This window comes from Idiotropiscis lumnitzeri, chromosome 21, assembly GCF_059441095.1.
Source record: "Idiotropiscis lumnitzeri isolate Australia: NSW breed Sydney's pygmy pipehorse chromosome 21, RoL_Ilum_1.0, whole genome shotgun sequence".
NCBI classification, from domain to species: domain Eukaryota; kingdom Metazoa; phylum Chordata; class Actinopteri; order Syngnathiformes; family Syngnathidae; genus Idiotropiscis; species Idiotropiscis lumnitzeri.
Window position 1 is genome coordinate 2,727,100 of NC_142411.1, and position 221,870 is coordinate 2,948,969.

General features: G+C 44.9%; 19 protein-coding genes and 1 non-coding gene across 25 annotated transcripts; 8 read left to right on the forward strand and 12 right to left on the reverse strand.

Moving 5' to 3' along the window:
* Positions 1–2,793: 2,793 nt before the first annotated feature.
* On the reverse strand, positions 2,794–63,072 carry LOC148316445 (uncharacterized). Its single transcript, XM_088286876.1, has 4 exons — positions 62,855–63,072; positions 60,132–60,237; positions 38,614–38,686; positions 2,794–2,886 (listed from the first exon to the last, which is right to left on the reverse strand). Exons 1-4 carry the CDS (start codon positions 62,967–62,969, stop codon positions 2,794–2,796), a joined length of 387 nt encoding a protein of 128 aa, XP_088143002.1. The 5' UTR covers positions 62,970–63,072.
* A 2,624-nt stretch (positions 63,073–65,696) lies between these two features.
* Positions 65,697–72,733, reverse strand: ppp4r3a (protein phosphatase 4 regulatory subunit 3A). Of its 2 annotated transcripts, none has more exons than XM_088286677.1 (15): positions 71,658–72,733; positions 71,070–71,125; positions 70,879–70,977; positions 69,997–70,614; positions 69,281–69,358; positions 69,091–69,207; positions 68,804–68,920; positions 68,495–68,626; positions 68,261–68,363; positions 68,011–68,169; positions 67,757–67,926; positions 67,370–67,509; positions 66,987–67,177; positions 66,609–66,820; positions 65,697–66,508 (listed from the first exon to the last, which is right to left on the reverse strand). In XM_088286677.1, exons 1-15 carry the CDS (start codon positions 71,797–71,799, stop codon positions 66,383–66,385), a joined length of 2,460 nt encoding a protein of 819 aa, XP_088142803.1. In that variant the 5' UTR covers positions 71,800–72,733; the 3' UTR covers positions 65,697–66,382. The 2 variants fall into 2 exon arrangements, with proteins under 2 accessions (XP_088142803.1, XP_088142802.1); XM_088286676.1 differs by having other exon boundaries at positions 67,370–67,512.
* A 932-nt stretch (positions 72,734–73,665) lies between these two features.
* tcp1 (t-complex 1) lies at positions 73,666–77,208 on the reverse strand. Its single transcript, XM_088286864.1, has 12 exons — positions 77,041–77,208; positions 76,493–76,578; positions 76,267–76,395; positions 75,903–76,000; positions 75,710–75,820; positions 75,453–75,634; positions 75,088–75,214; positions 74,847–75,022; positions 74,642–74,765; positions 74,371–74,563; positions 74,112–74,275; positions 73,666–74,024 (listed from the first exon to the last, which is right to left on the reverse strand). The coding sequence occupies exons 1-12, from the start codon at positions 77,111–77,113 to the stop codon at positions 73,811–73,813; spliced, it is 1,677 nt and encodes a 558-aa protein (XP_088142990.1). The 5' UTR covers positions 77,114–77,208; the 3' UTR covers positions 73,666–73,810.
* Positions 76,665–76,800, reverse strand: LOC148316448 (small nucleolar RNA SNORA29). The gene has a single exon (XR_015840254.1). It is a non-coding gene; the product is annotated as a small nucleolar RNA SNORA29 (small nucleolar RNA).
* Positions 77,209–77,685: 477 nt separating the features above from the next.
* LOC148316449 (pleckstrin homology domain-containing family G member 1) lies at positions 77,686–121,917 on the reverse strand. 4 transcript variants are annotated; one of them, XM_088286636.1, is made up of 20 exons: positions 121,815–121,917; positions 121,183–121,273; positions 121,017–121,074; positions 120,805–120,942; positions 93,187–93,761; positions 89,706–89,806; positions 89,164–89,233; positions 86,191–86,237; positions 84,469–84,619; positions 84,097–84,228; positions 83,587–83,769; positions 83,425–83,520; positions 83,106–83,192; positions 82,817–82,850; positions 82,635–82,727; positions 82,495–82,556; positions 82,234–82,416; positions 82,032–82,151; positions 80,213–81,953; positions 77,686–80,117 (listed from the first exon to the last, which is right to left on the reverse strand). In XM_088286636.1, the coding sequence occupies exons 5-20, from the start codon at positions 93,610–93,612 to the stop codon at positions 79,201–79,203; spliced, it is 4,443 nt and encodes a 1,480-aa protein (XP_088142762.1). In that variant the 5' UTR covers positions 93,613–93,761; positions 120,805–120,942; positions 121,017–121,074; positions 121,183–121,273; positions 121,815–121,917; the 3' UTR covers positions 77,686–79,200. The 4 variants fall into 4 exon arrangements, with proteins under 4 accessions (XP_088142762.1, XP_088142761.1, XP_088142763.1 ...); XM_088286635.1 differs by lacking the exons at positions 120,805–120,942; positions 121,017–121,074; positions 121,183–121,273; positions 121,815–121,917 and adding exons at positions 99,948–100,213; positions 103,174–103,311; XM_088286637.1 differs by lacking the exons at positions 120,805–120,942; positions 121,017–121,074; positions 121,183–121,273; positions 121,815–121,917 and adding an exon at positions 103,174–103,321.
* Positions 115,479–117,416, forward strand: LOC148316450 (uncharacterized). Its single transcript, XM_088286542.1, has 3 exons — positions 115,479–115,565; positions 116,015–116,111; positions 116,682–117,416. The coding sequence occupies exon 3, from the start codon at positions 116,707–116,709 to the stop codon at positions 117,133–117,135; it is 429 nt and encodes a 142-aa protein (XP_088142668.1). The 5' UTR covers positions 115,479–115,565; positions 116,015–116,111; positions 116,682–116,706; the 3' UTR covers positions 117,136–117,416.
* paplnb (papilin b, proteoglycan-like sulfated glycoprotein) lies at positions 118,066–121,515 on the forward strand. Its single transcript, XM_088286638.1, has 13 exons — positions 118,066–118,143; positions 118,341–118,411; positions 118,614–118,723; positions 118,807–118,867; positions 118,966–119,068; positions 119,139–119,266; positions 119,423–119,731; positions 119,900–120,076; positions 120,203–120,353; positions 120,437–120,517; positions 120,612–120,750; positions 120,818–120,896; positions 121,200–121,515. Exons 2-13 carry the CDS (start codon positions 118,355–118,357, stop codon positions 121,410–121,412), a joined length of 1,608 nt encoding a protein of 535 aa, XP_088142764.1. The 5' UTR covers positions 118,066–118,143; positions 118,341–118,354; the 3' UTR covers positions 121,413–121,515.
* Positions 121,918–122,158: 241 nt separating the features above from the next.
* On the forward strand, positions 122,159–123,708 carry LOC148316452 (enhancer of rudimentary homolog). The gene is made up of 4 exons (XM_088286650.1): positions 122,159–122,302; positions 122,509–122,596; positions 122,921–123,041; positions 123,104–123,708. Exons 1-4 carry the CDS (start codon positions 122,300–122,302, stop codon positions 123,204–123,206), a joined length of 315 nt encoding a protein of 104 aa, XP_088142776.1. The 5' UTR covers positions 122,159–122,299; the 3' UTR covers positions 123,207–123,708.
* Positions 123,709–123,813: 105 nt separating this feature from the next.
* On the reverse strand, positions 123,814–127,376 carry acat2 (acetyl-CoA acetyltransferase 2). The gene is made up of 9 exons (XM_088286649.1): positions 127,301–127,376; positions 126,454–126,588; positions 126,192–126,373; positions 125,917–126,034; positions 125,700–125,843; positions 125,448–125,570; positions 125,222–125,376; positions 124,749–124,859; positions 123,814–124,685 (listed from the first exon to the last, which is right to left on the reverse strand). Exons 1-9 carry the CDS (start codon positions 127,347–127,349, stop codon positions 124,515–124,517), a joined length of 1,188 nt encoding a protein of 395 aa, XP_088142775.1. The 5' UTR covers positions 127,350–127,376; the 3' UTR covers positions 123,814–124,514.
* Positions 127,377–128,128: 752 nt separating this feature from the next.
* wtap (WT1 associated protein) lies at positions 128,129–133,128 on the reverse strand. The gene is made up of 8 exons (XM_088286106.1): positions 132,900–133,128; positions 132,379–132,414; positions 132,242–132,297; positions 131,790–131,848; positions 131,552–131,670; positions 130,767–130,945; positions 128,975–129,129; positions 128,129–128,812 (listed from the first exon to the last, which is right to left on the reverse strand). Exons 2-8 carry the CDS (start codon positions 132,406–132,408, stop codon positions 128,193–128,195), a joined length of 1,218 nt encoding a protein of 405 aa, XP_088142232.1. The 5' UTR covers positions 132,409–132,414; positions 132,900–133,128; the 3' UTR covers positions 128,129–128,192.
* An 854-nt stretch (positions 133,129–133,982) lies between these two features.
* On the forward strand, positions 133,983–136,145 carry sod2 (superoxide dismutase 2, mitochondrial). Its single transcript, XM_088286107.1, has 5 exons — positions 133,983–134,119; positions 134,860–135,059; positions 135,156–135,272; positions 135,458–135,637; positions 135,722–136,145. Exons 1-5 carry the CDS (start codon positions 134,091–134,093, stop codon positions 135,865–135,867), a joined length of 672 nt encoding a protein of 223 aa, XP_088142233.1. The 5' UTR covers positions 133,983–134,090; the 3' UTR covers positions 135,868–136,145.
* A 495-nt stretch (positions 136,146–136,640) lies between these two features.
* On the reverse strand, positions 136,641–142,869 carry LOC148316456 (mitochondrial basic amino acids transporter-like). The gene is made up of 4 exons (XM_088286865.1): positions 142,492–142,869; positions 140,173–140,216; positions 139,700–139,783; positions 136,641–139,037 (listed from the first exon to the last, which is right to left on the reverse strand). The coding sequence occupies exons 1-4, from the start codon at positions 142,517–142,519 to the stop codon at positions 138,261–138,263; spliced, it is 933 nt and encodes a 310-aa protein (XP_088142991.1). The 5' UTR covers positions 142,520–142,869; the 3' UTR covers positions 136,641–138,260.
* Positions 142,870–143,616: 747 nt separating this feature from the next.
* LOC148316457 (solute carrier family 25 member 47-A-like) lies at positions 143,617–147,197 on the forward strand. Its single transcript, XM_088285937.1, has 6 exons — positions 143,617–143,762; positions 144,600–144,643; positions 144,742–144,813; positions 145,383–145,562; positions 145,740–145,995; positions 146,109–147,197. The coding sequence occupies exons 1-6, from the start codon at positions 143,726–143,728 to the stop codon at positions 146,420–146,422; spliced, it is 903 nt and encodes a 300-aa protein (XP_088142063.1). The 5' UTR covers positions 143,617–143,725; the 3' UTR covers positions 146,423–147,197.
* A 17,913-nt stretch (positions 147,198–165,110) lies between these two features.
* On the forward strand, positions 165,111–167,600 carry LOC148316458 (thyroxine 5-deiodinase-like). Its single transcript, XM_088285938.1, has one exon. The coding sequence runs from the start codon at positions 165,351–165,353 to the stop codon at positions 166,146–166,148; it is 798 nt and encodes a 265-aa protein (XP_088142064.1). The 5' UTR covers positions 165,111–165,350; the 3' UTR covers positions 166,149–167,600.
* An 8,977-nt stretch (positions 167,601–176,577) lies between these two features.
* LOC148316459 (serine/threonine-protein phosphatase 2A 56 kDa regulatory subunit gamma isoform-like) lies at positions 176,578–185,570 on the reverse strand. Of its 2 annotated transcripts, none has more exons than XM_088285936.1 (16): positions 185,283–185,568; positions 185,010–185,072; positions 184,246–184,411; positions 180,809–181,008; positions 180,322–180,432; positions 180,130–180,222; positions 179,935–180,065; positions 179,789–179,848; positions 179,594–179,702; positions 179,460–179,513; positions 179,041–179,211; positions 178,843–178,970; positions 178,663–178,764; positions 178,350–178,422; positions 178,111–178,227; positions 176,578–178,013 (listed from the first exon to the last, which is right to left on the reverse strand). In XM_088285936.1, the coding sequence occupies exons 1-16, from the start codon at positions 185,307–185,309 to the stop codon at positions 177,879–177,881; spliced, it is 1,740 nt and encodes a 579-aa protein (XP_088142062.1). In that variant the 5' UTR covers positions 185,310–185,568; the 3' UTR covers positions 176,578–177,878. The 2 variants fall into 2 exon arrangements, 1 of the variants encoding a protein (XP_088142062.1); XR_015840132.1 differs by having other exon boundaries at positions 177,973–178,013; positions 178,667–178,764; positions 185,283–185,570.
* A 539-nt stretch (positions 185,571–186,109) lies between these two features.
* On the reverse strand, positions 186,110–191,208 carry LOC148316460 (heat shock protein HSP 90-alpha-like). The gene is made up of 11 exons (XM_088285935.1): positions 191,039–191,208; positions 189,527–189,679; positions 188,943–189,309; positions 188,723–188,859; positions 188,224–188,559; positions 187,905–188,070; positions 187,637–187,827; positions 187,427–187,574; positions 187,075–187,343; positions 186,571–186,904; positions 186,110–186,490 (listed from the first exon to the last, which is right to left on the reverse strand). The coding sequence occupies exons 2-11, from the start codon at positions 189,677–189,679 to the stop codon at positions 186,378–186,380; spliced, it is 2,214 nt and encodes a 737-aa protein (XP_088142061.1). The 5' UTR covers positions 191,039–191,208; the 3' UTR covers positions 186,110–186,377.
* Positions 191,209–191,433: 225 nt separating this feature from the next.
* LOC148316461 (heat shock protein HSP 90-alpha 1) lies at positions 191,434–196,001 on the reverse strand. The gene is made up of 11 exons (XM_088286584.1): positions 195,780–196,001; positions 194,973–195,122; positions 194,326–194,692; positions 194,098–194,231; positions 193,715–194,020; positions 193,471–193,636; positions 193,187–193,377; positions 192,967–193,114; positions 192,615–192,883; positions 192,202–192,535; positions 191,434–192,084 (listed from the first exon to the last, which is right to left on the reverse strand). Exons 2-11 carry the CDS (start codon positions 195,120–195,122, stop codon positions 191,975–191,977), a joined length of 2,175 nt encoding a protein of 724 aa, XP_088142710.1. The 5' UTR covers positions 195,780–196,001; the 3' UTR covers positions 191,434–191,974.
* Positions 196,002–197,267: 1,266 nt separating this feature from the next.
* On the forward strand, positions 197,268–201,696 carry LOC148316462 (WD repeat-containing protein 20-like). The gene is made up of 4 exons (XM_088286585.1): positions 197,268–197,591; positions 198,274–198,456; positions 198,801–200,216; positions 200,482–201,696. The coding sequence occupies exons 1-4, from the start codon at positions 197,343–197,345 to the stop codon at positions 200,536–200,538; spliced, it is 1,905 nt and encodes a 634-aa protein (XP_088142711.1). The 5' UTR covers positions 197,268–197,342; the 3' UTR covers positions 200,539–201,696.
* A 956-nt stretch (positions 201,697–202,652) lies between these two features.
* mgat2 (alpha-1,6-mannosyl-glycoprotein 2-beta-N-acetylglucosaminyltransferase) lies at positions 202,653–205,391 on the reverse strand. Its single transcript, XM_088286867.1, has 2 exons — positions 205,228–205,391; positions 202,653–204,396 (listed from the first exon to the last, which is right to left on the reverse strand). The coding sequence occupies exon 2, from the start codon at positions 204,197–204,199 to the stop codon at positions 202,802–202,804; it is 1,398 nt and encodes a 465-aa protein (XP_088142993.1). The 5' UTR covers positions 204,200–204,396; positions 205,228–205,391; the 3' UTR covers positions 202,653–202,801.
* Positions 205,392–205,721: 330 nt separating this feature from the next.
* On the forward strand, positions 205,722–206,846 carry rps29 (ribosomal protein S29). Its single transcript, XM_088286868.1, has 3 exons — positions 205,722–205,889; positions 206,507–206,606; positions 206,737–206,846. The coding sequence occupies exons 1-3, from the start codon at positions 205,765–205,767 to the stop codon at positions 206,743–206,745; spliced, it is 234 nt and encodes a 77-aa protein (XP_088142994.1). The 5' UTR covers positions 205,722–205,764; the 3' UTR covers positions 206,746–206,846.
* Positions 206,847–221,870: the final 15,024 nt, after the last annotated feature.

Sequence of the window (221,870 nt, forward strand, 5' to 3'; positions counted from 1 at the left end):
ATAGTTACAAAATTACAAAATAGTGCGGAGGGTCGTATGCATGGTGAGCAGTAGGAACGGGCGAGTATCTATGCCAGGTATCGGTGCAGGATCGATACCGGCCTTCTTTTAAGGTAACGGGTACTAATTGAGGCTGCCGATACTTCAGGCAAAATAAATCAATCTGACATCAAGTAAGTCTCCGTTGGCGCTGTTTGATGTATTGGCTTAAATTATTGGCATTTATGGCAAAAATATTAGCACAACAAAGCAAGCATGTTCCTCCATAAAAAAAATCCAGAGTTGATTTTTACTTCACTTGAGCGCTGGCGTACCTAAAAGTGTGCTCATATTTTAAAAACTGTCCTGTTCCACGAAGCAAAAAAAAAAAAATAAAAATGATTCTTTGATACGTTTATCCTGTTCAATGTCCTGGTTTCATTTCTGAATCCGCGGCCCGTGACGGCTCCATTACAGGCCTGTCTGCCCGCTGTCACTTGCCAGTGATGGATCAGGACGTTCCAGACACGACCAGCCGTCTTCATTTTAACAACATTAGCGCTTTTCTGCCTCACAGACTCGACAGATGCAAAAGCCCGCCCGGCTTTTATTAGATTGCGAAGAAACACGTCTTCGCCCGCCGCAACCTTTCGGCGCCGACGAGATGGAAATCGAGGCGACGCGGGAACGAGTGACCGGACCGGCCTGTGACCTCCTCGCGTTCATAATTCGGCCAATTTAAGCGGATAAAAAAATATATTAGCATGTTTAATGGCAGGCTTATGCCCGCGGCTTGTGTTTGACAGCTGTTGAGTCAGACGACGCCATTGTTGAAAATATGAGTCAGTGCGCGCTAATCTAATCAGCAAAAAACCTCGGTCAGGGATTAAGGCAGTTTTTCGGACATCCATCAGCCAACGCGGGATTACACACAAGGTCAATTATGGATGAATTCGATTTGCGGGGGCGGGGGGGTCAATTGCTCGATGGCTCGGAAGAATAAGGTAATCGTGTTCACAGGACTCAAGGAGAGCTCAACGCTGGTTTAGATCAACTCAGGCGTGACACTGATTACTTTAATTGGTGGGAGTGGAGGACATCATTGAATCGTACGGAGAGCCCGTCCGTCACACGCACTTTTGATAGCGTCAACTGGTGGCTCAAACACTTCGGATTTGACGAACTTTGTCGTTTGAGTGGATAGCTCAACTCTAACAGGATTTGCCACTGGTTAACATGACAAAATCGTCGAGTATCTCAAGTGAAGATGGATGTAGATATAGCTAGCTAGCTAGCAAGCTGTCTAGCTAGGTAGCTAGCTAGCTAGCTGCTAGCTGCTAGCTCCATGTTGTAAATGCGCCACGGAACAGCTCAGGCGTATTTGGACACAAATTTCAAGTAACAGAACGTGAATACTTTCGCCACCTCCGCCGATTTCATCAAACAACTCCATTGTGATGTAAAGCCATTCAAATCCAATCGAGTCCACGCAACCACGCCTGAGCCGAACATCCTGCCCTGTCCAAACACATCACAGGTGACGCTATCACCGGAAGCTAAAACAAGTTGGCGGTTAGGCCAGCTGCATCAATAAGACAACGCCCACTGGAAATGCAACGGCGAGATTTACGGCACGGGGCATCTTGCGCGCACATTTCCTCTTTTGTTCCTCGCCGCTTGTCCTTTCAATCGACGGCAGTGATTAATTTATGTCACTGGGATATTCCCTTCTGTCTTTGTGGCACAAATAACACACAGTGAAGGGAGGGGAGGAGGGGGGGGGGGTGGAACGAGCGGCGGGGCATGCCATTGATGCTCTGATGCGGCTTCATCCATCACTGATAATGGCCGAGGACAGCTGTGTGTTCAGTCTCTCGCCATCACACCGCAAGCTCCAGGCAAAGCAATAGGAGGGGGGGGGGATTTGGTCCAACCCGACCTCAGAATCTGCAGTACTGTCCGGCAACCCTCTACCAACAAAGTCCCCCCCGACTGAAAACACCCGCCTGGGGCCAGACCCAGATGGCATGTTGGTGCCATTGCGTCTTTAGCGGGCTTTTGAAAAGCGGACGACGACACACACACACACACACACACACAAAGCCAAACAACAAGCAAACAACAAGCAAACATCCCCGTGTCAAATGTTCCGCATGATTTTCTACGCTTACGTCTCATTCTCACACAGCCAAGCAGACGCGCTAAACTCGGGTGAACTGTTTAGACTGGAGTTAATGAAGAGATAACAGCTGATGTGACGGCACTCGGTCTGCGTCCGCGAGTGGAGGTGGGCTCCAGCTGACAACGCTGTCCTTGAACTACCTTATTTAACGAGGTCGGCAAATTGAAATGTCATAGCGGGGAGGACCGATTGCCGCTTGGGTTCCCTTCAGCGGCTCACCTTTCCAGATTTGGGAATGGAGCGTTTTGGGGAAAAAAAAAAAAATGGGTCTGGTGTCAAGGGGTCAGTGGTCATGTGACTCGATATATAAAAATGGAAGCTCATAAAAATTGATGAATAAACATTACAGTAGCGTAACATGGCAACAGGCCGGCAAATGAGGCAACGAAGCCTTCAAAAGTGCCCCCTCCCAAAAAAAAAAAAAAAAAAAAAAGTATTGAATTTCCGGCTTCCATTTCCAGCGTCGTCTCCTTGTGACAGCGACCAAAACAAAATAACGGCGTCGTTGGAAATGGTCCACGCGAGTTGTATTTTTAAATCGTGTTTTTATTCGTTTCTATGCGGCTCCGTCAATAAATCGCTTCACGTCGAGCCGTCCATGACGCAATGAAAGTTGAGGACTGGTGCAAGGTTCAACGCGAGCTATTTCCCGGAGCTGGTCTGGTTTCTTTGGATGGGGAAACAATTTCTCCCATTGGAACTGCTGGAACTGGTGCAAGGCCAATCTGTCGCAAAATGTAAACATCCCATTTATGGTTTTTAATTTTTTTTTTCTTTATATAAAATTCTTATTGTGAGGGTATTAAGTACATTTTATATTCATCCTGAACTCTAATTCCAAATCAAACTTTTTGCGGAGATTTTTGAAGCCCAAACAATCAGAAGGTGCTGTAGGCCGGCCAATCTGCTTCTGCACGGCAGGGCCACCAGCACACCCGAGAGAGAGTGAGTGAGTGAGTGAGTGAGTGAGTGAGTGAGTGAGTGAGTGAGAGAGAGAGAGAGAGAGAGAGAGAGAGAGAGAGATGTGAGCTGCAGAGAGCCAAAATAAACCAGCTTTTAATTTATCGGCCTTGAAAGTAAAAAAAAACGAGGCCCATGCCGAAAATCGGCAAAATGACAAATTTTGGCCGATAATCGGTCTATCACAAGTATATTACACTCTCTCGTGTCGCGTTAGCTTGACTTCCCATACGGACTTCTTTCGACAGCAAAATAGTTGCGATCGAATCGGCAGCACCGTTGTTGGCAGCCTGCCAGCCATGCAACTCGGTTTTATTTTTACCACAGAATTGCTTCATAACATAATGATGAATGAACCGATTGTCGCGATGATCCTGATCATCCCTCGAGGAGGTGAGTCCTTTCTACCCGCGTGACTCATCGGACGTATTGTTGGCCACTCGGTCATCTAAACAGTACATTGAGGTCAGCTCCGGTAAATCTCCGCAGATGGCAAGCTTATGTTATTCAATTAGCAGGTGATGGGCTTGCCTGGAACCCGATCTCCAACAAAACAGCAGCCCTGCACACTCCCTTCCATAAAAGACACCTGTCAGAAATAAGAGCCCCCCACTTTTCTCTCTCTCTCTCTGGTCGTCTGTAGAAATTCCCTCTCCTCGTCTCATCCTCATTTAAGACCTGGCCACTTCAAAGCTGACGCGGTACAATGGCAGCAAGCGGGCCGCCTTCAAAAGAACAGCACAAGTTAGGGCGGCCCCAGAAGAATAGACCTGGAAATCATAATGGGGAGAGAAATATAAAAGGACCAGGCGGAGAGAGAGCGAGCGAGACGCCGTTCACCTGTTCGGTGTAACACAATCACTTAACGATCCTCAAGGCCAATTGTAAAGGGGGGGGGGGTGCTCCCGGTGCTCGCGCCCGGGCTTTGTGCACCGCTGCAGATCATCTTCCCTCTCGGGTATTTACTACACGGCATGCGGCTGCTAAGGCAAGGAGACATTTTAGTCGAGAGGAGACCGAGGGAAGTAAGAAGTGGAAATCTTGTCGAGTCACAATCCAGGAACGATGTTAGCGTTTGTGTTTCTCAAGCATTTCCGACACGCATACGACTGTGGTGGGCGGTCAAGGCCTTGAAGGCCTTCTCTGCTGGCCGAATATAATCAAGAAATCATGATCATTTTCTTCACATTGATGTCATTTTATATCCTCGGGTTGTATTTTTATGAGAGTTTTTATCCAATCAGAATTCAGCTAGCTCGTGTTGCCAGGCAGATTTCGCACTATTCATCCGCGGCCTTCAGATACAATCGGTGATGGTTGACCGGGTACTCGAAAACCTCAGATTTGATTCATGAATTCTTACGAGGCGCCGTTTTCTTCCTAAGGACGCAATGGAGTGACTTTTTAACCAAAACTGGGTGCGGTTTGGGCCATATAAAGCTTCTTCATCACGATAAACCGGCTTTGAAGGCAAATGCTTCAACCCTGAAGAGGTGAAGGAAACAAAAAAAAAAAATTTGGAATGCGAGCTAGAAAAACAACTTTTGGCGGAACGTCCGTTTGTCCACTTGAAAGTCCAGTTCGCGTAAAAGTGTCCAACCAGAACTTTCCGCATTGTGTCATCCAACGGCGCTGATCCAGAATGCTTGCTTTTTACATAAAACTCGTTCGTCGGGGCTCCCAAATAATCTTGAATAATCTTTGTCATTGCGGCTCGAGACGAAGATCGCCTCGGGTTCTTTCCTTCCTCCCAGCCTCTTATCTCGGCATCTCGCGCATACACGCTAACTTTGACCCCGTTTAGCAGATAGTTCAGGTGTTGTGTTCAGACAGCTATGTCGTCCATCCAGTCCACAACAGGGATCGCTCTGTGTGTCTAGCACCTGACCTCTGACCCGGCCCATGGGTAAGCTTAGCTTTAGGACACCACTCACCCTTTTCTATAGATAGCATTTTTTTTTTCCCCTCCATTGAAGTCAACGCACCCCCCCCCCCCCCCTCACTGCTATCTCCTCTCGCACCCCCCCAGCCCTCTTGCCTCCCCCGCCCCCGGCCCAACATCCCCACCCTCAGAATAACCAGGGTATGTGACGGTCTAAATGCCCCCTATTGTTGCCAGAATGGTCCTTTTGTCCGCAGCCCCTTGCATTTGCTGACTACGGACATCCAGTGAGCCGACTTTTGGAGAGGCCTGGAAAAAGAGGGTGAGCTAAGCCATGCTATATACCCCCCACTTCAAAACACACACACGTAAAAATGTTGAAGAATTTCCTGAATCTGGAAATGTGTTAATGGTTCAGTCCAATTTTGGACAATGCATGTCAACAAAGGACAAAAAAATGCATGCATGCTAATGCTAACATTAGCTTACCCAGCTGCATTTTTTCCACGCTTCCCCTCAATCGCCACTCGAATAAAACGGAATCTCCTCACCGCTTGTGGTTGTTAGCGTGCCTCATTCTGAGGGATGCCGTTTGCCGTTTCCCGTACAGTATTTTGCGGAAAACGGACTGCCCCAAACCGAGTTGAATGAAGACAGTGGAAAAAAACAAAAAAAGTGGCATTAGAATTGAGGTCACATACGGTCCGACACCCGAGACAATGTGCAAAAACGAGTAAATCATGTCATTGGCGTCAAGTTTAAGCACATGATTCCTCAACGTCGGCGGCCTTCAAAGCCAAATGCGATAACCACGGAGCCAGATGATGCAAGCGTGCCCGATACGGCTTAATCATCCTAAAGCCGAGCCAATGTGGAAAAACAACGACGCCTTGAAAAGTGCCTTCACGACAGGGTGAAAGGTCACCTGCGGGAAAGAGACGGGATGCATCTCCAACCGTGACTCGCGCGGCAGTTCGCCCGACGCTAATGAATCTTCCCAACACCACTTTGAATCGACTTCCATTAGCGAGCTTTTAAAAACGCTCCTCCACGCCTCGGGCGCGTTAGAGCCCAACAGTATTTAGTGGCCATCCTTTAAACGCGTCCCTTTAAAATCTAATCTGCTAATGCTGCGCCGGGCCCGTAAATCTTTAATTGGACCTCGCGTCCACCGTTTAACAAGAATCCGATGCCCACTCGTGATTCTTTGACATCCCAAAAAGCGGCAAGCCAACGCCTGTTCCACCGGCCATGTTCATAAAACACACCGTGGCTCCCCCACCCCCGCCCTTGGCCCCGCCCCCGCCCCTCACGCGCACTCCTTTCACTTTGATTGGGCTAATTGTGTTTCCTGCCGAACGCAGTAAAGAAAGTTCAAGGAAGTGCATATGCACATAGCCCGGAGCAAGTCAAATTTTTTGGGAACAAGAGGCAATTAGAGACAATAGGCGGGCTCGTTGGATTTCTAAGGGTCCAATTCACACGCTAGCGCTAGCTACTAAAGCCTCCTTCGCTGGCGACGTCTCGCGCTGGGGATAAGAAGAAACGGGGAGACACTTTTGAATGACTTGAGCTGCTTTAACAGGAAGTCGCAGCGGTCCAAAACTGCATCGTGAAAAATTCAAAATAAATAAACAAGTCGAGAGGAGTACAAGTTGCATTTTTTGGGGTGGGGATTTATTAATTTATTAATTAATTTATGTTGAAATATATTTACATGAAAAATTTTCCTCTTTGTCACATACACACGATATTTCCTCAAATATTGACTCAAAGACATTTATTTGCTCAACTGCTTAGACTCCGGATGTTTTCTTTTTTTTTTTTTTTCTTTCCCCCTTCTTCCCCGCACGCCCCACTCTTTGAAGATAAACGGTATTTATATGAGAACAACGTACAGTGCGTTGTAAAGCTGCAGGGCAGCCGACACTTTGACGGTGTCAAAATGAAAATGATCATTAAAAACAGCAAAGCCAGTGGTCGGGCTTTGGCGCGGCACGCTAGACGACAGCCGAGCGGTTTCAAGAAGGGCAAACGAGTGCAAGTGTAGCAGACGTCTCCAGGGGTTGCAACATCTGGGCCGGGCCGGATCGAACAACTCGTCAGCGTTCACCCGTAGCGCCATCACCAAACCGCACTGTGGTCGTCTTTGTTATCACAGCCTGTCACACTCTCTCTCTTCATCCCGCTCTTTTCTCTTTGTCAATCTAGCCGAGCTCCTGTTGACCCCGGCGCCTCCGTGCAGTCAGACCACTTCAGAGACGCAAAACCGCACCGCGCTTCCCCGCGTGCCGTGGAGGGGCTCTCTCTTGATCCGAAAGCTCATATCCTTCACGGTGCGGGCGACCTGATCGGCGCGCCGCGGCCCTGGCATGGGTTGATGCGAGGGAAGTCATATGTTTGCAGTTTCAAGCATAGAGACCCAATTAGAGGCAGCTGTTGCCGCGCTATCGGACCACAGCATCGAGGAGGAAGAGGATGAAGTTGTAGGGAGTGTGGGGGGGGGGGCTTGAATTTATGGTCTGCGTGTCCACGGCGGCCCCTGTTTGATGTGCAGATAATTAGGAAGTGAGGGACTTCCTGTGAGTGGCTGCTGGAAGGCGCAGCTCCGTGCAACACAACTCTCCCCCCAAAAAAAAAAAAAAAAAAATAAATGGAAAAGCCTCGAAGAAGAGAAAGACGTTGCATATATCTGAAGCGCTGGCAGCATCAGGTGTGCTTCAAGAGCTTTCAAATCGCCGGCGTTCCTCAAACATGACTCGGCAAGTTGACACAGTTGACCCACCGCGTGTCTGCACGTCAGAAATCCTGACGATTCAAAGATGGAAATCAGTCAACGCCGTTTCTCTTTTTGCTGTTGACACACACCTGCGCCAGGCAAAGTTAAACGAGTCGCATTGTGAAAATGAAAAAAGTTCCCGAGTGGATTTGGAAAACGGCCAAGGATTAAACTAATTTAAAAAAAAATAATAAAAAATTTAAATAATTTTGTCATGGCGTCTGTTAAGGGCATCGGAGAAAAAATAATACATTTAATTTTAAATGAAGGGGAACAAAAGTATTATAAATAAAACATTAACAAGGTTTATCCATTTATTTTTTTCAAGTTCAGCGGGCCGGATTAAAACATTTAACGGGCCGCATGTGGCCCCCGGGCCGTAGTTTGCCCACGCCCAAGATTGACGCTAAAAGGACCCAAATACGCGCCGACCAGCAAGTGGAGTCCATTTTCCATAAAATGTCATCTTTACGAGTGAAACTAATAGATCAAACTCAAATTGCTCACCAAAAACAAAAACTCCGAGCCAAGGACGCGCGACCCAGCCAAAAAAAGTGGCTTGACTTGTGTTATTTTTCGACATCGAGTCTTGCCAAGCCTCACTGCACCTAAGAGTACGTTGACATGGCAAGAAGTACAAACGGCATTTGTCACATCGTGGGTGAAACGTCAAAAGCATTCACGTTCAGACGGGACGAAACATTTTGTCGCTCCTCCCCCCCCACGCTCCGCTCACAATTCCCGAACGCGGCCGCAGACGCTAGAGTAGACTGCGGTCCAGAATTTTCCATTCGAGTCCTGCCGATGTCAGCAATCTGCATTTAAAAAAAAAAATAAAAAAAACGGAAATCCTCCACAGTTCCAAAATAATGCAGAAATAAATCTAAAAGATCTTCTTCCACATTGATCAACGACATCACTTCCTTGATCGAGGAAGAGAACAACCAACGATTCCATTGGCCAGGACTTGCCTTCCAACAGATCACACATGACGCAACGCTATCTAGCCAACGAAGCGTTTCTCATGCTTAAATGCCGTCTGCGTTTCCATGGCAACCTTTTGTTTTGTTTTCTTGCAGAAGGTTCATCACCACCTTGCATGTCATTACATCTGTGACCTCTTCAGCCACAAGCGCTGACCCTCCTTCATTCATCGCCCCGCCCCCCCATCCTCAAGCCATTTCCCCCCAAAGTGGCTCAGACTCCTCCAGAAAAAAAAAAAAGCCTCCGTTGAATAAAAATAAAACGATTCCAGAGATGCCTCCTCACAGTCAAGTGTTAAGTCAGTAAAAGTTCCCGACAGACTCCGCTCGCCACTGTATGAGGAACAATAGGCTCAGATTGAGATGCGCAGCCTCTTTTGTTTCTCTCCAGCTCTTCCGCTGAATGAAACACAATAGGAAGGAATGCGTTGCTTTCTGCTTGAGTGCTAAAAACCAATCAGGATTAGAACAATGTGCTTTGGAAAAGGCCGTAAGAGTCTTTAAGTATCCTGCATAGCATCAGATTAGCTTGCGACCATCAAGTCCCCCCCCCGCAGGTGGCGGACCATTCACACTCGATGTTCGGCCAACACTAAACAACAACAAGAATACAACGCGCCCGTCACATCAGTGGTCGCATATGCGGCTGAGTAGCAATCAATGAAACAGTCACATTTGCATGAATGTTTTTTTTTTTAAAAGACTAGATGTGCGAAAGTGATTGCTGCGGCGAATAAGACAACATCAGCCTTCACAAAACGCAGATTATTCGCTTTTGGGCCATGATGAGCGTTTCTTGCACAACGACCCCCACTGTTGGTGTAGACTGTAGAGTGTAATAAAATATTTTAAAAAAAATTTGCTGATAGGTACATGTGCGATGTAAAGATTATTCATTTTTTAACAAAAAAAAAAAAAAAATCCTCGCATTGTGTAGGTCAAGTCAAAAAGAAATATTTTTTCTTTGTTTCTGAAGCTTTCCCGCCTCCCCTAAAGGATCACTTCTTTAAGGACATTTGAACGCAAACAGAACAGAAACACTGCGATAAAATTCAAAGGCATAGATTCTTTATCCTCCGCGAAAAACAACTAATATTCCTTCAGTTCTCGAGTCACTCGCAGTCATGTTTATTTTCCGTTATTTTATTGTATTTCTTTGTTTGCGTCTGCATTACAGAGTCATACTGCCCCCCGGTGGCCAATGAAAATAAATAAATAACAGCAGGTTTTTTTCCCATCAAACAATCCATTTTAGTTTTAGATAATCCAGAAGAAATGTATCCACTGTTAAATTTAAATTAATTAAATTTAACACTCTTATTCTGTATTAATTCTTCTTCGTCTCATCACTGCTGAGCTATTTTTAGAACAGAGCCCCTAGCTTTTTATGTTGTTTTGGAGCTAATGGGTACTCGCTGGCATTTATTTATTTATTTATTTACTTATTTTGGACAAGGCACATTATTCAAACAAAATGACATCTGTGTTAGCAACTCTCACCTTGCTCGCTCCATCACTCCTCCCTGCGTAACTGCTCACCCCTCCCCTCTCTGCTTGCCGAGAAGCAAAAAATAAAAACGATAATTGGAGGTAATCAACAAGCGTCGTTTACTCAACTCTGCAAGCAGCCAATCTTGAATTTTTCAAGGCATCACATGATCAAATAATTTAGGTATTTATTAAATTTAGAAATGAACAAGATCCACGGACCATATTACAAAGAAATTAATAAGAATGCTGAGTTTGCAGCACATTCTAGTAGCGCAGGCACTAAAGTGGCGCAAGGATGGTCGCTCCCGCAGTTGAATATCAATAAGTACCTTTAACGACATCCTCTAAATCATCTGACATGTATACGCGTCGTGCTTGGCGATGATGATGCCATTAGGTATGCGGGATAAGAGAGATGGGTGATGCAGCACACACACAGCCACGGACGCACACACAGAGCATTTATCACAGTCAAAATAACTCTCGCACCAAGGACCCTCACAGCACAAGCTGGGAATGCAGAGAACAGCAAAAAAAAAAAATTATAAATTATAAAGTATTTATTGTTTTTTTTTATTACATATATTTATATATATATATATATATATATATATATATATATATATATATAATATTTATACATTATTGCTTTTTCTGCACACTGATTAAAAAAATAGTGGAATTTATTTATTTATTTATTTTGTGTTGCCATGTCAACCTAATCTGCGCAGGGCCTTCCGAATCGACTAACTATGATAGTAATGCAACTTTCTAGATTTTTGGGGGGTTTATTGGTTTTAATTTTTCCAAGTTTCACCTTTTGACCCCTGAACGCAATATTCCTTTCCATTACTTCCGACGTGGAAAGAAAATGTTTCCGCAATCCAAACAAAGCAGAGATCAAACAGCATACCGGAACGGATTGCGTTCATCCTTCGAGGTTCCACTAATTACAAATTAACATCAGCAACTAACTAAATTCCGCACTTCCCATTTAGTTTGAAATCTTTGCCCTCTTTCACTTGAAATACCACTACCCCCCCCCCCAACACCACCACCACCTCGGCCGCTTTTCTGTGCCGAGGGTCGCCGACAAAAGGAATTGTGCAAACGAGCCTTTAAAATCCCTAAATGGTTGCGGTGGGCCTACAATGGGCCAAAGAATGCGGCGCCGGACAAAGGCCGGCCCTTGCCCCGCCATACCGGCCCCGCAATGATGGATCCGAACGGACGCATGAACGTGGGCTGGATTTGGGGCCGGAGAGGCGCCACCTCGTCCCCCCCACTGGGCCAAGCAAAAAGGGACCGGCTTCGGGGACACGCTGGAAGCCCGGCCCAGGGCCTCAATACAATCCCGAGCCGCTAACTAGCCTCGCCATCCATAGGCCTTGATTGATATGGGAAAAGCATGCTTCGCCTCGCCATACAGCGCTCGACATCACTCTTGATCATCCTCAAAGCCTTGAAATTATTCCACTTTTCAAAGGCAAAGCCAAGAGTGCAGATGTGGGCAGCCATTAAATGTATGTAAAATGATTTCATGTACATAAAAGGCGTCGATTAGCCTTCATGGTGTTTGACGAGCATCCAATATGGCGCACAGCGGTGAATGTGCGCAAAGCAAATGGCGGAGGGCCATTGAAAAGAGAAAAAAAAATAAATGATCATTTGCAATGGAAAATGCGCTCGGACAAGCCTGATTTTTTTTACATTCGAGTCGAGGATGTTGCTTTGAAAATGAAAATGCTTTTGTGGAATGCCGGCATTGCTGATTATTATTTGAGTCTTGGATTTTTTTCATGATTATATTAATATTATAATTAGTAGTACATAGTTGATTGACTCCACTTTTATATTCGTCAGCTAGCTAACTAGCTAGCTTAGATAGCAACCGAATGTCAAAGAAAGAAATTCATTGACAGCTAAGATGGCAGATAGCATTTAGCTGCGCTCCCGAGCAGGAATTAAGCAACAAATTCCCAAAAAATAGAAGCTCAGCTGTTCAAAACAAGTCACATTGTACGTTTTGGCGCAATTATGCGAACATGCAAAGCTCAACATCGATTACTGTACACCCAACCAAACATTCAATTGGATTGGTCACGGTTTTATTGTCATTTGGTTCCGCTTTTCCTCATCTGATGTCTGAAATTTACAACTTTTTCAGTGTTTTAGCACAAGGGGAACAGATTAACATTGATGCGATTCGCCGAGGTCTTTTAGCGGGATGGGCGTAATAATCGCTTAATCCATCGTTAGCGTGGTATTGCTGATTGTCTTAAAGGAATAGAGACAAAATGGAGTACACGACACGACACTTGATATGATGTCAGCTCTGGAAAGTGACATTAGTGCAATCAATCGAGATGAAACACAAAAACATATATATTATTTATTTATTTATTTATATGTATGTAATAATTGTCATTAAAGAGGTGAAGTGCTTCAAATACAAAAAAAAAAACATGCAGCAAATAAAAGAAAAATCAATTCATTAATTAAATGATGATAAATTTTTATTTTTTTTTATCTGTCTTCCGTGACATTCTGGACTTTTATGCTCATCGAATCCTAATTGAGAACCAAACCCAAAAAAAACAAAAAAAAAAACGAGTCTGGGTATTATCCTCGGTGGTCGTGCATCCTCACAAATCAGTTATGGCTTGGACAAAAGCGCGACGAGCGGCTCAAAGGTCGTTTGGAGAAATAAACTTTAACGTTAACGTAATTTATATCCATCCGCTGTGGGAACGTCCCTCCGGCTCAGCTCGACTTTCACGTCATATTCGCCGCCGTGGTCTTAAAAACACGACCGACAATGAAGCCCGAGATGAACACAATTTTTGACGAAGATTTGACGGTCTTTACACCGGGAAAAAAAGCCTCCAAGCGTTTGTCGCAAATGTGCAAAAACTGAAAGGACCATAAACGATAAATCAAAGGCATCGCGTGTAATTACATCGAGACACGGCAAGGCTCGAGAAAAAGAGCGGCGACCGTCATTCAGTTTGGCGGAACAGATTTCAACAGAGCCGAGGCACAATGGCATATGAGTTCTTTTTCGGGTAAATGGGTCCATGTGACACTTTTACGAGTTTGCCGTCCATCAGCGGGCCGAGTATTTGTACGTTTTGTGTGCGCGCGGCGGCCGAGTCGTAACGTCGCGCAACAAAAAAAAAGGCCACTCTCTGTTGAGTGCATAGAACCTCCGTCAAGGCCAATGTAAAAATAATATATGTGGCTTTTCACGACGTTAAAAAGGATGTGCTGCTCAATTTAACGGCTCGCCCGCTTTGCTTTATGGGCGGTGCCACGGCCAATGGAAATGAGCGTGCTCGATTTGGGGCGAGACGGACAAAAAGGCTATTTTCATTTAAAGCAGCCGTGCGGAGAAAGGAATATTTGCCTCAAATCAGTTACTTGACGAGTTTATGAGAGAAGTGGACCAACCTGGGCTACGTTAGCATTAGCATTAGCATGTCGTGCGAAATGAACTTTAGCACTCATTTTATAGTTTAAAAAAAATAAATAAAAATATTTAAAATCTTTTAAGTTAAAAAATAGATAATGGCAGCCGATCAGAGTCGAGCCGATTTATTTCTTTCCAGCGCTCCACTTTCACATGAAGTGGGTGAAGCATTTCCAAGAAATGCTTTCAAACAACGAGTCGGTTATCACTTAGCCCTTTCACCGTCTTTGTGTTGTAACGGTCAACATAGTCAATATTTATCTTCCAAACAAGTATGTACTCCCACACGATTCCCATTCATTTTTTTTTTTTTTACCGGCCAAACAATAAAAAGTTATCACGGCGCTTCCTGTACTGTGATAAGATATGGCAGAACAAAAGGAAAGTCGGCGGCGCTTTGAACCATGTCAAATTTTAGTGCATTGTCTGTTGTACGGCCAACTTAAAAGGAGTGGTTAGACGCAACTCCTTAGAAGCGTTCACCCTCCGCTTTGTCCTCACGCCTGGTGGCAATTTCATTTTGCACCTTTAATCCCCCCGAAAACCATCGACGGGCATTCTCGTTAATGTTCGACTAATTTATTTTTTTTTTTACTGGCTAATACGTTCCTTTCACTTCTCATGAGGGCGTCGAACCCCACCCTGCACTTGTTTTATTGCCTTTGAGTGGGTGGTGTTAGCGATACGTCTGATTCATATGCTTGTTTGAAGTCGGATCATTTTTCCAGCTGTGCACATGCCATTCAAGCAGGTATCCGCCCACAGAAACAAGCAACGCCGCCCCTCCAAAACCTCAAGCCTCTACTTTAACTGCTAACGGATTTTGGAATGCCGCAGAAGAGTGGACCTGAAAAGATTTGCCGCGAGCATTGATGAAAGCGGGACGCGCCGAAGAAAGAAGGGGGAAGGATGGTCAAAAGAGAAGCGGACCTTGGGAAAACAAAAGCGGTCGGTCTTGAAGAACACCAGCGCCGATTGTTTGGTCACGCTTGCGTCTCGGATTTCGACGTTGCCAGTTTACAGTAAATCCCGTAGAAGGAGAGCGCCCGTATCAGGTGCCAGGTATTCATCCGTGGAGATCGGCTAGCCGACGTAAAGGACGATAATCCCGACCGGCAAATTTCTGAAGCGGATAGAAGATAAGAAACTTGTTCTCAAGGAAAAGTCCAATGAAAACTTAAGCCCTTCGTATATTACGTACCGACGGATTTAAAGTTACGGCACCTTGATCACTTCCCTGCTCCAAAGCTCTGACGAGATGTCATTTGAATCGCATCCAAAAAGAATTGGACAAGATGTCGCAGTTAAAATGGAAAGTGAAACATTTACATGCCAGGTCAGTAGATGGCGATGTTGCGCAAATGCACCAACTGCCAAGTCTTATCGGAATCGAAAATATATAAAATGTGCAACCCACTAAAGTACACTTTTATGGAGAAGCACAATCAAATCAAATTAATATTTAAAATATTAAAAAAAAAAAAAAATGGTTTTCCATTTTTACGGCAACAATGAAACCCGAATCGGGTTGGGAGTCGCAAACGCTTGGTTAACATTATTACACATTTTTTTATTTTTTTTATTTACACGCTCCGTCTCATACAAAAGTAACCGAAATTTCAAGAAACTTACATTGCGCTCCAGCAACACACACACACACGCCCACACACCCCCAGCGAATGTGCGCTCTCACACTTACACAAGTCATCTTTGTCCAAAACTATAAATGTCACCTCGCAAAGGTTGCAAGCGTGGACTATTATCCCCATATTTAAACCATTATTAGCCCCCCCCCCCCAAACACACACACACACACGCACGCACACACACACACACACAGAGTAGGACTAGTCTTGACCTCTGTGCTTTAATAACTACTTTGTTATTCCCTGGCTTTTGGGCTTTCGATTTCACCCCTCAAACACTTTTTGAAAATTATTACCAGGGTGGATAAATATCGGCGGATTTTGTGAAAATAATACGAACGACAAAATTGGCCAGTGAGGTGGAATGGAGGAATGAAGATTCCTGGTGGGACCTTCAGGGCAAAAGGAAGGAAGAAAGTATCAACGGCAAGCTTAAAGACGAGCGCAATGGAAGACGGCGACAAACTCACAAACTCGTTTTTTTTGTGTTTTTTTTTTAAATGCCAAGTGAGATTTGTGTGCCTCCTCCACGCCACACTCCTTGACAAAACCAGGAGCACAAAAAAAAAAAAAAAAAAAAAAAAGTACAACACCCTACTCATTCGGCGGACAAAACGTCACGCCTGCACAGTTTGCGGCGCAATAAATTAACGTCCGATTAAAAATGGCCGCCTCACCCGCGGAGCTGTCAACGTCACCAATCACACACTCAATGCATTCGCCGGCATGTTCATCCTTCACGAGTGGAGTCTTGCTGGCGAGGAGGAGGGAGGGGGGGGGGTCATCTATATGATGGGCCGCGGGTGGTATAGGAAGAAGGGCCACCCTGACAGTGCGGCCATGGCGGTGCAGTTTTTTTTTTTTTTTTGAGGGGGGGGGTGACTAGGAGGATGGAAGGCAGAAGCTAGGGGGGGGGATTCTGCCTCATCAAAGCCTTTCCGCTGGTTCTGAGGCCCAATGGATGGAGAATGTAGGTGGGGAGTGAGGGGGGGTGATGGTGGGGTGGGGGTAAAGGAGAGAAAGGGAGAATTAGGGAGCCCTCTCTTTGTCTGCTGGCATTGGGGTGGGGGGGGGGTTGTTCGACACTGAACGCCTCAGGAAGATTAACCGGCCCAAGCCTGGTCAGAAACTGAAAGATAGTTGGGTGGGTTGGTTTTAAAGGGAGGAGGGTTGGGGGGTTGGGTAGGGGGGGGGGGCGTTGTACAACGGGGGTCTGCTTTGTCTCAGGCCCGCGGTGGGATGCTGGAGAAGAGTAATGGAATGTAAAAAATGGGAGAGAGATGGATCGGGACAGTGGGTTTTAGAGATGAGGGGTCAAAGATGGAATCAAGTCGAGTGGGGGGGGCAGTTGTCAATCACGCTGAGGAAAACAAATCGTCGGCATTTGAAAAGTGGAGGAAATCAGGAGTTGAATTGGTGGAGTGAAAATGGACAAACTCAAAAATATTTCCCCCAAAAAAGGAAAACGAGGGAGGCTGTTAGGGTGAAGAGGAAGGAAAAGAGTTGGGGTACAGTGGTGTGGGGTGCTGTTGCTCAATACGGATTAGGAGAAACTCGGTGAGGAGGGCGGGGGTGAGGAGGAAAAGGAGGGAGGGGAGGATAAAAGTTGGGGTGAGCGCCGAGGGTGAGAATGAAGAATTGCCATTCGCTTCACTCACTTCAGTACACAGGAACAAAGCTTGATGGGAGGTACTTGACATAACACTCTTCCAGGCCGTGTGTGTGTGCACGCGTGTGTGTGTACGTGCGTGCGTGGGGCGTCCAGTATCACATCACTGATGAAGTACAAAATGCGATGATAACCACAGAACCAAGAATGCAACATTAAGTGCTATATGCCTTCCTGGCAACTGGTTGACTTCTTTTTACACTTGTAAAGGCACTTCAGTCACATGAACAACATCCGACTACATTTGAAACGGATTTTTTTTTTTTTTTTTAAGCAACGTCATCTCACCCCAGCGCTGGTGACCCCCGGGGCCAAATTTCAGAGGTGTCATTAAGAGCTCATTGATTGCAGTGCGGCTCGACGTTCTCTCCACAGGTGGTTGCCCACTTTCCTCAGAGCTGCGAAGTCACTTTTGCCGATTTAAAAAATAAATAAATAAAAGGATCATCTTTTATGAGGATGGTTGTGACGACTATATTACACTTCCACCGCGTTTGCCGCGTGGGACACATTCTTTCTAAAAGTGTTTGGCTGCAAGCCCACAAAAATCAGGGCGTATTATTTGTGGGAGGACGCCTTGTCACAAGTGTCATATTCCGCTGCAGCTTGCAGACCACCTCCCCCAACGAAAAAAAAAAAATGACACCCCTTAACCCCTGGAAACCAAATCAATAGTCGGCAAAATAAGCATTTGACAGCTCGTGATGGCTTTAAAATAGAACGGCTTGGAGTGGAACTCTCTCTCTCTCCATCATTCTTCTCAGCTTGTACATCGCATGAGGATGTGGGAAGACGCTGAGAGTTTTATTTGGGGGAGTGAGGGCGGGGGGGGGGGGGGGTGCATGTCGCTCCACAGGGTGAAGGTGAAGCGGTGGAGGGAGGAGAGCCATTGTGGATGGATTATAGCAGAACCAAAAGTGGACCCCTCGCGCTGCCTCACACTGGAGCTTCCCTGCAGGTACAGTATCCAAGCTCGCCACCGCCGTCGCCGCCGCCGTCGTCGTCTCCGGCCCACCCGCTCACTCCTCCCCTCTGATCAACGGAGCTGAAACAAGGAGGCCAGGAGGGGCCTCTCGTTCCCACATTAGAAAAGCTCTTGAAGAAACGGTACCGCTAACATGTTCTCAAACGGCATTATCGTGACTCGTATACAATTTGAAAGAATATCGATTTGAAATTTTTGCAGTCAAGCAACCAGACAATGACCCAAAACACTGCAAACACAAGAAAATAAGTTTTTTTTTTTTTGTTTTTTTTTTGGTGGTCTTCGACTGTCGACGTCTATCACTGGACCTAAACCCAACAGAGGATGCATTTTACCTCTGGAAGAGGAGATTGAAAGGAGAAACACCCGGAAACAAAGTTGAGCTGAAAGAGGCTAATCTACTCTCACGATATTATTAATTTTCTCAGTTTATTGGCAAATACTAAACTAATTAAACCCTAACACAGCTTCATGTACGTTGTTATCAAGATAAACCGATCGCTATAACAAAATTAAAAAAAAAAAAAGCATTTGCGATTGGCAGCGCAGGGGAAATGCCGCCTCTTGCCTCAAGTCAAACGGGATTGGCTCCAGAACAAGTTGAGAAAAAAAAAATTATATTCTACGCGATTCTTCGGACTGTATTTGAGAAGGCAGCTCAAATAATAGATTGGCTACACATGTCAGACACTGTTGCAACAAGTATTTCAACAGAATGGGAAAAGCACAATAAGCCCCGCCCACTTTGGCCATTAACACACTGGAGAAGTGCCGGAATGAGCCAGTGAAGGAAAAGCCCTTTGAACCTCTGCAACAAGCCCCCCCCCCCCCCCCTCCCCCCTCCGAAAAACAAAAATTGAAGCGTCCCCTTATCTCCTGTCTTTCTCTCTCTCTCGCTGGTCTCTGCTTTCTTGTTTCTCTCAGTAAAGTCAGTGGTCCGATTCTGTCAAAGGCACCCAGACCCCCGCCCCCCCCCATGCCCCCCACCAGGCTCCCATTGGTTCCCACTTGCTCTCACACACTGAGTGCCCACAGCTCCTGAAGTGATGCTCTTTGTGCGGAGTTCAGGGGTCGTGCCTATTAGCGTGAAGAAAGCCCTGCTGGGTCTTATCCCGACCCGGAGGAGGACGTAGGCCTCTTCACCCCAACCTCGGCCCGGCCGGCCCCCTCCCCTGGACGGGACACTTTCATCCTTTGTTGGGAGGTCAATGAGCGGACCCCCAGAGGGGAAGGAGGGCCCCCGCCAATAATGATATGCATGACAGTCATTGTATGACCCCCATGGGGGGGTCATGGTTGGTTGAGGTGGGATGGGCGAGGGAGGGGTTTTTTTTTTTTGGGGGGGGGGGCAACACAGGATGGTTATCTTATCCAGATGTAACAAAGTTGCAGGAAGATAAGGTTGAACGTTTGTTTGGATGCATCTGATTTTTGCGCTGCTTCGGTCGTCACGTAAAATCAATAGATGTGCAAAACGTAAGCGGCAATTCCGGGACGCGCACAAAAACACTCCATCGAACCAGTCGCCTCGACCCGAGACTTTTTCATCTGGTTTGCGTCACAGTCCAACACCACGCAAAAATGTCAGCTATTTTCTCTTGATATGCAAATGAGATGTTGCGCAACGATGGCCGCACATTCACAAACGCCTTCATCGTCGTGTGTTTTGTTGGTTCGGATAGATATTGTGGTGAAAAGGCGGACTGCAAAAGTTGACTAAATCAATCGGAAGCACTGAAAATTTTGGAACGCGGGCGTATAATGTGTCCTTTTATCGATCGGCGAATATGTCATCATGTTCGGAAGCTATTTAGCTCATCTATTATTCATCTTCTCGGCAGTCCATTACGGTTGCTTCATGAAGATCTCCTGGCGGGGTTCGGCGTCCGTGTGCATTACAAACGCCGTTTTATTTTACGATTGACCAACCGGAAAAAAATGAGAGACTGTATAAGAAATATTTTGTAGTTTGAGCATAAATGATTTTCTCGCTAACTTTAAATAAATTATTAGCTGTTCAAAATAAGCCCATTTGGTCGATGATGTAACGCAATCATTAAACAGAATTTGTACAAAAAAAAAAATGGTGATCTGGTACATGTCCTGCTTAACACACCCGGGCGTCCCTTTCGCGCGAAAACTATCTTGGCGACGACAGCGTGTTAATTAGGTGAGCTGCAAACAGGCGGCGAGAGGCCGACAGACAGGCGGAACGCGGCGGCCACTTGACGGCACCTTCTGTCAACCGACTGACTTTCTGGCAGACTTCGGGCCGAGGGGTCACAGCGAGCGGCAGAATCGTCCTTCGTCCATTTTTTTTTTGCTTTCTCGCATGGTTTCTCCAGACAAATCCAACGTCGCCGTGTGTATGTGCAATGAGGATGGAAGCGTATTAGCCTGCACCCCGCTGCTCGAGTTGTGAGTGGGAGCTGCCAGCAGAGCGGGGGTAATTATAGGACCTGTTGTGTTGAAGGGAAGGCCAGGCCACCGAGGAGGGATTAGGAGCGTCAGGCCCTCCCATTACCTCCGTCCCCCGAATCATAATTCTGACAACGTGCGGATCATATGTTTTATAAGGCGTTCAAAGCAATTCAAGATCGCCCGTATGAGCCAAAAGAACACAAATGAAGATTCCTCCAATTCTTGTTTGCAAGCAAGTCACGCCGACTTCCTTCTTTATTTGTTCAATTCACGGGCAAATGACACGGTGTCTCTCTGGTATGCCAAAATGTCAATCACCCGACCGACACACCTTGCCGTAAAAAAAATACAAGGTGGTTCCCAAGAGGGCAAGTTAGGTACTGGCTGTAAAAAAAAATAAAAATTATTCAACTGATGGACAACCACAGCGACAGTCCAGACTCAAAGAGATGGAAAAATAAATCTCGACAGGCATCGGATTGTTCGGAAGCGGCCTCACGGCCAACCTCGTCATCAGGTTAAAAGCCCGCCCCCCTTCACAAACATGACGAGCACACGCACACAAATGCCATTGTTCCGTGAAAGTCGAGCCCGTTGACGGCTCCATTCCGACGTCGGCAGAGGCCAATTATCTTTGTGTTTTTTTAAGGGCGACGACCGTCTGGGCCCAAACCGCCCTTCTTTCATCCGCGCATCACATCAGGTATAACATTTCCACTTGAATCGCCGTTTGCTCGGAAACGCTTCCCGTCTTTGGCTTCAGCTGATGAATCGGGAATCGTTCCTACGCTCGTCGTCCAATCTCCCCCCCAACCCCCCGCCTCCCGTGCGGCTTTTTAGAGGATAATGTTGATTGTGAAAGGCAGAAAGTCGAGAGTCGGGGTGCGTGGGGGGGGGTATTACAAGGAGGAAAATATGGATGGCAGTGTGAGCGAGAGCATGACCGAGGTCTCCCTCGGCGGTTTGTTTGATCAGGGAAGGGCAGTAGTTATCTGTGAGCAGCACCCCCCCCCACACCCTCCTCATCAGACCCGATTGGGCCAAATGGATACCAGAACACCTTGGAGTGGCTCACAGGCAGTACAGTAAGTGCTTTATGTCCCTGCCAATACGAGCCAGATTTGCTACTAGTGGAGTCTGCCGATACTAGTTCAAATCTGACATCAAGTTCTCCTTAGCAATAGGTAGCACTCTACTCCAACAGCATCCCGTTTCTGTAAAAGTGACATCGCCAACTCCTGGCATGGATATGACAACATTCATACAATGAAAGTGGCACGGACGCTGTGTGAGAGACTTTCTCAATCCGTCTGTGTGAGTGTCATCAAAGGCCACCGACCAAGACACCAGGGCGGCTGGGCTCGGCGCATCAAAAAAAAAAAAAAAAAATCAAAAGAGAGAGAATCATGCCCGTTTCCGCGGCAACCCTGGCATCCACGGGCTCCTTTCGGCTCCGTCCAGGCGCATGTCAAGCCCGCCCCCCCACACTCTACAAGCTGCTTCCCAGCAGGCTCTTGACTGGAATTGGCGCGCCCCGGAGGCTAAAGGGAGCCTTTTGCGCCGCAGTACCACCTCAAAGTGGGTTTCGCCTGTGTGGGGTACATCTCAATCAGCAAGGGGCACGGCCCAAAGAGGCCCCCTCTTTCTCCATTGCTGCACCACCTCAGCGCCACCTCTCACTGGCATGGATGCCTCCTTGTGACTGGCGCGCATGAGGCAGGGGGTCTTTAGCCCCCCCCCCCCCAAAATGTCTTTTCATTCCCCCTACTGTCCTCAAGTGAATGCAGTGAATCACGCTCTCGGACTCTTTCTGTGAAAACGAGGAGCGAGGCAACAATGCCAGGCTGAACAAACACTTTGACAAGCAGGCGGCGGGTGAGGAGGACAGACGGCGGAGGGACTTAACGGGGATAGTGATGGCTTTATACGAGCGAGTGGAAGAAAGTGTTCCTTCGCTCACACGTCGACGTCTCTCGCCCCTTCTGGTCGCTTCTCCCCTGCTGTCGAGGAGAGGCGGGAAGGAAGTGGCGCAACCGAGGACGAGAGGAAAAATCGAGAGGGGACATTATCACAGCGGGGGGGGGGAGATGGAGATGGGTCGCTGCTCCATAGTTGAGCATCTCCTCTCATTACTATTTCATTCCTCCCCCTTTTTGTCTGCCCTGGTCGAGTCCTTTACTTCTTTTTTTAGTCGCCGCTGCGCAAGGTCAAGTTAAGTTTGCCGTCAGGTTTGACACCAGGGTCAAAGTTACACAGTAGCTCGGGGTGTTGAAGTTTGTATCATCGACATCAGATGGTGAATCATTAAAGGAGGCAGTCTTGCATTTAACCAGATTTTTGGTTGGGCGAGTATGAGGAATAAAACTAATCACAATTACATATGATTGAGATTGAAATTAAAATGAATACAAATGATTGATTGATTTCATTCACAACTTTGGATTTATTCAAGTTTTGGGACCTACGCTAACCTGGAAGCTCATATCATGAGGAAATATGTGCTGGTATGACAATAAAAAAAATGGAAAAATTCTTGAAAACTCTTTAAATATAAATCGAGGCTTTCCAGTTGGAAATTTCCTTCAAATATAGCTGCTTATCTTTTTTCCACGACAGTTCAGGTCTGGAAAATACTTCAATATGGCGGCGCTGGGTATGGAAGGGGGGGGTGGGGGGGAATCCACTTTGGACATGGGCACTCAAGATATTTAATCAAATATGTGATATTTCTTATCCTAGCATCATTTTTTGAAGGTTAGCTATCTTATAACGCCACTCAAGGGCTGGCGCAATTCAAAGGCTCTTTTAAAATGTCACCGTCTTTTCAAGAACAAGATATCCTTCTGTGGCCAGCGACAACGGATTAAAAAAAAAAAAAAAAAAAGTCTACACACCCCTGTTCAAATGCCACTTATTTTGGGATATAAATATGAAAGGAGGACAAAAATTTCCAAATGTTATATATATATATATATATATATATATATATATATTAGTGTATATATTTTTTTATATATTATAATTTTTGCACTTCTAGAAATATTATTCTTTTTTTTTTTTTTAGTTCCACTTCGACAGCATGCGTGCTACCTTGCAAAACAAACCATTTCCATGTTTTTTTGGGGCACGGCAGCAAAGGTTCAAGGGTTTAATTTTTCTGCATGAGTAGCAAAACAGCATTCTCGATTCACTTGACTCTCATCCCCATCTCTCCATCCACTCACGACTCACCCCTTCAGCACATGCAAACACGAGCCAGTACCCCTTTTTGCGATGCAATTTCATCCCCGGGGTGTTTGACACTGACCCACTTTCCCCTCCTCAGCCCAAACAATTCCACAGCAAAAAAAAAAAAAAAAAAAGGCTAATGTCTGCTTTGCAGTCTAGAAGACGAGTAGCTGTCAAAAATGATGCAGCGACCAACCGAGACCGTTTACACGGCTTTCAGGGCACGTTTACGTATTCATTTTTGGACACTTTTGGAGGAGGCTTTTAAAAAACTGTGACACGTTCTTTCCTAAAGGCATGTAGTGTAAAAGTCATTTCTGCGACGGTGGTCTGAGTGCAAACAAATCCAATGCTCATTTGTCAATAAAGCAACGCTTGTAACCCGGATTTCATCTTTCGGTCAACCTTGGGTGAACATTGTCACCGGGAGTGTCAACTGTCGCTACAGGCCTCAGCGTCGTCTGTTCAAAGCGGCGATGTCAGCAGTTTTCCCCAGCCTACATGTCACCATGCGAGAGTGCCCTCGTCAGCCACTGCGCTCTCTGTGTGACGCATGCAAAATGTTAAAAAAAAAACAAAAAAAAAAACGCTGCGTCGGGACCTTCTGTGCTGCTCAGGCTTTCGTGGGTGCAGTTTTTGCCAACATGGACTCTTTACAGTAGTTTGAAGCACTAACATGTAAATGAAAATTAATGATGGATATGTGACGTTTTAAAAAATCTGGGGGGGGGCGGTGTTAAGTTTGAGGAAAAGCACAATACAAATCTAATTTGTTTTTATTATATAAAAAAAAAAAATTTTTTTTAAATAAATAAAAATAAATTTAAAAAAAAAATGGGGGGGAAGGCAACCAAACAATTTATCTAATTTAAACCCAAAAGTTAGGTCAGGGGGGTGCTAAATCATTTGACCCAAATTTTGGGTTGCAAGAAATAACCAAATACATATTTTGTAGCGCGCTTAAACCGTGAGGTCTGTTTTGACATCCTGTGTGAGCAATGCATCTTCAAATAATAATAATAAAAAAAAAAAAAAAATTTTTTTTAAAAGAAGAGGCTGAGCTGTCACAAGCCTTGTGCAACTCTTGTATAATCTGCCAGTCACAAAACAATTTCACACACTTGACTTTTTTTCCCTCAGCAATATCTCGCTACGCAGCCTTAGGCAGTGCGTGCGTGCGTGTGTGTGTGTGTGTGTGCGTGTGTGTGTGCGTGTGCGTGTTCTATTCGGTTGCAGTACTGGCCCCCACCAGAGCAAGACGGCTTGGCGCTCACCACGACACTTCACAGCCAAGCGCGAGAGAATGTTCTGCCAGCTCCTCTACCTAATATCGTCTCAAACACTTTGAATTCCTCCTTAACGTGCACAACAACTTCTCCTCCTGGAAAGCGCTCCGCTGCCCCCCACCCCCCAACCCCCCTGCTGCTTTGCGCAGCATCCACAAACGCGCTATTGTTCCTTTTCAGGTTTTTTTTTTTTTGGTTTCTTTTTTATTTCGGAGTGTAAACTGCACAATGCACCTTTGTTGACACCCGAGTGTCCGAAAGGAAACAACTCGACACTAAGGATGCAAGTGACCACTAAATGGTGATGTGCTAAAGACACAAAAAAAAAAAAAAAGTGGGGGGGGACAGTGAGTTAAAAGTACATTGAAAATTTACGGAAGGAAGTAGTGGAGTGGAAGCTTTGAAGTCTAGGGAAAAAATGTCTGGAAAACAAAACTTGAAATGGCACGATGCGCGTCGACGTGACCTTCCGGGAACTCGCTTCACGAAGCATTAAAACCAAATGTGTTGGTGCCTTTCATTTAAAAAAAAAAAAAAAAAAAAAAAAAGGCAGCGTCAACAACAACAACAACAACAACAAAAAAACGTGAAAAGAGAATATACGCCACCAAAGCACGCCACTCAACGTTAAAAGTTGTTTTCACATTTAAATTTCGCTCCTTTTCATGTGTGACAAATGAGACGAAAATTACGCGCCTAAGGCATCATCACAAACATTAAAGTTAAGACCATTATAGTCATTTCATGTTTTAACATGAACAGTCCTTGACTTTTTTTTTTTTAACACTTACGACAGCTAAGAATTTAAAAAAAAATTCACAGCAGAGAACAGTTAATCCTGCCATAAAGGAACAACGAGGCGCTCTAATTTTTTCAGAAGAAATTATATTCCATTTATTCCTTATTCAACATTACGTCATTCCTGTTCAAAATGTTCAGCTCGTTCTCTTGAAAGGATTTTAGACATGGCGGAAATTTTCACCACATGATTCCTTGATTGGATTGTTTTTGCCCCCCCCCCCCCCCCACCGTTTTGCTGAGTGTGCATTTTGAAGAGCGCGAGATGGGGGAAAAAAAAAATAAAAAATCAGATGGTTGGAGACAACACCCATAAGCAGCACAGGAAGTTCAAGCAATGTTTTCCCTCGGGCGTTTTAAACCATTAATCAATCAACTCCTCAAACCTTCAAAAAAAAAAAAAAAAAACGCTTTGGGCTCTGATCCTCCATCATTTTTCTGTCACTCGCCCCATCCGAGCGCCTCCCACCCACCGAGGAACACATTCATACCAACCCCATTTTGTGCCACCCCTGCCGTTTCACTCTCAATCATCTTTTCACTCTCCGGCGCCGCTCTGCAGCTCCGCCCAGAAAGACGCAATTCTTATCGGGGATCAGACTTCCGATCAGTGGAGTGTGACGCCTGGAAGTTGGCGGCCGCAGGTGTGACTGAGTCACGGCCGGGATTCGGTGTGTGCGCCTCCTCGTCCCTCATCGCCCGCAGGAGGGCCGGGTTCGGAGATGAGGCTAATCGGTTTAGAGGGCCCAGTAACACCGGCGAATTCACACCTACTCGTTTTTTTTTCTCGGGTTGTTTGTTTGTTTTTTTTTCCCCATACAATAAGTCTCTCACAGATGATCGAGTAACATTGACAAGCAATTGTACTTCTCCTTAAATACAGCTTGTGAGTACTTTCACCGTCTGCGCTTTTCACACATAACCGGTAAAGTCACAAGAATGCAAAGCCGTAACAGCGACGAAGACACAACTTGCCTGCAAGGGCCGTGAGAACACAGAGGAGCTCGCTTCAAGATGACATCAGGTATGCAACAAAAAAAAAAAAAAAGAGGATGTGAACAATTGCTCAAGTTTTCCACCCGGGCCCTCCCCTTGCGTCGCCGCGCCTCATTGTGCTTGCGGGGCATCTATCACGCAGATGTCACTTTGCTCAGATTTGAAACAGTGCGAGACAAAAGTGTTGATAAACAGTCGGCCAATCAGCCGCTTTCAAGAACAAACAAAGTACTTTTGCAGGGACTGACAGCTATCAGTGTGATTTACACCTTGCTGTAGGTGAAGGGATCTACCTTAGCGCCAGTCGCTCCCCAATGTTGTGCACTTAGTGGCAGGGTAGTAGCAATTATTATTATTATTATTATTTATTTATTTTTTTTACATTTGTTTTAATTAATTTTCAGAGCAGATTGGTTTGTTTTTACCTGTTTTGGTTGTTTTGAAAATGCTTCATTTTATTTTTTTTAAATTTTTTTATTTTGTTTGAATTAATTTTCAGAGCAGGTTTGTTAGTTTTTATTTGTTTAGTTGTTTGGAAAATGCTTCATTTTAGTTTAGTTTTAGTTTTTTTTTAAATTAATTTTCAGAGCAGGTTTGTTAGTTTTTAACTTGTTTTAGTTGTTTGGAAAATGCTTCATTTTAGTTTAGTTTCTTTTTTTTTTAAATTATTTTGTTTGAATTAATTTTCAGAGCAGGTTTGTTAGTTTTGACTTGTTTTAGTTGTTTGGAAAATGCTTCATTTTAGTTTAGTTTTAGTTTTTTTTATACTGTGTATTGCTTGTGTGCAAAATAAAAAAACATCACGATAAGTATTATCTTGTGTGCAAAATAAAAAAACATCACGATAAGTATTATCTTGTGTGCAAAATAAAAAAACATCACGATAAGTATTATCTAGTAAAAACACAAAAATACTATTTAATTTTTTTTTTTTTAAACCTACTATCCATAAATGAAATACAGGCATTGTACAACGGTCCTCAGACATGTGCTTCTAAAGTTAGCCGCGTCACTACAACTACGATGGTCTCGCTTTCACGTCGCTTATTTGCCAAGTTGACGACTTCTAAAGTGAATTTTGGGCTTGAATTCCTGCTGAGAAATATGAATCCGGGTTGTACAGTGCACTATATTTGATATACACATGGATATTTGTCATATATGAATCGAGTAATGAAAACACAACAGTGTCGCATTTCAGGCCGACCGTGACACCCACTCCAAACTCGCAAGCACGACTGTCACCAAGCGCCATTTTTACTGGTTGCGGCCAGATGACGTCGTTAAAGGACCACAACTCCCAGACACGTTTTTTTTGTTTTTTTTTCAATTTTAGTACAAGTTTTTTCACCCCAGGCCAGCAACGCTACCCCAAGCACCGATGACATTAACATGACAATCCATGAAATTGCATTCAGCGATTCCCAAAGCGCAACGCCGACCAAATATTTGGTGGCTTCTTGTCCTGGTTTGCATGTTTTCCGCGCGCACATACATGCACACACGCCACATACCATCCTCAGCACTGGCAAGCTCCGGCCCATCCAGCTTGTTGCCTTTTTCAGCTGCGCGATCAATCACGTCTTTCCAACGGTTCTTATTACAGGTTGGCCCCTCTGGGTCAGGAGGTGGGAGTCTTTATACGGGCGCCTCGGAAACTTGACATCCTCCGGTTGGAGGAAGATGCGCTTGCACAGGTGGGATTTATTATCATTTCCTGTGACTTTTTTTTTTTTTTTAAAGGGGGGGAAAGTCAAACAGTTTTGTCCTGATGAAAGGTGCGCATTTCCCACCACCTTCAAAGCAAGCTACAATTTCTCACACCATAACTAATTTGTTTTATTAATCTACAGAGGTAAGCAAAATATCATGGAGTCGTTTTTATTTTATTTATTTATTTTTGGCAACTTTTTATAGCTTGTGCCCAAAGTGTTTGGTTTCAGGCGAGCCCGCGAGTGTGAAATTACACAACCAAGTAAAGCTGTCCGTCAGAAAACGTGTATTCAGCAAAGCTTTCGCATTTCCGCGCACAGTCGGGCTCATTTCAATAACGCTGCGCTCCTCCGCGCAAGCTAGCTTGCTCACAAAAAGCACTCTTACATTTTCCATCTTGTATTTCTTAACAACGCCCTTTGCTCTCAGGTGCGCTCCGCCCCGATGCCGATAAGGACTTCTAAACACACACTCCTGAGGCAGTCAATCTTAACTTTTAAAGTAAACCATTTCCTCCCCTAAGTGTAGAAACCCGCACGCACTTACATCGCCACGGCGCCATTTGTCACTCGCGACGACTCGGCCCGTTCACCGGCACCTTAAGAAGTGCTCTCGTGTTGCAGCCGCGTGTTAAAAGCAACACGGGAAGGTGAGGAGGAAGAGCCCCGATGAGTCGCTTTAACGTCACGAGGCCAACGCGGCGCAGGTGAGCTGCTGCTCGGGAATGCCGGCCGCCATGCAGGCGCATTCAGCTCCCGCAGCACAGTACACCTGGAAAAATGCCATTCAGTCCAGATTTTTTTTTTTTTTTTGGGGGGGGGGGGGGGGGACTTTAACGACATTTCTTGCCACCACGGGAGTTTTGCAAGTGGCTGGCCACCACGCCTTAGCGCTATTATGAGCGCATTCCTGCTTTAAAGACCCACTTGCCTCCGGTTATGAACAACCATGTCGGTATGTGGGTCAGTCAACTGGTATTCACTTGTTTAGTTAACGTACAGTCGAACTTTCTCCAAACTAGACGTGGAAAAGAAATCAACGTCATAAATCACAAGCGCGCTTGGCTGACGCCGATAGCTCGCAGCTATTTAAATAAATAAATAAATAAAATCACATGGTGTCTATTTTGGGCCTCCTGCCTGGGTGACGCCGTGACCCCTAAACCCTGACCTTTACACAGCGTGACCCCGGCGGACCAATAATGGAGACAGGAAGGTATTAGGAGCGAGGAAGCGAGCGGAGAGGTTGAAGGGGCCTGAGGGGGTCAAGCCCGAAATGATGCGTCGGGAGGGGAGATGAGAAGAGGGCCGCCGGGGCACAATAAGGCCTCAGTCAGTGGAGTCGAATTTGGACGATTGATTCCCGGGTAATTGTTACCATAACGAGTTGGTGTGGAGAGCTGTCAGTCAGGTTGCAAACTTTTTGGGTCCCGGAAAGAAGGCTACTTGATAGGAGGTCTCCCATATGGGAATGGCTCTAATCAAGGGGTGGGCAAACTGCGGCCCGGGGGCCACATGAGGCCCGTTAAATGTTTTAACCCGGCCCGCCAAACTTATTATTATAATAAATATTGTTTCATTATTACCTTTGCGAAAGTATTTTTGCAGAGAAAACGCAATGAATTAAGTGTTCGGGGTGTGGTGGTGGTGGTGGGGGGGGGTCTTCTCAACTGGATACGTACAAGGGCAAGCACAGACGCGCAAGCACACACACGCGCACACACCGAGGACGGATCAGAGTCGATCAGACGACACAAATGATATCAGAGCCTGTTCGCACGGAAGGGCTAGACCGATTGTGTGTGCGTGTGTGTTGATAGACTAGGTCAGTGAACATGTCAACATCAATAGTAGGGGGTTGTATAGTGCGCTGGTTCGCCCCCAGGGGTCCGACATGGCTGACTAGAGAGGGTCTGCTTCTTGACTTTAACAAACAAGTTTTTAATCACCGTGATTTATGAGGGGCTGAGATTAGCCAAAAATCGGCCTTTTCCGCCACGTCGACGTTTACAAATAAACCAAACCCATCTTGATCGATGATGTATTTTGACAAGCGCGCCATCGGGCTCGGCTCAGTGCCAAATCGCATCTCATCTGTTCCGCTGTGGTCGGTGCGGGAATGTCGCAGCATTCCCAGATTTCCTGCTGATAAATCCAGGTGAGTGACGGGGATGACACCATCGACTCAGAACTCGGGGCAGACAGTGCGAGCATCGATATTAATGCCACCCAAGCAATAATTATTCAATTCGAGAGGGCCCGCCAACGCCGCTGAAGTTCTGGCGTGGAGATCCCAGATTACCGACGAAAGCTCACTGAAGGGTATCACGTTAACCTACATTTCGACCATATGTTCAGAGAGAAATCCGACGCGGACAATTTTCCGATAGATCCGTGCCTTAGCCACCGATTTCCTAGCCACAGTCCACCCCTCTCCCCTCCGGATGCCAAAAGAAAGAAGTTCCATCCCGCAGCCCACAGGTTGAGTGCTCCCTTGACCTCAAGAACTAATGAAAAAAAAAAAAAAAAAAAAAAAAAACTTGAAAAATCACCCCCCCCCCCCCCCATCCGCCCACTATTACTTATAGAAAAGCCCCCTCCCGCCTTGTCGTCCCCCCCTCCCTCTCGGTCTTTACTAGCCTGCCTCCTTCTTCGGTAGCCCTCCCGCTGCGATCCGCTTGGCTCCTTTGATCTGGCCCGGCGCTCTAATTAGAAGGAAGTGAAGTGTAGGCCAGTGAGGTCACCATTACCCGCGACCCCTCTCATCGACCACTCCAAATGTCGTTAGGGAGCGAGACGTTCTCACGGCGTTGACCCGCTGGCAAGGGGGATGCCGGGGGGATCTGGATCACGTTAGGGACTCCCATAAAAATCAGGCACAATTTACATCTAATTTGAGCGGCTGGAGAGGTCAGCGTGCGGCGACTCGTTAGTGTCCGACAAGGCGATCCTGTCCGAGCACAACTGCCGACATGGCTGGCCTAAGGTTAGGAGTTCATCATACAGAGAACTACCGGGACAATCTGTCGTCAAGACGCGATTCGGAAATTAAAGGTTTATTGTGGAAGGGACTTGAAGGCCTGGACCCGACGTGGCAGAGGGATAACCATGAAAGCAAGTTGGAGACTTGTCATAAAACGCAATGATTGGCCTCATTTAGTGGATAAGAGTGATGAAACAACACGACGACTGCTTTTGATCATGCCTATAAAGTAGCAGGGGCTTTCGTGTGTGTGTGTGTGTTGAGGGATAATGTGTCATTACCTGAGCGATGTGAGTCACCAGAGCAGGCCGGCGCACATAAAACCAACAGACATCGGGAAAAAATGAAGCCTAATCACATTTTGACTCGGCTTGTTAGGGGGTATTTCCTGTCCCAGACTGATCCAATCTCACAAAAGCCGGCTGAATCCCAGACGCTACAGGGACTCCGCGCTTGGGAAGCGGCTGAGAACGCAAATGCAACACAACCGCATTGGCAGTTCGGCGCCGGTTCGCCGAGAGATGCGACGACAAAAATGTCAGGGAAAGCCTATTAGAACAGCTGAACTTTATTTGGGGTGAACCGGAGGCACTTTAAATGGCGGCAGGTGTGTTCTGACACCGATTTGTGAGGGTGTGCATACTTTTGCAACAACATCTTATTTGCTCGAAACTTCATCTCCAGAAGGCTTGCACGGGGGGGGGTGCTTTACTGCCGAGTTGCTTCGCAGCACATCAAACAGATCGTCAACCCGCAGTATTCATTGTTAAAAATGAAGTGGGCGTGGTAAAAAAAAATCCATATATCTGGCAGGTAAACGCCTATACCCTGACACTTCAAAGATATCGTCAGTTACTAAGGCCGTGATTTAAAATGCAACGGAATCTACGAGACTCTCGCATGCCATCATTATGTTGTTGGTCATGATTTTTTTTTTTTTCGGGGGTAATATTATTAAATTGCTGGGTGCAATTGCGTAAGGTGCTGACAGGGGCACAGGTGTGTGTAAGGGGAATGATTTATTGTGATATTCATAAGTGAAGAGGCATTCCATGTAATTATCATGTCTTGAGGTTTTTTTTTTTCGTTTTTTTTCCCCTTGAATGACTTTGGAAGAGGCTCAGAAGGGGGGCCGGGGGGGTGTGCAGTGTGTCGCCTAAAATACTGCGGCTGTTCTTATCTGGAGACTTGAGTAAGGTGGATTATATTAATCCATATCTTTTGCATATGTGTGTGTGTGGGGGGGGGGGGGGGGGGGCGCCCACCCTCATTTGGAAGCGGAAGCAGCCTAAAATGACTAAAAAAACTAGAATGGCGCTCAGTCTGTAGAAACTTGGTGAAACAAAATCCTGCATGCTCTTGTTTGTCTGGATTTTTGAGGAAATACAATTTGTGGTTCTTGCGCGCAAACAAACAAGCGCCAACATAAGTGGAAGCGATGACGGCGTGTGAGGTGTGTAGTTCTCCGGTTTGTATTAAGAACCAAGCTGTGAGAACACCCGATTGCTGCAGGAAAGTAACGGCTCTTGTGCTGCCATGGAAGGGAAATAATTCCCAGTTGATGAGAAAGCGTCTTGCCAAAGAATAAACCACACACTTCCACTAGAATCAAACGCAACTTGACTCATGGTTGGCGGTTGCAAAGCTTCCGCTATTTTTCTCGACAGGCGGAAGCTGTGGAGTACTACGGCCGAGAGGACTGTGAATCATCAATTGCTCAAGGGTACATTGGAGTTGAACCAAACAATCTAACGAAATGAGTTTGACGTTTTTAGCCGTCAATGGCAGTAAATGAGTTATGTTTGTGAAACACATCTATATAAATATCATGTCAAGAAAATGCACAAGCGATGTCTGCCATCTAGTGGTGAACACTGTTATTACAACTTCAAACTGCGCCGCTGTCATTTTTAGAACATGTTCCTCTTCAAAAATTCACAGAGGGCCACTCCGTGTGTGGGCGAGGGCCACATTCCGCGAGTTGCCCATCCCTTTTTCCGGAGAGCCACCTCGATGGTGCCCGAGCCGAGCAGTTGCACCATAAGCTACCAAGATGATGCAAGTCATCTACACACCTACAGCGGCTCAGCGGAGGAATGTGAAGGCTTGCTGATGCCCTCACAGCAATGAAGCAACTTGCCTTAAAGTGATTCGCACAAGTTTGTTTTTTTTTTTTGCCGTGGGTGAATTCCCGTCCCCAAATCCTCACCTAGCGGTTTTCCCTTGAACACGCCGGCTCGCTGCATGAACACAATTGGTTCTCCCTCCAAGCGGCAATAAAGGAGCAGAGTCCTCTGTAACGCGAGCCCGCGCCGCTGTTTGATCCAGATAAAAACACAAGCGAGAAAACAAACACACGCACACACCCAGTAGTGTGAAAGGTATTCATTCATTCATTCATCTTATTAGAGCACGGAGAAAAGTTCAAGGGGAGCAGGAGGAATAAAAGTGGAAAGTGTTCGACTTTTCAATTTGACCGTTCTTGTATTTGTTTGCTTGAAAGGGAAAAAAAAAAAAATTGCACTTAGTTGCTCGTTAGGTCAGAAGCAGTACAAGAAAACGATTATTCTCGATCTAAAAATCGAGCACAATTTGAGGTGGTCTTCAAATGTCAAATGTGTCGACCAAGAGGACCCCCAGGCCTCCTGGCTGGTCTCTTTTTGACCCTCACCCGTCTCCTTGAGGCCAAAGCGGCCTATCAGGTGGCGTCCCTGAGGTGGCTCCTCGTTTAGGACTCCAGCCACCTGACAAGCGGGAAGCCAATCACTCCTGATGCAGGAGACCCTCTCACACACACACACACCCACACACACCTCTGATCTCGGCGCATGCACACCTGAACACTCGATACTGTTGAGTCACAGCTTTGCTAGCGTTTCATCTCTTTATTTCTCGCATTCTTTTTCCGTTGTTAAATGAGCAGCCTCAAGGGGAAAATCTGTGATTTTCCTGACAGCTTGTGTGTGCGACGTAAACACAAGAAAAAAGGGAGCCGGGCTGTCGTGACCTCGTGGAAACGCATACGTGAACATCAAACGCACCTTATGGTATCGTAAAGCGCCTGAGAGGTTACCCAACATGCACCACTTTGTTTTTCACACCCATTCAAACAAGTTCTGAAGAACACGATCACATGCTGAGCACAGAGCTAAAGAGGTGAAGGTTTATTTCATTCGCAGATGTTTTTGTGTCGAGCACGGCGTAGAAACGCGCGCGTAGGAGGAGCACGGTGCATTTGCGTGTTAATGATTAAGCGAAGGGGCCCCCTTTGCAAAGTGATGGGAATGTGGGCAGTGGTTTCCTAAGTGGTGCTATCTGGGTCACGGGGGCCAAGGCTACCGGCTTGCTATCAGCTGGCTGCGCACTCAGCGCCGCTTCACGTGGAAAAGATGCAAACTTGTCAGAGGGCCGAGCACTTTGATCCCGTTTGTTTGCTCCGATGGCACAACGTGGAGAGCGGTGAGCATGAACGCGTCACAGTTTGAAGGTTCTGGGTTTGAATTGGTGATAGAACGATATGCTTTTTTTTTTTTTTTCAGCGCCGATACCGATTATTAGTCGGCATGGAGGCCGATAACCGATAGTTCAAGCAGATATTCATTGTTTGAAAAAAGGGGGGAAATGGTGTCAAAATGTTTAAAAATAAAAACTCCAAAACTAGTTTAAATGCTTTTAGCACACGTGTATTAAATAACTTGTGATTTACATCATGTTAAAACTTTTTTAGATTTGAGTTGTAGTAGACTGACATTTATTAAAAAAATCGGCAAAGTGTTGGCGTGCGTGTGACTCGAGGTGAAAAAGCAAACAGGCAGCTTACTCCTGATTGGCTGCGACCCACTACACAAGGCAAAAAAAAAAAAAAAATCAGATGGTGCTGCCGGCCAATCCAATCTGCTTCTGCAGGCGGGGTCACCAGCACACCAGACAGAGAGAGAAAGAAGCTGCAGTGAGCCAAAATAACGCAGCATTTAATTCATCGGCCTTGAAAAAGAAGACGATGCCGATTATCGTCAAAATGCCAAATATCATCCCCGATAATCGTTCTATCACTAGTTTAAATCGCGACATTTCAGGAACTAATTCTCTGAAAACATTTGATAAACAATAAGAACACCAGTCATTCCTTATGCCGCATTATGTTATTGCGCAATCTACATTTTTTGCTACCTCAAAATGCCATATAGCGGTACCGTCATAAATCTCGGACCATCTGCAACAGTCTGGAACGATAACAGCATCATACGAAGGTGTGTCACGTCGCATATGTATGACACGGTTCAAACTCCAATTTGGTGAGATAGTAGGCGGATTCCCCCCCCCTCCCAGATCCGTTCAAATCTGTCCAAAGTGATCAACTAAAATGAAGGACGTCATGACACAAGAGGCCTTATTTAAATAAATGTTTTGACCGTGTCTCCATGTGTTCCGGCGCTGCCTCTAATAACAAAGCAAGTCTTTGTCCTCTCGGCTGCGATGGTTTTTAAGTAGTCGAGGGGCTGCCAGCGGTGGCGCGGCTCGGCCAGCAAAGCACATTGGCAAGCATGCCAGCGTAAGTGACGGACGGCCGTGTCGAGACCCGCTGACAGGCACCGGCGTGACAGAGCACTAGGGGTGAAGAAGCGGATTGGCTCCGGTGCACGGGCGACCTTTGACCCTCGGTGTCAGAATCGAGGCCTCCCGGAACAATAGCATGAAGAGTCGCTGAAGCTAGAGAAGATTTTTTTTTTTTTTTTTGAAAGGGGTTGGGGTGTCTTTGCTGGCTTCCTTGATGGAGCAGCAGAGCCATATCACCGTGTCCATCTCTGACGCTAATGCCGTCCTAATGAGCCCCGCTGATAATGCTGGCTTAAGCGCGGGGACGTTAGGCGGGAGGCGAGGGGTGACGGGGGTTAATCTGAAGGAGTTGAGCGACCAGCCGCAAGATTGGAGGAAAGACCTGGCTGAAGCCCCCGGGCGGGCTCTGAAAAGCGAAGCAACTTCAACCTGTAATCTTTTTGTGAACGGTCAACACGGGACTGCTCGTGTAAAAGTTGTGCGTCCACTTTCAAAGTCTATATCGTGGCATCGGGCGGTTGTGGCTCATCGAGTCATCCCCGTAACCAAAGTGTCGCTGGTTCAAATCCAGGCAATCCCTTGGGCGTAGTACCAAGACTGACCTGTGGGAGGCAGCGTGTCACCACAGGGCATAAAGACTGACGGAAAAGATAAAGACAAAAATAACTAGCGTAGTTGTGAAATTGAAAGTGTATGACTTCCAAACAAAGTTTTTGCGTCCGCCAAACTTTCTCATTCAAAAATGCCATTTCGAGACAAATTCGTTTGATCCCACCGGTTGCCACAGCAACTGCAGCAACAACGCACACATTTTCAACTATGACGCAATTTCATGCAGTGACGGTGACGCGGCGAATTTTTTTTTTGTTTTGTTTTTTTGTCTTGACTCACCACTGATTGGGCAACTTTTGATTTGCCGCCAAAAACCAAGTGAGCTTAAAACAGAAGAGGCTTCCATTTGCTGACCTGTCATCTCTAGAATGATTTCAAACGACAGCGTCCCACCTTTCCCGATTTTGGCCATAAAGCGAAAATTGTAATGACCTTCCGACACCATGAACAGAGCCTGTAAACTTTTTTTTTTTTTTTTTCGCCGTCTCACGCGCGATGACACTGTTTCAAAGCACCCTTCTTTTTTTTCACCTGTCTAACTAGCTCTGCTGTGTGCCCAAAGCAAACTCATTGCTCTGGCTGGAATCTGCTCTGTCCACACGGTGCCTCTTTAAGCAAGGGAGAGGCGAGCGAAGAAAAGACCAAACGTCGGTGTATTGACTCAACGGCAGGCGCCTTATCACGGTGAGAACCTACGCAGATGACGAATGAGTCGACGGAGCCGCCGATAAGACGGCAGGTAAACGGAAGGGTCACGGATACAGCGGGGAGAGGGAGGCGGGGGGGGGGGGGGGGGGACTGTCCCTGTCCCTCGGCGAGCGCAACTGCGTACGTCTCTGCGCTTTGTCTCGACTGAGGTCAGACGCGCCGGCCTGACAGGGAAGGAGCGGACGCTTTTAACGGGTTAATCTGCTTTTTTTAAGGGCCTGTTAACCACATACAAGCTGTCAGAAACACGTCCGGGCGCTCTGTGCCGCCACATGTGTGCAAGGAGGAGAAAAGGCACATAAACACACACGCAGACGCACACACTTGGGGTTCAAGGGGCCAGCGAGTACAGAGCCGGAGGTGTTAGATTACAGGAGCGGGGGCCATCCAAAGCACCGCCTGCTCCTATCTTTATTTAAGTGCTGATTAGGTCCGGTCTTTGAAGGCCTCTTTAATTGCCTCCGTGATGGAGCTTTTAAAACCGGGAGGCTTTCTTGACAACTCTTTTATTGATTGCGCCTCTCATGACACCAATAAAAAAAAAAAAAAATGCCCACAGTGTCGATTTCGGACAGCCTTTTTTTTTTTTTTCCTGCTTTCGCTCTCTTTGCACCACTTGTTCATCTCAAATTCCTTCACTCAACGCTCGTCTCTCTCGCGACTGGAGTCAAGTGTGGAGGGCGAGCCAGAACCGGAGCATTTGGGCTAAATAAAGTGGCGCCCCGAATTTATGTCGTGCCGACAACGATGGAAGTCATCAAGCTTGATGATTTGGAACAATCACGTCGGTTTGAAATGCGGCCCCGAGTCATAATTTTATATGATCATTACCTTCCTTTTCATGATGCCAACATTTTTATCACATGAATTTTAAAGCCTTTTTAACAACATCGGTCCATTTAACAACATTTTACGGGGCAACAAGTAAAAATAACATATTTAAAATACAGTGCAAAAAAAAAAAAAAAATTAATTGTGTCGTTCCAATTACTTACCGTTTGACCAGAAATGTCGGAGCGAGCATATTTATCATCGACACATTACACAAGACAAAAAAAAAAAAAAAACAACGTGGTTTTTGCCAATAAAGAAATAATAAAAAGGCCGAGTCAGCTTTATAGGACGCCCGGAGCGAAAATAAAAGTCGGGAGGACGTAAAAGCTCCAAGCTCATCCTCTTAATGGCGCGGCAACGCTTGTTGCCAAGACCATCAAGAAGTTGAAAGCCGTCATCTCAGGAAGCGCTTGCAGCAGCAACGTTGATTCGCCCGGAAAAAAAAAACCTTACCTTCATTCTCAAGGTGAGACGCTGATCACTTGGAAGTCCGGACGGCTCAAGACAGACCCAAAAGGCAGCGCTTCTAAGAAAGACAGAAAGAAAGCCTGACGGTCAGCGAGATCATTTCGCACCAAAAAAATTTCACGGACAGCAAAACGATTCACTTCCAATCAAAGAAATGCTTCACAATTTTTTTTCGCAACCTGATGGTTGACCCCTCGGTGAGTCAGCTGGTTTTCTCATTTGGCCAAGATCTCAGTCACCCCCCCCCCTCCCTCCCTTGTGCGTCTGACCTCCTGCTCATCAAAAAAACATTTGCAGGGGAAAGCCAATAAAGCATAAACGACGCAGCCTAACGAGATCAAGCGTTATCGAAAAAGGACACATGGCATTAACGGCACCCCTCAAAGTCTCAACGGCTTTTTCTCACGAGAGCAACGCAACATGTTAGCAAGGCTACTTTGTGAAATGAAGACTTTTTTTTTATTTTTTTTTTTTACCCCTGGCGTGAGAGTCGGAAGCTTGGAAGTGTTCTAGCAACTGCCGGGCTTCTGATCCCATTAACAGAAAAATTGATTCTTGTCTGGCGGCCGTTGTGCAGCGTCAGCAACAGCGTTGTATTGATTTCAGGTGAAAAATCGACAGACGCTCTAAACGGCCGTCAATGACACCCTTGGAGGGGAAACGCAGGCCTACTGTAATAGACGTGGACGGGAAGGAGTCGATACCGGTTGATATCTCAGGCTGCTAATTGTAAACTAACATCATGACGACAATTAAGACATTTAGAGATGGTGGAAATGCTGCAATGGCAGTAAAGACACAATTTGAATCGAATCTAACCATTATGACTAATCTATGGCTAAAAAGGTCACGGCGCTAGTCTGATTGGGAAATATAAAAATGTATGTATTGTTAGACCGGAAAAAAAAATTTAAATAAAAAAAATAAATATATATATATATATATATATTTTTTTTTTTTTTTTTTTTTTTTTATTGAATTTATTCATTTATTTATTTTTGGAGGGGGGTTCTTTTACAAAAAAAAAAAATAAAAAATGCGCTGGTCCTGTGGAGCGTGACCAGTGCTTTTTTTAATTCAGTGATCTGCCCAAACATTAAAAAAAAAAAAAAATAAAATAAAAAAATTAAATAAATAAATAAATTAAAATTAATATATATATATATATATATATTTTTTTTTTTTTTTGGTAGATTGCATTACATTGAATAATGGCCAAATATGAGGTGACCCTACAATAATTTGACTTCACACTTCATCGTCCGCTTATTCTTATAGGCGCACCGACGGAACAGCAAACTGCCACCCAGACAAAGATTAGAATTGTAATTAGGGCTTGGTAATCAACTAATTAACAAGGCAATCCCTTGCATCCAACACGACCTCTGACCCGACCTAGAAAGGAGGGCGCCTAACCACGTCAGCGACGGCACGAGGAGGCAAAGGGGGGTAAAAATTTAAGGGAAAAGAATGATGCACTTTTTTTTTTTTTTTGGGGTCAGAGTAGGGCTGGGCGATAAACCGAAAATTTACCGTTACCGAAATTCATTAAAATGACCGAAATCATTTTGCGCCTGTCGGTAAATTCGGTATTTAAAAAAAAAAAAAGAAAAGCCTTTTCTGTCTGCGGCAATGTTCATGCCCCTTTAAGACCGCTATGGCGCCTCTAGTCACGTGACTCCACCCGTCTGATCGAGAAAGAAAACAGACGTCGCTGTCGTAGCTGGCGATTCAAATCCAGAAGCTTTTTCGCCACCCACAACACAACCATGCTGTGCTGAAAGTTCAAAGTGAGAAGCAAGGTTCGACAAGTGACAACAGCCCATTAGGAGGCGACACCATACGAGAGAACGTCTCAGAGGTGGATGCGATAGCCTAGCACATAGCTAAAGATAAAGCTCCTCTAGTTAGTGACGTGCACAGGATTTAAACGCTTCATTTATCGTTATCGAGGTAAAATTGCTCAATTTCTCGCGATATTGATTTGAGGTCATATCGCCCAGCCCTAGGTCAGAGGTCATGGAGAGGAAGCAGGCTGCTGTAAATATGTGCAACAGGAGGAGGCTGCAATTAAAAAAGTAGACAAACGGTCTTTATGACGTGACAGCAAGTGGAACCGATTTTTATTCGGATTATTTCCTCAACGAAGCCTGCTTGCTATTGTTTCCATCAAAGACGACAAACCAGTTGCGGCTGCTTACTGGGATGCCAAGCCATCGCACGCCTAACAAGGCTGATTAAGTCATCCCACTGACCTGATTTAGAAGGTCAAAAAACGGCGAATGATGTTATGCCAGCTGACTGATTCAACCCCCCCGCCCCCCACTCCATCTTCTGTTGATAGCATCAGCTGACCAAATCGCCCCGCCTCCTCTGTATCAGCTGAGGGATGCCATCCCCCCCCCCTCCTCCTCCCTCTGCACCCTCACCCTCTTTAAATCCTAACAGCTGACAGTCTGGGTCCCGCGACCCCCACGCCAAATGCTCACCTCAACCAAGCCGTGCCATTTATTCGCCGCTCAGAAAAAAAAACGCCCAAAAAAAAAAAAAAAAAAAAAAAGCAACACTTGGAGTGCGTTTTGATGAGCCGTCTCCCACCTGAGTTGGCGTGGCCCCCAAATCTTTGTGGGGCGCGCAACGCGGACATTCTTGCGGTGAAGTCGGCGGGATTAGAGAGGTCGAATCTGGGTTAAAGACATACACAGTCCATCTGTTGTTTTGGTTTTTCCCCACCGTTGATCAAAAACGTTCTTCCGCCACCTCCCCCCAACACTAAATCATTACATCAATGTGTTATTAATTATTCAAGGATAGTATGTTTTTTTTTTTTTTTTCCTCCCCTAATCCAAAAGGTTTGACAGAACGACTTATTCTATCTGTGTGCAACATAGTTCATGGTTAACTCTCTTTCTCCTCTTTCGGTGCCCCTTTTGTCTTTATCTTAGCCGGTTATAGTTTCCCAGGCTCCAAAAGCTGATAACGCAAGCTTAGTGATTTGCACTTTGACGCCACACACACACACGCACACACAACTTAAGCGGCCACTTGCATACACACGGATATGTAACTCACATTTCGCTACAGACTTTTGCCGCAAAAGTTTGCTGCAACATTTTTGGTGTGAACAACAAGTTAAATGCTATTTTGCGCATTAGATTTGCTTCCGAGAAAGTCATCAGAAAAATATCATCCACTTTTTTTTTTTTATGCACACGTTAATGCTCCTTTTGCAACTGCTCCCCAACTCAGACAAATCAAGTAGGTGATCTAATGTGGAAAATTGCTTACATCTGTCTTGTTTGGAACCTAAAAATCAATGTGTGTGTGCGCGCAAAATGACCCCCCCCCCCCCCACCCCTCACGAGCCCCCCCGCCATGCATTCAAGCTCCCAAGACCCAACACAGAGGCAATCTTATACCATTGACGGAAAAAAAACAAAAAAAAACATAAAACAGTGAGAAGAAAGGATAAATCAAGGTCGTAGAAAGACAAAAGCAAGTGGCCGATGGGGCCCGCAGTGTCATCTTGCCTCCACTTTGGCTGAAAAGAAGGCAGGGCGTAAAGAAAAAAGGAAGTCTAGAATTTACCAGAGGAAAGTTCTCTTTCTTTTCCCGGACAGCTGAGCGTCTTATTATGGGATTAGATTTAATCAGTGCCCCCCTTGGAATGTGTAACAGAGGGCTGGTGGTAAAGGGTGTGTGTATGTGCATAGGGGGGGGGGTCTCGGGGTGGGGGGGCAGTTTGGTCGGCTGCTGAGGTGTATTAAGGGTGGCCCTGTATGGTTTGGGGTGCCACTTGGTTGCGGTAGTGGGATGGGTCAGGGACGTAGCGTGCGGGAGGGCTTGGCAAAGTGCCCAAGGGGGGGGGGGGGGGGGGGGTACGCAGCCGCAGCACGGAGGCCCATGTGGAGTCATGCCAACAGTGCAATCACTCCTCATTTTGAACAGCTGGCACATAATGGCGATTCAGGTCCTTGTGGCGTCCGCGTAGGGCATGAAGCTCGCAGGTCCCCCCCCCCCCGCCTCGGCACATCGTGACAACTTAAGATGGGCTTCGAAATGCCGCTCGGGCGTTAGGGGGGGGTGCAAAATGTCAATGGCACAGATTGGGAATAATTTTTTTGATTAGGATGCTAATTTTCCGTTAGCATGTCAATGGGATTTGACATTGACTTTAGCGTTAGCGATGTTTCAAAAACGAGGTGGATTCTGTGTTTATAAATTCACTCCGTTTGAAACTCAGTCCAAGTTTATAATCCGCCCACTGCGCGGTGGCTTTGTGCTTTCCCCTCAAAGCACTCACACAATATAAACACCACATTTGAAAAGGGGAGGCCCCCCGCCCCCCCTTTTTAAAATATACACCCTAAAACAAAGGGAGCACAGGAAATGGACTCCTTCTAAAAGGGGAAAACAAACCGAGCCATGTCAGTCAAGCTCATATGGTGCCGTGATGTCACGGAGGACGAGACGCTCGGTGTTCCATCGGTAGCCGACTCGCACATGGCGAGGGCATGCGTGCGGTCGTGTCCGCAACATCCGCTCGCCATCCAGCTGACTTCCTGCGTGCGAACGCCTCTGGTCGGCAGGTGGTGGCGATGATTGAGGGGTCCGATGTGTGCTGATGAAGTGCTGAGTCAACACCGGGGGGACCGCAGCTTCTACAAAGCTTCAGCCCTCATTTGTTCCTTCGGCGTGCAAACCATCAAACGTGACGCTCATCAAAAGCGGTGCGTGTGCGCACGGTACGCCCAAAGCTTGAAATGAATTTTTTTTTTTTTTTTTTAATTCTCCTTTTGAGGATCAGTTTTGCAAATCAATGACTTTGTTTGAGGAAAAGCTTGCTAACTTTGAGTAGAGAGGACTCGTGACCGATTATCGGCCAGGCCGCCGATATTTGGCATTTTGCCGATTATCAGCATCAATTAAAAGCTGGTTTATTTTGGATCACTGCAGCACTCTTTTCTCTCTCTCTCTGGTGTGCTCGTGGCCCTGCCTGCAGAAGCAGATTGTCCCTTGTAGCAGCCAATCAGCAGTAAGTTGCCTGTTTGCTTTTTCACCTCGAGTCACACACACCACGGGAGGCAACAGATTTTATTAAAATTTTCATAAAGGTCACTCGACTAAAAAACTATTTGCCGTCGTAAACTTTAACGAGAGAGATGTTTGTTTTTATTGAACTATAAGACAAGCTCCGTACACCCCAGTTTTGCTTTTAAACGCACGCAAAATGAGACTTTTGAGTCGCAAAGCACTTATTCCGAGTCTTGGTTGCGCCTTTACAGCTGTGCGCAGTACAAAACAGATGTGGAGTACTTACTGGAAATATGCGCAACCATATGATGGCGGTTTACTGGTGTCATCCGCTTTAGAGCAGCAGCGGCGGCGGCGGCGGACACGGAGACCTCAAAGTCGACACAATCTGCTTTTTAAATATGATTTAATTGGGCTTTTATGGACGTGCTTTTGATTATAGGGAAAAACTAAAATCAGGTTTGTTCATCTTGATTTGTCTTTGAAAAGTTTTCAACAGGTACCCACCACCACCCACTCTCCGCCGCAACTATAAATAATGAAATATTCGCTGCGCACAATGGGCAATGAGAGCGCCACTGCCAACTAGTGGAGTGGAGGTGCAATTACACACAAAAAAAAGCATGTTCCCGGTGTCACATGTGCCCCCCTCAACAATGAGACTTTTGTTGGATCAATCAGACGTGCCCAGGACCAACAAAGCTTTTTTTTTTGTAAAGGAGCTGCCTGGAAAAAAAAATAAGGCACTAAAAGCGTATTTTTTTTTTTTTTTCCCCTCTTGAGTTGTTTCAGCCATTTTGGTCACACCTCCCATTCCATATGACAAACAAGTATGTGGAATTTCACAACACAGCAGGTCTTTTGGAATTCTTTTTTGTTTCACCTCATTGACCTGAACACTGTAAAACAAAATGGTTAAAAGAGGGAAATTCCTCCTCGCATCATTCCATCACTGGGAGTTGGAGGCTGCAGGGCTGCAGAGTCAAAAGGAGGCGTGTCAGCGGGGATCGTGCCAAAAACATGGGCTTTCGGCAGCTGACTGTAATATGATTAGCGGGCCACAACATAAGTCACCGCCAGCCTCCAGGCGCAACCATGACTCCCGTGCTCATGGGCAGGATTATGGGGGGGGGTGTATTTGCAATAGGATGTGGAATTAGCATAGCGGAGGAAGAGCATTTAAGGGTTTATTTTGGTCATCACAAACGTACAATTGCGCCGTTTTGGTTCGCCGTATCATTTTGTAACCGATGCCCGGACCGATTTATATTGCGCCACGCCCCGAATGAAACGAGCCAGCGCATACTCTCGAAGGCCCTCACGGCATTTCCTGCCCAATGAAGCCTATAAAATTAATGGCTTTGAACATTTTTTTATTTTTTATTTTTTTTTTAAACGTACTTAAATGACAATATAATAAACGTTTCTACAAAATTTCTGGAATGATGAGCCAGCGATTTTTTGGCTGGACTAAGCTCAATTAAATCATTCCCATTGCAATCATATTTTACAATATCACACCTTCTGCATATGCTTGATGACTCCGCCTCCCCTTAAAATCCTAATCCAGAGCCAGATAATTCCAAATTTAAAGCACTTGAGTGGAAATCACGACGGAATAATTTGCATAATCTTTTAAACTAATGGTGAAAATTTAAATCTCCCGACTTTTATTCTTGATTTAAGGACCGATGATGACGATGTCAAGACCCGAGCAGTTCCAAGGAAATGACCTTGGAACTGCGCAATCAAAACAGATTAGCTTCGACTTCAGAACGTGGCATCAAGACGCTCCAAATGAGGCCGTATTTACATAAATCGTTCACGATAATGACTCATTTCCATTGATGTTGATTAGCCAAACTCAAGGACACATCTGTTTACGGAAGGTCACGGCGACTCGGTGGGACGGGGTCAAGCCTCGGCGGCACCAACTGGACCTCCTCGGCGCAGCTGCTCCCGCGCACACGCTCTCAAATATCAGCGTCTAAAACAAAAGCCCCTGATGGGCTTTTAACACCCGACGTGACAAACAAAGACTGACCTCGGAAGCCGCCTAACTACGTTTCTTCACGCCCGGAGACGTCTCGCCCCGGGGTCAGCGAGGTCAAGCTCGAGAGTGGCTTTCAGTGTCTGGGGACATTTATGACGTCTGGGTCAGCCCCCCTCGAGTGGGGATGGCCGCCTTGACTTCCAACGCTAATCTCAGAGGTTATTCAAACCCGACGAGCTTTGATGTCCGATATTGCGATGGCATCGGACTGCATTCGAAGGTGCGAAGACGTGATTGGATTTTGGTGTTGGGGGGGAACATCTGTGTGCGGGTCCGGGTCGGATTAATGCCTTGTTGTGTCACATTTTGACCCGCGCCGTTTTCTTTTTTCGCGCCAGCCGATCGAGAGTCATGCGAATCTCTGTCAAGTGCGCCGTTTAACCAATGCCAAGCCGGAATCCATTCAGTAGAGTCGGACTTTTTAAAGTTCAAAGGTCATCGTCGCAATGACAGCGAGTCAATGATTTTTAAGGGGGACAAGATCCAGAGTGGAATTTACTAAAACACAAAAAGATTCAGCCTATGAATGGATGTGAGGTAAAAAAATAAATAAATAACAGACGTATTGTAGTGTCATGTAGGGGTGTAACAAAAAATTATTTTAATCGGAAAATCGGCTTGCATTTGAACAAAAGTACATTGAATCGTTTCACTATAAAATTTGAAATTGTCTTTTATAGGAGAGACATGATGGGGCAGGGTTAAAAATAAATTAATGAATATATAAATCAGTTTTAATCGATTCTCGTTATATTGATTCAACGACGTCTTTTTCCTCAAAATGGACATGACTTCACGCGAAATCCAAAATGGCGGAAGCCGTGACGTAAATAAAAAAAAAAAAAAAGTGATTAATGTACTTGCATTGTCTTCAATTCTTAAAGTTTTTTGTTTTTTACGAACACATTGAGTTACAGCAAGCACCTTGCGCAAATTGCAGCATTGTATTTTCTAAGAATGCCTTCAAATACGAAGATAAAATTGCGTGAAATCCTCGATTGAATCGAAAATCAAATCACTCTCCTTTCCCACAAGCGAGCGCATCACAGGATGTCAGATGTAACGACCAATGAAAAAAAAATAATAAATGCGGCCGTGGCCACCACAGAAGACACATTTGAACTCAACACGACTGTTTCAGAATTTCCGCCATTTTCAGCTCTTGTCAATTGACGACGGCGCCGCCGTCCACCTCACAGCTCTGCAAAGTGGCAGCTCATTTCCATACAACTCCCCGAGGAATGCTAATGAATTTTCATAATTACTTCGGGGGGCTCGACGGGGCCCAAAACAATGGAGAGAAGTAGGCTATTGTGTTCCGACACATCTTTTTTTTTTGGGGGGGTGAAGCGAAAGCAGTTTTGCTCGCGCTTCCTTTTCCTGTCAATTTTATTTCTCGCTCCCCCTCTCAGGCTAATAAAGCCAGTGACCTTGGGGAGTTCCCCTACTTTGCCGCATCCCTGGCGTTTCATTGCTCCCCATTGTGGGTACAATCTGGAGGTCAAAGTTCACGACAGGAGGTCATTACGCAGTGAAGGGATCCAGACAGCTCACTTTAATGCTGTTTTTTTTTTTTTTTTTTTTTTAAGAGAGGATCCGCGAGCCCTTAGGGGCTAATGTTTGGAAATGACACATCATTTGGGGTTACAATGGCTTTCTTAATACTCTCAAAGTCCCGGTGAGATTTTTAAAAAGGAGTGGAGATTAAAACTGTAAAACAGAATGAAAGACTGACGTACGTTTTAGCCCCGATTACAAGGCCGGGTGGTGCACTTGGGTGCCAAATTGCCCAGCGGTGCTCTTCACTGACTTAAAGCTGACAATGGCTTCTGGCCAAACTGCCGACACGACAATTTAAGGAAGTAAAAAAAAAAAAAAAAAAAAAAAAGATTAATTTGTGTTGCGTGTTTGTTTTCCCTTGCAGGCAATGTCAGCATTTTAGAATATCGCGCTAAGCAGGAATGTTTGGTTTAAAATTAAAATTATTGTAATATTATGGTTTTATTGTTTAAAAAAAACAAATATTACAAAAAAATATTTTTCTTATGATAGAAAGTGTGAGAGAAATAACTTTACTAGCCAAATTATTTCCTTTTCAATGAAAAAAAAAAATCAATGATTTGTTTTTTACCCCAAAAAGTATTTGCCTGGTATGACATTTTTCCATGATATTTTTTTCATAGAAAAATCAAATTTTTTTCTCTGAATATTTTTTAATTAAAAATAAAAAAATCAATTTATTTTGTTTCATTGACGCATTTTTTTTTGTTTTTATTATTATTTTTTATTTATTTATTTTTTAAATGTACTTTTAAAGCCCGATGGAACGGCTTAGCTAATCACTCCCTCAGACGTTGCGATATTTATTGTTCCAGATAAGACCGTGCCGTTGGAGTACACATTGTGTAAATTACTAACCACCCGGAATTTGGCCGCAGCTGGCGTTGCAGAGGTGCCAAATAGGGTAAGGGGGGGGGGGAGCACTACTGCACTGGCACAGGTGGGCCTCCATTAAGCACGCAACCCCTCCCCTACTGAAGCGCGGAGCAACGGGGGAAGTGATATAATCCTCTGGACTTTGGCCAACGTTTTCCCACTTTGGGCAGTGTGGATGAACACGAGTGAGTGTGCATCTGTCGGCGCCTTCCTCTCGGTGTAATAGATGCAGTTGCATTGTTAGGTCATAAAAGCGCCATGTGCAATCGTTGGGGTAGATGGCGCATGACACTGGGGAGCAGCTAACCTCAAGGGAAGGAGTGGAATTCCTGCACTTTTTTTTTTTCAGGCGCCCGCCCACTTACTGCACACACATTTAAAAAAAAAAAAAAAAAAACACTCCCGCACACGACAGGTGCAGGCTTAAGTGCCACTCTCCTTGCGTCTAACGTTTCTGCAATATAAACTACCACCACTACCACCAATACATGTGACTACTTGAGCCAAGTTACGGTAACGGCATTGCTTTTTTTTCCCAGACCAATACCAGCACGAGTACTCTACTCTTAGTAGTCAATGATAAAGTACTGATACCATATGTACTTTTGATTCTTAAAATTTCATAAGAAAAAATAAATAATTAAAAATCTGATAATTTTAAAGAAAAACCAAGACTGATTTTTTTTTTTTATCCCCACGTGTTCTTAAAATCCACATTTGGTATAGAACATACAATAAAATGAATTGTAATGAATAAATAAAATGAAACAAATCCAGTTGACCCTAAAACGGCCACAAGAGGGCGGCCGAAACCTGGAAATAAGGTTGAGTATCGATACCTGGTATCGGTACTCGCCCGATCTCTAAATTATCTAGATTATCTAAAAAAAAAAATCATATTAAATACTACTTGAATGTCAATATTAAAATTTTTGTCTCGGTAATGTCGTAATTTTTCTTCCACAAAAATACAACTTTTTTTGCGTGATAGCTTTCCTTTTCAGTATATTAAAAAAAAACGTATGCCCTCAATATTCCAATTGTATTTATTTATTTTTTTTTTTTAAATTTCCTTTCCCCCCCCCCATTTTCAAAGTGCGGCTCTAATACACCTTTGTACAAAAATGTGTCTGTTTTCCAAACCAAATATTATGAAAACTGTAGCTTTCCTGAACAAAAAGCAGTTGAAATACTCTGTGGACCCTTCTCAAGCATGTCTGGTACATTCCAAGCACATCTGTCTTTAAATCAGGCCTGCTCTCTTTGTTGTTCTATATTTGTCTCCTGCCTTTGTCTATTTTTGCCTCGTCCATGGTTTTAAATCATACCCCCCCCCCAATCCCTCTTGAGCATCCAATTGTGTCTGTCTCCATCGTTTTTGCTCTCTCTCTCCATCATTCCATACATCACGATACACCCCCTCCCTTTTCCTTATGTATTTTCTTTGTCCCACTCTTTCGCCTTCGCCTCCCTCCGTTTCTCTCCTTTCTCTTCTCTTCCTCCCTGGTGGATCTTGTTGATAGTCGATGCCAGACTGTAGCGAGAGCAGCGCAGACTCCAGGCGCTTTCTGTTCCTGTCAACCGTCAGACGCACGCACATACACGCACGCACACACGCAGAGTCAACGAGGACAATGTGTCTGGGCTTGTGCAGGACAAGCATGCTTGGGCTGCCACCGCGAGGCGGCGGCAGGTACTGCAGCAACGCAAACGGAGTGGGATTGGGAGGATGATGAAATACTAGCAGCTTTTCAGTAACGGCTGGATGCAGGTGGGAGGGGCGAGGCGCTGTGAGCTCACCGCTGCAAGCTCTGAGCATCAGCAGCTATTATGCAACAGAAAGAAGAAGGGGAATGGGGGGGGGGGCGCCATATGAACAACAGGAGGCTTAGCGGGAACGGTGCTGGGGTGCGAGGATGCACCGAATGTCTTTGACATCGGCGCCTAAAGATATTCCACCGGGCTCTGCTTCTTTTGTCTTTCAAAAAAAAAAGAGGGGACAAAAAAAAAAAACTCTTTACTCATCTCAATGATCTTCCCAAAGACAAATGGTGATCTCCGAAGGCCCAGCAGGTAGCTTTCACAGATAAATGACTTTAATTAATCTCACCGAGCCGAGCGTCCTGATAGGTTACCCGATGAAATATGATGAGAGCATCCTTGTTTAAATTGATATGCAAATGGTCAACTGTGAGGCAAATCTTTTCAAAACGTAGACGGTAAAGCAAACGTGAAAGGGGGGGGGGGATTCGATTTAACGCACGCAAGGTGACCCGGACGGACGGGCGAGATGAATGCAGCGCTGAAGTGGCAAAGAGCTGCAATGACGCTTTTTTTTTTTTTTAAGGAGTCAGGGAGATGATTCGAGTGAGTCAAGGGCGAGCGAGCGTCATTTGGGTGATTACGCAACACTGGAGGCAGCCATTTGGGTTGGTTCTCTCCAGCAAAAAAAAAAAGTGGCCTCTAAGAACCTCAGGTTTACATTCTTCAGGTTCAATGTTAATTGAAATAATTTAAATGTTTTAATATTGATTCGGTGAGACGTAAAAAATATAGGTAGAGGATTTTGACAGATTAGAAAAGCCCGAATATAAAGCCGGCGGCTAACATGCAAACCACTAATGTCACTTCACGTCAAATCCCACTTTTTTTTTTTTTTTTTGCTTAGCTTCTGTCCACACCTTCCCAGAACCATGCGGCCAATCACGGGCATGGGAAAATCCCGGATGAATTTGAACCTCAAGGCGCCACCCATTAAAAGACAATCAAGGACGACGAGGACAAAAGACTGGAGACAAAAAAAAAAAAAAAAAAAAGGGGAGAAACATTTTTCTATTCAGGGCCATCTCAAAGACGGTTTAGATGTTCCCAGTTTCTCGGAATTAAGCCTGACAGGCTTCCTCTAGCCCAGTGGGGTACTTATAATTTGTTGGGGGAGTTCGGGAAGGAGGGCGCTGGGAGAACAATGGCATTGTAACGCTTGTGCAAACGTCTGATCGGCCGCCTCTGCCAGCAGATTGTTAACAGTAATTTGCTTTATGCCGAGTCCACGCCGGGTCGGGCTACGCCAGCCTTCCTCGACGGGGATCACATGCGCTTATCGGGCGACGTCACCCGGGCCACGACGACCACCCACGGGCGAGACGACGAGCGACTGGCATGAATCAGCAGGATGAGGATGTGCGTTTTTTTTTTGGTTTTTTTACGCTAGCGCGACTTGAACGTCTTCCGCCGAGCGGGGACGACGGGCGAGATTGATTTTGGCTCGTCGTGATCAATGGCGGACGAACAAAGTTGGCGTGCGGAACACAAATACGTTGGTTATGAGTTCGCATGAAGGGAATCGGCCAGACTGTCCACACGGGTCCGTTTCGCCCGAACTCCCACGCTTCACGCAACGCAGCGTGACATCGGTAATAAACCGAGGAATGGCAAGTTGGAGCGAGTTAAAAAAAAAAAAAAAAAAACGGGGCACAACTAATGCAGCGGGACAGCAGTTTTGTACTCGTCATTGTGCCGCGGCGACCGCGTGGTCGCTTCCCTCGGCCCTCGGCGCCCTTCGTCGGCGGTAATTTGCCATTGTCACATCGGGTTGAGATCAAGGCTGAGCTGCAGGCCACGTCATTTGAAAGGACTTCCACGGTTTCCCTCCGCCGTCCCAGGGCTCCCCGGTCAGGGGCCCCCGCCGAGGACTTCTATGGCCGAGGGTGACAGTTAACAGCTCGCCGTTTGAGGAGGGCGGCTTGGATGCGGCGGAGGTTCGCAAGGCAGGACCTCAAGGTACAGCAGAGAGGGGAGGGGCGGGCGGAACATTTTTGGGTGAAAGCTGCATTGTCAGCAGCCATCATCTCTCATTGCCCCGATGCGACTTGAGGGCGTCGCTGCGCATTTTCCTTTTCAACTCCTTTCTTCCTCCCTTCTCATGCTTCATGAAAGACGCCGTTGTCGGTTCGAAAGCTGGAGAATCACCGCGAGTGGCGCTCTAATCAATCACAGCCCGTCCGCTCGCATCACGGGCTGATCGTTAACGACGGGCCGGGACGGGGACGCATTTAGATGCCTCGCGTCTCCCTTCGGCTTTGATCTTCCATTTGCCGGACTGCCCGAAGATGGATTGTTTACATCACATTAGCAGTGATACGCACGCCGGCGGGACCAGATGCGCATACACACGCACCATCAACGAGTGGTGCTGACATCTCCCAGAGGGGTCCGAGCGGTGCGAGACATCCCGCTCATCGAGACCGCAGGGTCGTGATTAGTAGTGCACTCGGGCTACGGCACTCGGGTTCAGGCGGTCTCTTTGGAGGGGGAGATGTGCTAAGTTGTCAAGGGAAGAGAGCGTTCAAAGAGACAAAAGGAGGTCTGGTGTGGGTTGAAGTAGATGCAACAGGAAAAAAAAATACAGCAGCTATGTTCATTTAAAAAAAAATAATAAAAAGCTCTGATGTTCTAGTAAGATTTTTGGGAGTGGCGTTAACAGTCTGGCAAAAAAATCATAGACTGTCGCTGGAATATAAGCCATATGCCCCCCCCCCCCTTCACAGTACTCGCGACGCTATTACAGTAACGAGCGCTAACCGCCGGACTGACGTCATGCATGTGTAGCATCACCACATCGACTGAAGTATGGAACAAAGAGACGGAAGAGGAAAGGAGGAATCGATGGGAGTCCCCCCCCCCTCTCGTCTGATTGCTTTGTTACATGCAGATCATCAGATATTAGATAACAGTAGCAGACCCCCCCCCCTTCACTCCTTAGCCCCCATCTGGCCCAACACATTCAATTTCCCTCCACGGTCCAATTGAGAGAAACAATAAAGCGCTTATTGTGCACGTTTGGTGGCTCCTCCCCAAGACATGATTTGGATAATCAACAACAGCGATAATTAACTGCATCTCCATCCGTAATTGGCTGGAGATCACCATCGCTCTCTCGCCGCGGCAACCACTTACAATTTGAAGGCGGTCGAGTGCTCGTGGAGCCTTTTGTGTTAATAACGTGACGACGAAGACACTCGGCAACATTCCGCTTTCGTTTAATAGCCAAAGGGAAAGTGCTCGCTTGGATCAGAGGCACACTAATTGCATGTATAAATACACCCTGTTGATGAAATTAAAAAAATACATATAATTGCTTTCAAGGAAATGACTAAATGGCGACGCGGACCAAGGTGCAATTAAACATTAAGTGCAATTTTAAACTCGTGTTTTCAAATATGCAACTTAACTTACTTACTTTTTTCGGAGATTTTGAACCGTGCGGCTAATACAACAGTACGGCTTTTCTGTGGATTTTTCTTTCACCACTAGGGGCGCCCTATAGTCCAGAAAATACACAAAGTTAATCTCGATTTTTTTTTTTCTCTTGGGTCTGTTCAGTTTTAAGTTGTGTTAAAAGGCAATATATATATATATATATATATATATATTTTTTTTTTTTCTTCTCAGAAGCCTGAGCCTATAAGTGAAAAAGACAAATATACGTACGTGGGATTGAACGAGTTAACTGCACCACAGCCCCGCCCTTGCGCTATTGTGGAATATCATAATAAACAAATCTCAAACAAATGGAGAAAAAAAATAACTTATGGGAGGCTTCCGAATCAAATGGGATTGAAACGATTAGCGTCCATCCAAACAAAGTCTGCCTTGCATGTGCGCCACAAAGGCGTCTGTTGGCCGCTGAAACACAAGCTACTTGACTGAAGTATATCACTAATGTTTCCCGAGCACAAAGACAGCGAGCCTCTTTATGGCCATGAAACCGAGGGGCCTCTTGAGCGTGACCACCCCCAAAGCCAAAGACGACCCGCTGTCGGCGTTGACACTGTGAGAGGCGCGCAGGAATTTACCTCGGCTGCGGAAACGGGGCTCTCCTCGGGCAGACCTTCCTAACGACGGAGAGGCCGCGCATACACAAACGCACGCATTCAGACCTTGGCGGTGAACCCTGCCAAAGCATGCCGCCCCTTAACCTTCCGCGGGGGAATTGAAGGAAAACGCAAGCTTTTCCTCGCCTTTTGATCCACGGCATGATCTTAGGTTGCCTTGCGCGCGGTGGGGGACGGGGGGCGGGGCCTTTAGCCGATGCCATACTATTTTTCAGATGGACAATTTTTGACGTTAGTAATTTCAGTGTTTCAGAGAGTACACCTTGGGCAGAACCATTCCCAAGTTCCGATCAGGATAAAACAAAAGTAGGCTTGTGATAAAAAAAAAAGTGATCCCCGGTGAATCCAGGCTTTTCTCAGGCGGAATTTCCGGGAGTGCACCTTGGACCTATTTTACACTGAATCCACATCTCCATTTTCAGAATAAAAACCAAGCGAGCCATTATTGCGTGTAGGACGTGCACATGTGCCCGTGTGTCGCAGCACATGTGTTTCTGATGAGTCAATATAGATCTGCATTTTAAATAACGATAATGGGAAGCAGAGCAGCAGGGAATGAAAGGGCGACTCGGAGGAAGGGGGCGGAGTATGCGATGCCTAGGTCGAAGGAGAGGTAGCGGTCGGGTGGCGGAGGGCTTGGGGTGGGGGGGGGGGGGGGGGGCGCTACATTCCTGAGGCCTGATGTAGGTGGCAAATTAAAAATATTCCCGGCTGCTTGGAGGGGGTCCAGCTTGGCGGATACACAGCGCTTAGTCAGGAGGCCGGGCTGCTGATCCAGTAAGCGCTCACTCATGGCCAATTATGCTTCTTGTGATGTGTGTTTGGAGACGGCCCTACCTTCCACCTCCCGCCCGCCCGCCCGCCACCTTTTCAGCCCTCTAGCGACACCGAGAAAGCGCCGACAATCAAACCTCCAAACCAACGGCGGCTGTCACCCGGACAGGTGATGATTAATGGCTGATATTCCCGACCTGGAGAAGAAAGGGGAATGGCGAGGCCGCGACAGATGGGAGTTTTCAACTCATTACAAAAGTACTGGAACATGTGTTGAGGAAAAGCGGACGGCGTTCCCTACGAACGACGTTCAGAGATCAAAGTCGAGGCTTATTTCGCTCCCGGGCACATTAACAAATTAGATACAAGGGTGCTTGCTATTCACCTGTGTCTCAGAGCTTTTTTTTTTTTGACTTCTTACCACCCACACACGCACTTATTGAGAGGGGGAAAGTCTCACCAATGGCGTCTGCCCAAAGTCTGTGGTGGAAAGCAAACACGTGAGTGTTGTGACTGGATGTGATCCTTGTTTCCGGGAGGAGCGCTGCCAAAGGTGGATTGATGGCTCTCTACCGCAGGAAAATGTTTACAGGAAAACCGTCTACCTTGGAATTCTTTTTAGTTTTCTTTGAATACAACGGTACCGTGAGTCAGGAGTGCCCCCAACTTACGAGGTTTTCGAGTTACAAGACGTCACTTGGTCGGGTTTTTGTGAGCCAGAGATTCAGGGATGGGTTGAGTGAGCTTCAGATGAGAATTTTTTTTTTTTTTAAAGTAATAAGCCACGTACATTTTCTGTTCTTAGTGATACTATACAATAATGGTACTATAATATAAGGCTAAAAATACTGATAAGACAGAAAGTCTTCAAAGAATTGTTAAATTAAATTTAAAAAATAAAAAATAAATAAATAAAAACAAAATAAAAAATAAAAAAATAAAATGGGATACTGTGCTTTTCGTACTCCCTTCAAACCAATTCTCACCTGCCAAATGGCCCATTTAATTCTTATCCCGTTCAACCTTTGAACAAAAGGCGCTCATCGGAAAGCTCAGTACAATGAATGACTTCAATTCACATCGGACAAGCTGTAACTTGAACACACGAGCCTTTCAGGTGAACGCCGTAAATGCACAATGAGACGCATGAAGTGAACGTTCTTTTGTTTTCATAATGAATCGACACTCATTAAAAAAAAAAAAGAAAAAAATTAACGATGGTGAAAAGGCCACGACAGGATGTTGAGGAATTAATAAACCGATAGCGGTCACGAGTTTCTGTTATCGAATGTTGCCGACAATAACTGTGATTAATCAAATCGCGGTGCTTTTCCTGTGCCTCAGCAGTTATACGGTCGCTTCCGTTATCGACGGAGAAAAAAGGGCAGAAAATGAGTGAAGAGGAGACGAGACGGCGAGAAAAAAAAAAAAAAGCGGAAAGAAGTGGACGGAACGCCGAGGCAGGAAGACACAAAGGCGGGGCGCGGTGACAGTGATAGAGAGCGAGCGGACTCCTGGGACGGCAGCAGAGGCGAGTCCATCGATCCAGGACAGCGAGCCGGCTCGCATTTCACCTCCTCAGCAGTAACGCAAGCGTCCTGCCATGGAAGTCTGGACAGGGTCACCTCCACTGAAAACAAATGTGATTGGCGCGACGATGGCGTCTTATTTATTTGTGGAACGTCTTTTTCGGAACACGAAACGACATTGTCGCCACATTTCATTTTCGCAAATCGATAATTTTGGTCTGTTCTCGCGTTGTTATTTTCATGCATTATTAACCAAATGAACAACCAACAAAAAAATAATAATAATCTTTGACGTCTTTATCCGTCAATGGCAGTAAATGAATGGCCTTTTTTTTTTTTGTGTGGCTTGGGGGAGGGTTGCCGCGTCTTGCCTCTCAACGCCGGGCAGTGTCACCAGAGAGGGCCCGACAGACGACGAACATGAGGCATCTCGCCGACCCCTGACCTAAACCCCCCACCCCAATCAGGCCCCCGCTGCGGCTAACGGATGGACCAGAACCCTTCGCGAGCACAGACCACTGGGCCTCTTTTGTGCGAGTGGTCAATCACATCAGAGGAGGTCACACGGAGGTCACGTTAGAGACAGGCGAACTTTGCCCCCCCCCCCCCCCCCCCCATCACCCCCCCCCCAGTGCGCTAGCCTTAGCTTGTGGTATTTGAACAGCGTGTGTAAGACCACTGATAAGCTTGAGCCTGATCGAGGAGATGACATGAGACAAAAGTTGTTAAAGAACGCGGAGGACGCGAGGACCACACAAATATGAGATGATTTACTTTGAAAAGTCCAAAATGGCATCCGGGTTTTGGTCTCTCGTGGCATGAGTCGAATGATTCCGCTTATCCACACTCGCTCGCTTACGTTGGCTCCGCCCCATTTCCTGCTGAGCGCTTAAGTGTCTCACTTTTGCCTCCGAGAAACTTTACAAGTGTGATTTATCGGGGAGGGAGGGGAGTCCGCTTAGATGTCAAATAAAAATGGACTCTGAATAAAGTGTCAAGCAAAACTAGGGAAATAAAAACCGTGGCGATGAGATTCAAATTCAGCAGCCAATGAATCTTTTGTGACTTCAAGTTAAAAAAAATTCACAAATTCTACACTGGCTGTGGACTTTTTTTTTTTTTTTTTGGACGGGGACCAAAAGCTTCTCTTGGATTTATGTGCCACCTGATGAACGTGACCACCCAGCGGGTCGCGGCGAGCCCCTTCAGCGGCATTCGCGTGTCGCGATACCTCGTGAGCGCCACGAGCAACAGGCGGCGCTTTGAAGTCAAGCCAACTAGAATTTTGTGCTGTCTTTTTTTTTTTTTTTTTTTTTGATCGGAAGAGGAAATGATGTTCTTAAGAATACCTAGCAGGCCAACTTTTTTTTAATTATACATCCAAATCCGAAAAAGATGATTTGTATCAGTTTGCATTTTGTGACAGAACCTTAAAGAACGTGACTGTCTCCTTTTCTGATCTAATTCCCCAGAAATCAAAGCTGAACGAAAGGCCCAAGTGCCCGACAAGGATGACATTTCATCACTTGTGTTTCGACTACATGAGAACCCCCCCCCCCCCCCCCTACAGTGCAGACCCTGAACTTCGGAACTGACACTAGCTGTAAAAACACCGAGTGCTGACAAACCTCGCAGACCGAGCTGCTCCGGGGACAGACGTACGGCGGCGCTAAAGCAACACGGCGCTGGTCGCGGGTCAGCTATTAAACGCAAGAGGAAGGCGGCGGGATGGCAGCCGGCGTCAGGCGCTGTTAATTGGCGGGTTTATTTTTGCTCAGGGCGCGAGGACTCACGCTGAAGGCTCAGCGTACATTTACGCGGCGCTGACTTTTCGGATTTAATCCTCTGCGGGTGTTAAGTGAATTTTATTTCAAACAATGATGTCCGGGGAAGTCTGTGAATGTGACACAGCGAGCCTTCATTTTTTTTTTTTTTTTTTTTCCTTCAGGGTGCCGTCGCTACGCCCCAAGAACAGCCAGGTTTAAATATATGCTCGTTTGACACTTCTTCAAATTTCTTCCATCATCAGCCTCCAGTTTTCCTTCCACCGCTTTTCAACCATCTGGCCGCCGCCATAGCGAGCAGGCCACAAAGGTCAAAGCAGAGGCGTCCCTTTGTGGCGCTCGTCAATACCCCTGCACTTATCTGTAATGTAAGACACTTTCCGAGAGCGATCAGGTCAGGGGGGGGGGCGTTGTTTTGCGGAACGAGTGCTATATTTGCCTTTCTATTTTCATGTGCGAATTGTGAGAGCGACACAAACAGCGCGAGGTGCGATATGGCGAGATCGCGGCGCCCTTGAAATGTCGGGCGTGTGAGGGGCCGCGAGTGTTTGGAGTGCTCAATGAAAGGACAAGTGTGTCGCCTGACTCTGGGAACTCTTACACCCGGAGCTCTTGACACGCGGCGTGAGTAACACAATGTATGCAAGAGCCTATAAAAAGCCGTGAGGGGTGGAAGTAAAAAGGGGGGGGGGGGCTGCCCTTCTCGTCGTGAGCTGCGATAGCCGCGGCGAGATAATGATGAAACGTTCCCGTTGGACACGAGACGTGGGGGGGGGGGGGGGGGCTTGATGGAATCAGGTCTGTGGAACTGGGCGCTAATAATAGCAGCTGGAATTGTGCTATTCCCAACACTGGCTGAGGGGGAACATCGTCACACTTTTCCTATGGGGGTGAGGGGGGGGGCAACTGTGTAGATTTGGGACATAAGCAGCACAAATTCGATCAAAAGCACGCGGACTTCTTCAAATGTCCACTCACTCAACATGCAGACTCGTTAACAGGCAGCCAAATTTGAAATCCAGACACAATCAAAGTTAAAGATACGCTGGCCGACCACGAGAATTGGAGGGAAAATGCGCACGTCTTTTACATGTTTAATGACCAAAAATCCATTTTATGACGCTTACTCAAATGATCATTGCGAGAAATACGCTGCAACACTCGGAAAATTCTAAACGAGACAAAAAAAAAAGATATTTGCACACACCACAGAAACCAAAGCAATCAGGAATAAAAGCGAACGCAGACTACGTGCACGTGCATGCATGTGCGCGTTGTGTGTTGAGGAAGCCAACGATAACTGGAAGCAGAGTCGGCGGGAAACCGTGCTCCTCTACGCAAAAGAAAAAGCGAGCGGCGTCGCGCGCCCCTCTGATGTGCCCGACCAGAGAGGAAAGCGCCTCTTTCATTCCCGCGTGAGCAGCGCTGCCTCTTCTCCTTCGCGGCCCTCATTCCCAAAAACCATCTGAAGCCCATTCCCTGCCTCTCCTCCCCACTTCGCCGTCACCCGCAAATATAAGAGCGCCCCTTCTCCTAATTGTGCCCAGCCGTCGGTCGAGACGGAAGAGGTGCGCAGCCGGGAAGAGGGAAACACGAGGGAAGAAGAAAGGGAGGGAATGAAAGATGTGTTTGTTCAGTAGCGCACACTGACACATTCCTCTCATCTCCTGCCCAGACGAAGCATACGTATGCTCTCGGCCGGCGAGCGAGAAAAAGATGAGCTGCAAGATTTTGTGTGACTGGACTAAGTGGCCGGAAAGCAAAAAGCGTCAATTTTAATATCTTTTTTGCAAGTGTAAAAAAGTGAAATTGAGGACAATTAGATCACGTTTTACACTGCGCAATTACTAAATATGACCACAAGGGGGTGCATTTTGCGCTATTTGTTCTACAGTGACTTCTCGACTTGTAGATTTTTTTTCCCATCTTATAAAAATGCCCAGAACAGGAAAATTTTTGTAGATTGTTTAAAACATTCTTCATATTTCTCCAAATTTACCTTTTGGGTGATTTGGGCGAAGAATAGGCGTGCACCTGGTGGCGTTCATGAGCCACATCAGCGCTTCCAATCTTCATCCGTTTTGGATAGTTCCCACAGGTCAAGCCTTCAGAGGGGGGAAAAAAAACATGTTTATTTTTATTCATTTATTCCCCCCCCCACGAACTGCTTCAATACTCGCGCATCGCTCTGTTGCAGTTTCGGTTGAGACACTCAAAAATGACAGTTGAGGAGCGTTTTGCCAACTTCTGTTTGCGATTTTTCAACACTTTTGAAAAACTGGTGCAGCTGTTTTAATAAAAAAAAAAAAATTGGTGTGTCTGAATTCTCATTCAAGGTCAGCCAGTGAAGACGCGCATTAAATATGATCATTGAATAATCAAACCCTGAATAGACGCATGGTGTGGCACCAGCTTTGGACCAGAAAATGGACCTCGATCCCGCCCCCGCTCACCCCCCCCACGGCGCCCCCGTCGCCTGTTGACCACACACGCTAACCGGCGCGCCGCGGCGAACCTGGCACGACGTGCGCCAACGCCACATGATGTCGAGACGCCGTCAATAGTCTCAGACAGTCCAGCAGCAGGAGCCATCAGGCCTCGCTGCATGGACGAAAAACAAGAAAGAGAAAAAAGGCTGGAGAAAAAAAAAATGTTGATTATAGAGCGATATTCACTCTGTCAAACAGAGCTTTGATTGCTACTGTATTTCGGGAAACGTTGTGTTTAGTTAGTTTCACGTTACCAGCCGTAAGCGAAGCGGACGTTTGATTCGTGTGGCTGAATCGTGACTTTAATGTACACAGCGGTATCCGGAAAAAGTGACCCGAGGGCCAATGTGCGAGTGACGGGTCCCACATGTTCAACTCCCACTGAACCGGGCGTCCGATCCGCATGTTTATTGACTGGAAACCGACACCTTTAAGGGCTTCATTCATGCTAACGCACGGGGGCGATGATAGCTCGCGTGGCATCACGATTTTGTTCATACTTTGCCCCTGGGTGATTTTTTTTTTTTTTTTATGAGCTTTTTCCTTCACAGAAGTCATTGTTGGTTTTTTTTCCAAAGGATCTGACTTCTCAACAGTACCTTTCATAAATCCCCCCCCCCCCCAAAAAAAAACCAGTTGTTTGCTGTAGTACTAAGAATGACCTGTGAGGGGCAGCACCCAGATTGACAGAAAACAAAACAAAAAAATAATAAAAAAACAGACCCTTTATCATGCGCTAAAAGTATAATATCAGATTTTCGGCTTAGTTGACTTTGATAGGAATGTGGGGAAGAAAAAAAATGCTGAAACGTGATAAAAAAATGAAACGCTGCCAGCTGACAGACAGACTTAATACGAGTGGCGTAGCAAATAATTTTTTTATTTAAACTGATAAGCACAAAAGTGGCTAAACGTTTGTTCTGAGTATCACAAATATGGTTTTAAATTATTCCATTTTTGAGTCGAAGCTATCATAGTTGTATCGTTGCCGGGCTTGGGATTCATGGCGAGCCCCCGTCAGTGTGCTGTACTTGCAACCCGTCCCACACACGCAGGGTGTGGAAGGTTCCGTTTTTATCACTGTGACGTTTCCATTTCACATGCAGCCTACGGAGCTCTTGCGCTCACATCCATGTTTCCTGTGGCCACACCGAGGCACAAAACAGGCCACTTAACATTAGTGACGGCAGATCAGGCACAAATTCTTCCACTTCCTGACTTGGGCCATGGGAAAAGTTTGATTTAGATTGACAGCGAGCGATAACAGGACGACGGCCCTCCAGAATAACGTTACAGGGTTAAACGGCGATTACCTCCGCCAAGCATGAACGTGCAAAAGGCGAAAGGTATCTTTAATCATCCTTGCCAGGGCAAAAGTAGCCGGATACGTAATTTCAGTTTGAAAATAACTTGTCAGTTTACTTGTTGCTTGAGAGCAAGGGTCTCAAACTGGCGGCCCATGGGACCATTTGCGGCTCATGGGATGATATTTTGTGGCTCGCTTCTTGACAAAGTTTAACGTTTTTGCCGCATTGAATCCGTCAGCCACGTTCCGAGGAACTGTTAATGTTCTGATTGTGAACTCTCACTAAAAAGGATTGGAATACTTTTTTTGAATTCTTGAAACACTTTTTTTGGGGGGGGCAGAATACTTAATGTGGGCCAGACACACCCTGACTCTATCTCCAGCTGCCCTCACATAAATTGAATTTGACACCCCTGTGCTAGCATCACTGGTTACAATTAAGTTTGGTCACGTAACATATTAAACTTCCAAAGCATGTTGTCAAACTCAAGGCCCAGGGGCCAGATCTGGCCCTCGATCTCATTTTATATGGCCCGCAAACAGCAAATCATGAGCCTTAACTTCCTGTTTCAAGCACATTTTAGTCACTTTTAACATTGAGATTTTGCCATTTATTTGTGTACGATGTGTCCCGTCCACAAAAACGAGTTTGACACCCCGGATCTAAAGCAACAATGTACTTGAATAAAGGCACAGATACGCAGAAAAAAAAAACACTCAAGTACAGTAAATATGTATTTGAACTTTGTTGCTTCCCACCAGTACCCAAAATATGAGAATAAAAGTGTCTGTTGGGCTATTTTAAAATATTTTGTAAAAAGCGATAAGCGCGTTGTTTGTCCTTGTGACTGAAACGTGTCAAGCCACCAAAAAAAAAAGTAGAAATGTGAAAAGTGGCGCGGCCTTCCGTGCGTGACTGTATCTCACCTCGTCCGTAATGCACAGCAGATGGGACGGATGATGACCTTCCTCCACTCTTTTCACGGATGTCTTTGCAAACCCCGCCGTCGCCACCCGCCGTCAGCCTGGCCTCCGCCCTCATCTGGAGGGGCGGCCAGCTCCAGCCATGGAACGCGGTGATTAATCACGCGACGCGGAGGCCGCGGGAACTTCGGCGGACACAGAGAAGACTTTGTGTCGGGGAAACACAGGTAATTGTCCGCCATGACGCCGCGGCCTGCTGGGGAGTCGGCGAGGGTAGACTTTGTGCGGGTGTTGACATAACCTCGGTCGGGCTTACGATGTTCCGACGGCCCGCGATACATTTCCGATTTTATATCCTGGTTTAGTGGCTTGCTAGGAGGATTACAATACTATATTTTTTAACTTAGTTCATATTTTTGTTGCGTATGATATGCTGACTAACGCACTTATAATTAGTCGCAGGTGTGGTTTTGGACCAAACCACCCAATACTGGTGGAAATTTAGGACGCGCCCCTCATAGCCTTGCAAATGGTATCGCCCAACAGGTGACCGTGTAATCAACCAATCAAATTTAGCTAACTCTAACCAGCCTCGGTGAGCTGGTGTTTTGCGCGTGTGCAACACAGTCTAGAGGTACTGGTTCGAATCCTCCTTCATGTGTGGAGTTTTCCCCCCATTTCCAATGCCTGGCAAGATGGGAGAAGAGAAAAATATTTTCGACTTCCTTTTTTGCCACCAATCACACGATTCAGCAAGATGCGCCATGAAATGAAAAGTAAAAGGAGTAAAAAATATTTACTTCCCTTTGTGCTTGAGCGTCAATGTTATCTTAGATTCTGAATTTGTTTAATCCATTCTACTTTATGAAGAATCCTTGACTTTTTAATTTTCCATCATGCTTATTTTCATATCGATTCAAAACAAAAAATGAGATGTCAGAAAAGATCCAGGACAGGTGTCACAAAAGCTATCAAATGCAAAAATCTCAAAATGTCACCTTGAAAGCAAACCTGGAGTCGAACATACTTTTCCGGAGTTTCTCCACCACACCTTGATACATTTCTGGAAGGATTTTTCCACGTCGTCACAGCCATGTTGATGCCTTCAGAGCGGATGCCCTTGTTGACCTTTTGAGCTTGGGAAAGCAGAAAAAAAATCAGTGACGTTAAGTGAGTGGTGAGGTTGTACAACCAGTCTAATCCGGGACCAGTTGTTTACGTGACAGGGTTGATGCCATGGAGCCGAGTCAATCAAAAACAAGTGTCAAATCTGCTTTTCACAGGCCCAGCAGGAAGTGGCGCAACAGTGATGTCTCTGATGGTGACCCTGCAGACTGGCAGACATACAGGCGGGCCGGGACGGGACGGGTAGCTGCATCTTGGCAACCGGCGTGCTGTAGCGGAGGCGAGGAAGAAGATCACACAAACGCACACGGTGGTAGGGAGGGCTCCTTTTGTCTAATGATGGCTTTCATGTGAAAGGCGTATGCGTGACATCTGAGCAGTGTGCTCCTCCTCTGTTGACTTTTAATTAATAAGAACTGGTCGACGGCCATAATGCACTTAAGCAGAAATAATTTGAGGCCTATTGTGGGAATTTTGGAATGTGGCATCTCGTCTCATATCATCAAGGACCGGCTTTTGAATATTAGAACCAGGGTTAGAATACTAGTTTGAGATTTTTCATTTGTTAGTTTTATTTAAATTAAGTTTTTACAGCAATTTTGTTAGTTTTTTTAATTAGTGTTGTCAAGTGCAATATCTACATAAAAAAAGTCACCAAGTATTGTGTATTTAAACTGAACTACAATTCTCAAACAGCCAATACCGGGAAAATAAAATCATTTCAAATAAACCCTGAAAGATTGCTTTGACGCTGAAATTTGTTCCCATTTTTTTGCCTTACGATAACCACCGCCTCATGTGGAAAATTGCCCAGTTGGTTTCTTTCTTGCGTGTGTCGTTTGCGCAGAACAGTGATACAGAAGAAGACAGACACAGAACGACTTTCACAATGAGAACTCCCTTTTTGTAGGACTAAAAATGAATCAACACCACCACCATGGTGCCACATGCACAATGGAAGCTGCTGTCGAGATTTGAAAAGACATTCCAGTCGAGCTGAGCTTTAAGATGCAACTTAAATGCCCCATGAAACCACGCTTGTATCTTCTTACAGGACAGGTTTGCCATCTGGTGGACAAAGAGCGAAACTACAGGCCCATGCTTTCAAGTATTAAACCAAACTAAGTTTTCTTAACATTGGTAAAATGCTCAAAATGTTATCTTCCGTCTTGTCGATAAATTGATCATTTATTTGAATACTTTTGGGTGCAGCGGAGTAACAAAAAGAACTTTGGGAACTGCTGCTCTCCAAACTCCGCCACGACAAGGAGACACTCGAGGACAAACGTAGTAGGACACCTTACAGCAAAGTTCATTTTAATGGTCCCAAGTATTCTGAACAACTAAGTGTACACTCATGTAAAAGGAAACAAAATGAGAAGATATGACAAAATACATCATATCTAGAATTCCACTCAATCTTTAATCAAGACGGGATTACAAATTTCTCCAAAAAATCTGCAGTTTCAAAGGGCAAAAATGGTAAAACTAGCTCACCTACTGAGGTCTTTAAAAACCTGTTCAAGTGTGACTGAAAACATCCTGAACATTGAAAGGCAGGTCTTTTTTTTTTTTGTCGTCATTTACAAAAACAAAAAGGAAAAAAAAAAAAAAAAACAGAATGATTTTTGCGAGACAAAAAGAGAAAATGAAATGATTAAAGAAACGAAAACGCTGACTTTAGTTTCTCTTCTCTTCAGAGAAATGTCTGCCGGAGAACGACAACACTGATGACATCATCAAACTACAAGAACGACCGCTCTCTTTGTCTGGTCCTATACGCTAACTTAAAAAGGACACAAAAGCAACAGACAAGGAGGAGAGGAAGAAAAGAAGAAGAAGAAGAAGTGGAATCTGGAGAGGGGGGGGGTATGAGTGTGTGGGTCTGAATTGGCTGAACCATTTGGCCAAATGATGTCCTTCCCTGAGTGGGGGGGGGGCAGTGGGTGGGGGGGCAGTGGGGTTATGATCCAAGTGCTCCAAGCTCTTGGGGGATTTCAGTCTGCATATACATCGTTTTTCTTTTTTTTTTTTTTTAATGTGGTCATTTCCTCCATCAGCTTCATTCTAACAGTGAGCTCTTTCTCACCGCGCGGTCCGTCCGCCCGTCCGCCCCGACTTGACGTCCACCCGTCTGTCCTCTCAGACGCGTCTCCCTCCTGCTCTCCTGATTGGCACTTGTTTGAATCGGGCTGGTCGAAGCGGGGGAGGAGGAGGAGGAGGAGGAGGAGGAGGAATCCGTCCGTGTCCGTCTCCTCTCGCGACCGGCCATCAAAATGTGGCTTTTCATTCATTCATTCGATTTGTTCAAGGTTGATCATTCCCGTGTGAAGAAAAAATTCCTGTGTTCGAAAAAAAAAAAAAAAAACGTCTGAATGGAGCACAAACAGAGACGGCGGCGCGTCTTTAGGAGTTCAGTTTGGACTTTTTCAAGGGCGGCAGGGGGTCGTCTTTGCTCTCTCCTTCCTCCTCCTCGTCGTCTTCATCGTCTTCATCGTCATCGGGGTAGTCCACCAGTCCTACTAATCCTCCCTGCAGAAGACAAAGGATTAGACGCGAATGGAGCAAAAAAAAATCTGCGCAGACCCAATTGCCCAACGTTACTTTTTTTTTTTTTTTTCTTTAACCATACCTTTGTAGTTACCGCCGGAGTGGCGCCCGAGCTCCGCGTTCCCGAGCTCGGAGACTCAGGCGAGCCGGGAGAACCGGGATTGAGGGAGGCGGATGACGGCGGGCTTGACAGGCTGGTTTTGGTGGAGCCAGAAAAGGAGAGTTTGAAGCTCGGGTTCTGCCTGCCCGCCAAGCTCGACTTCCCCAGAACTTCCTTGTCGTCCGCGTCCTTCACTGCGGGCAGAGATGGACCCGAGATGGCGCTAAGCAACACTTCAAAAGTCACACACAATTGAAACACTACTGTCAACATTTATCAACACTGCTAATCTCTTGCGTTTTGTTTTGATAATCCAAAATGTGTGCCGTTCACAAACAAAACAAAAGAAAAGCGACTTGCATTTCTTCCTCTCCATGAACTTGCTTATGGGTTCCATGAGGTCCTCCTCGCTCTTCATCTTTTCCGAGGGCCGCACGACGGCCTCGCCATCTTCGAGGTCCTCCTCGTCCGTGTTGAACCACATCTCCTCCTCGTCCTCCAGTGTCCGCGCGTCGCGACGGAAGCGATGGTTCCTCAGGATGGAGCGCATGCTAATAAATGATAAGCGAAGCTCAACTTACTTTTTTTTTTTTTTTTTATAATACCGTGAAAATATTCCGTTCATTTATTTTATTTCCAATGGAAAACAAGTCTGACATCCTTCAACTTGAGCTCGTTGACCTTTGAACCCTGTTAATTTTCACACAACAACACATGGCTCAAATGTGAAGCCATCTCTCTACCTGTCTAATTTGGGGTTGTCCTGCCTCTCGCGCTGCTGTTCGTAGCGCAGCTTAAGGCCCTTGAAGGTCTGCACATAATCCACATCCTCCAGAGACTTCCAATAATTCTCAATAATGTGAGCGGTGAGAGACTTTACATCCTCCTAGGAGCAATGGAAAAGAGGAGAGGGAGGGCGATGTGGGCAGGACGGGTGCGAATGGAAAGGATGGGAAGAAGGAGGAGGGGGGGGGGGTGCCACATGGAAAAAGAAAAGCAGCAGCACAGGGGAGGAAGTGGAAAATACACCGTACAAATTAATAGGCATCCTTTAAATTGTTTACATCTCCGAATTTTGTAATTGATAGTTTTTTGTTTTTTTTTATATATAAAAAAAAAAAAATACTCACCACACGGACGTACTCAAACATCTCAATAATAGCCGAGTTCATGAGATTGTAGCGCGAGCCGTTCTTGAGAAAGGCCTTGACGACGGGCTCGAAGAGGAAATTCCTCATAATGTAGCGGTTGTAGAATTCATCCTTGAGACCGATGATTCGCCGCATGAACCGCAGGGCACCTGGCGCGAGACAAGAAAACGTTCAGAAAACGACAAGACGGCAAGAGGCTTGAAAAAAAAAAATCGCATTTGGTGTGAACTCACATAGTGCCAAGAAAGCGTGTTGCGAGGCTGTGAGCACCAGGACCCTCCTGAGAATGTCCTTGTTGATGATGTAGTTCTTGATGTGATAAGTGTGGTGCTCCACGCAAAATGTCAGCAGTTCCAAAATGAGCGCCAACAACTGCGATGTTTGGAAATCATCTACGAGGAGGACGAATATTTGGTCATCATTATTTTTGTTTTTTTTCCCGGACGCAAGCATCTGCGCTTGTTGGCGTTGACATGGGCGCACCTTTGCTGGGCTTTTCCTCGGTGGTGTTGGCCAGCAGCGGCGCTGACAGGACGTGCATACAGTGCTTGTAGAAGAAGCTCAGGAATTCCGTCTTTTCGGTTTTCTGCAGAAAAAGGGAGATGACACATTGTTGTGTGACACTTTGTGAAACTCTGGCATCCACTTAAAAAAAAAAATGGTACTCAGCCTCACAAAAAAATAAATCACGGCGACTTGTATTCAATATGAACTCACATTTGCGGTGGCCAGCATGTTTTCTGGATCAACCAGAGTTCGGAGAAGACCCATCAGCTGCACGGCGCCTCCCAACTCGGGGTCAGTGTCACAGATCATGTGTTCGATGATGAGGTTGATCAGTAGGATGTCCTGGAAGGGACATAAAACAGAAATTTGTTTCATACGACGGCCTGACCCGTATGGATTTTTGACAGGAAAAAAAAAAAATTCTAAATATATATATATAATGCAGAAAATATTCTTTTCCAGTGTCTCAAGTTTGTACATGGATAAATAAAGTGCTTTGAATTCCTGCCGAATACTCACGTCGTCATTTTGCTGAGACTCCTGCATGACAAATTCTCGTACCATGGAGGGGTTGTACTCCACCAGATAAGAGAAAATATCGGTCGCCGCCCCCCGCACCTGAACGTCATCCATTCCCTGTCACAAGCACAGTTTGCGTCAATCAGTGGAGTCTTTATGTTTCGTCAAACGAGGTAAACAGGAACAATGGGCACATATTATTTCAATTGCTGCTGCTTCAAAAAAAAAAAAAAAAAGGATGCAACAGAAAAACAGGAACAAGTGCCGCAGCTTCTGTCTCAACTCACCAGGATGACCTCCAGTGCAGGCAGAATGCCCATATTGGACAGTGTCTTGAAGAAGGCATCTCTGTTTTGAGGTTGTAATGTTTGTGAGAACGCACAGAATTCCTTCAAGAAGTTCACCTGCGAGGCCAAAAGGCGTTTGTGAAATGAGTAACATTTTCCAAACGACTGCCGCCACGAATCGCCGTCATACCAGCTCGTGTCTTTTGTCATCGTCTGTCGCCTCGTCCGTTAGCTGTGCAAAAAGATCGGTCAGGAACTTCTCGTCGTCCTGTCGTCGAAGAAGGGAAGCAAGTGGTGAGGCATGAAAATAATCGGAAACTACATTCTCTAAATTCCGACTTGAAACGAATGTGCGTTCTTGACTTGGATCTACGCTACTTCAAGCGAGAATATGGCGGCCAACCCCGCACTGAATGTCACCTGAGGCAACGGCACACACTTCAGTTTTTATCTATTCAGCGTAAAAGGTTTATACAACAATTCTTGGTTTCTATGGAAACACACTTTACACAAAAAGTCACGTGATCATTGGGGAGGGAAAAAAAAAAAAGTCAGCCGGAACAACAGGAATGTTCCCGATAGGAGACCTTTGATTAGTCAAACAAAGGATTTATGGTACAGTCAGCTTTGCACGGGAAGCATTTTGATTCGTTTACTGCCATTGACGGCTAAAGACGTCAAATATATATATATTTTTTTTTTTTTACTCAACTGGTCATGAATGAGTTAATTTTGTATTACAATTTTTTTTTACAGTAAATTAAGTTTTCCAAAACGTCAAACTAACTGAAATGTTGCAGAGGAAAGGTGCAGAGAAGTTCCCAGAAAATGAACGGAAAATTGGACGAAATAGATTCTGTGGGCTAAATGTTTGATGACCAAGGACGGATGACGACGGCAGCTCACCTGAAGCATGCCCACAATCTCCACCTTGTTGAAGAAGATGAAGGAGTGCAGGGTGGACAGCATGTTCTCCTCAAAGACGGAGGGAGTGGGCAGTACCATGTCCTGAATGTACTGCACCCGATACGTCTGGTGGATTTTCTGCCGGAGTTCCGGGTCCGAGATGGGGATCACCTCCTTAAAGCGGGCCGTCTTTGTGAGGAACTCGCGGTGCCGCCGCGGTTGCTGGAGCGCCGGGTCAAACTCCAGGCAACCGATGACGTCCATGATGCACTCGTCCGAGAACATGACCTCGAAGAGCGCCGTGCGGTTGAGCAGGAAAATGCCTTTGATGATTTCGTAGAGGTGGTGCAGTCCCTCGCGGTTCTCCAGATCCTCGCACACGCGGAACAGTTCGAGGAGCTTGCGGATGTAGCCTTCGTTCTCCACGGCCAGCGCCAGTTTCTCGCGCCGCAGCGGCGACGGCAGCGAGGAGGCCACCAGCTCCGCCAAGTCCTCCAGCCGATTCAGCTCGCACGGCGGCAGCTCCAAACCGGGCGACGACATGTCGTCGAAGCGCTCCTCTTCCAGCTCGTCCACCACATCTTGGGTGATGTCCACAGACGGGTCCTTTCCTTGCACCTTGAGGATAGAAAAAAAATAAATCAGTGCTGATCCAGACGCAAGTGGGGCTTGGAAAAGTTTGAGACACGTGATTCAGTTTGCTATGATCAGAATATTTTTTTTAATAAAAGAAATATCCACAGCCACTTAAGTGCTTGATCCTGCTGACACAAATATTTTACAGAACGATTCTCTGTGACTCTCCTTCTAGACGCAAACTCAAAATGCCCTTGACAACAAAATAAACACAGGTGCACGCAAGGAGTGGGAGCGTTCAATAACCTGGCAAATCTTCTCCCAGATCTCATCGCAGCCGGCTTTCTCCTGGAAGCTGAGGGCCAAATCGTAGTTTTCGGCCTCTGACCACACAATGAGCGTGTCCTGTCAAAAAGACAAGACGCAAAACGTGCATATCAACACATACGAAATACGAAACGGTGACGCTGCACTTGGGGGTTACAAAAAGCACCAACCTGCTGTTTCTGGTACGCTGTGTTCGTGTTTATTTTGGACTCCAGTAGTAGAGAACCTTGAGGGCAACAAACAGAGGAAACAAATCAGAGCGAAAGGTATTGACTTTGGGAATTAACAAAGTACTTAGTTAAGTAGGTGCTTGAGTATTTATTTTTCGCACATTTTGTACTCCTTATTTCAAACTAGACTCTTTACTTTTGCCAACCTTTGGAGAAGACAAATTGTAAAAATGATGATAAAAGACGGACAAAGTAATGACATTTTTCCATTTAACTTTTGTATTTTGTTTTATTGTAGGGAGCGATGTCCACATCAGTTTTGATTAAGGCTGATCGCAAGTGACTGACGTCAAGTGTAGGTAAGATGTTTTTATGCCGAGGATAACGCCCATGAAATCCAAAATATTGGGACGAAGTCAAAGTGTCCATGTGTAGTGATGTGCACATGCATTTTCTTTTTTTCCCCGTACTTCTACAGTAGAAGTTCGACTTAAGTATGAAGTGTGATGACTTACACCACCTCAGAGTACTTCTGGTGAATGGTACAGTGTCTGTCAATGTGTGCACATGCCTGCTAAACGTACTCACCATCACTTTCGGCTCGCACCAGGAGAGAAGTGCCTTTCAGTCGGTCCACATACCCCGACGAGACGTGTCCGGTGCCGCGGTCGTCCCACTGTCGGTCCTCATTGAGGGTATAGACTTTGACTCGTCTTCGAGTGTCCGTCATCCTGCCAAGTGGTCGTAAGTGGTCCCCACACCCCCCACCTTGCAGCCAACCCCTGCTGGGCTGTTACAGGGCACCTGCTTCACCTTAGTAACGCCACAACTTCACCAAATTCAACTATCGGACCCGGTCCAACAATCGAACACGACAGCGCCTTTACGAGCTGGTCAGACGAGCCCGACAATTCCTCCTCGGTAGCAGGTGCAACTCTATATTCACACCAATGTTTTTACGCATAACATTACCATCATTTTTTTTTTAATTAACACGAATTACATAAAAGCCACCATGAAGAGTAGTAACAACAAAACATGTTAAATGCACAACGCGGAGGGGGTAGGAGTTTATATCACCGCTACGCCGCCCGATGTTGCCATTAATACGTGCCCATATATGTGCGGAAAAAAATCCAAAAGTCGACTAATTCTCCCCCCCAAACACTCTCCCGTTGTTGGTTGTGCTCACACACACTCGATGTTAGCGAATAGCAAAGCTAACAAGCTGACTTGCCTCCATGTAAACCAAATCCAAGCGATTCGTATAATGACCGCGTTAAGGCAAAATGACCCCAGTTGCACACCGAGAACATTATTTTCACATTTGCGGGCAGTACTGAGTCTTCTTAAAAATCCGAAACAATGTTTCGAAATAGCACTCAATAATGCGCCAGCTGGCTAGCGCTAGCTGCTATTTCTTCGCAAAGTGTTCCGCCATGTTCTGGCTCGGGGCCGCGGAGAGAAAACTCTCTCCTTTCTGGTACTTATACATCCCAAAAATAATGCCAAGCAACAAGCCGTGAGCGTCAAATTACTTCGAGCGTTTTGCTTTACACCGTATTGCTATTTGTCATTCATTGGCGATGTCTTGCTCGGATATTTGCTAACAGTCCCCCGTGAGTATTCAGCCATCTTGGGCCCCAAACAGGCTGTACGGGGTTTCCAGCACAGCAACAACAGGGCAACCCGCCACATTTAAAGAGACAGTGCATGACGGAAGTCACGTTCGCTTTATTACGAGCACGTAACAAGTACTGAAATAGTTTTGTAAAAAAAAAAAAAAACATACTTTTGGGGCGAGTTTCCAATTGTTTTTTGTCAAAATAATGCTCGCATTTGGAGCGACTAAACATGCGGGAAGTATTTGGGACGTCAGGTTGAGGGTTCGATCCTTCATCCACGTGACCGTGTCGAAGTGTCCTTGAGCAAAAAACGGAACTCGCCAGTTGCTCCTGATGCTGCGTCATCAGTTGGTAAATGAGGAAACTGATCAAGTCATCAAATAGAAAAGTGGTACGTAAGTGAAAGTCAATTTATGGAAATGCAATATATTTTGCACACGTGGCTGGCGAAAAGTAGTTTTCTTTCAAAGCTGTTGTATAACAGCGCCATATCTCGGTATTTTTTAAATCGTAGCACAGAGGGTCTTCTGTTGCAGCAGGCAGAGATGGAAAACAGTCAGGACAGGGGCCGTCGAGGAACAGGATTGACAACTGTCCTAGGGCTTCAACTATTGTAATTGGGAGACACGTGGCGCACCCAAAGAAGTACGAAAAAATACTTTGGTAGCTTAACCCTAAATATATGTAGAGGTTGTATTAAACTAATCATCTTTAAACTTTGTGTGTTTCATCTCAGGAAGTTATTGAAATACTTTGTCGTTCACTGTTGCCGTGGTAATGTACCGTTTGTTTAAATCTGGGCGATAACTTATGAAACTTTTGCACACCAGACTTAATGTAATTACACATTTTGTTCTTTTAAAAAAAATAAGCAAAACAAAACCATGAGACCACCTTCTCCCATCACACACTTTTTTTTTTGTTTTGAAATAACACACCAACAACAAAATACGTTGAACTCGAACCAACAGTCATCGTATCACCAGAGGATCTTTATTAAGTGTCCAAAACAAAAGGGCAAATCACTTACAGTCAAAGAGGATGAGGAGTAGGGACTCAGTAAACAGGCAAAGTGCAAAGCCTACATAGACTTGAAGCAAGAGCCGTGGCGTCGACTTAACCCTCCAGAGAACCGGAGCGCAGGGCGTCTTGGTACGAGTGGCCGCCCTCTTTGGGCTCGGGAAAGAGCTTGATGAGGTCGTCGATACGCAGGATGGTGATGGCCGCCTCCGTGGCGAACTTCAGGCTTTTGGTCTTCACCATGGTGGGCTCGTACACGCCCGCCTGTCGGTTGTCCCGGGGCTTGCCGTTCAACAGGTCCAGACCAATCCTGACGCCGCAGAGCCAGCCATCGATACGTGATCGGTTGTGTTTGGAATCGATTCATTTTCCGAACAATTCTCAAAGAAACACTCACCACTTGAGATTCTTGCGTTCGGGATTGACCTGAGCCTCGTTGTGGAAGGCCCTCAGCTTGGCCACCAGGTCTGTCGAGTCCTGCGCCGCGTTGACGGCCAGCGTCTTGGGGATGACGAGCAGCGAGCGAGCAAACTCGGCGATGGCCAACTGCTCTCGGGAACCCTGAATAAAAAAAACATCACAACGCAAAAGGCGGCAACGTCACCCGTCGCGTCGACCTGGCGGGACCCTAACGACGTCGGTGGCGTTTTCCTCACCATGCTGGTGGCGTAATTCTCCAGATAGATTGACAAAGCCGCCTCGACGGCGCCCCCGCCCGGGACCACCGACTTGGACTCCAGCACCCTCTTGACCACGCAGAGCGCGTCGTGCAGCGAGCGCTCCATTTCGTCACACATGAAGTCGTTGGCCCCACGTAGAATGATGGACGCTGACGTGCGCGCTTTGGTGCTGCGATTTCCAAAAGCACTTTGTATGAAGCTGTGGTCGTTTTTAAAATGCTCAAAAAATACAATTGTGGGCATTTACTTCTTGACGAGAATGAGCTCATCGTCACAGATGCGTTCTTGCACGACCTCCTCGGCTTGACCCAACATGGTGGCCTCGAACGTCTCCTCGCCCTCCAAATTGGTCAGCGACGGGCAGATGGTGGCTGACGAAATGGACGAGGACAAATAAATACTTAAAATAACGTCGTCATACGCAGAAAAGTCAAGCCGGCTTGTCGTCTTACCGCCCGTGGCCTTGGCGATGCGTTTGAGGTCCCTCTTGAGAACTCTCCTCACCGCCATGGCGCCGACGTCCGCAAAGTACTTGAGGCACATGTCGTCGATGCCGCCGGTGGTCAGCACCACGGTGGCGCCGGACGCCAGAATCTTCTGGACCCTCTCCTTCGTGATGTCGGACTCCCTGCGACAAACGTTCCCATTTAAATCTAGAAATAATTATCTATATAAATAAATGTGTCAATCAACCTTTGTCGGATCTGGTCCAGCTTTTCTGGATCATTGATGACGACCTGGACCCCCATCTTCATTTTGGTCTTCTGCAAGCTGAAGTCCAGACAGGCAATCTTGGCGTTGAGAACTCGCTTTGTCATGCCTACGGACAAAATGAGACTTTTTCTCTCGCGTTTCATGTCATGCAAGTCCGGACACGAGTGTCTGGTCAGGAAAGAGTTGTCACGGGCGACAGGCCACAGTGACCACGATCTCCCCAAAACCATTTTGCTGTATCCCACGCGTATCACTGCCCACGTCACCGCAAAAGACAAGGCAGCAAACAAAAAATGGGAATGCGCTTTCCATTCGGGAATTTCCATCTTGCGGAAGCGACGTACCTTGCGAGCCCACCGTGCAGTTGAGTGCGTAGCCGTTCACCAAGAAGCTCTCCTTCTGGCTGCGACCGTGCGCTTTCAGCACATTGACAGAGTTGATGGGATATTTAGCCATCCCCTTGCCGTCCACAAACTTCACAGCCAGGGTGGCGTCCACCACCATGTTGGCGAAGAAGTCGGCGTCACTGACGACTCGGAGTTAAGGCGGCAATTGCGCACGGCCGGTTTGCTTTGGTAACATCTCAAAGCGGAAAGGATACACTCCGATGATCTTGGAGGACATGGAGGTCTTTGCTGCGTTGAGCAAGCACTCCCTGCCCAGGTCGTCTGTGCCGATGGTGAGATTCTCATTGATGTAGCGCACCGCCTCCCTGAAGCAACCAAGTCAAATCCCGTCAGACCGTCTCGAGTCAGCGACAGATGACCAACCTTGAACGGGGGGGGGGGTCTCACTTGCAAGCCAGGCGATAGCCGCTGATGACCGACGTGGGGTGAATCTTCTGCTTGACCAGTTCATCGGCACTCTTCAACAACTCCGCAGCGAGAATTACCTAGCACAGACGGCGATACGCGCAGAAGATTGATATTCGAGAACCTATTGACAGCATTTTATTTGGCAATAAACTAGCAGAAATTCCTGTTCCATCTTTTCATTAGAGGCAGCAGAAGTGAGGCTACGTATCCTCTTCAGACACAGATGGGCGTTTCTCTCTCCTGTTAGCATAGCCACACACCCGTAGCAGTAGGCAGACGCGTGGTACTATAACAGGACACGACAGCAAGCACCATGACAGGGACCGATCATCTTTTGACTTACCACAGACGTGGTCCCGTCCCCGACCTCCTTGTCCTGCAGGTCGGCCAGCTCGCACAGAACTTTGGCGGCCGGGTGCTCCACTTCCAGGAGCTTCAAGATGGTTGCTCCGTCGTTGGTGATGGTGACGTCCTACAGAAGCATTTGAGAATATGACAAACACAGTTTTATTTATATATATTAAAAATAAATAAATGGAAAAAGGTGGAGTGCGATCAACAAAACTCACCCCAATGTCGTCCACCAACATTTTGTCAAGGCCCACTGGTCCAAGGGAGCTCTTGACAATGTTAGCGATGGATGCTGCAGCCATGACTGAAATAAATTTTTTCATTTCTTTTCTATGAATGTGTCCAAGGGATAGTAATATTGAGTATTTGTGCATCATTAAATTATTTTTGTTCGCATTGTTCTGTCATTTTATTGGGTGAGGAAACACAGAAGCAACCACACCTTCAGATCAAGACAGAGTTCTTCTATCCCATTAGCATAGCAATCCATTCATGGTTTAAAGTGGATGGTACTTAAAATGGGATTCCAAAACAAGACTACGAGCAGTTAATGTTATTATCATCTTTTTACTTTGGGGGTGTCGCGTTAATGCTCTGCAAGGCATCCAACACAGCATGACAGCCACTTTTAAGCTAGCGTTAGCATAAAGCGCCGCACGTGCTATAGACGCAGCTAAAAGAATCGTTAATTTGTTGGCAATTACGCAGAGCAAAGAGTACAAAGAAGAAACTTAAACACGTCATGTAGGTAAGCGCGACCACTCACCATTTTGGGTGCGAACCGACTCGCCTGTTGTTCGCTGGCCGAGCACGTTTAACGGACCTTCCAGGAGCGACATTTTGGAACAGCACGCCACTCAGAAGAAAGAAAGCGGCGGCGCAGTGCACTATGGGTAAGACGGCCTCGTTCGGAAACTTCGAGAAAAAAAATGAATTTTCACACCAAAGGATGAATTGTGTACATTTCGTGAACTGATTTACACCAGAAAGATATAAAATGACTAAATATAAGGAAACAACGCGAATACCAAGTTTTTAACCTGATATTTTGTATAAACTACATATCCCATAAACGCGCTATTCTTCTTCGTGGATCTTGTTGGTGGAGCAAAGAAATCGGACATTGCGCCATCATGTGGTTATGTTCACGATGTGTTTGTTTTCGTAACGTTAAAAAAACGTTTGTAACAACTATGAATGGCAATTCAATTTAACGTATTTTTATTTCCTTTATACAGTATCAGAATGTTATTTAGTTGTATTTCCTTATTCAATTAAAATCTCAGAGCTGTTCCTGCCTCATCGTGCAGGTCCCATTTGATTGCCCGCTATTACGTCACATGCCTGAAAATGACGCATTTAATGACGACCGAAAATAAATCCCCCCCAAAAAACAAACAAACACAACACATAGTTTAGATTGAAATTTATTACCTCCAATACGTTGTTTGGTATGGCAATGACAAGTAGGCCGTTAAAAAAATACAATACACTTGAACTAAACATTTAAGCATCGTAAAGCATACTATGGCATACAAGAATAACTTTCCTAAAATGTACATCTTTACAAAGTGTTTACAAAGTAGACGTTTGAAGAAAAGTGCAAAAAAAAAAAGAAAAGAACGAGTCTGTGACGACCAACAATCCCCAACAGTGAAGCAGAGGACAAACGTATACAATGAAACAATCAAAAAAAAAAAAGAAAAACATACTTCATATAACAAACTTATAAGTTTGATGCATGTGTCCTGATATAAACAGCAAACCGTGATGTTGAGCTTTTTCTATCTTTATATTTGGAACTTGCATTCAGCAGTGCATAATAAAACCAAAACAAAACCTACCAATTCACAGTATTCGACTTGAATTTGGCGAATGAACACCCCCAAACATCGGAATAATCTTTTAATAAATACATTAGTCTTTCATTTACAACCTGTAATGGACCTGCCCTTGCATGAAAAGTCGTAAAATATCACAGGGATGCTTTTGAATAAATAAGATGGCGGGTGTAGTGTGTACTGAAGATGTCTTAAACATACTAATCAAAAACCTTTTAATCAACACCTCCCTTCAGCTGTGGATGTATACTCAGTAGTGTGATACATATTTGTGATTAAACACTCATTTTACATTTAAATCTCACGTCATGTACAGTAGGGATGGATATTTTTGCGACGTTGACTAGACAATTTAGCGATTGGGATGATGGCAATCGACAGAATTTCTATGTCCATCCCTCTTAAACTGTCCTTTACAATTGTCAAAGCTAGCCATTGTGGTCCCAGAATATAATTTGCAGTCACCAAAAAAAAAAAAAATCATGTGTTGTATCTTGTGTTCCAAATAAATATGAATCCTTAAGTGTCTTATTGATAATGCAAAAATATTAGCAAGTTTTAAAGCATAATTGTGAGCAAAATTGTCAAAGAGGGTTGAATCCTCAACCTGCAATCTCGCGTTATTTGCCTTTTATTTATCATTTATTGCTAAAATGCGTGCATGTGCAAAGTGACATCCAAGCCGTTCGGAAAACGTGCAAATTCGTGAAGCGTGTTGAATCCCGTGAGCACAATTTGATAAAATTCGCTAGGCGCTGAAAACGCCGATTAAAACAAAAGCGCTTGATCTGACGTGATTGGACCGCTTCAATAATCAGTAACACTCAGCGTCGTTGGATGACTTCGTGAGACGACGGGAAGTGCTCAGGCAGCTCGCGAGCGCGCCATCGTTCACCATGAACAACTTCCGCCTTTTATTTTGAAGCCTGTTAACAGAAAATCGAGCTATTTACAGTAACATGTTAAGTGTTTGAAAATATCTCTTTTGGCTTGTGCAGAACTTTGTGTTAAATTCCCTTTTGTTTGCGGGGTAACTGTTGGTTACGTATTAGTCGTAGCGGGATCCCTTTTTCGTCGAGGTCAACTCAGGCAAAGCTACTCGAGCTCAGACACTGAAACTTTTCCCGAAGCGACTGGACGATGTTGGGCTGGTTCTGCTGCGGTTCACTCCACAGATATTGCTCCAGATGTTCACGTTCCAGCGATCTCAGCGCGTCACCGGAGCGCACGGGCGTGCACGGCAAACTCCGCGAATGGACCAGACCCCGGTTTTGGTAGGTGCGGCCGCCTTGCCGCGCCTTCTCCGGTTCCGCTTCGTCCTCCGAGCGGATCTCCACGTAGTCGTCGTCGTCGTCGTCTTTAAAGTTGGCAAAGTAGTTCTGGGTGGCGGCGAGGATGCTCAAGGCCGACGCTCGGTTCAGGACCACCACGTGTTGGCCGTCGTGTAAGGTGAGGTCCGATTCGGCTGGCGTAGACCTCTCGGGGAGGCTACTCTGTCGACCGGCGCGGCCCAAACTGGGCCCGTGGAGTCTTTGTGAAGATGCGTTACATTTAAGTCCTGCCTGGTTGCTTTTTTCAGCCGGCTGGCAATTCAGAGAAGTGGCCGACTGACAGTTCCTAGACGGGGAGGACGGCGCGTTAAAGGAAGGATGTCGCTTGATGGTACTGTACACGTGCTCCTCTTGGTCGCTCGGCGCCGATATGCAGGAGCTCCATCTCTGGGACGGCGGGCTGCTCGGTGCGGCCGCGGCGGTCGGGAGAGACGGGATGGAGCAGGAAGACGCCAGTCGGCGCTGAGGGGTGGAAGCGGCGCGCGTGTTGTGCAAATCGCCGGTGGAGGGCATGAAGTTGGAGAGCTCGCCGTTGCTGTACGTGGAGTGGAGCCATTCCTCCTCCAGGGAGGTCTCAGGCATGGACGGAGAGGACGGAAGACCCGTCGGCGGGGAGGAATCCTTGAACACGACTTGGTCGTAAAGCTGGGAGTACTCGGCTATCCTGGCGCCTGGAGACGGGAGAAAAAGATTTCTGTTAGAAAAACACAAAAACATTTGGAATTGGCGAAATATTCCCCAGACCTGAGATCACGAAAATAATTACCGATAGCGGCTCCTCCTTGCTTTTTCTCCTCAAGGATGGCCGCCAGGTCTCTCTGCCTTCTGTCAGCTCTCGCTCGACTACAAGCGTCTCCAGGATCCATGCTCCTCATGCGCAGCAGCTGATTGGCTTTCTTGATCTTCTGGCTATACTGCCGTGCCATCAAAAAGACACGACTTTTGGTTTTGTCCATCAGCTCCAGCGGAAAGTCGACCGACTGGCCCAGCAGGAGTGAGGAAGAGGCCAGAGGCGAGTCCAGACCGGCGAGTTGCCCCGGGAACAAACTGTGGATGTCCTTGATGGCGTTCTCTCTCTGCGCTGGGATTTTTGGCGGAAGTTCCACGAGGTCGTCGTCTTCTAGCCGGAAGCTACCGCTGCTGAGGCGGGCCAGTCTGTTGCGCATGCTCTTCACCGTGCCCGGCGGGGGTTCCGGCACCACTGTGGAAACGGGACTCGGACTTTCGTTTTCGGTGGTTCCGTCACTTTGGAGGTCGGGGAAGTTGATGAGCGGGATGTTGAAGGATTGCGATGAGCGCACCGTAGGGGGTTTCGCTTGTTGCGCTGTCTTGGTCGGATGGCCGGCTCCGGGAAGCTTTTTTGCGGGACTGCTTTTGGCTGAGCATGGCCGCTTGGCCGACTCACTGGCACTCACGGGGAAGGCGGCGGGCAGTCGGTCTGCTTTCTTCTCATTGCTCCGGATGTAGTTCTCCAAGTCACTCCAGAGCTCATCGACGTGCTCGGACATTCCATCGCCTTTCTGCGAGTGTTGGGAGGCCAGCGAAGCGGATGACGACGAGTACTCCGGCTCGGAGGAACACGGGGCAGGATGGAGGCTCTCCTGGGAGGCCGACTCCGGAAAGCTACAAGTTAAGTCTTGCTCCGAAATGTTTTTGTGACCGACGTTGAGTCGCTGCACATCTATCGACGGAGGATCCCGAAAACAAATCGTGTCATAGATGTTCTCCTCGACTATTTGGAGCTCAGAAGTCTCAGCCGTTTTTCCGTCTTGGGGGGAGGACTGAATGTCAGATTTCATGAGAGGCTCTGAGATGCCCGAAGCGTCTGGAAAATTCGGTGCAAGTCTCCCGGACGCCTGCGCATCGGAAGAAGCTTCTTTCCGTGCTTGGCTTTCAGCCGAATCTCTTCTAATCAGCCCCATTCTCTTGAGGTCGTCGTAGCTGATGTTGTCGTACACGTTCTCGATGTCATCCATCGTCAGCCGCTCAGCCGATGACGATCCCGATATGTCATTGCTGGAGGACTCAGTGTGAATCACCTCCAAGTTGCGAGCGGCCTGGCCGTCATCTGGACTTTCGCGAGCCTCCGTGGCGTTCTCGCCGACGCTGCTCGCCCTTCGCAGAACCCCGCCGCCGTCGGACGACGGTTCGACCCGCCCGGAGGGGAGCTGCTCCACGTGCCAGCTGCAAGGCCGCACCGTCCTCGGAGACGGGGGGGCCTCCGATCTCTCAGCGGGCAAGTCCGGTTCGGGTCCGCCGGGCTCGGTGGGGACGAACATCTGGTAGATGTCGTCGTCGTCGTCGTCGTCGGGGTGCACCGTTCGCTGTCTGGTGGGGAACATGGCCCTGCGAGCGCGGTGGTCCGCCCAGATGTTTCGAACGGAATGATCGTTATCCGTCACAACTACGGATGGGACGGGAGACTCCGGAGGTTCTTCGGTCACACGAGCGGTCCTGCGCAGCGGCGGGTGGTGACTTCCGTCCCTTACGAGGGATTCTCTGGCTCTCTGAATGAACGGACAAAACGATTGAAACAAGAATCCCGCCGAGGGGCCGAGTCAATCGTTTCTGAAGATTCCCCCCACCTGAAGATCGGAAGCGCTCATGTTGAAGGTTTTCCACTGCTCGATGCTGTCCACCGACGCTTGAGGGTTCAGCCTCTTCCGGCTGCTTTTGCCCGGAACTCGCAACCTCTTTCCGCCACTCTGCAGGCGGAGTCGCAACATTTCGTGTCGGCTCCAAGAAAATGTCGGATGGAGTCAAAAGCAAAAGTTGCGTTCATCATACCCGCACGCCGTCGTCCTCGTCGTCAGCGTCCCGTTGGTGCGGCTCCTCCCCTTCCTCTCGATCGCTGTGGTCGGCGGGGTCCAAAGACTCCTGCGATTGGTTGATGAGACTGCGGCTGCGGCCGATTGTGCCCAGAGCCAGCTGGGACATGGGAGAGAGCAGGCTCGCGCCCAGACTTGTTCGCTGGGGTGAAGGAAATTCAAAAAGGGTTATTCCTCGTCACGCAATCGTCACGTCTCGTGTGCATCATCTCTGACCAACCTTTTCTCCGTCGCTGTTGGCTGCATTCTGCTGGGCATTTTTCAGTAATTTCGAGAGCGGTTCTGAGGAGACCAATTAAAGAGTGAGAATTATTCATTTTTTTTTCCATCAGGTTTAATGACACTAAATGACACACTCACCTTTTCGGCGTCCTCTGCGAGGAGTGGGGCCTTCTTTGGTCTGTGGGGAATCCTTCTTGTCACTGTCAGGACTGTAGTGAAATCCAGGATGGTCTGAAAAAAAAAAAAACAAATATGGCACATGAATTGACAAAATATCACGTGACAATATGAAATAAAAAGATATTTTAAACGGCACTTACGCATCGCATCCATCTCCAGGATGGCTTGTTTGGCCTAGAAAGGATGAAATGGAACAGGTTACACAGTTATAATCTCGGCCACTAGATGGCACTATAATCACAACTTTGCAACCGGAGCAGAAAATGCAAACAACTTTTAGTAAGGAACCTCGAAGATAAAATGGATTATGGTGGATTGGAAATGAATGACTGCTTTATTTTAGGATGTCGCAAATGAAAGCCACGAGGTGCGGTCGCTGAGCAAAAAAAAAAAAAAAAGCGAAGCCGTCTGCAGACGAGCTGTCCTCACCTTGGCAGGGATTTTGGCAGGGTGATTTTCAAGTATGAGTCTCTTGAGGTGTAAGATCCACATGCGCTTATCTTGCTGAGACTTGGCCTGCGGGCAGCATCAAACATCAGAGAAGATAATAGCACTCATGCACAGCAGCTGAGATATGTTTGGGATAAAGTCCCCCCCCCCCCAAAAAAAACGGAGCTGTGCTTTCTTACACAACACGGATGAACATTTTGTTTGAGTGCAAAACAGGCGTTGCGTAAGAAAAACAGTTTGTAACGACACGCCTATGCCAAACGTTGTCAATTGTGCATTTGTGTAAAGTGATGGTTACCTGGACAGTGTGCTGTAATTTGGGATTCTTGTAGTGAAACACGCTGAAGCTCAGCGGCTCTTTCGGGATGACTTCCACCAGCATTAGGTTGCAGCACTGCAATAAGACATGGCGTAAAACACACCACTCCGAAAGCGTCACACGACGACACCGGCGACCGACCAGGATGTGAGCCTTGTACGTGAACGTTTCTTCCCGTTTCTTGGTGATGAGCAGAAGCTTGTCGAACAGGAAGAGCGTCCTCTCGTTCTTGGCTCGCTGCAGTCGAAACGTTCCCTCGAGGACCAGCTCGCCGTAGCCGATCAGATCGGGGCCTTTCCAGTTGGTCAGCAAGCTCTGGATTTCCTGCAAGGAAAACAGCAAACAAAAATCTGGAACCCGGAAGGAAGCGACACTGAATCCACGCAACAAATGCGACACGATTGCAAGGATTGTAACGCGACCCAAAAGCGACCCGCGTGTGCATTCCTGAATCCAATTGACGATTCTGGCTTCCAGCTGATCGAAGAAACAAGCTTCCCTTTTATGTGCCCGTCTTACGCAAGGCCGTCATGAGCTCAGTGAAAAAGTGCGGAGGATCGGCGCTTTGGCTCAGTCCAACCCACAGTTGACATTCATTCATTTCAACAGAACCCCGGCGACAAACGATGGAAGCATCTTTGTTTCCTCTACCTGCAACCTCACAGCATGCTCGTGCTTCCTCTTCATGTCGTTGATGTGCCAAGCCACTCTCTGCATGGTTTCGATGGCTTCCTGCACAACCTCATACGTCTCGGTGTCCTTCTCCATATGGTTGGCGATCTCCTACAAAGGCACGCAAACACGTTTGTCCATTGGACATCCTCTTCTATTTACAGCACGGCACGCACCCACGGGAGCACTCGCACCGCGTACCATATGTCTCAACATTTGGCGGTGAGAAGGCGCCCAATCAGAAAGCCCGCTTTTGTCGCGTTAACGTCGACAGATTTTGTGGCACGCACGTGCGGCCAAATGCATTTTAACCACCAAGGGGGAAAGTGGGAAACGGCACGCGGGACGTACGTGAAGCAGCAGATGGTACTTGAGGATCCTCTGCACCGGCTTCAGCAGGTACGAGCCCAGGGGCAAGGAGTGGCGCAGAGATTCTTGGCGTTCGCGGAAAAACTTGGCCAACGCCTTGTTCCTCATGCACTCGGTGAGCACAGCCACCGACCTGCCGAGTCATAACAGCTGTTATGGAGGCAACTGTCATTTGGCAGCAGTTATTACCCAGTTATTACAACTGCATTGCAATAAAAAAAACATTGATGGAGTGAGGACCGAGGTTGTACAACTTGTAGGTAAGATGAAGGTCGCCGCAGAATGAAATGCAAAAAAAAATGCATTTAAAAAAAAAAAAAAAACACCAGATCTAAACCCAATAGAGCATGCATTTTAGACGGAAGGGAGAAAGCCAATAAAGGTCTGGGAAAGTATTTCAAAAGCAGATCAAGCTTGATGTCGTGTTTGCAAATAAGAGTTACGACACCGAATATTAAACGTGATTGACCAAGTTGATTTCAAAGTATCGGTTTATATACTTTTGCCCACTTGACAAGTGGGCGGTTTCAAACAAAACGCCGCTCTGTCCTGAGTTGAGTGATAGACCGATTATTTGCCGGGCCGATATTTGGCATTTTGCAACTTTCAAGGCCGATAAATTAAAAGCGGGTTAATTTTGGCTCGCTGCAGCTCTCTCTCGCTCTCTCTCGGCCTCCATGACGACTACAATCGGTATCGGTCCTGAAAAAAGCATATCGATCTATCACTATTAAACACATCTATATGTAAATGCTATGAAATAAAAAGAGAACTTTTTGGTGTTTCATCTTTTGATTGGAAGCCCTAATGTGAAAAAAAAAACCTCGCGAATGCAAATGAAAAGACAAGCAATTCACCACTGGTGCTGCTGTAAAAGACCTCCATGCGTAGCCCAAAACGTCATTCTGTTTGTCCGCAAGCATTTCTGCATGTCTAAATTCCAGCGTACAGTCTCCACATTGTTCTTGGGAGGAAACCCGACCTCGGAGGCCGGCATGACCTCGATCCATCTGCAGTCGAGTGAGCGTCTCGCATACGTTTGCGACTTCTTGTCCCGTGTGACCTCAACCGGGCTCGCCGGCGCACGGGGAAAGGCCCGTGTCCCCAAAAAAAGTTGACAGAAGCCACACAATGAGACATCATAAGTTTGTTTGCCGTTTGCGAGTCTTCCCGTAAAGCGTGAGAAACGGTATCCCGAGGGCAAGGTGTGTTGGTCGTGTATCTAGTCATGAAGGTCGGCCTCACGTTTCAAACTAAGCCCTATCGCACATTGTCACGTCACTCCCATCGGACCACCCAACCGCAGAAGAATAAAACATTACAAGAAGTCGCTCTGAGAAGATGACAACGATATAATACCCCCTTCTGTCATCAACGTGCCCGAGAAGTCTGTCAATAAAAGAATTTGAAAAAAAAAAACAAAAAAACAACAAGGAGGGCGGGACGGCTGAACGACCCCGAGGCGCAACTGCAAGCAGACAATTTGACTCCTTTTTTTTATTTTATTTATTTTATTTTTTTATTTATTTAAAAAAAAATATATATATTTTTTTCTAGCCAATCAACGATGTTTATTATTATTAAGCATTTCTAGGAAAACAATTTCCACACACAAACAAACCGGAGCTTGACGTGTATCCCCGTATGACCTTCAACCTTCGAGGTTCGACTATTACACAGTAATAACACAGACCAAAGTCTTACCTCGGGTAATTGGTGCAGTACTGCGTGTAGATGTGGAATTCTTCACTCTGAAATTAAAAAAGGCAAAATTAGACGACACACGTGAGTCACCGGAAACCAACGTGGCTTCGTTCTACTTAAATGGAGACTTACTAATGAAATAATTTCAGGTCTATCGGCTTGTCTGCGTATTTTTACTCATCAACCTGTACTTAAAAAAATATGAGCGAGGCACTTCATGCACCAAAACGCGGACGGTTCGTTTAAATCAGCCAAAAGTGCTGAGATTAAAAAGCCCTCCATTCAACTTGTCCGCCCCCTTAATTGAGACCTCGCTGCCATCGCATGCCGCCTCCGAGAACATCAAACGCACGTGAGACAGCGTTGACTTCATCGAAAAGCCGCCGTAAAGCCTTTTCCTGGCAACTCATCTGAATATTGTGTGACCTCATCACTTTTTGGTGTTAGAAAAATCACCGTGTGGTGACGAAAACGACCAAGCAAGTTCTACGGAATATTACGCCACGACCATTTGTGGTGAAATGAGGTGACCTGAAATTGGTTACTCATCATGACAGTTTTTGACCTGATTCCCAAAGCATCATTATAATACACCTCAAAAGTGTAAATTAACACCAGGGGGGGGGTCACAAACACAAGAAGATGATCAGATATCACCAAACAGCATTGTGGACATAAAGAGTGACGTCTTATTTTATTTTTTGTCTTCGCAGAGAACTGCGCATTCATTTTAAAGTCCTCAAGCCAATAATTGAGCAGCCGGAGGTGCTGCTTGGGAAAAGGAACTAAATTGAAGAGTAGAGGTCTCCTTCTCGTCTCCAGTAGTCTGCTACCACAGACCGGGTTTAAACGCAACCAGATGTGTGTTGGCCATTTTGTTTTGTTTTTTTGATGGCGCACACAACGCTAATACACACTTGCTGAACTTTACCACAGGACATATAAACATTTTGATAGAGTACTAATTTGTGTGGCGCATATGTATGGGAAAATGCTTTTTTTTTTTTTTTTTAACCTAAAGACATGGCCAAAAATTACTAATGTCAAACCAGTACAGATTTTCACTAGGTCCGTGCACAAAGCTGAAGATTACTGATCTGGGATTGCCACGGCTACAATTGAGACATTTGTCTTATTTAAAAAAAAACAAAAAAAAAACATGACTCCATATGCCAAAATAATTAGAAAGTAGTAGTAAGAAAGCACAAACAAATAAAGAGACGGTCAGACAAGCCAGGAAATAAATATTACAACATGTCTTGAACAAGTTTGGACAACAATCCGCGCACAACTTGGATCGCTAGCAATAGCGCTAACACAACGGGGGCCCCCCTCGCTGGTCCACTCGCTCACTGTGACAAATGATTATCGGCGGGGGGAGGGGGGAGGGGTTGCCATAGTAGTAAGAAACAATGAACAAATAAAAGACACGGTCAGACAAGCCAGTGAACATGACGATATTTACAACAACGACAAACTCTGAGCGTTAGCACTAGCGCTAGCACAAGTTGTCCCGGCTGGTCCACAAAACTCGCGATAGAAAGCAGCAAACTTGGCTTGCCCTTGCAATAACAGCACAGTTTTCTCTTTAATTAAATAAATAAATAGATAAATAAAATAAATAAATAAATAAATAATAGAGGGATAGATAGATAGATCGATAAATAAATAAATAAAAAAAACTGCTGAATCGTCCAATTTCAGCGCACTTGAAATCACGGACTAACAAGCAAATAAAGTCAAAGACAACTCGTCAGACTTTTCAAAACTGTTGTGACAACTTCCAGTTATCTGAAACAACTTTTCTTGGCACGCGCTTATCTCTACTTTTGAAGCCTTAGTCACGAAGAGGTCATTTATCTTTACGGCCATCGGCTTCATTCGATGACGCGTGAGCAACTTCTAAAGAAATAAATGTGCTGAGATGAAATTATTTTTCTAAAGTCGTTAGACAAAAAAAAAAAAAAAAAAAGTGGAATGCAAACCGGGCTTATGTGGGCGCGCTTGCTTTTGTTGACGCTTCTGATGCAAGTGGTGCTGCGAGCTTGCAGTCAAAACAGGCCGTGACAACAAAAGCCCAAAACGTTTGCGGACCGAGTCGCTGAGGCAAAAGGGAAGAGGCTCGTTTCTCCAGCCACGGGCGGACTTGGTGGCTTGGCGGCGGTCGTGTGCGACGGGAAATGGCGGAATGCGGCACGATGGGACATAATCGTGCCAGATTTTATGAGAAATGTTTGGAAGACGTAAACAAAAACAGCCGAGTGCTTCAAATTCCTCGCAATGCCGTACTATTAAAATCGCAGCCACTGAAATAACTCGAACATAAATTGTCTGCTGAGCATTCGTCCAAAGTTTACGCGTGTCAAACGCTGGCGCTGGAACAGGCCACAACAAGCAACTTTAACAACGTGCCTGTTAGGGAGAAAAAAAGACTGTCTGGGGGTGGAGAAGGTGTTGAAAAGCACTCAACAGATTTCAGCCAAGGCTGCACAAGCCAAATTTGGATTAGTGTCAAATTATACGCCTTATTAGATACACACTTACTAAACCGTAAGGAGAAAACAGGGAAAATGTCGACATCACACAAGACATTATGCGTCGAATAATTCACTTCTAATAAGATTTTTTTTTTTTTTTAAAGCAATTTATGCGGAGGATATGTAAGATTTGAACACAAAAGGTGCAATGACGTGGTCAGAAAAGTTATCTATAATCAGTCACTCGCATATATTCTTGATCCTCTGCAAAAAACAATTAATTTGCAAATGCATGACTGGGTTATACTGCCACCTAGTGGCCAATTTGCGCACATGAGAAGACATGTATTTATTGATTGATTTTTTTTTTCATAATTGAATGTTTCTCCAAAGTGCCACCTCAACAACAACAAAAGTTTTCCCAACCCCATTTTTTGTGATTGGAGTGTACTTCCTGGATCATCCCTCTCACTGACAAACAAAATCAAAAGTTTACCTTCGATACGAAGCATTCGGCGATGGCCACGGGGTCGGCGTTGCACTTTTCCAGGTCGTGAAGCAAATCCCTGAAAACAATCGATTTACACGTCTGGGAATTGTTCTCTTACGGCACAAACACACACATTGAATCGCAAAACGCTTTGGTTTATTGTTTCGGACCATTGTATTGGACTTGACAAGTCACACCGGGGAAGCGAAATTAGGACTAAGGGCAGCTGCCTTTGAGAAACTTCCTTGAATTCAAAAAGCACACAAAACCATCCCCTGGTGGTGCCGTTATTGTTTCATGACTAACGCGTGAGGTCACCGCTTTAAACAGTTTTTTACGCTTCCTTTAACTGGACCATTTCTTTTCTTTGTTATGTTTTTTTTTTTTTTTGCCGCCTGACAGCTGACAAATGACAGGGTGGCATGAAGAAGAAAAAAAAAAAAAAAAAGCATGTTTATGTCCAAAGACCACCATGATGCTCAACTGGCGCATTAAAAGGACGTTTTCGGGCGCTGTCGGAGGCGAATCAAATCAAATAAAAGTCGTACCGGTTGAAGTGGTAGATGTCCTGGATGTTGCCAAACAGAGAGCCTTTATCCTCAGAGCTCAAACCCAGTCGAGCCTGGTTGCTGATACTCTCCAAGTAGTCCTAAAGAGACAAGGAAAACGTGATTTGGGATTTCTTTTTTCTTTTTTTTTATGTGTTTGATAAAGTTGAAAACAATTTTGTGTTTTCCTTTTCGAGTTGTGGGAGGAGCCTGAATGAGTTGTCAGTCGAGTGTAATTTCCAAACGACAACATTCCGAATGGCCTTAAGTTTTCTTCGAAACGTCTCCCAACCGTGACTTTGACACAATACGTCTTTTAAAAACACATTCGGACTTCCTCGCAGAAAACAGAATCATCGATTATGCAACGTCACCCGATTCCTCATCTCTAAATTCACGCGATAAAAGTTGTCACCTTCGGTGTTAATCATCCACCTGTCCCAGTTTCACACTCAGTCATGCTTTTGCATTCGCTTCAACCTCACGCAAACCTTTATTTATTTATTTTATTTTTTTTGGGCATCCATAGAGCAGAACATTTTGGGATATTTCTGTTTTGGGGTGAAATTTCAGGATGACCAGCGTGACGGTGATTTATTTATTTATTTGTGGCATTTCATTCCCCGTCCCCGTCATTACGTTATATTTGCCGTCCCCCCCTCTCCGTAGCCTGTAATTAAAGTCAATAAAAAAATAAAGTCCATAAAAACTCTGCATCATCTGACAGGCGCCGCTTCTTTTGGGCCATTCCTCTCTTGCGCCTCTCACTCTCTCCAACGACAGATGGGTTCCTGCATTGCAACGGTTGCGACAGGCAATTTAAAAAAACAATTTTTTTATTAAAAAAAGAAAATAAAACAGTTAAGAATGCAAAAAGAATGTTTGGTTCGAACTGACCCGTGCAAGCGCACAATGTCCTGCAGCTGTTGTGTTGTTTATGACGATGCCAACAACCATCGTAACGGCGTGCCTTCAAATAAACCGCGATCATTTGAGCGTGCTTAAAGTTTGCACAAGGCCGGGAATTTTTGAACGCGGGTGGGGGAGGGACATGTCAAGATTTTGGGTTCATTATCGGAGGTTACGTGTAAGGTGATGCTCTATTAGTCGCGGGGTCGCGGAGGTGACCCGGCTTGACCTCCCCCTGGCCCCCCCCCCCCCCCTTCACTCTTGCACCTCCAGCCTCACTCAACTCAACAACGGGCATCTGAAACGCACGCACCGCTCTCAAGCGACACTCCCTGCTAAGCATCAGACGCAACATGTACTAACTTGATTCTCGCCGGAGTTAACCATTAACCGCCTCAAACGCGCACTCGCTTCCAATCCAAACACTTTACTCGGCACTGTAGTCGGAAGTCATTACTCTTGACGATTCCCAGTGTAAACATCCACATTTTCAAACTTTGAAAATGTCAAAGGTGGCTTCCAAAACTTCAAAAGGACTCACAATGTTTATTAGATGTCAGAGTGCAAAAAAAAAAAAAAAGGTTGATCGTGGATGAATGATTGGCTTTGCCGAAGTGCTGACTCATCAAAATGCTTCAACTCATTCACTGCCAGCCTGGGGAAAATGAATTGAAATTGAAATAAATTGACGACTTCTATATCCGTCAATGGCACTGAAAGAGTTCAGATGCTTTCACCCTACTCCTAGAAAAAGTTGTTTTTTTTAATGTTGCATTTAAATCATGAGAAGGGTGATAAAGGTGACTGGGCAATTTTCGAGTTTACGCAATTATGTCCATCGATCTCATGGATACCGTCAGAGGTAGTTTCAGAAGCACAAAAGGCGAACCAGCGAAACGGGGGATGTGACATTTAACACCAGAGACGGCCGTCCCCTGTCATGTTGCGTTGAAAGCAGTTGTAGCCGTCTGATATGTGGCGGGGGAGGCAACCTCGCAAGTTCCCGGCTTTGGAGGGACGATCAAAACCGGGGCACGGTTGAAAAACGCATCAAAAGGATGACATTTTTGGAAACTGTCCGATAGGAGTTTAAAACTCCGAGCAGCCATGACAGTTTGCTCGCTTTGACCACCTCAGCGCTTGCTGCGAGAGCTGAGCCCATGGGAGTCTGGGTAAATATTTGTCTTAAGCCTGTCACACCCTCTTCGCTCGCAGGAAGCAGCACGGACTCGGGGATTATTGAAGAGGGGGTGGCTTGCAATAATGCAGGCTTTGGCGACCATCGGGGGATGTTAATGTTGATACAATCAGCTCTCGCTGGAACGGCCGTTGCGATTATATTCTGACAGTGTCACGCCGGAGAATCGGCTGCCATGTGACGTGCTCGTCCAAGGGTGGGTGGTCCGTGAACGTGGTCTGCAGGCAGGAGAAGGGTGATTAACCGCAGCTCTTAAGCCCTTTTTTGTTTTCTTAACCTGCCGTAGACACTCTTATCTCGGCGCTAAACCCCTCTTCCGAGCTGTCCCTTTTGCTCACCTCCGCATCCGAAAAGGACGGAGAGGAGGAACGGGAATCAGAACTGTCACGCCGAGACTTCGATGCCTTTTACTCATCACGTCTCCCGGGACGTGGCGGTTCCTGTTCCTGTTCCTGTGTCATCCACGTGGAAAACGGACATGGGCAAAGGCTCAACCGCAACATTTAACGCCTCCATCACTTCAACCAGACGTGAAAATCACGCGTCCACATCTGTTCGACACATTTGGGCGCAGGAAAGGGAACAGCAACAACGAGGAGGGATCAAGAAAGGTGAGCCAACCATCACAGACTATCCAAACCAAAGTCGCCAAAAAGGGGGGCAAACAAGATCCATTCAGCTCCAAGCGAGACTTGGAAGGGAAAAAAAGTAGCCCATTTGTCTAAATATGTGTGTGTACAGTGTGTGTATGTGTGCACACGTTTTCAATGCGCGCCTGTTCCTGCAATACAAAGGCAGCGGTGTCGTGTAACTCAACCGAAGCCGAAGGCTGCGAGCACAGGTGACCCGATTGTCTTGCAAGTTTCTGACAGACAACAAGCGGCGGTGTGTGTGTGTGTGTGTGTGTATTTGTGTGTCACGTGTGTACATGAGACGCACAAAAACCCAATGTGTGCCCACGTGTGTTATCAGCTGATCGCCCCCCCCCCCTCCTCTCCTCCTCCCCCCACTTCAGAGCAAAGTCAACCACCTACACGACTCAAACATTTTACAAGCGTCACTTTGAACTCGAGCTACTTTGACCTCACTTAGGTTCAAACAAGTCGTTGAGAAGTTCTCCGGGTTGTACCTCGGCCATATAAATGTGAGTGTGAATGTTTGGATTTGTGCGCTTGACTGGCAAGCAGTCCAGGAGGTCCGCTGCCAAGTCAGCTGGGATGGGCTCCAGATCACCCATGATGAATGGGAACAGGATAAGCGCTAGAAAATGAACGGGATGGTTCTTGAATATTATTTATAGACACTAAGGATGAGTTCTGGATTCAACTCGACCCGCAGAGTCCAAAAGTGATGCGTCATGTTTGTGTTTCTTACTTCCACAATGCTTCTCAGGTCCTGGACGTAGGTTCTCTCGGTGTCCAGTATCTCCTGCACCACACGGTCCACGTACGTCCTGGGTCCTTGCACTTGACCGATCTGTTGTATGCCCCTGTCGAGACCCGGCTCCGGTTCTGAGTGATCCGTCGGCGTCTGTTGCGTGCCCTTCCTGCCTGGCTGCCTTCCTGTTTCCATCCCTCCATCATCTCCGGGGTCGTCCTCTCCGCATCCCAGCTGCCGGGCGGGAACCAGTTCCAAACGGATCGCCCCGGAGTCCTGGTCCGAGTTGACGGGGTTACAGTGGGGGGTGTGGACGAGGGTGGAGCGGCTGCCCAGCGAGCAGTGACTGTCCCGGGAGGAAGCGGAGGAAGAGGTGGAGCTGTAGCTGACGGGCCTTTCGGCGCTGTCCGGAGAGGAGTCCATGCTGTGGGCCGAGCAATAACGCAAGGAGGCGTGACGGAAGGCCGGGTTGCGCAGGCAGCGGGCGGGGATGTCACTGGAGCTCAGCACCGAGCCGGAGTCCGGGACTTCGGGGACAGGTGGCAACGCATCAGCCAGGTAGCTGTAGTCGTCTGAGGAGAAAAATGACAATCATTCATGTGACATATTTGGATGATCAAAAACTGGCTCATGAACGCACTCGGAAAAATCAACGTGCTTTTTGACGTCTATATCCGTCAATGGCAGCGAACGAGTTAAACGATAGAAATGTATGACGATGCAGTCGAAAGCTGAGCGCTCGCATCCCAACCCATATTGCAGTAACACGACATGCGATGCCCTTAGCGCCGCCCTCTACCTGCTAAGCGTTTGAGGCCTTCTCACATCAAAGCCAGCGAGATCACACAGTCGCCTTCCAAAAAAAAAAAAAAAAGAACCGAAACATGAAACGGGTGCGCAGCCTCAAAAGAAATCAAGCGAGCGTGCACGCGCCCTCTCTCACCTCTGGCAGCATGCATCTTTTAGATGTTTCCCTCCTCCAACACACCTGATTCAAACGACCTGCAGACAGTCGCTGGCGAGCAACCGCCACAAATTGCCACAAAACTTCTTATGGAACATTGGCAAGCCTCAAATGCAGCAAATTACGGCATTAGTGTTTCCAGAAGGCTTCAAGGTGACGTCAGCCCGAACTTAAAACGGGATATCGACATGCTTGGAGTGCATCTTTTTCTCATTTTCACCCTCTTCAGCCACGCCAAGAAAAGCGACATTGAACTGGAGCAGAACATAAAAAGTCAATTTTGCCAACAAAGCGGCAACAAAGCGAGAGGCGGGCCAAAATGTTTGCGCTCACAGGTCCTGACCCACTTTTGAAAAATTAGACATCAGACAATGATCGTGAATTGAGCGGATGAAAACACACGCACACACACACGCACACACGTAAGGGTGGGGGTGGTGGGGGGGGGGCGTTCTGATAAGCAACGCAAGTCCACAAAGCACAAAGGCCTACATTATCACCAATCGGGATATTAATGGCTAACTGGCGATTTCCTTTGCCCTTTAACAAATGCAAGCAATACACTTACTTAAACTATAGCGCGTGTGTGCGTGTGTGTGTGTGTGGGGGGGGGGGGTGTGCGCGCGCGCGTGTATATATCACCAAAACGGCTAGTTTAGCGCCAAGGAGATAAGATGGAGTTAAAAGCATAATGACCCTTTCCATTAGCCATTCTATTTAGATACAGGTGGGTAACGGCCGTGCATGCACACACGCGCATGCGCGCATACAAACGAAGCAAAGTCAGGTAAGCGACGCTAAAGCACGCGTTTCCTTTTGCATTGAAAGCCAAACATGAGTGGAGATTGCTCCATCTTGTGTTTGTCCAAGCCCTCCTTCCCACCTTCCAGCTTCATGTTTGGGACCCACCCTGCACGTTTCCCGGGTGAATTGGCCCGTGTACACATGCAGAGAAACGCACACGCACGCACACACACCCCCACCCCCACGCACACACACACAGAGTGCTAACACAAGCCAGCTTAGGTTACCTTCGCTCCACATTATGTTCAACCTGATCCATGTAAATGATCTCTAATTAGGCTGCAAAGCATGCAGGTTGGGACTGTTTCCCCTCGGTGTGCGTGTGGACGGATGGTGTGCAGGGTGTGTTCCCCACCGCACCAGAAAGCAAAAGAGAGAGAGAGGAAAAAAAACAAACAAAAAGAAAACGAGTGAATCATCATGCGCCAGCGCAACAGCCAGGCTTCAATCTCTGCTTTTCATTTAGTCGAAAAAGTTAAGGGGGGGGTTGTTGGAGTCACGCCATGAGGACAACTTTAACATCAGGCCTGTCGGGAGCCAAAGCAGCAAAAAAAATAAAATAAAATAAAAAAATCAGAGCAAAGATTAGGCAGGGCCAAACATGGATAAAAAGCGGAGTTTTGTTTTGTTTTGATGCATTCTCGCGGTTGTTATTTGGTCAAAATAAAAGCAGGCTGAGGACTGAATTCACAAAAGTCATTCTTTCAACACAAATGCAAGCTCGTAAAGTATTTCAATAGGACGGACAGCATTTTTGGTTGATGTGGCAGACAAAAACAAAGAAAAAAAATATTTATATAATCAGACAGATTAACATCGCTGAACATGCAAATTTGAAACTTCGAACCCTCAACCTGAGACAAACAAGCTAACCGCGGTCTTCTTTCGTCAAGAGTTCAACCCGGGTCACGCCACGCGTCATAAATTCAGCAGCCGACTCCGCTACTCAGACGGCAGTCAAGACTCCTCCGCAGCTTTGACACTTCACCGCTCAATTGCACACTTTATAGTCGTTCAAGTGCGCTCGTTATTCTCCGAGTGGCCGGCAAACAGCTGCGAGCACCCTTTGTCTTTTTTTTACCGCCAACCGCTTGAAGATGTTTTTGCGAGCGGCGAGATGAAAATATTAGCCGTTTAGTGTGCGTGTGTGATTTTGTAGAATGCAGCGGTGGCAAACGGTTCCTGCTTTTTTCTCCCCCGGTCATTCATTTGGCCGCCCCCCCCCGTTCTCATCATTCAAAGACTGCAGCACGCATTCCAAAAGAGGTCGGACCGTGCCGCTTCCAAGCATATACTTTACTGTGTAAAAATACACACGCGCTGCTTCGCGTATTTGCCTGCGGACCACCAAGGAGCGTTCATACGGTGAGCAGTGACGGACAATCTTGTGAGCGTACTTTTCTCACTTCCAGAGCAAACGGTCAAGCGCCGGACGTGACACATTGTCATTTGTCACGAGCTGACCGCGAAAGTACAGCGCCGCGCAGTCCAAGGACATCACTCGGCATGATATTATATGCTATGAAACAACACGCAAAAAAAAAAAAGCAAAATGAAACAAAGGGTGAATATGAGGAATGATCAAAAGCGAGCAAAAACCCTCGAGGGATGAAAATAATCCGTTCCAGGATGCTGGTAAACCACTTTTTTTTTTTTTTTTTTTACACAAAATTTCCAGAGGAAATGATGGAAAGCTGTCACATTTGTTTCGAAATACATACTACATGTGTTCAGATGATATGGGGGCGTGGCTAAAATGGCGCCACGTGACACACCTTGGAGTTGCCACTATTGCCTTCGATAGAGCGCCACGTTGTCAGCCATGAGTGTGTGTGTGTGCATCACGGGGAGTGCCTCATTGTCCGCCATGAGCGCGGGCATATAATGGGAGAGAAAGCGGACGGGCGAGTCGGGGAAAAATAAGTCCGACGTGACTGCGGAGAGGGACTCCAGGCGATTGTAGGCACTTTCGAGTACCTCGTAGTCAGCTATGAGTGCACGCAGAGAAGGCCTAAGATCAATTTGCGGGTTGGGGTGGGTGTAGAGAGTTTGACGTGGCGCTGGTCTAGCGTGCATTCTTGTTAGCTAGTAAGTGCCAGCTTGCTTGGGGCCATTTAGAGCGCCTCGTTGTAGACTGTTAGTGTATGCACGTCGTGGGGAGAAGACAGAAGAGTAAGTGGGGAAAGTAAACAGCGATGGGGTGGACAGGGGCATGGCGCTGGAGTGGACGCTTTAGAGAGCCTCATTGTGTGCCACGAGTGTGCGCACATCAAAAGGAGAACGGGGAGAGCAACAAACTTGTGTTGTTTTAATAAACAGTGGCTCTAATTTCATGCAGTGTGCATTCCACAAATGTTGAATTCAACCTTGGTGGTCATTAGATTCTCTTTCCTAGGCCAACCGAGCTCGCCGAGTAAATACCACGCGCAAGAACAGCGATCGTAATATTGCAAAAATGCCGAATATGTGCGAGAGGGAGAGGAAGAAGCCCCGAAGAATGAAAGTAGGAAGAGAAGACGTGAAGGGAAGACAAAAGGTCAAACGCCACCCACTTCCTTTTGCTTTTTTTTTTTCCCCTCCCATGTTTTCTTTCTCCCACTCGTGACAATCAAGCAATTTAGAATCCATCCTTTTTAATCGCTCTTCCGCTCTCCAAAGCGCAAATTTGATGTCAGCAGCATGACGGCCCCCGTGATAGAGACGCAGACTTGATCGCAACTGACGCTAAGGACCTTAAAGTGTCACTCAGGATTTCACAGCAGCGCACAGGCGCCGAGGCCTTCCAGAGGAGAGAGGGCAGAGGTGGGAGAGGCCAAGGGTGGGATTGTCGTCAGGAGGCGGGGCTTGCCACATGGCCCAACGTATCATCTGTCCCAACAAAGACTTGTGCTGACGAGGCAATCCGTTGCATTTATATAAAAAAAAAAAAAACAAACAAAAAAACGGTACATTTGAAATTTTCATTTTTTTGAATACACAATTTATTCTATGATTTTTTAAAAATTATATATTTCTTGCTTTTATCTGGTTTTAATTGTGATCTTAAATAATGTCTCACTTTTGCCCCAGCTGGCCCGAGTGTTGTCGAGCAGATCCTGCGACCCACTTTTGGGTCCCGACCTTCCATTTTAAAAACCACTGCCCTGACTTTGTGGAAGAGATTAATCACAAAACCCGAACTTCCACGATAATAAAAAGTTGCAGGAAAAAAACATAACTAATGCGCGACTCAAGAAACTGCTGCGGTTTTTAAAGCCTCAGCAAATTTAAAGTAAACTCACACAACATCTACTTCTATTTGGCTACAAGACTTTTTATTTATTTATTTATTAGATTTTTTTAACTTTTATTTTCTGGCAGTGAATGCTAAAGGTCAACACGCACAAGCGCAATGACTCATAAATTCCCGAGTAATCAGCTTGCACCCAACAAGTTTCACTTCAGTTTTTTTCTTTTTTTGGGTCATGCAGGTGGAAATCTGCAGCATCTCGCCCCCGGTGGAAAATGTCCCAGCGCAAACTTACACCTCCTATATTTAGGGATGGCCACCCTTTCGGGACACCCGTGCGACCCCCCCCCGTCTCATTCTGTGACATGATTGGATTTCAGCCATACCTCGCCGCTGTCGTTTTCCACACGCTTTTTGATTTGAACAAATGATTCCGAGAAGGGACGTGCCCTCCGTTTTTGACCCTTCTTCTTCACCCACTCATGCGGTCGCTTGCCTGATGTGATGTGGGAGGAGGGGGGGGGGGGGGCAAAAGGGGGTGCAAGATGTCTCCGCAAAGGATGACTGGGTGGGAGAGAGGCACGGATGGCGGGCTCGCCATTGTCTCCATCACCTCCGAACCAAATAGTTTGCCCGAAACAGTAATTATACCCCCCTCCTTCCTTGCTTTGCCATTTGTAACACCCCCCCCCCCCGCGGAGCTCTCCCGGCCCCAATGGGGCTTCGCTTAAGGCTCTAATTTGGGTCACAGGCTGCAGAATGGCATCCCAACACTCCCAGCGAGAGGAAGCTGGCGTGGATTGGCTTTCGGAGCTGGAAGATGTTCAAGTCAAAAAAAAAAAAAAGTGTTGTCATGCTTTTGATGACTACACGGGATAACGGATTGATTTTGGTCCGGCAGTCCCTCTGTCAAATTTATGATGTTTTAAAGCGTGAGACAGTGAGCTTTGCTTCCATGCACATAAAAGGAACCCCCCCCCCCATATAAGAGCAGTTTGTGGTTGTTGTCGCTATACTGTGTAAAAATAGGTTAGCGAGCATGCTATGTTGCACTCAAGCCAACATTTTCCCACAATCACTTCAACAAGGTGCCACTTATGTCCTTATTTAACATTTACAGCCATTCTTTTAAATATAACCTTCATTTACAAACTCATTGGATCGCATGAAATTTTAGATGATTTGTGAGCGCACCCCGCGATCGACTTAAAAATGCTATAGCGGCACAAATTTTAAAAAAATATATATATATACTCAGAAGACCACAATGTCTTCCAACTTTTGATGAAGCGGCTCAGCAAAAACAATCAGACTCGATTAATCGAATGAAACTCTTTCGAATGACATCGGTCACAATCTAATCAAGATTCTGGAATGGTACGAACCGACGAGAAAGCAAACGCGCTCCTTTCAGCGCCCTGTGAAAGAAAACAAGCAAAAAGGGGGGGACGTAGTTCATACGAGAGGCCGGACGCTGTGCAGCCACTTCACACACAGCTGTCAACTGAGGACCGACTATCACACGCACACGCCACCAACGAGCAACGCAGCACCATCACACACACGCTAATCATATTTGTGTGCCATGTGAGGACACCGCAAAGTCGTTTTTTTTTTGCCACCAACATTAACTCATTCACTACCAGCCGATTAAAAAAAAAAAAAAATGGATCTTTGACGTATTTAACCGTCAATGGTAGTGAATGAAAAAAACATTTTCTTTGAAATCCTCCCACAAACACGGATTATTTTTGTGCTTACCAGTCGGCATGTTGACAAATCAAAATGTTTTAAAAGATTTCACATAGTCCAAGTAGTCCAAGAAGCAGATTCCCTCATCGGACTTGTAAGCTTCCTCTCATGGTGAATCTTTTCTCCCCGGGAGCAAAAGTGTGCAGTCCGCTCCTGGAAATGTGCTCGGCTCACTTGCGCTCATACATACTCGGCGACTTGCTACTGTGTTCTTTTTAGTTCAACGCCGTTCCGAGGGGGGATCTCCGCCTCGCGCCGCTCTTCATCCTTCCCTCCTGTGGCAACACATCCACCGTACGCATGAGTGTGTCTAAAAGTATTCCCGAGTGGCTTTCCGTGCGAGTGTGTGTGTGACTGGCCTCTGCTCCTTCCCTGCTGGCTCATTCCCCGCCCCCCCACCCCGTGACTCCTCCCCACCCAGCACTCCCAAGCCGCAAATGACAAGGAGTTCTCCATTAAGTTCTCTCCGGTCTCTTCATCTTTTTCCCTCAACGTCCAAGGCTTCATGTACAATCAGACCGGAACGCTTGGGAGAGATTGCGAACTTTAAATATGGTGTGTCTGTGTGTGGGAGCGCTTGATCAATAGTCCAGCTCAAACAAACAAAAAAAAAAACCGCCTCGTTCCAAGGCCAGGGGGAAGCATTGTGTGCAAGATCAGAGAAAACTCAACCAGCACAATGAAGTGTAAGAAAAGACGCGGGAAGCCCTGATGCATCATGTGCGTGAAAAAAAACCTCACGCATCAACAACAGTCTCAAATCTTTCTCAAACTTTTTGTACAATTACCTTTAACCTCACGAGGATAACACGTGAATAAAATATTTTTTAATGTGGTAGGAAGCCAGACCACCTAGAGAGGAGCAGGTGGAGTGTTTTGGTAACCTCACCTCATTGGAGAAAAAATAAAAACATTTAATTTTAAATGAAAGGGAACAAAAGCATTCCAACAATATATTTGTCTTTGAAAACCACAGCATTTGGAAAATAAAACATTAACCAGGTTTATTCATTTAATTTTTTTCAAATTGGGCGGGCCGGATTAAAACATTTAATGGGCCACATGTTGCCCCCGGGTTGCAGTTTGCCCACACCTGATAAAAACGGATAAAAGTAGCGTCTGTATGTTAGTTAGGTGCCTTGAAAGGAGGCGGGGCCTGTTGAGAGGAGAATTCTTTCCACTATGCTAGAAGCTTAGCTAGCAAGCTAACTAGGGTGGCAAAAGCTGGACAACAGCAGCACAATCTGTGGAAAAGAAGCTTAAATGTCCCTTTAAGGGGAAGAAGAGTCTCAGGCTAAAGCGTTGACGAGGCCGGACGGTAAGAATGAGAGTCCCAGCAGCATGGGGGCACCCCCCAGCTCCCTAGCAATACAATAATCCCGCCCCCCTCGACCACTTTCGGGACCCCAAGAAGCGCGACCCCTGTTTAATGGCGTGAGGGTCCGCTGACCCACGAAGACCTGAAAGCTTCACTCCAAATCCTAAACGCCCCCCCCCTCCCCTCGAGCGTAATGAGCACCTCTAACTTTGGTCAACACACACGGCGGCGACAGTCCCAACGCTTGGCTTCAGTCAAGCGCGACCAGCTGATGACAGACAATTGCAGCGGCGGCCTCCCTTATCTGATGGCCCGCATGTGCTCTCTGAGAGGATGTCGACCCAAGTGGCACTTTGGGTTCACAGCTTCACGACAAATCGAGAACTGAACTGAGTCTCAGGCTCTGGTGTTCTAGCCGGGTTGCTATGGTGATGGCAAACTTTTCATCCCCAATGCAAAGTGTCATGGCGGGAGGATACAGCGAGCAAACGCTCGTTGCCAAATGCCAATAAGCTACTTCATTCTTCATCGCGCTGGCTTGGTGTTAACACTAAAGCGTTGCGCAGGGTTCACACACACACGCACACCCCCACACACACAGCAAAGGTGTTTTGTCAGGGGGTTGGTCCACACAAGTATAAAAAGACAAACACACCCACACACACACACACACACACGGCCCATTCAAGATTTACTGGCATGCACACACACACATGCAGTATTTGCTTTTGGACAGCGTCGTAAACTCAACCCTTGAAGAGGAACAACCTCTTGCAAATGCTTAAAGAGTGTGTGACGAGACGTAAAAAGGAACGCACACAACCATACGACGTGTACGAGTCAAAATCGGCCTGAAGAAAGTGGGAGGAGATCGGATGCAAAGAATGAGCAAGGCTGTGACTAATGACACGAGCTTGCGGGTGGCGGAGGTTGGGGAGGTCATTGATATACAGTCCCCCCCCCCTCGGAGACCCTCGCTGTGCTTGTCACAAGCCAGATGGATCATCTGCAGTCGCATCGTTTTCATTCCCGAGTCGCACATACGCGCAGAACTCACAGGGATCTTTGTTGTCGCCAACTTGAATGAAATCGCGTCCGTCTTCGCCCACTCGACTCGCTTAAAACTTCAACACGAGACAACCATTACCATACGAGCTCAATTCGACCGGCCCTCTGTCGGAAACAATTAATTCATTGACTGCCATTGACGGGTAAAGACGTCAAAGAGCCATTTTTAAATTTTTTTTTTATATAAAGAATTCACCGTTATTGAGGCGATACAGCGGCGGATATGTAGAGGAAGCTGTGTTTGGCCCGAGATTAAAAAATGCAGGACGGGGGGGGGGGGTCCCGCTCCAGGAAAAGGAGTCCAGTTCAGCAGGCAGCGAGGAACTTTTTGCCATCAAAGGGAAACGTGTGATATGAACTAAAATACGCATTCGTGCAAAAACCCACGACTAAGTAAAAAGTTAATCAAGTGTACACACGAATACTGAAAACAGATTTGTTGCACATTTTTGGAATGTCATGAAAATAATATCCAAGCGGCTGAATGCGATGTTCTAATTAGCTACAATAAATCCGTCCCCTTGGTGTGCGTCCCATTTGCTCGCTGCCGCCCCAGTTCACCTAAATTTGGACGTGTGTGCACTCAAATGGGTACCACGATTGCGCATTTACGTCAGGTAAGGATTTAAAAAAAAAAAATAAATAAAGCACAGTAACTGAGTTTTGAACACAGACAAGTCTTTGGGAGATTCAGTGAGCGTCTCAAAGACACAAAAAAATGAAAGTATCACGACCTCGTTGGCCATTTAGAATCCAAAAGTTTAAAAAAAAAAAAAAAGACATTTTGAGTTGACTAAACGACTGTTAACCCGCAATGACACGTAAAGATAATGACGAGTTGTCACTCACCTCCGGGCGAACATTCCCAGGACTCGCCTTGCCTCTGACGCCGGTATCCCAGTACCCCATCACACGTTAATCCCAATCAGTAACATTCGGAAAAACAGAAACCGGGTTTTGGTCAAAGCGATCCAGGATGAGGCCAGCTTCGATCGTGAGAGACACTGGGCGAAAGTGAGAGAGCCACGGAGATGGTTTCGTCGGGAAGGCTCAGATGGAAAGAACCAAACTGACTGCCCACTGACGGGGAGGAGGGGGGTTGGCGGGGGGGAGACCGGCGAGAGGAGCTCCCGTATCTGAGCAGCACACTTCCTGACCAATTATTGCCGCGAGACTGGCTCCTCTCATTTGGTCTCACCAACCGACCTTCGCACTCTCCCTCCTTGCACTTGTGCCGTTGGGGGATGGCCGCCAAGAAGCGGGGAGCAGCCAGGACGGCGATGGGCAGCTGACCCAAAATGTGATGGCGAGGGGGGGTGATCTAGATTCATGTGGAAGAGGAGACGAAAGGAGGGCATGCTGCCAAAGTGATTTCTGACTTGAGCGCCGAGATCCGCTCTTATCGACTATGTCGGGGTACGGTATTTTCTCCCAAAGACATACTTGGATGTCAAAAACTACCAGGAATCTCAAAGGTGCACATGCAACCTGCTGTGATCAAGCGTTTGCAAGCTCGTGATCGAGGGGTAGTCATCTGGTCATTGTTCTGCGTTGCCAACTGATCCGGCTGGGATAGAGGAAAGTCCCCTCAGTGGGAGGCGGTGGCCACTTTTCCTTCCCGCCCAACGCAAAGCTTCCTGACACAGATAAAGCATCTCCTTCCAATTACTTCCAGTAAAAACTCGAGCACGTGCGTGTTCACTCCGCCAACGACAGACGGTGTCGCACTTTGACCTTTGAAACCTCACCACTGGAAGACCTCGTCAAGGCGCCGCTGAAAACTCGTAAAGCTTCAAGTCAATTGACTCTTCAGGTTCAGTTTTGAATCTCACCTACTTCTTCCCTTACTCCCAAATCAAGGTTCTTAAAATTCAAACGCAAAGTGGTCCCCTAATCCTGATTTGGAATCTGCTTTCAACCAACGAATCCTTCAAGCATTGAGCGATGCAAATGACCAACTTTTTTTGCAAACAACAGGAAGAACAATCACCCCGCTCCACCCTATTTCCTGCACGTCTCATTTAGTTGTTTACAGATGACGCCATCAAACAGGATGCGAGATCATTAGGCAGGTGAATCATGCTCCTGTGACAGCTTCGTCACTGACACTCGATTTCAGCGATGGTATTTCTAGTTTTCTCCGACTTCCTGCGGACATATGACGGCCGGTACAGGAAATGATGATGGCTTTGTTGTTTTACTGGTTTGGTGTGATCCTTGTCGCTTGTCCTGTGGCCACCTTTCAGGAGTTCTTCACACTAAAGTAATAAACCTCAAAGCAACCTTTAACATTTTCAAACGGCCGCCAGTTACGACTTCCGGGTGCGTTGATTCCGCATAGCCCTGCCCCCTCACGAGAGAGTATCCAATCACAAAACGCGTTTATCACTTTCAGCGTAAGACCAGCTTCACGATAAGCAACTCGCGATCTGATTGGCTACCGCGACTGCCTATCAACTGCATGAACCCCAAAACTCACACAGAAGAGACCGCACGATAATGCGAAATCTGCCCGGCAACACGAGATAGCTGAATTCTGATTGGATAAAAAATCTCACCTAAAAAATTCAACGCTAGGATATAAAATGACATCAATGTGAAGAATATGATCATGATTTCTTGATTTTGTTGTTAAGAGTACATGAGAAGGATGGAATAACTGTTGGAAGTTGACTTCAATCAAGCCACGGGTGAGTACAGCTTTGCGATTATGGATTGCTCTCCTGCCTGTGTGGGTTTTAGCGGGATAAAGAGGCAGGAGTGTGTGTTGGCAGTTGCGGAGGCTTACTTTCCCTCATATTCATACGGCGCTAATACGCCTCGGTTCCCATGCCAAGCTCGAGCCCAGCTCACTCTCTTTAGGGAACCTAAGATGTCACGGCGCACAAAAGGCGCCGTGAAGGCCGCCCAACTCAAGCGGGGGCTATTATTTACAGTAGCAAAGGAAAATGGCCGCTCCCTGGAACACCATCTCCCCCATCAGACTTGTGTCTCCTCGTAATACTCCCCCCATTTTGCCCTTTTCCAATCCCTTTCTTTCATTCGCCGTCCTCTTTTCTCAGCCTTCGTGCTTTCCGCCAATCAGTCCTCACTTACCGCCGAGATTCGTCTCCCCCCGACATAATAAGCTAAGTGGCGGGTTTTGTTGCCAGTGAGCCCAAAATTAGAGGTGAGCCCTCAACTAAGGCTTTGCAAATGTTCATTGAGCCCTTTAAAACCCGACAAACCCCCCCCCCCCCCCCCCGCCCCGCCCCTCCCAAAAGAAAATCTACTCTTATGCGGAAGAAATTCCTTGAGGTCCAAAACAATAAAGAGGTTTACAAAATCACCCAAGCATACCTTTATGGATTGTTTCGTCTACTGTGGAAAGGAGAGAGCTTCCAAATTGGTGCCACAAAGAAACCTATAAATGGAAACCTATAATTGTCCAAAATATCTTGCTGAAGAATCAAGAATTAATTAATTAATAAATTAATCATCAAAATAAAAACTTTTAAAAAAATGAATCTATTCTCCCAGGTGACAAACAGCACGTTAACCTGGTGATATTATTGACGGTGATCAGAAATTGGAGGTTGTTATTAAATACATACAGTACAGTTCAGAAGTTTGGGGAGCACTTGGAAATGCAGGTTTTTTTTTTTCGATAAGCCATGTTTTTTTTTTTAAATTAAAAAATAATAACAAATAATAATAAATAAATAAATAAATAAATAAATAAATAATAAGTAAAATAAATAAATAATAAGTAAAATAAATAAATAATAAGTAAAATAGATAAGTAAAATAAAAAATAAAAAACAAAAAAGATTAAAAAAAATCAAACAAACACACACACACACACGTTTGGGTGAATACGGTCATCAGGCTCAAGTATTTTGAATGACTCCCAACTGTACTTTCTTTGTGCTGTTATCGGTCTTTACGCTAACTGCCCACTTTACGAACCGGATTGGATTTCCGATGAAGCCTGCTGTTAATAACGGCCATCAGCAGTCGCATGGACAGCAAACGCCAGCCTCGGTCCAACTCGGACCCCCATCCAGCGACACGCACACACACACACACATTGTATGCGGACACACGTCCCCGTGGAGCTGTAACAGAATCCAGAATCTAGGACGCCTGCCTGAGAGCTTGAAATATAAACCATCCCTCAAAAAAGGAGAAGCGGCGCTATGTGCACTTTCAGACACGACACGTCTTATAAGCGCTGGTGAACACGTTTACGTGTCTCAGTAGGTGCTGCTGTTATGGTTAGCAAATCATTGTGTCTACTTTGAGGTGATTTGATGACACGTTTCCCAACACATCAAGTCACGTTGTGCTATTTGAAAGAAACCACAACAAAGCGAAAACATTTCTGGAAATGGAAAACCTTCCTTGATATTCTAACAAACTGCAACACAGCGCAACTTTCTACCGTACAATCCATTTAACACAAACAGGAACACACACACACACCCCCACATTGCAGTAGCACTCCACTCACGCAGACATAAGGGGCTATTTATAAACCACTTCCTTTTATTTACCCAGCTCATTGTTCAGACCACATCTGTTGAGGGCCAAGGGCACAATGGCCAGTCCGGAGCTGACCACACACTGACACACTGACACACGCACACGCAACGCACAAAGAGTACGACGGGAGCCAGACACAAGCCGGCATTCCAAAATATCCACAGCTTTTGTTCAACCTCTGAGTGGCAAACGCCAATAGCTGATACCACCTGTTAGACATTCTGTCTTGGTGACACACACACACACACACACACAGATGCATGTCGGGGGTGCCGGCACAGTCTGGCATTTTGCTGAGTGTTTGAGATGACAGCTCGTCACTTATCGCCTGTTTCATGTCAGCTTTAATATAAAACAACGACCGTTAAACAGCCACTTGGCAAGCTTTTAACCGACCATTTTTTAAACGGAGACCAAAAAAAAAAAATTGGAATAAATATACAAGAAAAATATATCCAATAAAAACTAGAAATGGAATCAACACTTTTTTTTTTATTTTTTTAGTACGTGTGGGTACGTTTGTCACACCAACTCAAAGTCACATGAAGCAAAGCTGCGGAAAAAACAGAAAAGTTCCGAAAACAAAAATAGGCTTTTATTTACACGGCGCCAAATCCCCATGAAGCGGTTATCTCTATTTCAGTTTGCGCTGTCTCTCTTCTCTCTGTCCATTTACTCCGAGTTATTTCCGATGAGGAAAAGTTGGCCCTGAAGGGTAAACAGCTCTGATTGTTATCGTCCCAACATGTCCGCGGTCGAGACGTCGACGTTGCAGAGTTGGGAAAGCGTAAAGGAGGTGCAGGAAACCGGCATGTTATTCAATTTTACAGCAGCCCACTGCTGAATAACGACAGAGCCACAAATATAATCGGAAAAAGCCACCAAAATCTTTCATTTAGTGTCGTTGCAGACAAATTGGAAGCAAGATAACAGAGGTGCAGACGCAGGATTCCCCTTCCCACAAACCAGATTATCAACAGGCCATCATTTTAAGGGTGAAACTATTACAGATTTCTTTCCCCTGCAGTTGAGGAACTGCGCGTGTCTAAATCTTGAATAAACGCAAACCTCCGCACGAGAAGCATCACGCCAGATAAACAAACAGGTGTGAAGAGCCAGCGCGGCTGGAAGGCCAGCCAAAAAAAAAAATAAAAAAAAGGGGCGCCTTGCCAAAAGCTCATTTCGAAGCTAACCGCCGCTCCTAATCTGACGCTTGAAGCTGAGCATCCGCGCTCTAAGGGAGTCGGACCCCTGTCCCGCTCCAGACGAGGGGGGGCTGCCAAACAATAAAACAAAGGCATCATAGTGCGGCTGCTGCGGGGCGGGAAGGGATAGAGGGAGTGCGGAAAGTGAGAGGAACAGCTGCTGTGTGGGAGACTTGGATAAAGGGGAGTTGGTGGGGGGGCGGTTAAGGGAAGCTGGCGGAGAGGGGGGGGGGGTGGTCTCTTTTCTAAGGCAAGGAGATAAATTACTTTTATGTTTGTTGTTAGGGTGAGGCCGCCGCCCCTCGCCAAGCCACGCACATACTGACAAGACCACAAAGACGCTGAAGAGCAAAGCCCAAAGTTGACCTGTCTTCATGGGGGGGGGGGGGGGGGGGGGACCCAACACATGAAGTACTGAAAGCAAGCTGAGGGGGATTCCGTCAAAATACGCCCCGAAAAAACTTCTAAAAATCCAACAAAAATATGCTTCTCAGGCAATGGTCACCAACATGAGGCTCATGGGCACTAGGAAGGCCCGCGAGGAGCACAAGACGGTCACCCGAGTGAACGTTGTTGAATGTTGCAGCAGTGCAAATGGAAACACGCTCGTAAATATACCACTCCGATATACAAATAAGCAGGCGCATAAGAGGCCATTCATTTTTTGAAGGACCCCTTTCGAGGCGCGCGTAGTCGTTCGACAGCGCCCCTGTGCCAACGTTCAAACACAGCTGCTCAGCCCACGCAGCCAGCTGCGAGGAGGAAAGCAGCCAAAAAAAGTCAGCGTTTGCCACCAGAGCCTCAAAAACATTTATTTGAGCCACTTCAGATCACATAGCCTGCCTGCTCTCTAATTTTAATAGGGCAACCAAATAACACTGAAATGTTGGCCAACTTGCTCGCCGCTGCTTTTTATACCAGTCGTTATGACCCTACGCCTTCCTCGCGTACGTTCAAATGAATGCGCGGCCGGGAATAGAGCTCCGTATTCATGGCGACTGTAGACATAACAACACGAGAGCGGAAAGAGCATCGGCGAGGTCTCGGGGTGGAAGAAGGGGGGACATTGTGGCTTCAGTGCGAGTCGTTAGCATTGAGGCTATGTGGAACACGGGCCTGAAATCAAAGAATTAACGCCACATCTGCTTCGGGTTTTCTTCAGCTGTTTCATAACCGCGGACGCTCGAAAAGTGAAACACCTGATGTGGTACAATTTCCACTTCGAGCTAAAAATATGAAGGCAAAATGTTTGTACTTGGCATAAATGTTTTTGTTTACGACAGGCCGAAAGTGAAAAATAAAATTTTGGGGGGTGTGTGGGAAATATTTCTTGGGTTTTCACATGATTCGGTTTTATCAGCAAAATCAAAGTTTCACTTCCGATGGCAATCTTTTTGTGGATCGGAACAATTCCCGAGCAGATTGTGTTTGAACTTTGATATCAAAACTATTGTTCATTGAGAGAACCGGTCCAAATGGGCCAGTCATCAGCGTCTCACAAAATTACCAGCAGAGCTGTTGAAATTTCAACGAAGCTCTAATCTCCCACCAAATCCGACCCTTTGACAGACTTTAATCTTTCGAAATCGTATCTGATGACATCCCAGATTTCAGGTCGCAACAAAGAAGCCTTTACACTAAACAGGAACTCATACATGATTGCGATTTTGACATTGCGGTGGGACCTGCGTCATGCTTTGCGGCGGAGGTGCGCCGCGATACGTTGCCGTTAAGGTTAGACTTGTTCGCATGCTCCCTGCAACTGGCCGGCTTCTGTCAGTTAGTTCCGTTTCACCCGACCAATGACCTCTTGGTTGCTTAACCCTTTCGGTTTTTGCGGCAGCAATCTCCAGGGAGGATTGGCACAGCGGTCATTAAGAATACATTTGGATCATGTGTAACTTTAAAAGATTATTTTATCAGCAAGCCAAACTTTCCCTCGCGTCTGTCCTCTCGAAGCTTATAATTACGCCAAACGCGTTTTTGCAAAAGTAAGCGGCGGTTGGGAGCAGAGAGGAACACTGCCGCTAAATCAGTTTACAGGTGTGATGGCAGGAATGCGCTTCCCCGCGGACGTCCGACAAGGTTGGTTGTGACACACGTGGGATAGTCAACAAATATCACAAACTGTGTGTGTGTGTTGGTTCAAAGTTGTCTATGTAGGTTGTCTGAATTTAGCTTCAAGGTAAGTAGGCCAGGTCAGCTTTTTCCAGATCAACGCTGCAAGTCTGCATGAACGAAAAATGTCTTCTTTTTTTTTTTCTGAATGATGGAATATTCCATCGTTGATTATTTATATATTTATTTATTTTTTTGTTTGCATGGCGATCCACAAAAAAAAAAAAAAAAAGCCCGAAAAGAGTGGGTTGACGATGATTCTGCATTAAAAAGGGGAAGTTATCCCAAGTCGGTTCTTTGGCTAATACAAAAATATCATAGAGCACGTCGACAAATCATCACGAAACGTCGCCAGCCCGCCGAAAGGATGACGTCATCATCCAGTTTGCGCTTCATTTAAACGATTTAACAGCTGGGTGCAAGCGCCGAGACTTCACAGGTACTTTATGCACCAGAGCTGACCGACAAACCTTCATGAAGGCCAGCTCGTTTTACTACCAAGTTAGAACACGGAACAGAAAAAAAAAGCAACCCGATGAAACGTGACAGTAACTTCCTCATTTTTAAACATACTTTGCATTTCATTTTTTCCTCCCAAATATTTGTTTTTTCCACATACAACAACTCGTTGGCTTTTCCCGCTTTGTGTCTCCTCGATTTCTCCCCCTTTTGTCATTTCCGTCACGCCTCGGCCCTGACGTGACATGCCGGCAGGGAAGGCGACCGGCCGAAGGTGAAAGGTCGCGACCCCCCACCCCCCCTCGTGCCCTCCTCTCGCGGGTAGGGAAGGTTCAGCGTCCCGCCTCGAGCGAGGATTTGCAAAACAAGCAGATATCACATCTCACGCAAACAACAGGCCCAATTCCAAAGCCATCAGGCCAAATCCCATCATTAGGTCACCTGCGAGAGAGCCCGCTCGTTATAACAGGCACTGTCAACGCCGCGGAATTATCGCATTCATTCTCGAGAAGAGAAATCTCACAGACCTAACACGTGACACAACGTTTGTTGTCTTGGAGGTTTTAAGTTTCACCGTATTACTAGAGGTTGTTGAGTCTCCCTTTTCGTTCTCACGAGATTTAAAACAAAAACAAAAAAAAAAAAGAAAAATGAAAATCAACTTGCTGTGATGTGATATGGGCAAAAAAAAAAAAAAAAACTGGCATGGATTGAAAGTCGAATTAGCTTTGATTTACGAACGCACGTATTAGCTGCCACATCTGGGTCCGTGAATTATTCCTTTTAAGTTCAAGCTTCATGTTTCATGTCAGTCAGGACGAGTGATAAATAATAAATGGATTGACTGGCGCGTTTTATTAAGTTTGGGTGAAGCCAGGTTAGCCATGTCCCCAGCTGTTAGCGGCTAAGCTGAGCTAAGCTAAGCTAAACTGAAATGTTACGCAAGATCAAATTTAAGAGCGTGGGTGTCGACGATCGATAACAAGTAAAAAAAAAAATTCAATAAAAATGAGCAACAGGTCTATTATTCATGCCCCGGCCCCTCCTGGCGATGCCCTTTATTATTTTTTCCCCCACATGGAATGTAATCTTATTCAACTGAGAAATATCTGATCCACTGCGTCGAAGGTGATGTGTGCGTCTCTTTGTCTTGCGACTGTATTGTTAATATCAACGTGATTTATCCGTGCCAGTTTACTTTGTCGGGAACAATACCGCCGGTGATTTGGCGTTCCATTTGGCCACCTGGGCCTGAAAGGCTTTTTTTTTTTTTTGCATACAATATCAGCTTTCTCAACGCTGGATGACTTCATTGTCAAGTGAAACGGCTAAAAAGCCGCCAGCGATCATCATTTGGCCTCAGGTCGCAGCAGAACAGACAAACAATGCCGAAGCTGTCTATTAACGTGGCTGACCTCTCGGCATGTCAGCGTCTCGGCTTCCAGTGAAAGAGACGTTAGAGATGCTTATAATGCTTTGGTTTGGTTTTTCCCCCTCGCCAACGTGAAAGAACAAGTCTCATAGTCCAAATAGTTTGGAGTTCAAGTCAAACGTTTATGATCATGGATCTCCAGGTGTCAACAACACAAGCGGCGCATTGGTTTCACGGTAACTCAGAAATTACCACACTATTTTGTTTTTATGCAATGCCATAAAGATCAAGTATTACTAAACTGACGAAACGGACCTCCGCCACAAGGCCAAAAATTGTTCCCGTTTTGAATTATCAGGCAAGTTATGGGCAGCTAATTAAATCGATGCTCCAGTGAATCTCAAATACTTCTTCCCCATTTATCCAGATTTATCATTACGAATTGCTGAGTAAGAAGAAAACACCTGCAGGTGAAAAATCTCTCCATGCGTTTACGTTAGCACGGCGTTACAAACTTTCTGACAGCAATTTGAAACAGATGACATTGTTGCCAAGCAACACGGGGGCGTACTGTCGACGCCCATGCGCTCGCTCGCTCGCACAAAGACACCTCCACTCATGAGAACGCTTATCTCCGCCATCAGGTGGGAAATACTGGGAGTTCTGGTCTGCTGACTGCGTGTGTGCGGGAGCGCCTTTGTGATAACGGACCCTGAGACAGAATGGGCTGTCGAGAGTTGGCCGGGATTAATGGCCATTAGCGCATGAGGTCATGAGGAAAGCAGGAAATGCCAAAGAGGGTGTGTAATGCCATCTCTGGCCGTTGCCCGTGTAGCCGTCCTATTATGCTACATGTGCTGATCAAGTGGGAAAATAGTAGCGCTTTCATGCACATGGCAGACAACTCTGAGGTCCGCCGTTAAATAATGTCAGTCAAGACACGTTAGATATGACGACCGTAGCCCGTAAATTTGCATCATACGGTCCAACAGGGCAACTTTTTGGAATGATTTGCGACAAAATAATTGCCAATGGCCGTTTAATAAAATCGGCCATTTTTTTTTCATAGCTGGGGGAAAAAAAACATTTTGCAATGTATTGCGATACTTTTGATATTAAGTTAACAGTGCAGTGCAGCCGCCAGGCCGATAGAGGGCAGCACTGCGCCGGCAAAACCTAGAGACAGCTCAAGAAATAAAAAAAAGAAGAACAAGACTATAGCCACAAATTGCTTATTTATACTTATTTTAATACTTAATAATATTTATGTATCGCAATACATTTCAAATTGCCACCCAAGTATCAGCATCCGTATCGGATCGTGACAAAAGTGTATCGTCCCAGCCCGAGTGTCAACCTTTCATCCGATTTCTCTCTACATTTTAAAAGGCAATTATGCATTTTACCGTTTATTCTATGCTGGCCACAAAAAAAAAAAAAGAAACGTCAAGTTTATAAACGGTTTTAAAGAAGCCAGGATGTGAAGTGTCAGCTCGAGTCGCTTTGCTCTCCCACTCTAATTTCCAGACGGATGGAAGTAGGCTGTCGCTTCGCTAAAGTTAGCATGCAATTAGTTCACACTCTAATGAGCTGCGAGGGCAGCGGAAGCAAAGCAGATTTCCCTTGGTGTCTGAAAACCCGCTTTGCAGCCTCAAGAACACAAAATGAGGTCCTTGCAAAGGGCAGGAAACATCCAAAAGGAAGCGAAACATGACCGCATGAAATTTGTTTGTGGAATTCTCTAATAGGAAGAGAAAAAAAAACTGGATTGAGCATGACAACAATAACTGGGTCAGCATTCCTTGTTTTGATCTTGTCTGACGGATTGTTTCGTCAATGGCACTAGTAAGATGAAACGCACATCTGTTCTCATCTTAGGAATGACTCCCATCCCAGCTCCGGTTCTGCTTTACGTTATTTTCACGAACGTTCCCAAGCGAAGCGATTCGTCGGAAAAGCGATGGATGGGGCATCGCATGAGCAGGAGTGCGTCCGTTCGGTTCCGACAGCTCCGTGCACATGCTTGCTCTTTATTTCTGTTAAAGTATCGACCCATACTCCTTCCATGAGCTATTCCGAGCATCTTCCAACATGCGCCCACCTTTTTCCACGACATTCTTTTTGTCAGTGTTGCGTCACTAACCGTATGGAAAAGACATTCTCTGAAAGCGAGGGAGGTCCCAGTGTCGGGGGCCGGAGAGTGAGGGGGGGGGGGGGATTAGACATTCATGCACTTGTACTCTTCCCCCCTGAGGGACACGATCCGGAATCCCACCCATTTACCAGAAAAAGGAAAAGTGCTCCAGAAATAAAAGGCTTGGGGTGGAGCTCAATTTGGGCCGTTCCCGAAAACACAATTTAAAAATTCTGTACCGTGTTTTATATGATTCCATCAAGCCGTAAGCAACAACTGCACCAGAACACCAGATGGAGAGCAATAAATCCTACAAGAACACCCAGTCGAGTCCAGAAGTGGCGTTGAGGGGAGGGGGGGTACAGACATCATCCTGAGGGACCCTTCTCGTGAGGGTCCACTACCGCTAAGTGGCAGCGTAGAATTCATTCAGACTTTTCAAGTGACGGGAATGCTCTCGTTGACAAATCAGGGAGAGAGAAAACAGAGTCATTTTCTGCAGATACGACCGGCCGTGATGATTTTTTTTTTTTTTTTTTTACAAATAAATATAAAACGAGTTCTAAAATGGAGTCTCCATCTGATGGAGGACAGGCAGTTGTTGCAAGTGTGTTTTTGTTAAAAAAAAATTTTTTTAAAAAGGCCCGTGAGAATCTATTCCGCCAGGCACCTCTGACACTCATCTGGAACACAACAATGATCCTTTTCTCTCCTCTGCCTCACGCTTGGCTGGCTTCACTGAATAGCAAATAATCCATACTCCTGAACACCCCCCACGCACACACAATATTGGAATTTAAATGATCGCATCTGTTGGGCAGGCTCTCAGACATAAGGGAACACTCACCTGAATTTTAAGGGAAATAAATAAATTAATTAAAAAAAAAACACACAAATTCTACACAACTCATTCTTGACTAATAACTCCCCGAAAAAAATCATTACGCGAAGCAGACCGAGAAATATGTTACAACACTGCCCCCGTGTGGACATTCGAGGGACTTACAAACGCACTTCTCTTCAAGGCCAAAAAGTTAAAACGGCGTTGAAAAACTGCTTGTAAAAGTCCTTCATCAATTGTCTTAGCAAAATAAGCATCATCCTAAATTATTTCCTCTTCATCCTAGCTCATTTTATTACATCGTGGGAAATATTTACAAAACTTTGCAAAAACATGTCATAAAATATTCCAAAGAATCACTTCGAAATAAAGTCTATAGCTCGTAATAAAACGGAGGTTGTGTTAGTTGATGAAAAAAATAAAAATAAACGCGGCAAAACATTTGGGGGGGGAATGTGTGTGTGTACCTACGTGTGTGTGTGTGTGTGTGTTCAGTGAGAAGTGGGCGCGTTCTGAAAAGTATCCACTTATCTTCAGTCTTCATGCTGAAGCATTGCGGCTACTCGTACATCACATCCAAAGAAACAAGTAAGGCTCTCCCTTGTTTTAGCCAATTCGTCACACGCAATATTTTATGAACATTTTAGGCGTCACTGCTGCATTGAATAGTTTAAAGAACAAGACTTGTTTGTTTTTTTTTAACTATAATGCAATGCCGTGTAAGATGTATATGTAGCAGTGACATCAGGAACACTTTGCTGGTTTATTTCTATTTGGGAATAAGCGACAAACTGAAGAAATATCGTATGAATGGTTTAGTTGGAAGTGTCTATTTAATTAAATTGTTTAAGTCGATTTAAACAATGACGGAATCAAAAGATTACGTTCGCCAGTCGTCTCTTTTGCATTTTGTAGCCACGCTAATGACTTTTCATGAATTATGCTTAATCCAAAAAATAAAATAAAAATCAATGAATTAAGAAAGAATTCCAAAAATGGTTTTCACATATATTTTGTTTACATTTCTGTATTTAAAGGGCAGTCCCCTAGCAGAGCAAGTTGTCTCGCCTTGATAAGAAACTTGAAGTGCTGACGTCAACCTCAAGAGTCCTTATCTCTAGCCACATTTAAAGGGTAGGTACCTTTGCTTTTTTATTTTTTCCCCCCCAACACATACATGCACAAGCTCCAGAAGTGTATTTTTGAGAGAGCAATAACAATAATCAAGATTATTTACACCATAATATTAAAAAGTCACCATTAATTAGAATTTAAGAAACAAATTAATTCATAATATATAAATCAGGAACAAGAATTATTTTATAGTTACCACGCATCACTTGTTGCTAGGCAGATTTGCCATTGGCACGATGACGAGTGGAACAATTAGCTGGACAGAGTCAGCATGATTGAATCATTGCTCTGTATTAAATATAACGGCGACCAGGACCAGAGTGTTAAGGCCGAGGGCGGCTGCTAATCCGTCTGGAGGGTGTCGCTTGGGATAGCTCGCCTAAATGGATTTACAGGTCGGCGCACCAGTGCGTACCTGGACACATGACAATAAAGGGATTTCTGATTCTGATACACACACGCAGGTGACCAAGCGCCACAGATTAGTCATGAGTGCCTTTTTCACCCCTCTGCAAGGAGCTTAAAGTCGGCACCAGTCGACACGAGTTGAATTCTTCACTTGTCTTCCAGCTAGCCAAATCAAGCATCAGGAGTCATGGAAGAAGTACCAAAGCCGGAGCCAGAAGCGGAACCAGAACCAGAACCAGTGGCGGGGACGTCGGGGACATCCTCGGAATGGACGACGTCGGCGACGGCGATAACGGCGGAAGCGGACAACACCGAAGCAGACGAAACCCCGGTGACGTTGGAGGTGGCGGCCGAGAGTCTGAACGAGCTGATGAGGAGCATGGAAACCATGTTGTCGGACGTGGAGCACCTGAGGAGCCAGTGCAGCGACCAGGCTAAGGGGCTGCTGGAAGCCGCCATGGAGCTGAAACAGCAGCAGGACGAGCTGAAGGAGAGCTACAAGGAGCTCGCCACGGATATGCAGGAGATCATGGAAGCCCTGGATGAACTGTGCCTCACCAAGAGCGCTTTTGAGGCCAGGGAGAAGGACATGGAGAAGCTGAGCAAGCAGCTTTGAAGGACGCAAAAGTGACTTCAGGCTTTTTGGGGGAAAAGAATGAGGGCGCTGGTTTTAGATTTGAATGTGTGAGCTTAAGTGATTTTTTTTTCCCGAATTATGGCTTTGAACTCTAATTTGCTAAAAATGCACGCTAAAAATGAAATTTGGAGCCCATTGACAACATGCTAAGCAGCAGTGAAAATTAAGAACTCTTACTTTGTTATATTTGTGCGATGGTAACTGCATCAGCCAAAAGTCTTTTTTTTTAATCATATTAAAATAAACATTTATGAGTGTCATTTGAGCTGACCTAATTGTTCTGCTTAACAGTTTTCATCATACATACACACATACATGGCATACTCCGCCTAGTGGCGGTTCCTGGTATGTGCAATACATGCGGCGCACATCGCTCAGAGAGCACAAATATAATTGTGTACCTTTTAAATACTGGAGAGTTCAGATTCTCAATCGGAAATTTTACCTCATTTATGTTCTATAGTGATATGATAGTGAATGGATTATATTTGTTGAATTAAAAAAAAAAAAACGTTTTTTTATTTTGCGACATGTTATGGATCAAACCAGTAACTGAATCAACTTTTTTTTAATTAATAGATAAATCGGTGATCAAAGTAAATGTTAGCTGCAGTCCACTAAACATGTTATTCAAAATGACTTTTATTATTTGAATATTCTTGCATTAAATCATTCAAGCAACTCCCTCCGCCGCCACTCGCTGTGCACTTAACACGTCAAACACGAGTCGCCGCAACATAAACACCCCTTTTACACCGAAATAAAATCTTACATCTGGCATGGACGTGCTATGAAGAGGTATGGTTGAACTCTGACACCTCATTGGCTGCCGTGCAGCACTAAGAGGGGGGGGGGGCTAGATGTGTGTGTGTGTGTGTAGGGGGGGGGGTTGTATAGAAAAGCTGAGTGTGTGGATCGCCTCACTTTTCAGCCCTCGCAACACATCTGGACTTCGGGTCGACTGGATTGCCGCTATTTGAAGATAAGGTAAGGCGATATATTGCAATATTTCAGATTGACAAAAGTATTGGGACAGATGGCATTCAAACAAAAAAGGATAATATTACAAAATCTTCCCGCATGGAAAAAAGATTAAAAGACCACAATGGTGGGTACGCTTCAATGCATACGCAGTAAAAAGTGATTTTTAACGTCTCATCTCAAATATTTATTTTTTTTTACAGTGTCGCTGATAACAATGGACAAGCTGAGAGTCTTGACTCTCCTCCAGTTTTTGGCTGTGCCCGCTTTTACAGTGAGTCTCTCACATCTGGTAATGTTTGACAAGCCAAAATTTCCGAACAGTATGTTCCCAAAATACACACACTGTCAACGTGCCAGCTCGAGTATATGTTACCCGTTGAAACGGAGAGCGGCTTGTGGTTTCGTACACTCAAAATATTTGGATGTGCGCGGCGTGACTGAGTGAGGTTTTTTCCATGTGTCCGCACTTAAAGCAACCGCAGCCGCTGCAAGACCGCTGGGGGCAGTTCGGCCCCTTCGGCCCCTGCAGCCGTTCTTGCGGCACCGGCGTTGCAACGAGGACTCGGGAATGTATCACGTTACGGTAAGATGGACGCCAGGCCAACAAAATGAGATAAATGAGTTGTGCGTAATTTCCATGAATGTGTCGCCTCTTTTTATTTTTAGGACGGATGGGGGTCATAACTGCGAAGGATCATCCCAGTCCTTTCAGATCTGTAACATGAATGTAAAGATTCATTTTGGAAATTTGTTGGATTTACCCAATCAAATGAACGGTGAGCGTGGCCTCAAATATAAATAATTAAACAGCTTCGACGGTTTTAGGAATGCCCGGTTGGATCCAGAGACTTCCGAGAGGAGCAGTGTTCCCAATTTGACCGAATTTACATGCAGGGCAGGCGTCATACGTGGGTGCCGTACTACGGAGGTAAAGTGCCTTGAAAATGACTCAAAAAACGTAGCGGATGCTAAAGAACGGTGAATGATCTGCTCGGCAGCCAATCCGTGTGAGCTGACCTGCGTGACGCGACAGCGAAACATCGTCTACCGACACCGGCCCAAAGTGGTGGACGGCACTCGGTGCCACGTGGGACGAAGTGACATCTGCGTGGATGGCGAGTGCAAGGTGAGAACATTACATCGAAATAAAAATCTTTGCGCTGGCGACGGCGATTTAGAGCGCCTCGTTGTTGGGGTGCGGTTCTATTTAAAAGACAAATTTACAGGGACTTCAAAGACTTTTTTTTTTTTTGGGGTACATGCAATCTGATTTATCCTCCAGTCAGTGAGCCAAGGGGTGATTTTGGGTCTGGAAGAGGCGACGCAACCGGATTCCGCTGCTCCCACTGACGCCCCCCCCAGTGAGACCCAAACATATGAGTATAACGTGACGGCGTACGGCGAATGCTCAGCCACGTGCGACGGTGGCATGCAGTATCGCACCGTGGAGTGTTGGCTTCGGGACCCAGCGAACCCCCGCATGGTGGATGAACGCTTCTGCATTGAGCGGCAACCGCAGAGGCCGCAATGCCAGCAGGCGTGCAACATGCACCCGTGTGACGCAAAGTACAGCGTCTCCGTCTTCTCCGAGGTTGGCATCGTTAACTCATTCACAACCAGCCCAGTAAAAAAAAAATGGATTTTGACGTATTTATCCGTCAATGGTATTGAATGAGTTAAGCATTAACCACCACCACCACCACGACGCCGGCCACGTTTCACGCGCTAATATTGTCGTCTTGATTTGCTTGCTCATCAGTGCTCAGTGACTTGCGGGCAAGGCCAGCAGACAAGAGAGGTGACCTGTGAGGGGGCGGGAGGTGAACGTCTGGCTGAGCACGCCTGCGTCGCCCTCGCAAGACCTCCCTCGGTCCGAGTCTGCAGGAGACCGGCCTGCCGCACGTATGCCGCCTGGCATGTGGCCGCCTACGGATTGGTAAACTTCTCCACTAGGGGGCGTGCTGCCCCTTGGATTATGATTGTTGATTTATTCTGGACTTTGCCAAAGCAGTGGTCTCATTTTTTTTTTTTTTCCACTAACGTGTTTCTCTCGTGTCTGCAGTGCACTCGCAGCTGCGGCAGCGGTGTGAGAGAACGGGAAGTGGGCTGTTTCGATGGCAACCTGAACCCTTACCCAGTGGTCAGGTGCGGTATCACAAGGAGGCCTGCAACTGTGGAAGAATGCAACACACAACCCTGCCACGAAGCTCAATGTCAGGAAAAACTGAAACTGGCGGAATATTGTTGAGATGTCTTATTTTGTTTTTATTCCAGCAATATTTGTTTTCTTCTTTAGGGGTCCCAAGTATACAGAGTCCAGAGATGCATGAAAGCACCATGACAGGATTTGTACCCTACGTTCATGAAAATCCGTCAAGTGTGTATTGCTTTCATTTTGTTGACAAAAGACAGAAAAAAAATGTCTTGCCAAATAGTCGCTTAAATGTTGTGTCTGTTTCTACTTGCTCTAGCGTCCGACAACAATCCCAACAATAGAGTAAATGGTCCTGCCTGTGCACGGTCTCATTACGGCTGCTGTCCCGATGGTCGGACCTCCGCCAGCGGGCCGGGACATGAGGGCTGCGCCCAGCACGACTGCGTTAACACCAGGTATTTTTTGGTGTTTTTTTAATGGCGCAAGTGAATGAATAAATGGTAACGTACCTTCTATTGTTAGGTATGGATGTTGTCTGGATGGGGTCACTGCTGCGAACGGATTTGGGAGAGTCGGATGTCCTGATTACCATACCACTGTGGTAAGAAAGACTGCTTCCTTTTCTCTTCTATTTGTGTGATGAAATACTAAAGAGTTAAGAAAAGATCCATTTAGTAAATTGCAATCCTGGGGGGGCCTCATCATGCCGAACAACACTCACCAATTTCTGCCAATTGCGTCCCGAACACAACCACCTAAAATTCACTCAGTGGCATCCCCTGAAAAGCCAAAACCAAATTTCCTTTTGAGACTAGTTTTAAAGTTCTCATCTGTTTAGCAATATGCTGCAAAATCAACTGGAGTTGTTTAAATGGTCCTGCATTTACCTTTTATACCTATCCAGGACTCAAGAGATCCAACACCTCCAGCTCCACAGAGCGCCTGCTCGCTGCCACGTGACGAGGGCCCCTGCGACACCTGGAGAAGGCGCTTTTATTACAACACAAGCATCAGCAAATGTCAAGAGTTTTGGTTTGGAAGCTGCCAGGGCAATGCTAACAACTTTGCTTCTCTTGGGGAGTGTCAGAGTGCCTGTGAGGGTGCGGCCCCATCCTAAAAATTGAAGTGCTTCATTTTACAAAGTATGCATGTGATGATTGAGGATACATACAGTGGGTATTTGTACTGTGAAGAGTTGCAAATCAAATGTAACTCACCACCATCGCCTTTCATTTGACTTTACATGAAATACCTCAAGAATTTGTTCATACAATAGCACATGTATTTCTAGCTGTTTTTGTCCTATACATTGTACCATTTCTTTGCTCACGTACACGGAAGGAAAAAAAATCAACACGATTACACAAATTTAATAAAATAAATGGTGTGGCGTCTTGTGCTTCTAACGACCGTTTTCAATTTCAAGAAGAATTGTTTGTGAGCTGTTAATGCCGATGACAGCCTATTTTCGGTGAAAAAATACATTTAAAAACTTTATGAAAAGCGACAGGAACCTAACCTTTATTTCACCTTTCTTTAATCTTGGTTAGATGACTCCATCGAGGATTTCGAAAACGGGAAAGGTCAACACCGGTTCAAATTAATTCGACTGACGTCATCGCGCGACGGCGAGTATTGCTGACGTAGATTTCTAGGTAGCGGATTTTGCCTGTTTCATTGAGGACGATCACTAATAATGTTTTTCATTAATTTGCAAATGTCCCAGTCGCTAAATAAAATAATGAAAGCAAATTAAAAATAACCAGCCTAACAGTGGCCAGCATTCAACAACGTTGATTGCTACTATGAAGAATATACTCTTATTTTGAAAAAATATTTATTTTGAAACTCTTTCCCTTGATACCGGAAATGTAGATACGTCACTTCCTCTCGCTATCTTGGCATAAACAGCTTCAAAGCAAAGGAGATTTGTAAAGCATATATTGCCGTTGAATCCCTCATTTATCGCTCAGAATTTAAAATACGGTTACATTCAACACAAACATGGTGAGTGAATACATTGTTTTAGGCTCGAACAAATAACGTGCACACAATTTAAGGGCAGCTGCAGCTAAGCTAACACTTTAGCTAGCTGGCTAACCGAGTAAAACGTGCTGTGCAGACGTAAATAATCAACCAAAGTAATATTGTTTTTGTACTCATCGTAGGTGACATTTCCTCATTCATGTGTCACCTTTTGACTTTTTTCCCAGTCGCACACGATCCTGCTGGTGCAGCCCACCAAGAGACCCGAAGGCCGGACATATGCCGACTACGAGTCGGTGAATGAATGCATGGAAGGTCTGGACCATTTACTATTCAGAATATCTTTATTTTCTATAATACTCAAATTTTGCAAAGTTACCTCCAACTTGCATTTGACTCCATTAGGAACAAGGCTGTGCTACTTTATCAGAGCAATTATTTCAAAGCACCTCTGCCGACGACACTCTTAACTCTTCCTTTTCAAATAGTATTTTCATAGATGAGCAGAATAACTGTCATGTGTCCTGTGTGATGCGAAAGGAGCCTTTAGACGGCTTTATTTCTTTCCACTTGCTTATTGTTTATAAGCAAAGATTTGTATTGCAGTTTTTAATGCATTTCCCTTCATTTTTCTCCCAGGTGTGTGCAAAATGTATGAAGAGCATCTGAAGAGGATGAATCCAAACAGCCCGTCCATCACATACGATATAAGCCAGTTGTTTGACTTCATTGACGACTTGGCAGACCTGAGCTGTCTTGTGTAAGCGTCTCAAGCGTTAACTTGGCATTACCGTAGTTCAAATTTGAATGTGCCTTTTTCAGTTACAGAGCGGACACTCAAACGTACCAGCCGTACAACAAAGACTGGATCAAGGAGAAGATTTACGTACTGCTGAGACGTCAAGCTCACCAAGCCGGGAAGTAGCGAGCCGATTTGCCCGTTGTCCTTTGAAACACAACACAACCCAAATGGAGGAGATGGAGCATCGTTACATTTCAAAAACTTCTCAGAGATCTGTGTGATCGAGGACGACGGCGTACTTTAATGAGAGGATGTCCATTTTGCTTTTGGGGAAGGTCCGTGTCACTAAGCTGTGGACGTCTAGTTTCGAGTCAGGCTTTTTTCTTTTAACTGTCTATTCTCGATAACATGCCAAGCCAATTAATTTTATCTTGTTCCTTTCATTGGAATTTCATTTTTTATGGACTGACTTGACCTACCCGAAATGTACAAGAATTGTTTTTATGTTATTGTGATGACAGTGGTGGCTTTAGTGATGCTTTAATGCATTTTTTTGGTTTTTTTTTTTTTTAAGCTATTTGATATCGGATTCCCAGGGTCACCGCAACGTGTGGCTGTTTTCTTTTGATTCAAATGTAATCATTTTGGTATTGGAACTGTTCTTTCATAAACAACTTTCAAGTTAGTCCATATGTTTTGCAGTTTGTGCGCACGTGCAGAGATCATTGGGTGAATGGAATTCCGGATTACGCAAGTATTGTAAATTAACTGGTCTCAAAGATACGCATCGTTAGTGAGTAGTGAATAGTAATGTATTTATTGAAGTTATAGAAAATGTGGGGACATAAGTCTCTTTCCTTATCAAATTTGTAATATTTAAAAAAAATAGATATTTTTTGAATCACATTTTTGGGGAAAAGAAAACTTCTCATAAAAGCACCCCCCCAACAAAAAGAAAGCCACGACTTTATAGAAAATAGACTACTTTTTAATTTCTTCACATGATGTATTTAAAGATTCTCGCCTTCCCTGTAAAGTGAAACTTTCACCCAGAAGTTTTAGAAGCTCATGCTTACAGGCAGGCAGCACAATTCCAAAAGTCAAGGCAAGCTTTCAAAATCTTATGGCACATTGTAGTTCGTATGGAATACAGGAAATTGATGTGGAATGTTGCGTTTGAAACGCAATAAGAATGCCCAGAAATGACGCGTCACCATTAACTCATTCACGACCAGCCAAGTTAAAAAAAAAAAAAAAAATGGATCTTTGACGTCTTTAGCCGTCAATGGCAGTAAAAGTACTCTGACAGAGAACATGTCAAGCTTTTCACTGTTAGCAATTATAGACTAGTTCAAAAACTACCAACTATATTCCTCCTCCAAGGACGTTTATTAGAGAGTAGTTTGCTATTTGAGGAAATATTTGACTAGGTTGCGCTCCAAACTCACCAATGTCAAGCCGCCACAACACTGAAGTGTAAATAATGTGACATCAGAGCCTCTCCACACACATGGCGATGCCCATCCCTCCTCCGATGCACAGCGACGCCACGCCGGTCCTCCCGCCGGTCCTCTGGAGCGCGTGCAGCAGCGTCACCAGAACCCTGCAGCCCGACATGCCGATGGGATGACCCAGTGAGATGGCGCCGCCGCTCACGTTCACCTGAAGCGGGAAAGGAGTTGCGTGGGCACATTGAATTAAAAAAAATAAAAAATGGAAGGCTACCTTTTCTTCTTTCAGTCCAAGCTCTTTAACAACGGCGACGGACTGTGCGGCAAACGCCTCGTTGATCTCAAAGAGATCGATCTGGTCCAGTTGCCACCCTGCCTTCTCAACCTATATATAAAAAAAACATTCCACTCGATTACAATATTTGAAGTTTTCTCATGGTTAATTTATATTTTCTTTTGATTTTATTTTTAAATTCAGTTTTACTTTTTAGATTTTTTTTTCAATGTTTCATTTTAGTTTTTTAGATTAGTTTTAGTATTTTTTTTAAATATAAAGAGTGCTGATTAAGATTTTAAAAAAGCTACAATTCTCAAATGACATTCCTTCTTTACAGATGTACAAAAATACCAAATGGTTTTATATTATTTTGATGTTACTGAATCAGAAAAAAATGACATCCGAGATATTCCACATTTCATTTTTAGGTGATCAAAATTCAGAGAGAAAGGAAAGGGTCCACTTCTCACCGCTTTCTTGATGGCAGGTATTGGCCCGGTGCCCATGACGGACGGGTCGAGCCCGGCTTGAGCCCACGACACGATCTTGGCCATGGCCTGTAGGCCCCGCCTCGAGGCCTCCGATTGGCTCATGAGCACGGTGGCGGCGGCGCCGTCGTTAATGCCTACGGCATGAGGGCTTTTAAAATATCCCGTTCCCGAGTTTATTTGCGCGCGTGTGTAACGTGGCGCTCACCTGAGGCGTTGCCGGCGGTAACCGTACCGCTGGTGTCTTTAATGAAACACGGCCTCAGCTTGGACATGCTCTCAAGATTGCTGCCATGCCGAGGGAACTCGTCCGCCTTCACTTCCACCGCGCCTTAAAGGAGTGAGTGAACAAAACAGCGAGATTATTACAATCATCAGCAAAAAAAAATAAATAAATAAACTGATTTTTTTGCAGATTTATCAAACAGCTGATCAGGGAAATATTTCATTTGTTACGTGCCTTTCCTGGACGGAACCACAACTGGGACAATCTCCTGAAGGAAGTATCCCGCTTTCTGAGCCGCTTCCACCTTATTCTGCGAGCGGACGGCGAACACGTCCTGCACCTCTCGACTGACATCCCACTGCTTGGCCACGTTCTCCGCTGAGGGAAAAAAATTTGAACAAGGGTGTGTAGACTTTTTATATCCACTGTAAATGATTTTGCATCTTCACACCTGTGATGCCCATATGGTAGCCGTGAAAGGCGTCTGTCAAACCGTCGGCCACCATGGAGTCCTGCAAAGAGGCGTCGCCCATTTTCACTCCTGCCCGCATGTGCAGCGTGTGAGGAGCCTGAGGAAAGAAAACAATTCACGTGATATCACACATGTCCGTCTATTTTATATTTTGATGAGTTTGATGCAGATGACGGCGCATGGATTTATGTCTTCAAATACATCTAATTTTGAAAAAAAAATTCTGCTATGTCATCAACTACTGCAATCCTCACCCTGCTCATACTCTCCATGCCTCCTGCCACCACCACGGTGGACTCCCCAGTCTGGATGGATTGAGCCCCCAGACACACAGCTTTAAGCCCAGAGCCGCAGACCATCTGGCAGCTCCATGCCGGGACCGAGTATGGGATGCCTGCACCGACACTGGCCTGCCGCGCCGGGTTCTGGCCGTGCCCTCCGGGACAGAAGGACGAATAAAATATGAGCGAGTGGACGCTAACCATGCCGATTTTGTTCATGGACGCTTGGGGGTACCTGCCGTCAGGACGTGCCCCATGATGACCTCGGACACGTCTTCTGGTCTCACTGTAGCTCGGTTCAGGACATCCTTAATCACAACCGAGCACAGATCATGCAAAGGCACCGTGGACAGAGAACCGTTGAAGGACCCTTTAGGGGGACAAATGGACATGGAATAATGCAACATATCCCACTGGAATGCATTCTGACTACATCTTAAAGATGTACTATAATTATTATAGATGTGTTATTTAATTTAAGAGATAAATAGTTAAACAACTGTAAGATTATGTTTGTAATAAATTGTTATAATGAAATAAGATGCCAAATATCAATAAATAATAAACTGTGATACGTAAAACACAAAAATATGCTACGTATATTTCAAATCATGTGATAGTATAATATAAATAACAACAACACATTCACGTCTTTTCTTCTCATAAAATGTAAAGTTAAGCAGTCGTTCTCAGTAATTCTCGACATGTATCAATATCCTGGTCCAATGTGCTCCCATGTTGTCAGTCACCAATCATATCGTGTTATTTCCGTGGCCCTATGGCTAATCGGCCAATCGCAGCCTTTGACTCAGAGCGGACATCGAGATGTAGCCAATAGGAACACAGCGTGACCAACGTCACGAAATCATTTATTGATTGGACTTTCAATTCAGCTGAAAAATACAGCTGATTAACAACAACTTCATATTAATACTTGGAACATATTTAAATACTTTTAACATCAAATTTTGAGCTTGCGTCCAGTTGAATAAGTCGACAAGATGACCGGCCATGGTAGAAAAATACTTTATAGTGAGGAAATAAATCGCTTTTAAATGAATGAGAGTGGTGTGCAAAGTTACCAATTGGTGTCCGCGCGGCGGAGACGATGACAACAGGATCTTTATTCATGTCGATGGAAGGTTGGCTCGGCTGCAGTTTGCTATGACAGGACTGTTCTGCCTGTCCTGCTGAGTGCGGATGCTGTTTGACACCGCTGCTGTTACTGGAGTAGAACGGTACGCCAGCGCCCTCGTGTGTGGTGGAGGTTACATCGCACTCATTATAAAAACAGGAGCGCGTCTTTATTCATTTTTCATTTCATTTTCAAAAAAAAATACTGGAAACTAGCTTATTGGATCAGTAACGTGGATTCATTGTTGAGAGACGCATAAAATATATTAATATATTTTAATAAAGTGACTAGCTTGTTTTAAAGCAATAATTGTATTTCGTTGATCAAGAGCAATAATGGCTTTTCCTTAGTATTAAAATTCTTTATTGGTATTTGGTCAGTACATGAAAAGGACTTTAGTCCGAATATGAACATCTCATAGAAACTACTCACAGAATCTTTTGATCGCATTTTTTTTTTAAATGAAATTTTAAAATTGAAATAAAAAAAATACCAACACAGGTCAATAGCTAAGTGAGATGTTTATGCCGCATAGTTGGACTTGACGAGTTACAACAGCAGATGTGAATGGCCAAATCAAATCAACAGCAGAATGAAACATACTAGGTTTTTTTTTTGTTTTAAATCAAACATCCACTCAATTGTGTCTAAACCATTTCCCCATGTTCCCAAATGTGTTTCACAAGAAGCAAAAGGGGAAGGGCAGGAACACAAAATGCCTGACAGAAGTGCTGCATTACACACTATGCATTTGTCATCTTGTTCTGTATTCTGTATAAAAAAAAAAAGAAAAAGAAAAAAAAGAAAGACCATACTTTTTTTTTTTGTCAAAGGGTACATTACAAAACGGCGCCGTCGCTTGTGGTGGAGTCCAGGCCGTTTTGAGCGTGCCGTGAAGTCCTGGTGCCCTTGGTGACCTGGGCAGCAGCCTTGTCCTCGTGGGTGTCGGCAGTGGAGTCCGTGTCGTTCGAGTGCTGAGTCAATGAGGTCTCGCTGCCCGTCGGAGAGTCCACACTCTCGTACCCTGCGCTCAAAGCGGCGGGCGCCCCGGCCCGCCCGCCACGACTCCCCGACACCTCCTCCGAGTGGTTGGACAGTTTGGTCTCGGCTTCTCCCGGGCTGGACGCCATCGGCGACATGGCAAAGTCTTCGTCGGTGCTGCTGACCTCCCGGTACAGGCCGGGCGCGGCGGCGGCGCCTTTCTGGCAAGCGGCCGCCTTGCTCGGCCCGTTGGACACCCTCCCGAAGTCTTTGGCGGCGGGGTCCGAGGGGGCGCCGGCCGACTCGGGCTGGGTGGCCGACTCGGAGCCCGCTGACGTCCTGCTGGGTCCGGCGGAGACCCCCTGAGGAGGCTGGGTGAGCTGCTGCCGGGTGTCCTTGAGTTGCTGCTGCAACACCAGGATGGTGCTCTGCATGCCCTCCACCTCCTCATCCAGCTGGATGATGAAGTCATTCAGCTCTGGGGGGGGGGGGGGGGGGGTGCAATGGGCATCACAACGTAAATAGCAAGAAGGGCTGATATGACAAAAATTTTGCTTTGTCATAAAATTCCATCCGGTTAAACAATACAATTAATTTGAAAAATATTGACGATGGTCACCGTCCTAAGTCACGCTCTCACCATCTTGGCTGCTCTTCAGCTCCTCGCTGTACTTCTTCTGCAGCGCCAGCTCGGCCTCCAGCTGGGCGATGCGCCCCTGCGACTGCTGCTTCCCCAGCTCCTGGTTTTCCTGGATCAGCATCCGACACTTGGCCATCAGCTTCTTCCCCGTCTGGCTGCAAGGGAAACAAGGCTGACATCACATGAAGAACCAGGAGACAAAAATATGGCGAGGCCGAGGCATCCCAGCGACGGACGGCGGCACCGTCGTCCCTTGTGACTCGCTATGACGGCCACCAGCAAATGTCATCAACATAGAAAAATCGTGCTCAGTTAGGGGAAAAAAACAAACACTTTTGCACGCAACTAAAATTAAATCCGGGAATTGGAAAGCCACTTTGGTGTTACCAGAAACAAGCCACTTGGGTGAAATGTGATGAAATGGAAGTCAACTCAAGACATTAAGTATTCAACCTGTTGAATTACCCACAAAGTCAAAAAAATAAATAAAATCTAAATAAATAAAAAAAAAAAAGGTCTACTATAATTTGTTAAGTTCAAAAGATGACTGAGAAGCGGCTTTGTGATGTCATGGCTTTGAAAACAAAACAGTCAAAGAGCCAACAATGCAACAACAGTCCTGTTGATTGCACAACAAAAAAAATACCACGGACATTGAATTATTTAAAAAAAACAAAATCTGATTTCCCGATGGAAACGAGCCCGTTTCAAATGAAAACAAACGGATGTCACCGCCGCTGTATCGTTAGCAAATGGCAGTGGTTACCACAACAATTAATTGCTCTCGGGTGTTTTGAGAAAATTTCATTTCAAACCCTAAAAGGTTACGTCATCGAATCAGAATGTTAATTCGGGTGGGGGTGGCACACACACACACACACACACACACACACACACACACACACACACAAAATGGCTGCGAAAGAGCGCAAGAAGACCATGAGCTCACGGGCAAAACACACTAAACACAAGCGGTTCACATCGTCATCAATTCGAAAGTACATTTTTTTGCATTGACAGCTGGCAAACGAGAACGCGCTCGTGCATCGAGCGCCGCGTTTCTCCCTCGGCGTTCGGAAACGCGCCGCTCGACGCACCAATGAGCCCGAAGGCAGGAAAATAAGTCACAAAATTCCAACAAACAGAAAACATGGAAACACACTACCATGAATGAGCGGGGGGGAGGGAAGGCGGGGCGAGTGGACCCTCGACCCAAAAGTGCATGGCGGGCGGGGGCGAGGTGGTGGCTCCGCCCACAGTTCTAGTTCTTACGCCTACGTATCTAGACTGTCCCACAAGTCAGTACACTTCTCAGGTACGTGTGTGGCCTGCTCCACAGTTTAGACGAGTACGACAATTGTCTTTAAAGGCTTCCAATTGCACTTTTTGGGCTAGCCGCCGCCTATTTTAGCGGTCAACGGCAGATGGGAGGGGGCCGGGGGCATATCCGTGTGGTCAAAGGGACAGTCTTCAGGAACAGTCCGGACTCCTTCAGGCCCTTTGACGCCGATGAGAGGGGGGAGGGGGGTGTCACTTGACCATGCCGTCTTTTTTTTTTCTTTCTTTACAATAAAGTTAATAATGAGTGGCTGCTGTTGAGCATTTCAAAAACATCAAAGTATTTTTTTTTTTTAGTTTGATTGCTTTTAGTCAGTTCCCCCCCCACACCATTGTTCCTGAAGTGAGAGTGAGGTGGTGGGGGCGTGCAGAAGTCTTGACTTCTATTGGGGAGGTGATTTCTTTTTTTTTTTTTTTTGAGGAAGGGGGGGGGTGTTATTTCGATTGTCGTTACCTATCAGGTGTAAATTTCCAGGCACTCAGTTCATTTTGGGCCTGCTCCAGTTTGTCTTTAGTCTGTTCCAGTTCGGCCTTCATTTTGAGGAAAAATAAGTTGATGGCCGGGTCCACCATGGACGAGCGCAGTTGGGCCGCGCTGGGCTGCTGGGCTTGCTTCAGGTACTGGATGTGCGTCTGCAGGAGGGAAACAAAACGACGTTACTGGGCTGCAAAGGAGACAATTCCTCCATTGTGATGAATTCTCTTTTTTTTTTTTTAAAAAAAAGAAAAGACTACGCAGCATTCTTGGTTTACGACATAGTTGCATTCCCTTGCTGGCGATGTTTTCTCAATGTTTTCTATATTTTAACACAAACTAGGGCTGCGTATTTAATATCATATACATTTTTATTTAACCTATTAACAAAAATAAATTATTAAAGATAGACTGGATTTGAACAACATAGTATTCAAAATATCAGGTCATAAAATGAATTTTCACGGAATGTACAAACATTTTATGTGCATATTAACACGCAATATGGTTTACAACAATGCTCGTGCCTCAAGCAGTGCTGTCGTAATTTGGAGGGATGTTGGATAACATTTTTTTTCCCTCCACAGAGCGAGTGCAATAAAAATGAAAACACTTTAACTACTTTCGGGCATGTACGTGACATTTGTCAGCCGACTGAAAAAAAAAAAAAAAGAGATGTAGTAAACAAACACGAGGGTGGCAAAATTCTTTTAACGTACACAATGACATCCCAGATTGACGAAAAAGCAGAATCATGAACATACTGTGCACTCCTGCTCCTTGGTGGCAAGCCGCATAACCAAGATGTTCTCTCTGCGGGCTGAGTCCTGCTGCTGCTGCTTGAGCTTCTCCTCAGATTCCTTCAGGCCCGTCACATCATTGGCTGGCGGTCCCAAAGAAGAAAGCAAAAGGCATCAGGAAACAAATCCTCGGCCGTAAACGACACACATATGATTGCCGTCAGGTGTGACCGAGTATGTGACTTAGTGTATGTGTACTTACAACAAAGCTCGGCATATTTGGCCTCCAGGACCTGCACATACGAGTCGTGCTGTTTCCACCTGATAACACAAGAATACATATGTGACGTTGACCGGCTCGTACCAAGAGGAGAATATTTGACCAGAGATGTTATCCAGTGAATACATTGCGGTTAAAAGTTAATGCTGCCCCTTTAGCGCTGATTCTTAAATTGATCGTTTTTTTGAAGAGTTTGCAAATAGATATTAGGGATTTTGCAATTTTCCCCTTCAATAATATTTTTTTTTTTTATAAGTTTCTCTTCCCATTTTTTAACAAACAACAAATACAAGAACGCAAAGCATTACACAGCTTTATCACTTAAACTTTTCACGAATTTATGATTTTTACATCAGGCCTTTGTATAATCACAGATTTGGAAAATATCCTCAAGGATAAACACGTTCACTGTACTGTTTACGTCTGATGTATACCTCGTGCACAGCTCCTCTCTAGTCAAGGTCTTCATATCAGATTCACTGAGGCGAACCTTGAAGAAGACAACAAAAGACAGTCAATATAGGGAAAAATCTCAGAATGTAGGTTTTGATTTAGGATAAAACCAGCTCACCTTTTTGGGCAAAGGCTCCTCGTTGGTCATTGTGAACTGTACAAGGGGGTGTGGGGGGACACACAGTTAGTTAAACAACTGCGTTTAAAAAAACACTTCAAGACGTAGTTAAGCTACTCGAAATGTTTCATTTTAAATGCATCGTTTTGTGGAGCATAGCGTTGAATCAAGACGCTCTATGGAAAGTGAAGCTCCCGGCTAGCATTAGAGCGCTCGTGTAGCAGTTAGCAGCTAGCACGACATCCATACCATGCTAATGTTAACGCTCGCCCGCGAAATGAACGCCGTGTCGCCCCCGCGGCTCCAATACACGCATTTATGTTACCCCACGCCGCGTGGCTTCCACAACACCCCCCCTCGATTGAAAGGCAGCAATAGCGCCAATCTCGTCTCTGTTCCAGGCACCTTGTTATCACAAAATGGCGGTGAAGGAAACGACTCCCTCCCTTTCGCTCCTTTTCCTCAAACTAGCCGACTGTCGAGTTGCACGACACGGGGGGAGGGCTGCACACGCCACTTACCAGGACCCCTCCACCTCCCGTTTGCGGCGGTGGTCTCCGGGCGTCTCGGCAGGGAGGATTCGTTCACGGCGAGGCGTCGAAGGCGAGATTATATTTAGGCGAGGAGCTCCGTCATGTTGTTGTGCGAGGGGAGGACACAAGCGGAATGGAGCGGGCGAGTTGGATGGCTGCCACCTCCTGCGGTGTCACACAAAGAGCACAGCACCAAGAAAAAAGAAGAGGTGTCACTCCTCAACCGTTTAGGGACACAAAATTAACGTTTCTACATGGTGGACACCATCTGCAGTCTCAAGCATGAATCTTTACTGCTTATTGTGCGCGAAATCTCAATTGTTTCTTAATTCAATTCTTTCATCAGTCACAACTTGTTTAAACCATTCCAAATTTGGCTCATTCAGGACACACTGGGAACTATGTTTTCCACATTCCCCAAGTCCACATTTTCTGAATAAAAATGTAAAATTTGGAATTATTTTTTATTTTTCCCTTTGTAGGTCTTCAGCAATTCAAACCAACTTCAAACAGCTGACTATGCAAGGCCAGGGGCGTGCAGAGGGTCGGTCCAATGGGGTTTTAAGTTAGGGTTTTAAAGTAGGATTTCAAATTTGGATTAGTGTTTCAAACTAGGATTAGGGTTTCAAATGGGGATTCAAATTCAAGTTAGTCACATTTTTATCCACTTTTCGTATTCCCCACACAATTTTGACATTGAAGAAGAGACATACCTCTTATCTCCGTTACGATCTTTGAAATTCAGTCTGACGTGCTCGAAGTTTATGTGAATTTGCTTTTTTAAGCGTAGAAATTATTTCCAAATATTTCATTCATACAAACAATATTTGTATTCTCTACGTTTTTTAATAGTACTTATTAAATTTGTGAAATTCAAAATGGAAATAAAAGCGTCAATCTGATATTTGATTATTTCGACAAAAAAAATGCACAATAGGATAACTGTTACATGGCTATAATAAAATGGTTTTAAATTTAATCACGAAAATTAAAAATCACACAATAAGTCTAAATTTATATCAATAGAGCTCATATATTTCTGACAAACACCCCCACGTCGTGACAATGGTACGGTCGCACTGGGGCTGTCAAATTCCACTTGCCCATTTGAGTTCAAGGGCAGTCATCGAAAACACTCGGCAAGGAAACATCGTCTGTCCCGCTAACATCGTTACCAACATGCTCTGCAGAGTTGTTCACATGCGGAGGTAAAGCGAAAACAACTCACCAGACCGCTTTTTATTGCGCACTTGCTGTTTAGTGTCCGTGAATTCAACCACGACGCGAGGCTGCTGTGCTGCAAAGCTAGCCTAGCATATGCTAACACGCTTTCTAGGTTAGTTTGTTGCGCACTCTTTTTGAAAGACGCACAACACTGGCAAATATTGCTCCTGTTATGTTATGTTATGTTCAGGCAACATTTATGCACTATTGTGGGTCACATGTTGCCAATTTATTTCAAATCAAACCTAATAAGTTTTAATTAGTCACTTTGGAATCATCATGAGGCATTTGAACCCCCCCCCCCCCCCCCAAAAAAAAAAGCCAAGCATGGTTGACCAAATGATAATTGATCATTGTGCAACACGGGGCACCTAGTTTAGTGATTCACAACCATTTTTGAGATGAGACACGTTTTACTTGATATAACAAAATAAATAAAAAACATATCGAGGCATATTAAACCAAAACATCCCATTTCGTGATTCAATCTTTTAACTTAACAAATTTATGCCAAAAAACTCTTGTTCAAATATAACGTCTGCCATAAATCAGATTACGACAATAATGCAAACATCAATAGCTTCATTACTTAAACGTTTGATATGATTTGATACACAAACATGTGGGCTAGCACTTAAGCACTGAACTTATTGAGATACAATATAAAAAATAAAAAAAAAGACTCCAACTCAACTAATGAGGACAAACACTCCCTGTGTTTCAGGTGCGCTGCTACTTTGAGTCAAGCCGTCCAGCAGGTGTGCAGACAAAAGCACACGCTTCCTGACCTGACTTACGACTACGGCGCCTTGGAGCCTCACATCAACGCCGAGATCATGCAGCTGCATCACAGTAAGCATCACGCCACGTACGTCAACAACCTCAACGTGGCGGAGGAGAAGTATAAGGAGGCGCTTGCAAAAGGTAGGAAACGTACTGACCCGTCAGGTAATTAACTACAAGTCGAGAGTTGATGTCAGTTCCAAATGATTTTTTTTTTTTCTCTTTTGGTCTTTTTAGGAGACGTGACTTCACAGGTCGCTCTTCAGTCTGCTCTCAAGTTCAATGGAGGAGGTCACATTAACCACACCATCTTCTGGACAAACCTCTCTCCCAATGGAGGGGGCGAGCCACAAGGTAACGTTAATCGATGAGCGTAGCTTCTTATTGTTGGGCAAAAACTTGCTCGAGACAAAAAACGTAACCAAGTTTGGTTAAGTAACTCGGGGGTGGGAAAATGGGACTTTTCTGCCCCCTAGTGGTGAAACAAATAATTCCCAACACTTCAGCTCATGGTGCTAAGTGACTGCGTTATTTGTCAGGGGAGCTTATGGAGGCCATCAAGCGGGACTTTGGCTCCTACCAGAGCATGAAGGAGAAGATGTCCGCCGCCACGGTGGCGGTTCAAGGCTCAGGCTGGGGCTGGCTGGGCTACGACAAGCAAACCGGAAGACTTTGCATCGCAGCTTGCGCCAACCAGGATCCTCTGCAAGGCACCACAGGTCTGCATCGCCTCACTCTGTTTCCCTTAAGTGTCTTTTTTTTTTTTTTAATCAGATGTTTCATAAACTCTTGTTGATCCCAAGGCCTCATCCCTCTCCTGGGCATCGACGTGTGGGAGCACGCCTACTACCTGCAGTACAAAAATGTCCGGCCTGACTACGTTAAGGCCATCTGGAATGTCATCAACTGGGAGAACGTGAGCGAGCGTCTGCAGACAGCCAAGAAATAAGACTCAGCTGGATGGAAATACGGCACAGAAGTCACTGTAGTTAATTTGCACTTTTTTCATATCATGAACATCCTGCTTTAATTCCAAATGCATTATGACAAGTCCTCTTCCTGTCTGTAAAGCGCACAAAAAGTGACTTCATGTCGAAAACTGACACTTTACCTGAATCTTGGCAGCTGTGCATGGAGTGATGCAATCAGAACATGTTGGAATCTGTCATGGTAAAAACCAGTTCGTGTAATGTCAGTTTTCTGATGTGTAATAAAAACATGACTTGATTTTTTTTTTCTTTTTTTTGTTAAACTGGATTGTCACAAAAACAAACCAAAAATAGCTAATGACGCATCACCCGGTGAAAAAGTTATGACTGCCCTCTAGTGGAGAACATCAAGCGTGTCAATTCACAACAGGCAATTACGGAAGTGCATAGTTATCACCGAGAAAGCTAAGCTAGCATTAGCACTGAAAACAAGTTAACGGCGACTTCTATTTCCGTTCAAGTTTTGGGAATGTACATTCATTTAAAAGTTGGAGGTGATAAATGTACCTGTGATACGCGTTCCGTCTTGAGTTGTGTTTCCTCTGGTGTGGTGTTTCTTCAAACTGGCCCTTTAAGTAGATTTGGTGGACATGCACAGAAAACTTTTTTTTTTAAGATTGAATTCTGGTGAGTTTCTCTCATTTCTTTAAAAAGATTAATATTTTTGGAAAAATATATCTGTAAAATCACACCCTTTTTTTCACCAAAATTAAATTTAAACAAACTTATGGAATTAAGAACAAAGAAAATAATTTATTGACCTCAATGTGAAGATGATTATTCCAACAAAAACAACACATTCTAATTTATGTCTAAGCTCTCAACAGCCATGAAAATGTCAAAATGGTACACTTGAGACATTGAACGACCGGGAAAAAAATGGGAATCTAAACTGCGTATATATATTTTTTTTGTACAAAAAGCAATCATCTCCAAATCACTTTTGCCGTCACAGGTGCTCGGCTCGTGCAAAGAAAAAAAGGAAGGCAATAAAGCAGCGTGGTGCTCTAAAGCCACAAATAACAGTCGCAGTGAGGTGAACCTCTTATTAGTAAAATTGGAGGGCAAAAATTTTAAAAAAAGTTATTTCTTGTGCATCTGGGAGGTCTCACCGTTCTGACAGAATAATTAAAAAAAAAAAAGAAAATAAAATTCTTCGATATGATGCGCAGCTGATTGCATAGCTTGACTTTTTCCTTTTTTTTTTTCCAGCATTCAGGATTAAAAAAAGCAGCACCGGAGACAGTATGATTACTTTGGACATTTTCAGAAACATAAAAAGGTCAAATAAGAACGGCACCATCCGGTGCTGGAGTGTAAATAACATACATTCAACTCGATTGACCAACAACGTAAAACCTTTGGAATCTCACACACGAAGATAAATGTCGAAAACATTCCAGTTATAAGATACTTTGATTCGTCTTTTGGTCATTGGTCCCTCGACACCCTCCTTGTGCATTTCAAAAGCGCTTTTGTTCCCTTGTGCCAATTAGATAACACTTATTTTTTTTGTACAGTGCTACAGTGTTTAGTACCTTTTTTTTGTCCTTAAGATTAAAAAAAAAAAAAAAAAATCACAATGTTCTTTTTTTTCCCTCTTCTTGCAATAAAATAATCTGTGCCTTCACTAGTCTAACCACGGCATTTTGGTTAATATTGTGTTTGTGGATTAGGAGTTATGCAGCAAAAATCCACCCGATTTTAGCCATCTCAGGCGGCCATTTTGGCACGTCCGTCAACAAAAAAAAAAATGACATCACAGTTACTCAGGTAACAACCAATCAGGGCTCACTCTCTGAAGCTGAGCCATGATTGGTCGTCATCTGAGCTCTGGGCAACTGTGATGTCATTTTCAGTCATCAGCAAGTGGCAAAATGGCCTCGTTCTAAGTAGTGAAAAAAAAAAAAAGAAAAAGAAAAAAAAAATTGCCCTCCTCCTGAGATGGCTTAACTCCACAAACACATTTTCAGAATGCCACGTTTAGACTAAATCTTGATTTATTTTTTTTTCCCCTAAGAAAATATTTTCCCCTCTAAGTATTGGTGACTGGTATCGGCAGCCTCCATAAGTACCCAATACCTTAAAAGAAGGCCAGTATCATCCCAATACCTGGTATGGGTGGGATCGGTAAACACCCATCCTGAGTATAAATACACACAAACAAGTGAAAATCAGGATACATGACACAAAAACGCAAGCTGTTGCAGCCCAACCGTGAAGCAAAACTGCTTTTACGTCAACTTCTGCTTGAGGAATTAAAAACAAGCAGCCGGCGTTCGTCGCAATTAGCCGTTTGAACTTTCCTGTGCTCAACCGTAACGTGTCATAGCAGAAGACGGGGGCGGAGCCCTCACAGGCCGGAGGTCTCTGCCTGAGCCTGACCTTGAGGGTGACGGGCGGCGGGCTGGGGCGCCGCCTCGCAGTCACTCGCGCCCCGCTCGCTCCCGCGCGCGTACATGAGGACCAGCGTGACGGTAGCAAACGTGGCGGCGTTGACGGGGAAAGCGCGCAGCAGTGTGGAGGTGAGCCCCCGCGTGAACACCATGTAGCCCTCCTTGCGCACGCTCTGCCGCACGCAGTCGGCGATGCCGCTGTACTGGTTGACGCCGCCCACGCCGTCCGCCTGCAGCCGCGACTTGATCACGTCGGCCGGGTAGGTGGAGAACCAGGAGGCCATCCCCGCCAAGCCGCCGGCGAACAGCAGCTTGGGGATCATGTAGCGGTCGTCGGGCTCGCAGCCCAGCTGGCGCGTCAGCACGTCGTACGCCAGGAAGTAGATGCCAAAAGCGGGCGTCTCGCGGACGAAGGTGGTCACCATGCCCCTGTTGATGCCGCGCACGCCTTCGCGCCGATAGATACGCGCCAGGCAGTCCACAGAGTTCTTGTACATCTTCCGGGATGAGTTCATCTCGCCCGAGCCCTGCATCTGCATGCGCGTCTTGGCCAGCTCCATTGGGCAGCAGATGACGCACTGGATGGCGCCCGCCGCCGAGCCCGCCAAAAACTGGTTGGTGGGCGTGTCCCGGCCCAGCATGCGCATGGCGTTGCCTTGCACGCCGAACACGATGGCGTTGATGAAGGTCAGGCCCATCATGGGGGAGCCGATGCCTTTGTACAAACCAAACATCTGGAAAGAGGCATCGAAAAGGCGCTTCAATATCACTTTTCGAGTGTGATTAAAACAATTTTTGAGGAAACAAAGAGAGCTTTGTTCTGGACAGTATGACAAGACTTGAAAAAACAAGTAGATCATTTTTCTCAAGAGCTGCGTGTAAGTGACTCCCATTAAAATCTATTGAGGTGAAAAATTACAAAAAATAATTGAAATTATTAATGAATTCAATAAAATATTTCATCATTTTTTAAAAATTAGACAAAAAATAATTGAAAGAAAAATAATCATAGAAAAAATATTTCCTCAGTTAAATGGGTGAAAAAAAATTTAAATATTGCAATTAAGATAAAATATCTGCAAATATTGAAATCCACCGGTGCCAAAATCTCAAGTATACGGAAGTCCACTGTACTCTTGAAAATTACTTTTTGTTTTTGCTTTGGAAAAAAAATAAATAAAAAAGATAAACTAAAAAAAAAACATGACTTTATTCCTACAAAATAATTACTACTCAATTTTTTTTATTCTAAAAAAATAACTTTTAAAAAATATAATAAAATCCAGCCATTCATTTTCTTGCTCTTATCTGGAGTCGAGTCATAAAGTCTTGTTACTCTTGAAGGAAAAGCCTTTAATATTTCAAAAAATAAAAAGGCATTCCAGTGCATACGTACCGACTCCTGGCGTATGATAGACTGGAAACAGTGAACGGTGCCTCGGTACAGCGGCTTATTGGCATTTTGCACCTGCAATCTGACCTGGAGGAAAAAAAAAAACACAAACTTTGGAGATGCACTGCTGACTGCCATATCTTGCATCAATGAGGTGGCGCGTGTCAGAACATTCGGCTGCGGGTACACACGATGACGCACATAAACATGTTTGTACCCTTCTTTTCATGAAAGAAAAATCCAACAATGCTCACTGAAATTTGAAGCTAACAACAGTCAGAATAAATCCAAATTTACTGAAAAGGAACACTGTCCCTCCCGTGAAACTTGGAGGAGGCTCGTGTCATTAGTTGTCTTTTTTAAAAATAATTTTAACCTATTTCAGTGACCTTTGTAGATTTTTGCATTTATTAATCGAAGGGCACAAATGTTTTTTGGTTTCTTCCCCATATGGATATTAAGGTTTTCTTTCCTACCTTCACTGTGTCAAATGGGTGACCAACTAAAACTCCAGCAGCACCTGAGGACAAACGACAAACAAGGCATTAAAAAAAAATGTGAATTTGTTCCAAGGCAATACACGCCAGTAATCTTTGTTGACTAAACATTAACATTGCTTTGGCCTGAAAACAAAAAGAGCAAATGGGTTCAGCAAAAAAGTGCTTTTGAGAATTTGTGAATGCTGATATACAAGTACACAGGAAAAAAAAAAGAAAGGACTTTCCAAACGTCATTTAAAAAAAAACTTTTTAATGATAAAGTCTGGTGAACGTAATTTAATGTGAAACAAAAACAGGTTACATTCCAAAGAAATGAGGGCTGGCTCCTAAACTGCATAATTATAATTTGCAGGAATAACAGTGATATATATAATAATTATATTTTGCTGATAATACCAAAAATAAAAAAAAAGATGGACAAGAACGCAAGCCATACATAGGCCGATCACAATGTACTTTTCAATGCCAATCAAAGTATTCCATATAACGCGAATGAAAACGCAAAAGGGAAATCCGTTGGAAATTGCAGTCGCTTGCTTGTCAACAAACGTCTGAAAGCTAATCCCACTTAAGCGCCTGCTTGATCACATGACCCATTTGTAAAGAGCGCCAGGAAAAGAACGCAAGCACGTGTGCGTGGCTGACTCAAATGACGCCGCCCATTCACCTCAATCGACTACTACGAGTTGGAAGACGACCTTGCTGAGCGTCTTAACATCCGTTGTTCCAAGAGACAATAAATGCCCGTGCGTGTTAGTCTCTGCTCCATGCAGGTTTTATAATTATGAAATTAGGATTCGGGTAATCAGTCAAGGCTTCATTCTCTTATGTGTCAGTTTTACAGTCCACTTCACGGCAAAGTGACAAACGGCTTGAAGCAAGCATGCTGGGCCTCTTATTTGGAAAACTGAGCGGAGAACGGGCACTTAGAAATATCGAGCGGCGTACCGCAGACAAAGACCGCCATTGGTCAGCATCGGGGTGTGTGCTAAAACCGTCCTATCATCTGTGGCGTGTGCGTGCGTGTAAACTTTACACATCCGCCGCCGCTGGCTCAACTTGTCATTTTGCTCTCAACTCAGGTGGAACAACACCCAAACGAGGGCATAGCCTTGACAAAACATTATTCATTCTCCTTGCCACGTGTCCCGGTGGCCCGTGTACGCTAATCAGTAGCTAAATAGGAAAGACACACGTTTTATAAAGCAAAGAATGAATGGGTGAATTTGTGTGTTTGTCCTTACAAGGCAAAGTTGAGTGTTATGAGAATGAAGTAATGTTGTAAGAAATTTTAAAAAGTAACATGAGAAAAGAGTTCTAGTTAAAAGTTGCAATTCGACAAAAGGAAAAAAAAAATCTGTCACAAGAAAAAAGTCAGGTTACGACAAAAGAATCGTAGTTGCAAAAAAAGTTAAAAAAAAAAAAAAAGTGAAATAAGGAAGTGATGTTAAAAACGAAAACGTTGCAAAGTTAGAAGTAAAAAAGTGGCAAAGTCATGTTACGACAATGTTGAGACGTTAACAAAAAAAGTCGGCGTTAGTAAAAATAAAGTTGGAATGTTATGAACATGGTGAGGTCATAAGGAAATTCAAAGTCACAAGAAAAAAATTGTCGAAATGTTACGATAAAAAGTGGTGGAGTTCGAGGAAAAAAAATCTTAGTGTTTAAAAGAAAAATAAATTAATGCGTACAAGAAACAGATTACGTAAAAAAAAAAAGCCATACCTCTACAATATTAAAAATGTTATGGCACACAAGAAAATAACCATATTTACAAGAAAAAGTCACAATGTTACACGAGTAATCAAGCGATGACGATAAAAAAGTAACGAGACTAACAAATAGGTTTAAACGTTACATGAATTAAGTACAGTAAAAATTACAATTAGTCATCATAATTTGCAATTACTTCAAATGACATTTGATGTTTTTCTTGTAATAAAATTGCTTCTTTTTGATCTCATATTTAAAATGTATGTAAAACGGGAACTGGTTTTTCCTATTCATTTCTGAGCCACACGACACATGCAAAAAGTCTCACAATGTAAACAACAAAGCCAATAAACTCAAAGATCACTTCAAACTTGTCCGCCGATCAAAATTATGAGATGTGACTGCAGCCAAGTGTAGCAGAAATCTGATTCTGAAGACCTGCACAAAATCGACTGTAAACAATTCGGATGCAGCCGAGCGTGGCCACCCGCGGTTCTACCTTGAAAATGCATTTAGTTGTAATCAGAACGCAGAGTTGCATCACTTTGGTCAAACGGGAAGGGGGGGGTGAGGCTCACTTACCGCCAATGCAGCCAGCCACGAAGTCCATCACCGCTCTACACCGAGTCACCTGCCCGCGTTTGGATAATTTCCACTCGAGGAAAATCACGTTAATCTCGCTTCTTTCCACACCCAGTTAATCGATTTCCGGAACGCCTACACGCGGAATGATAGCCCACGTGACAGTTTGTAATCTGGCTCGTCAACTAATTGAAGCGACGTTTAGCTCGGCGCTGTGGCGGGCCTCTTCCTCCCCCCCTCCCCCCTGTTGACTTCTGTGTCACGTTCGGATGCTAATTTGTAAATTTGTATTTATTTCTGAAAAAACAACTGCCGTGTGACCCCTCCGTCCTCCCAGAAGCGCGCTTGACAGTTTTGTGTGTGTGAGTCCCGTGCTTCACAGAGGTTGCCTTGGAGCAATGAGCGTCACAGGAAGTAAACTCGAGAGGGGAGGAGTTTGGCCGTTTTTAGACCAATCACAGGCCGGAAAGGAAGACAACACCTGCTCGTGTGAATGTTTACGACCTATGATTGGCTAATGCGGGGAGAGGGTGCTCTAAAGGTTTAAATTACGTCGGGGTTGGGTTTGGTGCATTTCTGACCAATCAAAAGCGTGGAAAGAAGCCAACACCTGCGAGTGTACGTGATGCTTCCCGCCTGCGATTGGTTTAAACCGGGAAATTGGCTCATAGCTCGGAAGGACGTCATGGAAGAAGAAACTTGATATACATGAAACAGACACTGTGTGCTATAATACTCCACACATACTCCTCCTTAATCCACTGAAGCTGTTTTTTAAATATAGTGTGTCGTTTATGTAACCATAAATAACAAGTTAGGCGTGGCGCCATTTTGCTTGTGTACACTTTTCTCGCCTGCCATTGGCTAACATCAGGTAAAAAAAGGGGGGGGTTATTTTATGTCACGTGTAATGTTGACGTTTTCTGCCTTGGAATGTAACGTAAAAACAAACCCAAGGTAACAATTTACTATAAATGAAAATATCAATAATAGAGCCTATGAATCATTAAATTATTTTGTTTTCAACGTTTTTAAACAGTTTTTTTTTCGTTCGGCCATAACCGGAAATGGTGGTGACGTCTGATTCGCCGCCTCTGTTCCTTAAACTCCACCCCGAGATGTCACGCCATGCAAGGTTAAGTGATTACCGGGCGAGGCGGCAGCATCGGCGGCGAGAGAATGGCTTCATGCCAGCAAACCAATTCTCGCCGGGTTCTGTTCTCTTGCTGACAGGATGCACTTCGCCGATTTCGTGTCCGGCTCGTTGGCAGGTAACAGTTGACGACAACATGGCGGCTACTACACTTTGACGTCATTTGTCTGCTTAAACCAACGTCGACATAGTACACAGTGAGAGTAGTTATCAATGAACATGTGGGTAATTAATCATGTTCTTCTGCAAGTTTTCAGAGCGACATAACCCGTCGATCGGGTTTAATAATACGTTGTAAACAAAACCACACGGCTTCCGTAGTATTTTACTCAGGGGCGTATAATGTATCGTCTTGATGCCCTCCACATTCAAGTGATATGAAATGCATTTCTACAAGTGCTGTACTTCAGTTAACTTTTGACAAAAGGTTATTCAATATAATACAACTTTATTTGTATAGCGCACTTCACATTGTTGCTCCTCATGCAACCTTGAAAAAATGGAAACTTTTTTGGGGTAATTTTGAGTTGCACATTTGATTGGACGGGGGATCAGTTGTATTATTGGGGATCATGATAGATTAAGTATTTTTAATGCGTTTTAAGCATGTGATTTAAGACTGTAATTGAAGAAAATTAAATCGAAGAAAACAAATCAGTTTTTATTGGACATTTGACGGACGTTACGAGAATAAAGCAACGTTACTGCGAAAAAGTCGTTTTGGTACGATAATGAAAAGTTATGTCACGAGATCAAAATGACAAAGTTATGGGAATAACAAAAAAATGTAAAACTAAAATGTGAAGTCATGTTATGAGAAAAACAAGTTGTGAAAGGACAAGTTGTGTCAGGTTGGGATTTCTCAGTATGTGTCTCGTGTCGTAGTCAACCCACAATGCATTGTGTGTGTGTGTGTGTGTGTGTGTCTCCTTAATGCTTTTATTTCTTTGTGCAGGGGCCTGTGGCATGGCCGTGGGATACCCTCTGGACACTGTCAAGGTACACAGTCTATTTTTCCCCACATTTATTTTAATTTGCAAAATTATGATTTGAAACTAAAAAGTCAAGCTCAGCACTCAACTGCTTCCATTCTCCAGGTCCGGATCCAAACCCAAAGACAGTTTACAGGAATATGGCAGTGTTTCGCCAGCACGTTTTCCAAAGAAGGGGTGAGACTACACGCACATGGCCACTTCATTAGGTACACAAGACGAGCATCCATTTGACGAGATTTGGATGAGAATTTCTGTTGCAATAGTGTTCGAGAAAAGGGCTGATTAAAATATATATATATTTTTTTATGGGGAATAATTTGATTCTTGTCTTCCATTCCATTTCAATTCTGTTGGCTTCCCCCCTTCCTCCCAACTATTATGGCACACCTGAAGATAGAATGTGGTAGCACCTGATAGTTCTGCAGAAGGGCTGTAATGTTGCCCCCGAGGGCGCTCCTCGCCCAACCTCCACGTGTGCTCGTCTGGTTTTCGTGAATTATTGCATACCTGTTTGCTGATTTTTTTTTTTTTCCAAATCCATACTATGCTTTCCATACAGGAGCTCAGTCTGAGTTTGAAGAAATTTACTCTCACATTCCCCTGACAGTAGGACAACGTTGTTGTGTTCCAGGGCCGCCCACAATAAACGAAAATCTGCGAAATAGAGCGATAGAACATGCTTTAAACACACTTCAGCTTATCACAGTACATATTTACAATAATACGTTCTGGGATGTCATCAGGTGCACGGCTTCTTCAAAGGCATGTCACTGCCGATGGCGACAATCTCCCTCACGTCCTCCGTGGCGTTCGGGACCTACAGGAACTGTCTGCAGTGTCTGAAGCAGGCGCATGGCGCCATCCACGGTCCCGGCACCAAGCCGCAGATCTTCCTTTCAGGGATGGCGGGCGGCATAACGCAGGTGAGCTAATGTGACTCGATGCCCAAAATCTGAAAGAACGAATAAATCGGCGTCAATACGCAACATTGCGCAAGACTTCAGCATTGATGTCATTGGCTTTATCGACCGCAACAGAAAATGGACGGATGGTTAATGATATTAAAAAGTGACACGTGTGCCCCCTCCGTCTTTGCAAAGGTGTTGTTTGTAGCGCCCGGTGACATCGTCAAAGTGCGCCTCCAGTGTCAGACTGAGTCGGCGCGGCGAGGGACCACGCCCAAATACCGCGGGCCGGTCCACTGTCTGCTGAGCATCCTCAGGGAGGAGGGCCCGCGGGGGCTGTACCGAGGAGCCATGCCGTTGGCGCTGAGGGACGGCCCCGGGTTCGCCATGTACTTTCTGACCTACAACACCATCAGTGAGTGGCTGACGGGGAGCGGGACGGAGAAGCCAGGTGACAGCTTCGACGACTTCAAATAAAATTGAAAGTTTCATTTTTTTGTGTAATAACTAGGTTATATGACCGCACCCGAGCTTCAACACGTTCAAGTTCGTCTTCTCTTACAGCCTGGAGCGCAGTGATGTTGGCCGGGGGCTTTGCGGGAACGGTGGCGTGGTCCATCAGCACGCCGATGGACGTGATTAAGGCCCGCCTGCAGGTGGACGGCGCAAGGGGGACACGGCGCTACCGGGGCCTCGTCCACTGCATCGCCGAGACCACGCGCACCGAGGGAGTGGGCGTTTTCTTCCGAAGTTTGGGCATCAACTGCCTGCGCGCCTTCCCCGTCAACATGGTGGTGTTTTTTACCTACGAAGCTTTCACTGGCCTCTTGAAGGCTAAGCCGGACAGCACCGACACCCCTCAAGTGCGCTTGGAATGACAACGTCTCTCCTGTTGACTATTTAAGTCAAGACTTTTGGGTCCAGGGATCCCGCCACTGGGTTGGTCTTACGCAGGACCCACAGAAGTTGAACACAATGTGAACTTAAAAAATATATTTAAATTCCCCCATTCAAAGTAAAGTGATATTGGTGCACAGATAATATTTTAAGAAACATTTTAGTCTTTTTTTTTATACAAAAATAAGATTTGCAACCGGTGCTATTAGTGATACATAAATCAAATAGGTTTGTTCAGTTTCCGAAGGTCCACCTGTTGTGTAATTTCCTGAATTTAAGGACTTGACGAGGTTACAAACTTTCCACTTTTGGCCACTAGGTGGTGCTCCAGGCCAAGCAATTGTGGCTCAAGACGGGGAAAGAACTATAGAAAGACTTGAGGGAAAGAAAACGCTCCAACAGCCACATTAAAATGCATATTTCTCTATTTATTAGTGAATGGAATTATTTTTGAAACATCAGTGCGGGATGTCGTATACTCACATTCATTTTTGTGTTTATCATATATGATTTGTCACAATGTTTATGACTTGAACAATAATATTAGTCATGTTGTCATTTTGTTGTTTAAATAAAACAGATTTGGTGAATTTTCCTCGATTTGCCAAGTCAAAAAATATTCATTCATTGGATACAGAGGACATTCAAAACATCAATCTAGACAACGTATAAATCATGCAAGATATATTCCCGTTCTCCGACACTGAGAGTGTTGTTTTAAATAATGCAAAATATATACAGTGGTGGTTTCTGGCATGTGTGAATCTGATTCTGATTATTTATATATGCGGCTGCAAAGCACGGCACGGCTGGTTGGGTGGCTCACACCAATAATTGAATATAAACATATGCTTTGTGTAATGCGGTATTACGTGTGTAAAATATGTATTTGCTCTCGTGTACGACAAGTGAGAAGGAAGACTCCTAGAATGTGCAACAAAAGTCAAGTGCACAACACGTTCATAGGCGCTTCTTTCGGGAATTTGCGCCCCCATGTGGACATCTTGAAAATTACTCTCACTATTCCCGTCACGAGCTCAAGATAAGACCATTTGAAGGTCAAGTTAATAGTAACATTTTTCAAGGTGTCATCCATGTCGTGTTTATTGAGTTTATAATTTGTTTGCATGCATAATTGCCTCGTGTTTAGACTTCTCAGGACGTAATAAAGATCCACTAGAAGAATCACGTTTCAAAACGATGGCTCAATGGACAAGGCGAGTAAACCAAAAACAACCCTCAAATATTTTTCCGTAAAGTCCTCAAATACTTTTCGTTTCCATGAAGCGTTTTATGTCATTTTTTTTTAAACGCTCATGCACAGAAAACAGGCTTTGAAGATCCTCTGAAAACGTGTTTATCTGTTTCTGGTGACCTTACGCACGCCGACTTTAACGGCCTTAATGAACCACGTTCTTTCGCATTTGGGAACCTTGCTAAAATTCCAGGAATCTGACTTGATACTGTGAAGCAATGAAAAAAAAATACTCAATGTCGCCTTTTGTTAGCTGCTTTTGATTAAAGCCTGCGTGTCATTTGGCCCAGGGGCAACGATGGGATACAATCATGCCAACAAAAAAAGCAGCAGTGCATTCATTCTACGGTATTTTCTCAAATAGTGCACCGCAGTTTAAACACTCAATTGACCAAAAGTGTAACAAAACAGCAGAAAGTGGAAGATCAATACTATTGTATCGTCAAATTACGCCCCCATCCCACTGCCCCGCCCCCTTTGCACGCATCACGTGTTCTGGGTTGGTGGTCCTGCAAGTCTACAGATTTTTTTTTTTTTTGAATAGTTACTAACTCCGTTGTTGTTCTAAAACTCGTCTATTCTGGGTCTACTGTAATTCCATTATTAACCACTAGATGGTGGCACACAACTTAATCGTGAGATGATGTAAATTTGAAAGAAGAAAAAGAATTAAAAACCCAGAATTTATTCACGATGATAGTGAGTTAACTTACACAATGAAGGGGTAATTACTATATTATAAATAAGTTCCCTGTCATGGGACTTAGCGTTTTAGACGAACCGGATTTGGCCAGCGCATGTTCTCTGCACAGTTTTAACGAACTTACGTCATGCACTTTGACTTGATTTCAATTGCAAAATACATCTAAATGTAATGCAGCTGAACTAATATTCCACAAATGCAGAAATCAAGGCCCCCCTCCTTAAAAAGTGAGATTGTGTGCAAAACAAACGCGATGGTTCGGTCACACCGATGCTAACGATGTCGTAAAAAACGACACTGGTGGCACTTTTGTGGGTTCCGTGGCTATGTGAGATCATTACCATTCACAGCAGCACGCTGATATCACGTCTTCACATTAAAGCTACACGGAGAGCACCAGCTGTGGAGGGGGGAAGGGGGGGGGGCGGGAGGGTGGTCAGGATTGCGATAAAACACGCCGATAATGACTGCACCGAACATGTCCACCGCATCAGTCTTTCTGCTTTATCCGCATCGCGTCTGCACGCCGTCTGTCCTTTTGTAACACTCAAAGCACTCGGGGGCCCCCCTTTTTCGCGTCGATTGCCGTCTGGGCTATTTTGGGACGTCTGCGCTCTCACGGCGGTGACGTTTGCTGCTGGGGAAAAAAATTTGCAGCAGCTCAGGCGGCCCTGGGCCCCGGCAGAAGCCTCACATGGCGTCGATCGGGGGGGGGGGGGGGGTTGATGAACGAGCAGACGGGAGTCTATAGGTAGCGAAGGACGTTATGTTGTTAAGGCCGCCATTAAGCAGGTGGTGCGGCCGTTAATAAAAAGCGGTATTAAAGATAACATCTTGCAGACAGTCATCTAATTTGCAGCTTATTTTCCTGATTGACTCCCTAATTTGCGTTTTTTTTTTTTTTAGAACGCTCTAAAATGCCAAACCCCGCTGACAAAGGAATTGGTCTCAAGGAAATCTGTTGAAGTGATACATCTCCACTGAAAGACAAGCTTTGTATGTTGGGGAAGTTTAGCCTGGGTTGTTAGTGGAAATACAAGTCACCCTATTTTTATTTTATTTTTTTAACTGTAACGTATGTAGCTGCCATACAGCTCAATAAAATGGTGAAACATTTTCATTCACAAAAAATAAATAATAATAATAATAATAAATAATAATATATAATATATATATATATTTTGAAAATAATAAGTACAAATAAAGAATATTTGTTTTTATAATTGTAGAAAAATTCTGCGGAGCATACAATTTGGCTGAATATGACTTGGCCATAACAAACTAAACCAGTCAAGAAAAGAAAGCGTGAAAATCCGGCTGAATGCAGAATTTTTCACCCGGTCTTTGAACGGGAATGAACGAAGGCACGAGACGACTGAGCACAATAATTAATTTTGCGGCAAACAAAGAAGCGAACCTTGAGAGACTGTGCACTATTGTCCGCACAAACTAAAACACAAGATGACGTCAATAGACGTCAGACAGAGTAGGTCAACATCAAGCAAGACTCAGAACGTACAGCGGGTGCTGAGACCAGATCTTTGGACCGTACCGACGTTCAAAAGCAACACGACTGCAGCTGTACATGCATTTCACAGATGTGGAGAAAGCCTTTGACAGCCTCCACACGAGCACCCTATAGAGGATTCGTCACGCGTACTGAATACCAAATGAGCTGGTCCTCATCGTCGAGCGCTTTCATGTACTTCGCATGCGCCGCAGAAAAGGGCAAGCGCACATTTCAAGCCAAAATGAGCACAGGACAGGAATGTTGATGACGGCCTGGTTCTTTAGCATCAGCGTTTGAGTGATCGGACGAACGAGTGAAGTGCAGTAAGATTCCCGCGGTTAACTCGTTCACTGCCATTGACGGATATCGAAGCCAAAAAGTACATTTCTTTTACGTGAATGAGTTTTAAGTGATTTTAGGAAAACAAAGTCAATTAACACGACATATTACAGGATTCTTGATGATGCGAATGCTTGGCGGGCCAGATTAAAACAAATGACCCGATTAAATCAGTCACACACAATTCACATAAATCTATCGAAATGGGGACCCATTTATGTATAGAAATGGACTGCCACTTGTCAGTGTGTCCTTCCCATTTGTGTGTGTTTGTGTGCGTGTGTGTTCGCTGGTGACCTGGCTCAAGTGTTGGCTGATTAGAAAACGGGGGGAATAAAATGAATAAATAAATGAACCTGAACAAAAGTCATCTTGTTGTTTGAGCTTAGCTGAGGAGATCTTAAAGTGCATCTCACTGCTTGAGGTGTTGAGTTTTGCAAAACTGGGTAAGTCACACTTAATAGGTGACCGTGTACATTGTGTATGTCACCGTGCCAGATTAGGGATTTATGGTCAACATGCAGAGTTTTAGCCGTCTATGCAGCGTGAACTTTTACCCTTGCTGCTTACACAGCACCCCGTGTGTGTGTGTGTGTGTGTTGACAAGTTAGTGCGGTATTGCAATATGGATCCAAAACTATCTCCGGAAAGTTGAAAAAAGTAAAGTTATGCACAAAATTTCCATTGTACTGACCTTCGTCTTTAAAACAAGAGCACCTCCTAGAGGAGTAAAAAATATCACTAGTGCTTCATGAAGCTTCATTTACATCACTAATGAAAAGTTTGGAATTTGTATTTTTTGGGTCCCAAACGACCTGCCAGAAAATTAACTCAGGAGCGCCTCTTCGAAAGTTAGGAAGTCACTTCAACTGAAATTTTCCACAGTTAGACAACACACTTTCCAAATTCCGGTTCGGTTAAGAATCGGTATACGAGGAGGCCGCTTTCTTAGTAGCGTAGCACCTTGAGCAGTGCGCCTTGAGAGGGACCCATTCAAGCGGACGTCAGTCCACCCCGGCGAGCCCCCGAGCTCAGGAGGACATCGGGCTTTCTTACAAAAGCAGCCTTGTGTCCGCAATCTTTTGTCTTGGCGCCGGCGTCCCTTCAAAACCGCCCGTTGTTTGACGCCGACCTCTCCTTGACATCAAAATAATAGTCGAGGACCCAATTAATTGTGTAACCTATCAGATCACCCAGGCTGTGTTTTCGTCCTCGCCACGATGCTCAATTAGGCGTGGTCGCTATTTTGCGTTAATGTGGCCCGTCATTCCCATGGACGGCGCGTCACAGCCGTGTTTGTCCAACAACACTAGCGTACTTTATAATTGATGGCCAGGGGGGAGGGGGGGGCAATTTTTTAGTCCACAACAAACAAACAATGCCGTTCTCATGGCTTGTGAAACATCGAATTTGACATATGGGGAACGCGGCGGATGTTGGCCCGAATAATGGCGGACATTCCTCCATGGGGCTCGTCAGACCTTTGCTCTCGTCGGTTGTCTTAACGGTGACAAACTAATGGTTGGTGGCGATGTCCAACGGTTTCCCCATGAAACCATAAAGAGGCTTTACAAATTGCGGAAATCAGCTTTTTTTTTTTTTTTTTTGAAACCTTGGACATGTTGAAGTTTAAGGACCACGAAGTCGTTGAAAAGCGGAAAAAAAAAAATGATGATTAGCGGCATGTCAAAACATTCCTTGTTCACACCAGTTCTGGATTTTACGTTATAGTTAGTCTCGATTTTGTTTGTCAGCGCGTTTGTTAGTTTTTATTAGTTTTAATGTTTCTTATTAGTTTTAGTTTTTTTTTTTTTCAATTTTACCTGTATGCATTTCATTCACACACTGACAGTAAAGTTCACATCAGGTCTCGCCCCCCCCCCCGGCCTTCGCGCCCGCTAGTTATCGTAGCAAAGAGTAAACAGGTCACCCAAGCGGGCGTTCCAGCTCGTACAAAAGGCCGCACACAGCAGGCTAGCATCACACAACTCGTGCTGGTATTCTCTGGATATCAGCAAACAGTTGTAAACGCTCCAAATGAAAAAAGCTGCCCTACTTAAAGTCTTTTGTGGCCAAAGCGTTCCAACTGTCGTTGGAGTTGGGGACGAAGTATCTCCCCGCCGATGCCTTTGTGGGGTCATGAGAACAAACGCGGGGCCTTATTAAGCCTAATTGTCAGCATCCATCTGGAGAACTGGCACGGCCGCACACCAAATAGCAAACACTGAATGACTTTGAGCAAATTCATTTGTTTGGCCTTCTTTGCATGATGCTGCCTCAATGAGCCGCCATCGCTGCTGACCTGCTTCAACCCCAGCGCCCGTCCGCCGATGGGGCGTGGTTACGACAAATTTTCATCAGCCCCTGCGAATATTTTCCTTGTGCGGGGGGAAAAAAAAAGGCCTCATTAGTTTGGAGGCAAACACAAAGTGGACAATAAAGACGTCATCAAGCTGGTATCTATAAAAAAAAAACAAAAAACGCAACTCTCAATTCAACTCAGGCGATATTAGCGGTCAACAAAAGCAAAAAAAAAAGGGGACCCTACTTTTCGCGACAATCAGAGCGCATTTCGTGAACTCTCAAAACACATTCGCAGTCGGTTAACTGTCTAAAAAGAAATCAGTCCGAAACCGTCACTCATCATTGTTGTACATTTATGTAACACAGTGCTTCTCAATTATTTTATGTTACGCCCCCCTAGCAAGAAGAAAACTATTTGCACCCCCCACCCTCCCCAACCCGCGTCTAAAAATAATTTTCGTTGCAAAACAAGAGTTAATACACACTGCTTACAATGGGCAATGAGAGCACCACTGCCAACTAGTGGAGAGGATGCGCAATTACACTTTGATGTAGTCCGGCGGAGGGAAAAAAAAGGCATGTTCCTCAGGGTTACATCGCACCGTACCCCCCCCCCCCCGGGGGAGCCCGCCCCACAATTTGACAAGCACTGATCGAACGTGCAACATCTGTCCGATGATTAACACGGCGAACACCACTCTCGTGCTGAATGTATCCACCCGTTAAGCATTCGCCATCAGTGCAAACATTGTCCAGCCATCAGCCGTGCAACATTCTTCCAGTTAACCATCCAACACCACACATCACCTTCCCATCCGTCCATCCGCCGCTCGCCCTGCTCTATGATTATGATTTACAACTCCCAAGGGTGTCACTGGCGAACAAAAAGCCTGCGGGAAACGCCAGCGACCTTTTCCAGAAACTCATCCACGTACATTAATCGTTAGCGCTCGTCGATCTGGACCAGAACCGGCCGAGCCAGCCTCAAAAGATTCTTTTTACAAGAACGCGTCCAAGTGGTTTGACTCATGAATCTACCACATCGTAATTGGCATTCGCAGCAAAGAAAACGTCAGAGTGGAAAATGCCACTCGGTTTATTTTTGGATTAGTCCAATTGCGTCTCATTAAACACTTCAGCAAGCAAGTGGCCCTGGTGGCGTTGTGTGGTGCAAAGACAAAAATGCCGCTCACTCTACATTGTGCATTGAATTAACAACATTAAAAAAAAAAAAAAACGCCAGAGAAGCAGTTTTTTTTAATTTATTAAAAAGCGTGCAACTGTTTATTAGAGTCAATAACTGGAACTAATTTAGATCAATGATAATCCTAACACGAGCCGATTAACTTGATTTTTTTTTTTTTTTCAAGCAGTGCCAGCACATAAACATGCCTCTTACATCTTGGATAAATTCCCTGTATGCAAATATTTGGACATATACGGCATTATGACTGAGGAAAGGAGATTATTTGGCTTTACCGTTAATCCAGTTCGTTATAAAAGTAAGAAAGTGGTATTGTGATGCTTTATGAATCACAATTTCGGGATTTGCCCTGCGCATGAGCCGAGTTCAGTGCGCCGAGTGAGGTGGTGGCGGAGTGATGTCAGAGTGGCAGTAGCAGAGAGAAAAAAAAATGATTCATGTCGCGTCCCGAGTACCGGGACGCAAGACAAATGTTGACTTCACTACTTTGAATTCATCAGGCTATTAAACGTGCTATTATTTTATTCTTATTTTTTTTACATTACAAATATTAGCCTAACATTATTCATAGACTCACCAAACACTTTTCACATTTGCTTTTCGTGAAACAGGGATAAATCCATATTTCTTAACCTTCATATCCAAACCAGCAGGAAAAGACACCAGGCTACTTCCTATTTGGTCACTAAGCAACCAGTAGTCATCACTGCGGCGTCATTCGCCCTTCCCCTACGCTGGGGGCCATAAAAGTAAGTGCTTGAGTGCATTGAAGCATTAAAACGTCTTGAGAATGAACTCCGGTGAGTCATGTGAACTCATTGGGATCAGGTGAGTAGATTTGCCCGTCTTGTTAGTTCAACGTAAGGGAGACGCTTCAGTCAATAAACTTACTATATATGCACTTCAGCTCACAGTTCAAAGTTCAAAGTTACTGCTCCGAGATGAGATTTTGACTTTGTAAAGGTACTGGAGTGTGGATTCACTGGCATTTACCACCCCTCACCAACAGAGGGAAGTTATCTCGCCAGCCATCTTTGTCACTACAGTAACTTTTTAATTATTTAATTATTCTTTCTTCTTCTTTTTTTTTTTTACTCATATCTTTTACAGGGTAAAGAAGCTGGGAACCGTATTTGGCTAACTTTAGTTTAAATGAATGTCACAAGGCTAAGATAAGGCAAAAGAATGAGAAAAGTTAAAAAAAAATTTAAAAAAAAAGGTCAACAATTTTTGTAATTTATTTTTTAATCAAAGTTGCAAGTAAACTTTCCAGGATTACTTTTTTTGCGCTGATTCTGAATCTGCCTTAGTTGTTTTTTCTCTAGCACATCAGGATTTCATTATGCTAAGACTAATAATAATAATATGTAATATTATTGAATTTCTCTGAAACGTCATAGCAATAAATAAATTCGTATTGCGCAAGCTTTTATAGTTCAAATTGAAAAGCATCTAAAAATAAATAAATCATAAAAAAATATTCATAAATATAATATGTAATGTAGAAATATATTTTTGTAATATTTATTAATTAAGAGGCAGGTTCAGCAACAGGTGAATTTTTTTTTCTGAAATGACATAGCTAAAAATTATAACGCGTGATAAAATCCATATTGCGTAAACTTTTATTTTATTTAGTCAGTTATATATTATAAAATATATATATTTTTGGGGGGAGGGTTTAGAATCTTTTATTTTATTCCCCCCTTATTATCGCTTCACGGGGTCACGTCAGGCGAGTCGATTGCCCGCTCTGCCTCAAATGGGACATTAATGGCGAGGTCGTGTCCTCAGGCGTTGGCTCAGAGGCCGTCTCCGGATTCCAAAAACAAAAAACAAATAACAAAACAAAAAAAAACAACAACAAAAAAATGTTTGCGTGCGAGCGGATGCCAAGTGATGATTGATGATGGCGTCGCACTGGACAAGATTTCGTGAAAGTCATTGTCAGTTGGCGTGGCTGAACGTGCAAACTTTGGTGAAGCGTTTGCGAATAATTCATGAGACGGATTCCGAGAGAAAAAAGAAGAAATGGTTCGCATAGCTTCAGCGCTCATGCCGAACCAAACACAGCGCGTCGGTGAGTTATGTGAGCGTTTGGTGCGCCAAGAGGCGGGAATGAGGGGTGGCGGGAAGGTGAGCCGAGGACAGGATATGAAAAGGAGAGAGTGCACGAGAGGACAGGACACGGACACGACAAAGAAAGCCAGAAGAAACGAGATCGGGGAGCAAAATGAAAACCTCGAGGAGGAAGGGCACGTTTGTTCCGTGGCCGTGGTCCAAGGCAGCTGAATAGTATTTTTTTGGGGCAGTCACGAGAGCAGTGAAATGTCGCAGTCATACGAACGCCCAAAATAAATTTCAAATATCATTTTTTTGGGGGTTATTACAAGTCAATCATAATGTGATTACAAACAAAAATTAAAAACAGAAGTAAATGTATAATATAATGAATTTGTCATGAATATGCAGAACCATTAATAATTAATTAATATCAATATTACAAAAAACTAATATAAAAAATATAAATAATAAATAATATATTTAAAAAAAATTAATAAATGAATAATTACTTTTATTATCATTATATGGCTGGGAGCCTGAAAAATTCAAGCAAAACCAAAAACATTAGTGTAGTTATTTTTTTTTTAATTATAGAATAGCAATACAAACATCATTTATTTTATTCAATCATTATTTTAATTTATGATTATTCATTTGGATACGTAAAACTGTCCAAATTTGCAACCATCTTTGCTTTCACCATGGAAAACAGTGATGAATATTTTTTGCTGATTTTCTGACATTCTACAGACCAAACTACTAACTCAAACAAAATCAATTTATATTTGTGCATTTTTGAAATAATATCCTGTTTTGGAAAAAAGAACGGGAATAAAAGTAATTAAATAAATAAATTCGATAAAGCGATTAATGGATGTAACGGCAAGAAGAACTGGCTCTTACATTTGATAACAATCGACAAATAAATTGATTATTCAAATGATCCTCAGTTACAGACCAAATCATTATTCAATCAGTTATTAATTTCACACAAAAAAATAAATAAAATGACTACGGCTATGACTAATAATGACAATAAATAAAAGCCGATTTACCTCAGGACAAATATGAAAAATATCCTAAAACGATAAACAGGTGGTGCAACAAGCGGAAACACGTCCCCTTCGTACCCAAAACTAGGACACGGCGCTCTCGTAAACATGACGGCTGTGGCAAGAAGAAGTGTTGCAATGGCCGAGCGCGCTCATGGCATGAGTCACGCTTTGAAAACACCTGCTGCTCACAGCTGGAAAAGAACGACACACACATGCACACACGCACGCACCAGACTCAGGTGGACGACTAAGTGCAAACATAACCTGAGCCACATAAATCTATGACTCAATCTTAGCACCCGTCTGAGCGCCGATCCTTACCTCAAAGTCCTTGTAAAGTTTAAATAAGAGTCTTGTAAATTTGATACGCCACATAAAAAAGTGTGGTTAAAAATTGGAGCGGCCCACACGGATTCTACGTACTACATACTTAAATCGCAAAATATATTCCACCTTTTCTCCGTGGCATGCGTGCACTCAAGGTCAACAACGAGGCACTCTAAATCCAAGTGGTTTATTCATATCCGGATTATTTTCCGTCATTACAAAATACATTAGAAACGTTTTTGCTACGTGCCGCGACGCTTGAGCACGCACATCTGCGGACAGAAAGATTCTTTTGACAGGCACTACCCTGATTTGATGCTGAGAAAAAAAATATACGGGAACTCTGTCTCTTATCTTTATCCATTTCCCACAGAAGTTTGTTTGTCCTCGTCTGGTCATCACGCGTGACTTCACATCAGCCACTGCGGCAACGTGGGTGGCGTCTTGGGGGAGGCCTCCATTTACCGCTTGATAACACTTGCGCAACGTTAACGCACAAACAAAATGTCCTCGCTGGATTTGGTGATGCATGGGGAGCAAAAGGCGGCGGCACGCGCCATCTCGAAAGCAAAACCAATGACGGCAGTCCGGTGGTAACAGCTGCACGCAGACACTAACGTACGGACACAAATAACACAGTGCATTTGAGGTGAGGCTGACATCGTGCGCAACTTCCTTCCAAAAACGCTGCCAAACAGATTGTGTGTCAAGTCTAAATGTGATGCTGAAATCACATGATAAGGAGGAGATTCACTTCAATAACTTTCCAAAACTCATTCAGCAGAGCCTGGAAAGTTCGAGAAAAATTGTCACCTGACCTTCATGTATATATATACATTTTTTGCCCCAACATTTATCCTGCTATAAATTGATATAATCCATTTTTCTAAAGATTTCTATTCGACCAAAATTCCGTTTTTTCCCACATCTTCTTGGTGAGTGGTGGCGCGGTGCCCAAGGGCTCTCTATTTGCCGGCCGCCACTGCATTTTCACACATGTCCAACGTTTGAGAATGTTAAGCTGAGACTTGGCCAATATCATCATTCTTCCCAACTCGTCATGTTTATACAATTTTGCTGTCGAAACAAGTCCAAAGAAGTCTCTTTTCTTATCGCGTCGGACTTGACACCAAGTCAACAAGCTGGAAGCCTATTGATTCTTAAAAGCCATCTGCTTGATGTTTGACCCTTGGTAGCGCACAAATCACCAGCACTTCACTTTCTGTTTGACAAGACGACGTCACGGGGTCCGTTTGAAGGAACACAAAGTGAGCAAAGTCGCACAACAACAAGATGCGGGTCACATCACGCACGGCCGAGTGCGAAAGCACCACTTTGGCCAATCCAGCTGTATTCAACCAACGGGAACCTTTGTGTGCGTGTGTGCGTGTGTGCCGCGCGCGCGTGTGTGTCCTCGCATGATCCGAGCACACGTTGACAGAGAGCCAGCAGAACATGTCTCCGCGTGCTCGTAATCACTCAACAGGCTAATAAAAACATGCGTTACTTCCGCTGCCTTGAACGCAAACATACTTTTTTTGCACGTCGCTAATGACAAGGCCTGTCATCTCAGTGAAGTAGCCCAAGATGAATGTTCATCTGGTGTTTACAGATTTAAATGTATTAGTCAAGAGTCCGGGAACTAAACCATGGCATTTTTTTTTTTCCCAGAGAAAAGCGATTGCTATTGACGTTTTAAGACTAACATGTACAAAACGTAATTGAGTGAAGCCAATGAAAATCACCAATAAAGACGTCAAATAAAAAATAATTTATAGTTTTACCCATCGCACATGCTTGACACATTTTGAAACTCATTCAAACGCACTTAAGACGGCGAGTGTGCGCGGGAGTATCTGGCTGTGAGCGATGGTCAACAGCAGGTTGCTCGCTGTTTTACTGCTCTCAATGGATAACTGAAACGGGCTCTCCTTTCCCATATGGAATGGCATTACAGTGAGTATAGAGTTTATTTTATTTTATTTTTTTTAAAAGGCAACAATAGTGGAAAACCATATGAGATGAAACTATGAACTACTGATTGTCAGTATTAAAGTTGTTGCTAAGACATGAGACATCATTTAATCAATAGTAATCATTTTCTGCTGCATTAAATAGATTTATCTCTCTTTTAATGAAAACGTGATTCATAGTTTGTAAAGTCACACAAAGGCAGCACTCATCGTGAAGCATTCAATAAAACTGGGAAATTTTCAACTTGCCCACTCAGAAAAGTGATGCAGCCAAGTTCACAGAAATCACCCAGCAATCGCTTGTTATTTATGATGCGTCCAACACAACTGGGGAACGTCCCATGTTGCATTTAAGAGAGCTCGGGAATTTCCAATGTCTCAAGAGAAAAAAAATGCAAATGGATAACACTCGAGATCGGAGTTTGAAACTCAAGACCGCAGACAGCACAGCAACGGCAGCGTGACTGCCAGTTATGTTGCATTCAGGGAAATTGGGAAATTTCCAAACTTACAACAACGCATTCCCTTGAGGCTTATCTGTAATGTTATGTTCCATCGACACGTCACGAATCCTTCCAAGGTCAGTGTGTCACTCTCGGCCGGGGTGGACGAGGTTTCCTTTCAACTAATGATTCACTTGAAAGTCGTTTATCACCTAGAATAGGTAAAAAAAAAAGCTGCTGTGGGCGCACTTTGTCCACTTTTTATTGTTCCACTCAAGTGTGTTAAGGTGTCGTTTAAAAAGTAGATCACAAACACGGTAAAAATGCTTCTTAGCAGCGACTGCAAGGTTAATCTTGTGATATACGGTAAATCTTTGAATTGGCTGTGCGTGGGTGTACCTAATGTTATGTCCAGTGAGTCGCCAGTAAAAAAAATACCTGCTGTTGCGCCACTCTTTATACTAAACTGATTCACTCTAAAATGTCATCGGTCAGAGTGTGCGTCATTGCAAGTGGAGGCTGGAACTTTCCCCGTGATAAGATCTCGGATTGCGCATGCCTCTCCCCTCGCTTTTTCCCTCATCGTCTCCATCCCGAATCCACCAGTCACCCCACCGGCCCTGTCAGGTGCTTTGAACACCACCCGGACCGTCGCGCTCCCACAGTGAGACGAAAACGCGCTTGATCTTTTGAGCCTCTCTGCGACTTGTACATGTCAACCTTGAGAGCACGAGTCAACCAAACTGAGGAACACTTGAAGCGTTTGTCACCCTCTGACACACCCCCATTCCCGCTAAACAACCCCCACCTCACCACGGCCTCGTGTGGGAAAGCTGCTCACTCACTTGTGTGTTGAAAAAAAAAACTTACAAAAGAGAATAAGTGAATGAGATTCAATGCCACAAGGTGCATTTAATGAAACTGGGACATTTCCAATCTCCCACCAGAAAAAGTCAAACGGAACATCATCGGAGGTTGATGTTTAAAAGCGATGGACCCGAAATGCCAAAAACTGACACCTGCTGCATTCAAGACCACTGGGAAATTTATGATGCAAAGCCTCACTTGGAAAAGTGAAATGGAACAGTAATCAAGGTTGGACAGATGATGCTAAAATCTCACACTGCATGCCGCATCAAATGGGGCATTTCTGATGGTGGATTCAAAAAGCTGGGAAATGTTCCCATGTGTGTGAAATGGGAATTGAACCTACGCCCGCTATGTGGAAGCCAACGTGAACGACTACGTCGCCAACGCATTACAGGGAGTAGTTTTATGGTAAAACGCCATAAAAAATGTTCTAAAAAAACCACGATTGCAAACATCTTAGTAATGTACATTACTGCCACCTACAGGACTGGAGTGGAACTCCATGCGTGTGCACGCAAGTGTGAGTTCCATCAACAGTGCATTTAAGGCGACGGCAGCTCAACAAAGAACAAGGAAAAAGAGGAGGGAAAAAAAAGACACAAAATAATGCAAAAACATTTCTCAGCTGTCCAAAAAAAAAAAATCATTCTTTAAAGTTTGCAAATGAAAACGCTTCTGATCACCGTTTAGTAAAAATGGTACAAGGAATTAAAATGTTACACTTACAATTGATTGTTTTTTTTTTCCATTTATACTTTACATATATCTTTAAATAATTTAATTTGGTGAAAATAAAAAGAATAATGTAAAAAAAAGTAATAATAAATAAATAAAATAATGGTACCAGAACATAGTCATATTTGATACTACTTTTGCTTGGCATATCTTCAAAAAATAAATACATTAATAAATACCCTGGCTGGTATTCTGTACTTGCCCATCCCAGATAAGATTTTACAAATACATTATATTTTATTTATTTCCCTAATTTAATATTTGGCTTATGAGACAAAATGATATTGTATTAAAAACTTAAAAAAGTGAGTATTACCATCTACTGCTGCATCTCGTTTTGAATGTCATTAAATTGCACAACCTTGCCGCGAATCACCAATTCCGACGCGAAAGATTAACACACCGGAGCGGAGCCCCGTTGGACAAGGGTCGCATGCAGCCCGGCAATGGTTGGTGACGCATACCCAGAATCCACGCCGGTCCACACGGATTAGGCCGAGAGGGAGTACGTGACGGTTGCGTAGCAACAACAAACCCACTCAAACTCCGCCTGGCGAGCAGACGGACCATGAATAGGCACAAGTTGCAGTCTCGACTCACCCGGTATCGTCGCACCGGATCGATGACACGCCAAACACATGCACGCATTGCGTATGTGCATGTGTGTGCGCGCCATCCTCGACGTGTGTACTAGTTAATGACAATCCAGTCATACTACTAATGGTTTGAGCTGGATCCCTGCCACACTTTGTGCTTTGCTGCAGGCTCTTTCCAGCCTGCTTTTCCTATTCTGGGATGTCCTCACATGAACCGAGGGCTCTTGCCAGCATCTAGGCTGCGTCTAATGAAAGAAGGTCTCCAACAGTTTATATGAAAGAAAAAAAAAAAAAAGAAGGAAAAAAAAAAAACAACCCCGAAGCCGACTGTTTGTTCACAAAGCCCTCATCGTCCAGTCAACTCATGAGGGAAGTAACTGTGGGAACACGGCAACAAACCGGAGGTGTATGGAGAAACAATCAACTTTTACGATGAGCTTTTTCTTGTTTCAATTGCGCCGGCATCTTAAAAAATGTTTACTATAGTTTTTGATTTATTCAGTTTTACACGGTTGACGACCGGTTAGCACGTAAAAGTTGCAGTTCAGAGGTTGTGAGTTCGTATCCTGGCTCCGCCTTTCTGTGTGGAGTTTGCATGTTCTCCCTGTGACTGCTTGGGTTTTCTCCGGGTACTCTGGTTTCCTCCCACATTCTAAAAACATGCATGGTACGTTGATTGAAAAGCCTTGTCTCATAATTTCATAAGAAATGCCCCGATTAAAAAAAATTATATATATATATATATTTTTTTAATATATATATATATATATATTTTAACCATATATATTTTAAATATATATATATATACATATATATATTTTTAAATATATATATATATATATATATATATATATATATATATTGGGGCATTACATGGAGATGTCAAATTATTCCCGTGCAAAAAAAACCCCAAAAAATAAGGATTGAGTGGCTGAATAACTACTATCACCATAGATGTCCACTTTAAGATTCATGTTTGAAGAGGGATTAAATTAAAGTGAAATATAAAGTCAATATTGTTACTCAAAACAACTTTGCAGATTCGAGCTCACAGCTGGCAGCATTCTGCCCCTCCGCCCACGCAAAATGCGCTCCGGATGCTGTCAATGAAGGATACATGTGACCTGGCTGCAATCTCATTCCAAAAACGTACGTATCCAATCTAGGGCCACATATGAAAGTGTCCCATGTCAGATTTTTTTCAAAAAATTAATTGTTGATGTCATGCAGCTAATTGTTCTTGACAATAATCTGCATCTCCAAAAGAGAGAAAGTGCCACAAGCATCCTGCAGGGGGCGCTGTAGCCTCCATTCAAATTGATAGAGCACGTTGCTCGCAACTCCTGTCTCACTTGTTTTGTCTCCATCGTTAACGAAGTTAGGATGTTTTCAGTCTGCTTCTCATTTTCATGGGTTTGCGTTTGTAGGATGTTTTGCGGATGATCATATTAGGCCTTAACGGAGGTCTTGCGCTCCGCTGGGTGCAAGACTCGGTCAACAACAGAAAACACGACATGACAGATGACGCTATTATCCAATCACGAGAAACAAGAAACAGCAACAACAACAAAACTTGAGACAATGACATTGATCCGGCATGTTTGTCTCAAAGGTTCTTTTGTTTCCGATTACAACGCTCGCTAAATTGCGATTTTTCAACTGATCCGTTTCAATTTCAGGCGATCCTCTTTAAGCTATCAATCGATTCATCGGACGTTAACGCGAGACGCCTCTTTGACTTAGAGCTCAATCCAATAGGGCTCAAAGGTTTTGCCGTCGTGATTTTTCAACCGATCCCCTTCAGTTATTGAGGATCTCCGCTGGAGATTGATGTGACGGGCATTTTTTTTTTTTTTTTGCTTCAGGTCAATAAGACTCAAAGGGTTTGTTGTCTTCTCGAAGGCGATCGGGAATTTGCAATGTGCAACCGATTTCCTTTACCACTCTTTAGTGACCTCAACATTCCGCCACTATTTTCTCAAGGTACACTTTTGCATTCCGTGTAAGAAATGGAATCCCTCGTGGGGAATAGGTGACGTTTGCATACGATTGAGTGTCTGTATCAAGCAACACGGCCCACAATCATTCTCATTTTTGTGCTCCAGCGGCATTCCTCGACAAGCGTTTCATCCCACGGTAATGGGAACACACTCTGCTTCCATCTGCTCGGCGGAGGTGGCGGACGATGACGCATACAGCTCACATGTGGCGAGCGAAGGAGGGAGCGAGCGAGCGAGCAAGGAAAAGAGTGGGAGAGGAGGGCATGATGATGTCACAAAAAAAGAGGGGAGGGCTGAGGTGAGTGGGTTTTTCGGGGGTCTGGCCAGGCAACGGGAGGAATGACAATAGCAAGCAATGCATCACAAATGTAATTATCTTATATACTTCTATACTTTGCGTATATGAAGCAAAAAAAAAAAAAAGCATGTTGACGTCTAACAGTCGAATGGTAAATTAATATAGCGCATAGGAAAAAGTGTTAATTAAATATTTTTTTAATCAACAAATTATCAAAATAGAAGTTGAATTAAACAAAAAAGAAAGCAAGTAATTGTGCAAATTAGCCAAATAATTTTTTTAAAACAAATAACGGCATTGAATATACCGCGAAACCAATGAAAAAGCTTACATCACCACATGTATGGATGTTTTAAAATTCGGACAAAACAATTGAGTAAAGCTAATAAATCTAGCCTAGAACATTTATACTCAACTGCATTCACAATTTTATTTTCCTGTTTTTTCCTCTTTGAAGAAGCAAACCTTTTTATTTTTTTAAACGATGTGCATTCTTGAGATTCAATTCAAACTAATCACTACAAGTAATATAGTGCCAATCAGGACAATTGCAAAATTGTAAAGCATTTGGAAAATAATTAAATTCAAAAGTGATTGGTTTGTTCATTGCAAACCAAATCCATTAAATAAATACATTTAATCAATCTACACAAGTAATATTTTTGAATTAACTACTTTTAAGGGGAAAAAACGGCATAACCTCTCAGGTAAGTTAGTTCTTAAAGTGGCAACATATATGAATGCGCACAAACCTTATTTAATGGCACACATTCGGTTTGTTAATGAGGTCCAAACCGTGAATGAGTCACCCACGCAATTGCATCCTGCTTGCACTCACCTCCTCTCTGTTGGTGTGCGTGGGTCCAGCGCCGACTAGCGTTGACAAACGTCACTACACTTGCTTCAGGAGCTCCCAGCTGATGTTGACGCCAAAACTTTTTTCCTTTCTTCCCGCACCGTCCGCTGGGGAAAGTGAGCAGAATGTAAATATGTAACTTGAAAGGGGTTGTTTGTAAGGCGACGACAAAGTGTGTATGTAGTGCAACGAGGTGCGAGGAGGTAATCCCCCACCATGTGAGTGGGCGGGGATGACTCAAACGGTGCCGGCTCTATAAAAGGAGGGAGCGCGCACGTCCGGAGAGTTCCGTTCCAAATGTGTCGAGGCGACTGACGACCGGTTTGGCTCTCCTGTCCTGTCCTGTCCTGTGCTGTGCTGTCCCGTCCCGTCGCACGATGCACGACTCCGGCGGCGTGCAGCTGGCACGGGTTCTGAAGCTCGCCACCCTCTTCCTGCTGCTGGTGCCTCGCTTCCTGGCCGCGGCCGTCACGCTGTGGCTCCTGGACTTCCTGTGCATCCGCCGCAAGGTGCTCCTCCAGATGGGCGCGCGGCCGCACAGCGCCGACGACCCGCCGCTGTGCGTGTCCGACTCCAACCGCATGTTCACGCTGGAGTCGCTGCGGGCCGTGTGGTACGGCCAGAAGCTGGACTTGCTCAAGTCGGCGCGGCTGGGACGCGCGGCGCCCAACACGGAGGTGGTGCTGGTGCCCGAGCGGCGCCCGTTGCGCATCTTGGACTGCATGCGCGGCACGCGGCCGCTGGTGCTCAACTTCGGCAGCTGCTCCTGACCGCCCTTCATGACGCGCCTGGCCGCCTTCCAGCGCGTCGTCAGCCAGTACGCCGACATCGCGGACTTTGTGGTGGTCTACATCGAGGAGGCGCACCCGGCCGACGGCTGGGTGAGCTCGGACGCCCCCTACCAGATCCTCAAGCACCGCTGCCTGGAGGACCGGCTGAGCGCCGCGCGCCTGATGCTGGCCCGCGTGCCCGGTAGCAGCGTGGTGGTGGACAACATGGACAACTCGTCCAACGCCGCCTATGGAGCCTACTTCGAGAGACTCTACATCGTGCGCGACCAGAGGGTGGTCTACCAGGGGGGCCGGGGCCCGGAGGGCTACCGGATCTCGGAGCTCAGGAAGTGGCTGGAACAGTACCGGAGGGACATGAGTGCGTGTCCGGTGTTGCAAGCCTAACCCAGGAGCTGCCGTTTTGTTCTGTTTTTTTTTTTTTTTTTTTTAACTTTGTTTGCTTGAATACATACAGAGTGTTTTTCATGCGTTAGGTGTGTGAAGACTTCTCGATTATCAGGGGTTCTCAAACTTTTGGGGTCCAGGGACCTCCCAAAAAGCGACACCTTTACAACTGCTGGGTCAACAAGAACCTAATTTTGGTCGCAAAATAATGAAGCGACCCACTATTGGGTCAATTGGACCCAACTGTGTGTTGTTTTGTAACAAAACAACACAATTTCTGGGTTGTGTGGCGCAGTAAAATGTTTTATTTATTTTACAATATTTTATGTTGCTCTGTACAAAACAATCCAGAATGATGGGTCAAATTGACCCAAGTAGCGGGTCCAAATAATTTTTGACCCAACAGTTTTAAGAGTGATTAAAACGTTGGCCATTTTAGGAATAAAAAGTCAAAATTATTATTTTTTTTTTTTGGGGGGGAGCCACAAAAAATTGTCGTGTTATGAGACTGAAGTTATGTTTTTCATCATATTAAAGTCAAAGCTTAACATTAAAAAGTGAAGAAAGTCATATTGTACAGAGTTAAATGTCATCGAAAAAATACCTCATAATATAATTATCGTAAGAAAACAGATTGCCATCTTAACAAGACCACTCGTGGAAACAAATTGTAATCTTATTTTTTCAAAGAAAGTCACATAGCTTCTTCAAATGTCAGCGCTGAACGGGGGAAGACAGTCACATTTTAACAACCCAGAATGCAGCACAACCTTCTCGCAATAGTCGGCCTTTTGTTCTGGAACATCAAGCCTTTACTCAAATAATAAAATAAGAAAAGAACCCTGATTATTTTGTTCTCTCAACTTCTGAAAAAACACGCTTGATGCTCGTATGAAAACAAAACAAAAACCAACCATTTTCATGCATGAATGTCAGATTTGAAGCGTTATGTCACAATCAAAACAGAGCTTTTAATTGGCCCAAAGCCTGGTTAGGGAGGAGTAATTGGTTTATTAAGTTTCTTTTACTGGCACGACTGTCCTTTCATAAAGCGTAGCATCGAAAAAAAAAAAAAGAATTATATAACAATTGATTGCATATTATTTTGCAGCCCCCGCTATGGCCCGCAGACCACCGGGGGTCCGGGGACCCCAGTTTGAGAACCACTCCTCGAAATGACTATGATATATCGAATTGATGTTGGGTTCCAGGTGGCACGCTGGGGTGTCTGCGTGAAGTTCAGTTCTCCAACGGCCCGGCCACAGAACCGACACTGATGTTTGTGACACCCTAGTGGGTTGGTGGGAGGCTGCCCCCCCCGTGGGCACCAGGTTGACGGATGAAAATGAGCGTGCATTATGACGTGATGTCATGCTGCGTATTTGAGCAACTCTTTTTTTTTTTTTTTGCTCTTTTTCTTTTTTGTAGAAAATAAATGAGGGACACTCAACATTTTGGAGTGATGACATCACAATGCAGTTTTTCCTGTTTCTAACTTTGGTGTGTCAAATTGTGCTTAGATAAGAAAGGTGTGTGTGTGTGTGTGTAGGTGTGAGTGTGTGTGAGACGAGTGTATAATATGTACCGTACAATAGTCAACTGCCTGCTATTGTATCGGTCAAACGGACCCGTTTTAACAATACGGTGAACCCTCTGCACACGGATTGGGAGCCACGGATTCACTTAGTTGTTGATTTAAAAAGAATAATTAACTTGGATTTTGCGTGTGTGCGAGTGTTTGTGGAAAACGCTTATTGGAGGTTTATCCGCATTTTGTATGTTTCAGGGTTAAAAAAAAAAATTCCAGTGCATTTATTCACATTTGTGCTTGTACACGTATGTGTGTGCGTTTGTATGTGTGTGTGCGTACATGCGTGCATACATAAATACATACATATATACATAAATATATATATATATATATAAAAAATAAAATATATATATATATTAATCTTTTTATTTTGAATAAATTCACATATATATATATATATATATATATATATGTTTTTATTTTTTGTGGTTAACCATGTCTCAGATCACAACAACCGGTGACTGTTCCTTGTGTATGAAATAAACACATATAACCAGGGAGGTGTGAAAGAGCGCAGTGCACATAATGCATACAATAATAATGTGATGCATAGGGTAAAAAGGAATTATTTATATCGTGTAGAAACCATGCATAACACTTGAATATAAGTTTTACACGGCTAAGATGTAGCCATGACAATTATACTGGGTCGAAACTACTTTTGCATGATATAAAGAGTACTTATGATGACAAACGTCAAACATTGCTGGATAGAAACGGGATGAAACATTCACTTAGTTTTTTTTTTTTGTGTGCGTGAGAAAAGGAGGTGCAAATTACACGGATCACCTCAGCATGGCATCTGTGTCTCCGTTGCCATGGCGACCCGGTTGCCATGAGATCCATTTTATCTGGAGAGTTCTGTCTGCTGGTGCAGATGTCACCGGGCACCGCTCTCAATAACAAGACCTCGTCTGTTAAAAGCAAACAGTGGCTACATTAGGAGACAAAAAAAAAAAAAACGACAGTGTACAGTCAGGTGTTTTGACACTTTATGGACTTAGTTTGTTTTAATACCAGAAATGGAGATCCAGACGCGCTGTGTGGCACTCATGAATGGAACCAGATGATTCAGTTGGGCTGCCTCCTCCTCCTGCTCCTCCACATGACGCAAGTCTGAGCGCTCTGACGCGTGTCTCTGCTGTGCATCCGCTCGTTGCGAATAAACCCTTCGGTGGGCTATGGAAATGTGTTGATGCTCACCTGCGGGCTACGAGCGCTCACCTGTGCCGCCTTCCAGCCAACACGAGCACACGTTTTGGCGCTAAAAGACACGCAGCTGCACTGGTTGAAGGAGGCAATTAGTTAGTGTGAAGTCCAGTGGAATCAATAAGAAACAAGTCTCGCATTTCAGTCTTCCATTCGGAGGAAAAAAAGAGGCAGTTTATGTAAGGGGATGACCGGTTAACGTGTGACATAACATGCATTACGAGGCGGTCGGCGGGGTCAACACCTCCGATCGGACCAACCGATTCACACGTGAATCAGAAAAGTCAGAAGGTCATTTTCGATTCATCCCGAAAAGCCCAATACCCCGAAGCTGCTTTCAGTAGCACAGAATTTTTTTTCTCTGAAAATAAAAAGGAAAACATCCCAACTTTCCTTGCACACATTTGACAAAAGTGGCGTTTTAATGGACAAACGACTGCCTCCAACATTGCGGGGGAAAGGTTTGCTTTGAAGAACGAGCTTGGAAGCTCGGTACGTACGACGTGGAAAAGCCAAAGTTTTCCAGGCCCCACAAGCACTTTTGCCCTAGATTACGTTTGATGGCTTTTGGAGTGTCCATGAGAGCAAGGTTGATTTATAACACCGGAGACGTCCGAGTCGTCCAACAAGTTCTTTAGAAAGAAACCTTGTACAAAGAAATGATGCCGGATGAGTGATGACACTGGATGTGATCCGTATGAAAGGTCGTGGTTAGAATTTCTGTCTTTGGCCAGCGTGTCGCGCCCCCCCCCCCACTCCCCACCCCGCTTCTAAACATTTTGAGACATCTCTCTCCAAACTCCCGAGACGCTTTAAGCCACATTTTCAACCACACAAGACTCAAAACATGTATCCCAAGTGCTTATCCCTTTTGAGTTTTCTTTTTTGGAGTCATGTTTGGGATTGTAGATCTTATCTTTGCAGTCACAAGTGTCCTCAGATGCCACGTGCTCTACAGACGATTGAAATTGAAAAACCTGCAGGCGTGCAAGAGTGGTCAAGGGGTGAAATTTGCAAGCGCAGCCAGAAAAATAAAGTGCAGTGTGAAAAGACCTTAAGAGTCAAAACCACAACCAAAAATCACACTGACAAATATCCAATCAAAAATCCAATTTTGGACCAAGTATGTGAAACTGGATCGTGGTCGGGACGGAACGGTTCGAGCCCAAGTCGCAATTGGACTGCATGACTATCAAGGAAAGGCGCCATTATCTCATTGCGAGTGATGGCTTGTTTTGTTTTTTTATCTTAAGTCGCTCGCACGCCGTCACTGCGCTAGAAAAATCAATAAGCCTGTATGACGCCATCGAGGGAGTATCGTTAATGCGGCTTGACCTCAAACTTGGCTGCCGCACTCCAATTAGAGAAAGGCACGCCTGTTCTGCGGAGGTTCGATCACATGGGGGGTAAGAGTGTGACCTTTTATGGACACCGCCTGGGATAAATCACTCGCATTCCTGCTTCATTTTGGTTTGTTTTTGTCTTGATGCACGCGACTCCAACGTCTTGTTTTTGCACGATATGAGTGGTGTGCATCAGTTAAATTGATTCGTCATCTTTTTGGTGTTGTGGACCCAAATGATCTGTGTTTATCATGTTCAAATATAAATATTTATTTATGGTGCCAAAAAGACATCGCCAGCTGCTTTTGGTCCCTCAACGTACTCTGCACGTAAACGAAAAATAAAGGCAGCAGCAGATGAATAGAACAGAAATGTCAAATACACTCATTTCCACTATTTTTCATATTTGTCACACAAGCTCGTACTCATGTACAAGCACAGGGCACACACACAAACACGAGATCCATTGTTTTTTGGGATGAATTTCAACCCTTCTGTTATGCCACGGGTCAAAAAATAAATAAATCACCCCCCCCCCAAAAAAAAAGGTAAAAAGCTTTTTTTGAAAAAATAAATACATATATAAATAAATAAATAAATAAAATAAAAATAATAACAATATATATATATTCATATATATATATATATATATATATATATATATATATATATATATATTCTGCTGACTTTGTTTTTTTTTGCCCTCAACATATTTGGATTTATATGGTAAAATAATATATATATAAAAAAAATATATCATCACTTCAATTACGTGGTGATAGATTGCAATACACGGAAAGTTCACACTCTTAAATTCATAAATGTCACAAACCGAGGCGCCCCCCCCCCCGCTTCCAATTCGCTCACCCTCGCCAAATCTGACAAAAACCCTCTCGTCTGAACGTCCTTCTCGCAAAAGGTCGCGTCGGGGACATTGTGCATATTGCTTTTTGCTCATCCGAGTAGAGCCAACAGACCCCCTTCACTGCCAGCGTGTCTGTCCCCTTCCTGTCAATCTGCGGCGTCCTCCTGCACTTCATGTCCCTCAAGTGCATCTCAGCGTCGCGGCACCAGACGGTCAGGTGAGGTTGAGGCGTCTACACCGCGTCGCCTCCACCTGTGTCGCTTGGAGTGCTTATGCTTGTGTGTGTGTGATTTGACTACACTATCTGGTGTGTGTGTGTGTGTGTGTGTGTGCTTGTGTTCCAGACAGTCAAGTAAGAGACGCGTTGTGCTTGACGCCAGCCTTCAATCTACTCATTATTGCTGGAGCTCCCCCATTGCTTTCTGTCCTCGATGCATTTACACACACGACCGAGCATAAAAGGGCTGCAACATTATGTACAACTGACAACAGTTAACGGAATACTTTTTTTTTTTAAATCACAAAACATACATTGAAAATTATATTTGAAAGTGTTGAAAATTAAGTGCAAAAACGTGAAGCACTATTAGGGTGCGCCTGGGATTAAAATACAAAAAAAAAAAAAAAAAAAAAAAAAAATATATATATATATATATATATATATAAATTTAAACTGATTACAAGACTGCACGTGCCTGGGAGGCGATACTCGTCACATCAATAGGAGGCAGCGTGCGTTTGATTCTTCTCCCCTCCTCATCTCCTTTAGTCTGACATTGACCGCGGACTGAGCAGCCGGGACATGAGGTTGTGTACCGCCTTCCTCGTTCTACGGCCAGTGTCACACAGTTACTCTTCTGCGGTGTCAACCCGCACAAACAGCCAAAGAAGGAAAAAAAAAAAAAAAAAAACTTTTGGCACCTAATTTCCAAACCGTGCCATCTTGATGTTGAACTTTAGCGGTACGATTTAAGACATCAGATAACTGCTCCATTTTATCAGCTTTTGCTACAGCGTTTGTGTCAAATCTCTTTCATGTGGGGAGGTGTACCTAATAAAGTGTCCCCTGAGTGAACTTTGCATGACCTAACCTTATTTGATTTGCATGATGTGAGAAAGAGTCACCGGATGCCCCATCCGGTCACGCAGAACCCACTGGAGGTAGACACTTGAAAGGTCTTCTTTTGTCTTTGCTCCACTGGGAATAAAAACAAACGAAAAAAAACAGCCTGGGTTTCATCTTCCCATAATAATCGTTATTTTGCGGAGGAACATGATGTCTTACCCTAAGGTCCGCGTCGTCGTTTAAGCCCTTCATTGTGTGGTGGCAAGGGGGATATTTTGTTCACGCCGCGGAGTTTTCGGATTCAACACCTGGGGGGGGGCGGGTTGGCTATTTAAACCGGTCGATAAGTAGCAGCATTGTCGCTGCTGGAGCCGTCAGGGGGTCAAGGCTGTGTGAATGTAACAAAAGAGGCGGAGGGTGAGGTTTGTGGGAACGTTCAAACTTATAGAGACACATTTTTTTTTTGTCTTTACAAAAGCCAGAACACGTTGGGAATATTGGTACCTAAAAATATTTATTCTTGACTTTTAAATCGGTCCATGTTGAACTCATTCACTACCAGCCGAGTGGGGAAAATAAAAAATCTTTGACGTCTTTAGCCGTCAATGGCAGTAAATGAGTTATCTAGTTCCGGATAGTCATTAAATCATATTCATGAGCGCTTGGAAATTGAAAAATGCTGACAATAAGCGTTTCTGATGGCCTATCGATTTTAAATGTCGAGAGAATTGATCCTTTTATTTTTAAAGCCGTCTACCATTTGTGAAATATTTTTCATGCAAGACTGCCTTGGAAATAACAGGTTTTCATTTTTTATTTATTTTTTTTTACACAGATCAAAAATGTGTACTGTCAACATACTTTTACCTATTTCCCAGTGTTTTCGAATAAAGCATAATCATCCTCGATTTCACACGCCACTTTCGAGGGAATTGTGGTTTATTTCGTTTGCCGATCCCCACATGGAAGAAAATGTTTTGGCCTTGACGACGTGACACGGCATGTCTGAGAAACTTCCCGAAGCCGGCAGCGAGGTTACCTGAGGCCACAGCGGTTTGTGTTGTGCCCGCGCCTCCTGCCCGGTAAACGGAATCCCACCCGCACAAACGGAGATGACGGCTTATAACTCGTCTTTATCCCATCATTGGGCTTCTTTTCCACCTGACCAATGTCTCGCTTAGATGCCATGAACAAAAGAGGATTCATGAAGAGCGCAATTGAGGAATCCTGCGGGTTGTGACAGCATGACTAGAATTCCTTTTTTTTTTTTTTTTTTAAATGATGTTTACAATGAGAGGAAAATAGCAGCGCCACAGGGGTTTTCATGCAACACACGTCTGAAATAGTAGAAATGATGCAACAAACGATCTTTAAAACAAGCCGGCCAAGACGATGTGAGCTCCGGCTTGTACAGACAGACCTCGCCCGTCATCTGGCACGGTTGAGGACGATTTCGAAAGGAGCAGAAGAAAATTGTCAATGCCTTCTTTTAAGAATTGGTAGCTCGCTAAGGGCGTTGCATCGATCATAAGTGGCCTGCTCCGGTTGTCTTCGAAGGTGTTGCTGGAGATAAATGAGGAGATTGAATGCTTGCGCCAGATTGAGGCGAAGCGTCAAGCATGACTGCTCATCTATGTAGTTTTTTTTTTAAGATCCGTGTCCAATGCAAACTGTCAACATTCATAAGACAAATTGAGGCCTGCGATCAAAACGGATTCATTTTCTCATGTAGTCCGGTTTTGACGCGCAAGAGCAACAAACTAAAATAATCGTATCGGTTCTTATTCAAGTTAAAAGTCTGCAAATTTCTTTTCGCTTTTGAATTGTTGCCATTTTGCTTCAATGTGATCCGTGGACCGATGCGCGTACGTGGAACGTGTACCGACATGAAGCGTCAAAAGCAGTATGAATGGAACCTGATGAAACACGCAATGCGGAAAGTATGAATTGGCCTTAATGAGCAGCTACCAGGTGAAAAAAAAAAAAAAGAAAATGATGGATGAATGGACTTAATGAGGCAGCTGTCAAGAAAACAAAAATGTCTGTCTCAGCTGGGCAATGGTTGAGGTTATGATCTTGGTTTCTGTGGCAATAACAACTTTGACATTAAAAAGGTGTGCAATTCCCTTGAGGACGCGTCATGGTAAAACCATTGACGACATATTCCGACAAAGTTTCTTAGCCATTATTGGAGCGTGTCATGCTCCCTGTAAAGGAAGGCGGCCTTGTTGAAGCATCCATTCCTAAGCCAATGCTGCCTAGTGTCAGACATAAAAATAAATAAATAAATAAAAAATTGAAGTTTGGTTCCCACCAAACACACACTCGTCTTTTGTAAGATGCAATTCAAGCAAAGTCCTATTCCGTGTGAGTTGCTGGAAAGGACAATCGTAATCCTTCAGCCTGGTTTCCACGAAGCAGGACCGCCTGATACCAAAATAACCGAGCCGGAGATTTTTGGGGGGCTTCCTTGAGGAGAACGAACTAATGAGAGGGTACCGAATTAGCGGAGCTTGACACATCAGTCTGAGGGTTAATTTTGGAAGTGGAACAGGAAGACAACAAAGCTTGTTGTAAGAAATCATTTTTGGTATTTTTATCTGGCGTGTTTGTTCAATCCATTGGTTGTTTGCTCCGTCACACTGCGTACGTGGTTTGACATCCCTAATGATGGGCCGTGCTAACATTTGCAGAAACGACAAACTAAAATTGTAATTACAACCCTTAAAGGTGAACTTTGATCAGAATCCATTTTTTTGTTTGTTTTTGCATAACATGTCAAAATGAGTCTGTGAGAGAGATAGAAAACTAGTTACACCGCCACCTACTGGTCTGGCATGCATCTACAGCAACAGCCGTGCAGCTCCTCGGACGCAACAACCACATTATGGCGGCCATCGAAACAATTTTCGGCAAAAAGGCCATTACCGTCTGGTTGACTGATTAGGTCACACAATGTGGCGAATGAGTCACAGTCGAGTTGTCAATGCTGCTCCCCGCAACCCGCCCATCACCACCACGCACACTTGATCGCTTGTTATGATTCAAGGTGAGCTAACACTCATGAAAGCTTTCTCCTAAAAACCTGAATGCACGGGAGTCGGACATTCAAAACTTTCTTTTTTTGGAGCCTTGTTTCCATAGCAATAGGTTCTGACATCTTCGGTGGTGACGAGCCATTTTTTTTGGGGGGGGTTGGTTGCTAGGATGAAGGGTAAGAGGAGGGGGGTTAACACAGGCGCAGAATACCACAAGTCAAAAGAGGGCTGTGAGAGCAAAAACAAAAAAGAACACAGCACATGTAAAGTTTAGCGGCGACAACCATGAACGCGACTGCCCTCAGGTTGAAAGATGCCGGAGAGAGAGCGACTGGCATATTTGATTCTCAACGACACACCATGCCCACGAGAATATTTCCTCGGCTAATTCATGCAACAATGTGTTGATAATCAAGAAAATCGGTTTTCTCACGGGAGATATTTAAATCATCAAAAGAACTCATGACTTCCAGATTAAAGTCAATGACTAAAAATATTTTTTTGGACTTGTTTAACAAATAGAAAATATTGCACTCACACCAGGCTACACTTACTGAACGTTGCTGTGTGAGGAAAAACGGATCGCTTTCTTATCCTCTCCGTAGTGACTCCAAAAGGGAAAGTTACCCTACGTTTGCCTGCGGATCGCAGCAGGGGTGCCAGCGGAGGCCTCAGGCGGGTGCCGACACTCCCCGTTGTCCGTGAAAGGAACGTGAAGGACCCAAACGACCATGGAGGAGCCAATTTAGAGACTATGAATGGCTCAGGGCAGGCGGCACGCAGCGCCTCCTTGAAATGGTGTCAAAGACATCAATGTTCAGTCAGGGGACAGGGGAACTCAATTGCTAATTTTCCCGCAACCTGGTAAACGCATCTCGCACCTGATCACATTCGGGATTTAAAACGAGCCTGAAACTGCTGCGTGGTGGCTAATGAGTTTAAAAGAAATAGTAAATGATATAAATAAATAATATCAATTCCATGTGGCCCATGACAAAAATTGGTGTAAAATTAGGGCAACAAAAATAAAGAGATGGCAAATACATACCTATGCAGCTAAATAGCAATATGCAGAAATGCAAAATCTCAGAACAAAAACGCAAAGCTGCCTAGTTAGAACGAGGTAAGAGCTAGAAGCAAGCAAAGATATTATAATAAAACTGAAAACTAAAACGGAAAACTGGCAACGTGGTTCATGGAAATGTATTTTGTTAACTCTCAAGCCTAAACCTATTTAATCGACTATGGCGCAAGACTGAGTTGAGTTTTTATGAAGGTATGAGCATACTGTGCACCAGGGGGCAGCAAATTACAATATTTTCCTTTTTTTTTTTTAATGGTTAAAGACATCCAGCATTTCTATGTGGAGGGAACAACAACAAAAAGAAAAACAGGACTTAGAGAGAGTTATTTTTCTTTGGATGAAAATATAATTTTGTACTTGGGTGGGTCATTTTGTACAAAATAGGAAATATCAACATTTGTAACATAAAATAGTATTGTATGTACAAGCCATTTAGTATGACACTTAAGACACTTGTAATAATATGTGAGGACAAAAAAAAAAAAAAAGCTTATGTGGAACCGGGAGCGCCTCCAAAAAGGAGCCGTTATTAAAGCCTTTTCCCAGAGGGGACAGCAATGATGATGCGCGACATATTTACAGTTCACACATTCAGCTTAATGCTAAAGGGTGTTGGTGGGTGGACCACGGGCAGGATGGGTGAGAACAAAACCAAGACGTTGCTTGTAAATGGACCATGGGTGAGACTTGACAAAATCTCTTTCCAAGATTTTTGTTTTTAACGTTCAAGTGTAATCAGGAAGTGCTTCGTTCGTTCAAGCGGCTCTCCCACCTCTAACGAGACCCCCGCTTTGAGGCAGGCGGTTTTGGGAGGGGAGGGGGGGGGGGGCTTTTAAGCAAGGCGTGTGCTTTGGAGGACTTTCCATTTACATTTCTACATGAGCAAATGTTCCCGTTCTTAAAAAGGCATTGCGAATAAAAAAAGTGTGTTTGAGCTCTTCTAAAAAAAAAAAATTTTTTTTTATTTAAATGAAAAACATACCTCCTGTGTAGCGAAGGAGGCGGCTGAGGGGTCACGTGTGGGATGAAGCAATGAGGTCTATCAGGTGGATTCTGCCGTCCCATTGCGGTGCCGTCTCTCAGGAATTTGAAACTTAACAACCTGTCTCTCCTACAAAAATAATAGTTTTCATTTTTAAAGAACTTGACTCAGGAGATAAGTCAACCATCTCCTTCAATACTTTGAAAAGTATATTGCAAACTTGCCTCCCCTTGAAGATTTTCTTACGTTACACAGGACACATCCTGTTTTTTTTTTTTTTTTTTTGTTTCTGTTGTAAAAGCACCTGACATCTAGAAAGAGACCATAACGGAACACCTGAGGAAGATGACCACAAGGGGGCAGCACAGCATCGCAGATATAATAGCCAAGAGGAAGGGAGAATACCAAAGGAGGTGGTGATGGGGGACTACCCAGCTCCGCTTTGTCCAGTGCTGCTTCGGGTTGAATGGGAGGGGCAGGGGAGCTGTGGGGGGGGGGCAAACAGATGCGTTGTGCTGGACCGGGATGAGAGACAGTGGCATTTATGGCCACTTAGTGGCCGTCGTGCGTGGTCAACATCTCTTCGGCTCTCCTATACAGCGCCAGGGCTGTGACGGTGGATATGTCCTTGGGTAGCTCTGATTTCGTGCGAATCAGCGGCCGCTCTCGTCTGTGGTCTTTCTGCAGCTGAACCAACAGAAGACAAAGCAGCAATAAATGCCAATTTTCCTCATTGTGGGGCTACCAACGGTTATTTTTCTCGATTAGAAACGTGTCACCATACCGGTGCGGCCTCCTCAGCTACCGTTTTCTTCAACAGGCTGACATCATCGAGCAGTGGGCCGTCCGTCTCCATGTCCGTTGGGCCGCCGGACCTCACCGGGTCAGCATACGTCAGAAACTGTGGGATGATACAACAAGAAAACTTTTTTTTTTTTTTTTTTAATGATAGTCATACTTTTCGTGCTGTTAAATGGCCCTTCCACATTGCAATTACTGCACCAGTGTGATCTTGTTGACTACCTGCGGGTTGGACTTGGCGAGATTTTCAATCTTGAGCCAGGCTTCTTCTCGCTCCTTCCATTTAGCTTTCTCTCTGCAGAAACAGCAAAACACAAATGCTGAGACGATAACAACAGAGGGTAACTGTATCGAAGAACTACCACCTGTGAGAACAGCAGTGTACTTTTTATTTTGAGCGCATCACATCATGTTGGTGTTGCTCCAGAGAAACAAACAACAGGCAGCTTTAGCATGCTTTGGTGTCATTGCTGTCGTTTGGTAAATGTTTAAGTGAATAATAAATCAAATTAAAAAAAAAAAGCCAATGTCTTACTTGCTTTTGTCTGCTCTGAACTGCTGCGTGCAGTCGTCAAACAGCTTTTGGTTCATCTCCATGAAAAGCTTGAGCACGTTGTAAATCAAGCCATGGGTGGGCCTGGAAACGACAGTAACGCACGTTTGTCACATTTAATGGTCGATTGCTTTAAAAGTGGGTGAGGAGCGCAAAACGGACTTGTTCCAGTGGGTCTTGGCGTTGCGGTAGAGCGCGGGACACACGATGGGCAGGATCTTGGTGGCGTTGTCGCTGATCAGGCTCATGATGTACTCGTTGTTCCAGTAATACAGCGCTTGCTCGGCCACCTGAGGCAAACTAGGTGACACACGGGGTCAAAACGCACCGTGCGTGACGTACGCGGGGACATGGCCTGACCTGGAAGTGCGGGCTGGACACACATTTGGCCAGCTGCCCGAAGAGCGGCTCCATGACTTTGACGAACTGGGACGGCTCGATGACGTCGAGGATCTCCTCCAGCTCTTTGAGGAACATCACCTCTTTGGAGCTGTGCGTCTTCGGCCAGTACTTCAAAAGCGCCATGACGGTCTGCGCGGCCAGTTAGACTTTGTGTTAGCATTTAAGCAGGAGTTTTGGCAACAAGTATTTGGAATTGGGCAAATCTGTAGACTGAGTCTATTTTCACAGACAAATGAGCACCGTTTAAAATGATTTTCCCCGCCCAAAAATCATTTAAGGCCTTGAATGTGTTTTTGCTTTTGTTACGTTTCGTTTTAATGAATTGGGGGCAAATCCAGTCAACACGAACAACAATATAAGCGTGAGTCCCAACTCACCGGTTCTGTAAGCGTGCTATCTTTCTCTAGGAACTGCATGACACAGTCGGCCAGCTAAACACAAGCACACAAGGAACACAACGTTAGTCCATAAACTCTTGATTCTGATGGACATTAACACTTAGTGATCGTACCTGCGGGTGGAAAACGCTCAATGATTTCGCTTTGTGTAACGGGAGCAGAACCTTCAGTAGAAATATTTTGTGTTCTTCTTTCAAGGGTAACGCAAATCCTTTGATTATACTATAAGGTTGACAAAAAGGATGTGGGAGGGGAGAGAGAATTGTGTGAATTTTACATTCTGAACTCTGAAGAAATTTCCTTCTCACCTGCCTAATATTTCCAGCAGGTCAGCAATTCCATTATGACGTTCAGTCTCATAAATAAATCTGTGAGAAAAAAGAAAAGAAAACGAGTAACCAGCCATTGAAGTGACTGTCATTAAATATTGCCCCTCACATAACGGCACACTCACCTATAAAATATGTTATTAATGTGTTTTCTGATAAACGCGCGCAGGCCCAGGAACTTGCTGTAGATTCGATGCAGGGTGGTCTTCAAAAAATCTCTTTCTCTGGGGTCTTCACTGTCAAACAGTTCGAGGAGCTGAGTGCAGAGTGACAGGATTTCATAAAACACGGCGGAAAAAAATAAGGAGAGCACAACGTACCTGCATTACAAACTTCTGGTCAATATACTTCATGGCTAATTTCGGTTGAAAGTCCGTTGACTCTAAGAAGCGTAGAAAGAATTCGTAGACGAGCTGTGGAAGGAGAACAATTGATTTAAAAAAAACAAACTGTGGCCCAACGGCAAACCGGATTCATTCCCGTCGAGCCGCGTAGCATTGAGGAAAACGCACCTGAAGATGCGGCCATGCGGCCTCGAGTGTGGGCTCGTCTTCCTCGGGGTCGAACTCGGCACCCGTCGGGTTGGACGACGGCGGCAACGTCCTGAACATATTCACGGCAAACTGACGACAAAGGAGGGAGCAACGTTCCAAGAAACTGTCAAACTTGTCAATCTGCACGTGAAAGCTCCCCGCCGGTTTCAAAGCTAGATTTTCACGATCATGACGATCGGCTCACTCTGACGCGTGGATCGAATGAAGCCACACGAAAAAAAAAAAAAAAGGAGGAGCAAAGAGGGCAAATTTGCACCACGGTCAGCAGCAGCACGTCATGCGGCAGTGAGACAGCGCTTTGATTTACTTCAAAGGCGTTTATCCTGGTAATGCCAAACACGAGCACACATTTCTAATGAAGCGACACTGACCCCGCCGCCAAAACCACGAGAGCACGTTCCCATTCGAATCAGTTGAAGCAAACCAGGTCGGAGAGAGTACTGACCATGTGGACCACTTCCGGGTAGACGGGCTTGGTGATGACGTTCCGGTTATGCGTGATGTGCTCCACCATCTCGCGCAGTGCCACCCGCTTCACCTCTTTGCATTTTAAGTCACTCAGCGGGTCCGAGACAAAGTCGAAGAGGACGCAGCACTGCTGCAGCTTCTGAATGAAAAGCTTCTCCTGCATGTTGGGCGCAACATCTGCACGGTGGTGGAGAGGAGGAGGAGAATTTCAAATTCAGGTAGACATTAATTATGGAACATTTCTTCATTTCATCGTCAGGGACATTTCTTACTTAACCTAAGAGCGAGGAACATGTTTTTTGTTTGTTTTTTTTAAACCAGTGTGACACTCCTTTGCCAAAGTTGTACAATTCTACCTTGACTCAGCAAAAACGTATAAATAACATTATAATATATAGTAGTATACAAAATACTGAATATGATATAGGAATACTCGAACTCGCTGGACTTTATTTCCCCACGCTCCAAATCAAACAGCGACGAGTAGCGCAAAGTCTGCCGTCTGCTTTCAGGTGACAACGCTTGTCATACAAACATTATTTCTGGTTTTCTGCCGTGCAGGCACATGACAGATGGCTGTCTCAAAGCCCCAGCAGGAGCCCAGGTGGATGTGACAGAAGCAGGAAGGCAGCAAGCGGATGCAAGCAAGGCAGCGGGGACGCCGACTTAACACAAAATGTCTGAACGGCAACTCGACAAATACAGCCAAAATAGAACAGAAATAATCATGATCACATTGTTAATTGGAGAAATATTATGCAATATTTGTTTTAAACAAGGTGAGACTAACTTGAAGGTTTTTGCTGTAAGAAAATCTCAGGGATTAAAAAAAAAAAAAAAAAATCCACACAGGCGGGCCTGAGGCTAGATTCAAAACCAGAACCTCTCGACTGAGATAAACATGCCAATCACATTTTCTATAATTAGCCCGCTTCCAAATAATAAGCAACAAGCTGCATGAACAAAACAACATCACAACAGAAAGTTGTTTTATCACACATAAAAGGCTCTTTCTTATGTGCCGTGGTCATGGGACCACTTCGGGCCCCGATAATGTTAGGCTGCTCTCTATATCAGAGTGTCACGGCCTTTTGTTGTGAGCGCTCAAGGCGACAGAGTCTATTTGCAGAGAGACACCCACTGACACGCTCTCAAAACAGAAGCCCAGTGTCATTTGGACCCCCGTCCGCTTCAGCTTTTCTTCCAAGGAGAAAAAAAAAAAAGAAAAAAAAGGACAATAAACTTGACATGCAACTCTGTGGCAAATCACATGAACTCCATATATCCAAACAGAGCAACCATTTCCTAAGAATATGAATTGTGTTTTGTAACCTTTGTTTCCGGAGCAGAGATCCAACACCTAAAAGGTCCTTTTTGTGCAAAAACTCGCCTCGAGTAACATTAAACTTGAAACCATCGCAATGTGTTCTGCTTTTTTATCTGAAGTCACCGCAGAATAGTGCGTGTGGTAGAAAAGACCAAATGTGAAATCCGACTAGGCACTCATTATGAGGCTGCTCACAACAATATGAGCGTGTAAAATTCATTGACGTGGCAACTTTTGTCGATCTGGCCTCTTCAGCTGGTTTCATGGGAGGCAAGCATATGCGGTTTAAGGACCCGCCGCGGACGGTTCAAGCGAGACCAGGCGCATCACGGGACAGGCTGTCCAACGTGTTTCCATCGGGAGGTCAGCAATGCATAGTAACAAGCGGAACAATTCCACGCTCTTCCACTAGATGGCAGAATGTACAATAACACCGTGCAGCCGCCTGAGGATTCGCTTTGTATTCAACGAAACAGACTTAAATTTCACACTGAGTACCAGTAAATCAATTTGTGTGAAACAAGATCCTCAATTACATGCTATTGGCGACATCTGTTTAGCGGTGTGCGGCGGAGTAAAATCGGTGCCTTAACTGCACAAAACATCACAAAAGCCAACAGTAAGTAACAATAACAGTGTTGCTTCTCGACACGTTGCCAGGCAACAGTAGCAGTTACAAACTCATTAGAATGTATGGTCCCCGATGAGGAAGGTGAGAGGAAAAACTGCCTCCCGAGTAGTTTTTAAATTTCGACTTGTTTTTGCGTGAGAACGACTCGCTTCTACATTTGATAAGCGTTCGTTTATTGCGTAACGTCCAATAAAGCGCTTGTGCTGTTGCCACTATCTGCAACATCCCTTTTTAAAGGTTTGTATGCACATTATCTGAATAGCTTTCAGTGTTTTGAATTGCCGCCACTCTCCGAGACAACGTGTTCCAGTGTGCCCCAATTAATCGCCGAATGCGTCGTCCAAATAAATCAACACTGCACCTCAAATAGACACATCTTATAAATAAGGCGGAAAATTTTGCCAACCACGTTTTACCGCAAAACACATTCAAACACACACACTTGCAGTTTGAAGTGTCGCATGATGCAATGTTGCCCCTCGCATCTCATGGGTCGCGTGGCGGCTGACTTGACTCGTCTTTCCCGACTGGAGGCTGGATAGTTAGAGCCCAGTTTATATTGCCATCATAAACTGTGGCCAACAATAACACAAGTCATGGTCAATCGCTAATTAAGGCCTCATAAAAACTCCAATTAATCACGCTGGCGTTGTATAATAGGGCGCCTGTTGCCAGCATTTGTTGCGAGCAGCTAGCCGCTAAACTAGCGCGCCACATAGGCTGGCAAAACCCGTCGGACTACTTCAAAGGCAATTTAATGGGCAAATTTGGCGGCACACTTTGATGCTTTTTTTTTTATTTTGTCGGAAGACTTAATAAATAAATAAATGGTTTGTCATTTCATGAAATAACAAACATCGTGCCATAATTGATACCTGGAACTCTCCCATGTTAGTACATTATGTACTTTTCGGCCCTCCCTTGGCAACATTGAGGTTCGTACTCGACGGAGGACGTGCCAAAGGTTTTTGAACCAGTATGATGAACGAAGAAACGGCGGCACAACTGAAAGTGCCGCTTATCTGCTCACTGGCTAACATTGCGCAACACGAGGGCCTGCGGAATTAAAGCTTTATCTGGATTACCACTAAATATAGATGCTTGGAATAAATCCAGCGCAAAGTCAATTCTGTGTATGTCGCGTCCCCAGACCCCGAGCTGCCGTGTTGGTCTCTGGGTGTCATCAGCTAAATATGAAAATGAGAGTGATGTCGATGTTTGAGCGAAAGTCCCACTGTACTCTGTGACGAGATTCCGGGGAATTTTATTTGTCTTTTTTTTTTATGCTATGCAATTTAAACGCGGATGAACACAGACAGTAGTGAAGATTAAAGCGCAACTTAAGTTTGAGCGGATTGATTGCATCATTCAAGGAAAATCCGACGTTATGTAAAGCTTCCGGGTGATTTATGCCTTTAGATTCGGGCTTCGGAGTTGGGTCCAAACGTTAAAATACCTTTAAAGGCGGGCAGCTTCTGTAGCTCCCGGTTGTGGCTCAAGCTAAAGCGAGACGAACTCTGCCGCTTGTCCTTCTTGACGGGCACCTGGGAGCCCGGCTGCTTGCCCTTGAGCAGCTGCGTGGTAGGTGGGATGCTGTTGCTGGTCTTCCTGTTGGAGCCCTGCTGAGAGGACAAGAGAAAAAAAACATTACTTAAAAAACTGATGTAGCGAAACAGACTCTCCACATTAATTTAAGGAATAACATTTGATTCTACTGGGCCAGATGAGGCAAATATAAACAAAAGCAGGTCAGATTTAGGATATGGTTGTGTGCATTGTGGTAAAAACCCTCAATGCTGCTTCACTCAATTTAAATGGATAAAACAATAACAAATTGATTTTTTTAAAGCAAGAACCGATAAATATATATAAAAATATATTTAAGAAATTTGTATTGGCTCTATCGGGCCAGTGTCTGCGATTAGACACAGTCTCGTCGCGGTTCTGGGTACGCGAGCAACTGTTAATGTTGACCCTGTATTATTTCTCAATAATATTTTTTTGGGGTGGGGGGGGCGTATCTGAAGCACGATATTCCTATGTCATCATACTGTATGCAATAATTCTGCTTCTTCTAACTTTGACTGCCCCCTAAAGGTTGGGAGGCGTACTTACAAGGCATTTTGATGTCGTCCACTCAATCCAAAAGCGAAATCTCGACTAAAATATCCTTATTATAACACTGATATGCACCACAGTTAGCTTAGACAGCTAGCCTACCACATGTTGTGAATTCTCTTGCCCTCTTCCACTTTTTCCCACTTTTCCAGATTTAGACGAATCCTGAAATGGAAAAAAAAAACATCTTTCAATTTAGAACAGCATAACTGACACATTTCATCCTGTGGGCTAATTGAGAGGGGGGGGGGACGATTTCACTTTCGAGTGGAAACGCGTTTAGGTTTAAGTAGGGCAGCGGAACATATATGAGGGACGGTTTAGTAGATAAAATGGCTCAGAAGCTAAGCTGGGGACCATTCTCCCACAACTCACCTTGTCTTTTTTCGTTTTATTCGGCATTGTACAAACGTCGCCGCCTTTGCTTCCCTCTCGGATCCTCCACTGGCGAAAGTGAAGCAACTCACTCCCCGCTGCCAGTCGCACACTGTGAGGCGGTTCATCCTTTCCTCAGCATCCGATTAGTTCGCGGGTGTCAGTTGACCCGTTGACGCGGTAAATGTCGTCATTCTATTAGCGGAAGTTCCTCGGCGGCTATTCTCGCGAGAAGTGGGATCGCGACCGTTGTAGGTGAATCTCATGGTGACGTCGTTTAACGTTTTATTATTATAGTACATTGTTTTAACACAACTGTAATAAGCTGACAAAATTTAAACATACATCATACACAGAGATGCTCATTATTTTCATTCATTAAATCTCGATCAAGCTGGAAAAAACTTAAAATTTCAAATTGAGCGATTCAACCTTATTTAAGTTTTGCTAATATAGAAATTGGCTTTGCCACATTTTCAACAAAGAATGAGTGTGCAAAACTAGTTATCCCTTGTATGGTCCCCTAACTTCATACATAAAAACAAGGCCAATAAATTTGAATCTAACAATTTTGTTGTGCTCACAAGCATGGTCGCCACAAATGTCACTAATTTAAGATCTAATTTTAAAATTATAATTTTAAAACATATACATGCTGTTTTTTTTCAATGTCTGCAGATTCTGCAGGCCTTGACGAGATTTCCATAGAACAGAGCAGCTGAGGGACATATTTAAAAATATTTCATAAAACATGCCGGCGAGCAAGACTTTCTTGCGCCTGACGACCCACTACCGCTATTTCCAAAGTTACATTCACGACGCCACTCTTTTCATTATGGTCAACTTTATTCAAGGTCCCCGCCACACTTTACAGCAACCACTTTCTTGCACTGCATTCACAGTCCAAGTCAAACACATGGAATGGTTTAATATCAATAAAATAATAAAAAACAAATACAAAAAGTGACAAGGTTTAAACAATCATATCCGCATAGGAGGGGGTTTCCAAATAGAGAAGTTAAGGGGTGTTCCAGTATTAACAGTGAGCTTTGAGAACTAAAGTGAAGAAATAACCGCGGGTATGCAGGAGCAGTTTTAGTCCACTTCCTCCATCCTGGATGTGTCGTCGTCATCGCCCTCCAAGGGGGGCATCTCCTCTACAGCGGCGGCGGTGGTGTCATCTGGAGTCGGATCATCTTCGTCAATGCCTAGGGAAAAAAAAGACCATCAGGAATTGTAAATTTGTATTAAAATAAACACTATCGAATTGTTATTAAACTGTCCTCACCGAGACCGAGCTTGATCATCCTGTAGATGCGATTGGAGTGCGTCTGCGGGTCGTCCAGCGTGAAGCCCGACGACAGCAGCGCCGTCTCGAAGAGCAGGATGACCAAATCCTTCACAGACTTGTCATTCTTGTCCGCCTCGGCCTTCTGCCGCAGCGTCCCCATGATGGGGTGCTCGGGGTTGATCTCCAGGTGCTTCTTGGCCGCCATGTAGCCCATGGTGGAGTTGTCTCTCAGCGCCTGCGCCTTCATGATCCTCTCCATGTTGGCCGTCCAGCCGTACGTGCTCGTCACGATGCAGCAGGGGGACGAAACCAGGCGGTTGGACACGGTCACCTGTGGAGAAGATCTTTCAGTTATACTGCGATAGGTTGCAACTTCCTGTTTTTGTTGGCTTGATGGGACTTAAACAGGGCTGGATTTTTCTGAGCACTTGCCATATGCAACAGTTATTTGTGCTTTCCTGATTTTGTTCATTCGGTCTCCAAATGGTTTAATGTACTCACCTTCTCCACTTTCTTCTCCAAGATGTCCTTCATGATCTTGCAGAGGTTTTCAAACTGAGCCTTCTTCTCCTCCTGCTTCTTCTTCTCGTCCTCATCCTCAGGTAGCTCAAGGCCTTCCTTGGTGACCGAGACGAGGTTCTTGCCCTCAAACTCCTTCAGCTGCTGGACGCAGTACTCGTCAATGGGCTCAATCATGTAGATGACCTCCAAGCCGGCCTTGCGGAGGCGCTCCACGAAGGCGGAGTTGGCCACCTGGTCTTTGGTCTCACCTGACACGCAGACATTTGGGTAACTACGGCGGCTCGATGGTTTCAACTGCTCGTCAAGATGGAGAGATGAACAGCACGCTCACCTGTGATGTAATAGATGTGTTTCTGGTTGTCCTTCATGCGGGTCACATAGTCCTTCAGAGAAACCATCTCCTCCCCGGAAGCAGAAGTATAATATCGCAGCAGCTCGGACAGTTTCTTCCTGTTCTGGGAATCTTCGTGGATGCCGAGCTAAAATACAAAACGTGTGTTTGTGGAGTCTGAGAGCGATGTGGACTTTGCAATCAACCAACCTTGATATTCTTGGAGAACTGCTCATAGCACTTTTTGTAGTTTTCTTTATCTTCGGCGAGCTCTGTGAAGAGTTCCAGGCACTTCTTGACCAGGTTCTTGCGGATGACTTTCAAGATCTTGCTCTGCTGCAGCATTTCTCTGGAGATGTTCAGGGGCAGATCCTCAGAATCTACCACACCCTTGATGAAATCTGAGGAAGACAAGAGAACAACAGTGAGCTTATTTGTTTTTGTCGCAAAAGATCCTCAGTGGCAAGTTTGGACTCACTCAGGTACTCTGGAATGAGCTCATCACAGTTGTCCATAATGAAGACCCTGCGCACGTACAGCTTGATATTGTTCTTTTTCTTCTTGTTCTCAAAGAGATCAAAGGGAGCACGGCGAGGCACGAACAAAAGGGCGCGGAACTCCAGCTGGCCCTCCACCGAGAAGTGCTGATAAAAATAGAAGAGAATTCCAAATCAGGATCACAATGCGAACAACTCAAGGAATCCAGGACTTTTTTTGTGTGCAGATACATTTTCCTCCGCTATTGTATATCATCACGTTCCCAAACCACTTTTTCTTCTGCTTCTCCTCTGACTAACCTTAACAGCTAGATGCTCCTCCCAGTCATTCGTAAGACTCTTGTAGAACTCGCCGTATTCCTCGTTGGTGATATCGTCGGCGTTACGTGTCCACAGAGGCTTGGTCTTGTTCAGCTCCTCCTGGTCGATGTACTTCTCCTTGATCTTCTTCTTTTTCTTGTCTGAGGACTTGTCATGCTCGTCTTCATCCTCGCCGATGTCCTCCACCTCCGGCTGGTCGTCGTCGTCGTGCTCTTTCTCATCCTTGTCTTTGTCTTTCTCCATCTCCTTCTCTTTCTCCTCCCCTTCCTCTTCCGCCTCGTCGTCACTCACCTCCTTATCTCGCTCCTTCTCAACCTGAATGAAAACAACTTGTTAGTCACTATGAATTGGATATTTAAAAGAGAAGTGTCACAACTAATAGTTAATTGAAATGCCATTACTTTTACATTTGTATTCAATAATCTGATTGAAGTTGAATTAATGAATACGTTGTGAACTGATTGTCCATTTCACTTACATAGAGTGTGATTGGGTAGCCGATGAACTGCGAGTGCTTCTTCACAATCTCTTTGACCCTCCGCTCCTCCACATATTCCATCTGGTCATCCTTAAGGTGGAGAATAACCTTGGTTCCACGGCCAATTGGTTCATTAGCTGACGGGCAAGAAGTGTCAACACGGGTTAATGATGACCTTCTTTGGGTAATAAACTGAGCTAAGCGAACGGTATCTACTTACTCTTGTCCACCATGACTGTGAACGATCCCCCAGCAGCGGACTCCCACACATATTGCTCATCGTCGTTGTGCTTGGTGACGACCGTCACCTTGTCGGCCACCAGGTAGGCCGAGTAGAAGCCCACGCCGAACTGACCGATCATGGAGATGTCGGCTCCGGCCTGCAGGGCCTCCATGAACGCCTTGGTGCCCGACTTGGCGATTGTGCCAAGGTTGTTGATCAGGTCCGCCTTGGTCATGCCGATACCCGTGTCCACCAGGGTGAGGGTGCGCTCGTCTTTGTTGGGAATGATTTCGATTTTCAGCTCCTTGCCCGTATCTAACTGGGAGGGGTCGGTAAGGCTCTCATAGCGGATTTTGTCCAAAGCCTTGAGAGAGAAATTAAAGAGTGGAATGAACTCTTGATGTGCATTGATTCCCAACAGTTATTGACCCAGACAGTTGACCACAAAGCTCTGCTGTTGTACGAATGCAACAGGTGGCTACTGCCATCTAGTGGACAATCTTGTAACATTCTGCCTGTCGTTTCCATCGCCATTGTCAGCATAAACAGATGACTATAAATTATTTGTAGTAGCAACTTACATCAGAGGAGTTGGAGATGAGCTCCCTGAGAAAGATCTCCTTGTTGGAATAGAAGGTGTTGATGATCAGGGACATCAGCTGAGCAATCTCAGCCTGGAACGCAAAGGTCTCCGTCTCCTCCATTGGATGGTCCTGTGTCTGTAACTCTGGCATCTTCAGCAAGAGAGACGTCGTATGCTCATTAAAACACGCATTCATTATTATCCATTCATTTTCGGTAGCACTTGTAGGGTTACAGCTGAGAGGCAAAGTCGGCTCACCTGTAATCCTAATATGTACAAGCGGTACCGTATTGAAAAAATGTTTTATGACAACTTCATGAGCTGAAACTTGAGCAGCTTAGGAATGACTAGTAGCTTATTGAGAGCCCTCCCGAAGCAGGTGGTTTAACAGACTGCCCTAACTTGTCTTTAATCCATCTTGGGCCTTGATGCTAAAATCCCATTACAATCTGCCCTGAGGACACTTTTGGTGGTATAGTTTGTTTCATTGTACAGTTCAACTTGTCTTTTGTTTACGGTGAAATATGTTGCTATGGTGATGTAACTAATTTACACTTGGGTCAGAACGTATTTATGCGCAAATAGGAGCTAAACTGAGTGTGCTTCAGAGCTGCAAATATTTTGCCTTGCCTCACTTGTACAACTCTGCACGAAAAAATACAACAGAAAAGCTATACAGTTTGAAGACTGATGTAAATTGTTGATAATTTAGTGTTAATGTAATAAGGATGGTCCTTGCAAACATCTAGACACACCTCACAATGCACAAGAGGAAACACTTATTGTCACGTCATCTGTACTTTTTTTTCATTCAACTGTAACTTAGCGTGCCTTCCTTGTTCCACGTCACGGCGTTCGTAACCTCAAAACGACGTATCCTGAGGACTCCTGTCGTATTTGGCACTTGGCTGATTTGCATAGCATCGCGAGCGCTCGATGACCCCACCTAGCGAATTTATCGGGGAACTACAAGTTTCTAGAAGGTACTCTGAAGAGTTTCTATTAGAATATCTCGTTAGAAGATTGAATGATTCCTCGCGATATGACAAGAATCTCTTTGACCACCACTTGTATGACAAAATGCTAACACTTTGAGTGACACCTTCCTTTACATTTAAAACACGTAAGCTTAGTCTGGCAAGCGCACCACCAAGGGCCATGTGGTCGTCATTCACAATAAACGAGCAATTAAAAACTTGGAATATTCTCACGTGTAAAAAAAAAAAATACATTGAAATTAGTAAAAATAACAAATATAACTAAATGCTAAAAATAGACTAGCGTCAATGGCAGTCACATCACCAAAAACATTGATTTTGATTTACACAATTCCATATATTAAAAGCAATATAATGTATATTAACCAATTTGTTTGTTTTTGTTTTGTTCAAAAACGAAGTACCACGCGACACATAATTGCATCACATTATAACTTAATACAAAATTAATCAGTGAATAGTGAGCAATATTTTTTTTTACAAGCAGAGTTTAAAGGAGCTCGTTCCCTTACCTTGGTGTATTGGGGGAGTAAACTACGACGTTAAAGTGGTCAGTGGGGAATGTGACACCACCGGATTCCTTTCCTCAAAGAGTGTTCGAAAAGCGTCGACCAGAGCTCAGAGCTTCTGGAACTCTCTGGAATCTTCCTCGATACTGCCGGTAAAACAACGAACGCTGGTTGGCTCAAATTGGCTGTCAGTCAGGAAAACGGGGGGCGGGAGTTATGGGAAGCGGAAACGTCATAAGGGGCGGAATGCAATACCGTGAGGCGTTCACGGAACATTCCGGAACATTGGAAAAGGTTACGAGTTGAATTCCGGACAATTCTTTGTGACGCAATTACCTTGGAAAAAAAAACCTAAAAGGCAACAGTCATCATAAAATATACACAGGCAAATAGAAGAATTTTGTTTGTGTTTGTGAGTTTATTTTATTATAAATGTTTATGCTTTCATTAAAAAAAGGTTACAAAAAGACATGCTTCATATTTCTAGTGACTTAATATTTTTCTTAAAGGTTTTCACAGTACACCCCTAAAAGAAAAATATATACACGGTTCCAAGCATTTGTATTTAGCCAAAAACAGTTTTTAGCATGTTTGCCTACCAGTGTGAATGCAAGTTTGTTTATATGTTCCCTGTGATTGATTGGCCACTAGTCATGTGTCTTCCATCTGAATGGAAGTCAGCCGAGGGTACCCCTATATCACTAAATTGTATTATCCTTATTCAACAAAAATATAATTGCATGGAATCAGTCAAAATAAAAATATGAAGTTTTGTTTGGTGTAGTTTCACATAAGTAGCTGAGGTTCTATTGTAACAACTCCATGGACGACCTTTTTTTTTTTTTTAACATTGTGACAAACAGTTACGGTTCAGAAACAAATCATTGAAATAAGTTACAAAAAGTAGTATTACGAACGCAGGCAAATGTGGTCGATGGTTTAGTCGACTTCCTCCATTCTTGACGTGTCGTCATCGCCCTCCAGCACTGGCATGTCTTCTTCGGCAGGCTGAGCGAGGTCCTCAACAGCCGAGTCATCTTCGTCAATGCCTGGCAATTATACATTTGTATGAGCAACTTTGAAATTCATTTAGAAGGTGATAAACTAACATAAGATCAAATAAACTACGATATTAGTCCCAGAATGCAGGATGGAGAATCACTCACCAAGACCCAGCTTGATCATCCTGTAGATGCGGTTAGCATGCGTCTGAGGGTCCTCCAGCGTGAATCCTGAAGAGAGCAGAGCCGTCTCGAAGAGCAGGATGACCAGGTCCTTCACCGCCTTGTCATTCTTGTCCGCCTCCGCCTTCACCCTCAAGGTCTCCACAATGGGATGCAAGGGGTTGATCTCCAGGTGCTTCTTGGCCGTCATGTAGCCCATGGTGGAGTTGTCCCTCAGGGCTTGCGACTTCATGATCCTCTCCATGTTGGCCGTCCAGCCGTACGTGCTGGTGACGATGCAGCAGGGCGATGAGACCAGCCGGTTGGAGACCGTCACCTTCAAAAGAATGACGCATTTTGTTATCGTCACATAAAAAAAACCCGCAATAACAGTCAAGCGAATCCTGCAAACAAACCTTTTCAATCTTCTTGTCCAGGATGTCCTTCATGATCTTGCAAAGGTTCTCAAATTTCGTCTTAAGTTCCTCTTGCTTCTTCTTGTCATCCTCATCCTCGGGGAGCTCAAGACCTTCCTTGGTAACCGAGACCAGGTTCTTTCCGTCGTATTCCTTCAGCTGCTGGACGCAGTACTCGTCAATGGGCTCAATCATGTAGATGACTTCCAAGCCGGCCTTGCGGAGGCGCTCCACGAAGGCGGAGTTTGCCACCTGGTCTTTGGTCTCGCCTGGTTCAAAAGTCAGGAGTTAATTTATTTTACATACCAAAGAAATGTAAGGAAATGGTGCTAACGACTGAATTGTTACAAACCTGTAATATAGTAGATGTGTTTCTGGTTGTCCTTCATGCGTGAAACGTAGTCCTTCAGAGAAACCAACTCATCTCCAGAAGCGGATGTATAATATTGCAGCATGTCCGACAGTTTCTTCCTGTTCTGAGAATCTTCATGGATGCCAAGCTAAAAACGCGAATATAGATTAATATTTTTGTTCGTAGAAATCTTCGAGGGATGTCAACTTTGAAATTCTACCTTGATGTTCTTGGAGAACTGCTCATAGCACTTCTTGTAGTTGTCCTTGTCTTCTGCAAGCTCGGAGAAGAGTTCCAAGCACTTCTTGACCAGGTTCTTGCGGATGACTTTCAGGATCTTGCTCTGCTGCAGCATCTCTCTGGAGATGTTCAGGGGCAGATCTTCGGAATCGACTACGCCCTTGATGAAGTCTGAGAAGAAACAAAGGAAGACAATCTGGTGAGTGCTGAAAAGGTTCGCAAAAAAAAAAAATCACCTTCGGGGAAGCTTAACGAGCTACTTACTGAGATACTCTGGGATTAGTTCCTCACAGTTGTCCATGATGAAGACCCTGCGAACGTACAACTTGATGTTGTTCCTCTTCTTCTTGTTCTCAAAGAGGTCGAACGCAGCCCTTCTGGGTACAAAGAGCAGTGCTCGGAACTCCAACTGGCCCTCCACGGAGAAATGCTGCAGACAAACCAAAGAAGTCTTAGATGGATCCCGTTGTCGCGTTCACGTCGACAAAGATCTCCAGAATTTATTTACCTTGACGGCCAGGTGGTCCTCCCAGTCGTTGGTGAGACTCTTGTAGAACTCGCCGTATTCCTCGTTGGTGATGTCGTCGGGATTACGGGTCCAAATGGGCTTTGTTTTATTCAGCTCTTCCTGATCCATGTACTTCTCCTTGACCTTCTTCTTCCTCTTGTTCTTGCTCTCTTTGGTGTCCTCGTCCTCATCAGAGCCGACGTCCTCGATTTCTGGTTTGTCCTTGTTCTCTGCGGCGTCTTTGTCCGCATCCTCCTCTTTCTCGCCCGCCTCAAGGTCCACCTCCTTCTCTCGCGTCTTCTCCACCTTGAAAATAATGGACGGTTTTAAATCGGATCTTTTTGGTTTGTTCCGGAAAAACGAGTTTGAACAAACTCCCTTACGTAAAGTGTAATAGGGTATCCAATGAACTGCGAGTGCTTCTTCACAACTTCCTTGATGCGCTTCTCCTCACAGTATTCCGTCTGATCTTCTTTGAGGTGCAGGATCACTCTCGTGCCTCGGCCAATGGACTCTCCTGAAAGTCGGCAATGTCGCGATAATCAATGCCCAGTTCACACGCCACCAGACGGGCCAGTGCATTGTGAGAAATAACGTTGAGTAAAATTTACCAGTATCGGGTCGGACTGTGAACGAGCCCCCGGCGGCGGACTCCCACACGTACTGCTCGTCGTCGTTGTGTTTAGTGATGACCGTCACCTTGTCGGCCACCAGGTAGGCCGAGTAGAAGCCCACGCCGAACTGACCGATCATGGAGATGTCGGCTCCGGCCTGCAGGGCCTCCATGAACGCCTTGGTGCCCGACTTGGCGATGGTGCCCAGGTTGTTGATCAGGTCCGCCTTGGTCATGCCGATACCCGTGTCCACCAGGGTGAGGGTACGAGCGTGAAGGTCGGGCCGGACTTCAATTTTCAGGTCTTTGCAGGAGTCGAGTCTGCTGGGGTCGGTCAAGCTCTCATAGCGGATTTTATCCAAAGCCTGTCAGCAGAAAATCAAGGTTGCGTTCAGGTACAATAAGATGACAAAACTCAGCACAGCACAAAAAGTGCGCTACAAAAAAAAAAAAAAAAAAAATTCTTCAACAAATGACACTCAAATAACATCCATTTTCCAATCCTGAGTAAATAAAATCAATTCACCCATCCATCCAATTGCATGGCACACATTAACAAATACATTTTAAAAAAATGTTCAAGAATCAGAAGATGTCTGGATGGCCAAACCATTTCCTAAACAACACGTGTTGAAGCATGCTTACATCAGAAGAGTTGGAGATGAGCTCCCTGAGGAAGATCTCCTTGTTGGAATAAAACGTGTTGATGATAAGTGACATCAGCTGAGCAATCTCAGCCTGGAACGCAAAGGTCTCCGTCTCCTCCTCCATGGCATGTGCGGCGTTCTCGGGCATCTATTAGAGAAAAATAAATAAATAAATTATTAAAACCCATTTAAGCACCAATTTTTATTTATTTATTTATTTTTATTTATTTTTTTTTTAGGAATGGAGGCACAAGTGAGCTGATATTGTGTTGCCGTTTGAAATAAAGATAAAAAAAACTCTAAAATATCTTAATATCTGCAAGCCAGTTCTGATGATCAAGACTTGAGGGGGGTTGTAGGGCGGGGTGTTAGCAGCTGCTTATGGTGGATCAGCACGTGTTCGTCCTGTCAATCAAACACCTTTGACCATCCCCCAATGAGTTACCCAACACTTCGATCTTATAGAAACCGGATTTTAAAAAAAAGAATTTGACTCCATTTCTGCATCGGTATCATTGTAGTCCAAACACGCATTAAATCTTCACTTTATTCCTGCTGCTCGGGTGTCCGCCATTGCGCTCACGCTCAGGGTCACCCTCCATGCCATGTGCTCAGGGCACGCTTCAGTTTCATCAAGACACTTGTGGCACAGAACTCCACCGCACAGTCCAAATGGACGACAGCTCGTCAAAATGGAATATTACTGTCCATGAATTGCTTCAATCTAGCCACAAATATTTATTTCGCTAGTATTTTCATTCAGAGTACAGCAAGAAATGACTCCACGGTGTTCCATTTTGCTTACCTTGAATATGAAATCTGTGGTGGTCAAGTCTGACTTTGTGAAAAGTTCTGAACCTGATTGAGTGTTACGCTGCTGCTCCTTCCGATGAGCGTCTTTGGACTCGATGCAAACTCCCACAACACGTCGGTGTCTTTTTATATACCTCAGCCAGGGGGGCTTCTGGAAGCTCCCATTCAGAAGGTTCCAGAAGATACGTCCACTACCAAGGGGAGGGGGGCGGGGGGGGTCGTGGGAGGTGGCAGTTGGAGTGGGTGGCGAGTGAAACACCCGAGCCCCTAAAGTTGATGTGCCCTTATAGGGCAGCAAAGTCCCAAGCAGTGCCTGTCAGTCAAGACAAGAGCCTTCCTGATTGCTTGGTTGGCCATTAGGGCCGCAAGACAACCAAATCCCACCCACCCTGCAAGTCCCCACAGCTGTGCATTGCCATTGCTATCAGCTGCTGTGACACACACACACACACACGCACACCCACACACAAAAAACTTGACAATTTCATGTTAAATCGGGGAGTAATTGCTTTATGATAAATGTAGTCTCCAGTCTCCAGGAGTTTCAGTTTTCAGTTTTTCTAAAGAGGCATTTGAACTCCAAACATCAGGAATTAAACACTTAACAAGAATGACAATCAGACCCAGTAGAGCAGTTTTACTTCCTTTTCATCAGTCATCCGAGCGCTAAAGAGACACTTGAGCTGACATGCAACTTTTGCTATTTAGGTGTGGCTGTGCCTCATGTTATTGATCTTGGAAATACATTATTAAACAATTGCATGTATTCCCTGCAATGTTCTCACGTTCCCAGGGGGTACACGTACCCCTGGTTGCGAAATCGAGATGACCAGGCGGTAGCAGTATATGACACTTGCAACACATTCCATGTTATGTAATCCAAATAGTTGTAGTTGGAAGGGAGTAGTAAATTCTACCTCCAGGCAGATCGAGTAGTGAGTGTCGCAATCGTTGTAAGACGATACTGTCAGACAAGTCAAGATATCAAATAGGTGGAATAAAAAAATTCAATGAATAATATTCTATTTAATCAATTTATCCTTAATGTAAAACATCGAGCTCACAATTGAATTCATAATAAATTATAATTTGGACTATTTTTTTTTTAATTGTGCGTGTTACGTTTCACAAACAGAAATTTTCAAAATCCCCTCAAAAATGTCTGCATTTCCTGTTGGAGTTGAAATCTATATTTAACTTTATCAAATTAATTAACAATAAGAAGAGCAATAAGAAATTGTTATTTTTATTGCCTTTTTCCTGTAAATCCTTTTACTGTAGTTTCATCTTTACATTTATCTTTTTTTATTTGGCAGTGAATGTATCTACTAATCTGATTTCCTGATATCATATAATTTTCATTATTGATGACTGTTTTTTTAATTGAATATGTGATATTGCTGTACTGTTTGTAAATTATCAATAAAGTTAAAAACAATCTTTTATATCACGTGACTTGTAGTGGCCCCCAGTGCGCATGACCACTAGTCTGATTTGTACATGCGTGGTCCGCAACATCCGGGGCCTTGGACAAGGATGAACGGCGACTTTCAAGATGGCGGCGGAGGGAGGAGGGAAGGAGACGAACGAGATTAAAACGCAATTCACCACCCGGGAAGGCGTCTACAAACTCCTCACGCACTCCGAATACAGCCGCCCGAACCGGGTGCCCTTCAACTCGCAGGGATCCAACCCCGTCAGGGTCTCCTTCGTCAACGTCAACGACCAGTCAGGCAACGGCGACAGGATCTGCTTCAATGTGGGCCGGGAGCTCTACTTTTATATCTACAAAGGTGTGAGAAAGGTAAACAACGTTGACAGTAGCCGCCAGTGAATGCGTGTGCCGGGTAGCAGCCGCACCGTCTCGGCGTCTCCGTCCCCCCTCCCGCGCTGTCGACCCGCCGGGCTCGTGTCGCAGATTGGCCGGGCGAGGCCATGTAGCGTCCAACTATGTTGGACGCGAATTAGCAACCGCAGCTAATATAATCGCCACAGCTAATATAATCGCCACAGCTGTTTAACACTTCAAGTGAGCACGTCGTTCTGTGAGACTTTCTCATCAGTTAGGAGTGACCTCTATGCAGCAAATGCTTTGTTTACATTTGACGTGTTTGTAGGAATGAGATGACAGCATGACGTAATTAACTAAATGTCAGGTGTTCATTGTCAACTTTGAGGTCAATAGTGACAGTGGTTGCATGTTTCGTCACATCGGTATGTAAGCGACAAAAACGGTTGCCTGCTTACCAGTGGGTCTCAAACTTTATACAGGTATCACCATGTGAAAAAAAACCATCACTTAGCTCAACAAGTACAGACATGAAACACAGTGGGATAGTAGACCTAAGTGTTCATCAAAAATAAGACTGCATTCCTTTAGTTAATAACGGTACGCACTGAACATTAACACTGTGCCTTAAAGTGGAGGTTGCAATTTTAAAAATCAAACGTTGAGTGTAGCCTCACGTCACCGATTCCGTTTTCAGGCTGCCGACCTGAGCAAGCCCATAGACAAGCGGCTATACAAAGGCACGCAGCCCACGTGCCACGACTTCAACCCGCTCACCGCCACCGCCGAGAGCGTGTCCCTGCTGGTGGGCTTCTCGGCGGGCCAGGTGCAGCTCATCGACCCGATCAAGAAGGAGACGAGCAAGCTCTTCAATGAAGAGGTGAGTTATCATTATATTTGATTTATTTTTGGAGGGAATTTTGACTAGTATTTTTGAGTTTTTTTTTTTTTTCTCATCCAAGTGCGTCATAAACATAAGTCAGTAAAATCATAATAAAACAAATGACGATATTAATATATCTGTGGCTTTTTTTACTTTTTATGTTTCATGATTATTTGGACACTCCATAGCTACCGCCTACTGATGGACCGAAATGAAACATGTTTTTCTTTCTCCTCAATTTGCAGCCGTTGTGATTTGAAAATTGCCGTGTCGATTTAAATTTGATAAATATTTCAGTATAAGAAGCATGGTCCTTGACGATTACTCTTTCCACTCACTAGAGACTAATCGACAAGTCACGCGTGACATGCGTGCGATGGGTCCCTGGTTCTGAGAGCCTCTTTTTGGTGGCCCATTCGAGCGGCGCCATGTACCTGTACAACGTGGAGAACACGTGCGGCACGGCGGCGCCCCACTACCAGCTCCTCAAGCAGGGGGACAACTACGCCGTGCACACCTGCAAGAGCAAGTCGGGCCGCAACCCTTTACTGCGCTGGACGGTGGGCAACGGCGCGCTCAACGAGTTCGCCTTCTCCCCGGATGGTAAGTTTCTGGCGTGCGCCAGCCAGGACGGCTACCTGCGGGTGTTCGGCTTCGACGCCGCCGAGCTGCACGGCACCATGAAGAGCTACTTTGGCGGCTTGCTTTGCGTGTGCTGGAGCCCCGACGGCCGCTACATCGTGGCGGGCGGCGAGGACGATCTGGTGACAGTGTGGTCGTTCTCAGACTGCAGGGTGATCGCGCGGGGACACGGACACAAGTCGTGGGTGAGCGTGGTGGCATTCGACCACTGCACCACCAGCGTGGAGGACGGCATCGGGGGTGAACCCCCCGCCGAGTTTAGCGGCAGCGACGATGACTTTTACGAGCATATTCACTTTAGTGCGGGAAGGGATCGGGCCAACAGCGCCCACTCCCGACTTTCTAAGAGGAACTCGACGGACAGTCGGCCCGTAAGCGTGACATACCGATTCGGGTCCGTTGGCCAGGACACCCAGCTGTGTCTGTGGGACCTGACCGAGGATATCCTATTCCCTCACCTCCCTTTGTCTCGCACCAGGACTCACACTAATGTCATGAATGCCACCAGCCCGTCAGACACGGCAGCAAACACTATTTTCACTTCCGGCACGAACGGCAAAGACAACGTTAGCAACAGCAGCACCGGCGGCAACACGCCAAACTCCCTCCCGGGGACGCTGCCTCGCTCCAACAGCTTACCGCAATCCTCCAACCCGGCTGGGGGTGGCGGCAGCACCCCCAACAGTCACACGGGCAGCAGCAGCAGCAGCAGTAGCACTGCCGCCGCCACCGCCAAGGCCGGCGGCAGCATCATGGACAGCGCCCTGATTGCCGCCGGCGTGGGCAAGTTCGCCACGCTGTCGCTGCACGAGGCACGCAAAGAGCGGCCGGAAAAGGAGCACAAGCGCATGCACAGCGCCGGCCACATCGGCAGCAAGAGCGGCGACAAGCTCAGCCAGCTGGGCGCTTCCAGAGCGGCGGGGACCAAGGGCGACACTGCCAAGACGCTGGGCACGGTGCTGTGCCCGCGCATGGAGGAGGTGCCGCTGCTGGAGCCGCTGGTGTGCAAGAAGATCGCCCACGAGAGACTGACGGTGTTGATCTTCCTGGAGGACTGTCTGGTCACGGCCTGCCAGGAGGGCTTCGTTTGCACGTGGGCCCGGCCTGGCAAAGTGGTGAGTCACAGGTCACGTGATGGGCATACTGTCATGTGACTTCATTTTCGTAACCTCTTTGAGGAAAGGCGTCCAATATCTGACGTACCTACTCGACTCTTCTTAATCATGCTTTTCAACTGGCAAAAGCAAGCGCTGCGAAGCTCGTATCGAGCGTCTGCGTTTTGCTCGGGCAGTAATTTCCAACTTTTCGCTATTTAATTGTCCAATTTAACATTTCTATTCGCTCACACCCGCCATTTTGTCTGTTGCCTCCTCTCCGCAGGGACTGCTTTCATCTCAAAACAACCCCGCCAACTCCCCCAGCGGAACCGTAGTATAGCCCCCCCGCCCCCGGCCACAAAGCCGGTGCGATGACGACCAAGACGCGGTCGGCGGAACGTTGCCGCCGTGAGTCTGCAGTGAAATGGGTGCTATTCGACAAAGGACGAGGAGCTTTAAGGTTTTTCGAGGAAGGGCTGACTGGTTCACTGTTCATATATCAAGCTGACAGTCTTCTTGTTTGGGTGTTCTCCCGTTTTTTTATTTTTTATGTGGTGGGCCTCTAAAAGGGAACTTTTTTTTTTTTTTTTTGAAGTGGCTGCATATCCTCTGCTCATGGAGGTCGTACTTCCTTAAATCACACAAAGTGTATTTGCACAAATTTAGCAGCCCTTCCTCCCTGGTGTGTGAGGTTGTTTTTTTTTTTTTTTTCTCGAGCAGAACACAAGCAGATTTTGGAAGCGCTTGGCTTGTCAACGCCCTTTGTCTCTCACGTTGGATGCTGCAATCATGTTTATTTTATTATTCTTATTTAGGAAAACAATGTTTGCACTTAACAAGTTTGTTGATGCGAGGACGGATGTACATTTTATTTGGAGTGTTCAATAGAATTAAAAACCTTTGTACCTATTGTTTATTTTAATATGGTTTCCCCATATGACAGGCTCTGTACTATATGTAAATATTGTATTGCAAGGATTTATGGAGCTGATTAATAGTTTAAAGAGCCTTTTTTGAGGAAATAAAATTGAGATATTTCTAATTCAGAAAATCTAATATTAAAATGGAAAATATGCAGATTTCTCCCCGCCCTTCCCCCTTTTTCCACCCCCATTTCTGTTGTACATAAAGAGAATTCAGGTGTATTTTTTCTTAACGCAACGTTTGGTATAATATAGGAGATGCTTTTATCTAACCGCTAGTGGTGAACGCTCTTGTTCAGCCATCAGTCCGAGCTCAGGTAAAACCGCAGAAACGCGCACTGGCCGAACGTGTGAATCAACTCCCGACCTGACAACTCCTCTTTAGTATGAGCGGCGTGCATATTACGACGATGACTATTTTTTTAAAACAACACTGTGTCGATTCATGCTAGAGCTGGACAGTGCTTGAGGCTGTTTTTCATCCAGCGCCCACGGGGAGAAAGACTGGGAGGGTTTGAACAGTGGCAGCCTTTTTCCTCCATGTGACGCCTATTAAACTGTTTGACAGACTATAACCACGACTCTGTCTATATTATTAAAAAAAAAAATATATATATGTATTTATAATATATATATATATTATAATATATAATTTTTTAATATATATATATTTTTTTATATATATATATATTTAAACACATTGAATTTTGTAAATGTATATTTTTTTAAATCTATATTTTTGGAATATATATATATTTTAAATGTATATAAATTTTTTTTTAATGTATTTATATATACATGCGTGTGTGTGTGGTTTTATCAGTGCAGAAAAGGAAAAAGTTGAGATTTTTTATTGTAAGGCCATAATGCCCGACCTAGCCCAAGGTAAAGTGCGAGAACAATCGGTGTGTTCCCTCAATTAATTCAGAGGACTAATGAGGCCTGTGGCTACCCCAGAGCGCTTTACCCCCCGTTCATTATTTAAATGATACCAGCTAGCAATTCCATCACGAGTTCTACCGACAAACTCATCTCATTAGTCAACTGTCATATATTCTGGCGAAAACAACAACATCGCACATTCTTTAGAGGGCGTAGAACAGGACGCGACGCCAGGGGATTTAAAAGCATCAGCAGACCGTTTGTCATCGAGACCGAAGAGCCCTGTTCCCCTTCATCGATGTTCCAATTTATTCTAAGCATTCCTGGGAGGTGGCGGCCCAATTATTGGGCATCTCATTTGCAAATTTGGGCAACCTTCAAGCATCACACCATGAGTTATAGTGTGTCTCTAGAGAGCTCAGATGCAGTAAATGTAAATCGCGGGTTAAAAAAAAACCTAGACAGAATGCTGTCATCTACTGGAACACACAAAAAAAAAAATCCTCAAGGCAGAGATGCTATACCCGTCTCCCGTGTTCCAAAAAGATGTCACCACGCATCTAATTATCTTGTTGTGGGAAGCCGCAACGGCTGCGTAAGGCCATACCATAAATCCGGCGACAAAACTTGATCTTCCATGAGCCCAAAATCCCAACATTCATCTTTATTTTTTTCACAACAGTCCAGTGAAACAGGCAATATGAGGAAAAAGTCCATAAAGATTTTAGTTTGAAAAGGCTTTCTTCTTCATTGAGGATGCAAAAGAGACAAGAATATCGAACATAGTCGCAATTAAGGTCACTGTAATCGCACGTAGCTCTTGCAGAGTTCATGATCCCTGATATCCCCCCAGCCCCCGTTCTTCACATGCGGCGCCACCCCACCGGCTCCATTCGCCGGCAGTCTCTTGGTGATCAAAAGATTCTTGGGGAACAGCTGGCTGCTGCTGCTCTGCAGGATGTTCTCGATCTTGCTCTTCTGGCTCGCTGGCATGCACGTGGCCTTTTTGTGGTGCATGCCGCAGTCGCCGGCGTGGAAGACGCGAGGCGCTTCACTCACCATCACCTTCCAGAAGGATGGCAGGCAGGACACGGTCAGGTGCTGCAGGGACCAGTCCCAGTTGTAGTCGTCGTAGGTGCAGAACGTGTCCGTGCAGCCAAGCAGCTTCTGGTAGGTGTCCCGACTCAGAACCATGCCCATGTTGTGCTCGGTGGACTTCCACGCCTTCACCTCGACCTTGTTGGCTTTGCCGGAGTAGCCGATGTGGCTGTAGCTGCCCAGTGACAGGATGTCGCAGTCGCTACACTGCTCCCGTTTTAGCGCCGACATCAGCTTCAGAAAGTGGATAAAGTCCGGGGACAGGAAGTGGTCCTCCTCGATCAGCAGCACCAAACCGTTGTGGTCCTGGAGGACGTGCACTCGGTCCCACGTAAAGTGCAACTTCCACCACCAGTGGTGTTTGGTCTGGGAGAACTTGGCCTCGCGGTAGTGCCCGAACGAGTCTGGGTACTCGGCATTGATGCACCCCAACTTTAAGGCCTCCTTTTTGGGAATGTCCCGTGGACAGTCCCTCGGGTCGTTTCCGGGAAACTCCTGCGGGTACAGCTGGATGCTGAACGGGAAGAAAATCTGCAGGACCTGGCAGAAGTCCACCGAGTTTACCACTTTGTTAATCTCGGGGGACCAGTAGTCGTGGCTGAATATCAGCAGTATGCTTTCCACGCCGCTCGCCTTGCGCAAGCTGTCCACCAGCAGCTTCAGGTAATCCGGACGGTTGTGGACCTGGACCACCACGACCAGGTCGTCTTTCTGCCGCACCGCCTTGAACTTCTCCTCGTTTCTTATCGTCTGGTCAAAGTTGAGCTGGAAAACGATGCCGCGGTAAACCAGAGTCGTGTTTTCCGCATCGGGCTTGGCTTTGTTTTCTTTGTCTTTCATTCTTTCCAGGTGCGTCTGATTCAGAGGAGTAACGGGAGCCCGGCTCGCGTCGGGCGCGACTTGCAGCTGGATACGCGTGTCAAGGCTATTTCTGCTAGTGCTAACGCCGCCATTTCTCTTTGCCAGAACCACATCCTCCGCTTCCTTCGAGAACGGCTCAATCTTCTTTTGCCGTGCACTGGTCCAAAACGCCAGCCCGCAGATGACAACCACCACAGTCAGTATCACCACCTTTCTCTTGTAGATCCGGAATCTCATTGTCGGGGATCAGGCTCTTGGAGGGAGGAGGGAAAAGAAAATAGATCGTAGGCGGATGGTTGTGATGGTGAAAAAGGTGACGAGAGGCTAATTGCTGGAAACATGGATCCTGCTCCACTGCCAAGGATGGGGCGTGAATAGCCAATAACGCATGCCAGTTGGTGGGAAGCAGCGAGGTTGCAGTGAACATGAATTGCCTGAATGAAACACAAATCAATACATCAAGTTAGAAAAGGTCGATATGGCCTCAAATTCATATTTCACAATTCCATGGAAGCTCTTTCTTAATGGTGCCATTGAGATGTTCTGCTAGTGTGACAACTCATCTCAATAAGATTGTGAAAAGAATTGGACGTGACAAATCCGGAGTACCCGAAGAAAAACCACGCCGGCACGGGGAGAACATGCAAACTCAACACAGGAAGGCTGGAGCAGAAATCGATCCCATGACCTTTGCACTGTGAGGCCATCATGCTAACCAGTCCATGTTTGCATTTGATATATATTTACAAATGGCTCATTAGACGATGTCATGCAACAACTGCAAACTTTCCATCGTTAATAGCGTGTGAGATGCATTTTATTGCATTAACTGGCAAATCTGACTTGGTCATAAGAGTGAAATTTTACACTGCATTATTGTCATTTGACTCCAGAAAAAAACGAAAATAAAGAGCAAACCACTGCGATAATAGCAACACCAACTTTAACTCTGCGTAAATGCATAATAGGTTCAAATATGACCTAATTATATATAACCATATGGTTTGACACCACTTCCTCCTGCTTGAGTGTGCATCGTGTTTATTTATTTATTTTTCCTCGTAATTCCATTACACTTGACGCCCAAATTTACCCTTTAGATTGAACATGTCAAGCAATATATTCCCGTTCATATAATCGTCGTAGTAGACTAGACACTGAACCGCAGCATGCTAGCACTAAGTCAGCAACGGCGACCAACTCCGTCCGCAAAACAGCACGGTCCGAAAAATAAATACCACTACCGCGTTTGTCGGTCCGGTTACCTGAAGTCGAAGCGGCCCAGCGTTCACTTCAGGAGAGAAACGTCAGTTCGGCCGAGTCCCATTTCCGCTCCATCCCTCCCGAGGAGCTACATGGAAATAGCAGCTAACTGCTAATGATAGCAAAATGTCTACTAGCGTCGCACTGCGCCCATTCGCTCAACAGGGGGCGCTTTGGGCCACTGTTACACTAATTTAGAAAACTAAAACAAATAAAGAAATATGTAAAAATAGTTATTTTTTTTACAGCTATTATTTGATGCGCGCCAAAAATATTTTCATGATTAAAGGGAACATAGTATGGAAAAAAATCTACTTGGTAACACTGTATATATTGAAAGAAAAAATATGTGTTTCTGTGTTCACGCCTCACAATACCTATAAGAATATATACTAAAGTCATCATTGTAATTAATCGTGTTTTTTTTTAACGAACTTCCTTTGTTATTGCCTTCTATTTTATTGCACGCTCTGTCAATACAGTCTTCCCGCCACTCGAGGGCGCTCGACCTGACCGCTCACCGGAACCGGATCCAGAAAATGTCATTTGAGCATGCGCACACCACGCTCTTCCTTTCCGACGTTCGAGCGAAAAGAGACAAGATGGGCCACCAACAGCTCTATTGGAGTCACCCCAGAAAATTTGGACAGGGATCCCGATCCTGGTTCGTATTGTTTGCCTTTTCACCTTGTGTTTACTTAAGTTCCGTCTGGTGTTACTTTGGCGCGGTTTCCACTTGCCTTGTATATCAAAATTTGCCATGAAGCGCGCACCGCATGGGAGGCTGGTCAGAAATTAACATGGCGGCGGATTGATGCCGGATGCTAACTGCTACCCTCGGTTAGCATCTTAAAATCACTTTTTAAACATCACAGAAATAAAGAGTTGGCAACGAATGCATACTATTGAAGTAGAAATAGTCGTGCAAAATAAATAAGACTGCGTCATGTAAAGCTTAAAATACTTTAAAAGTAGACGTGCAAAAGTACAACGTAATTACTGGCTATTTGAATGGAACACCAAATTTGACCACTTGAAAATGTTATTTTACTCTTTTTGCTTTTATGCTCTCGTGCATTTTTTTTTCACTTGTCAATCTTACTGTGAAACGCAAGGAGGTAAAATCACACAAGCGAAACACTTGGATACAGATGCTAGTGGAAAACAACACTTTGCCTCCCGTAAAATGCAAAACTACATAGACATCTTTATAATCATGATGTTTTGTGAACCATACAGTACATTATTCTCTTGTAATTTCTTTTCACTTGTCTTCAACAGCCGAGTTTGCTCGAACAAACACGGTCTGATCCGTAAATACGGACTCAACATGTGCCGCCAGTGCTTCCGGCAGTACGCCAAAGACATCGGTTTTGTCAAGGCAAGTAGTATCCACACATTTTTACTGCCTGTCTTTTTGTTGTTGTTGCAGCACCGGAACTCATCTAGTAAATATGTGAGTGACTATCTATTGCCAACTTTACCTACATCTCAATTTTCCTCCTCCGCAGATGGATTAAATATCACATTGTGCAGAGACGTCCGCCGATTGTTACCCGGAAGGCTGGACGAATGAATTATTCAAGACACTCACTGCAAATAAATGTTGTTTTTTTTTCCTCCTGGAATGCGTCGTTGTCTTTAATGATGAAAATGACATGTTTGTAAATTGTAGACTGGTCACAACAATGGTTACAAGTGAAATTCTACCTCTGTGAAGATGCTAATTTGTCAAGCGTTTTCCCTGGCTCAAATGGAGGCAGTGGTGTTTTATTTAAAATCCAAACTACGGGTTTGGACCAGCACATCTACAGAGATAAGATCCCGCCTTGTGGCCGGATGATTCGCCGCTTCCCACAACACCCTGAACATCTGACGGTTCCTACCTGTGAAGGGCATTGGCATTGAAGGGCTACCCTCCTGATGTGGCTGAGTGATGACCCAGTTTGCACTTTATAAACTGTAGTTTTTCAGACACTTGAAAGGCCAAAAGTAAGAGATGCTTTGTTACCAAAAGTCTTTACCTCTTTGAAATCCGTAGATTTGATAACTTGGCATGTAGGGAAGATTATGAGATACTACGTCTATGGAGATTGCTTCATGTGTCGTGTCACATTTGAACCGCTAGGTGGCAGCAACATCATGTTGTAATTCCAGGCGAATACTATCAACAATTTTTCAGCATGCCGTTTGAGATCAAGTCAACGTTTTTAATAGGAACATCAACTTTAAGCATGACAAGTGGCTCATTATTTTGCCAAAATCTACCTTGCATTGAACTGAAAATCAGTATTTGATTTTACACGGATTTGTTCGAGTCTGTCAGGGTGAAGGTGCCAAAACTCATACAGCGAGTTATCACGGCAATCAGAGCAAGTTTAGTGACGCCTAAGGTCAGCAAGATTTTTTTACCATCTTTGGCACTTATCTCAACAAAAACACGGAGCAGCCGTGCTGGGTGCATACTTGAGAATCACTGATTTTGATCCAACCCCTCCCACTCTCATTTGCTGTAAAACCGGTATGGAAATCACAAAATTATAATTAATGACGTCAATTTGGGTCACACCGCGGCCGAGCGCAATGAATTTAAAGGTCAACGTGCAAAAGCGGCTGAGTTCCAACAGGAAAATGAACACACGTGGATTCAACACACACACACGCGCTGCAACCTTTATGCATATACATGAGCGTGACCTCTGAACCGGTGGATGTGGCGCCAAAGTGGCCGCGAACCTACATTAGAATCCCGCGAGACCATGACACCCGTTGGAAGGCGCTCACGGTGTCAATCGCCCATTTCTATGTTGCAAAAGCAATGATTTATCTACGTTGGAAACGTTTAACCCGAGGTATGTGCTTTGAAGCCTTGCCTTGCTTCACTTGCTACTACGCTGCTGTTTAGTCCCAAATTAGTCTGGGATGGTTGTCATGGTAACTAAAGGCTTTTCACCTTTCGTTGCCATTAAACAATAAGCGCACCTATTTATGTATGTTTATGAAACTGTTATTACTACTTTATTACACTTTCATAGAAGAAAAGGTCATTTTCACTTAATACCGCTGCTCCCTTCTCTTTTGTAATAAGTGTCACCCCCCCAAAAAAGATAAGCAAGCCTGACGCTCAATGAACTGAGCTCATGAAAAAAAAGAAATACCTCAGCTTTTTTTGTTATCCCTTTAGAGGCTTATTTTGCTCAAAACATTTCAGGATAGATTGCTCGAGCTCAATGTCCCTTTTTTGTCTGGCACTAAATATTCACTGCTGTATATTTTGACAATAGTATCACTGTGAATGATGACTCATATGTCTGCCTCCATATCTATTTTCCGCTTTGTACCATCACTGCCATTAGTGATCATCACAGGGGCGTGCGTGCAGGCTGGCCAGCGTCTGACCATTAAATATGACATACTGGGTCCTTTGGAGGACCATTTGCCTATTTTAGGAGTTTAGAAATGGAAAAACATCAACTCCATATTGAGGTCAGCATGTTTTTTGAAAAAATAAATCATTGTAATACTATAATTTACTGCTTTTTTTCCGAACCCAACTGGCGTATCCGAAAATCCGTAACATAGTGCGGACATCATTTTTTGCGGGGAAATTTCTTTTTTGTCTTCTGGAAATGTAATGTAGTGAGCACTGCCAGTGGTTGTATGGCTCAATAGCGCCCTCTATTGACCAACCACCACTAATACCACAACGACATGTTTTGAGTGTGATTGACTCAAAATTAGAGATGGTCAATTCCCCCCTTTTTTCAGATCTATACCAGTACCAGTACCTGATACCTTAAAATAAGTTTGGTATTAACCCGATACCTGGTATCGCTACTCGCCCACCCTTACTCAAAATCAATCAGGTCCTCATTTTTTTTTCCTTTAGTTAACCATAATATGCAAATAGGACAGCCACAGGATTAACACACATAGAGGCAAAGAAATATATTTCAGAAATCTATGATTGAAGCGTGACGTCATCAGAGGCTGACAGGCCACCGAAAGAGCCCGATACGATCTTGCGGCCCGATCACATCTGGTTTGGTCTCAATACGAGGACGACGAGGATGCAGAAAAGGGTCGCGGATGAAGGGAGGTCGTCCGGCAAATGTCCCTTGTAAATAACCCCGGAATTCCCTGAGCCTTCTGCGGTGATCCCGGCTGACATTTATGAATTAATAAAACGACAACAGAATGTCAGCGCGTCTATTTGTAGCTCAGCCCAGGGAGCGTTTGTGCGTGTGGCTGTACATCGCAACTCAAACCCCGATCCCGCCCTCGTTTTATTGACATTCGCCGGCCAGTGACGACGCCTTCTCCAGACGAGGCCTTGCTAACTAAACCTGGATATAGTATGACATGCTTATTTCCTCGCAAAACACACACACGCACACGCACACACACGAAAAGGCCACATTCTTCCCCCCGCCGCTGTCAATGGGCTCGCCATCCTCCTCTTCTTGCTCCTCCCGTTTTTCTTCCAGCAGGGTCAGGCAGAAGCTTCCGGAGAGTTTTACCGTGATTTGTCCTGACAGCCTGAGCCCCCCCCCGCCCCCCAAGCCCCGCTACGTTCATTTAAAGCGACGCGCACACACACGCGGTGCTCGTGCGTGTGTGCGCGCCTGTGGCGATGTGTGCGCATGGGGCCAAAGAACATAGACTTGATTAACCTTCGCAACACACACACACGTGCACGCACACACACTGGGAAGTGCACTTATACTTAGATAAAAAAACACTTTGTTCATTTCATTAAGTGGACGTTCTGCAGGTTATTAAAAAAAGATTTATGAGCAATAGCTCAGAGTTCCTAGTTGGTGCTTTATTACGTAATAAAATTTTGTGGTTTTTTTCTTTTTAATTTTAGATCAGCATTGCAGTTATGTATTATGTATTTCTTTTTTTTTATACGTATGCATACATTTTAGGTTCCAATTTCCAGTTTTTGAGCTTTCAGGACATTTTGAAAAATATATTTTTTATATAAGTATATAATTTTTGGCCATAATTCCAGGGAGTTTTTTTCTGTGACACTTGGAACATCTTTGTATTAATTAATGCATTAATTAATTTAAATCATAATTCAATTTTCTAAATTTTAGGTCAAGCTGTTGTTGTTCTTTTTAGTTTTGCAAGATTACTTTTGGACGATTCAAAATTTCAAGATTTATTTATTTATTATTTTACTGTGCAAACAAATGTAAGTTTTTTTTTTAATTTGGAAACCAAATTTTAGATCAGAATTCCCAGTTCTTCAACTTTTGAATCACATTTTTCCTGAAAGTTTTGGTCACAATAAAAATTTTTATTTTTATTTTTTATTAAAAAAATACAATATAGAAAATTCAAAAGTTAGTAAAAATGTAGGTTTTTGACTTGGTGGAACTTGTCCATAAACCTCAGCTACCTTGACAAGCAACCAATTTTCGAAACCAAACAAGATTCCTTCACTGAACCAGATGATTGATTTTTTAACTATTTGATTGATTGGTCAAAAGGAAGTCATCTGTGATTTCCCCAAGGGCCATGGGTCAGATGTCGTTCAGGATCAATAGAACTCAGCGACAACAATGAGGTAGAAGGAAGACATTGATTCCGGGGGAATTGTTCGACATCATTCGGGTACTTGAGAAAAATAAACATTTATATGTTTGGAAATGTTCACATCCCACTCTGCCGTTGTTCTTATTGTTCATATGCATGTTGGCAGATGTGATGTGAAGTTTTTCTAAATAGCCTTTTGCATCCCTCGGTTCTCGTCCACTAGTCCTTGTTAGTGCAAACTTGTTTTAATCTTGCGACGACGTTTCATGTTGTTGTAGTTCAAATCAAATCATTGAATAAAGCCTATGTCCCTGCTCTCAAACACTCGCATCTGCGTGGTGATCCCTTCTCTGGCCGCAAGCGGTCACTGTCGAAGCGTTCTGAATGCAAACCTTCCTTTGAGATTCTATGCTCTCGACGTGCTTGCGTTGCATTTTTCTCTCGCTTGATAAAATGTCGTCCAAAAATTGGACAATTTGCAATTACTATTCGCTCTAACAATTATTTGATCAAAATGTAAGTTCTGACTTAAAATGTTGTGTTTTGACCGCGACTATCTTGTGAGTGTGGGAACCTTATTGCCGGTGATTTATTACATTTTCGGGCCGACATCAAAACGGCAATTTGGGCTCCCCGGCGCAATCTGCACGAATTCACCCGCCGTTGACCAAAAAAAAAAAGGCGAGGGTCTCGTTCCACTTCCTGGCCAAATGCCAACCCATAAACGCAGCCCAAGCCACTCGACTGAAGCGGTTAATATTCACCCTCGGTAATTTCTGCCCAATAGCAGAAGATTAACGCACATTTACGCTGCCTTCCGCGTGTTAAACCGCCGCCCGCCGTGTGCTATTACTTCCCTTTCGAAAGCCAGCGTTCCGGCTGCCTCGGAGCGAGTCGAAATGACATTTTGCAAAAGCCTCAATATAATAACACGCTGGTTGGATGACTTATTGCAGACAAAAAGTGGACTTTTTTTTTTTCCTTGTCCCGCTCTGCAGCCTAGCTTTAAACGCTATGCTAGCTTGAGCCGCCTGTGTCCGATTTGAAGACAGGAATGCCTCAATTTCCAGACCAAGAGGAACCATCCGGGCAGAGCTCCATTGATCCTTTTGGTCATCTTTGAGTGTGCTCGCATCGGCGTCCAGGTTTGCTAATGAAGCCGACGGACGAGAAGGAGAGCGAGCGCGTTGTTGTTTAGGCAGCGGCGATAACAACAGCTCAATCACAGAGCTGAGCGGAATGCTTAATTGGGGTCATTATTATAGCGAGGACAAGCGGAAAGATAAGCTTCCACTCCATGGAGCGCAACTTCACGAGCCTGCTGAGGCTTGATTTACATGCGCCGTGCCGTTACTCGTACTTTCTGGTCAAAAGAGAAAAATATCATGGGATGACGGTTGGTGTCAAGGAAGTATCTAATATATCTTCATTTCCGTGCATCTCTGGATATTCCTTTTGTGACATTTTTGTCCAATTTTTGTCACGTAAAATGGATATGCCTTGCGTCAATAAATTCGTAAACCCTGCGTGCTGTGGCATCCGTAAACCGCCGCTACCCAACTTAAAAACAACACCCCTAACTAGCATCACCCTCATCCATACCTCGCCTGCGTGCCAGCCAACGGCATGCAAAGTGCACGCCGCCGAGGCCCAGGAGTGGGTAAAATCTATTTTCTTGTTTCGCATGCGCTAATTTGGAGCAGCGGTGGCCTGTGTGTGTATTCGTCAAGCAGACAGTGTGGAGCGCATCAATAAGGAAACTTCAGCCGCCCCCCCCGCCCCGCCCCTGATGGATGGAGGTCCCTGAAGACACCCACATACAGTATGGGCCAATTTACGGCTTACTCTCACCGCGTTTGCAAGCAGGAGTGCTGACTGGCTGCTCTGCATGAAGACGTATCTGCACAAATAGAAGCCGTTAGTTTCCATACATTGGGTCTTTGCGTACCTCAAATGCCAACGATACTGAATTACTATTATGCATTTTCTATTTATGGAAATTTATGCTGTACACTGAATCTCTGAACTTCATTTGGGAATAATTGGAAGCACTTTAAACTCCGAACTCTATTTGGAGTTATTTAAAAACACCCAAAGCCTCTATTGTAAGAGGGTGTGCACACTTTTGCAACTCAGTTGTATAGCTCTACTTCCCCTCTCTGAATTATTTCAGTTTCTTTCAATTGGGCTGTAGAGGTTATAAATCCTAATTGTTCTCATTTGTGGTTGCCATGGTTACCCTGGAAATGTAACTCAGTTACTTTGCTGATTACTTGCTTTAAAAAGTATAAGATTCATCGTTGATTTAAAAAAAAAAAAGGGCATATTTGGGGTTGCTTACGACATTGCACATTCGAACAGGGGTGTGCAGACTTTTTCTATGCACTGTCCAATATGATGAGCTCATTTTTGTCATTGAGTTGAATTTATTTTCACTTTCAAAATCTCAATTCTTGTTTATCTTTACAGTCGCGCTTAATGCAACCGTTCGAGAGTCGGTATCAGTTTTGGCCGCAACACATTTAAAGCAAATTACTCTTGCTTTTTCCGGCGATCCATCATAGCCACAAGAAATACACCGATCCACTCCTCTCGCGTCCTCTTTCACCACAACTCGTCTTCTTAGCACGGAGACTTTATTTATTGGTCATTTGTCAAAGGTAAACAAAACGTTCCTGGGCGGCGGCAAATTTACGCATCACTGCTCCGCCGCTCGGCGACATACAAATGATGCTGTCTGCAGAGTTCACCGCTGGCTGATTGTTGGCTTTCAGGGAAACTTTTATTTGTAATCAAGAGTAGTTGAACCTGTCCCACCTTTCGAGGGATGTCATTAATCCAGCGGAGACGCACGGTGGACGCACATGGCTCCACCTTGCCGCTCTGTCACCATGAACAACAACGCCTGCTCCTCATTTGCCTCATAAATAAACTCATTAACTGGATCCAGACCGCAAATGCGAATTATCTCACGCCGCAGCACACCTGGACTTGTGCATATTTACATTAGCAGATGAGGAAATCTTATATTTACACACGTTGCCTCCTGATAGCCCGCCACATGAATACCAATCAGCACCACCCTTACGTGTCGGCTTTTGGACAGTTTCATGGCTGGGAGGAATAAACAAGAAGACCGCGAGAGAAAATAGTCAAAGATGAGCTCAACCATGAGAATTTAATCCGATTTTGACAGACTCTTTCAGGGCTTAGTGCTGGAAAAACTGACCAACTAACCACCAAACTATTCGTGCATAATGTGTCAAGTGACCCGCAGTTTCAATCAAAACAACCATCTGAAAATCCTCTGAGCAAATCAACCAATCAAATGATGCATCAGGTTACGAACAATATGACAAACCAAGCAACTAAACTGACCTATAAACCAATTGACTGACTGAATAATCAATAGGCCAACAAACCAAGCAACCGATTAAAGAACCAACCATCCAACCAACCAACCAACCAACTAACCAACTAAAGTGACCAATAAACCAATTGACTGACTGAAAATTCAACAGGCCAACAAATCAACCAACTAACCAACCAACCAGGCCTAAGATTAACTGACCAACTGATCGACCTAAGAACTAACTAAATAACCAAAGAACTAACTGACCCACCAACTAATCAACAGGCCAACAAACCAATCAACCGATGAAAGAACCAACCAACCAACTAAACTGACCAATAAACCAATTGACTGACTGAAAAATCAACAGGCCCACAAAACAACCAACCAACCAACTAACCAACCAATCCTAAGATTAACTGACCAACCGATCGACCTAAGAACTAACTAAATACTCAAATAACTCACTGACTCACCAACTAATGAGCAGGCCAACAAACCAATCAGACGATTAAAGAACCAACCAACCAACCATCCCACCAACTGCCAACTAAGTGACCAAACAAACAAGCATCCCAAAAAAAACAAACCGACGGACTCTTCAATCAAACAAACTTTTTAGTTTAAGGACTGTTTCCAAAATGCTTGGTAGTGCATAACATCAATTGATAAAATATCGAATCATATGCACATGTTGTAGTTGATGATAATTGGGTGTGCTTTTATTGCCACGAGTCTCATGTCAGCAAAACAGCAGCTGTAATAAAAAAAAAAAAAAAAAAAGACTGATATAGTTTGTTCAATCTGCGGCAACACTCTAGTCGCTCATGATTTGCTTTTTTGCCCTCTCAGCAAAAACGCTCGCTTCACTTGGAGGCAAAAAGAAAATAACCTCTGGGATTTAGATATCATACCAGAAGGCAACGTAGCGCAAAAGCCCAAAGAGAAGTGGTGTACATTCTTTTTGATTTTTTTTTTTTTTAATCCGTTTGAACTGAACTGTGTCTCTATTAGTGTCGACGTCCACGTAAGACTCATTGCATTGGGCGGTGGAGTGTGTGTGTGTGTCAGCGCAATCGTGTCAATAATAAAAGAGCCACAGTAGTGCTGCTCTTCAAATAAAGCATATATATTCTCTTTAATGGCCCGGCCTTTTATTGACTTTGGGGGGGAAAAATCCAATATTCCGCCTGCGTGCCAGAGAATCTTCTCCGGCGTAACGTTCATGACTGCTGAACGCGCCAGCTTCTCGCTGCAATTATCCGGAAATGTCCGCCCTCGGTCATCAAAGGCTTACAGTTGAACCTTTTAAAAGTCCAAAGTGAACTGACGTTGCACAATGGGAAATTTGGACCACATATTTTCGGCAGAGCATGGGCGCTAAAAAAAAATAAAAAAAAAAATGTTGGAAAGTGGTCTTTGTCAAGCTTAGCTTGGCCAGAGTGTCACTGATGCCAAGAGAGTTTGAAACTACGTTTTTGGTTGAAGTGGAAGTGGAAGTACTCGCTCGGCTGCGGCGAGTCGACTTTGTATTCGTCGCCAGTTTCTTCCAGGCACGAATCTCACCTGGTAATTGATTCTCGCTTGGTGCAGCCACAGTATGTCGACGCTCTTGGAGTAATATCAGTTTGTCTGTCTAGATTTTTATTTTATTTGAGTTTTTTTCTGGAAATCTGCCAGGCAACACGAGCTAGCTGAATTCTGATTGGATAAAAACTCTCTCTTGAAAATACACATTAGGCTATAATATGACAAGATTATGATCGTGATTTCTTGGTTATGTTCGGCCAGCAAAGAAGTCCTTGATGGCCTTGACCGCTCACCACAACATAGTAGGTTGATTGAACACTCCGAATTGTTTTCGTGTGCCCAGTGATTGGCCGGCAACCAGTTCAGGGTGTCCCCCGCCTACTTCCCGGAGACGGCTCAGGAAGACTCCAGAACTCCTTGTGAGGACGAAGAGTTTGCCGTTCGCAGATGACTTGGCATTGATGACTGACAGCGAGGAAGAGCTGCAACGAACGTGGCTGTCCTGTCAAAAAAACGTTCCACGGCCAAACTGACGGATGGTGTACACTTCCGAGACAAAAGTCACGACAAAAGAAGACATCTAGGATAAGAGCGAGCGCAGCCTCAAAACGAGTCCAAGCGAACGCAAAGTAGCAAACTGGAGAGAATGTTCGAGTGTCATAAGAGACAAAAAAAAAATAAATAATAGAAAAATCATACGATTGGTGTTGTTCCACGAGGCAGAGTACTTCGAGAAGTCCAGCGGTCTTTCGTGATGTCTGATCCTCTCTGCCCGCGTGTTGATCGGCGTGCGTGCGAATGCTAGGCCGACTAATCAATAGATGGAGTGCAGAGCGGATCAGACGAAGAGCGCCGCAGTAAATGGACTGAATGCTCATTGGGACCAAAATGAATGTGTCCTTGACTATTAAACACACTCCGGGCACTCTGCGTGTGTGTGTGTGTGTGTGTGTGTGTGGCGGCATTGTTTGTGCACACTTTGTATGAATATCGGAGCTGCAGTTGTTTAGGCCCCGGGCATTATGCACCTTTCCCTCAATATAAAAAAAGTCTTTCATAAACTCCCACAGGATGAAGACAGTCGGACGAGTGGACGGCATGATAGTTGTTGCTGGCGTGAATCCAATCCAATCCGATACCACAATCCCTAAAATAATTGAATAATAAATTAGCCAGTTAATGATGTTTAAATAAACCTCTGTCGTTAGCATCTTACCCGCGGCGGCGTCATGCATGAATATTTATTTATTTATTTATTTATTTATTTATTTATTTATTTATTTATTTATTTATTTATTTATTTATTTATTTATTCATTTATTTATTTATTATTATTATTATTTTATTATTATTCTTATTATTTTTCTATATTTATTCATTTATTTATTTTTTTGAGTGTTTTTTTTTCCGTAACGTGTCCGCGGCCAACAATTTTTATGAATAAGGCCGCAGGGTCGAGGCCGCAACGGTACAGAGATCGCGGCCCGAGGGGGTCGTGGACTGACTGATAAAAAAAGGGTCAAGTGCCCAGCTCTGACATTTACACTATTGACCAACCCAATCAATTAATGATTAAAAGTTGTATGTTGGGACTCTTTTTTTTTTTTTTTAGCTCCCCCAAAAATCTCTCTATTTTTTTTCCTTTGCTTTGCCGCTAGTTTGATTGAAATACTGGAAATTATTCAATTTTCATCACTTTCTTTTTCAATATGAGAGAACTGCTAAACATTCCACAGGTGTCTCACTTTCTTTTCATTCTTTTTGCAGACAATCAAATCGTTATTCAGGAGACAGACTTTTCTTTTAAGCTCCCTGATGGTGTTGCTACCACGATGATGAAAATCTCCCCAACTGCATCGCCCACGCTGTGCTTGACGTGCACACGCCGTCTCGTATAGTCTCACAAAATTGCTTTTCGGCTTTCCCTAAACGACTCTTCATAAGTCGTACGCGCTGACAACGTGATATATATTTACCAGACATGAGGAGACGGCGCTTGTTGGCATAAACGATGCGGCGGGTGAGCGAGCGGAGCAGTATAGCATGAAAAGTTTAGCATCTTTGTTGCTTGATTGATCGTCGGCAGATTAGTCGACTAGTTGGTTGACCGGTTTTGTTAGTCGATTGTGAGGTTGATTAATCGGTTCATGGATTGATCGGCTGGGAGATTAATCGTCAGTTGGGCGGTTGGTTATCTCATCTGCGGGTTGGTTTGTTTTGTCAGTTGATTGATTAGTTGCTTAATTAGTAGACTAGTCGGTTGTTTAATAGATTGGTATGAAGTTTGAACGTGTCCGTCAATTGGTTGCTTGGTTTGTTGGTCGGTTGGGTAGTTGAGGGGTTTGTTGGGCTGTTTGTTAGACGGATGGTTCTTCCTTTAATTGGTCGATTAATCGGTCTGTAGATCGGTTATATGGATTTGATGGATTTTATGAACACGTCTGTCACTTTTGAACTGTACAAATTTTAGGCGTACTTAATCAAGTGACCAATGGTCCGTTTTAGCCTCATTCTGATTTTCCGTCCGTAAAACAATGTGTGTGTGTGTGTGCGTGTGCGTGTGCGTATGTGTGTGTATGTGTGTGTTTTGAAGCGAGTCGTGCGTGTCATGACTGCGTTTGCCCTCAGCTGAGCCCGAAATGACACGGCGGTGGTCATCTCGGGCTGGGGAGCAGGCGGTGACATTTAAAGGACTCACTTTGTTCAGTGTCCATTTAAAGAAGCAAAAAAAAAAATAAATAAATAAATAAAAATCTCACAAAAACGCCCTGCAGCAGCGATGGGCTTATTTTCTCCTCGCAGGTGTGCAACCGCAGGGCACTCTCAACTCATGATGACATTTTTATCACCTTCGTGAAGCGTGATGGATTCATCTTTGACCCGGATTGCGTAACTTGTCACTCGAGACGTCATTGGCCGCTGACATGGTGGAGTTTGAAATGTTTCTTTTGTAAAATACTCAATTTTGCGATCTCGTTTTCATGGTTTGTCTTTATCCGCCTCCCATGTTGTATTCGCTTCAAGCGTCCAGGGTGATCATGACACTGGGCCGCGTTCCAAACTGCTCAGGTGTCGTTGCAACGATGAGGAGGAGGCAGGTTGTAATTTTTCTTTTTTTTTTTTATGGGGGGGGGCTAATGGGCTATTAGTCACCTTTGCCGAGCACAACGCTGCCATCTGCTGCAGGGAGTCTCACCTTGGAAACGGGAACGCTAGCGACGCTAACCCGAGCGCTCGGCAGCTGAGTACAGACAGGCGGGAGGACTCTGATGCTGCATATGGACTGCCTTTTTTTTTTTTTGCACGGTGACCTCGAACAACACACACGTGGGCGGTTGCGTGCAAGCATCCTCACTGCTGTAATTAGACGCTTTAACGGCACGCGTCGTCGACAGCCTGTACTTTCAAGCAATCTGCCGTCAGACTTTTCAATAACAGCTTTCGCACTTTCACAACTTTGCCTATCACCACAAAAAAAAAAAAAAAAAAAAAACAGCTTTGTGAAATGTGGATGCATGGCTTAAAAAAGTTGAGGATTATTTATTTCTTTATTTATTTTGGAGGGGCTTTTGGCAAATCAAACCCTCCCCCCAAAAAATAAAAACAAGCATCTGGTAAATAAAATCGACTTCAACACCAAAGAAGAAACTAAAACTAACGATGATTATAGCAAAAATGTCTTTCGTTTTTTTTCTCTTCAGCTTTTGGTGTCAATATTTTCATATATTCATAACAATCGTTTGAGAATTGTAGTTTACTTAATACTCATTTAATTCTTTTTTTAAATCTTGCACTCGACAAATACCTCATATTTTTGAAAAACTAAAACTAATACCGTAACTAATAAGAGCGAATAAAGAAATCTAATTAAAAAGAACTGAGTTTAAAAAAATAAATAAATAAAATTTAGCTATAATAGACAATTCAAATTTTAAACCCGTTCATTGTTTGGGTGGGTTGTTACGGTTAGGACAATTTTTTTGCGCTGGATTTTATTCCATTCCAAATAAAGTTCGGAGACGTCGAAATGAGCTTCTGGCTCTGTCGTGTAATGTAAGTGTAATGTTGTGTTTTTGTTCTGGTCATTTTTTCTATCAGAAGACCAAACATGTCCGCAATATTCCCGCTCAGGCTGGGCGTGCTCGTGTAGCTTGACACAAAAAAGAGAAAACAACAACAACTACAAATATAACCGCAAACAGAAGCGTCTTTGGGTCTTCTGGGCTGTGACGGGGATGAGAATAATCGCTCCAATTAATACTGCATGGATTTCTGGGCAAGCTGTGGAACATTTGGTGCCGGTGTCGTTTTTTTTTTTTTTTCTCCTCCTGCCCCTCGCATTTGATTTGTCAACCTTGTTGTGTGTGTGTGTGTGTAAAAAAAAAAAAGTAAAAAATCCAAACAAACCGTCACACACGAACGTCCCAGGAAGACAAACAAATTCTGTTTGCATGCAAACAGACGCATGGAAGTGATTACAATGTTTGCCCGTCTATGCGTGAAATCTGGCAAAAGCACATGTCAACATGTGAATTTCGGCGTTTCAAAACCAAATGTTGACGCTAATAACGGATTCGCATGCAAGGCGGCACAAACATTAAGAACAGGTTTTTTTTTTTCAAGCTGGGAGTAGGGTTTCAAATTACGTTGTCAAGACAGTGTAAGGGTTCCAAACTCAGAATTCGGGTTTTAAAGTCAGGATGCAAAGATCTGACCAAGAAAAAGAACCAGATTTTGAGCAGGCCAGGTCCTTGAAGCTCAGAGTTAGTAAAAAACTGACTTCTAAAAATGATGCCGTATTTACACGGAATGGAATTCCGTAAAAATCACCTTGGATGAGTCAAATGCGACATCACCAAGTGTGAAGACATTATTATCTGATCACACGTAGCAGCTCACTCAGGTAAATTTCCATGACCTGGCTATATTTTTTTCCCCCCAACGGCTACCGAAGCAGAATAATGAAACGTCCTTTTGTCTTCTCGGGATAAATCATCGGATCTCCTGCCGACATCGCTGGCTGGCTGCATTGTTTACAGACGCTCCCCGCAATCGATTGCTCTGACATCCTCTGAACACAAGCCCCCCCCTTATTTTTTCTTACATCCTCTTCCCCAATTCCAGCGGAGATTAATAGTAGGGTCGCTAAAAACGTCAAAAGGAAAGAAACGTGCTTGCCGGAGAAGGTCGACTATCCAAAGAAGCGTGTGATCTCACTATGCTCACGATAACACGCACACACACGTGCACACAGTGAAAATTTGGAGAAAAATGTTACCTCTTTCTGCGTTTCCACCTAAAAAATATTCCTGAAATGTTATCTCATTTTCGCTTTTGTTTTCTCACCGCTTAACGATTGCAATTCCCTCGTCACCCATTTCAACAAAACTTCATTAGACGGTCTCCAATTAGAGTAAAAACGGCGCCATTAGGCTTTTGCCGCCATCCCGTATAGTTCAACACAGAAATCCGTTTCTGTCATTCTTGCGTTGGGCTCACTCTTCATTTTAGGATTCAGTAGAAAATGTGAACAGTCACTCACAGAGCCCTCAATGCTCAGACTCACTTGGTGGATTTGTGGTCATTTTTATTGTCCTGTTAGGTCATTGCGGTCTGCTCACTGCCTTTTACTTAATGTCCCTCACAGGAGATGAATAATTAAAGGTGATACAGCCTTGCAGTCCCTCATCTCACCCCCAAATTGTGGAATGTACTGTGCTTCCTTTGGAAGTCAGAGTAGTCTGCTGTCGCGTATGCTTTGTTTACTATGCCGTTGCTGCAGTACACGGCTTGGCCTCTTAGGGGCAGTGTGGCGCAAGCATGTCGATGACGCAACTCGAGTCGCGCGGTAGAGTCAGTACACAATCGAGACGCGAGCAGGACCGAAAATATGTCGTTCGAAGGCAGCTGGAAAAGAGGAAAAAGCTCCGTGGATAAAAAAACAAAAAAACTGTCATGCCGCTTCGTCGAAGGCAAGGAATGGTTTTGGACGCTATGATAAAACAACAACAACAACGAGTAAAACTAAAAAGGAGTCGGCAGGTAAGCACAGGTGTGTCGTCAATGGTTTGATTGTGGCGTGAAGGAACTGGATGGGGAAAAAATATGATTTGTCAATTTAATTTAGTTTCTACTAAAAACAACAATTAAAAAAAAATACCTGCAATGAGCTTGCCAAGTGAAAATTGTTTAAAACTTATTCTTAGCTTTGGCTAA

What these genes read in the sequence shown, in the direction of transcription:
- acat2 (XM_088286649.1), bottom strand. Translation starts at nt 127,349, where the DNA reads ATGAATAAAGATCCTGTTGTCATCGTCTCCGCCGCGCGGACACCAATT. An exon ending in TACCGCCGGCAACGCCTCAG is followed by an intron (nt 125,377 to 125,447) that starts GTGAGCGCCACG and finishes CTCATGCCGTAG; the next exon opens with GCATTAACGACGGCGCCGCC. An exon ending in TACCTGCCATCAAGAAAGCG is followed by an intron (nt 124,860 to 125,221) that starts GTGAGAAGTGGA and finishes TTTTATATATAG; the next exon opens with GTTGAGAAGGCAGGGTGGCA.
- paplnb (XM_088286638.1), top strand. Translation starts at nt 118,355, where the DNA reads ATGGACAAGCTGAGAGTCTTGACTCTCCTCCAGTTTTTGGCTGTGCCC. An exon ending in TGGCTGTGCCCGCTTTTACA is followed by an intron (nt 118,412 to 118,613) that starts GTGAGTCTCTCA and finishes CCGCACTTAAAG; the next exon opens with CAACCGCAGCCGCTGCAAGA. An exon ending in CACGACTGCGTTAACACCAG is followed by an intron (nt 120,751 to 120,817) that starts GTATTTTTTGGT and finishes TTCTATTGTTAG; the next exon opens with GTATGGATGTTGTCTGGATG.
- LOC148316452 (XM_088286650.1), top strand. An exon ending in GGTGAATGAATGCATGGAAG is followed by an intron (nt 122,597 to 122,920) that starts GTCTGGACCATT and finishes TTTTTCTCCCAG; the next exon opens with GTGTGTGCAAAATGTATGAA. An exon ending in GCAGACCTGAGCTGTCTTGT is followed by an intron (nt 123,042 to 123,103) that starts GTAAGCGTCTCA and finishes TGCCTTTTTCAG; the next exon opens with TTACAGAGCGGACACTCAAA.
- tcp1 (XM_088286864.1), bottom strand. Translation starts at nt 77,113, where the DNA reads ATGTCGCTCCTGGAAGGTCCGTTAAACGTGCTCGGCCAGCGAACAACA. An exon ending in GTCGGTTCGCACCCAAAATG is followed by an intron (nt 76,579 to 77,040) that starts GTGAGTGGTCGC and finishes AATTTATTTCAG; the next exon opens with TCATGGCTGCAGCATCCATC. An exon ending in CTGGACCAGATCCGACAAAG is followed by an intron (nt 75,023 to 75,087) that starts GTTGATTGACAC and finishes CGTTTGTCGCAG; the next exon opens with GGAGTCCGACATCACGAAGG.
- LOC148316459 (XM_088285936.1), bottom strand. Translation starts at nt 185,309, where the DNA reads ATGCCGAATAAAACGAAAAAAGACAAG. An exon ending in AAGAGAATTCACAACATGTG is followed by an intron (nt 184,412 to 185,009) that starts GTAGGCTAGCTG and finishes TTGTCCTCTCAG; the next exon opens with CAGGGCTCCAACAGGAAGAC. An exon ending in GCCAAGACCCACTGGAACAA is followed by an intron (nt 178,765 to 178,842) that starts GTCCGTTTTGCG and finishes TGTCGTTTCCAG; the next exon opens with GCCCACCCATGGCTTGATTT.
- LOC148316462 (XM_088286585.1), top strand. Translation starts at nt 197,343, where the DNA reads ATGGCGGCGGAGGGAGGAGGGAAGGAGACGAACGAGATTAAAACGCAA. An exon ending in GCAAGCTCTTCAATGAAGAG is followed by an intron (nt 198,457 to 198,800) that starts GTGAGTTATCAT and finishes TCCACTCACTAG; the next exon opens with AGACTAATCGACAAGTCACG. An exon ending in GGGCCCGGCCTGGCAAAGTG is followed by an intron (nt 200,217 to 200,481) that starts GTGAGTCACAGG and finishes TCCTCTCCGCAG; the next exon opens with GGACTGCTTTCATCTCAAAA.
- LOC148316445 (XM_088286876.1), bottom strand. Translation starts at nt 62,969, where the DNA reads ATGAGGGCGGAGGCCAGGCTGACGGCGGGTGGCGACGGCGGGGTTTGC. An exon ending in TGCTGTGCATTACGGACGAG is followed by an intron (nt 60,238 to 62,854) that starts GTGAGATACAGT and finishes CCCCCTCTGAAG; the next exon opens with GCTTGACCTGTGGGAACTAT. An exon ending in TCGCCCAAATCACCCAAAAG is followed by an intron (nt 38,687 to 60,131) that starts GTAAATTTGGAG and finishes TGTCTTTCTTAG; the next exon opens with AAGCGCTGCCTTTTGGGTCT.
- rps29 (XM_088286868.1), top strand. Translation starts at nt 205,765, where the DNA reads ATGTCATTTGAGCATGCGCACACCACGCTCTTCCTTTCCGACGTTCGA. An exon ending in GGACAGGGATCCCGATCCTG is followed by an intron (nt 205,890 to 206,506) that starts GTTCGTATTGTT and finishes TGTCTTCAACAG; the next exon opens with CCGAGTTTGCTCGAACAAAC.
- LOC148316450 (XM_088286542.1), top strand. Translation starts at nt 116,707, where the DNA reads ATGGAAGAAGTACCAAAGCCGGAGCCAGAAGCGGAACCAGAACCAGAA.
- LOC148316461 (XM_088286584.1), bottom strand. Translation starts at nt 195,122, where the DNA reads ATGCCCGAGAACGCCGCACATGCCATGGAGGAGGAGACGGAGACCTTT. An exon ending in GATACCCTATTACACTTTAC is followed by an intron (nt 194,021 to 194,097) that starts GTAAGGGAGTTT and finishes ATTATTTTCAAG; the next exon opens with GTGGAGAAGACGCGAGAGAA. An exon ending in ACTAATCCCAGAGTATCTCA is followed by an intron (nt 193,378 to 193,470) that starts GTAAGTAGCTCG and finishes GTTTCTTCTCAG; the next exon opens with ACTTCATCAAGGGCGTAGTC.
- sod2 (XM_088286107.1), top strand. Translation starts at nt 134,091, where the DNA reads ATGCTCTGCAGAGTTGTTCACATGCGGAG. An exon ending in TAAGGAGGCGCTTGCAAAAG is followed by an intron (nt 135,060 to 135,155) that starts GTAGGAAACGTA and finishes TGGTCTTTTTAG; the next exon opens with GAGACGTGACTTCACAGGTC. An exon ending in TCCTCTGCAAGGCACCACAG is followed by an intron (nt 135,638 to 135,721) that starts GTCTGCATCGCC and finishes GTTGATCCCAAG; the next exon opens with GCCTCATCCCTCTCCTGGGC.
- ppp4r3a (XM_088286676.1), bottom strand. Translation starts at nt 71,799, where the DNA reads ATGACGGACACTCGAAGACGAGTCAAAGTCTATACCCTCAATGAGGAC. An exon ending in GGTGCGAGCCGAAAGTGATG is followed by an intron (nt 71,126 to 71,657) that starts GTGAGTACGTTT and finishes GTTGCCCTCAAG; the next exon opens with GTTCTCTACTACTGGAGTCC. An exon ending in TCTGGGAGAAGATTTGCCAG is followed by an intron (nt 70,615 to 70,878) that starts GTTATTGAACGC and finishes TCTATCCTCAAG; the next exon opens with GTGCAAGGAAAGGACCCGTC.
- LOC148316460 (XM_088285935.1), bottom strand. Translation starts at nt 189,679, where the DNA reads ATGCCAGAGTTACAGACACAGGACCATCCAATGGAGGAGACGGAGACC. An exon ending in CACAGTCATGGTGGACAAGA is followed by an intron (nt 188,860 to 188,942) that starts GTAAGTAGATAC and finishes CTTGCCCGTCAG; the next exon opens with CTAATGAACCAATTGGCCGT. An exon ending in GATGATCAAGCTCGGTCTCG is followed by an intron (nt 186,491 to 186,570) that starts GTGAGGACAGTT and finishes TTTTTTCCCTAG; the next exon opens with GCATTGACGAAGATGATCCG.
- wtap (XM_088286106.1), bottom strand. Translation starts at nt 132,408, where the DNA reads ATGACCAACGAGGAGCCTTTGCCCAAAAAG. An exon ending in AGAGAGGAGCTGTGCACGAG is followed by an intron (nt 131,849 to 132,241) that starts GTATACATCAGA and finishes TTGTGTTATCAG; the next exon opens with GTGGAAACAGCACGACTCGT. An exon ending in CCAAGGAGCAGGAGTGCACA is followed by an intron (nt 130,946 to 131,551) that starts GTATGTTCATGA and finishes TCCCTCCTGCAG; the next exon opens with ACGCACATCCAGTACCTGAA.
- LOC148316449 (XM_088286635.1), bottom strand. An exon ending in CCGAATGCTTCGTATCGAAG is followed by an intron (nt 86,238 to 89,163) that starts GTAAACTTTTGA and finishes TTTTAATTTCAG; the next exon opens with AGTGAAGAATTCCACATCTA. An exon ending in ACGAGGACGACGGCGTGCGG is followed by an intron (nt 82,152 to 82,233) that starts GTATGATGAACG and finishes CTCCGCCTGCAG; the next exon opens with AGTGGCGGAAAGAGGTTGCG.
- LOC148316456 (XM_088286865.1), bottom strand. Translation starts at nt 142,519, where the DNA reads ATGGACTTCGTGGCTGGCTGCATTGGCG. An exon ending in CGTGGCTGGCTGCATTGGCG is followed by an intron (nt 140,217 to 142,491) that starts GTAAGTGAGCCT and finishes GTTTGTCCTCAG; the next exon opens with GTGCTGCTGGAGTTTTAGTT. An exon ending in CTATCATACGCCAGGAGTCG is followed by an intron (nt 139,038 to 139,699) that starts GTACGTATGCAC and finishes GCCTCTTTCCAG; the next exon opens with ATGTTTGGTTTGTACAAAGG.
- mgat2 (XM_088286867.1), bottom strand. Translation starts at nt 204,199, where the DNA reads ATGAGATTCCGGATCTACAAGAGAAAGGTGGTGATACTGACTGTGGTG.
- LOC148316457 (XM_088285937.1), top strand. Translation starts at nt 143,726, where the DNA reads ATGCACTTCGCCGATTTCGTGTCCGGCTCGTTGGCAG. An exon ending in CGTGTCCGGCTCGTTGGCAG is followed by an intron (nt 143,763 to 144,599) that starts GTAACAGTTGAC and finishes TTCTTTGTGCAG; the next exon opens with GGGCCTGTGGCATGGCCGTG. An exon ending in GAGCGGGACGGAGAAGCCAG is followed by an intron (nt 145,996 to 146,108) that starts GTGACAGCTTCG and finishes CTTCTCTTACAG; the next exon opens with CCTGGAGCGCAGTGATGTTG.